The 281,448-nt window shown below is 42.4% G+C and overlaps 1 protein-coding gene, 1 long non-coding RNA gene and 1 pseudogene across 2 annotated transcripts; all 3 read right to left on the minus strand.

The window, feature by feature from the left end:
- Positions 1 to 13,733: 13,733 nt before the first annotated feature.
- LOC116586267 lies at positions 13,734 to 193,358 on the minus strand. Its single transcript, XR_004283964.1, has 4 exons — positions 193,167 to 193,358; positions 167,946 to 168,041; positions 81,534 to 81,644; positions 13,734 to 14,718 (listed from the first exon to the last, which is right to left on the minus strand). It is a non-coding gene; the product is annotated as an uncharacterized LOC116586267 (long non-coding RNA).
- LOC116586266 lies at positions 187,233 to 187,451 on the minus strand (annotated as a pseudogene).
- Positions 193,359 to 245,113: 51,755 nt separating the features above from the next.
- CARTPT (CART prepropeptide) lies at positions 245,114 to 247,567 on the minus strand. The gene is made up of 3 exons (XM_032334945.1): positions 246,984 to 247,567; positions 246,486 to 246,569; positions 245,114 to 245,612 (listed from the first exon to the last, which is right to left on the minus strand). The coding sequence occupies exons 1-3, from the start codon at positions 247,140 to 247,142 to the stop codon at positions 245,505 to 245,507; spliced, it is 351 nt and encodes a 116-aa protein (XP_032190836.1). The 5' UTR covers positions 247,143 to 247,567; the 3' UTR covers positions 245,114 to 245,504.
- Between the last annotated feature and the right edge of the window lie 33,881 nt (positions 247,568 to 281,448).

The following is a 281,448-nucleotide window of genomic DNA, read 5'->3' on the forward strand; positions in this document are numbered from 1 at the left end:
TAGGGTTTGGGAACCCACTGCTGCATTCCAATTTTATGGTCTTCAATAAAGATTGTTTTCCAGACTCTGTCTTCTTGAGAGAAATAGTGTGCCTTAAGATAAAGGAGTAACTGAGCACAAAGGAAAGATCCTGTTTTCTCAGTTGAGACCCTCAGGACTCCCTCTGGTTTTGTTGGCTGAGTTCAGAAGTGTTGCTATGATGCAGCCAAGGTTTTGCCCTCATGCAAGTAGGCCTGTGTGCTCTGACACCCACTCAGAGTAGGTAGGTGTCAGGGCTTCTCACTGAGGGACAGAATCTCTTTTGCATTTCCCATAAGCTGGCCTCTTACCCAGGAGGATCCTTATCTTCCTTGGAAGAGCTTAACCTTCAGCCTGAGCCCAGGAACCTGGCAGGTGGTGGGGCAGTTAGAGTCTAGCCACATGGTCATTTTACCTCCAGCCTGTTTGGTTCTTCCCTTCCTTTCTCACTAGGCCCACCCAGGGTACCATCCCGAGGCCAGCATGTGCTTCAGAGATGTGTTTGTCTTTGTTTTGCAGCTTCTAGAGACAGCGATTGCACCCGAAGCGCTGCTATTTGTAACATCAGTCGGTGATTCCCAACTCTCTCGGCTTCTGCCGGGGACTCGTGCTTGGACTCCATTCCCTTGTTGGATTCCAGGCCTTCAGTGTCTTCAAGAGAACGATAAGCACCAGCCTGGATGCCTGCTGTTGTTGGGACCTTAGGAACAAGTTTAAATTCAGGTAAATGTTTGTGCGTCTCTTCTACCGCACGTGTTTGTTAGAGGGAGGAGTTAAAGGACCCAGGCAGCTTCTAGTCTTTAATCAGCAAAAGCATTTGATGAAATCAAGCCAGCTCTCAAGGTTTCCATCCTGCTTATCTAACAAAACAGAAAACTGCTGCCCTTTCTTTTGGACTGTAGGCAGGCACGGATGTCTCTGTCTTGACTAGCTGCCTGTTACCTTGTTGCAGGGACAAGTCCATCCATTTAGTACCTCTGGTAATGGAAGGAGAATTTATTTCTCTGGGTCTCTCTCCATTCAAGCCACCGTCCACATCTTTCTTTCCCTTCACAGTGTTTTCATATTTCTCCTCCTCTTCAGAATTCAGCTCCCTTCCCTCTGACAATTTTTGCACTGCCCAAAGCACTTAACTTAGGGGCTGGTTCTAGGATATGAGATGAGTGATACAGATTCAAGGACTACAAGTCAGACCAGAGTATGTGAAATGCACCCCTCCCCCCGCCCTACCCCGACCACACATGTACAATGTGTCCATCCCCCTGGGTGATCCCCTGGCAGTGGCCTTGGAAAGGTGGGCTCTATGCCAGTGACCAAGTCTTCAGATAAAGGGCTGCCCAGTCTCTTTCCTCTCTCCTTTGGGAGAGTTTCCTGAAGTATCCAGGAACCAGGCTGAGGACAGGCTGCACGGGTTTACCCAGGGTCTTTTCTGAGTACCTGTAGTTTGGCAGCTCGTGTTGAAAAGCACCTAAATACTTGGGAAAGAGTAATTGCATCCAAAGTTGGGGGGCAATGATTTGCTGTGCACATAAAAATAAGAGCAGCTCCATGGTAAGGAAAGACTCCCCTTCCAGGTGGCTGGCTAGGCCCTCCCACTCTAGCACCGGCTCTCTGCTCCGTGGTAGCTGGTGCCTGGACCCTGGTGGAAGTGGCAGGCCTCTGGTGGCACGGCCCTGAGCACCAGATAGAACTGTGCAGAAGGGTCCTGTGTTTCCCTTCGGTCACCTTCTTCTCCATTCTATTCTGTGTCATGGCAAAGACAAGGCCTATGGCGGAAAGTACAGGAAAGGAAGATCCATTTAGAAAGGAGCCCATAGGTACTCATGTTGTGTGTATGCCTGTGTTATGTGTTAAGTGTGTATTATGTGTGTGTACAACGTGTCCTGACTTGAGGATACTTAACATCCATAGCTTTTATTTTAGGGCAGTGGAAGGTAGCAAAAACATTCTTTGGCTTTTTCCTGCCCCCCTCCCTTCTTTGGTTTCCTTGTTAGTTCATTTTTTTTTTTTAAATATCCCACATATAAGTGAAATCATATTGTATTTGTCTTTCTCTGACTTATTTCACTTAGCCTAATATCCTTTAGGTCCATTCATGTTGTCACAAATGGCAAGCTCTCATTCTTTTTTATGACTAATACTCCATTGTATAAATATATATGTATTTACACCACCTCTTCTTTATCCATTTTCCTATTGATGGACACTGAGTTTGCATATCTTGGCTATTATAAAGTTGTAGTAAACATAGGGGTGTATGTATCTTTTCAGATAAGTCTTTTTTTTTTTTCCTTTAGGTAAAGACCTACTAGTGGAGTTCCTGGATCATACGGTATTTCTATTTTAATGTTTTTGAAGAACCTTCATGCTGTTTTCCTCAGTGACTGGACCAGTTTGCACTCCCACCAACAGTGCACAAGCATTTTCTTTTTTCCTCATCCTCTCCAACACTTGTTGTTTCTTGTGTTTTTTATTTTAGCCATTCTGATAGGTATGAGGTGGTATCTCATTTTGGCTTTGATTTCCATTTCTCTGATGCCAAGTGATGGTGAGCATTTTTTCATGTGTCGGTTGGCCATCCGTATGTCTTCTTTGGAGAAATGTCTATTCAGGTCCTCTGCCCATTTTTTAATTGGATTGTTTGTGATTTTTTGGGTTGAGTGGTATAAGTTTTTTAACATATATATATATGTTTATATTTATATATTTGTATATATATTTATATATGTTTTAGATATAAGTTTGGCTATATATATTTATAAAATTCATATATATATAAATTTTTGGATATAAATTATATGTTTTTGGATATAAATCTCTTTTTTGGGGGGGCCTTAAATAAATTTTTATTAAGTTCCACCACATGGTAGCATTGGATATAAATCTTTTATGGGATGTGTCCTTTGCAAATATCTTCTCCCATTCACTAGATTGTCTTTTTGTTTTATTGATGGTTTCCTTCACTATGCCAAAGATCTCTCAGTAGTTTATTTTTGCTTTTGTTTCTCTTGCGTAAGAGGACTTATCTAGAAAAATGTTGTTGAGGTGTATTAGAGAGGACTGCCTCTGTTTTTTCCACAATTTTTTATGTTTTCAAGCCTTTAATCCATTTTAAGTTTATTCTTGTGTATGGTATGAGAAGGTGGTTCAGTTCTGTCCAGTTTCATTCTTCGGCATATAGCTGTCCAGTTTTCCCACCACCATTTGTTGAAGAGACTCTTTTCCCCACTGCATTTTCTTGCCTCCTTTGCTGTATATTAATTGATCATACAAGTATCAGTTTATTTGGGGACTCTCTTTTAAGGTTGAAGCATTTCCCTGTAGGGGCCCCTGGGTGGCTCAGTGGGGTAAGCCTCTGCCTTTGGCTCAGGTCATGATCCCAGGGTCCTGGGACTGAGTCCTGCATTGGTCTCCCTGTTCAGGGGGAACCTGCTTCTCCCTCTCTCTGCTCCTCCCCTGCTCACTCGCTCTCCTGCTCTCTCTCTCAAATTAATAAATAAAATCTTTAAAAGAAAGCATTTCCTTGTAAAACAATTGTTTTCTGAACTGTTACATAGGGCAAGGGCAATACGTTGACTGGACAAAGGAAAATAATAATCACTTTCACATTGTAGTTATTTCTCAGACCTGGCCAGAACACAGAGCAAGTTCATTTTGATGTTTGGAAGAGGAAAGAACCATGATATGGTAGAAAGAGGCTGAAATTTAAAGTCAGGAAACCTGAGTCTATTAATAACTCTAGTCTTGAATACATACCTTATCTTTATAACTTCATCTGTAAAATGAAATGCTAGCCATTTTTCACAGAATGGCTGTGAGAGTCAAAAGAGAGAGTGCATGTGAGAGAACTTTTAAAATTGTGAGTGCTATAAAAATCTAAGTTACTATAATATTTGAATTTGCAAGACATCTCTCCTTCCTTTTACTGATTGGTCCTTCCAAGGCACTGGGCCTGCAATTCAGGTATGTACACTAGAGGGACGGTGTTGTCCATTAGCCTGCAAAAAACGAATATTACACACTTCCTTGGGCACGTCAAGCTGATGTCCAACAGCAGTTATCTAGAGGTTTCCACACAAGCCGAAACCCCAGGCTTGGATAATGGCCCATTCACAATAAGTTGGAACTGCATTTGCTCTACATCAGGACCTGAAACTAAGTCTGTACTTTTTTTAGAGCTTTCCAGTCCCCAAAAGAGCCCAAGAATAAATGTTTTTAATAAATCAAGTCACAGACTCTGCCTGATGTCATTTTTGATGAATTGAGTTTTCTCACAGCCTGAGAATGAGGCTGCTGGTTACATCTTGCCCTTGGTTTCACAAAGAAACCAATCTTGCTCACCATCTTAGGTGAGCATACAGAATGCTACACTTTAAGCTTTTTTGAGTGCATCCAGAAAGGTCCAGTCTCCAGTGATTAGTCCAAAGGGCAGCAGCATAGGTAGCCTTATCTTCTGTTTACTTGACAACATTGCATCTCATGTTAGAAGAGAAAACTTGTTAATGTATACAGGCAATAAACCCTGAAACCCATACCTCATGTAGTTTGGCTTTAACAGCAGAAAATGAAAAACAGTTTTCCAGTTAATTGACTGAATGCAGGGCTCATAAAAGGTGTGAGTGTTCAGAATCACAAGGTCAGGTTCCAACACAGAGATACATGCAGACTTTGTAGCTTCTCCTTTCTTCAGCTGTGGTGCCAGCCATGGTTACAAACACAGTTCAGTAACCTTCCACTCCATTCTCCTATTTTCCTTCCTTAACACATCTCAATGCTACACTGTCTCCAAAGAGTTGGGGGCAGAGGTGCCAGTTTTCTTGTCTTATTCCTGCATGAGTGTTAGAGACTGAAGCAGTAGGCTCCTGACACATGAGTAAGGCTTGAATTATGTTAGAATGGTAACCACATATTAATCTTCTAAGAGACAGGTCACGAACTAAATGCAAAGCTAGGATTTGTGGCGCTGAGCTCTCTAAGCTAGGAATGCTCTACCATGCTCCTCAATTTCTAAGGCATATCTGCAGAGCAGAGGTGGAAACCCTAATTATTTTACATTTCTGTATTATTTCTGCTCTTGAGATTATATGTGTCTTTTGTATTTTCAATACTAGATAGAATACTGTATTGCCTTGTATCGCTCCCCAACTCTGTATTCACGGACATCATATTGATGGCTTGAAATTGGTCATGATGGAGGTATTTCTACCACAGAAATCAGCAAATGTTACCAGTTACTGCCCTTTTTGTTTGTCCCAGGGAGCTGGCTGTTAAACATTTTCAGCACACCATCACATGAGGGTGTAGAGCAGCGAGAGGTCATCTAACCTGGGGGTAGTAGCTGTGGAGAGATGATCAGGGCAGAAGTGGCATCTGCCAGTAACTATTTGTCCATAGTTATTCTTAGCTTTGCTCTTAAAACACAGCCACTCTTTATGGTGGCAATTTGCTCAGCTAAGAAACAATTCAAAACCCCATATTTCCCAGCTTCCCTGAAGGTGGGAACCACAGGATTCAGTCCTGCTCAGTGAGGTAGAAGTAGAAATCTACTGGGGAAGGTCTTGCTTCTCATTGTGGGCACTGCCTCTCCCTCATCGATTTTGCTACTTCTTCATCTTGCCTGGGATGATGACTGGAGTTGGAACAGCCATCTTTGACCACAGAGGAACCGTGAGGACGAAACATTTCAAGAATGGCCAGGCAAAGACAGAGGAACCCGGGACCTGGATGGCACTGTGGAGCTGGCAGACCCTGAACTGCCCCCTTCTGGATTCCCTCCTAGGTGAAAAATGATCCCTGTTTGGTTCAAGTCCTCAGCTGGATCCCTTTACATGTAGCCAAATGCAGTCCCTCCTTAAGAAAGAAGACTTCCCTTGAGAAGTGATGTTTGTGCTGATCTGATGGGAAGAGCAGCTGAATGGATCATTTGCTAAATGCCAAGTAAGCAGGTTCCCTGTGTTGCACAGCTCTCAGAGTTGCACCCACCCCCTGAGCCCTTGACTTCTCCCTGCTAAAAATGCCTGGAATTGGCAGGTGAAAGGGAAGACAACAATGAGGTTGCTAAGGCAATCACAGTTTTGTTTTCTCCCTAGGGGTATCATTTCATGGATTTATGGCAGTAGGGATGGGCTCCCATAGGGCAGGCTGGAAGATGAAATCAGGCTGAAACCAACCACCCCAGCACAGTAAGGAGCAACCTCTCTTCCTTCCTCTCCCTACCCTAGTCCACCTACCACCTTCTAATCTTATTTCCACATTCTCAGCCCCCAGGCAAACTAGCCCACCCTTTCCTGCTTGCCACAAAGCTGCCTTTCCAGGGAAGAGAGAGCCTTTTGAATTCAAGTACACAAAATCCTCATATTAAAAAAAAAAAAAAAGGAAAAAAAGCCTTCAGCTGGTTGCTAGGGTTTTGTGTATCCTGCTTACAGAGCTCTCCTAGGAAAGAGACTCGTCTCTATAGAAACTGCCACGTCACAGGACCTCTGAACAGCAGCTCCGAGACCAGCGTCTCTTCCAGAGCAGCCTTCCTATCAAAGCCTCTCTCACTAAGATGAGTGCCTGGGGACTAGGGAGGGAGAGGACCCTGGAGTCTTTGGTGGCTTTAAATGGATCTTTTTCTCTTTTTTTCCTTTCCCTGCCTTCATATTGCAAACAGATGGAGGAGGCATTTCCAGTCACAAAGAGCCTTTCTCCCTGTATCTCCACTTTTCTTCTCACCCATGGGAAGATTAGGCTTCTACCACACCCGTTTATCTAACTGAAACAGAATGGCGGCTTAGAGGCGGCATGTTTGAGGAACACTCAGGGTCCCTATCTTGTTTATGACGACTCAGCGCTCTCCCAGGCCTGCATCCCAGAAGGCCCTTGAGTCAGCCCAAGCATGTTCAAGCTGAGGGAGTTGGGGTGGGTGGGACGCTCTTCTATATCTTAGGCATTCAAGGTCATCTAGGAAAGATTATCATCCTCCCACACTAAAATATAAGTAGCCCTGGCCTTATAAACAGGGTGCTCATATAGTTTACCACACAAATCAGGATGTCTATGAGAGGAGCTCTTAATCATTCTAGTGGGACTATAGCCACCTACCAGGAGGGTCTGAACTTGGGCCACTCCACTTAATACTTGGAAATAACGTGCCTTACAAACACTATACATGAGGAAATGGCTTCCTGCACCCCAATCCCCCCGAAGGCCCCACTGCTCCTTAAAATGGAGAAATTTGGGAAATCAGAAGCTAGTTGTTGTTGTTTGAAAACAGGGTGGACTCAGAAGTGAATAAAGAAATGACATTGTTGAAGGATTAGAAGATAGATTTTCAAGAAGAAAGACTTTTGTTTACAAAGTATTTCATACAAATGTATCTGTGGACTAATAGGTATCACAGTCTCCACACACCCTCAGCAACATGTGTCTGATAGGGTCCATGATCAAAGGAGTGAGACTGATACAAACCCAAGGTCACAAACAAAGCTTTATTTCGTGCCAAGCATCCAGAATCAAACAGACCATTCGGGGCTGCCTCTTAGAGAGAGGGCGACCGCCCCCAACCTCACAGACTAACTTTTATAGAGCAAAGGCCATGTGGTTGAGCCTGGCTACACACAGGTGGCCAGTGAGATTGCAACACACAGGGAAAGCTGCACAGTCATGCTAGGTCACACACAGGTGGCCAATTGAATTACAATTCACCCCATAGTAGCTATTTGAACTAGGCTATCATCTTGGTCAGAACTGGCCCCAAAAGGCACCCAAAAGGCGGGGCCCACACTCCTCGGTAGCTAGGGATACAGTATGCACACCCCACTGATTGGTTGTCTCCATCTGGACGGACTCATCCCTGCATCTGGGCTCTATTATCTCCACCTGACCTGGCCCGCGCTTGTATTTGGGCTCTGTTATCAGGGACTGGTCGACCATATTTTACTGGTTTCCCCCGACTTGCTTTTAAGTAAGTTCGCCTGGGGAGGCGGGGGCAGGGTCAGTTTAAGTTTTACTGCATAAACAACAAAATCACTGTTTAACCAAGACGAAATCACTCTGGCTAAGTAGGCCTTTACAGTGTCTTCCTCAACCTTTTCAGCCGTTGTCTCTCTGGTGCCGTTTAGAACTCATTCTTCTTGCCCCTGGCTCCTCGTGCTCTGCTCACCGTAAGACTTTTGTCTCTTCAAAAATGTGGTGCTGACTTGAGGAAGACAAATGTATTGACTGTACATCACATAGGCCTGTGTGGGAGGAAGGGGGCAGAGCAGCAAGATGGCAGGAGCCAGCTTCTTCGTAATATGTTCTAAAAATCCCTTAAAGCAAATCCTGCTATGGCTTTCCTTTTCCAGAAATTCTTGCCTGTTCATGCTTGTTAGTTTTTCTCAGCAAACTCTGGCATCGGTGACTCACTTCTAAGAATTTTTTTCTTCAAGTATTGTTTTGAGGTAATAGCATAAAGGTTAACTTAGGGGAAAATGATATCTTAATGTTATAAGTCTTTCTGTTTTCTTATGTAAGAAATTAGTTTACCTTTCCATTTTGTTTGTCTACTTGTGTTGTTGTTGTTGTTTTTAATACAGGTTCTTGGGCCACAGCCCTGAACAGTCTGACTTAAGAGTTCTTGGAGCGGGGATATGGAAAGAGCTCAGGATACAGGAACAGAGTCTAAGGGCTCAAAAGACAAGCTTAGCATACTTTATTTCATGTCATTAGATTCCAGATTATTTCACATACCCGTCTGCCTCACATCCTGAAATTGGGAGGCAAATATTTTTCCTCACTTGCAGTATTAATAATAATGGGTAACACAGCCTTTTATGTGTTGAACCAGGATCCTGGCCAGGAGTGCTGCCGTGGACGGAGACTGAGCTTAGAGGTCAATGGCACAGGTTAGAGGTGTGTAGCTGCACTGCTCACCTGCTCCATGAGCTTGGAAAACTTGACTTATTTTTCTGTGTTTCCCCCACCATCTTTAATGTGGACGAATAATACTTCTGACCCAAAAGTGTTGTGAGGATCAGATAAAGTCACATATCTCCTTACAACTGAACAATATCTAAAAGCTTCAAAACAGGACTAAAAAGTGAGATCTCCTAATCCTTTCTAATGGGAAATAATAATTTATTACATTTTAACTTACATCTGACCTGTTGCTTTTGAAATCCATCACATCCTTGAGTTTGGGAGTCGTACAGACTGAAAGAATTTATGCCTACGTTTCCCACATTCTTGAAGAAAGAAAAGCGGTCTTGGCCAGGTTATCTTTAAAGATCCTGAAACAGAGGATGACTAGCATATATTTAGTGTGGAAGCCTGGGAGTATCAGACAAGAGAACGCTCGGCGCAGTATTGTCAGTAGCAATACATGCGTGGGGTGTTTTGCCATATAAATGAGACTCGCTAGTGGGAAACTGCAGCTCAAACTCTTCCATGTCCCCCCTTCTCCCATTTATTGAACGGCTCAACACAGGGACCCCAGTGTTTGGCAACGCATACTTCAACATCCTGTCAATTGCTGGACATACGAGGCCCATTTCGTAATCTTCAGTTGGGAAAAGTACCCACTTCACCAAGGGCACATCCAAATGATTAAACATAAGCCGGAAGTGTGTGAGGATTGAGTATCACAAAGGCCAGGGAGTAAAACTTCCCCGCCAGTAGGCTAATTTATGGAAACAATTCCACTGGGTAACCCTGAAGTAAAAGAGAAGAGCATAGAACGAGTTTGGAAGTTTTCCTTCCATTTTTATTTTTTTTGAAACAGCTTCAGTAGAATAGGTATTATTTCTTCTTTAAATGTTCGGTAGACTTCCCCAGGGAAGCCGTCTGGCCCTATACTCTTGTTTTATTGGGAGGTTTTTGATTACTGCTTCCATTTCCTTGCTCGTTATTGGCATGTACGATATGTTGGCTAATTGAATTTAAATAAATAGGAAACATAAATAAAAATAAAAGGGAGGAGCAACGGACTTTTTTACGGGTTAGCTTCATACGTCAGCAGTCTCGTTTTAAAAGGTGAATTCTCCTTTTCCATGCTCCTTCTGGCCTCACCTCATAGGCTCCAAGACTATGCTCTATCTGGAAATGGTCCTTAAAAGTTGTTCTTGGGGTAATGGGTGACTCAGTCGTTAAGTGTCTGCCTTCGGCTCAGGTCATGATCCCAGGGTCCTTGGATGGAGCCCCACCTCAGGCTCCTGGCTCAGTGGGAAGCCTGCTTTTCCTTCTCCCACTCCCCCTGCTTGTGTTCCCTCTCTCGCTATGTCTCTCTCTGTCAAGTAAATATATAAAATCTTTAAAAAAAAAAAAAAAGTTGTTCGTTGTGCCTTTTTACTCTTTCAGTTACTCTCCTATCCTGCCTTTCTCTTCTTAAAAATATAAAATCCTTTTTCATTTTTTAAAAATTTTTTCAATTTATTTATTTTCAGAAAAACAGTATTCATTATTTTTTCACCACACCCAGTGCTCCATGCAATCCATGCCCTCTCTAATACCCACCACCTGGTACCCCAACCTCCCACCCCCCCGCCACTTCAAACCCCTCAGATTGTTTTTCAGAGTCCATAGTCTCTCATGGCTCACCTCCCCTTCCAATTTACCCCACTCCCTTCTCCTCTCTAACACCCCTTGTCCTCCATGCTATTTGTTATGCTCCACAAATAAGTGAAACCATATGATAATTGACTCTCTCTGCTTGACTTATTTCACTCAGCATAATCTCTTCCAGTCCCGTCCATGTTGCTACAAAAGTTGGGTATTCATCCTTTCTGATGGAGGCATAATACTCCATAGTGTATATGGACCACATCTTCCTTATCCATTCGTCCATTGAAGGGCATCTTCATTTTCTTTTAAAAAGAATCACTCCCACAATTCTCGTCACACTTTGCGAAGTTCTGACAGTGTTAGGTGACAAAAACTGCAAGTGCTCACATTCTTTGACCTATTAATTCTACCTTTGGGAAATGGTCCCAAAATAATAACTCAAAAGAAGAAAAAGAAAAACTACATGTAAAAAATATATATATGTGTATATATATGAATTTTGGAAAATGTCCAAAGATAGGGTCACATAAATTTGTACCAAATTTATAAAATAGCACATAATTTCAAAGGAGAAAAGGGAAGACTTTGTAGAGACATTTTCTAATTGCTTCTCAGTGAAAAATAAAGAATACAAAGTAGTACATGCATTATGATTACAATTACATAGCAATTAAGTTCATAAATGGAAATAATCAAATAACTAGGAGAGAACAGAGTGAGAAAGGGTATGGTTCCTATGGAGCTGCTTTAATAATAGTCATGAAAAGAAAGGTGTTTTCACCGGCTCCCACCACACAGCTTCCTTCCTAGCTTCCCAGCCCACTCCAGAATGGTGTAAGAAAAAGGGGAATTTTGCATCAAATAACACTGGAATTTTTGTTTCCTAAGACTAAATGTGAACTTTTGACAGATTTTCAGTGGCCATTTCAACCACCCCCAACTGCCACTAGAACAGAATCCTTCTGTGGCTTCCTATAAACATTGCACAGTTGACATTAAATAAAGATATTTATATAATTTTTAAAAAATTGGTGACTTCATTTCCCTAAAACAGGACCCCTCCAGAGGTTTGACAGTAGGGGTTGAGGTGGGGACTACAGCATAGCCCAGGCTAATGTATTTGAAACCTTTTAGTGAAAAAGCTTCCTTTTACTATAGTGTCATTAACACTGTTCCCAAATTTTGATGAAAGCAGGGACTTGAACCACACCATGAATCAAAGGCATGGACAAACTATGCCACTATGCTGGAGCTCAAACATAGTTTATTTGTTGAGTCCTAACACTAACTTTTAAAGAATAAACTTCTAAATTGGAACAAAACCAACTTAATAATAAGATAGGACAGAAGCATTAAAACATTATATGAAAGTCAGGAATGCATTATGCAAGTTTCTATACTTAAATCATAATTTTTTCTTAAAATCACATGTATTCTGCTCTAGGTTGGATGCTGGTATATTGTACTTATTGCCTAGCACCAAGTATTTGTCTAAGGACTTTTATGTGAAATAGCTCATTAAATATGCCAGTGACCCTAAGATGGAGGTAGGATTCTCCCCATGCTACAGAAAGGAAAATCGGGGCTCATAGAGGTCACATACTAATAAGTAACTGAGCCAGGAGTCAAACCTGGGCTGTCTGGCCCTCAGGCATGTGTCCCACCCACCACTTAAGACAAGCCACCTTTGTCAAATCAGTGTTCTTAGCTTTGATCTTATAGTGCCCTGGCCCAGCTCTCCAGAGAAGGAAAGGAGGGTGGCAGTGCAGGGCAGGAAACAGGCAAAGTGAGGACCCAGAAGAACTGTGCTTGGCCAACCCAGGCAAGACACTGAGCCTGGTTGGGTCTTAGTGTTTGTGTTCCTAAGCAAAATGTTTGCCTACCTGGGCTCACACACTTATTGTAAAGACAAATTTTGTGCAAGAGTTAACTAAGATATAAACTCAGCATACATCAAATATTATATCTTCCCAAAGTTAAAATTCCCAAAGATCTGGACTTCAAGGGAAAGGTTGATAAAATAAATCACAAACCTTGCAATCTTCTCTATTTTATTTTTAATTTTCTTGATTTATTGAAATATAATTCACAATGTTATATAGTTTCAGGTGTACAATATAGTAATTCAGTAATTCTATACATTACTCAGTGCTCATCATGGAAAGTGTACTCTTAATCCCCTTTATCTATTTCATCTGCCCGCCCCCCTCTGGCAACCTGTTTGTTTTCTGTATTTAAGAGTCTGGTTTTTGTTTGTCTCCCCCATCCTCCACCTTTATTTGTTCATTTGCTTTATTTCTTACATTCCCATGTGAGTTCAGTCATATGGTATTTGGTTTTCTCTTTCTGGCTTATTTCACTTGGCATTATACCTTCTGGGTCCATCCATGTTGCTGCAAATGGCAAGATCTCATTCTTCTTCATGGCTGAGTAATATTCCACTATATATACACCATATCTTCTTTTTCCATTCATGTATCAGTGGACACTTAGTCTGCTTCCATATCTTGGCTCTTGTAAATAATGCTGCAATAAAATAGGGGTACTTGTACCTTTTTGAATTAGTGTTTTCATTTTCTTTAGATACTATACCCAGTAGTATAATTACTAGATTGTATGATATTTCTATTTATAGTTTTTTGAGAAACTTCTCTTCTGTTTCCCAGTGGAAACACCAGTTTGCATTCTCACCAAAAGTGCCTGAGGGTTACATTTCTCCAGATCCTCACCAGCAGTTGTTTTTTCTTGTCTTCTTGATATTAGCCATTTCGACAAGTGTAAGGTAATATCTCTTTGTGGTTTTGATATGTATTTACCTGATGATGAATGATGTTAAACATCTTTTCATGTGTTTTTTGGGCATCTTTATGTCTTCTTGGGAAAAAAAAAATCTATTTAGTTCCTCTACCTGTTTCTTAATTCGATTGTTTTGGGGTTTTTGGGTGTTGAGTTGTAAAGTTATTTATGTATTTTAAATATGAATCCCTTATTGAATATATAATTTGCAAATACCCTCTCCCATTTAGTAGGTTGTCTTGTCTTGATGACTCAGTTTCAAGTTGTATACAGGGAATTATTGCCCCCAATTCTTTTGTCTAACCCTGTTTTTCTCACTTACCAGCCTTCAAGAGGATAAGCATAAGAGTACACTTTCCATGATGAGCACTGAGTAATGTATAGAAGCAGAGTTAGGGAGTCTCAATTCTTGTCTACCTGCTATCTTTCTTTGTCAATATCCCCGCTTTAAAATTGCTATCTCTAACCTACTGTGGGGAGGGAAATGAAATCAACGTTGTTAGAGTCATGTCTAAAACAAGAAAGTAAACGTTTCTCTATACTTTTTTTTTTAAAGGTACAAATATTTTACAATTTTAAAAGTGAGAAGAGATAGAAAAATACCCCAAAATATTTAAGGTAGTCAATTCTGAGGGATAGTGTTCTTCTATCCCTCTAAAGAGTAAAAGAAATTTTTTTACTTTTTATTTAAAACTTGTTCCCAAATTTGTCTATTATGAGATTTATTTTATGACAGAAAAAGGACACTGATATGTAAGAAGGAAGCCAAGCTAAGTAATTCTCTAATGAGGCACAAAACCTTTTCCCCATATTGAGGAGCTACTATTATTTTATATATAGGTTTATGTGTACTATGTGTATGGAATCTATGCTGTGTATACACATGCATACAATATATAATGTAATATCCACGGGGAATCAAACACTGGCTGAACTTCTTATTAATGTATAAATGGTTGAGACATGACTTAGGAACCACTGCAAATAAAGGAGGGAAGAACAGAAGTTTGTGGGGAGTAGGGGTGGGGAGCCATTTGAAGTGAACAGGAAAATCAGAAACAACTGTCAGCATTGGGAGGAAAATGGAGATCCCAAGACAAAGTATACCCCGCTGCACATGACTGGCAGGCCAGCGGCACTGTTCGTCAGACAGGGTCTTGTGTTCTCTGTGCCTGCGGAGATTACTAGCCATGTTCCCACTCCGGGGCCATTTTGCAATAGAGGAAATAGAAGCCTGGGTCTGTTGGGAGGCTGCCCCTTTCCTTCCACGACGAGGACAGGTTAGTTCATGTCCGAGATCTTCTTGCTTCCCAGCCTGCTGAGGACAGTGGCCTGTCACCAGGATCTGCTTCTTTGGCGTAAGCGTCTGCTCTGCACTGATCACTGTCAACAGAAGCAGCTGACTTTCAGTTAATAGAAGCGGATGCATTTCTTTAACACACACAGAAGTAAAAGATAGATTTATGTCTTTTGCACACACATAGGGACAGCTTAATTGAATGGGGCTGAAGAGGGAGGGGGTCCCACCAAGACCCATCTGGCCCAGCTCCTGTTTAGCCCGGATCACTTCTGACCCGTGACAGTGTTGCTAATTGTGAGCACTACTACCAAACTCCATAGGATGTGGGGTGATTACGCTGTTCACGAAAGAATTCCCAACAGGGTTCTGTTTTGAATTTGATGACATATAATGAGAAACCTCTGTGGCAGATGACAACATTCTTCTTCCAGTCAATGGGATACTTGCTCAGAGTCATCCCCCAAACCGTTAGGCACTGATGAGAGAGATTTATAGCCTCTGGAAGGACGAAGCACAGATATTGTTCAGCTGGGAAGTGTGGCAAAACTATCTCCTTTGAGGGCCTCTGGGAGGATATTTATTTAAGTGAAATGTGAGTAGACAGAGGAATTTACCAGGACACTTTCCACTCAGATCTGAAAGTCAAATTGCCCAAAGGCAAAGCTCATTCAGCCATTTCTCGGAGGGTTTCATTCATGCCCTTCAATCATTCATTCATAAAAATGACCCAGCAGATACTCATGGAATATTATTCTGAGTAAGGTGTAGGGCTTGGCTGTGATACATTGCAATGATGAATCAGAAGGGCAGTCTTCTGTTAGAGGACTCTGCATGTCTAAAAGAAAGCCGATGCAAAATTAGAAATCCTTAATTGAAGTTCAAGCATTCCCCTGTGCTAGGTATGTGACTTTGAGCAAATCATTTCTCTTTCAACCTCAAAGTCCTTAAAAATGTGAATAAGAATGCTGGCCTTTCAAACTACATAGAACTGCTCTAAGTAAAATGAGGTACACAAAATCTGACTGTAAACTGCTACATAAAGGCAAGGGACTATTTATATTAAGACACTATGCAGGAAGGGACATTGAAAGCACACCGAAATACCTATGGCATAAGGCAGAAAGCCAGTTCTATTTTAATAGAGGTACAAATTTATTAGTTCAAAATATCTTTTGAGCCCTAATATGGCCCAGATGACGTGCTCGAATGATAAAGGAGTTTAGAAGAGGGAGAATTATCTGCTTGTTTTTCAAATGTTCCCCACTAGCATTACTCCCCACATCTTACAGTAATCCTACAGTTACCAGTGTTGTTCTCATCCTTTCCAACTCGTATAATATTCATCATGCACAGTCTCATTTCATTTCATTACAAGGATCTGCCATTGCTCCTAAAAAAGAGTCTTACACAGGTTGTAATCTCAGGGTCGTGAGGACAAGCATGGAGTCTGGGGATTCTCTCTCTCTCCCTCTGCCTCTCCCCCCAACCCCTTTGTGTGCGCTCTCTCTCTCTCTCAAATAAATAAATCTTTAAAAAAAAAAATCTTACCCCAGCTGCTCCCTGCCTCTACCCCATATTTTTCTTGCCTGAAGACAGGAAAGTGAGAGGACGTGCACTGAACCACCTGGACTCTGCCTTGTCCAAGCTGGTTGACCCCAGGAAAGTTACAAGGCATTTGTGGGCCTCTGGGATCTACCTTGTACAGGGGGGTAAATTATGCAGCTTTGTAGTGTCCTTGTGTGGTGAGAGCAATTTGTGGGAAGCTTCTGACTTGTTGACCCTGCTCAGCAATCTTAGCTATTGGTGCTGTAACGAAAACCATTTTAATCCTCCTTTCCTCCATGCTTGGAATGACTCAGGTTTTGATAGATTTCATTCAGTCAAGTTAGAGATACTTTTTTTTTTTCATTTATTGATTTGGGAGAAGAAATATAAACAAATTTTTTTTCAGTAGAGAGGTGCTTGGATGGCTCAGTCAGTTAAGCATCCAACTCTTGATTTTGTCGCAGGTCATAATCACAAGGACGTGAGATGGAGCCCCACGTTGGGCTCCATGATCATTTGGCCAGTGGGCTTGACATTCTCTCGCTTTCTCTATGCCCTTCCCCTCACTCTTGTGTGAGCATGTGCATGCATGCATGTGCTCTCTCTCAAATAAATAAATCATAACCAAAAATATTTTTTTTTCAGTAGCCTTCAAGCCAATTATTCAAGAGATACAGACATGATAAGATGAACTGTTGTGAGGAGAACTTGGTGCTTCTTTTACAATCGAAGAGCTAGAGTCCTCTTTGCTTTATGACCTATTTTTAGCATCAGTTTCTCAACCATTTCCCATATGGCTTTGTTTATATTTCTTCTACCAAAGGCAGGGGACATCACTTGATTAGTTTGGCCTCTCTAGTTTCAACAATTGCGTTTCCAATTACAGTTGACCTTTGACCACTTGGAGGAATTGGAGCATCCCTGCCACACCCCACATCGTTGAAAATCCGCATGTAAATTTTGACTCCCCCAAACATAATATCCTGCTGTGGGGTTTTGGGGGGTTTTTTCTTCAAATTTTTATTTAAATTCTAGTTAGGTAACGTACAGTGCATATTAGAATTATTAGAATTATTAGAGTAGAATTCAGTGATTCATCACTGACATACAATACCCAGCACTCATCAAACAAGTGCCCTCCTAAATGCCCATCCCCCATCTAGCCCATCCCCCACCCACCTCTCTCCATCAGCCCTCAGTTTGTCCTCTAGCATTAAGAGTCTCTTGTGATTTTTCTTTCCTCCCCACCTTCTTTTTCTCCCCATTCCCATATGTTCATCTGTTTTGTGTCTTCCAGATATGAGTGAAATCATATATTTGTCTTCTCTGACTTATTTTGCTTAGCACAATACATTCTAGCTCCATCCTGACAGAGCTAGATGGCAAGATTTCATTCTTTTTGATGGCTGAGTAATATTCCCACGTGCACATGCATGTGTGTGTGTGTCTACACCACATCTTCTTTATCCATTCATCAGTTGATGGACATTTGGCCTCCTTCCGTATTCTGGCTACTATTGATAATGCTAATATCCTACTGCTGATGAAAGCCTTACTGATGTATAAATAGTTGTTTAACACACATTTTATATGTTATATGTATTATATAATGGAGTCTTATAATCAAATAAGCTAGAGAAAAAAATCAGGAAGAGGAAAAATATAGTACTGTATTTTTTTTTAATTTTTTAATTTTAAAAACATTTTATATTTTTTCAGTGTTCCAAAATTCATTGTTTATGCACCACACCCAGTGCTCCATGCAATACTGCCCTCCACAATACCCACCACCAGGCTCATCCCACCCCCCCAAAACCCTCAGTTTGTTTCTCAGGGTCCACAGTCTCTCATGGTTCATATCCCCCCTCCAATTTCCCCCAACTCACTTCTCCTCTCCTTCACCTGATGTCCTCTGTGTTATTCCTTACACTCCACAAGTGATCTTTTTTAATGTACTGTTGGATCCTATTAGCTAGGATCTTGTTGAGAATCTTGGCATCCATATTCATCAGGGATATTAGTCTGAAATTCTCCTTTTTGTGGGGTGTGTGCCTGGTTTGGGGATCAGGGTAATGCTGGCTTCCAAGAAAGAATCTGGAAGTTTTCCTTCTGTTTCTATTTTTTTGAAACTGCTTCAGGAGAACAGGTATTATTTCTTCTTTGAATGTTGGTAGAATTCCCCAGGGAATCCATCAGGTCCTGGGCTCTTGTTTTTTGGGAGGTTTTTGATCACTGCTTCAATTTCATTACTAGATATTCTTCTATTCAGGTTGTCCATTTCTTCCTGTATCAGTCCTGGAAGTTTATAGGTTTCTAGGAATGTATCCATTTCTTCTAGATTGCTGAACTTATTGGCATATAGCTGATGATAATAATTTCTGATTGTTTCTATTTCCTTGGTGTTGTCATGATCTCTCCCCTTTCTTTCATAATTTTATTTTTTTAAACTTTTTTAAAAAAGATTTTATTTATTTGAGAGAGAGAGAAAGAGAGAGAGAAAGCATGAGAGGAGAGAGATCAGAGGGAGAAGCAGACTCTCCATCGAGCAGGGAGCCCAAAGTGGGACTCAATCCCGGGACTCCAGGATCATGACCCAAATCGAAGGCAGTCACTTAACCAACTGAGCCACTCGAATGCCCCTCATTCATAATTTTTTTAATTTGGGTCCTCCCTCTTTTCTTTTGGATTAGTTTGGCCAGTGGTTTATCGATCTTATTAATTCTTTCAGAGAATAAGCTTCTAGTTTCATTGATGTGTTCTGCTATATCTCTAGTTTCTAACTCATTGATCTCTGCTCTAATTTTAATTATCTCCCTTCTTTTGCATGGTGTTGGCTTAATTTGTGGTTGATTTTCCAGTTCTTTAAAGTATCAAGAGAGTGGGTATATTTGGGATTTTTCAAATTTTTTTTGAGTCAGGCTTGGATGGCTGTGTATTTCCCTCTTAGGACTATCTTTTTGTATCCCATAGGTTTTGGACCAATGTGTCTTCATTTTCATTGGTTTCCATGAATTACATTCTTCTTTGATTTCCTGATTGATCCAAACATTCTTGAGCAGGATGGTCTTTAGCTTCCAAGTGTTTCTGTTCCTTCCAAACTTTTTCTTGTGGTTGAGTTCCAGTTCCAAAGCACTGTGGCCTGAGAATATGCAGGGAATAATCTCAATATTTTGATATCAATCGAGCCCTGATTTGTGACCCAGTCTGTGATCTATTCTAGAGAAAGTTCCATGTCCGTTCGAGAAGAATGAATATTCTGTTGCTTCAGGGTGAAATGTTCTGTATATATCTATGAGGTCCATCTGGTCCAATGTGTCATTCAAAGCTCTTGTTTCTTTATCGATTTTCTGCTTAGATGATCTATTACTGAGAGTGTCATGTTAAGACCCCCTATAATTAATGTATTCATATCAGTATGATTCTTTATTTTGATCAACAGTTGGCTTATGTAGTTGGCTTGTGTAATTGTGTAGCTGGCCCCCATGTTGGAGGGCATAAATATTTACAATTGTTAGATCTTCTTGGTGGATGATGTAGAGTCCTTCTGTATCTCTGACTAGAGTCTTAAGTTTAAAATCTAATTTATCTGATATGAGAATCACTACCCCAGATTTGTTTTGAGGCCCACTGACATGAAAGATGATTCTCCATCCCTTCACTTTCAGTCTGGATGTATCTTTAGGTTCCAAATATGTCTCTTGCAGATAGTATATGGACAGGTCCTATCATTGTATCCAGTCTGCAACCCTGTGCTGTTTTATGGGTGTATTTAGATTGTTCATATTGAGAGTGATTATTGAAAGATAAGTTTTTATTGACATCATGTTTCCTGAGAAGTCCTTGTTTCTATAGATTGTCTCTGTAAATTTCTGTTCTACGTCACTCTTGGGTTCTTTCTTCTTTTATATAACCCCCCTTAATATTTCTTGTAGTGCCAGCTTAGTGGTCACATACTCTTTTAAACCTTGCTGGTCTTGGAAACTCTTTATCTCTCCATCCATTTTGAATGTCAGCCTTGCTGGATAAAGTATTTTTGGCTGCATGTTCTTCTCATTTAGTACCCTGAATATGTCTTGCCAGTGCTTTCTGGCTTGTGGACAGGTCTGACGTTCTTCTGATGGCCCTTCCTCCATACATAAGGAATCTCTTTGCCTAGCTGCCCTTAACACCTCCTGTCTAAAATTATGATTTGTGAATTTCACAATTAAGTGTCTGGAGGTATTTCTAGACTCTTTGATCTTGGAGGGGTATACTTTCTGCCTCTAGGACACAAACACTTGTTCCATTCCCCAGACTAGGAAAATTTTCATCCAGAATTTGTTCAACTATATCTTCTGGTCTTCGCTCTTTCTCTACCGCCTCAGGAATCCCAATAATTCTGACGTTGGAACATTTCATGGAGTCATTAATTTCCCTAATTCTGTTTTCATGGCTTCTAAGCTGTTTGTTCCAGGCCTCCTCCTGATTCTTCTTTTCTATCAGTTTTTCTTCTAGATCACAAATTTGATCTTCCACCTTGGTTACCCTAGCTGTTAGAGTGTTTAGATTAGATTGGATCTCATTGGTAGCATTTTTTTTAGTGCTGCTAGATCAGCCCTCACTTCCACCTATTAATGGTCTTCTCCAACTTAGCCAGTGCCTAGATAATTGTTACCCTAAATTCCCTTTCTGGCATACTGTTTAGTCCATATCCAGTAGTTCTGATTTTTTCCTTGAATTTTTCCTCTGATGGGTGTTCCTCCTCCTAGGCATTTTGGTGAGAGGTGGTTGAGGGGATGTATAGCTAAAGATATCAACCACAATTTAGGCAAGGTGCGCCCCAGTTGTACACACATTTCTTTGTCACTTCTCCTGAGCCAACCACGTTAGGGAGTGGGGCAGGCATGGAGCTCTGAGCATGTGCCAGTGAAGAGCTGGTGCTGGTCTTTCCTTCTACTCAGAGCCTGGAGCATGCTTTCTTGGCATCACAGTAAGGAGCCATCATACAGCAGTGCCAGGTATTGCTGGGGTTAATGGAGAGCATGAAGTCTGCCACAATACCTGGCTTGCTAAAATGTAACCTCATCCAATTGTTTTAAAAGAGGTGTTAGCTGAGACTCTCCTTCACCTGGTGGGTGCACAATTGAAAAGAAGATGATGGGTAAGGAGGTTCTCTGCAGTCCATCATGACAAGCTATAAAGTACAAAATGTTAATGCTTTTCCACAACCTCCTCTTAGAGTCAAGAGAAGTGCTGCCCTTAGTGATCCCAGAGAAACTGGGGAGTAATAAGATTTGGGCCAATCTTCTTCCAATCAAGAGTCAGGACCACAAGTTCAATAATTGTCCTTTGCTGCTCAGAATGGAAACTTACAAATTGGGCAGAGAACAAGAATTTGATCTGACAAGTGTAGGAGTTCCCACACAAGTTAATAGAACTTGGAATTATGGAGACACTTGAAAATAGCTTGAGAGTAAAGATTTTCTCCATGACAGTCATTTCTTAGCAATTTTGAAAATGTCCAGAAAGTGTATATCTTCCCAATCACTTCTCTATTCAGCAGTACATGGTTTTATTTTTTTAGTAGACATTTTATTTGCCTTTTTCTGAGGTCTTCTGTTCCACTTTAGGTCCTCGGAGAAGTAGATGCCAACCAGAACAAAACATGCAAAAGGGGAATGTTTGTAAAGGGTACAGGAGAGAGGGAGCAGGAGTGGGCAGGGAGAGACTTCAGACCCCTATGCAGGGCTAACAGCTGTGCAAGGAGAGGGAAGAGAGGAGAACTGAATGGGAGAAGATTTCAGTGGCAGTGGAGCTCTGATAACATCTCAGCCAGGCCAATAGGGACCCCCAGTGCAAAGACTGCCCATTATAGGAGTCCCATGTTGGGCTGGTATGGCCAGCTCTCATCTTCTTCTTGTGGTTGGCTACTGGCTGGGAGAAGCCCATAGAGAGCAAGGCCTCAGAATGAAAGCTGTGTTAGATCCAAGCTGAATAGCTGGAAGGTGCCCAGGAACTATTCTGTTTATAGGTGCTTCCCTTGAAGGGAGATCTGAATGCAGTACTTCATGGCTGCCATTTCCACAGCTTCTGCCAGAGAGATTTTGTTGTTCTGCATGTGTTTGGCAAGGAACATCTCCCGGGTTCATGTGGGCATCTTTTCTAGAGGAGAAACCTGGAAAAGGTTAGTTGGATGAACTAACAGCTCCATTTCTGCATTTAGTTCATCTCCCTCCTCCACCATCCATTCTAAATTCTCTTTATTTCAGTGCCGCCTGGGCTGGTCTTTATGGTTTACCCAATGGTAGACTGTAAGCTCTTGATGCTAAGGGATCTGAGCCCCAAGTATAACTGGGCAAAAACTCCTAAAAGTGCCTAATGGGCTCCACTGTGTTTCACATATATTCTTCTCTGCTGCCATTGTGTAAGGATAGTTCTTCCTCCTTAGCAGGAAGCGGTTACCCCTGCCAGAATGATGAGTCCCCTTCTTTCCTGCTGGTCCTTGGACACCAGAAGTCCAGAGTAGCTGGGTGGAAACAGTCACTTGTCCCCTGACCAGAGGGTCCCCTCTACGATCTCAAACCCTGCAAAGCCCAGAACTGTGGTGATGGAGGTACAAAATCCCAATGTGGGTCATTGAGTGTAATGGTAAGTGGGGCAACTCTTGCTCTCACCACCTTAATGTCTAGCTGGTTCAGAACTACTGCAGTTATAGTATGACAGCAAATGGGAAAGTTAACATAGCCCTAGGGCAACATGAGATAAATACTGTTGTCTGTTTCATATAAATGCAGACTGTTTCTGATCTTCTGGGTATTTTTGACTGGAATAGAAATAATGAAGATGACAAGTCAATAGCCACATACTGTCTGCTTCTGAGACCTTATCCATCAGCTGTAGCAAAGACACAGTGTCTGAAACAACATTAATAAGAGCTGATATTTGACTGAGATTGTGGCAGTCTGCAAGCATCCATCCACCCCCTTCTAAAAAAAAAAAAAAAAAAAAAAAAGCTTTGGATGTGATATTATTTTTATTTACTTTGGAGGCTTCCAGTTGGGACTTTCCCCACTATGCTCACTCTTACCCACAGGCCAGGAGCTCAGTTGCCATGTATGGATCCATGGACCCTTAAACCTACTATCTACTAGACTAGCCAAGTCTTCATTCACCAAGGGATTATGAAAATATTTGGGGTCTTTTGCTATATCAACTAAGACTCTATGTCCAATACTTCTTGAAAGATCTCAGTATTCATCTTCCCATTGTGCAGTTGCCCAAGTAAATGGCTATAGGTTTTTTTAAGGAAGGACCGAGGGAGTCATTACAGTACCTAATTGCCATCATGTTGCCCTTCTCCTGGAGATGTGGTCACCTCTTCAGTCATTGTATTTCATCAGAAAACTGGCTCAGGTTTATTAACTGAACAAATAATATTGACCTCTTACAGAGATGATGGCCTTCAGTCTCCTTCTCCTCTGTTCTTTTCTCCTTCTGATTGTATTAAGCAGCACTCTTGGCTTCTTTTCTATTTGGTCATGTTCAACCATCTCCACCATTCCCTGTCAAGGGCTGCCTCTCTGACACCGCCAGTCATTATGGGAATTGCAGCCCCCTAGCTTCTTGTGGTCAAGTGCTGCCACCTGGCCTCTATTACTTCCAGGCTCCATTTTTTACATTGCTATTAGTAACTCCAGCTTGGACCTGCCACTACGGAACTGCATAGCCTATTCCTGATGGCCCTGGTGAATGCTGTGTCCTTGGGGCTGTCCAATACAATACAGTCCTCAGGTGAGTCTTCTGATGTCACATAAAATATTGATTCTGATATTCTCTCCTCAGTGAGTTTTAAAACTCCTTCCTTTACCATCTGTCAGGGAAAAGTAAAATTCTTGGGGGCATTCACCCAGATGCCTCATCCATGCTTTCATGGTCCAAGGTTTTCCCAGCTAGGGGCCAAACCTTAGCATAACAGCCTTGTCTTGGTTGAGCTTTTCAGTATCTCTAGAGCTCCAAGATACTATTAGATCCTGAGTCTTCTCTTCAACTATGATTATTATTCCACTGCAGAGATAAGAGACTCTTTGTAAGAGTCCAAAGAGGCTGCCTGGCTTTCACACTTAGTCCTGAATTGTTTGTTAATTGCCCTCAGTTTCTAATTATCCGTCCCCAGTGTGTCAGTACAATTAAGTAATAACTGACCTTGGAGTTACTGTTTTCTTCATGTATTTCAAATGCCTGATTCACTTCGTTGGCAAAGATGTTCTCTTCCATGGGGACACTTTTCCAGGTCACCATCCATGCAGTCTTCAGCAGTTGAGGCATACTGTCTTATTCCAGGAACTGTCCATGCCCCACATGTCAGTTGGGCTAGCATTCTCTTTGCCAGCTATGAGGTGAGTGAGCTAGTTTCCCAAACCCCATTTTGTGTACAAGATGTATAAGTTTGAGTGCTCCCAGAGTGGACACCGAGATGGAATTAGGTGTGTTAGAGATTCACAGGGGTAATGTTTGTGAAGACAGAGTGGAAGTTGGTGGGAATTGTCTTCAGAATGTGATGTTTGAAAGGAAGGAGAACCGCAGACTGCAGAGCAGATCTGAAAAGGCCCAGGCAAGGGAGTACCCCCAGAGCAAAGATTTCCCATTATAGGAGTCTTATGTCTAACAGAAATGTCATGGCTCTAGTGTCCCTGCTAGGGTCAGACTGGCTGGTGTCAAACTAGAGAGAGCATGGCCTCAGTGTAAACTCCGCTGGAGATACAAACCTGTAGCATCTGGAAGATAGCTGCCAGCCACCTTCCTTGCAGCAGGTTCTCTTAAAAGGATATCTCAGCAGTATACCTTCATTGTTGACACATATCCTCAGAGAGATGGGAACCCAGGTTTATGGATGTAAGGCCAATGGCTAACCTCCGGTGGACAGACACTTGGAAAACTGAATTAGTTCTCCTCTGGTTATGCGGAGGAGTTAAAGCCATGGTTGAAGGCTTCCTTGGGCCATTGTTTGGCAGTACTACACGATAGTGTCTCCTGATTTCTTTGGCCCTGCCAGTATTCTAACCCCTATAGGCCAAGGTTCTGTATGTAGAATAAAATCTTTCTGTCTGCTCTCTAAGCACCTGCGGCTCAGACATCTATAGGAATGCTAGGGCCAAACCAAGTCATCTTGGAGGCTCAAGAAGGTATTTGTCCTCGGAGTTCAAAGGGAGAATCCAAGCCCAGAAAAAGGTTGGCTCATTGTGATCAAATCTGACCAAACTGTCTCTTTCTAAACACCTGATCTTAGACTTCGCTTAATTTTTATGATGAACACATGATATATTCTGATAGTCCATCTTCAAAGACTTGAGGTCTAATTTGTTTAAGGAAGCAAACAAATGAAGGCTTAGAGATTGAAAGCAAGTAAATCAAGTAAATTCTCCCTAAGATGAGGCTGATGAAAGAGGCTGCCCGGGCAATTAGCTCTAAACATTGCTGTGTGGAAGGACGGGTTTTTTGGGAAGCCCATTTTGAGGGAGTTATAAATAAAACCCTCTAAAGACTAGAGCAAAAGAAAAACCACAGTCTTTGGTGAGGAGGCAGGCAAATGAGGCATGTCAAGCACATAGCCAGGCAGGGTATTTTCAGGATATATGTGGGCTTCAGAGAGCAGGCTGGGCTCTCCTTCCAGCTCATGGGAAGACTGTGGGCAAGTTGTCTGATGCCTGTGAGCCTCCATTTCCTTATGTATGTAATGAAAGAAAATGCCTCTTATTTAGCATGTAGTTAAAGGAATCAAGAAACAACACAGAACAGCGTAGTAAGAATGAGCTCTGGGGTCAGAAATCCCAGCCCTCCAAACACAGGTCATCCTTGATGAAGCTGCCAAACCCCTCTGCCTCCCAGTTGCCTCTCCTTAAGATGGAGGCCACGATACCATAATACAGTTTGTATTCTATGATGTCTGACTTCTTTTGTTCCACTTAATAGTTTGAGATTCATCCATTTCCTTTCAGGTTTCAGCAATTGATTTCCTTTCATTGCTGAGCACACTACACTTAGGAATGTACCATAATGTGTTTATCTATTCTACTCTTGGTAGATCTTAGAGTCGTTTCCATATTTTGATAATCATGACTTAAGCAGCTATGAGTATTCTTGTAGAGGCGTTCTTGTGGACATATGTTTTTATTTCTCTGAGTAAATACCTAGGAACGGATTTCTGGGTCATAGGATAAATATATGTTTAACTTGGTGAGAAAGAGCCAAACATTTTTCTAAAAGGTTGTGTCAGCAGTATACACTCTAATATTTGGCGTTAATCTTTTCCATTTTAACAACCCTAGGGAGAGAAATAGAATCTCACTGTGGTTTTAATTTGCATTTCTCTCATGGCTAATAATATTAAGGATATTTCCGTGTGCATGCAGATCGTTTGCGTATCTACTTTTATGAAGTGTCTGTTCAGCTCCTTGTTCAATCTTTATCCTGGGGTTTTTTATTATTAATACTAAGGAGTTCTTGAAATATTGTGGTTATAAATCATTTGTCAGAAAATAAATTTGCCTCAAACTGGGAGAAAGCTGAGCAGTTTTTGCTGTTGGAGAAATCCAATTTACAAATTCTTTTCTTGTGGTTACTGCTATCTCCTGTCTTTTAAAAAAAAAAAAAATCTTTGCCTATCCTAAGCTCACGAAGATACTCTTCTTTTTCTTTTTTTTTTTAAGAGGCTTAAAAAACCTTTACCTCCGGGTGCATGATTCATCTCAAGGTAAGTCTAGTGTATGGTATAAAGCAGTATTTGGGTTCATTTTTTGCTGTATAGTTATTTCAGCATTGCCTGGAGAAAAGGGTTTCCTTTCCCTGTTGATTTGCTCTAGTGTCTTTATAGAAAACCAAATGACTCTATATCTGGAATCTTACTTCTGCGCAGTTGATCTATTTGTCTATCCTTATGTCACTACCAACTGTCTAATTACTACAGCTTTAAATTTATTCTTGAAAGTAGGGAATATAAGTTCTTCAACTTTGTTATGTTTTTCAAGGTTGTTTTCTCTATTCTAGTTCCTTCTTATTTTTATCTAAAATTTCATATCTGCTTGACAATTTCCACAAAAAAAAAATGCTGGGATTTTAACTGGAATTACAATGAATCTTTTTTTTCTTCTTACTGTGTTTAAAAATATTTGTTTATGCCAATTTAATTGGCTATATTAGTTTCAGGTGTACAATATAGTGATTCAGCTATTATCTACATTACCCAGTGCTCATCAGGATAAGTTCACTCTTAAACCCCTTCTCATATTTTACCCATCCTCCCACCAATTTATTTTCTATATTCAAATCTTTTTTTCTTTGTTCATTTGTTTCTTAAATTCCACATATGAGTGAAATCTTATGGTATCTGTCTTCCTCTGACTTATTTCACTTAGCATTATACTCTCTAGATCCATCTGTGTTGTTGCAAATGGCAAGATTTCATTTTTTTCATGACTGATATGCCATCATATATATTCCATTATATATTATATTGCATTATATATATTCTATTATATAAATTATATACATTCCTTTATATATACATATTATAATACACATATATGAGTGTGTATATATATGTGTGGATGGACACTTGTGTTGTTTCCATATCTTGGCTATTATAAATAATGCTGCAATAGACATAGGGGAGCATGTATCTTTTCAAATTAGTGTTTTCATATTCTTTGGGCAAATATCCAAGAGAATTACTGGATCATATGGTAATTCTATTTTTAATTTTTGAGGAAATTCCATACTGTTTCCCACAGTGGCTGTGCCAGTCTGCATTCCCACCAATAGCACATGGGGTGACTTTTTCTCCACATCCTCACCAATACTTGTTATTTCTTGTGTTTTCTATTTTAGCCATTCTATTTTTTAAAATTCAATTAGCTAACACATAATTCCTCATTACTTTCAGATGTAGTGTTCAACAATTCATCATTTACATATAACACCCGGTGTTCATCCCACATTGTGCCCTCCTTAATGTCCATCATCGCCCAGTTACCCCATTCCCCACCCACCTCCCCTTCAGCAACCCTCCTTTTTTTCCCCCCATAGTCGAGAGTCTCTCATGGCTTGTCTCCTTCACTGATTTCTTCCCTTCCCTTATGGTCTTCTGCACTGTTTCTTATGTTCCACATATGAGTGAAACTATATGATAATTGTCTTTCTTTGATTGACTTATTTCACTTAGCATCATACTCTCCAGTTCCATCCACATTGTAGTAAATGGTAAGTATTCATAATTTCTGATAGTTGAGTAATATTCCATTGTGTGTGTGTGTGTATCTATATATATACATATAAATATATACACCCAACTTTATCCGTTCATCTGTCAAAGGACATTCTCATTAGCCATTCTATTTTGACAAGTGTGAGGGGGTATCTCATTGAAGTTTTGATTTGCATTTCTCTGATGATGAGTGATGTTGAGTATCTTTTCATGTGTCTGCTGGCATCTGTATGTCATCTTTGGAGAAATATCTGTTCATGTCTTCTGCCCATTTTAATTGACTGTTTTTTGGTGCTGAGTTATAGAAGCTCTTTATATATTTTGGATATTAACCACTTATGAGACATACCATTTGCAAATATCTTCTCATATTTGGTGGGTTGTCTTTTTGTTTCATTGATGGTTTCCTTCACTGTGCAGAAGCTTTTTATTTTGGTGTAGTCTCAGTAATTTCATTTTGCTTTTTTTCCCCTTGCCTCAGGAGACATATCTAGAAAAATGTTTCTATGGCTGATGTCAAAGAGATTACTGCCTATGTTTTCTTCTAGGTGATTCATGGTTTCAGGTTTCACATTTAGGTCTTTAATTCATTTTGAGCTTATTTTTGTGGTGTAAAAACTGTCTGTTGAAGAGACTTTTTCCCCTTGTGTGTTCTTGCCTCCTTTGTCACAAACTAATTGACCATATAAGTAGGGCTTATCTCTGGACTCTCTACTCTGTTCCATTGATCTGTATGTCTATTTTTGTGCCAGTGCCATGTAGTTTTGCTTGCTACAGCTTTATAGTATAACTTAAAATTTGGGATTTTTATACCTCCAATTTTGTTCTTCTTTTTCAGGGTTGCTTTGGCTATTCAGGGTCTTTTGGGATTCTATAAAAATGCTGTTAATATTTTGATAGGGATTGTATTAAATTGTAGATTGAACCTTTAGCAAAAACTGTGGAAAAAAGATATGAACAATATTGGGTCTTATCAACCATGAATAAGGTGTATCTCCATTTATTTATGTCTTCTTCATTTATTTCACAATGTTTTGTAGTTTCTAGTTTTCAACATAGGAGTGTTATACATCATTTAATTTTATTTAAATTAATTAACATATAGTATATTATTAGTTTCAGGGGTAGAGTTCAGTGTTTCATCAGTTGCATATAATGCCCAGTGCTCATTACATCACATGTAAGGTCCATCACCGAGTTACCCTGTCCCCCTCTCAACTCCCCTCCAGTAATCCTCTGTTTGTTTCCTATAGTTAAGAGTCTCTTATGGTTTGCCTCCCTCTCTGGTTTCATCTTGTTTCAGTTTTCCTTCCCTTCCTCTATATTCATCTGTTTGTTTCTTAATTCCACATTTGAGTGAAATCATATAATTATCTTTCTCTAACTGACTTATTTTGCTTAGCATAATACCCTCTAATTCTGTCCATATCGTTGCAAATAACAAGATTTTATTCTTTTCAATGGCTGAGTAATATTCCATTGTATATATAAACCACCTCCTCTTTATCCATTCATCTACCAACAGACATCTGGGCTCTCTCCATATTTTGGCTATTGTGGACTTTGTTGCTATCAGCATTGGGGTGGAGGTGCCCCTTCAAATGATTATTTTTGTATCATTTGGTTAAATATCTAGTAGTGCAATTGTTGGGTTATAGGGTAGTTCTATTTTTAATCTTTTGAAGAACCTCCATACTGTTTTCCAGAATGACGACACCTCTACATCCTCACCAACATCTGTCATTTCCTGACTTGTTAATTTTAGCCATTCTGACCAGTGTGAGGTGGTGTCTCATTGTGGTTTTGATTTGTATTTCCCTGATGCTGAGTGATTTTGAACATTTTTTCATCTGTTAGTCGTTTGTATGTCCTCTTTGAAGAAATGTCTCTTCATAAAGGAAACAATCAACAAAACTAAAAGACAACCTATAGAATGGGAGAATATATTTGCAAATGACATATCAGGTAAAGGGCTAGTATCCAAAATTTATAAAGAATTTATCAAACTCAGCATTCAAAAACCAAAAAAATAGTAGGGGATGTTAACACCCCATTTACACCGATGGATAGATCATCCAGGCAGAAAATCAACAACGAAACAGTGGCTTCAAATGACACACCGAACCAGATGGATTTAACAGATATATTCTGAACATGTCATCCTAAAAAAGCAGAATACACATTCTTTTCAAGTGCACATTGAATATTCTCCAGAATAGATCACATATTAGGCCACAAAACAAGTCACAACAAACTCAAAAAGATCAAAGTTAGACCATATGTCTTTTTCTTTTTTTTCTAACCACAAAGCTATGTAACTAGATCTCAATCACAAGAAAAAAATCTAGAAAGAACACAAATAAATACATGGAGATTAAAGAACATGCTACTAAACAATGAATGGGTCAATAAAGTGGGTGAGAAATTGAAAAAAATGCTCCTAAATCATTGGAAAGCAACAAAATCAGTTCTAAGAAGGAAGTTTATAGCGATACATGCCTACCTCAAGAAGCAAGACAATCTCAACTTAATCTTATACCTAAAGGAGCTAGAAAAAGAAGAACAAAGAAAACCCAAAACGAGCAGAAGGAAGGAAATAATGATTAGAACAGAAATAAAGGATATAGAAACTTTAAAAAAAAATGGATCAATGAAACCAAGAGCAAGTTCTTTTAAAAGATCAATGAAATTGATAAACCTCTAGCCAGATTCAGAAAAAATAAAGTCCCAAATAAAATCAGAAATGAAAAAGGAGAAATAACCCCCACACAGAAATACAAAGGACTGCAAAAGAATATTATGAAAAATTATATGCCAGCAAATTGGACAATCTAGAAAAAAATAAAGTCCTAGAAATATATAACTTACCAAAACCAAACAAGGAATAGAAAATTTGAACAGACTTATTGCAGCAATGAAATTGAATCAGTAATATAAAAACTCCCAATAAAATTTATTCCAGGGGCGCCTGGGTGGCTCTGTTGGTTAACCATCTGCCTTTGGCTCAGGTCATGATCCCAAGAACCTGGGACTGAGCTCTGCATTGGGCTCCCTGCTCAGTGGGGAGCCTGATTCTCCCTCTGCCTCTGCTTGCCGCTCTGCCTACCTGTGCGAAGTAATTCCAGGACCAGACAGCTTCACAGATGAATTCTACCAAATATTTAAAGAAGAGTTAATACCTATTCTTCTCAAACTTTTCCAAAAAATAAAATACAGAGGAAAACTTATAAAAGGACCACACAAAAAAGAACTACAAGCCAATATTTGTGATGAAGATAGATGCAAACATTCTCCACAAAATACTAACAAACTGAGTTCAACAATACGTTAAAAAAAAATCATTCACTGTAATCAAGTGGAATCTATTCCCAGGATGCAAGGGTGGTTCGAAATTCACAAATCAGTGTGACACACCACATCAATAAGAGAAAGGATAAAGACCATATGATTATTTCAACAGATGCAGAAAAAGCATATGACAAGGTACAGCATCCATTCATGAGAAAACCCCCCAAAAAAATAGGTTTAGAGGGGATGTACCTCACCATAATAAAGGTTTTATACGAGAAAACTGCAGCTAACATCATACTCAATGGAGAAAAACTGAGAGCTTTTCAGGAAATGAAGTCAGGAAATGACAAGGATATTTACTTTTATTCAACATAGTACTGGAAATCCTGGCCTCAGCAATAACAACAAAAAGGAATAAAAGGCATTGAAAAAGGTAAGGATGAAATACAATTTCATTATTTGCAGATGACATGATACTGTATATAGAAAACCTAAAGATGCCAACAAAAAACTACTAGAACTGATACATGATTTCAGTAAATTTGTAGGATACAAAAGTCAATATACAGAAATCTGCATTACTATATGAAAATGAAGCAGCAGAAAGTGAAATTAAGAAAGCAATCCCATTTTTAATTGCACCCAAACAATAAAATATCTGGGAATGAACTTAACCAGAGGTGAAATGCCTGTACTCTGAAAAGTATAAAACGCTGATAGAAATTGAAGAGGACACAAAGAAAGGGAAAGTTATTCCATGCTCACGTGTTGGAAGAACAAATATTGAAATTTCCATACTCTCCTCCAGTTCCATCCTGGAGTAGATTATGCTAAATGAAATAAGTTAAGCAGAGAAAGTTATCATTTGGTTTCACTCAAATGTGAAACGTAAGGAATAGAGCAGAGGACCGCAAGGGAAGGGAGAGAAAACCGAATGGGAAGAAATCGGAGGGAGACAAAACACGATAGCCTCTGGACTCCGGGAAACAAACTGAGGGTTACAGAAAGGAGGGGGGGTGAGGAATGGGGTAACTGGGTGATGGGGTGACCGAGTGATGGGTACTAAGGAGGGAACATGTTAGGAAGAGCCACTGGGTATTATATGAAACTATTGAATCATTGAACACTACAACAAAAACTTATGATGTACTATATGCTAACTAACAGAACCTAATAAAAAATTTTTTTAAAAAGTCCATACTACCCAAAGCAATCTACATATTTAATGCAATCTATATAAAAATACCAACAGCATTTTTCACAGAAGTAGAAAGAACAGTCCTAAAGTTTGTATGGAACCCCAAAAGACACCAAATAGCAAAAGCAATGTTGAAACAGAAAAACAAAACTGGAGGTATCACAATACCTGACTTCAAGTTATATTACAAAGCTGTAGTAACCAAAACAGTATGGTACTGGCACAAAAGATAGACATAAATCAATAAAACAGAATTAAAAACCTAGAAATGAACCCACAACTATATAGTCAATTAATCTGTGACAAAACAGGAAAGAGTATCGAATGGGAACAAATGCTGTTGGGAAAACTGGACAGCTCCATGGAAAAGAAAGAAACTGGACTGCTTTCTTACACCATACACAAAAATAAACTCAAAATGGATTAAAGACCTAAATATGAGACCTGAAACCATAGAAATCCTAGAAGAGAACACAGCAGTAACATCTCTGACATTAACTGCCTCAACATTTTTCTAGATATGTCTCCTGAGTCAAGAGAAACACAATCAAAAATAAACTACTGGGACTACTTCAAAATAAAAATATTCTGCACAGCAAAGGAAACAATCAACAAAACTAAAAGGCAACCTATAGAATATGACAAGGTATTTGTAAATGACTTCTCTGATAAAGGGTGAGTGTCCAAAATATACAAAGAACTTATAAAACTCAACACCCCAAATGCAAATAAGCAGAAGACATAAACAGACATTTCTCCAAAGAAGACCTCCAGATGGCCAACAGACACATGAAAAAGTGCCCAACTTCACTCATCATCAGGGAAATGTGAAACCAAAACTACAATCAATGATGACCTCACATACGTCAGAATGGCCAAAATCAACAACACAAGAAACAACAGGTGTTCGTGAGGATGTGGAGAAAAAGAACCCACTTGCACTGTTGGTGGGAATGCAAGCTGTTGCAGCCACTCTGGAAAACAGTATGGAGGTTCCTCAAAAAGTTTAAAATAGAGCTACCCTATGACCCAGTAATGGAACTATTGGGTATTTACCCCAAGAATACAAAAACACTAATTCAAAAGATACATGTATCCCTATGTTTATCATAGCATATTTACAATAGCCAAATTACGGAAGCAGCCCAAGTGTCCATCAGTAGATGAATGGATAAAGAAGATGTGATATATTTATGCAATGGAATGCTATTCAGCCATAAAAAGAATGAAATTTTGCCATTTGCAATGACCTGGATGGAGCTAGAGGGTAATGTACTAAGCAAAATAAGTGAATCAGAGAAAGACAAATACCATATGATTTCACTCATATGTGGAATTTAAGAAACAAAAGAACAAAGGAAAAAAAAAAAGAGAGACAAACCAAGATATATGCTCTTACCTACACAGAACAAACTGATGGTCACCAGAGGGGAGGTGGGTGGGAAGATGACAAAAATAGGTGATTGGGATTAAAAAGAACACTTAACATACTGAGCACTGGGTAATGTGTAGAATTGTCAGACCACTATATTATGCACCTGAAACTAATATAATACTGTATGTTAACTATACTGGAATTAAAATTTTAAATTTTATAAAAGATATTTTGAACTGAATGGAAATGAGAGAAAAACATGTCAAAATTTGTGGGATGCAGCCATAGAAATTCTTAGAAATTTATAGCATTAACCACTTAAAGTACATAACAAGAAAGGTATAACATCAATAATGTAAACTTTTACCTAAAAAGCTAGGAAAAGAAAAGCAAATTAAACCAAAATAACTAGAATATAAAAACATCAAGAGTGGAAATCACAAAACAATAAGCCTGCAACCCACTGACAAAATCAACAAAACCAAAAGTGGTTTCACTGAAAAAGATTAATGAAATTGGTGAATGGAGAGCAAGAGAGATAGTGAAAAAGACATAAAAAAATACAGATTAATAGTATCAGTAATGAGAGAGGACATCACTACAGCTATAGACACTGAAGGGGTAATAAGAAAATATTATGAACAAATTTTAATGGCCATAAATTTGGTAATTAAGATAAACTAGACACATTTATTGAAAGATAAAGCTTAGCAAAACCAGCACAAAAGATACAAAATCTGAATAGCCACATATCTGTTAAAGAAATTCAATTTATAATTAAAACTTTCACACAAAGAAAACTCCAGTTTACATAGTTGCTCTGGTGAGTTCTGTCCAACATTTCTGAGTAGGACATAATATCAATCCTACACAATCTTTTAGAATAGAGAGGAAAAGGGGAGTACTTCCTAACCAGTTTTATGAGGTCACAATAACCCTGATATCAAAAGCTGACAAGGACATTGGAAAGATAAATTATAGACCAATATCTTTCCTAAACCTAGATGCAAAAATCCTTAACAATATTAGCAAATTGAATCAAATAACATATAAAGAGGATAATACATCAAGAGTAAGTGGGGGATTATTTCAGGAAGGCAAGATTGGCTTAATATTAGGAAATCAATAAAAGCACATTAACAGAAACAGGAGAAAAATTATGATTAGCTCAAGAGATGCAGAAAAAGCATTTGACCAAAGTCCAATATCCATTCATGACAAAAGTAGAAACTCTCAACAAACCAGGCAAAAAAGAAAACTTCCTCACCCTAATAAAAGCTATCTATAAAATAACTGGAGCTAATGTCACACAATATAAGTACTGAATGCATTCCCCCTACCATCACAAGGCAAGGTATCTGTTCTCATTACTTTTGTTCTGTGCTGTACTGGAGATCATAGCCGGGGCAAAAGGAAAGATTTTAAAAAAGACCTAAGGATCAGAAAGGAGAAGTAAAACCATTTTTTTTCACAGACGATGTAGTTGTATACACAGATAATCTGATTCCAAAGGAATCTACTGAAAACTATTAAAACTAATTAAGTGAATTTAGCAAGGACACAGGATACAAAGTCAGTTTCTAAAAATCAATTGTATTTCTATATACTGGAGTAAAATTGGCAAATGAAATATAAGAGTTTATACTTACAATAGCATTACAAAGTATTTATGCTTTGTAATAAGAGGGATAAGTTTATCAGAAGATGTGTCATAGGATAGCTCTATTTTTAAATTTTGAGGAACCTCCATACTATTTTCCAGAATGATGGTACCAGCATGCATTCCCAGCAGCATTGTAAGAGGGTTTCCCTTTCTTTCTTCCTTTTTTTTTTTTTTTAAGATTTATTTATTAATTGGAGAGAGAGAGCATGCCAGCACACAAGCAGGGGGAAGGGGCAGAGTGAGAGGGAAAAGCAGACTCCCCACCGAGCAGGGAGTCTGATGCGGGATTCCTGATCCCATTACCCTGGGATCATGCCCTGAGCCAAAGGCAGATGCTTCACCAACTGAGCCACCCAGGTGCCCGAGGGTTCTCCTTTCTCCACATCCTGACCAACACTTGTTGTTTCCTGACTTGTTAATTTTAATTGTTTGGACTGGTGTGATGTGGTATCTCATGGTGGTTTTGATTTCTATTTCCCTGATACCAAGATATGTTACAATTCAAAACTTACAGTTATGGATTTGTTTAGTTCTTAATCCTGCTTTCTTAATGAATTGACTGTTCTATTGTTATGAAATGTCTCCTTTTTATTCTAGTTATTGCTTTTTGACTTGAAGTTTATTTTGTCTGATATGAATAAAATAATATCAACTTTCTTACAGTTAGTGTTTGCATGGTATAATTCTTCCATACCTTTGTTTCAACTTCTTTTGTGACTGTATATTTAAAATGTATCTCTCATAAACAACATACACATGGATCTCACCTTTTTATTCTATCTAAAAATTTCTACCTCTTAATTGGAGTATTTAGTCCACTTACATTTAATTGTATGGTTGGGCTTAATTTTAGCATCTTGCTACTTATCATATTTTCTTTTTTTCTTTGTTCCTTTGTTTTTCTTTCATTTGCCTTCTCTTGACTGAGAACTTTTTTTAAAAAAAGATTTTATTTATTTATTTGACACAGAGAGAGAGAGAGAGATCACAAGTAGGCAGAGAGGCAGGCAGAAAGAGGGGGAAACAGGCTCCCCGCTGAGCAGAGAGCCTGATATGGGGCTCGATCCCAGGACCCTGAGATCATGACCTGAGTTGAAGGCAGAGGCTTAACCCACTGAGCCACCCAGGTGCCCCGACTGAGAACTTTTTATATTTCATTTTACCTCCCCTATTGGCTTTTCAGCTATATGTCTTTGTTTTATTTTGTCAGTGGTTGCTCTACGCAACATAATATCCATCCTTAACCCATTTTATCTCAATTAATGTTATATCACTTCACATGTAATAATATTTTAAAAGTGCTAGTTTGGTTTCTCTGAAAAGCAGACACCAAGATGGGATTATATACATGCAATACCCACGGGACGGGGAACATTTGTGAAGGATAAAGGCGGAGAGAGCAGGAGGAGGTGGAGACATCCTTCCGGCTGCGAAAGGAGAATGGAGAGGAAGAAGTGTAGAGACAGAATCTTAGATCGTAACGCGGTTCTAGGAAAGTCTTGGTAAAGCTGAAGAGCAGTCCCTAAACAAAGGTTGTCATTTGGATATGTCTGGCATTAGCCCAAAATGGACTGCCTTCAGTACTCCTCACAATGCTGAGTCATTGGCTGGGAGCAGCCAGGGAAAGAGGACCTTGGCATGAAAACCACAGTAGATAGAAAGGGGGAGCAGCTAGAAGCAGTCAGTCAGCTAAGACCCCAGTAGGCTCTCCTAAAGACAGCTGGAACAGTTCAGCTCCCTGCTGCCACAGACCACCCCTTGCCCTGTACAGATGCTCTTGTATGTTCAGGAAGCCACTCCTTCATGCTTCCTGTGGGCCTCTTTCAGTAGAAACTTAGTAGAGAGAGGTTAGTGGGACAGCATGTTTCCTTCCAGGGCCCCCAAGCAACCAGCCAGTCAGTGGACGATTTCTGGACGTTGTCTAGAAATCTGCATATATATTCTTACCTTGTACTACTTCTCCTTCCACTCAAAGGTATGTCACTGGCAGCTCTGCCTCCTGGGAAGATTTTCACTTTTCTCTGCTTTTCAGGTTCACCCTTGAATGTGGACATGATGCAGCACTCTCGGTGTTCAGCTCCCTTTTATATACTGAGTCCACTCAGCCATACACCAAGTTCAGGCTGTTTCCTCCTCCCTCAGCTGATCCTATGCAAGCCTCCCTTCAACCACGTGTGTGGCCTGGGAGATGGGTGCTGCTGCAGTCATAGTGAGTGACATGGAAGTGTGGGCCACCTGCTTGTGCTACTAGCCTGTGCTCTCCTAACATTTTCATTTTATGATAGACCAATGCCAGGCTTGCCCAACATTATGACCTGTCAGATCTGATGGTCCCCAGATCAGCAGGGGTAATTCCAGGTACAGGATCATTTGATGCTCCGAATAACCAAGCATTCTATCTCTGCCCTGTCCCCAAAACGCGATGAGTTATTTTTCAAAAGGCATATATTTCTCTGCTGCAAATGGCATGGCCTTGCTTCAGAACCCCAGAGGTCTGCATTGGTAGGCAGAGAGGCGGGCAGAGAGTAGGGGTGAGGAGTGGGTGGGAGGAGAGTAGGCTCCCCGCCAAGCAGAGAACTTGACCTGAGCCAAAGGCAGAGGCTTTAACCCACTGAGCCACCCAGGTGCCCCTGTAACTGTCACTATTGTAAGGCCTTGGTTTATTCATGAAGAAATCCCAAGAATGTGTAGATAATTATTAGAATTAATAGCAAGGTTGCTAGATTTTTAAAAAATCCATATTCCAAAATCAATGGGATTTCTATGTGTTAGTCAAAATAAAAGATGTGGGGTGCCTGGGTGGCTCAGTGGGTTAAGTCTCTGCCTTCGGCTCAGGTCATGATCTCAGGGTCCTGGGATCCCGCTGAGCAGAGCCCCCCCACCCCGCATTGCCTACTTCCCACCCACCTCTGCCTGCCTCTCTGCCTACTTGTGCTTTCTCTGCCCCATAAATAAATAAAATCTTTAAAAAAAAAATAAAAGATGTAATTTAGTTAAAGATGTTATTTATAACAACAAGAATACCTAAAAAGAAATTTTTAAAATGGAGGTGTACATATTCTTTTTGAACAATATTGTAATTATAAAGGTTTACTAAACGAGAATACCTCAATAAAATAAGCGTTATTCCATGCTAGTGGATAGGAACATTTAATTGTATAAAGATGTCCATTCTCTTAAAAAAATGTATCTCTAAAATCAGTGCAAATCCCGTCAGACAAATAGCTGGCTGGAACAGACCAGAGAGCCTCCAAACAGACTCACGCATACAGGCAAACTGGATTTCTCACAACAGACATTGTACATCATCAGGGAAAGGATGAGCTACTTAACAAATGGGATTTGGATGCTTCATTTTTCATAGAGAAAAATGAAATCTGATCCTTGCCTCATACCAGACACAGAATTCAAATCCACACGATTTAAGACTGAAATGTGGTAGAACTACAGGAGCGGTGTACAACAGTGTAGAAGAAAGTCTATGAACTCAGCCCGGAGAACCATTTCTGAAATACAAAGTACAGACCACAGAGGGAAACACATCCCTCCCAGCAGAGGCTCCTAGTGGTCTCAGTGGCTCTTGATGTCAGGGCCGGCACCTCCGCCTCCTTCCCTCTCCAGATCTTCCAGCAGGGCAGTCGGGGCTCTGAGAAGATTCTAGACAGACAAGAGGAAGATGGCTGCTGCCTCCTTGTTTGCAGTCTCAAGTAGGAGATTGTCTTCATCTTCCCACAGACAGAAAACGTGTTTGAGACAGGGAAACACACTGGTTTGATTTAGAGAGCCCCTTTCAAGAGACAAGTAATTAAGCTCTGAATTGTTGCTTCCCTGGTGTAATACCCTCCAGTCGGGGAGCAGCGCGTTTTCTTTGTTTCAGAGCTGATGAAAATCAACAGCAGCGTGTTTGGGGGAAGGACGGGATGCTATGATGAAGAGGGATGAGGGAGACGAGCGAGCATGTGAAACAGGCAGGAGCGAGGGATGCCAATCATTCTAGCCTCCAAAAGAGATGCACTGTAAGTGACAAGATCACCATGGTGGAAAAAAGATGTGTATCCCATCTGCACAGCCCTGACACTGGAACACCATTGGCAGACACCCCTCTAGCCGGCCAGCTGGGAGGATCTGACTGTCTTGGCTCACCCGGGCCAGTCCCAAGGGAGGGCTCTGGTTACATCTCCTTCCTGCTTCCCTCGCTAAGGGAAGGGACAGAGCAGGCAAAGGGAGGCAAGTGTTAGAGGGAAGAGAGGGATCGACTCTGAAAAACAGAACAAGTGGCTCTTCTACCACTGATTTCTACCAAAATATTATTTACTCTCAAGAGTCCAGGCTTCTGCATTTAAGGAACGGAATAAATCTTATTGTTGTTTAGATGCCTCCAAATTCATTGGGATCCAACCCTCTTAGTAAGGTGAACATTACAATCTGCTGTCTGGCAGACGTTCAGAGATAGCGTTCAATCCCGTGACCATTTTATCTTTGTCTTCAAGACTAGCACGTTTTCACCATGGCTTCCTCTCATCATGATGAAGTCTCTGGAAGACGAGCAAAGCATGTCGGGTACTTAAACGTGCAAGAGCACAGTAAGTCAAGGTATGGGACAATGCCTCCAGCTGCCGAAAGGAGAGTGCAATGATAACACTTACCCAGTAGACTTGATTTTTCACACTGCCTAAGCCGCCCCTGGCGGTAAGCTAGCCACTTACACAGGCATTCTAATTCTGCTGAATGGTACTCTTGCTCTGCCTAATAGGTTCCTTAAGCTTTCGCACTTTTATTTATTAGACAGAGATTGCAAGTAGGCAGAGAGAGAGAGCAGGGGAAGCAGGCTCCCCGCCAAGCCCGATGTGGGGCTTGATCCCAGGACACCGGAATCATGACCCGAGCCAAAGGCAGAGGCTTTGACCCACTGAGCCACCCCGGTGCCCCAGCTTCTGCACTTTTGTCTACCCTGCGTCCCCGTGGAAACCTGCCTGTCTCTGCCTGTTCAGTCATCTATAAGCTGACTATATATTTTATAAAATTTGTTTATAAATTTATGAAATCTCTTCCAAATGTCAGTCTCCTTATCCATCAGGCTACAAAATATGAAACAGTCATTGCCGTGAATCTGAAAACTAGATGGAGAAGGAAGAAAGAGACACACACACACACACACACACACACACACACACACACACACACACAGATTAAGAATAGGGGTTTTGGCCTAAGATGACTCAGGTTAGAATCCTATCTCCAGCATTTCCTAGTTGTGTGGTTTTGAATAAATCACTTAATTTTTCTAAGTTTCAATATTCTCATCTATAAAGTGGAGCTATGTTATCTATCAAATATTTATTGATGACACACTTTGTGCCCAGCACAGGCTAAGATACTAGGGATCTGGCTCTGGGCCAGACAGACAAAATCCCTCCCGATTCAGATGTTAACAAACGGATGTTAAAAGTGAAATACCAGATCCAGAGTGTGTCAGGTAATGTTAAATGCCATGAAGGCCAATAGAGCAGGGTGAGACCATGAATGTGGGATTAGATAGGCTGGGGAATCCCTGTCTGGGGAGGTGGTGTGGGACAGAGGGTTCACATGATGGTCTGGAAGAAGAGCATTTCAGGCACAAAGAGCAAGGCCCAGAGGTGGAAGCACACCATCGTAGGCCAACTCACCACAAGGAGCCAGCGTGGCTGAGAGCGGTGAGCAAGGGGCAGGGGGCAGAGGGAGAAGCTGAACTGGGGCCAGGCCACACTGGGCCATGGCGACCAAGATAAAAACAGTGTTCAGTGGGGTCCATAACAGCAGCTTCCTTTAGCATTGTTGTCTGGGTAAAACAAAGCCCTGACTGCCAGGGATACGACTTAATAAGCCCTCAGAAGGCATCAGCCATGGTCCCCGTGGGAGAAGGATGACCACGGAGCTACGAGCCAGGCATGAGGGAAGCACAGCGGAGGGCTCTGAGGAAAGGCACCAAAGTTAAAGTTGGTGCCGGCAAGAAGTTTACAATCCAGCAGGAGAAATAAGATGAGAATCCAAATACACACCCTCGGTCGGTAAAATATGGCATGGGCCCCTGTGAAAGCTCAGTCCTCTGCATTTCAGAAAAAAAATCATGCCTTTTTTTCTTTGACGATTACTGTAACATCCATGAGAGTAGTTTGTGGACCATTCCTACCTCCTGGCGATGTCCCTGACGCCTAGCCTAGTGTCCCACATGGAGTGGGTACTCAAATAATATTTGCTGAATGGTTCTACAAACTGATTTAATGAGAGTAACCACACATGTGGAAACATTTTCTATTTCTTTGTACTATGACAATATCATATTAGTTTCTAAGCTTTGAAACATAAATAAAGATGATTTTTTAGGCATGCATGGGGCCAATACACTGCAGGTTTAACTAGGTCACAGGAATTCTTGGAAACTGAGGACAATCTCTTTAAAGCACTATGGTAGTTATAGGGAAATATCAGCTGCCCTCTGAACGAGGGTGGCAAGGTTCCTTGTGAAATACATCGTAAGTATACCTCATGGCCCCTAGCACTGGTGTACCCAACTAGTTTGCTTGGCTTGACGCCCTCATAGAACAGAAGGATAGCATGCCTCAGAGGTCACCCCCGCCAACTCTCACCCACGGCATGTTTGTATTGGGAACTTATCAATGGGAAGGTTAAAACAACAAAAACAAAACTTGTCCTGTGTAATTTCCCAGCCCTACCCTGGCTCAGGACCATTATTCTTAGTCCAGATGTAGAGCTGGGGATTGGTTTAGGTGTAGCTACAGGTCACATGACGTCATTAAATCATCCAGTAGAGATACTATTCAGTTCCTCTTTCTACTGATGAGGAGCAGCCATGGGGGGTGGGGGTGGAGCGGTCTCTCTGCGTGTCCAGCAATGGGAGGCAGAGTACGAGGAGTTATGGGATTGAGGGTGAGGTATGTTTCAGGTACTCATACAGCTGGGAGAAAAGTTCTTCCCAAGCTGGGGGGAAATCTGGAAGCTGGTGAAGGAGGAAGAGACCAACCCAGCAAAGTCAGCATCAAACTGAGTTGCTAGGAAACAAGAAAATTTCCCTATGGTGGGATCCTGGGAATTAAGGCTAGGTGAAATAGGAGAAACACAGGAGAGGAGAGAAAACACTAATGATTTCAAGAAAATTTTTTAAAAAATGTTTAAATCATTAAGGTGCCAAGCTCATTTTTAAAAGCAAGACCAAAAAATGAAGTGAAATGGGGCATTTGGAAAGAGATAAGAAACATGAAAACCAGAAATGGATGAAAGGTCAAGTTAAGCTATTAGAAGAGTCTCCCACTGTACAAAGGTGCCAACAACTGCCTTCACTCTCCGCTGAGCAGCCTACCCCTTCTCACCCCCAGACTAGAGGTCCTGATAGCACTGCCATGGAAAAAATAATTTTTGTAAGGTTTTATGTATTTATTTGACAGAGAGAGAAAGAGTGCAAGCACAAGCAGTGGGAGCGGCTGGCAGAAGGAAAGGAAGAAGCAGGTTCTCCACTAAGCAGAGAGCTCAAAGCAGGATCCCAAGACCCTGAGATCATGACTGGAGCCAAAGGCAGACACATAACCAACTGAGCCACCCAGGTACCCCTGCCATGAAAATTCTTGTGATAAGCTTTAAAGCCTTATGAATCTCTGAGATTGATATTCAGGAAAAAAAAAATGGCTATAACTAGCTTAGGGAAGCTGAACTCTAGACCAAAAGACCAGCCTAAGCCTGAAATTTTTCCTACAGCACTCCCTGAACTTTCTACTCCACGAAATAGTTGCTTATACTGCCTGAAATTCTACTGGCTAAAGATGCATATATATTAATGTATACCTTCTTTTCAAAAGACAAAGTCCCAGGGTGTTATTAGCAGTATTAGCTAGTCATTCACACATTAGTATAAATTAGTCCACACACTTTTCTTTCTAACATCTAGCTGAGATCATTTACTATAAGGAAGAAGGTCTTAATCAAGGATGAAAGTTAGTGGGGCACCTGGGTGGGCTGAGTTGGTTAAGCAGCCGACTCTTGATTTTGGCTCAGGTCATGATCTCAGGGTTGTGAGATCAAGCCCCATGTGGGCACAGAGCCTGCTTAGAATTCCCTTTCTATTCCTCCTCTGCTTGCTCTCTCTCATTCTCGCTCTCAAAAAAAAAAAAAAAAAAAAAGTTAGTACGACTCTCTATATTTGTTCGTATTTTGTTCTACTTTATATTCCTGCTACTTCTAAAAAGGATTTGAGACAGCAAATATTTTAAATTTTGAGGATTGATTTTATGGAATAAGATACGCAGATTGTGCTCTCCCCTCTTCTCCCATACACATATAAAATAGTGATCCTGTCTAGTTGAAAGTATAAACGGTACATGGTAAGGAGGAGGTTGGAAACATTAAAGTGATCCCTGATAACAGAAATTAAATTGTTTCCTGCTAGTTAAATATAAAATCCATACATGTTCGATCAGAACAGAATAAGTAGTACTACATCAATTTTAAAGGATCAGAATGGCTGCCAGGTCTACCAGTGTTGCCTCTAATCGGATTGGAGATATCACCACAGTTAGAACAAAGGGCCAGAAAGTCTAGAAAAGGGAGAGTGAAAGAAGCAATCCCTGAGCCTTGATTATGCATGCTGTGGCTAAAGGAGAGAATGGTAGGGCCTAAAGATGTTTTTTTCCTAGTTGATGCCCTGATCTATAGGAGGCTCACCATGTAGCTTTCTGATTGCTCTCTAACTTCCTTTGCAGATTTCCTTCCAAGGAGGAAATGCACTGGTAGCAATGTGCTTATCCAGGGGGGTTAATAGCCAGCAATGTTGGTGGGTAACCTGACACTCCGATTCATATATCAAGCTCATGTAAGTTTGTTTAACATAGGTCAAACCCTAAATTTCGATTATTTCTTGCTCTAAGACCACAAGAAGCTGGTGTGCGTAGGACCTGATTATTATGAACTATGGCCCTGGTCTAGAACTGCATTAACAAAGACATAGGGGAAAATGCCCTTTCTCCCATTTCCTCTTCCTCCTTTCCCTCATACTCTATCTCTTCCGGATCATACAAATATTCTTTCTGTTCCTAGACCCCTCACTTGCATTATGGTTCAGGTTTATTATGGATAAAATGGTTTCAGGGGGATATACCCTATACCACTATTGTTCCTATGGAGGTGGGGAATGGTGTAATTCCAATAGCTGATTCTCAAATGAATTTTGGAGCATGACCCAGTGATAACTTGGGGACATGTTGTTCCTGTAAATTGGTCTTTCCAGCCAGTAGAGCTGGCTGGGAAATGTACTTAGTAAATCACTCCCAGTGGTTTGAGAAGGAAAGAGAAGGTTCTAGAAGAGATGAGTCAGGCTAGGGGGTGGGTAGTGGAGGGAAAAGGAACAAAGAGCCAAGCAATATTCTGAAAATGGAATTTATCCCCAGCCAGAAATAACTGTCTGATCAGGCCTAGCTAAAGATTTTCTGAAATGATGAAGCAAATATTAACAGAGAAATCTTTAAAAAGCCTCTGTGGATGAGATTACATTCTTGTCGGTGATAAACTGGGAGGGTTTATAAATAACAGGCTCTGCCAGGCAATCTTGATAAGACCGCATTCTCCCCTTCAGAGTTGGAGATTGAAGTTTTACGGCTCTGTAGGAATATAGCATCTGATACAATGTCCTACCTATCCACCCTGGCCCAGTGACTTGAAAGGAACATGATGATATCACAATGACTCTAACAAAACAAAAGGATGAAGGTCAGCTCACTTCCAAGCACCTAAATGGAAATGAGAGGCGGGGTGGGAAGAGCCCTATATATTCACCAAGCTCCATCTCACTTAGCTAGTGCGTGGGGACAGTGTGTGGGCTTCTCTCTGGCAGGCACGGGAGAGGTCTGCAATGAACCAGAAGTGATCACGAGAGACAAAAGTCAGTATCACAGAGTTGCTCCCGTCCTTCTATCCCAGATCAACGTGTGGCTCCTTTCCAAGAGGGCCGCAACAGCAGTGCCATCAGAATACCATAGCTCCGCATGTTTCAAGTTTCAATTACTTATTCATTCAACAAACATTTATTGGCTGGCCACTCTGCTCCAGCACCGCTGGTCTGTGCGAGGCAACTCGGCCCTGACTGGTTGATCACCTTTGGGAAGAAGAGCAGGGCTGGCAGAAAGGGATGGAGGAGGAGGGTCAGATCTGATTCTGTCCAGGGGATAAAAAGAAACGAAACTCTCAAAACTGAATCCAAACAAGCCACACCAGATGGTCTCACGGGATAAGCCTCTTGAAGTGGGAGACTAGACAATGCCCCGAAGTGACAGGGAGGCGGGGCTTTCTCACGGAGGAGAAGGATTAACCTGACGGGGCAGAAGGCACTGCCATTCTGACAGGGCCTGTCAAGGCTGATTTCCTCCAAAGTGTTCCTTTTTCTTGAGAACACTGATGCAGCGTCCGAAGTAAATGTGACAGCTAAGAAGGTGCTGATGGGACAGTCACAGAACTGGACGGCTTTCAGCTTGGGGCTAGGGCCAGGGCTCCAGTTCGGGGGTCAGAGTTGGGTTTCTAAGCCAAGCTCTGCCATTTTTTGGGCCTCCGGGTCCTCCTGTGGAAAAGATGACCCACCTCTCAGAATTGCTTCAGAGCAAGGATCAAATAAAATAATTGCTGTCCCGAGCTCAGCATAGCACTAGCAGTTCACGTGTGTGAGCCATTATGGTTACCAACAATAAAGAAAGGTTTTTCCCTGCCTGGTGTCTGGGAAGGAAAGAGAACTTCAACTACCTTCATTCTGATCTCAAACTTTCTAGCTGAGTAAGTTCTTCTTTGCAGCCCATCTCTTAATTCAGGCCAAAGATCCTGCTGGCAAAGCCTCCGGTACTGGGAAGGGAATCGGCCCCCTCAAGTGATAAGGACGGCCCTGAGCCAGCAAGACCCTGCCCACGATTGAGCCCAAGACAGCAATGACCTGTCACTGCCCTCTTGCACGTACCCACTGACCTCTGGCCCACATCTGCCGTCTATAAACCACGGAGTATTTTCAGCACTTTGGTGACAGTCTTTGAGACAGGAGGCCTCTGTCTTTGGAGTGTTGGCCTCACTGAATTCATTCCTTTCTTGTTTCACCATCACTCATCTCTCTGCCTTCGGGTTTTGTCAAGTGGTGAGTAGCCAGACTCTGGGACCACCAGAGCCAGGTGCTCTTGGACTTCTGTGCCCCCAGCCATGGGAAGACAGTGCTGCCATGAGTGTTGATGGGCTACAGAGCTGCAGCTTTTAGACAGGGCAGAAATAAGCCAGGGAAGGGGACTGTGTTCCCTCTGCTACGGGCTCTTCCCCTGCCCGAGCCCTTTCTCTTGGAGCCACACTAATTAAGCAAGAACCAGTGAATGTTTAGTCCTGGGTCTTGCCTGCACATTCCCCAAAGACCCACTCCCTCCCCAGACCCACAAACAGATTTGCAGACAAGTTTCAAGAATGCTGTAGACAGGAACTAAGGTGAGGGAGGAAGGAAAGAAAAGCAGTCAGGAGGCCTTCTCCTGAAGAAAAAAGGGTTCTGGCTAGTATGGGGGAAGAGAAGCCTGGGATAGAAAGAAAACACTTCTACAGATCTAACACACCATCACAGAACAAGGGCAAAGAGGTTTCCTAAGGTCTCTGTGGGAATGGGAAACTGAGGTTTAAGAATGAAAAGTCCAGAGTGCCTGGGTTGCTCAGTGGGTGTAGCATCTGCCTTCGGCTCAGGTCATGATCACAGGGTCCTGGGATCGAGCCCCATATCAGGCTCTGTGTCGGGCATGGGGTCTGCTTGTCTTTCTGCCCCCAACCCCACTCGTGCTCTGTCACTCTCTTTCTCCCTCTCTCTTTCAAATAAATAAATAAAATCCTAAAAAAAAAAGAATGAAAAGGCCTTCAGACAGACTAAGGGGTCAGCCCGTTTACTGGCCGACCAGGGCTGAGGGCTTGTATCTTGGCAAGAACACATCCAGAGTTCCCGTCAAGAGCCAACAGCAGCAGGTCAGGAATTGTCCGGAATGTAGAATTAGGAACATCAGAGATGTCATGAAAAGAAATGCAGAGGACCTGGAAAGTGTTCAGAAATACAGGCCCCGAATGAGAAGACAGGGAGAACGGGTGGTAAATGGTAGGAATGGATTACCGTCCTGCAGGGGTCAAGGCGGGCTGGCACAACAGCAGTGAGAACATCCACTCTGATTTAGAGGAACAGTAAAAACCATCCGCGCTAATTAATCTGGGGGCGTTCTTTTGAATTAATTCATTTGAAGAAGGATCTCCCTGAGGGTCTGGAATTGATGTCCAACAAAGGATTGCAGTGGGAATGTAGGAAGCTAACTCAGGTGGAGCCCCTCAGTCCATTATCTTCTGTCCCCACCCCACTCCCAGGAACAGACACTTCAGCTGCGAAGCACTGCCTAGACCTGCCCAAGCACAGCTCTGTGGTACCGCCAAGCCTGTTCCAAACCCCCTGAAGGGGAGGAAGACCGGGCTGGTTTGCCTTCACAGGGCCTGACCAGGCTTCCCTGAGGGTTGGGCCTAAGAACTCCTGCCCCTCCTCTTCTATCTCCAGTAATCTGAAGACCCCATCAGACTCAATCAATCCAAATGAAGCTGACCAAAATGTCAAGAATTTAGACGCCCACATAGGATGGTAGGGTTACAAAAGGAAAATAAATAAATGCCCCCGATGGCCGCAATTAAGGTTTTTAATCATCTTTCCCCAATTCCTAGCTTCTAACTTAATTCAAAGGATGTCAGTCAAGGTAAGCATCTTGGCATAGAGATTCCCAGAGTAAAACCTCTGTATTAGGATAGAGTGGTCAAAGAGAAACCCAACATAGCCCTCCTATTTCCCGCTTCCCACACCCCCACTGCCCCACATCCACCCCATATCATAAGTTTAAGTCATTTCTTACAGCCAGAGCTCTGTAGATTTAGGGGAAATTTTTAAAAAAGCAATGGAGGATTGGATTCTTAGAACCTACCCTGAACATCTGACCTTTGCTGGGACCCCATAATCATTTATCCCAGGGGAGGCAGAGCAAGCATGGGAATCGGGAATGCTCAAGATACACCCATGACAACTAATTTGCGCAAGACTTCCATGCCTGATTCTCTTCTTACAGTTAAAGAGGAGAAAGAGTCCCAGATTAGTCAGCGAGCCCTCACCCCTTGTCAGAATTCTCTTCATAGCTGTTCTCTCTCTTGTCTTTTTTTGTGCTGTGTGGTATTATGGGAACTTCTCAGCTCCCTTCTCATAACACCTGTATCTGCTCAGGAAATGTGTGGGCATGTCACAAGAGCTGCTTAACTTTAATATACAAGAGCACATGGGCATATGTAGACCATTTGGAGCTCCAAAGCTCCAGGAGATGACCCAAGTAGGAGGGGTAAGGCACATCTGAAGGGGGAGACCTTCCTAACATCATTCTCACCAACACATCGAGATTTTCAGAAATGGTAGAGAGTTGATTATGCATTCAGAACTGACATGTTCCTTGGAAACATCTCTTCCTTCTCGTGCACCATAAAGTAGAAGCTACAATCTGCGACCTGAAGATATTGCTAAGAGCAGAATCTTTGTGACAAGGAATTCAAGAAACTGGTTATTTTAAATGAATGAGACAGTTCAAGACTTTCTCAGGGAGCTGCATTATCAGAAAAGATTCAGGGCCAAGAACTCTTTGCAGAATCCCCCACAGAAGATGAGCCATGTCAAAAACGCCCACAGACTAAGAGCAATAAAGTGTAAATAATTTAGAACTCCTTGATATTATCCTGCCTACTCATCGTGCACGTCTTTAATAATTAATTCAGCTCAGTCTTTAAAGAAATTCTCTCTACGTAACAAATCATTCTCTCTTTGTTGCCTGTTAACAGCAGGAGATCATTTCCTGTTTGAGAATTGTCCTTCCCGAGTGAGGAGCATTTATTTGTATGGGAGACATTTTCTGGCTGTTGTTGGTTTCCATGGATGTATTCTGCACATGCCCAGTGAGCAGCATGGTTCTGATCAGAAATCTCCTGAAGATACTCACCATCATCATGTTTTCATGCTTTATACATGTTGACATAATTCCCACAACAAGTCTATTACCTCCCATTATTTTTCTGTTTTACAGCTGAAAAAACAGGTTAAGTAATTTGATCAGAATGCTCCTCTCACACCTGTCTACCCCCACCATTGATAGATCATTGCCTGGCATATTCACCATGGGAACAAGACTATACCATAGCATATAACTCATATCATAACTCACATCATAGTGTTAACAGGGCTAATATGGTGCAGAAAAATAATTGTCTTATTTCCAAAGAAGCTGGTCCCTTTAAATATCTGATTACTGAATCCTGCTAAATCATCCACACGCAGAAAGCCGTGGGGGATGGGGAAAGGGAAATGACAGGGTAATTGAAAATAGCTGAGGGACAGTGACATCAAATGTGTCGATATAAAAGACAGAGGGACACCAGCTGCAGGAGAAGATTTGCAGGTGTAGGAAAGGGAACTGGAGCATGTTTATAGTTTGTAGAATGCAGTTTGCTCCACAAATGAAAATTATTCCAGGAAAGTCAGAGAGAAGACACTGCTGTAAATGGAAAGGACAGGTGAGCAGAAACCCCAAGACCCAGAGAAGAAGCAGATCAGGTAAATTCAAGACACTGTGACTCTAAGTAATGTATCAGTAGCAAAGTAGGATTTTCATAGTATTTATGCTTTGAGGCTTTGCCTCTTAAAAAGAACTGAGAAGGTCAAAGCAGAGAGGTCACATATTAAGGAACCACATGTCTTTTTTATTGTACACCTTCATTTTCTCTTTCCCTTTAATATGCTGTTTATTTGGAGGTTTTTTTTAAGATTTTACTTGTTTATTTGTACAGACAGAGATCACAAGTAGACAGAGAGGCAGGTAGAGAGAGAAAGAGGGAAGCAGGCTCCCTACTGAGCAGAGAGCCCAACGTGGGACTCGATCCCAGGACCCTGAGATCATGACCTGAGCCAAAGGCAGTGGCTTAACCCACTGAGCCACCCAGGCACCCTGGAGTTTTTTTTAAAATACAAAAAAAAAGTGAAATGTGTAAATGAATCTGAGTTTCAGATTAGATTCCTGAGTTTTTACATATATACACACACACATACACATCAATGTAATCAAAGTCCAGATCCAGCTAGAAAATATTTCTACCACCAGAGAAAACTCCCAGGCAATACCCATCAACCTCCACCGGAAGTAAAGACTATTTTACTTCAAATTCCATTAGTTTTGCCTGTCCTTGACAAATGAAAAAAAGGATATCAGACAAAATATACTCTTGGCTCTGGCTTTTTCATTCAGCATAATGTCTGTAAGGTTCTTCCACATTATTATACATATCGTTGATTTGTTCTTTTATATTATGGTTCCATATTCCTTGTATGACTCTACTCCTAATTTATTTAGCTCTTCTCCTATTGATGGACACATGTGGTGTTTCCAGCTTGGGGCTATTGTAAGAAAAGCTGCATTGGATTTTTCATATATTTTTCGTAAATATATGAAATACATGGAATAATACATAGAAATACATGGAAATACATGAATAATACATGGAAAAATACACTCATTTTTTTCCATGTATCCCTAAGAGTGTAATGTTGGGTGACAGGGTAGGTCTATGTCTGGATTTACTAGATCTATGTCTAGATTTACTTGACACTTTCAGTGGACACTAGAATAGCTCCCTCAGATTCTCCTTTAAGACATCCCTCCTAGCTGCTGGGACTGCTGCCAGCTGTCAGCCCTCTTTGGGACTGGCGTCAGCTGAACAGTGCTTTTCCTTCAGCTCCAACCTATGGTCACCTGGGGTATCTCTGGTGACCAGATGACAGAAGAGAAAAAAAGCTTAAGTTCAGTTCATAGATGGGTTGGTTTGAATGTGAGTACAAGCCCAAAACAGGGGAGAGTTCATATTTAAGGGGCAACCTGACGATGTGCGGAGGGATTCTCTCAATGAGCAGAGCTCTGGCTTTGAATCTGGTCATCCACTTTGTGTGTCAAAAGAAGTGGTCAGGGGTTAAATATCCATAGATCCATGGATAGTAACAAATGGCTTACACAGCTGATCAAAGGTTTGGAAGGAGACAGATAAGGAGGTCAGAGACAAGGCTGCTGTAGAAAGATGTAGATGGACATATAGGAATGGGCTTTCAGTGTGGAGATCTTAGTGTTTCATGTTAGTACCCCACCCTGGAAAAATCATTAAAAATCCAGAGAAACACACCATTAAAAATCCAGTTCACATCAGCCAGCCGCTATCACTGGCCATGCCAGTACTGACCCAATGGCCCAATGGATGTATGAATGGAGTGATCATGGTGGGGATGGAGACTATTTATGATACCAGCAGTATGACTTCCACTTACAGAGGTGGATCTTGCCCATGCTGCTGTTGCATCTCCAACCTGCTAGCAACAGTGATCAAGGAGACATCCTGATAGAGCACCATCCCTCACGTAGGTCAACCAATTACTTGGCGGCAGGTTGATTACTTTAGATATCTGCCATCCTAGAGAGTGAGTGCTTCATTTGACAACAGTAGAGAGATAATGGATATGGGTTTGTCTCTCCTGCCCACAGAATTTAAGCCAACTCTACCACCAGAAGTTATAGGGTGAACCACCACTTTCCAGGAAAACACTCTGTGATTAGGCACATGACTATGGGTTCATTAGTTATATCAAATGCCATATAACTGAGAAGCAGCTATACTATCAGGAATGATGTGAGTGATGGACTATCCTGTTGAAGGAACAGCTAATGTGCCAATTTGGAGGTGGTACCTTGCAGGATAGGGTGCCGTCATCCAGGACACAACATACACTCTAAATCAGTAACCTTTATATGGTGCTGTGTCCCCCATAGATTGAATACTTTGGTCCAAGAGCCAAGCTACAGAAGGAGGAAAGGTTCACAATAACACGACTTCCAATGACTGAGAGATTTTGTGCATCCCATCCCTGGAAGTCTGGGTTCTGTGGGTTTAGAGGTTCTGGTTCCAGAAGGGGAACCCTTCCACTAGGGGAGAGAGGAAGAGTCCCACCAAAATATCCCTGCTGTCTGAGCATTTTGTGCTCTTTCTGCCAAGAGACTTAGTGGCAAGAAAAGGAACCATTATTCTGGCAAAAATAATTGACCCAAATCATCAAGAGGAGGGGAGGGAGGAATATAACTGACATTCGGGTGACCCATTTGGGTGCTTCTTGACACTTCTGTGCCAAATTTTGGTGGTAAAAAGACCCTGGCCTGAGAAGAGCACTGTAACCCGGGACTCAGGTCTCAGGAATGTGGGTCTGGTTCCTACAATCAGGAAAGTGTCTGAGACCAAAAGGGTCGTTAACTGAAGATGAAGGAAATTCAGCCTGGGTCATAGTAGATGGGGAAATGGAGTAACAGCCCCAGCTGAGATGGTAGAAACTACAGTTTATTCACAAAAAGCCCATCAGAATGTTTAGAGGAGCTACTTTCGATACTTGATGAGGAAGCCAGTCTGAGTAGTACAAGGGATGGACTGTGGTGGCGCTCTGACGTGCCCCTCCAACCCCCTGTCGGGACTGATAGGCACTTCCATCGCTTCTGGGAATGTGACTGCAGGTCCGCAGAGGGACTGCCTGGGCTGGAGAGAGGTGCCTCACCCAAGGACACAACCCCTTCTCAGACCAGCCCACATCCAGTGACTGATCAGTCAAGCCCCCTTGCCCCAGCCCAGAACAACCCTGAATGGCCATCCCAGCTTTACAGCGCCTCACGACATCTTTCCTGAGGCTGCCTTGGAGCCCAGCTTTGCCCTCTGCCCAAACCTCCTTTCCCTGCGCTTCCTTTTCCTTTCCTTTCCCAGGTGCTGGTCCCAACAGCACTCTCTAATTAACTTCCAACATGCTAATCTTCATCATGGAGTTTGAGTCTCCAGAGTCTTCCCGTAGCGGCTGATCCAATTTACATTCCCATCTGCAATATATGCAAATTCTAATTGTTCCATATCCTCCTCAAGCTCAGCGTTGTTGATCCTTAAAATTTTTGCCATCCTAATGAGTGTATGCAGTGGTATCTCATTGTGGGTTCAATTTATCTTTTCCTGATGAATAATGATGTTGAACACTTTTCTAAATTGTCATCGGATGTTTAGTTATCTCCTTTTGCCCATTTTTATTGAGTTTTTTGTCCTTATTGACTTACAGGAATGCATTGCAAATTTGGACGTGAGCCCTCTGTCACATAAATGTATTGCAAAATAATTTTCCCTGTCTGTGGTCTCTTTTCACTTTCTTACTCACAGTATGCTGGTTTTATAAAAATAAAAACAAAACCTTTTTTACTTAGAAATAATTATGGATACATAGATTTACAGGGTATTTCAAATTCTGCACAGAGAAGTCATTCAGTTTCCCCCAATGGTCACACCTTACATAGGTGTAGTCCAGTAAAACCAGGAATTTGACTATGACCAATGTGTATAATTCTATGCCATCTCATCACAGGCTCTGGGCTGTGTAATGGCCACTGCAATCAAGACACAGAGCTCCTCACCACCACGAAGATCTCCTTCATGCTACCCCCTTGTACTCAACCCCTTCCATCCCTGTGTCCCCACACCCCACCATCTCTAGCCTCTGCAAATAACTAATCTGTTCGCCTTCTGTCAATTAGTCATTTCAGGAACATTATACAAATGAAATGATGCAATAAACAATGTATATGACCTTTTAAGACTGGCTTTTTTTCATTCAGCATAATACCCTTGAAATCTATCCAAGCCCTTTTTTGTATTTAGAAAATTATGTTACTTTGCCTTATTTGAGCAATCTATTTATGTTTGATAAGGGATCCACTTTTTGTTATTATAAAGGGATTCTCTTCTTACTTAGATAAAACAATGGAGTGATCAGTCCCTGGGTTTTAAATGTCCAGGCCAAATGGAAGATTCCCATCTATTGCCCACATCTGGCAGAGCAGGGGGAGAGAGCACCACAGACTCCCATCTTCCAAGCCCTGACTATGGCTCCCATCACTGGCTGCAGTCTACAAGGCCCCCTGACTTCATGTCAGGTGTATAGAATAAGCACATATAATGGAACCACTTGAAGCATCTCCTTTTATTGTTCAGAGATAGAAAAACAAATGACTCATTTTGCTTTTAAGAATGATGAAATGGTTTTTCAAAATGGGGCACATTAATAGCCTCATTTATTCTTATCACTGTCAGAAGAAATTAGACATCCTCTCTAAATGAGAAAATGTTGGTCATACTCATTTTACCGCACAAGACAATACTTCCCTGGGTCTCAGTCCCCTTTCTGCTCCCTATGTCTCTGCATCTTCGTCCTTCAGGCCACCATACCCTCCCACCTCCCGTATGGTGTCTGCCATGAGCACCAAATCTTGAGCTTGCTTCTGCGGTTGTGCATGCCAGTCAATGGCCCGCAAATCATCTCTGCCTTCCCTTGGAAAGGGACACTCTCGGTGTTTTATTTCAATTGATTCTTTTTGCATTTCAACAGGATGTTCAATATCACAGAAGGTCATCAAAACAATACAAGAAGGAGCTGCTGTCTTTCCTCTCTCAGAGCCATGAAGACAAGGGGGAGGAAGAACGGAGGGCTTTCCTAGGGTGGATGGTAAGTGTGCAAAGAACAGAGTACTTCTAGGTTAGTTTGGGGCTGAGCTGGAGTTGGCCTACTGGGCAGTCATGGAGAGAACGCCTCAGGAACTTCAAACATGAAGTGCCTGGGGGCCCAGCTTCACAAACAGTGGAGTGAGCTGGAGGGCAATTCCAGACCCAAGACAGCATGGGGCTCCTGGCAGGAGGGCTTCTTGGATCTTTACTCTATTGCTGTCTAAAGTCTTGCCATAAGGAGTCTGTGCCTTTCCTCTGTTTCTCCCCAGTTTCCCTCTGCATCTCTACTTCACAACCTTCTAAGTTTCTATATCTCCTAATTCATATTGTAAAGGGATGTGATCGGCTGAGCTAATCACTTTTTTCAAGCCAGCCTATGAGTCAGCTGCTCTTAGGTCACCCTGGCTCTGGTCCAATCAGATGTCACTGAGAGAGGCTGGGTCACATCTGTGGGACTTCAGGTGGCTGTCTACGTCTGCCACCTCACCAGAGGCGGCCATCCATTTTCTCCTAAATGGTGTCAAAGGTGTAACGATCATCGTGGTTAACACGTCTAATATAAAAGAAACAAGAAGAGAGGTGGATAAGCAGTTGGTTTTCTCTTTTTCAAAGACTAGTTCCAAAGGAGAGTCCCCAAGGGAGAGACCGCGGCTGTTCACTGGGACTGCTGTGAACTGATCTGTTCCTAACTCACAGAGAGACATTGCCTTCCAATTTATTACTCTAAGATGGCGACTGAATTTTCAAACTACACTGTGGATTTTCAATCTACATTTCCCACGTGGGTTAATCAACGATTCTGTAACGATGCTGTGTGGTGACTCCGACAACCTGAATGACTGAAGCAGCAAATACTCATTTCTCTCTCAGGGATCTGAGTTGCAGTCATGTTGAGCTCAGCTGAATTCGACTGGAGTAAGCTAGGCACGACCCTAGGCTGCTGGTCAGAGTCTAGTGTGCCCCCTGTGTCTCCCATTCTGGGACCCAGGCTAAAGAAGCTCTGGGACACATTCCTCTCATGGTGGACGGAGGGACTAGCAGAGAGCAAGCCACACTCCACCAGCACAACCCAAGCCTCTGCTCCTATGGTAACTGCCAGTACGGTAATGGCCACGCCCAACACAGGGAGGGAAGTACACTTGTCCCATAGGTTGGAGAAAGGTATCAAGGAGAGTGGGCAAAATAATACCAACTAATTCGACCTACTGCCCTGCAGTACAGAATTGCCAAAAAAGACAGTTGAGGGCATGCTGGTAGACCATGCAGCCCCCTCAGAAGAAGAAACCACACCTCAACTTTTTTCTGTGCCCGACTTCAACGTATCTAATACTTCGTATCACTCTCAGAAGGGGCTCAATAAAACTCCCTTTAATTGATTAAATTATCAGAGTTCTGGACTAAGGTCAGCATCAATCAACATGTGACTATGGTCAAGTCCATTAATGTGTTCTCTGCTTGAAGGGCTGGGTACTAAGAAGATAAAAATGGCAAAATGTAGTTAAGAACCTGGGTTCTACTCTGAACTCACAACTTCCTAGCTGTATGACCTTTGGCAAGTTGCTTAGCTTCTCTGTTTCAATTTCCTCACCTACAAAGTGAGGGTGATAACAGTGACTTTGTGATGGGGTTGTGCGGTATATTCGGGGGAGAGCCCGTTGAGGAGGGCTTGAACTGTGATAAGTATTTAACTGTTGCAGGCAAGCTTTAAAAAAAAAAAAAAAGCAACATCCGCTTTAAAGAGAAGCAGGTTGATAAAGTGGAAAGAGCTGGGATCTGGAGTCAAAAACACTTGTGTTGAGTCCCAGCTCCTCCTTTCATACCATCTATGACCTTGACCAAGTCCCGGTTTTTTCGCTTATGAAATAAATGGCTCCCTCCCCAGCTGATGTGAAGATCAGGTGACATGTGTGAAGGCATTTTTGCAAAGTGAAAACCATCAGAAAAATGTGAGCTGCTTTTATCAAATTATCCCATTTTTACCTTGCTTCTCTGATGACAACTAATGGATGGTGAAGGAGTTCTCTGCTGGACATTTCTATTTCATCTTTAGAGATGTGCCAATGACATATGCATTTCTCTGAAGCTCTTGGTTCTGCAAATCATCGCCGTTTCTAATGTAGCAGACACCCAGCAAGCTGGTCCTCACAGAGGACCATAGAAGGAAGTGTGTCCCTCATTCCTGGTGAATACTTGGGCCTTTCAGAATTCCACACATTGACAATGAATGTCTAATATTTACTTTGTGCTACTGTTTGGCCAATACCTGTTGTCTCCACTTCCTTTGTTCCCAGGCCCCAGTCAACCCCCTGCACTTCCAGTATTCCACTGCAGCTACTCTTGCCAAGGTCACTGATGAGTTCAGCATTGCCAAGTCCAAAGGTCATGGCTCAGCAAATCTTACTGACCCTATCAGCAGTTTCCTTTTAGTAGTTGATCACTGCCTTCCTCTTGAAAGCCTTTATTCATTTGACCTCTAGAGCACCAGCCTCTTGGTTCTCCTCCCTGCCCAGCTGCTCCTTCTTGAGCTCCTTTGTCATCCTCTCAATGTTAGAGGCTCAGTGCCCAGATCTCTTCTCATTTCTATGTACACACACTCTCTGGGTGATCTCATTCAGCCCTGCAGTCTCAGATACCATCTCCATGTTGACAGTTCCAAAATTTAATTCTGTAATATCTATAATATCTGTAGCTCAGATATCACCCCTGAACTCTGGAGTTAAAAATCCACTGGCCCACTAAGCACCTCCACTCGAATGTCTTGTGACGTCTCAAAAGTGATGTATCCAAAGCTCAGCTCCTGTTGTTCTGACTTTCATCTTCCTCTTCTCTTGCGCTCGACATGAAAATACAGGGACTCATCCTGGCTCCTTTCTTATACTCTATATGCAATTTCTCAGTAATTCTGTAGGCTCCATTTTCAAATTGCATCCAGAATCCAATCTTTGTCTGTCTGTTTAACACCTCTACCACTTGCCTCTTTGTCTGAGCCAGCATCATCTCTCGCCTGAATGGCTGACATGGCTTCCTGTTTCTGTCTTTGTGCAACCCTCCTCTCCCCTCTCCCAAGAAGATAGATCTTTCTAGAAGATTATTCATATTATATCACTCCCTTGAGGAATACCCTTCAATGGCTTCCTATTGCATTCAGAATAAAACCCCAAATCCTTGCTCTAACCTACAAGAGCCTGTAAGGTCCAGCCCCCATTTCTCTCTCTGACCACTTCTTCTAACATCTCCCTCTTGCTGTTAGCTTCCTCTGTTCCAGTCGGACTAGCCCTCTTGCTCCTCTTTGGACACACCAACCTAATTTTATCACAGGGCCTTTGCACTTCCCAGCAAACACTGTTCCTCTTTCAAAACACTGTAGGTATAAACTCATCAGACAAAAGAAAATGCTACCAGTGTGTGTCTACTGTGCATCTTTAAAAGCTATTATTTTCTCCTTTGTGCTTTTTTAAAGCTTTTCTAAATATTTTCAATAAATGCTATTTATCTAATTTATAATCAGAAAATAAATGATTTAAATGGAATTCAAGACCACAAAAGGATGCTTCTGTTGCTGAAATACATTGTAAAAAAGCTGCCTTGTCCCCCGTGCAGGCTCCTCACGCAGCCCAGAGAGGGGATCCACAGACGTATACAAAGCCCATGCAGATCTGGTCCTCCCCATTGTCTTTGCTTCTTCCAAATTTCCCCCAGTTAATGAGCTTCTCACCAGGATGGTGATAACTGATCTCTGGGTGAAGATTCTGACTCACCAGATTAAACTGTAATGAAATGCTTTTTAATAAGTAATCGAGGATGGGAAGTAAATTGTTATTTTCCCCTCATGAGTGGCATTACCTGTCATTCTGAAAATTAATCTTATTTAAGAGATGCTTAAAATGCGGAGCGATATCACGGTTCTTCAGACCAAGCGGCTAACGAGTAATTTAATTTACGTGAATTATAAGTCTTGATTCTTTCAACACTATTTTCCTTTAGATCTGTTAGTCACTGTCATCTCTTCTCAGCTGCTGCTGAGACTTACCTTCTGCTTTCACAGAGCTCTCTGTGTAAAGAGGAGAGAACGCTATTGGCCGACTTAAACTTCATCTAAACAACAAAACACTCTTTAGATATATGAAATGATCGAGGTAGCCCGGTTGAGGAATCTCCCTGAGGTTTGGTAGGGGTCAAGAGCATACAAAAAAGATGACTCCTGCTGGGTTTGGAAGGAAAATGACTCGGTGCACCAGGCGTCACAGCACCTGCTAGCGGTACGAGTTCCAGCTTCATTTTTAAACTTCAGACATTCCCTGGAAAGTCAAGGGACAAAGAACTGTGGTGTGAGGTGAGAGGTGGAGCGGGAAGGTCCATCAGGGATTCTTATTATGTGTTTCGAACATTTTGTGGACGTCTTTGAGGCCCTTCAGAAATAGGACATTGAAATCTGACATTAATACCAATCATCTTTCTCCTGCTCTGCAGTTTGTCCTGTTCCTTGGAGAGGTCTGTGCAGTGGAGCAGACTTCCTCGTCTTTGTTCAGCCCCAAGCTCTGTCCTGTGTTTGCACCCCTGGCTGTCAGTGTGTTGCCTCGTCCAAGGCCCGAGAACCTATGACAGAGAGAACGCAAGGCTTTTGCTGGAGGTAGCCTAACTCAGGCGTCTTGTGTTTAGAAATAGGATAGATGCGTATCGTGGGACTAGCGCTATGGTTTAAAAAACTCCGTGAGATTTCACCAACATTGATACCCTCCGTTTAAGCAAAACACCAACTGTGAATGGCTTGTCTCCCTTTCTACGTAGAGTTTGACCTCTCACCCCATAGGTAGCTTGGGACCTCTTTTTCTCTTCAAAAGTGGTCTGTGCTCCCACCTCCCCTAACATGATGCCTACCAACTATACTCTAAGAGATTGTCACCAGCCCAGGGACCATGTCTGTCTTGTGTGTTCTTAGAATGCAGAGCCCAGGACAGAGTTTGGCATATGAAAATGCCCAGCAAATATTTGAGTTTTGGAGGGAAGGGTGGGGTTTTTTAAATTTATTTGAGAGAGAGAGAGATGGAGCGTGAGCAGGCGGGGAGAGGCAGAGGCAGAGGGAGCAGCAGACTTCTCACTGAGCAGGGAGCCCGATGTGGGGCTTGATCCCAGGACCCTGAGGTCTTGACCTGAGCCGAAGGCAGATGCTTAATCCACTGAGCCACCCAGGCACCCCTGCTATATTTATAAGATACTCTCAGTCATTCTGGGCCACTCTTACTGAAATACCATAAAACCAAAGTCACACTCCATGTCCTTTCCCATGACAACTATTTGATAAAGATTTTGCCGCCGCAGCAGAAGCAAGGTGCTCTGGCTGATATTCTGGGTGCCTTGTGTACGTCATCACACTGAAGACTAGAACTGGCTTATTTAGAAGAAGAATCATTACCCCAGAACTGCCTACTTATTCTCAGCTTTAAAAATAAATATTTGCCCAATAAGATGGCAGGTTTATGAGCTGCATTTAATACCATAATGAAAAAGTCTCTTACTATGTGTGTGTGAGAGAGAAAGAGAGGGAGAGCGAGAGAGAAAAGAGTTAAGGTTGCCATGGGAGCCCTTGGCCCTTCTGAACCTCTATGATTATGAACAATAATTAGATGTAATGCTTTACGGTGGTGAAGCACCTCGTGGGCTCCTGATAATTGTGTTTGGCAATTAACTCACCCTCCCTGAGATTCAGGTTGGTGTAATTAACCCCACAAGGAGAAGCAGCCTTAAAGCAGGAGAGTCATGTGGGGAGAACTACCCTGTTTTCCAGCAGTGTAGACAAAGGGAGGCTTCCCCAGTCCCTGCCCTTCCTCACCTCCATCATGAGTCTCCACCAGAGACCCCCCTGGTTGGCCTGAGGCACTTTGCTCAGGTGACTGGGTTCATGGGAGTGCTTGCCTGCACCAGGGAGAGGTGGGCGGGAGCAAGCCTGGGTGTCAGGCCCTCCGCATTCCCTTTCCTCAGGAACCCTACACAGCTGGAACAAGAGGAATGCAGAAGGCCACCTGGGGAAAGGGCAGTGGGAGGTATTCTTAGTTCTAATCGGCTGAAACTTGGTGAAATCAATACCTCTGTCCTCTTCCCCAAGCGACTGCCATTTGGGATTAATCCTCCGTCTGCCAACTTTTCTACTTATTGTCCCATGACACATGCTCTTAAGCACCTACAGATAGCTGGGAAGAGGGTGGATTTTTTTTAAGATTTTTATTTATTTATTTGACAGAGAGAGATCACAGTAGGCAGAGAGGCAGGCAGAGAGAGGGGAAGGGAAGCAGGCTCCCTGCTGAGCAGAGAGCCTGATGTGAGACTCGATCCCAGGACCCTGGGATCATGACCTGAGCCGAAGGCAGAGGCCTAACCCACTGAGCCACCCAGGCACCCCGAGGGTGGATATTTTTAATGCCAAGTGTTGTTGACATTTTATACACATATACATGTGTGTGTGTGTGTGTGTATATATATATACATATATGTCTATGTATATATATACATATTTTTATGTATTATATATAGAATTAGAGTATAAATGTGTATATATATTAGAAGTAAATTCCTGAAATAAGTGGGTCATATGCTTTGTTCCTGTCAGGTGATCGATGAAACACTAAATCTGTCATTTTCTCCAAAGGAAAACAAAATCTAACTCTTGAGAATTTCAGTCAATCCCCCTTTTGTTTCAACCTAAATTTCCATGGACTACTTCCAGCATTTTATTTCCCTGGCTGAAGGCTAATGCTCTGTGTATCACTGACAGACCCCAGCGTAGGAATGTGAATTTCCACTGTTGACAAACTTGACCCCACTTCTCCATACCCACGCCCGAACTGCCTGCACAGCTCTGAGAGGGTCTGGTCACGAATTGAGGCACCAACCTGACAGGAGGGAGACAGATTGGTAAGGCTGGCTCGGAGGGCCATCTCCGCCAGTGCTGTGCTGAGTAGGAAGGCCCGCGTGTTTTCCCTGGATGTGCTGGTCTCGTTAATACCTGATCCCACCAGCGTGACCAACTGCACAGGCCGCTGAGCCAGACGCAGAGAGAACAGACTGGGTCAGCCGTGCCTTTTGCTTCCCTACAGCGGGGAGAGTCTGTACAGCACAAGGCCTCTAGCACATTTTGAAAGAATGTTTTGTACCAGAAAAGCTAATTTGCTATGATTAGTTCCATTACATTTGTGAGACTGTCACTCCATATTTATTTGGAAGGCAGGTTAGAGTCCCTTCTGGTGATTTTCCTCTGTGTGCCGAGGGGGCCTCTCCAAAATTTCTAACAAAAAATCGATCTGGATGTAACCATGAATGCCTCCTGGGTCCTCGGGTATAGAAATACCCGCGTGCCTCGAGAAGAAGAGAGTCCTGAGTCAAGCGCAGGTCACCCTGACAGGATTTCAGAGGGTGGGGGAGGGAACTGGAGGACCCCGGAGGAAACAGGTACGGGCCTGAGGCCTGGGGGAAAGGTGAAGTGGGGCCATTCACTTTCTACTTCACACACTTCTGTGCCGTTTGAAACTCTTCCAAGTTTCATTTTGTTGGCGACAAGAAATGTTGGTTATGTGTGGTCCCCACAGCTTTGGAGTGGCCCCAGGGAGAGGGGAGGATAATGTTGTTGAGCTCGTGATAACAGAGAAGACACAACCTGAAGGAGCAGGGCCTGAGCCAAATGCCCCACGCAGAAGAAAAAGGGAAGTCATCCCAGGAGTGTTTGAGACAGGACTTAGGGAGGATGAACGCTTTGTGCAGAGGGACTGAAGGTTTCTCTCCCTCTCCTTCCCTCCCTTTCTCCCTTCCCCTTCTTTCATCCTCTCTGTCTCTCTGTGAAAATCTGGTGCTATGCAGTGTAGACCCTCTCTGGCCCTTTATAAATTATTCGTTAAGTGTACACTTCCACTAACCCCTTGGGGGGTGAGTTTCCTTTTGAAAAGATACAAGAACACATCTAATCTTGCCTTGGGGTGGCACAAGGGAAAGCTAGGGACCAGCTACACACATGCTGGCCTGAATCCCATAGTCGCAAAAGGCGGTCGGTGTAATGGGATGGGGACAAGGAAAGCCCAGAGTCTGGAACCCAGATGCCATCAGTCCTGTCCGGCCACTGCTTGTCGGTGACTCAGAGAGGGTCTAAGAGGCCTATCCTTTCCATTTTTTTGCACAGACTCTCTAGGCCCCAAGCTCAGATGGGAGCAGGAAGTAGGAAAGCTGTTCTACGTGGAAGGAACAGTCATGCAGGCCATCTGGGAGCCAGGAACAGAAGAGGATGTGTGCAGAGGCAGGTGTCAAAGGAGGCGGCCTCTCCTGCATATTCTTAACATAGTGTTTCCAAGACTTGAGACCTTGCACATCTACTCACGGTGTTGATCAAAAGAGCTTTTTTGAGAGATTAGAAAAAAAGAAGAGTTAAGCGTTCACGCATGCAGTCTTCTAATTAACACTGCAGACCCGGAGTGAGAGAGAAAGCACATTGGACTTTTTTTTTTTTTTTTTTTTGAAGCAGCTGTTCTCCAAACAGCAGGCTCTTCTCAAGGAGACTGTGGGCTAATGCTCTCGGATTCTGTGAATTCAGAGAAGGGCCTCTGACCGCTTCAGATGGAGGGCTGGCTGCCTTGTGGGGCAAAGGAATCATTTACACTGCCAGCCACATCGTCGGCTGGAATCACATAACCTGGAACTCGCACGGGCCAAGCATCACGCAAAGCCTGTATTGACTGTTTACTGTGTGCCGGCCCGGTGCTAAATTCATCTCCCACTTTCCCTCGTGTCATCCTCCCAACAACTCAATTACCAATGAGGAAATGTTACTGCCAAGGTCACCTTCAGAGGACATGGTGGAGACAAAGTTCAAAGACAGGTGTGTCGGAACCAAAGCCCATCCGTCATGGTCTCCATCAGCATGCTAAACACCCCCCCCTCGCCCCCCCAGCTTCCTGTACTTTGGATGTCAGGCTATTTCCAGTGTTTGGCATAGATGGAATTGGATGCAAGCTTGCTAATTATGAAAATCACAGGTTTTTATTGGCCCTTCTTTTTGAAGCCATCCCTCACCCCAGGTCCCTCCCCTCTGCTCACAGCACACCCACAACTGTCCCCTGGCTCACTGCATTTACTTGCAACTATTTGTTCAATCCACCTTTCTTGTAACACTGTGGGCAACCTAGGGTGGGGGAAGGAGAGCTCCGAGCACAATGTCTGACACATGGTCAGTGTTTAGCAAACGAATGAATGAATGACCTAAACATTTCCCGAGTCAAGTATACAGCACAGTAACAGCGGAGCAGCTTTATGCAACGGAGAGAACGCCAGATGCAGAACTGGAAAACCTACGCTCAAGCCTGGCTCCCTCACTTACTAGCTGTGTGCCTTGCACACGTCACTTAGCCCTTTTTGGCTTCTGTCGCTTTGTCTACAAGTCAAAGCAGTTGGACTTGAGTTCCTCAAGAACATATCCAAATGCCAACATCACCTGAGTTTGTGTTCCTTCGTGAAGCAACCTGCTCAGGTAAGATCCTGCACGCTCAGCGTGAAGAGAAGCACATCTTCAGATCCAGAGTCCAAGGACTTGTTTCCTGAGCTGGGCAGTGCCCTCAGCTCTGTGCCACTACTGTCCTGCTCCCCAGTCTGCTGGCTACTTCTCTGCCCAGGTGCCAACATGTCTACCACACCCCTTTGGTTTGATCCTTAATTTAGACTCTAATTCAACTTCCTGCTTCACTACTCGCTCGTCTCTACCTACAGACCTCGTCCTCAAGGTAACTCTCCATCAATCCACCCTGTGTAGGACCCACTCAGAATCTCCGACGCTTCTAATGACAATGTCAGTCACCATCTTAACATCAGATCAGGAGATATTCATGAGGAGTTTACACTCCTCTGTGAGTTTACACTCCTCCTTTGTCCCTGTGAGGTATGATTAATGTATTCCAGCCAACAGATTGGAGGACATGCTACCATACTCATCTTGCTAATTAACACCCTTCTAGTATGCACGCTATTAATTGGGCACTTGCTGTCAAGTCGCCTTTGTAAGAGAGTGTAAGGGCAGTCTGTGAATTAGATCAGAAGGTCACTCAGTTACCGCCCAGGGCACACAGGCAGGCAGCTGGAAAGGCAGGTGTAGAGGGCTTCACACAGAAAAAAATGCCTTTTCTGCTTCACATTCTATGTGAATCTCTTTAGTCCAGAAGCAGGTGATGGCAGGGATAGCAACAGAGCCAGCAATAACAAGGGAATTCTGGTTTCTGAATCTGACATACATGGGAGGAAATTACTTAAATTTATCTTTAAAATGGAGAGGAAAACCACCCTGAGGCTCATTTGCAAAAAAGGTCTGCATTGCAGGAAGAAGAGGAAAGCACAGGAACTGAGGAGGCAAAACTTGGAAAAGAAAAGGCCTTCCCCTGGGGGAGTGGTGCAGGACAAGGGACCAAGGACCTGTCTGTGCCCCCCGTAGGGCAGAGCAGAGCAAGGGGTAATATTTGAGCTCCAGGTGAGGAAGCATTCTTTAATGCCTTGAGCTCCGGGGCAATGAGCTTCCTGTCTCTGTCAGTTTCAAGTTTAGTCTGGTCTGCCAGATAACAGGACTGTCACAAACGGGCCCCAGTCCTGTGGATGGGCTCCGATCCGGTGAACTTGAAGCTTTGACCTTGCCCTCTGACCAGATTTGCTCGGCATCCTAATTGTAAGAGGGCAGTACTGAGCCAACAGGCAGCTGGCACCTGGAAGTCTATCTTGGGCCTGGATGTCTGTGTTTTTAAAATTCTTCCCACATCTTTATTTTTTGTAGCAGGTATTTTGGTTCCCAACCCCCTTCCTCTTTGCTGTCTTCTCTCATAGAGGTTGCAAGAGTTAAGTCCTTGCTTCCCCAGCCTCCCTCCACAGCCGGAGGTGACCCTGTGACCGGACCCTGGCCCAGGAATGTAAATGGAAGTTTTGAGGCGGGGAGGAAGCTTGTGAGGCCTGTGGGACTCAGGTCCCATCAGGAAATGGAGGGCACACTCAAATTAGGTGGACTCGAGGACGGTTTCACAAAGGAATGATTTACAAAGGTGTGGCCAGAGGAGGGAGCCCATGGAGGCAGTGCAGTACCCAAGCCTGGTATCAGGAGACCCAGAGGCCTGAGGAGGAGGAGCAGCTAGCCGACCCAGAAGGAAAAAGCTATAGGGAATGGGTTGCGTGGAGAGGAGCCCACCCCAGGCAACTCCATGACCCTGACAGCAAGGATGATTCAGAGGACCTGATAGACTTCTCTCCCTGGCCGGGTGCACTCACTGATTGCTAGACAGCTCCACGGGGACTTGGAGGCAGAGGATCCAGCCCTTCCAGGGAGAGAGAATCCCACTAGGTCTGTAGCTATGCGCAGCTGTCTGCCCACCATTCATCACTCGTGTCCTTTGGTCCCAGAGGGTGTCCTGTGTCCTTGGTCCCTTTCCACTCAATCACTGTACAACTACCCTATGTGTAGGAAACCCTCTTGCCCTCAGGTGGCTTACAATCTGAGCCCACAAACAAGCACACATGCAGAGAACAATCTGAAGATGTTTGCATTTTAAGCTTCATGGCAGCAGCCTTAAGTACTGTAGAAATTACGGGTAGGTATTGGTCAGTAGGGACAGTGAGACCGAGTCAAAATTCCATTCCCACTGCATATTAGCTGAGTGACACTGGACTGTTACTTAATCTTTCTGAGCCCTGCTTTCCTTATATATAAAATGGGAAGAAGGACATTCTCCTTTATGTGCTCTCTTAGAGATTAAAGATAATATACATAAATTACTATATAGTGATAACATTCCTAAATATTTATTATATACCAGGTATACAGATAAGTTATATACACAGATAAGTTCTATGACGTAGGTACTATTATCATTCCCATTATATATATGGGAAACTGAATCACTAAGGTGTAAATGACTCCCCCCAAGGTCAGCAGCTAACAGGTGACAGAGCCACAAGTGATACCCAGACGGACTGCTAGAAGCCATCTTACCCACTTGCCATACTGGCTGACGCAGTAGGTGCTTAACCATCTACCACTGTTCCTATTAGAACCACCATCTTTCCCACTACCACCAGTACCACCATCACTAGTGTGGGCTAGACTATGTGGCAAAGTTGCCATCAAGAGTGGCATCTGGGCCTTAAGACCAGAGTAAGCTAGTTAAATGTGAAGAAGAGAGGACATCTGAGGGGAAGCAACCGCACAAGGAAAGGTGAGGATGGCCCCAGTCCCAAAAGGGACAGGCAGCCTTGCCCCGGGGAAGTATGGCATGGCCTGGGGAACAAGAAAAAATGCCTGATCGCTGGGGCTGGAGCCAGACCTCGGAAGCAGACCTGAGAGCCATGCATAAGAGTGTGGGACTGACGATGGCCATGAGAGACCAGGCCAGTGCTTGGGCCAGACCATGTGACATGCTAGAATAGAAGTCCTGTTCTAGAAAATTCGCTAGAGAGCAGAGAAGCCAGCCTTGCAGGAATGCCAGCAAGGACACTGTTGGTAATAATGAGGTCTAAAGGGATGGCACCATGGAACTGGAGAAGTGGGGCAGATGTGTCACCGTGAGGGTGCAAATTCGGGGAAGGACACACGGGCATCAACGAAAGGGAATGAGGAAGAAAAAACTAAATGCTGCCTGCTAGCTTTCCCAGGGTTACCCCTGAGAGTACATACAGCCAGCCGCATACCTCGACTTGCCCTTCCTCCGCTGGTCACCCTCAGCTGGGCACAGGGTGGCTCTCCAGTCCCGCACAGGAGGGTCACCTGCGCCACGTGCACTATGTGGCCTCAAGGACCCGTGACTCCAGAGTGGGGGATTCTTTCGCCCTCCTGGAAAGCCGACAGAAGCAGCACAGGCTGCCAAGGGCTCCCCAAAGCCCTTCCAAGAGCTGAACCGAGTATCTGCTGTGACACAGAAAACAGAGACTCTCTGAAAATCCCTCATTCACAGTCCTTTTGTTTAGAAGTCACGAGAGCTTGCTCCTCTGCTACAACCACATGACCACACTTTTTTTTAAATGGAAAAATGAGGGACACCATGTCCGTGTGCGTCCAAATGAAGTAGAAGATGATGGAGGGTAGATGTCACCGCGGCTCTTGATTTCTGCCCTCGGTGAAACAAGAACTGGGTCAGAACATTCCCTACCCTCAGAACCCGACTGCAGGGTCAGTTGCTGCAAACTCACAGCTTATCAGCAGACCGTGTTGTTGCAAAGCCTCCTGCTGTCTGTCCCTGTCACCAAGCGAGACACCAGCTTGAGGGTTTCGACACAATTCTGAAGGATCGAGCAACTCCACCTTGAAGGAGAGGGCTGATGTGATGGGGGAAATGCGTGGCATCAAAGATGAGGGAATGAAGAGCAATTGCAACCCTTTGTTCAGACACAACTTCTGACGCCTTCTATCCTGATACACATCCCCCTTGGACGGAACTCCCCTCCTGGGATGGTAGAGGCTGGAGAAGCTCCTTCCAGCCTGGCAGCAGATTCCAGAGCCATGGGGTTAGACAAGACCAGCAATCTCCGACGGCCGAGAGACCCCACCCAGCAGTCTGTTTCCTCTTGAACCATCAAGCCCAGCTCCCGAGGCAAGAAGAGACTCCAGGAGTTTGACAAGATTTGCACTGTCAGAAAGCAAGTTTTATTTTTACCCTCAAGTCCAAAGTCTTCTAGGTGTCTGCAAACTGAGGAATTATTTTTACCCAGATGTAGAAGACAAATTCTTCCGCTTTGCCTTCCTGCCCACCCTTCCCACATGGTGCTGGCTGTGGTTGGGGCTGCTGGCTGACCTCTGTAGTGTCTGAACTGACCTGGAATCTTCTTGCCTGTGCCACCTTCAAACCATGCCAATCCGGATGAGGGCTTGGGTTTTTTGTTTTGTTTTGTTATGTTTTCCCTTTCTGGCTCCCATTCCCTTATCTGTAAAATACACAGAGTTAGCCTAGATGGTTTCTGTGTTATGAAATTTTTTAAAAAGGATAAAGGTTTTTAAACACATCTATCTTAATATAATCCATTTTGTCTTTTCTCCTCCCTGTTTATGAAAAGGGCAACCTCTTGTTTCTGTAGCTTGAGAATATTTGCCACATTTTGGAAGTGTGTGGTCCTTACCAAATGGAGGAAATGAGTAAGGGTGGGGGGGAAATAAATAGAGAGTACAAGAAGTGAAACAGTTTGGTTTGCAGAGACTGAAACTTCCGGCCTTTCGCTCCAAAGACCCAGCTTTGCAGACCTCTGGCTTGGCTCCCCCACTTACACCTGACTGGTGTACCTCTCAGCCATTGGCCTCTGTGGGAAGCACCAGCTGAACGCCTCTGTCTCTGGTTCTGCCTTCCCCATGACTTGACACCTTCAGGGTTATGAGCAGAGGCACCCTGCAGAGCATAAGGTCCTATGAGATGATCTTGCTGGGCTTTCCGAGGAACCGGGGAATGGCAGGACAAGTATTCTGCCCTCCTGACCAGCACACATCAATCAAGTAAGTACTGACTTTGTGAGATAATCACCAGCTCTCTAGCAGTTCAGAGGAGGGAGGTCAGGAGAGCTGGAAGAGGCCTAGGGAACACCAGCCATCCCTAACACTCCAGGAGCCGAGAAAGAAAGAGAGCATTACCTCCAGCAACCCAACTAATGGTTTCATGGTTCATTCATGCTTTCTTCTAATAAGACTCTCCAATGAGATCTACTATGCTCCAGAAGAGAAGAGAAGATGATGAATAAAATAGGACCACGTCCTCCCCGATACTCTTCCTGAAAGAAAAGCTGACAATTTAATAGATGAGTGAAATTCAAATACTTTACGTAAGTCTACAGAGACGTGCCGTCACCATCATCCAGTTTCAGAACAGTTTCATCATCTCCACAGAATCCTTCACGCTCATGGGCGGTTCATCTCCTTCCATCCCCAGCCAACCACGCGTCTTCTTTCTATCACCACATCTGCCTTGACTAGACATTACGTAAACATGCAGTCATGCAATGCACACTTGTGTCTGCCTTTTCCGTGTAGCATAAAGACTCCGAGGTTCAACCACATGGTAGCCTGCATCAGTACTTCCCTCCTTGTTATAACTGAGTGAAATTCCACTCTATGGATCGAGCACATTTTATCTCCTCACCAACTGATGGACATAGTGATTATTTCCAGCGCAGGCCGCACAGATAGTGCTGCTATGAACATTTGTGTGCAACTCTTTGTGTGGATGTACATTTCCATTTCTCCTGGGGAGAGACTGGTAATAGGATTGCTACGCTGTATGGCAAACTTATGTTTAACTTTTCAACAAAGTGTCACACTGGTTTCCAAATGGCTGGACCATGTTGCAGGTGCACAGCAATGTAGCAGGTCTCCAGTGTTCCCCTCCCCCCCCATCTTAGCCAGCATTTGGTATCAGCGGTCTTCTGATTATAGCCATTCTAATGGGGTGAAGTGGCATCTTGTAGTGCTTTGAATTAGCATTTCCCTCATGACTACTGATGTCCTTAGTGACAATTCATGTATCTTCTTTCCCCCACTGAATTGCCTTTTGCCGTTATCAAAATCAACTGACTTTAAGGATAAGGGTTTATTAATGGACTCCCGGTTTGGTTCTAATTGAGTTATATGACGACCCATAAGCCAGTATTACACTATCTTAAATAATAGTAGCTTTAGAGTACATTTTCACTGGGAAGTGAAAAATCCTCCAACTTTTTTCTTTACAAAATTGGTTATTCTAAGTTTTGGTTTTCCATATAAATAGACTGCTACTTTCTATTTTTTTTTTTAAAGGGCTGGAATTTTAGTAGGAATTATCAAAGTTGGAGAAAACCACCACCTTAACAATATTGAGTCTTCCAATCCATAAACATGAAATATGTTCCTAACATTTATTTAGACCTCAAATTTCCCGCAGAAGCATTTTGTAGTTTTCAGTGTACAATCTCCCACTTCTTTTGTTAAATGTATTACTAATCTTTTTTTTTCCATCTTATTTATTTATTTGACAGAGAGAGCACAAGCAGGAGGGGCAGCAGACAGAGGGAGAGGGAGAAGGAGGCTTCCCACTGAGCAGAGAGCCCGATGCAGGGCTCAATCCCAGGACCCCAGGATCATGACCTGAGCCGAAGGCAGATGCTTAACTAACTGAGCCACCCAGGTGCCCCAAATTTATTCCTAAAGATAATGTGAATGGAATTGTTTTATTCATTGTTCATATATAGAAATACAACTTCTTATCTCCTCTGACTTTGCTGAACTTGTTTATTAATTCTAATGTGTATGTGTGCATCCTGAGGATTATTAATTAATCATTTTTATGACATACAGCCTAACAGTAAATAAGACAGAAGGGAAAGAGTAGCGGGGGAAAAAAAAGACAAAAAAAAAAAAAAAAAAAAAAAAAGACAAGAACTCCAGAGACTCAACAGTCCAGGACCACTTAGGGTTAGGGGTGAGCAGCACCATACATCTCAAATACAATGACCACACCATGGTATTAGCAGCCTGTGATATGTAGCTTCCCAAAAAAGAAAAAATAAATTAAGTTCCAGGGCTACTAGTCAAGAAAACTAGAAATATGTGTCTATCTGTCCACTTAAAAATACCATCTGTGGTGTTTTTAAGGTTTAGCATTTGCTGGAATACACGTATCTCTTCTAGAAGTTTCACTACAAGATGCTTTCTGAGGTACTGCTTTTTTTTTTTTTTTTTTTTTTTTTTCCCTGAATCCAGGATCATGTTGGCTGTCGCCAGGGCCATCAGACAATTTCCCAGTGGTTACTACATTCTCCTATTTCTTGGAAACTTCCAAAATTAATTCACCTTTGGAAATCCTCTCCTGCCAGCATGACAGACAGAGTTTGCTAAATTCAAGTGGAGGTAGGATACTCCCTGTTTGTGTTCTTAGGACAAGGGGCTATGAACCAGACACAGGGAAAAAAAATACTACAAAGGAAATTAATACTACAGAATGACCTCCTAACAGAGGGAACAAGGAAGCCAGTCTGGAGCTATTAAAATGAGTTAAGTACTCAGACACACAGCACCACCCCTGCCCCCAGGGCAGGCTTTCTCTATCTGCTGGCCTCCCCTCAGCTCCTACAAAACAGATGGGCCGGGCCCGAGGGACCAGGAGGCTGCGGGTATGCCAGAAGCAGATGCAGACCGGTCTGTGCAGAGCTCCTAACAGACCGCCCAGGAAACACCCCTGGGGTGGGCACGCAGACAGCCAGCTGTGCCACAAGGTCCAGGGACCAATCAGCTCTGCACCTTAGAGGGACAGGTAATCGTCCAAGGAGAGTACCTCCAGTTTCCATTGGTGACTTTCAGGGTATGAAGAGGGTGCTGCTGTCAGTCTGTCCTGCAGTCCTCTGAGAGTGAGAAATGAGACCGTGTGTGTGCATAGACGTGAGAACAAAGACGTCAGGTCCCTGCTGCTGCTCTGGGCAGAACTCTCAGCTCCTGCTGGCCCCAAGGTCCTGGGAAGAAGCTCATTTCCTCCTCCCATCTCCTAGTCCAGTCTGACCTCGCTCTCCGTAGGCCCATTCTTGTTCTGCGTTCCCCCGCTGCCTCCCTGGAAAATCGGCTTTGACTTCTCACAGGCATCCCTCTAGCAAACAGCCAAAGTAAATATAGCATCACAGTTCACAGCAGCCCATATGAATCTGAGTGTCCCCCCACCCCACCCCTCACCCCCCCGCCCACAAGGAGCCACTGGGCCCGCCTGGCTCCCTGTCAGCCAGTGAGCCAGGTTCAGGCAGATCAGACAAGAGCTGACTCTGGCCTTCAGGCTCTGGCGCCCAGTCCAGGCACTGGGAAACCTCAGGCCACTTGGCCTCTTGGTGGGGAGAAGACAGTCCAGCAAGAAGGGAAAGCCACTGTCTGGGCCCCGGAAGCCCCAGCTGCAGCCTTCCCCAGCAAGCCAAGTCCAACACCATCACCCCTTCCCTGGCACACACACACCCACACACCTGCAGTCTTCCCTGGGTATTAGCTGTGCATCTGCTTATCGGCAGCCTGCCTCCTAACCTGAGAGCAAGGTAGGAAGCCAGTGGGAGGAGTGCACAGGGCACAGGAGAGGAATCCGAAACAGCCAGAAACAGAGATACTCTAGATGCCTACCCAGAGGGCCTTAGTGAGAACCAGAAGCTAACAACAGTTAGGCTTGCCAATATGAAACCAAGCTGACAGGTAGAAAAGCTCCCAGGGTCGTGCAATGATGACCATGGTCCCAGAGTTCACAGAACCCTGAAGGAGCCTGAAGGAGCAGGCTGGTGAATGCACAAAATATTTGTTCTCACGTGCTTGAGAGCCACTGGTGAAGTGGGACTGAGGTGGTGGGACAGGGCCCGCAGGGGGCAGGGTGGATAAAGTAGCAGCCTCGGGCATCTGTGGCAGAGCTAAATACGGGCTCTCCAAACCCAAGCACAGCTTGTCCCCTGCCAGGCGACCGATCGGAGCTCTCGGAATGGCAGCTGTTTCAATAACCACGTAGGAACCTTTCCTGCTTCCAGCATCACAAAGGACCGAGGTGTTCCACATGAGTGGAACGGCAAAACGTGATTTTAATAACTTTGAATACTAATCCTCCGATCAACACCTGTGACTCTTGCCATTGAGAGAGAGAGAAAGGGAGACATGAAGCCTGTGATCGCAAAAACTCATTTATACAATGAACACAGACCAGGTTCCTAGTATGTGCTAGGCACCAGAGTGGTTATATAAATTCCTAAGGCATGAATTGCATTCTGTAAAAGCTTATGAGGTGGTAGAGGATATAAGCTGTGTACGGGAAGAGCCATAAAGCAAGGGAGATGATGGCACCTCACAGGAGACTGCTTTTAGGAGTGATCTGAACCAAAGGCTAGTAAGGTTCCACTGATGAGTATACGTCTGTGTGTTTCCTCGCTCTGTCTTCTGGGAGAGAAACTGACAGCCCAGCAGCCACAAGCATACTGACATCCACATCTTGGTTTCTAAGCAGGATCTATCGAGAAATACTAAAATTAATGGGGCAAACTTTAAGGGGAAACATACCTTCAAAATACTTATCTACACATTTCCTAACTCTTAGGATGGTTTTAACACATGATCACAAAATCTTTGATACCCAGCCCTCCAGGGAGTGGTGCTCCATCCCCTTGGGTAGAGGCTAGAGGTACAGACTTGGTTCTAACGAATTATGTGTGAAAGGAGAAAAACAGTGACATTGCTGTGGGAAAACCTGGACAATATCAAGGTTAACAAAATGATCAAGGTTAACATCGCCAGTGATAAATCATGTTGATATCATGTGCTCACAGATATCGGGGGATAACAAGAGTACTTCCCCCTCTGTGATATTTTTCCAAAAATCCAAAACCAGAGCCTATTAATGAAAGCACACCAGATAAACCTAAGCAGAGGGTCATTTTATAAAACATCGGACCACCACTCTTCAAAAGGATCAGTCATGAAAGCCAAAGAAAGACTAAGGAGTTGTTGAGTTTTGGGGGAGACTAAGAAGACATAACGTGGCACACCCTGGACTGGATCCTGAAACAGAGAAAAGACATAAACAGAAAAACTGGGAAATTAGAATAGAGTCTACAGTTTAGTTAATAATATTTTATCAAAGTCAATTTCTTAGTTCTGATTAATGTACCATAGTTATATAAGATGCTAGCATAAATGGAAGCTAGTTCAGGAAGGATATACATTTCTATGGGTAAGCCAACACAAATCCTGAGCTCAGAGCCAAGTGTGCACATTGCAACACATCCCAAGAAGTACAGCAAAGCCTTTGAAAACGGAATGGGCAATGCAACCACCATTCTCAGAACTTGCCATCTAAACCTAACTGGAATGATTGCTCACTAAAACAAAACGCTCCGGGCACCTGGGTGGCTCAGTGGGTTAAAGCCTCTGACTTCAACTCAGGTTATGATCTCAGGGTCCTGGGATTGAGCCCCGCATTGGGCTCTCTGCTCAGTCAGGAGCCTGCTTCCTCCTCTCTCTCTGCCTGCCTCTCTGCCTACTTGTGATCTCTGTCTTAAAATCTTAAAAAACAACAACAACAATAACAAAATGCTCCACATTCTTTGGAGGATTTTAACACAACCCAGAGTCTTACTACTTAATGTACAAGCTGTCTCGGATATCATCCCAAATTATCCAACATATCAACAACCAGGAAAAAATCCGACCAATTCTCAAAGGAGGAGACACCAAACTGATGCCAACTCTAAGACAACCTAGACATTGGAATGAGCAAACAAATACCTTAAAACATCTTTTATAATCACTCTATATGAGGCAGAAGTGAATGCTTTTGAAAGAAATGAAAAACTCATAACAAACAGAAACCATAACAAAAGAACTAAATGGAATTTTAGATGAGAAATTCATTATCCAAAATAAAAAGTTCACCAGACAGACTCAAATAATTGGAGTCTATATTCAAAAAAATAAAAAGATCATATGACAGCTGTCTTTCTCTGCTTGACTTATTTCACTAAGCATGATACCCTCTAGTTCCATCCACGTCGTAGCAAATGGCAAGATTTCATTTCTTTTGATGGCTGCATAATATTCCATTGTGTATATATACCACATCAAGAATAAATGAAACAAGGGAGGGAGACAAACCATAAGTGACTCTTAATCTCACAAAACAAACTGAGGGTTGCTGGGGGGAGGGGTGTAGGGAGAGGGTGGTTGGGTTATGGACATTGAGGAGGGTATATGCTATGGTGAGTGCTGTGAAGTGTGTAAACCTGGGATTCATAGACCTGTACCCCCGGGGATAAAAATGTATTATATGTTTATAAAAAATAAAAACTGAAAAAGTGAAAAAAAATAAAAAGAACCCAAACAAGCATTCCTTAACTTGAGGATACATAAACAGAAATTCTCTGATCTAAAGAACAGACAGAAATGCTACCAATTTCTGGGTATTAATTTTGTATACTACAACTTTATTGAAAACATTTGTTACTAATTCTACTAGTTTTTTGGTGGAGTCTTTAGGATTTTCTAGGTATAGTGTTATGTCATTTGCAAATAGTGAGAGTTTAACTTATTTTCTACCAATATGGATACCTCATTTCTTTTTCTTGTCTGATTGTTGTGGCTAGGACTACCAGTACTATGTCAAATAAAAGTGCTGAGAGTGGACATCTTTGTCTATATCCTGATCTTAGAGGAAAAACTCTGTTTTCCACCAATGAGTATGATATAACGTGTGGGTTTTATTATGTTGAGGTATGTCCCTCTAAACCTACTATGTGAGAATTTTTATTATGAATGGATATTGAGTTTTGTCATCTTTTTTGTGCATATTTATATTATTTTTGTCCTTTGTTTTGTGTTTTGTTTTGTTTTGTTAATATGTTGTATCATGTCAATTGATTTGTGAACAATGAAACATCCTTTCATCCCTGAAATAAATACTCCTTCGCCTTGGTGAATGATCCTTCTAATGTAATGCTATATGCAATTTGCTAATATTTTGTTCAGAACTTCTACATCCATATTCCTCAGGGATATTGGCCCGTTGTTTTCTTTTTATTTCTATCTCTTTTCTTTTCATGGTGCCTCTCTGGTTTTGGGATCAGGGTAATGCTGGCCTTATAGAATGTATTTAGCAGCTTTCCTTCTTCTTCTATTTTTTCAAATAGTTTGAGAAAAATAGGTATGAGCTTTTTTTTTTTAAGATTTTATTTATTTACTTGACAGAGATCACAAGCAGGCAGAGAGAGAGGAGGAAGCATGTCCATGTATTTTCCGATCTATATTTTTATTGCTTCATTGACCCACTGGTTGTTTAATATTGTGTTGTTTAATCTCCACATGTTTGTAGTTTTTTTCCATTTTTTTTCCTTGGGACTGATTTTTAGTTTCATACCATTTGTGGTTGGAGAGATGCATAAAGAACACACACAACTCAATACCAAATAAATAATCCAATTGAAGAATGGGCAGAGCATCTGAATAGACATTTCTCCAAAGAAGACATACAGATGGTCAACAGACATATTAAAAGATGCTAAACATCACTCATCATCAGGGAAATGCAATTAAAAACCACAATGAGAGATTATATATACCTGTGAGAAGAATGGCTAAAATTAAAAAAAAATTTTTAAAACTAAGAAATAATAAGTGTTAGTGAGGGCATGGAAAAAAAAGAACACGAGTGCATTGCTGGTGGGAGTATAAATTGGCACAGCCACTGTGTAAAACAACATAGAAATTCTCAAAAAAATTAAAAATAGAAATATCATATGACCCAATAATTCTACTAGTAGGTATTAGCTCAAAGAAATAAAAAACACTAATTTGAAAAGATATATGCTCCCTTATGTTTAATGCAACATTATTTACAATAGCCAAGATATGGAACAACTTACTTTCCTAGTATCCGTTTATCAATAGACAAATGGATATATGTGTGGCAGACTATTATAAAGCCATTAAAAAGAGATTATGGTTTGTACAACAACATGGATGGACCTAGAGGGTGTTATCCTAAGTGAAATAATCAGACTGAGATAGACAAATAGCATATGATTTAACTTGTATGTGGAATTTTAAAAACAAAGCCAATGAATAAACAAACCAAAAGCAGAATGAGACCTATAAATACAGAGAAAAACTGATGGTTACTAAGGGAGGGAGAAGAGGGATGGGAAAAATGGATGATGGGTACGGAGAGATACAGGCTTCCCATTATTAAATGAACAATAGAAATAAAAGGTACAGCATAGAGAATGCAGGCAATGACATTATAATAGCAATGCATCAGGACAGATGGTAACTACACTTGTGAGCATACCACCAAAGATGAGCCACCTGTGTGGCTCAGTTGGTTAAGTGTCCAATCTTTATTTTGGCTTAGGTCATGATCTCAGGGTCATGAGATTGGGCTGCACATGGACTCCATGCTGGGTGTGGAACTTAGAATTCTCTCTCTCTCTCTCCCCCTCTACACTTGCCTCACCTATTTGCATGTGTTCATGTGCACACTCACTCTCCAAAAAAATTTTTTAAATTAAAAAATGAAACAAAAAGAACAGACAGAAAATAGGCTGAAAAACTAAAAGAGCCTCAGAACCTGTGGAACAACATAAAAAGTTGTAATATCCTTAGGGGCTCAGAGCCCCTAAGGAAAAGAAAAAGATACTGGTATGGAAAAAATGTTTTTGAAGAAATAATGACAATGAACTTCCCAAATTCAGTGAAAGACATAAATTTACAGATGCAAGAAGCTCAGGGAACATCAAGCAGGACAAATCCAAATGAAGCCATCATACTCAAACTGTAAAAACCAAAGGAAATCTTGAAAGCAGACAGAGAAAAACGATTTGTTACAAGTAGGAGAATAAAAATGTCACTGCAGATTTCTGACAGCAAACATGCAGACCAGAAGAACTGTCAACTCAGAATTCTACATCCCAGGAAAATATCCTTCAGGAATGAAATAAAGACATTCTTAGATCAAGGAAGAAAAAAAGGTTTCATTGCCAACAGACCTGCTCTAAAATAAATGTTAAAGGAAGTTCTTCTGGATAGAAGGAAATGATCCCAGAGGGACAATTAGAACTTTGGAGAAGGAAGAGCAACAGAAATGGTAAACATCTGAATGAACACAATAAACTACTTTTTTCCTCTTAGATTTTCAAAATGTGTGTGATTATTAAAAGCCAGAGTTTTACCATCGCTGGAGAGTAGGAGGCTCTTAATGTCTGCAGATGTAACATTTGTGACATGTATAACATAATGGAGGAGGGTAAAGGAACATATATAGTCGTAAGCTTTCTACATTCTACTTGAAATGGTCAAATATTAAATTTAAATACAATGTGAAAAGGTAGGTATGCATACTGTAATCCCTAGGGCAATCACCAGGAAAAAATATGAAAAGATCTAGCCATGAGAAGGGTTCTCTGGCCCCTCACCAGGTCTGACTTTAGACAGTCCTGAGGCTACAGTGAGTGACTGTCCCCATGACTCCCCCAAACCATCATTCTGGGCTCAACGAGAAGCTCCACTCATTGCCTCATTTTCTAATTTCCCCCATAACTGTGCAACAGAGGTTGTTCATAATTCAATCTACAACCCAATGTTGTAAGGCAAGGAAGAATATGAATAAATTCAGGTCCTTCCAGTCCCGTCCTCTGATCTTGCAAATGAGGAGACTGAAGACAGACAAGAAAAGTTGCTACTTGCCCAAGACCCCACAGCAAGCTGCTGTTAGAACCAGGCCTAACCTGAGAGCAAGTTTTTGTGTCTGGCTGAGAGCAAGTTTTTGTGTCTGGGGATCCTTCCCCAGCTACCTGAGAGCAAGTTTTTGTGTCTGGCTGTCCTCCAGAACTATTAATCACGGACAAATATGCAGACTTTCTACACATGGGGCACTATCCTAAGTTTGTCTATCTGTCTATCTGTCTATCTGTCTATCTACCTCCTATCTATTTAACTATCCACACTAAATCCTCACATGGCCTCACTTGAGGTAGATACTATTATTCTCCCTGTTTTATAGAAAGAGAAACTAAAACATTGAGGAATTAAGAAATTTGCCCAAGATTACACATCTAATAGGTGTTGGCTCTGAATCTGAACCCAGATGGGGGGTGTAGCATGTGAGTTCTGAAATATTACTGTCCTCCCCTCAGGAAGACCAATCCAGACCAGAACTCTGGGAGACATTCCATGATCCAGAAGAAAATGTACTCTGGCTGCCCCCGACCCACATCCCACACCCCCAGGAGTGTTTCTAGCCAGGTAAAATCTGCTTAAAAGTTGTGTGGAGGGCAGCTCTGAGGGAAAAAATGAGAAATAGGAGCTGACAAGAGGCGCCAGCAGCCTGAAAGGCGGGTGAAGAGAGGTGCTGGCACGGTTACTAGGCAACCTACCTCGTGCCTCCCGTCCTCTCAGGACTGGAGAGTTTCCCCCAGGCTCCTCTGTTCTTTCCTAACAACAGCTGATGACACCAGCTCCTTCTTCCTTCCAGCTGAGTCACTGCTGTTGCCAGTCACATGGTGAGGGCAGCCTGGAGCTGCCCCAAGATCCCCAATAGGGCCAGTTAAGGAGCCTTCAGTCATGCTATAGTCTAACCTCATTCCCCGGTAAAGACCAGTCCCTTGTGACCACCAGGGAAGGGGGGCACCCAACCAAGAAGGGCATTTTGCCAAGCCATCAGCCAACCATTTCACAGCTCAAGCTCGGTCTGACTAAGGAGGAGTGAGTGATGGACAGCTTCCTGGTGGGGTGAGGAGGGCTCTCCTTTCACTTTCCTCAGAGGTATTCGCTTCACTAGCAGTTCTGCCCAGGGATCTACAAAGTGGTGTTGCTGTTGGGGCCTCACAAATTTGTCCCTCATGCTCCCTAGGAAGTCTAAAAGGAAGCAGATGCCTCACACTGCTCTCTGTACTCCTTGTCTGATTTAAATGATTCTTTGGAGGTAAAAGGCTATTTTCACAGCCAACTCTGAAAAGCCAAAAAATGAAGTCATCATGACCCAGCAAAGAGGGGCAGACACTACTCCCTCCCCCGGAAAGCCACTGAATGCCATTGAGTGCTCTGAGTACTTTCTTCGCCAACAAGCCCACTCGTGCCGGTGTGATTCATGGTCTGGTCTCCCCGCAGTGGATTCTCTTAGCACCATCTTCCTCCCCCAGAGACATATTAGAGAGGCCACTCTTTCCCACCACACTGCCCCATTCAGCTCACAAACCATTCAGCCACCTTTTAAAATATCAAACTATAACACTTGCAGTAAACAGCCTTCCTGGATACCTTGTACAGGCTAGATTCCTGACTTCCATAACCCATGTGTGCAATATGCTAGAAATCACTCCCTCTTAAGTTAATATCATTAGGAAACACGCCATTTTATTTTTTATTTATTTTTTTTTTACACAGGAAGAACTGAGTAAGGAAAACAAGGAAAAAACTCCTACCTTAGGTTTGTCTTCATTATAAATCACTCAAATGCCACTTTGCAAAGGTGTTAGGCTCAGTCTTCATACCAGCCGGGCCTGGAAAGGCACTGAGAAGTCCACAGTTGTTTTCTGTTGAAAATAAAAGCACCCTTCAGTCACACTCTAGTATTTTCTCCCCACCATTTCCATAGTAGGAATCTAATGCCAGGGTCATTGGGAAATACCAAGGGGGTCTGAAATCCACTTCCCAGTAACTTTTTTTGAGGACATCCTAGAGTGGAACCCAGAGTTCTTCTGAGGGTCCTCCAAGAAAAGAGACATGTAGGTGGAGGAGGCAGAGGACAAGGCACGTGAGCCTTTCAGAACTGTCAAATTCTCCCACTTGACACACAAGGAAGTTGTGTTTCTAACATATTGTCAATTTTCCAGAAACCAACAAGTCACTGTCTGCCCTTCCCCCAACCTGAGATCCCAGATTTGGACACCTGCGCCAAGAAAACTGAGGTCATTTTCACTAGTGCCTCAGTGGAGCTCCCAGGGGGATTGAGTAGACAGCTAATTATTATTCCATCCTTCTGGCAAAATACAAAAAGGGCTAGTTTGTCTTGGTGAATGAAGCACAGAGTTGTCACTTGGCCCTCAGCCCACAAGAAGATCTCTCTCTGGGTCTAGCAGTCTTGAGGCTCTGAGTGGTCATGCTGGATAACTTTCCACTGGGGTAAAAGGAGATTGCCAACAACTCCTGTGCTCGGGAAAAAGAGTAAGAAAATTCCTGAACTTCTAATTTCAGTAACACTGCCCTCTGCCCTTCCATCTCACACAGACACACACTCATAAACCATAGTTGGTATAAAAAATTGGTTTGCTTTCCTAAGAAGGACAAAGATTTTCTTCCATTCATCCTCAGATCTTGTCCTCTGTCCTCATCTCACATCCTTCAAGACCACAGGTGAGGCATGGAGGACTGAATAAACTCAAATGGGTGAAAGGGTCGTTCCTCCTCCCACATCCATAGCAGAAACCAAAGCAGAAGGAAGGAAAGAATAATGAGTCTATGCTCTTAGGAACCCTTGTCTACAAGCTATCAGATGACATTCAGGCCCTGGAATTAATCTGTTCCCAAAAGAGATTAGTGTCCCCATATAAACCCTCAGGTTCCTTACTTTCTATCATAGTCACAGTGGTGGTACCATGTGATCATCTCCAGATACCCAGAAGAAACACCAATCTGGGGAAAAGCAGCAACATTTCCTGCTATATCTACTTCTCTTCCTGGTGTTGATATTGAGACTGAGACAGGTGAAATGGGCAGAGGGAAAATTTCTCTTTTGGAAATTAATAAAAATAATATTGTTCCAGTTACTCTTGCTGAATAGAAAGCTGTCCCTCAAATTCAATGGTTTCAAATCATTGATTTTGTTCATTAATCTGTCATTTGGACAGGGTTCAGTGAAGTGAGCTCATTTCTCTCCATTCAGTGTCAACTGGGCAGCTTCACTAGAACAGGAGGTTCCACTCCTACAATGACTCATTCAGATGTCTGGAAAGGTTCGCATAGTCTGTCGGCCCTCAAGCGGCCCTCTCCATGGGGTGGCTTGGGCTTCCTGACAGCATGGAAGCTGGGTGATTTCAGTGGGACCATCTCAAAAGAAGCAAGCTGAAGCTGCCTTGCTTTTTTATGGCCTAGCCTCAAAAGTCACAAAGTGCCACTCCCCCCACCCCCTCCAGAGCCATAGGTCCACCTACATTCATGAAAAAACAGATCCATCTCTTGTGGAAGATGAATTACTGTTGCACCAGAAGAAGAGCACATTCAATAAAAGAGACTATGGCAGCCATTTTGGGGAGAGACAGCCTGCCATACAAATGAACTACAACTAATGGACGATGATTCCTTACTACATTCTACACTCTGGCATAAAGTGTTTGGTATGAATTTGCATTTTAAATCTCACAACAAAACTATAAAGCAGGCATTAGCATTGTCCCATTTTATACATGAGAAAACTGAGACTTGGGGGGTGGGAGTAATTTCTCAGCTTGAAAGTGGCAGAGCTGGACACTGAATTCAGGCCCACCTGGGTCATGTACCAGAACTCAAAACCACTGCCCTGCCAACCTCCCAGAACTAGCCTTGGTTGGGACTCATTAAGGTGATACAATGGAAGGAGAATAGACCTTGCGGGTGGGAGCCAAGATTTTACCTCTAGCTCTGCTACTCATTAGAGGTGCCATTCATTATATGCCATATGCTATGTGAGGCACTTTACATGCATTATCTCACATATTCCTTAAAATGATACTGTAAGGGAGTTGTTATGTGATGCACATTTAACAAGTTAAAAAAAAAAAAAAGACTCTAAGAGGTGTAGCAACTTGCCCAAGCTGCAGTATATTAATTTACTAAACTGGGATTTTAAATTATTCTGTCTACTCCAAGGCTCTTACTCATCTCAACCCAAGGCCAGAGTCCCTGGACAAGTCTCCTTTACTCTCTGATCCTCAAATCCCTCACTTATGAGAGCAGAAAGCTGTGAGAAACTTTTGGCTCCAATGGGTAGTCCTGGGCACGGAGGCCTCCAGTGTTAAATCCCATTTAGGCATGGTTTCCCAACCTCAGCACCACTGATATTTGGGGTCAGACAATTCTTTGTTGTGGGGACCATTGTGTACAGTATAGGAAATAGAGCAGCATCCCTGGCCTCTGCCCAGTCGATGCCAAGCAAGCCTTCTTCCCCATGATGTGACAACTAGCAATGTCTCCAGACATTGCGAATTATCCCAGGGGGGATGATCTTGCTTTACAGCTCCCCCTCACTCCCCTCTTAAGAACCTCCATATTAAGGTACTACTATGGTGGCGCCGAAGTAAGTTTTTACAGAGGTCCTGGTCCGCATCTCCTTCCCCAGATGTCCCTCTCCTCTTGGTAACATCACCAGCTGGAAAGATCAAAGAGGGATCTGGATAGTATAACTAACTCACTTTTTTCCCTTTGTTGGGCCATTCCTTCACTGTAGACTCTTACCAAGTCAGAAACTGGTGGTACTCAGATGCCAGCAGGTGCCAAACGCCAGATGAAAGCACAAGGGGTGGTGGTGGTGTTTGCTCCTTTCCTTCTCCCTTTTTCCTTCTATCCTTTCTGCTATCCAACTCTTGTTCTTTCTCCTATTCTCCCCCCCACCCCACACCCCATCTCTTCTTCATCAGATGCTTGGCCAAGCAGGGGAGATGCTGTTGCCAGGAACCTGTTTGCATTCTTGGGCACACTGCTTCCTAGCAGGTCCTTCCTCTGAGTGGAGCCTGAGGAGAGCCAATGATCTGTCCCCCAGCTCCAGGCTGGTGGACACTAAGGGTCCAGGGTCTAGGCACTGCCTTCAAGAGGTCCTTGAGCCTGCAGAGGGACCTGACTCCCTTCCCCACAACCTCAGGCTCTGCCCACAGAAGCTCTCCTGATGACAACACTGAGCAAGCCCTACAAGGGAAGTACCAGGAGTGATTCATTCCTCCAAAGCAGAGAGTACTGGAAGCAGGGACACCCAAGAAGGGCAATGCCTCACCAGCAGCCTATGGCCTCAACCCAAGTTCTCACTAGCTCACAAGGCATCTGGGACATAACCACAAGTCAGAGGTGTTGGTGCTTAGAGCCTGACAGCTTCTACCCTTGGGTCCCCCATCTACCCCTGTGAGAATGAGACCAATTCTCCTTCTGTATGAGACCCCATCAAAACATCTGATGCATGATCACTTCTCTCCATTCTTTGCATCCACAGGCTAAATAGCCAAGTATCACACAGACTGAATATCAATCTTGGGATATGACTTGCACAGCACTAGCCTGGACGTGTTTCTTTACCAGTGTCCCCTACAAAGATATATGCTTAGAATGAAATCCACTTGTTATTTATTATATTTTTTTACCATTCCTCTATTGCAATTAATTCCAGCAGCCTATGTGATCAAAAGCCTAAAAGAGTATATTTCTGCCAGCTTCAGCTCATTCTATGACATAACTGCCCTCTATAGTTACTTCAGGGTTGTGTCATCATTGGGACAGTAGGATTTGTCCACATGTCCTTCACTGGTAGGATAATTATTTCTCTTAATGCTGAGTCTATATTTTTATTAACACAGCTGATAAAGACATCAGCTTCCTGGTAAGCACATTGTACCAGTGACCCATGGAGTGTTAAGGTGATTTTCACATTGATTCATGTTAATATGGTCAATGGTCACAAGGCCAGGCACGTGCAGTTGATTTTTTTTTCACCTAAGGACCAGACTTTACATTTGTCTGGTATTGAGCGTTACTTTCTTTGCTATCCATATTTTTGAATCTCAATTTCCCCTTCCAATATATTCTCCTCCAAGATCTATATGATCTGTATACGTGAAAATCCAACCTTCTATGCCTTCACCCATAATATTTTATTAATATTTTAATAAAAATATTGACTAGGATGGCAGGCCATTTTTAATTATCTACCAGAGATATCTGTCTGTAAGAGAGTAGTCTTGGGCGTGATCATTCAGGCAACTATACATTCTTAGCAGCTTTGGACCAGTGAGGTATCATTTAAATCTTTGATAGCGGATAACTTGAGGAACTTTGTGAGGAACTTATTTCTTGGAGCATGGGGTGGGAATCCAGAAGTTACTATGGTAAAAACTGAGCTGGGAAAGGGGGCTGAGACATCAGAATATGGACTGGTTAGGCAGTGGTAGGCTGTTGGAGAAGGTCGAGTCAAATGGGACACTGAAGTCAGAAGCAGAGCTGAACGTCCAATGCAAACCAAGGAGACAGGCCAGATCTCAGCACCAGGATCTGAAGCCAGATGGAAACTCGCCCCCTGGCAACTTCTACAGAATACATAAGGAGTGACATGAATGCACATGATGTGAAAGAGGCATGGAGAGCAAGAGAAACCACCTGCGTCCAGAGGCTGAGCTAAGTGGTTGGGTTTCTAAAAAGGCCTCTTTCCATGGGTGGGGTCCTCTTTCCTTATAAGTGGCTCACTGAGCAGATGTTCGGGATAGAGTCTGACGTCGATACTGGATTTCTGCAGAGCCTGTGCTAGACCCTGGTGACCCCCACTCTTTTCTCCAAGTTCTGCCAAATGCTCTGATTTGGTATCTCTTCTAGGATTTTACAGGGGGGTTATATCTGTTGTTTGTAGAAAAAAAAATTCAGAGAAAAAAATCAGGAGATTTTCTTGCCTGTAGTCATTTAGCATCTCTTTCTCTTTAAAGAGAACCAAGAACAGGTTTGTGACTCTAATGCCAAGTTTAGGTAGCCTGCAATGTGACTCACCTGGTCTTAAAAGTTGCACTCGCTTTGTGCCAGTAGGATCCTCTTTCCCACCCCCTCACCTATGTTTGGATGATGTTTTCTCTAAGTCATGTTTATTCTGCACATTTCAGCTTAGAGATCCCTGTCCCTGCCAGAGTAGGGAAGAAAAACAGGAAAGAAGCCGTGCTGCTTGCCCTGTCATCGGTCAACATTACATCATCTGCTCCTGGCCTCTATTTCTTCATTGTTTTTGATCCCTCAGTAATTTCCAAAAAGCCCTTGCTTTGCCCTTAGCATTTTCTGCGAGCCTCGGCTTGCTCTGGGATCTCACCTCTCTGGCATGATTCCTTCGGGTCTGTGTCACTCCTTTGAGTTTGTCTTTGACTATATGCCCATTTTATCTTCAACAGAATACTATGTTACCAATAATATTTTATTTAGCAGCCTCTTCCGTCGCTCCTAACTGAGGCATTTTCCATCTTAGAGTGTCTGGCTATGAGACCTTACACTCTGTTTTCCTGGCTTTAGTGCTGAGCCTGCATAAGCCCAGGCGTACAATCTCAGAGTAGTTCTGGAAGGACAGAGAACCGGAAAGCATGACTTATTAAAAAAAAGCCCAACCCCAAAGGGTTGTGAGATTTCAAAACACAAAACAGAAAAGGAAAATAAGAGTAACTAGGAAAATTAGGGTATTTAAAAATTCAAATTTTCCTGACCACCTGAAATGCTTGTGAAAAATGCAGACTTGGCCTCACCGTGGACCCCCAAATCCCTATGGTAGAAGACAAGGCATTCTTTTTTCCTTCTTTTCTTTTCTCTCTCTTTCTCTTTTCTTTTTTTAAGAGAGGGAGAGAGGGAGTAGAGGTGCAGAGGGAGAGGAAGAGAATCCCAGGACTCTGGGATCATGACCCGAGCTGAAGGCAAACACTTTAGCCTACTGAGCCACAGAGGCAGCCCTCCATGGAGAATTCTTTAAGAAAAACTTCACCTCCAGTTTAGTGCAGTATGAAACTGCTGCCAACAGTCAAAAGTTCCGGGACAAAATGGACTGAATATGCGTTAAGTGGTGTTCTAATTTAAGACTTGTCTTCAATTAATTATTCATTACCTGTCCAAATTTATTGTTGCTCTATCATAATTTCAGAGAGAGATTTCCTAATAAGGATCCAAAAAATTAGAAATCTGTTTTATCTCTGTTTTACAATGTATCTTGGAATTCTCTTCATGAGAAAATATTTTTGGAATATGAAGGCTAAGGGATTTTGGAATTCTCCCTCATACAAATTCCTTTCTTTTGAGTTAAATTTAATCTTTGTAACTACAGTGTGAGTCCTGGGAGACGATAGCTGTGATTATGGTTCTGCTCTTTAATGAACAGTGCTGACCCACTGACAATCCAAGGCTTTCTCAGTCCACCTACACATTTATTTATGAGCTACATAACATCCAGTTTACTTGATGGATCCTTCCCTCAAATTCCAACAACCCCTTAGTACACCTCCTGACACTTGTTTCCGGATTGCCAGAACTGCTCCCAGATCCCTTACAGGGAAGCCCTCCTGCATTTAGGAAACCCAAGAGGAAATTTTGGTTTATGGTTTTATCTCCTCTCTACACAATGACTTCTTTGATGGAAAGCCCTTAGAATAAAATCTTAGAATGCAGCTTGTAGCCAAGCCCTTTGGGATGAAAAACACGGCCCGGAATGTAACTTTTTCAGTGCCTATTGCTGGACAGATGGCTAATGAAGTGACATGTAGTTAAGGAGGTATCAAGGTGCTATCTAAGTGTGGAGCTTTTTTTCAGACTCCAAGCAAGACATGACATTCTTCTCCAAAGCGGAGGCTTAAAACTTTTTATTCTTATCACTACTGCACAGAGAGGGCATGCCGCCAGAGGGCTCCGGTAAGTGAGTCGTTTTCATTAACAGTCAGCCATTTTATCAACAGGTAAAGGAAGCGGCCAATATTTGCCGGGTATATTGGAGCAGAGCAGAGCTGTCTGGAAACATTCATTGGTAAGATTCAGTATATGAAGCAAGTACATGAAAAGAAAGAGAAGCTGGGGGAGGAAGGGAGGGAGGAAAAGAGGAAAAGGAAGGAGAGAGACCGAGAGATGGAAGGGATACAGGGAGGTAGGAAGGAAGGATAGTCGTTTGTGACACCAGGTGACCTGGGGACAAGAGCAAAAGGGGACCTACAGAAGAGGACAGAGATTACCTCAGAGTAGAGACTCCTTCCTTAACCTCCTTGGTTAAGGGTGATTGAAGTTCTGTGGTAAGCAGGAACTGGAGACTGACATGAAAACTCACCAAATGTTCTTTAGAGTTCTTGCAATTAACTGTGTGTGCCAGATTGTATATAATTTCTATTAACGATTTCAGACATTCCTAATATGTCTTTAATTTCATGAACCCTTTTGAGTATATTCAAAGGAAAGTACATGGCTAGGTGAACACTACTTGCTACAGTTAAAGCTCTGAGGCCAAGAACAGTAAAATCCAAGTAATCTGAGCCCTCCCACATCCGTTCTGAAAATTCTGTCTCGGTGTGGTTTACTCCCCAAGAAAATAAAATAAAGAAGTCTTAGAAAATAAATAAAGAAGTCTTAGAAAATAAAAAGCGGAAGTGATCCATAAAATCAACAGAAGCTCCTAGACATACATGTTGGTTAGTGGGGTCCCTCAACATTTATACTGTAACTCTTTTACTCATTTCAGGAATTTCAAATAGGAAACAGAAAGCAATAAAGCCAGGAGTTTTAGTTAAGAAAGGCAGTAGTCAAGACAGTGCTAGGCATTTGGAACTAGATGCTATAACAAATAAGAAAATACAAGATGGTTCAAACACCACGGAGATTTATTTACCTCAGAGTAAATAAGATGAGCATTCCTCCTCAGTGGAGGTTGACTTGTCTCCATTCCCCAGCTGCCATTCAAAGTTTCAGACCAACAGTGACTCTGCCACTTTCATTATATGGTTTCTAAGGTCATCATAACCATCTCCTTCCCAAGGTAAAGAGCATGGAGAAGTGTTTATGGGAGATTTCTATAGGCCAGGCCTAGAAAGGGGACATATGACTTCTGTTCACATTTGGCTAGAATTTAGTCACATGGCATCACCCAATTGCAAGGAAGGATGGGGAATGTGGTCTTAGCTAAAAGCTCAGGAATATGAGGAAAGAGGTCAGTCAATAATTAGTAGCCTCTGACATAGAAGGTATGCATATTTATACCCTCCTCAAATCTGGAATAACAATGCTTCATTTCCAGGACCATTACAGAAAGTCAAAAGATGGTTATGTTTACTACAATAGGAGTAGAGTAAGAGCTACTGTTTACTGAACACTTACTGTGTTCTAGGACCCATGTTAAATTCACACATTATCTCATTTAATCCTCATATCAACCCTGACTTGGCAGACAAAGATGACAAGCTGAGAGAGGGCAAGTGACCTACGCAATGTCTCACAGACACTCAGTGACAACTGGGATTTGAACCCAGGCTGCCTAACTCTGATGGCCAAGCCCTTTACTGCCTGATTCATCATCACATCACAGAAGGACCAAAATGTAAATTACAATCTGCTCCAAAGTTAAGCCAGGGTTCTTCTATTTTCAACATCAGGAAAAGGAAGAAATGATCTTCAGATTTTGAAAATCCACACGTGGATGAACTCGAAATAGAAAATCAGGAAAGCCTTTGGCCAAGTTTGGAAATCCCTCGAACTCCTTGGATTCTGCCACTGAAACCTTGCTGGAGCCTTTCTGGTTTATTTTTAGTTTTTACCAAGCACCATTTCCTGGATCAGTGAAGCAGGTTTAAATATTCTTATAAGTATTTTGGACACAAGTGAGATTTTTTTTTAACTGACTGTGAAAGAAATGCAGAGAACTTTGGGATGAGCATATATAAAATAAATAAGAGCCAAACACTTAAGCAGTAGCAGGATAATATCTATCAAAGCCTGTTGGGGCTAGCTGGGGCTGGCCTTCCTGAAACCTCATTTGTTCCTCCAATCCATTGAGCCTGGGACCTGAAGACCCTATGATTTACTTAGCATGCTTTCCAAAACCATTTGAAACCCTAACAAGGACAATGCAGATCCCTAGACTCTGCAAGCACTTTTGTAATCTTTGTGGTACGACCATGACTTCCCATACGGAATTCAACACCTAGTTGATCACTTGGGCCAAAATCAGGAGATGGGAGCAGAGACCCACACCAGAAATTCTAAGCAACTTGGATTAGTGAATTCTGCTCAGCACTTTCCACAGGTAGCAGCTTTTGGTATCTGTTGGGCCAGGCATACCCTCAGGTTTATGTCCAGCATGATTTCATGGATGGTGGTGCAAATGCAATACCATCCGTCCTCCTACTACACACCTACCGGTGAGCACCTTGCTCCTCTTTTGAGGCTTTTGGAAAAAGAATCACCCTTCACGTCTCCTGTGAATCTTCCAGGCTTGGCCTCACTAGCTACGTGTACTGACATGCATCATGCCATGACTCATGCTTGAATAGAATCTTTACCTCCCATCATAACTGTAGAAAGAAAAGAGGTAAAGACAAACAAACTTGCCCTATTAGTACCATGACAATATCATCCTTTTCTTCCACATAACTGCTTCCTCATTAAAAAGAAATAGAGCAAAGTGAAAACATTCCTGGAATATGGCAAACCATTTATGAAGCTGGGTGGTATACAAGGGTGATCGTTGTACTAGTCTATGCAGTCATTTCATGATTTTTAAATATTTCATAATAAATCAAATATCTAAAAGAGATATTCTGGACTGGGTTTCTTGTTTTTATTTCCAGTTCTACTAATCACCACTGGGTCCTAAGCCACAGAGAACTAAATCCTGCCAGCAACCATGTGAGCTTAGAAGTGGATCCTTCCCCATGAAAGCTTTCAGATGAAACCTCAGCCCTGATGGACACAGTGATTACAGCTTCATGAGAGATCTTAAAGCAGAGCCCGCAGTGAAGGTATGTCTGCATTCCTGACCCACAGACACTGGGAGATAACAAATGTGTGTTATCTAAACCCCTAAGTTTGTGCTAATGCTATTATACAGTGGCAGGTAACTGACAAGATGCTTACACCTGGAAATGGCAGGCCTCCTCCACTTTTAGGTCATCAGTATAAGGTAACTGGGCAGTCCTAAAAAATATTTTTGCCTGAGTGCCACCATCAGATATTCTATTTAATTGCTCTGACCTAGATGTTAGAATTTTTTAAATCTACTAGAATTACTCGATTACACTACAAAATTTAAAAACCACTGCAAAGCTGATTATTTCATGTTTCCCTCCTTTTCCAACTGTAATTTTTCTGCATTCTGAGATTTTCTCCTACAAACTACCCAACTTCATACTCACTTCAGACTTTTTGTTCTGACTGGCTATACACCATCACTTCTTCTCTTGTACGTACTCATTCATTAGTACTTTTGTTCCAGTCAAACAGCATTGGCAAACCCAAGCAGGCATAGACTTTCCAGAGACAGTGGCACTCAGAAAAGGGATAAGTAGGTCTCTGTACTTCTGCACCTTGACCTAATGATAATGGTGCCCCGCTGGGGAAGTGTAGGATGGCAGTGTCTGTCAGGAGGGAATGAGGAGTAGGAAATCTGGGATGGAGCATAACATTTTTGATGTGTTAGTGACACATCCTGGCACTGTTTAAGAAGTTGCAATAAACCATCAAATATTCTAGCTTAGAAGTAAAATAAGTAATAGAGTAAGAGCCACCATAGTAAACATATATAGTAAATGGTAGGTCTGAAATTTGGTGGAGAAAACCAAAGCCTTGCTCCTTCCCTTGATAAAACACCACATAGTGACTCTGTTGGTGTCTGTATTTTAAGGGCATATGTCTGTGCATGTCTGAGTGTAATATACAGAAACATCAATTGTTAAGTTAACAATTACTAGTTAAAATGACTGGTGGCTAACTTGTCCTGACTGACAAATGTGTTTCTGATTTGTCTTTGCAATATTAACACAGAGGACACTGGGCAGAAATCTGCCCAGAGCAATGTACTGATTATGTTAATGGTTTGGGACCTTGAGGCCCCCAAATCACAAGGGCACAATAACCTGACTTGAGGGAGAAAATCCTGCGCTGGCTTGAGGCTAGCAGGACTGCTGACAAGGAACATGGCTTACATGTGTGCAACTGGCTTCATGCTCTGTTCCATCAGCTCATTCTCTACTGATCCCCTCCACACACGTACAGACACAGACACCCTAGAACACCAATCTTATTGCTGGTCTCCAGACACTACCGCTGACTATGAATGATCATTGCCTCCTCTCTCTGACCCTGGCTGCTAAACTATGCTAGAGGTTAGACATTGATTTATTACTTGTTTGCTGTGAAAATTGGCCTTTATAAAAAGGAAAGCAATTTTAACAGTGCCTTGCTGAGAGAATTTTTATCTCTTCTTAACCCTTCCCTTGAACAAAGGAACCCTAAAATTAAAGCAGTAGTGTACCTCCCTCCCCACAGAGCTAAACTGCTCTGTGCCCTGTCTACAGTGCCACCTATCAGAGGCAGTAAAGCAGAGTAGATAGGAACATGCACTTTGCATCAGTGGAACAAGGTTTCCCAGCTTTGTCTTTTACTAGCTTCACCTCCCTTGGGCAAGCAAGATACTTAACCATTCCAGTCCTCTGCTTTCTCATCTGCTCACCAAAGTAAGAGGCATGGTAGTCAAGAAATAGGAGTATTATCATTGTTATTTATACTTCTCCACTTTAAAGTGTGGTTGGTCCAGGTGCATACTCACAAACTCAGTCACAGTCCACTCAGATTGGAAAATTATTACCTCTATTCCCATCCATTCCCTCAAAGAGGAAGTCAAGCCCAAGATTGTGGCTTCACTCATTCTTAATACCCATCCATGTATGTCCACGCATAGAAGTCAAAATCCCCATTTTTCTTAACAAGTTATCTATTGCCTACACAAAGGACAGTACCTGGTGTTAGAGGAGAAAACAACAACAACAACAACAACATAACATTTGTGTACTTAGAAGTGGATTCTTCCCCCTTCAAGCTTTCAGATGAGACCTCAGCTCTGATGACATATTAATTACAATCTCATGAGAAATCTTGAAGCAGAGCCCCCAGTTAAGTCATGTCTGGATTCCTGACCCACAGAAACTGTCAAATAACAAATATGTGTTTTTAAGCCACTAAGTTTACCATAATACTGTTACTAGAGGCACCTGCCTTAGTAGCTTATAATCTAGTTGGGGAAACCCAATGTGCCTACTACATGGTAGCCAAGAGTTAGGAAGTAGCATTTGACTAATGGTAGAAAAACATGTTTAATACCCAAAGTGATCTATGATTAATCTACCTGCAGAATTCTCACTCTTTAATGACAAGTAGTAAACCCTAAAATATGATACTGAGGGCTCAATTGTGTGTGTCTAAATTTAGATAGTGGTTGTTAAAAAAATTTTTTTAACTTTATAGCAGGGAGGTATGGTGCTATTTTTTAGGTTGGCATTATGCTTATCTTTATCCATGAAACATACAAAAGAAATAGATGCATAAGGTAAGACTTAAAAATCGACACCTGTGCAAAATTTACCACTGTCATAGTATTAGCTTTGGCTACCCACAATCTAGGGACAAATACAGTTCTCATTTGTTTTGACTCACCAACCAGTTTTTAGATTGAGTATACGGCTGGGTGGAGTCTGAGCCATGGAGTTCTGGTTTCCACATTGAGGACTGATGAGGGAAGAATCCTTCTGATTCTGAGCAACTCTAAAGGTTTTTCTGGCCTCTCATAATCCTCTGCTAACTGTATTATGGAAATGATCATAATTACCTCAAAGTCCCTGGTGATTCCCATGTCTTTGGTGCCACTCACTGTCAGTTCACCTTGACCAACCAACTGTCTCATGGACTTGTCTTTTGTACCAAACCTTGAATGAAACTGGCATTTGTGTCAATAAACTTTAAGCCCATCTTGCTGAGATAATTATCTGGGTCACTCCGATTTCAGCTACTTCAAATAATTATAGCCTTTTAGCCTTGAATATGAGGTGATGATTAAAGGAGAAGGAATCGGGGTCCCCATGCCTAAGTCAATTAGGTGGAAATGCTGACAGGTCTCAGCTCAGGCCTCCGATTTGAATGCACAGAGAATAAGTCACTCATAAAATGCACATCTGTTTGGCTGCACCATGATCTAAAATATGGACACAACAATTTTTCACACTTCAACACATTAGCTGTGGAGGGGAAAAGCTAGATCATCAACACCATCATAAGGACTGCTGTATACAGCAGTGATGATAAGCAGAACATGACTCCATTTTCCCTAAGAACAAAGATTATAGCAAAAATTACCTTATAGACGTCAAAGCTGTGCACATCCAGGGGCTAGAGACCAGTTTGACCATATCACTGGACTTCTCTTCATGGCTTAGTAAAACTTCGAAGGACTGACTTTTGGTCATTTCATGTTCACCCCTGTATTCTCACTGAGACAAAACTCACTAATTACAAAAAGACTCAAGTTCTCATCTTGGCCAAAAGCTTGAAATGTTTTGGAAAAAAATTATCTCTGGAGACCGGGGCATCATAACTCTTAAATCCCTTTCCTTCTGTGGGGCTAGAAAGACAAAGCCTTTTATGAATCACCCCCTGCCCCCACTTCCATCTCCACCTGTCAACGTTTAAACCTGGAGACTAATGGTAGACAGGCTTCTCCTGCAGATAGTAATTGCCTTTCCAACAGAGAAGCTATCTCCAAAGCAACCGAGATATGAGCTATGAATTCAAGCTGCGACTCTCTATGTAAATTGCTGGCAGTGAAATTGAAATTTCCCAAAAGAAAGCTGCACTGATTCAGTCCATTAAATGCATTCCTACCTCAGACGCAGGGATGTACTCTAGCAGCTAGGAAATTGCCCACACCTCGTACACTGTACACAGAGATAAGACCCAAGCACTTTATAGCCTGATCTTCAATTTTACAAAGAAATCCTGTCATTATTGATAATATGAGTCAATAATTGCTATTCATTATTTAAAGCAGCCCAACTGTCCACAGCTGCTCACATTAGCTCCCAAATGAAACCATGATGTTTCATACACCCCCATCTCACATTAGTTTGTTTTTCCCACACTGGCTTTGTCATGCTTTTGTGCAATGTATTTTTGGTCTTTGGCATGTCTTGACTACTCAGTATTAAATGCTCCCATGAATTTTCCTGTTTTGCTTGGTTTGATTTAGTATTTTTTTGCCATAAACTCTTCTAACCCTAAAACAGGATCTAGGGTGAGATAATGTTTTATTGTACTAAGCAATATTATTATTGTTCAGTTAATTAACAATGTGCCTCAACAGCCTTGCCTGGGAGGCTGAGATAGGTGAACCCTCACTGGTGCAAAATTTGGTGAGCACTTGACATGGCCTTCCGGATCACTGAACCATTCATGCTTCATTCGGCCCATGTCTGCCTCCACTGGCCATTACCCACCTGGCCCTCCCTCTCTGGAGGGCATCCTACTTCCTCCACCCCACACTCCCTACACACTCAATACCTGCAGGCTGCCTCAAAATCTGCTTATGAAATTCAAAGAAGAGGGGAAAATAAATGTGAAAAGTTCACTCTGCGGCAGCGTGTGCCCCGATATTCACTGTCCCCATCTCCTATTACAGCCCAATCCTTGAATTTTAACCGGGCACATGGCTGCCTGGGCTATCCATAGGAATGAGCTAGGGCAAGTTCAAGAAAGCCAGGGCGTGTAAACCGAGGTTTCTTTTTGGCAATGTTTGGGAAAATCCATTAAAATGGAGTAGGCTGGGCCCTTTGACCCCTTTCTTCTTTGCCCTTTTCTCCATCCGGCTGTCTGGTACATACAGCTGGAGCTCTAGCCACCACCTTGGTCCAAGAAGTCTAAAGCCATGTCCCAGAAAGTATAGAGAGCTCTATGGAACTGAGCCACCACACTGACCCTGAACCCTCTACCTCCAGACCTCACAGTGAGAAAGAAACACACTTCCGGCATGTTTAAGCCACGATTACTTGGGATGCCTGCTACATAAAATGGAATTTGATCTTAACTATAGGCACTCTGATTCTGATTAGCACCAGAGACTGGTTTTGTCTGTCTGCATTCAAATCATGAATTTTGAGGCACCTAGTAAGACCATATGCTTGACAAATGTTTGACATACCAGTTAAAAGATTAAGCCCATTAGTAAAAATAAAGTTCATTTTATTCACTAACTTAATGCTAAAAAAAAATCCGATTTTTAACAAATGAAAAGAAGAAATCAAGTCCTTTTTTTTTTTTGTAAGCCACTTGTTAAGGAATTCTAGAATCTAGGTTCAGAAGACTGGTCACCCACTATGAGATTTCACTTTCTGGGAGTCACTTTGCTCACTTTGCCCCTTAACTGGGGTGGAGGGGGGCGCAGGGGGGTGGTTTGAGAAGTGGGGAGGAAGCAGGGCAAGAGGAGAGCCTAGTGGATGTGCCTCTAGTCCTGCATCCAGGCTTCATCCCAAACTCTTCTACCTTCAGAACTCTCCCAAAGATTTTGTTTTAAAGAGTTTCACTAAGGAAATGAGAATTTTTAAAAATCACTGGGCCAGATAATATGTAAGTTCCCGTCTAGTTCTGACATTTTAGGATGAGAAGGGCTCTCACGTGGTCAGAATCAGGCAGGTGCTGAGAACTGAGTCAAACTGGGAGCAGCATTGTCCTGGGTGTGGTGTCAAAGGTAAAGCCAGGGTCATAGAGGGCAGAAGCTGCATGGGAAGGTATCAGATCCAGTGGGAAAGCGACCGTCCAAGGCTGGTTTTTCCTGTTTGCCTCTAGTTATGCATTCAATATAAGGACAAGTATGTGTGAAGAATAGACATTTCCTTAACAGACGCGTAGTAAAAGCCATATATTGATGAATAGTTATGCATGTTATAAATGAACAGAGCAGATGCTGCCTGGATCAGCTCGTCTCATTTATTCAGGAGCTGTTTAAGCAGAGACAAGCAGCAATGCGAGGGGTGGGGAGCACCCCTCCCCCACCCACGCAGGGTGGGGAGCTCCCCTCCCCAACCCACGCAGGGTCTAACTTGTAAAAGGTGTGTGGAGGGCGGGGGATGCTTATTCCCCACTCAAGATGTGTCTGGATAGAGGAAACTGACCCATTGGGACACTTCTGGGCTCTTTACCCCCTTGACTCACACTACGTCTGTGAAATGGTTAGTAACAGCCAAGGTCAGCTCCATCCTTCCTGGCTGGCACAGGGGGCCAATGGCTGAGCTCCGCTGCTACTCTCAGGACTGGCCCGCCCTGCAAGGGAGCCTACATCCATCCAGCACTGCCTGGACACTTTAAGTGGTCCTCACTCAAGACCTCAGCACCGGTGGGTCCTCTTGGTTGTGTTCCTAATGATACATCCTAGCAAAGCTGTCAGCCACGGTTAGAATGAACCGTCTGCACTCTCCAGCAGTCCCTGATTTAAATGTTACTGCCTTCAAAGGTGTCTTCAACTGCTTGAACCAGTAGTTCTCAAGCTTGGGGGCCCATAGAACCCCCTGAGAGAACTTTTAAAAAAATGCCTGGGCCCATTCCCTTTCCTGGGGAACCAGTATTTCTGGGGTTGGCCCAAGAGGAAAGTGTTGGAGACCACAATTCAACAAAGCTCAGCCCTCCCCACCCCCAGGTCCATATCCCACTCTGATGCCATTTCACAAATGTCCCCGCCATCCTGGTTGCTTGGATGGTTGCGCTGTCTGCTGACTTGTGACCTCCGTGACAGCACGGAGTGTGTGGTTCTCTCCTCCCCAGCACTTGGCACACTTCTCGACATTCAGCAGCAAGTCAAATAATGTTTGGTGAATAAAATCAAATAGGACTGATTTAGAATTAGAACTCAGGACTTTTTTTTTTTTTTTTAAAAGCTCAACTTAAAAAAACGGGAAATAAAAAATAAATGAAACTCGACAGATTTTGACAGTAGTCAATCAGATGAGTACGTATGTGTGCGTGTACTTGTGTCTCATAGACACACGTGTGAAAACACATTTACAGACAGCCATATAATTCCTTATACAAAACTTAGGAAGTAGATGGTCTCACCTTGCTGTGAGATCTTGGGCAAGTTAAACTCTGAGACTCAACCACTTCATCCTTAAAGTGGGGAGAAAGATGCCTCCCTCACAAGACCATTGAGAGGATCCAATGAGAAAAACCCTAGCACCTGGCACACTTCCAGGCTCATAGTGAGAGTTCAAGGTTCTAGCTTTCATGTTATTATCACTATCATCTCCTCATGTTATAGAGAGTGAACTGAGGCTCAAACAGGGACAGTGACTCGCCCAAGATCCTACAGGGTTAGGTCTAAAACCAAGGTCTGCTGGCTCCCAATCTTATGTTTTTCCATACATTGCATTGAGAACATTTCTTTGACTCAGGATGAAGCAGGCAGTATCAGCCTAGTTTCCAGACAGGAACATTCAGGACCAAGAGAGCTGACGTGCCTTGAAGCTGTACAACCGACAGGTCAGAATCAATCAGAGGGAAGAGCATGGGATCAAGAGTCGGGGTCCTTCTCTCTGCTCCCGCACAGGCCACCTGTGGACCTGCAGCAGGCCTCAGTTTCTCCCTGTGCCTCAGTTTCTAGGGGATGGACAGGTGGCCACTAGCTCTCCCACAGCCCCCCAGGCAGACAGCGTGGGAGCACTCCATCTAACCCCAGTGCAGAGCAGCCTCCCCCTGTCGCCCTAGCAACCAGGGCGAGCCCAAGCAAAGGAGACAGCAAGTTAGCCCACCCTCCCCACCATGCCTGGCTCTCCACAGAGCCGTGGAAAGATGAGGCTGCCCTTGGGACCTTGGCCCAGGCTGCCCGCACTCATTATACACTTCCTGAGCTAGGGAGCTCTGGGGAGCCTGTTCCAGGAGATGACGGTCTCAAGTTCTTCTCTGGAGCATTCTGCAAGGTGGTAAATAGCCACTAGTGAGTCTCTGGCTTGTCTGTGGCTGGCCCCTGGACCTCGCTCACTGGTTCTGCAGTCACAGAGCTGCATTCTCACAGGAAGAGTGGCTCTGGCCGTCCACTAAGCCCAAGAACAAAAGGAAACTAGACAGGGCGCATATTAAAAACTAGCAGGAAAAAATAGACCCTAAAACCACATTGAAATGGTTCTAGTATTTATTTCTGAGTGATTTTTTCCTTTGGGCTGCCTCATGATTTTTTTTCCTAAAGATTTTATTTCTTTGAGAAAGAGAGAGCACAAGCAGGGGGAGCAGCCGGCTGAGGGAGAAGCAGACTCCCCGCAGAGCAGGGAACCCAATGTGGGACTCAGTCCCAGGACTCTGAGATCATGATTCAAGCCAAACGCATACGCTTAACACACTGAGCCACCCAGGTGTCCTGTGCATGATTTTTTTTTTTTCTAATAGCAAATAGGTACTAGTTTTCCAAAGAGAACGAGTCTATGAGAGTTTATGTGTATCCAGGCAAGAACTCATGAAGAGGTGAACTGCCTCAGCTTCTAGCTTTTGTCTTGGCAGCTGGCAGGTGAATCCAAGCTGTGGGCAAGGAAGGGGAGCCAGAGACCCCCAGCACCCAAGGCCACACAGGACAGAGCCAAGGACCACTCAGATAAGTGGGAGAGCCTGCCCCCCGACCCATAGCCACCTGTAGGTCAGCTCATTCCTTTTCTTCACCTCCCTGCTCCCTGGATAAGACTGTCTGTGGCCTGCCTCCGGCCAGGTCTCAGCCTGTCTTCATGCCCCTCCCCCACTCCCATCCCACACTTAGCCATTCACACTTGTCTAGAGTGTCAGGACAGGATATCCACCCTATAGCTTACTGCCAACCAGAGCCTTGAGCATTTTGCCTGTTGACTCATGATCACATCCTTGCAACTGTAGGAAGAGATCTGCACTGGCCCCCAAGCAGTGCCAAAGAATGGCCACCAATTTCAGAAGATTCCCACAATGACAGAATTTTTACACACCTTCGGTCATTTGTGCATTCAGCAAATATCTGCTGACTTCCTGCTACAGACCAGGCATGATGCTAAGCTTGGTGCTGAGGATACGATACCAAGTGATACAGACAAAACTGGAACCCGTGAGGAATTAAAGACTTTGTTCCCAATCCTCTCAAGGAATCTGCGCAGTTGATAGTATTTCTATTTTACAGATGAGAAAACTGAGGCTTAGAGAGATTAAACGACTAGCCCAAGATCACACAGCCAGAAGGAACAGAGTCAAGATTTGAACCCAGATCCACTTGAACCCCAAAGTGCACTTCCTACCACCTGCATCATTTCTTAACAAAGGGAGAAAAACTCCCTCAGCTCTGCACTTCTGAGGCGTCACCAAATACCCTGTGCACACTGTAAAAGATGCCTTACAATTATTTGTACTTGCATGATGTCTAGCGTAGTATCCGTTACATAAGTGATGCCCAATAAATAGGAGGATGAATTAATTAAATCTGAATTATCTCACTTTCAGCCTTTGGACTCACTTACCCTCTCTGTCTTCTCCCTAGTCACCTCTCTCTCTCTCTCTCCACAGCCAAATTTTTTTCTAGCTTTATTGACATACAGTTGACATATATTATTGTGTAAGATTAAAGAATACAAGGTAATTATTTGATACATGTATATGTTGCAAAGTTTTAACAACAGTAAGGTTAGTATCAGCTGACATAATGACCTTTTTTTGGTAGCAAGAACATTTAAGATCTGCTCTCCTAGCAATTTCCAAGTAGTCTGTAATTCAGTATTGCTAAGTATGGTTCCATGCTATGCATTCCATCCCCAGAACTTATTCATCTTACAGCAATTAGCATACCTTTATTTTAACTTGGGTACAGTTGAGGCACAATGATACATTAGTCTCAAGTATACAACTTAGTGAATTGATAGTTCATACTTGATGCTATGCTGACCACAAGAATAGCTACCATCTGTCTCATTACATCACTATTACAGTACCAGTGACCGTATTCCTTATGTTCTGCTTATTATCCCTGTGACTTAGTCATTCCATAACTGAAGAACATCTTCTCCTCTTCACCTGCTTTGCCCAACTCCCTGCCTTCCACCTTTCTGGCAACCAGCAGTTTGTTCTCTGTATTTATAGTTCTCATTCTGCTTTTTATTTATTCATTTTTATATTCCATTTATGAGTGGAATCACATGGTATTTGTGTTTCTAAGTCTGACTTATTTCACTTAGCATAATACCCTCTAGTTCTATCCATGTTGTCTCAAATGGCACGCTCTTCCTTTTTATGGCTGTATAATATTCCTTTGCATATATACACCACAATTTTCTTTCACCATACTTTTCCTTTCATTTTTTGTCAGACACTTGGTTTGCTTCCATATCTTGGCTCTTAGAAATAATGCTCAGGGACGCCTGAGTGGCTCAGTGGGTTAAGCCTCTGCCTTCAGCTCAGGTCATGGTCTCAGGGTCCTGGGATGGAGCCCCACATTGGGCTCCCTGCTCACTGGGAAGCCTGCTTCCCCCACCCCCTGCCTGCCTCTCTACCTACTTGTGATCTCTCTCTCTCTCTCTCTCTGCTAAATAAATAAATAAATAAATAAAATCTTTAAAAACTAAAAAAAAAAGAAAGAAAGAAAGAAAGAAGTAATGCTGCAATAAACATAGCAGTGCAAATATCTTTTCAAGCTAGCACTTTCATTTCCCCTGGGTAAATACCCAGTAGTAGAATTATTGCATCATATAGTATTTCTGTTTTTAATTTTTAAGGACCCGCCACACTATTTTCCGTTAACGGCTGTACCAATTTACATTCCAACCAGAAGTGCACCAGGTCTCCTTTTTCTCCACATGCTTACCAACACTTGATTCTTTTTCACAGATAAAATTTTCAAGAATAACCTCCTGTCTCCGTCAGCTTCCTCATATGCCCTTCATTCTTCAGTCCTTTCTGGTCCTGGCTCCACCCCCTACCAAAACGACGCTCTCTGCAAGCCAGTCCTTAGTGCTGCCTTCAAACCCAGGCCCCTGTGACTTGTCCCTTCAGTAACATGTGACTCCTTGAAATGTCACTGCCTTGGCTGTGGGACTCCAGTTTTCCTCCTCCTTCTCCACAGCTCCTTTGTAATTACTCCTCTAGGGCTCTTCAGTAAAGATGGGCTTCCCTTGGGTTCCGGCCCAGCTCCACACTCACACTCCATCTCCTGTCCGGAGCTTTCACCTAAGATTTAGACAGCGGCTCTCTCCTCATGTTGTTGAAACCTGCCTTCGATGCTCCCTCCCACAAAGCTGTCCCCCTGCCTGTGTGAAGTGCGCAAGAATGAACGGCATCCCTTTCATCCTGACACTGAAACCTCCTCCTTCTCCCTCAGCCCCAGTTGGCACCAAAACCTGTTGACTCCACTCCTTACCAATGTCTTTAATTGCCTCCTTCGGTCTCCCACGGCCACTACCTACATGAAGGGCCTCGCTACTGTCACCTCAAGAACTCGCCGCTGGTCTCGTTTTCCTCAGTGGGTCTTGCCTCCTTCACTCGATCCTCCACCTTGAGCTGGAGGAGCTTTCCAGCAATTTCCAATCTGCTCATCACTCCCCTGCTTGAAATTGTTTTATTGGATTCCTCCTTGACTCGAACTCATTATCATGGCCTACAGCCTGGCGATGACCTCTCTAGCTTCATCAGGCACTCCCCACTTCTACTGATGCTCTAACGATATTAAAACCAGTATAGTTCTGGTTCCATGCCAAGTTCTCCACCCCAGTGTACACCTTTGTACTTGCTGGTCCTGCTACTTGGAAAGTCCTCCTTTATTCCTTTTATCATTCAAGATGTAGTTCAGGTGTAATCCCTTCTAGGAAGACTTCCCCCAACCTTGAATCTTGGGTTACAGGTTGTCCTCTGGGTGCCCATCCTTTCCATACATTATTTCTCACAAAAGCTGGCACACTGCTCTGTAATACTGCATGTGTTATCTCCCCTATTAGACTTGAACATCCTTAAGAGCGTGCCCTGTCGTTCTTATCTTTGACTTTGTAGTGCCGAGTACCACCATGAAAGTCAGTATACAGAGATGTTCAGTGGAAGAATGAGTGGAAAGGTGGGCAGATACCAATGAATAGGTAGATGAGAGAGACCCAGATGTGACTGGAATTAAAGAAGTTGTCTGTCCACACCCATCTCTTGACCCCTCACCCTCCAGGAATGGAAAGACTAACCCTGCAAAATAGCTCCAAAGCCCTGTGCTAAGTCAAGTTCTGAAAGCTAGTTAGGAAAAGCATACAGCACACACAAAGAAATAGGGTTTGCTTAGATGCCACAATTTTTTAAATGGGCTACGTCCAGGCTGGCACGAAAAGAAAATCAAAAAATGCTATTAGGTAAAATTGTAACCACATATACCTTCTAAAGGAGGGTAAACAGCAAAATTTTCACCCAACAAATAGTTTAAATGTTCCGCTAGGTATAACTCATACCACTCCACACCAAGCCCCAGGGATCTTTGACAAAGGGGAAATCTGCTAAAAATATCTAAGCAACCTGCTTTGACAAGGGGAAAACAACAACAACAACCACCTTGCAGTTAATTAGTATGTTTGGAAAAGAAAGACTTTTCAAAATCATAACTAAGCTCTTTCGCCGAGGCCTGGAAATTGGCAAAACCAACAGGACTGCTACACTAACAGTCTCGATAACGATAGTGAGGTTTTCCTGAGTAGGACCTATCGGGCCTCCCTCTCCCAGAGCTCAACACGTCACACCACAGCTTTCCTCTCATCCTCAAGACAACCTTGGGAGGAGGGCACGCCTGGTAGTTTTACCCTGAGAAAACAGATAAGGAAAATGAACGGGAAGGAGAGGACTCTGAGCTTGGGGAAAGCGGACACCAAATTCTCCTTCTCCTCTCTAGTTTGAAGCTCTGTGAAAGGAAATTTGCCACCAGCAAAGAATACGTGGTGGAGAAGGGGGTGGGGTTATGGACATTGGGGAGGGTATGTGCTTTGGTGAGTGCTGTGAAGTGTGTAAACCTGGCGATTCACAGACCTGTACCCCTGGGGATAAAAATATATGTTTATGAAAAATAAAAAATTAAAAAAAAAAAAAAGAATACGTGGTGGAAAAAATGCCGCTTTTCTCCCTGTCTGACAAAGCTGTCTCCTCAGCTCCACTTGACGGCTGTCCTCCTCCGTCCTCTCTTTTCTCCTTCTCTTGCATTCACGCTTCCCCTCACTATGACATTCCAACTCTCCCTCTGCTACTCGTTTCTATCCGTCGGCAAAATAAGGCACAAAGACGATGTACCCACCTTCTTGGTCAATGAATGAATCCTATGTGACTCCTTCGACTGCTAGTGTCCATCTCGAGCAGGAGGAGTTAGGTGGGGTCACTGTACCAGTCACGGTTCTCAGAGAAACGGAACCAAAAGGAAATACGTTTAAGGAGACAGACAGATAGGACTGACGGACAGATTATCCATTAAGGGTCTGAAAAGAACAAAAAGGGGTAGGGAGGGCAAATTTGCTCTCTGCCTGAGCTGAGACACTGATCTGCCTGCTCTCAGACTCTAGAGCTCCCTGTTCGGGCCTTTGGTCCCGGACTGGGACTTGTACCATCAGCTCAGACATCCATTCCCACCATCTTGGTTTAGACCCACCACACCCCAGCTGGCACCCTCACATCTCCCCCTTATATGTAGAAAACAGCCACAGTCCTCTGATGGAGTGATTTAGGAGGCTCGAGAACATCCTCCGCCTGTGCCTGAAGTCCACTGTAATGATTCCTTCCAAATGGGCTCTTTCCTTGCCCTGTCCACCCCGCCTTCCTCCTTAAAATGTTAATACTCCTGAGGATATGAACACTTGCCAACACAATTGCTCTTAAACTTCAGTGCGATTCAGCCAGTCTCATCATGGCGCCTGGGAATCAGCATGCCTACCCAGCACCCAAGAAGAGATCGGTGGAGTGTAATTTGAGCCACAGGGCAGTCTTCTTTTCTAATGCTTTCCTCCTGGCATGGCTGAGAACACGGACTGCTGGCTGGACTGGTTTCTCAAACACATGCTGCAGAACCAGATCCTGGAACACTGCGCAAGAGGGGTTCTGCACGTCATGTGCACGTGCGCACATTCGCATGCACACGCGCACACACACATGCACATGCACACACCCGCGCACACGCAGCTGCTGAATGCAGTCCCCCCACAGCACCTAGCCTGAATCTAGATCACCAGCCAGCCTGCCTCCGAGCCCCAAATCCAAAATGCAGGGTCGGTCACAGCCCTCCTCCTCCCACAAACAAAAACACAGTTGAGAAGCAGGCACATTCCTGCCTGAGGATACATATCTCTGAGCTAATTAAATAAACACAGCTTAATTAAATTAAAGTAAGATCAGAACCTGCCTCAACTCAGCTGGCCGTGCAGGAGTCCCTCATGAATCTTTCATTTTCATAAATGAATGATTATCTGTCTGCTTTAGGGCTCGCCCTGAAGGAAGGGGTGCCTCTGGGTAGAAGCAGCCCCCTCCGGTCAGAGGAAAAGCAGTGATGGGGGGGTTTCTGTTTAGGGGACCAGGAGGCTTTTGTGTGCCTTCTGGCGGGGAGTAAGTGTCATGCCTTGTTACTGGGTACAGAATGAGTGTGACTGAGGCTGCTTTCCTGAAGCCAGAGAACTGTTAAGAGCTCTGCACAGTCAACCAATATATGTATGGTGGAGAGGCAGAGAGAAACAGAGAAACGGAGAGAGACAGACACTGAGCACTGGTAAAGCTACAAACTCACAAGCAGACCAGGCTATTACAAACATGCTTTAGCAAGGAGGGGGTTTAAAAAAAAGCGCTTGTTCCAGAAATTTTTCTTAAAAGATATAAAAGGGTGCAAACCTTATGGAGCAAGGGAAAGCCCACGGTTGCCTTTGAGGGGCTCTCCCGGGGGCCACACAGGCAAGCACCACTCAGGCAGACCGCCGCCCAGCGTGGGCCTGCTGCCCTGGGAGTCCCCTGCACTGGAGAAGAGGTGAGAGGGAGGGCATGGACCCCACAGCCCTAGGGGACCTTGCAAACTGGGGACCCAAGGCCAGCGCCCCACCTTTGCCCCTGCCTGGAAATCAGACTGGGAGCGGCATGGTGCCCCACAGCCTGGGGTCCAGCCTGGTCTCCCGCACCGCCTCCGGTGACTTGCCTCTTCAGTCCCATTAGTCTCTCCCAGCAGGCTGGGAAGGGAAGGAGGGAAGGACAGAGGAGAAATGCACATTTTGCAAGTTCCAGTGGAAAGCCTTTGGGGAAGGAAGCTGAAACTAATGGGCAAGCTTGGGCTTTCGTTCAGCCATGCTCCTGTCGCTTCCATTAGCCTGGAAATGTGAGAGGGAACGGTGCAATCTATCGCTGTCCTTTGTGCGTGCCGGTGACACTGCTGACGGTGTTATTTTCTGGCTCCAAACTTACCCTCATCAGCAGGACTTCGGCTCCAATTTCTTAGAGAACGGATGGCCCACATCGCCTTCTAGACTCTTTAAGCTCCACCATTGGCTTCCCTCTCCGTGTCTCGCTCATCTCCTCCTCCTACTGACTTAGACTTGACAACAACTGAGCAGACACAGCTGTGCCTACAATGCAACCCACCTGTTTCCAATTCTGAGCCCTAATCTGAGACTTAGCCCAGCCTGGAATCTTTCTCCATCAGCTTTCTCACCAGGAGTAGAGGTGTACTCTTGTCCTTCCGACCAAGGGCTCCTTACCTAGTGAAGCCTTCCAGACGACTTCTCCAATTCCTTTAACTCTAGCCTCTCCAGTGATCCCAGAAGTGTGAGGATCAAATGAGACAGGGCACTATAAACCCTGGGGCATTCCACTGATACAATGCCCTGTATCATCGCAGACCCTAAACTTTGAGCACCTTAAAGATATATTTAAAGCCCAAAGGAGGGGCACCTGGGTGACTCAGTCGTTAAGCATCTGCCTTCAGCTCAGTTCATGATCCCAGGTTCCTGGGATCGAGCCCCACATGGGGCTCCCTGCTAGCAGGAAGCTTGCTTCTCCCTATCCCACTCCCCCTGCTTGTGTTCCCTTTCTTGCTGTGTGTGTGTGTGTGTGTGTGTGTGTGTCTGTCAAATAAATAAATAAAATCTTAAAAAAAAAAAAAAAGAAAGAAAGAAACAAAACCCTAAAGAACCAGGGTGACTGGGTTGTTCAGTCAGTGAAGCATCTACCTTTGGCTCAGGTCATGACCTGTGGGGTCCTGGGATTGAGCTCCGCATCTCCCTCTACCTGCTGCTCCCCTTACTTGTGCACTTGTGTGTACGCTCTCTGTCTCTCAGTCAAATAAAGAATAAAATAAATACTAAATAAATGTCAAATAAATACTAAAATACATAAAATCAATCGATCGATCAATCAGTCAATCCCAAAGGACATGGAGCTTCTAGCTCAAAGTGACAGGCTCAACCAATAGTTTATATCCTCTCTCAACAAAGAAGCTAAGAGAGAGCCATCGGAAGATTTAAGATTTCAAAATGTTTCTGTAACTTGTAAAGCATGGAGGAGCATTAAGTAGGCTGAGCACAGAGGCTGCCGAGAAGATACAGAGAATGGAGGGCGGGAGTGAGAAATGAGGGTAGAAACTGATTGAAAGTCTGCATACAGACTAACACCCTGACATGTCTCTCCAGCGTCCCTGCTTACAAAACATATGGTAGCCAGGCATCTACATAAAACCCCAGAAGAAAAGATGCCTAAAATTAGAGCTGAAATTTTGTCTCTACAAGGAATGTGAATGAGCGTTCTGGGAAGAAGTAGGGCACCAAGTGTGGGATTACCGTGTGTGCAGTAAACCCTCTCATTCTGACATTGAGGGACCCTTCAGAGGAGCAAGTGGCTGCCTTCCCGCTGACTAAAGGACAGCCCATCACAGTCAGTGAGTCTCAGTCACGAACCCGGGGCCACTGTCTCATTCTTAAGCAGCCGTCATCACCGCACTGGTGCGAAAAGCCCATAGCATAAAATAGAAAGACCAAGACAAACAAAAGATGAAAGGATCCTGGAGGAAAAATTTAAAAAAGAGAGTTGAAGTGGAAAAAACTAATATTTCCAGAGACAGATGAGAAGATGCTGAATCCATCAAATATAAATGTAGAAAAGAGACCGTCAGAGAAGAATTTTCAGAAACATGAATATGACTGCTAAAATTCTTTAAAGTTAGTAAGAATTGAAAGATTAAATTCTTTGAAAATATCCCAGAATGTTAAACGTGAAGCTGAAGAGGCAAAATAAAGAAGGAGAGAGAGAGAGAAAGAGAGTACATAGGAGCGATCCAACTAATAGGATTTCCGGAAAGAGGAAAGAGAGGTCATGTAAGGACGGAGATAATCAGTGGAGTAACCAGAAGACAATTTCCTAAAGCTGAACAAGGATACACGCGTTCACGTTGAAAGGTCTCCTTTAATGTCCAGAACAGGACTTTTTTTTTTTTTTTTAAGATTTTATTTATTTGACAGACAGAGATCACAAGTAGGCAGAGAGGCAGGCAGAGAGAGAGGAGGAAGCAGGCTCCCTGCTGAGCAGAGAGCCCAATGTGGGGCTCGAGCCCAGGACTCTGGGATCATGACCTGAGCTGAAGGCAGAGACTTTAACCCACTGAGCCACCCAGGTGCCCCCAGAACAGGCCATTTTAAAAAGTCCTCTGTTCAATCACATCGCTGTGACATTTTGCAGCACAAAGGACGTGCCTAAAATGCTAAATGCATCCAGAGAAAAAGAGAAGAGGTTCTTGGCTACAAGAGAAACAACACAATGATCGATATGCTAACTTACACAGAAGAGAAACACGCTGGAGGAATGTCGAGCAACTGTCTATTGGCGGAAGAGCTGTGGAAAGAGGCTCAGAAAATAGGCAGAAACAAAGAGAGGCCGAAAAACACTCATAGGGTCAAGGTGCCGCTATAGAAACAGCCTGGTTCCTGTAGAGCTGCCACTCTTGCGGGGCCCTGTCTACCAAGTCCAAGGTCACCACCACTACTACTGAACTCCAAACACTCCCCCCGCCAGCAAAATGAGTTTTTACACCATTCATTCCAGATTCAAAGTCCCCTAGGGGAGCATCCAAGGGTCAAAGCTTGGCCATATGTCAGGATCCTGGTGTTTAGAAGTCAGAGAGAACAATTACCCGGCCTCCTGCAAGAAGCTTGGAACCCTGCACCCACCGAGACTCACACAAGGTAGGTTCCTCAAGCTTCAGAAGGGGTTCCGATGCAGAGCAATTAACCACACCCAAACAGTAAACGTGCACCAGAGCTCATCCCTCCGACTTCACCATCTTTGTGTATGCCTCCCTCCGTACTTAAAACTCCAAAATGTATATGAAAATGTCCATGCCTACCGCACGCAGTTATCCCCACATTCACTCCCTTCAGAAAAGCAAAGCCCCATGAGTTGGTGCATCTGTTCATGACTCCAGACTTGCTACACGACAGCCATCTTTCTTCTAGCTTTATCACGATCCCTAATAATCTGTACAACTTTTGGACAAACACACCTGGTATAGGTCAGCAAGACAAAGAGAGGTGGGGAACAATCATTTGTTTAAATAAGTAAGTAAGTAAATCAACACATGCTCATATATGAAGTTTGGGTTAATAGTCCAGCCTCCATTGCTACAACTGATCACAAGGCCATGTGAGCTGCTAGGGATAGGAGGGCACATTGTAGGTAGAAAAAAAAAACCAAATTTCACAAGGAGAAGGCCAATGCATATAATTCTTCACCAAGCCCTCTGCCCTCCCGCTTTCCCATGTTGGTCCTTTTGGAACCAAACCAGGGGCCCAACAGCCGTGTATTAGCTGTGGAGCCGTACGTTCTTTCCTTGGGCCACTCTCCTTCCATGCAAACGGACAAGGAGTTGTACTATTCAGAACTCTGCCCACGAGGAGAATTTCTCTCCCCTAATGTCCTTCAAGAGACCCCAAATGAAGCTGTGGCTCCAGCCTACTTCTGTGAGACACGAGAGCACTGAGCTGTCCCTTTCCTGCTCAGCTCTCAACACTTGCAAAACACCTTTCCCTCCCTCCTGCAGCCACAGAGAACCTGGACAGTAACTTCTATCATTTTTCGGTCTCGGGTCCAGTCCCTGAGCCCTAGGGAAAAGATCCCGCTTGATGGAGATAAATATATTTGTAGAGACTCAGACAAAGAACTTGGAGTTCCTCTGGCCATTCTTTCCTTCATGACTACAGACAGCCTTGAGCTGAGTTACTCACATAGTGAGCCCCCATGAGGCTGCTGACCGGCTGACCTGAAAAGGTGGGTATTTATGGCCCCAGATGTTGGAGGTCCCAGAGGCTTCCCAGTGTTTATTACACTATTTAAAAATAAATACATTATTACAGGTTGGGTGCCCAGGAAGCAGATTCTGAGATGGGTATTGGTGGGCAGAAGGTTAATTAGGAAAACTCTTACAATGGACACTTCTGGAAGGGAAGAGAAAGATGCAGGATTAGGGCAAAGGAACTTGTAGACTATAATACAGTATCAGTAAAAGCTTCGGGACCCCACAGGGAAACCCAGCAGCTGGAAGGGCCTTTCAGAGTCATCCTCGGCTGGAGCACACAGTACCAGCCTTCTAACAATAAATATTCATTGGAAATAATCAATCTATATTCAGGTTTTATAAAACAGAACAATTTACAAAGTAGATTCATACACCCACATTGTTCCAAGCATACTTAGAAGTTTTCCAACAACTAAATTACATATCAGTTTGTAAACTTAAATTGAGTTTATAAAACCTAAAATTCAGTTCTTCGATGGCCCTAGACCCCCTTCAGGCACTCAGTCACCATATGTGGTGAGTGGCTGTTGTATGGGACAGTGCAGGCCCATACTACAAAAGTCATGTTTGTGTGCTCCTTGGATTAAAAAGGATACAGTTTTAGACCCTAAGTGCCTCAGTTTCCTCACCTTCAGTTTGAGGCCAATAACTTAGAGCATCTATGCAGGTCATTACCAATGCACCAAGAGCCAACTTAACAACAACATCAAAAAAAAAATGTATACAACAGGTGCCTACTTCTGCTCTAAAGCCTTTGGGAGAGTCTATGGTTCAGGAATGGGAAAAAGATAAACTGAAGAGTGAGGCCAGCATGTAAGAGCTGACCATGGCAGATTGTAAGAGCTGACCAAGTAGCGTCTCAGTGTCGCACACAGGACTGGCTTGCCTGTAGTGTTTTACCCTGACCGAAGATCTCAACCCAACAGGTCAGAATGTCCCACTTAGCTTTTTTTTTTTTTTTTTTTTTTAAAGAGAGCGTACAGAGGCGGGTGCAGAAGGAGAGAGAGAGAGAGAGAGAGAGAGAGAGAGAGAACCCCAAGCAGGCTCCACGCCTAGTGCTTAGCTCCACAAGGGGCTCATTCACGACCCTGAGATCATGACCTAAGCAGAAATCAAGAGCAGGATGTCCAACTGACTCCATCACCCAGATCCCCCCACTTTGCTTTGGTGCTTACAGTTCTACCAATTACAGATGCCTCTGTTCTACTTCAACAATTCAAACAACTTCTATGGACATAAGATTATTTATCAGTCACATCTTAGAGATAGTTTGATCAGATGACTTTCCTCTTAACACCTAAGTGCCATTAACAGTGGATTCAAGATCTTTCAAAAATGAAAGGAAACTCTTAACTCTGGGGCATAAAGCACAACCTGGGGGTGAGCAAACTTAGCTCTGGTGCCTCCTTGGGGAGCTGAGAGCAACTTGGGAGCACTAGGGAATCTGGGATGTGGGCATCAGGAAATGGAAGGGGCACAGAAATAGAGGAGAAGCTGGCAAGGAAATGTCCGGGAGTATAGTCCTGCAGATCAAAAGAAAACACAGGATGATTTTTCCTCCCTCACATTCTTGCTAGTTTTCGTCTCCTACTTCTCCTTTCTCCTCTTCCTCCCCCGTCTTCTCCTTTATCCGTCCCCCCTTTCACACTTCCTCCTCTTTGTCTTCCCCACTTGCCTCCTCTAAGGGCTTCCTCCTCCCAATAACCAGGAAGCAAGCTCCTATGTGCAGCAATGCATCTCAGCTATATACTGAGTTAAATGGCCTTTTCCAGACTGTCCTGGGAAAGCACTGCTGCATATATTATTATCATTGTAAGAAAATGAGTTCTTGACCCCAAGCAACAATTGGCTTAGCTGCCAACCACCAATACATAGACCTTGGTCTGCAGTGCTTTGCCCATAGCACAGCTCAATAAATATTAGTCTATAGGAAAAAAATAAGCATGTTAACATCCTTGGATAGGAGTATAATCCATCACAAAGAAACAAACCCAAATCAACCTGGTTTGTTGTGCGGCCGTATTTAGACCAGACTGGGATTAAAACATTCTCCCATCAAGTCAGAAGCCACCCTTTGTTATAACAACAAAAGCTTCCCAGTGGGGATGCCTGGGTGGCTCAGTAGGTTAAAGCCTCTGCCTTTGGCACAGGTCATGATCCCAGGGTCCTGGAATTGAGTCCTGCATCAGGCTTTCTGCTCAGCAGCGAGCCTGCTTCCCTTCCTCTCTCTCTGCCTGCCTCTCTGCCTACTTGTGATCTCTGTCTGTCAAATAAATAATAAATAAAATCTTTTAAAAAAAAGCTTCCTAATAACTGGAGGCTGTATGTTAAATAAATTTAAAGAAATATTTCAGCAGTAAATGTCAGCATCTTACATTTAAGCTTGTCAAAATGAAGCATTCTAAAACTTCATCTAAATTCAGTGTCATATTTATAAATGGAAGGTTTTTTTTTCTGTTTCTGCCACGTAAAAATAATCAAGTGTCACACATTTGACCAAATTCCCCGCTGAAATTTGACTGAATTCCCTGGTTAAATTTTCAGATTGGTTGAGAAGTATCTCCACATTATTTGCCTAAAATGCTGATTCAGTATTTTTTTTCTTTTGTCCATATGAATATACGCACAATGAAAATAAATCTTTTGTTTTTCGGAGAAAGGTACTTTGGTTTGTTTTTATTATTACTATCAGTTACATAAACAAAAGAATTATGACAATGTTAAAAGAAACATTTGCTCGCAATTTCACCACCTCTGCAAATCAAAATGTTTTTACTCCTTTAACCTTATAACTGAAACTTCCATCCAGATTGAGGCAAGACTGTCATACGCAATGATGTCATTAACCATTTAATTATGCAAACAAGTCCTCCTCGATTATTACTGTGTGTATTACCATTCTCATAGCTTTGTAGCTGAGAAAATAATATGGTCAGGGTGGAGCCAGAGTGTCATTCTCTGCAAGTTCAGGCTTGACCCTGCCTCCAACCCACCTAAGCAACCTGGGGTCTCAGCAAGCCCTCCTTCTTGCTCCCTACCAACTGCCGCTTCCGGAGGGCAAACTCAGACACCTGAACTCACAAGCTTTGGAGCAGGAGCCTCCAGGCCTTCATCCATGCAATTCTTTGGAAATTTAAACGTGCAGAGAAAACTGTCATGCCTGGGCAGGGCTAAAGTGGACTCTGCCAATCAAAGTGATTGAGCCCCTAGCCAAAGTCTGGCGGGGCCCCACTTTCCACTCTCAGGAGGGACTTGCAGAGTCTGGCTGCACTCATGTACTGGGCTCTCCCTTGAGCCACGTAGTAAGAAGGGACTCCCTCCATCTGCGTGATGCTGACAAGGGATGAAAGGAAGAGAGAACCAGTGCTCGACACAACCTTACATACATACACAGGGTGCAGAACGAAGTTGGACTTGTTGATGTACATGGAGGAAAATACACAATCAGTAAATTCAGTAAATTATTCCAAAGTAATGACATCCAGTCACCACAATTCAATCAAAAAACAGAACATCATCAGAAAGATGCGAATGGATAAAGAAGATGTGATATGTATATATATATATATATATATATATATATATAAAAGTAGATACATATATATGTGTGTATACACACACACACACAGAGAGAGAGAGAGAGGAATACTATGCAGCCATCAAAAAGCCTCCCCAAATCCTGCCATTTGCAATGACGTGGATGGAACTAGAGGGTATTATGATGAGCAAAATAAGTCAATCAGAGAAAGACCATTACAATATTATCTCTCTGATATGAGGAATTTGAGAAACAAGACAGAGGATCAAAGGGAAAGGGAGGGAAAAAATGAAGATGAAACCAGAGAGAGAGACAAACCACAAGAGACTCTTAATCTCAGGAAACAAACTGAAGTTGCTGGGATGGAAGGGGAGGGATAAGGTTGCTGGGTTACGGACATTGGGGAGGGTATGTGCTATGGTGAGTGCTGTGAAGTGTGTAAGACTGATGATTCACAGACCTGTTCCCCTGGGGCTAATAAAACATTGTGTGTTAGTAAAAATAAAAATAATAATTAATAAAAATAAATTTTAAAAAATTGACCTGGAAGACCTTATTAAAATAAAATTAAAAAAAGAAACCCAGAAGCTTCCCCCTGTAGACACTACCTTCTTTCCTTCCCAAAGACAAACACTGTTCTCATGTCTAAACCCCATTGTTTAGTAGTTTTATAGCCAGGGCACCTCACGCATGGGAGACAAATGTTTATTCTAACACCGTAATGTAGATTTGCATGTTTTTGAACTTTATGTATTTGCAATGCTCAGCATACATGTTTGTGAAACTCATCCATGTTGAAGAATTCAGTTGTAGGTGATTCAACTTTTACCTATGTATTCAACCGCGTATATATATATCATGATACATTCAAGTAGCTCTTCTACTACTCAAAGACCCTGGGAGTGTTTCCAACCTTGGACTATTACAAGGAATGCAGCAATGAGCATCCTCTTGCGTGCCCTTAGGTGCACGTATGTATGCATTTGTTGGGTATATATCTAGGAAAGAATCGCTAGGTCCTAGAGTATATGTATATTTAACTTTATTGAAAGTTGCCAAGCTTCTCCAAAGTGGTCATATCAATTTGGACTCTGACAAGGAGTATATGAGAGTTCCAGTGGTTCTACATCCTTAACATTGTATTGTTGTTGTATTGTACATTGTATTGAACATTGTACATAGTATCCTTAACATTGTATTGTCAATCTTTTTAGTTATTAGTCATTCTGGCAAGTGTGGAAGTATTTCATTGTGGTTTTTAATTTAAACATCTCTGACCACTAAAATACCTGAGCAGCTTTTCATGTGCTTAATGGAGATGGAATATTCTCATTTGCAAATTCCTGTTGCCCATTTTTTTAACTGGATTGTCTTTTTCCTACTGATACATCTTTTTATAGCCTGCAAATGATCTGTTTGCTGCATACACAGCAAATATCTTCTCCCACTCTAAGACTGGCCTTTATAGCTGTTAATGGTATCTTTTGATGAAAAGAAGATCCTAATATTCTTGATCAGGAGAGTTCAAACATTCTCATTTCTGTCCAAATGGATTAAGGACGGAAGAAGCAAAAAGCAACTGTGAAATGCAGATGAGTTTGCATACACATGGAAACCTTGCCTTCTGTGCAAATTCATTAAAGCCTGATCCTATAAGTGAAAAAACAAAAACAAAAAAGATCCTCATGTAGGGGTGCCTGGGTGGCTCAATGGGGTAGGCCTCTGCCTTCAGCTCAGGTCACGATCTCAAGGTCCTGGGATCGAGCCCCGCATCCGGCTCTCTGCTCAGCAGGGAGCCTGCTTCCATCCTCCCTCTGGTGCCTCTCTGCCTACTTGTGATCTCTGTCTGTCAAATAAATAAATAAAATCTTTTAAAAAAAATCCTCATGTTAATGTGGTCCAATTTACAAATCCTCATTTCCTGGTTAATGTTTCTGTGTTCTGTATATTTTTGTCTTCCCAAGATCATTGGGAACGCTCTTAAATGTAATCTTCGGAAAGATGATTGTTTTATTTTTCACATTCAATTTAGAATCCATCTGCAGTTTCTTTGTTATGTGAAGTGGGGTTAAAAAAAAATATTCTTTTAATGAATATATATTTGACCCAGCACTGTTTATTCAAAACACCATCTTTTTCCTATTGTTCTGGAGTCCCACCTCTGTCCTAAATCAAGTGTCCATATGCATGTAGGTCTATTTCTTTTTTTTTTTTTTTAAGATTTTATTTACTTATTTGACAGACAGAGATCACAAGTAGGCAGAGAGGCAGGCAGAGAGAGAGAGAGAGAGAGGGGAGGAAGCAGGCTCCCTGCTGAGCACAGAGCCCGATGCGGGACTTGATCCCAGGATCCTGGGATCATGACCTGAGCTGAAGGCAGAGGCTTTAACCCACTGAGCCACCCAGGCGCCCTGTAGGTCTATTTCTAAAGTGTATTCTATTCCATTTGCTTTTTTCAACCTGGGGGGGGGGGTAGATTACCCTTGCACTAATACACTGCTTTTTAAATTACTTACACTTTAAAATTAGACTTGACATCCACTAAAGTAAGTCCTCCAACCTTTTTCTTTTTCAAAATTGTATTGGTTATTCTTGCCCTTTGTAATTGCATATAAGTTTTAGAGTCAAGTTTGTCATTTCCCCCTAAACAGCTGCTGGAATACTGAATGAGACTACAATGAATTTATAGATGTATGTGCAGAGAATTGACATCTTTTAAGTTGAGTTATTTTGTCCATAAACACAGTCTACTAGGTATTTAATACATTTTGATGTTATTATAAATGGCATACTTTTTAAAATTAATTTTCTAACTCTTTGTTCTTAGAATCAATATATTTTTACATAGTTACCAAATCTTGCTAAATTCATTTCTTAATGCCAATAGTTTATATGTAAATCTTTTGTGTTTTCTATGTACACAATTATGTCATGTGTAATGATAGTTCCAATCCAATCCATATACTCTTGTTTAAACATTATATTACCTTGGAGCACCTGGGTGGCTCAGTGAGTTAAGACTCTGCCTTCAGCTCAGGTCATGATTTCAGGGTCCTGGATCAAGCCCTGTGTTGGGCTCCCTGCTCAATGGGAAGCCTGCTTCTCCCTCTTCCTCTATCCCTCCCTCCCCCAATTTGTGCTCTCTCTCTTTCTCTCAAGTAAATAAATAAAATCTTTTAAAAAATTGTGTCACCTTATTGCACTACTTAGGGTACAATGTTGAACAGATATGGTGGTAGCAAACATACTTGTCTCGTTCCCAATTCCTGAAGTATAATGTTTACTATAGGTTTTTGTACGTACCTTTGTCTGGTTAAAAATATTTTCTTCTGGGGCGCCTAGGTGGCTCAGTGGGTTAAGCATCTACCTTCTGCTCAGGTCATGATCCCAGGTCCTGGGATCGAGCCTCACATCGGACTCTATGCTCAGCAGGGAGCCTGCTTCCCCCTCTCTCTCTGCCTGCCTCTCTGCCTACCTGTGATCTCTCTCTGTCAAATAAATAAATAAAATCTTTAAAAAAAAATTTTCTTCTATTCTTAGTTTTCTCAAAATCTACTATTATTAAAAGTATAAATGGATATTATGATATCAGATTATTTTTATGCTTATCAGATAATTATACAATTGTTCTCTATTTTGTTAGACATGAATTACATTGATTTTTTAATGCAAAATCAGTACCATATTAATAATGATCTATTATCCTTTCTATTTTTATTTTTTAAAGATTTTAAACTGACTGAGATACCCAGGCAACCCTATATTATCCTTTTTATATATCACTGAATTTACTTTGCTGATATTTTGTTTAGGATTTTTGCTTTTCTGTTCCTGAAAAGGATTACAATGTAATTTTTATTTTTTTGTTAAGAAACTGTCAGGTTTTCGTATCTTAAAATGAGTCGAAAAGATTTTCTTCTGTTCCCTAGAAGGATTTATGTAAGAGAAGTCTTAATTTTTTTTTCTTTTAAAGTAATTTAAAACTTTTCTGATAAAACCATTTGGGCTTAGAGTTCTCTATGTGGTAAGTTTTTCTTTACGGATTCAATTTCTTTTAGAGTTTAGGACTACTCAGATTTTTTTTTTCTTCTGTGTCACTTTGGGTACATTTTTATCCTAACAGTTTATCAATTTTAACTAAGTTGTCAAATTTAATCATATAGGTTTTTCATGAGAGCATCTATTATCTTTTGAATGTTGGAATATATGCAGTTTTATCCTCTTTTTCATTTCCGATAGTACTACATTGGGCCATCTTTCCTTGTGACTGGGCTTGCCAAGAGTTTATGAATTTTACCATTTTTTTTTAACCAGGCTTTGTCAATCCTCTTTCAGATATTTTTTCCCTACATTATTCATTTCTGCTCTTAACTTTCATACGTTCTTCCTTCTGTATTCCTGGGGCTTAACTTGCTATTATTGTCCTACTTATTAAGATGAATTAAGATGATTGATTTTTCGGTCTCTCTTTTTTCTAATGTATACACTTAATGCAGAAGATTTTTCTCTAAGCATGGAGTGCTTGAGTTGCTCAGCTGGTTAAGCAACTGACTCTTGATTTCTGCTCAGGTCATGTTCTCAGTGTCATGGTCTCAAGGTCATGAGACTGAGCACAGTCATGGGCTCTGCATCAGGTGTGGAGCCTACTCGGGATTCTCTCTCCTTCTGCCTTGACTTCCCACCCTACACTCTACCATTCTCTAAAATAATAAAAAAAAAATTCCCTAAGCATACTTTACACATTCCAATATGTCATATTTTAATTAGCATTCCAGTAAACATAGTTTCTTACTTCCACTGCTAATTTTTTCTTTGACCCGTTGATCAATGGAAGTATATTGCTTAACCTCCAATTATTTAGGGATTTTTCTAGTTATCTTTTTTAATTGGTTTCTAGCTAAGTTTCAGTGAGGCCAGAGAACATAATTGGCATTACTTTCATTCTCTGTGGTTTTACTGAGACTTGGTTTACTGCTTAACATATAATCAATTTTGATACATGTTTTTTGTGCACTTGAAAATAATGTACATACTGTAGTTGTTGAGTGCCAGATTATATATATGTCAATTACATTAAGATTGTCTATCATGCTGCTTATTAAATTTTTTGTGTATTTTTTCCATCAGTTACTGAGAAAGAGGTACTAAAACTGCCCACTATGACTGTGGATTTGTCTAGTTTCTTTGCTTTCATCAATTTTTACTAGTACTCTAGCCCAAAAAAAAAAAAAGGCAAGTAAGAATTTAAGGCCTAAAAACTGAGAGGCAGAAATGAAACTAACCCTATTTGCAGGGAATATTTTTTTATTATTTAATTTTTTTCATTAACCTATAATGTATTATTAGCCCCAGGGGTACAGGTCTGTGAATCGCCAGGCTTACACACTTCACAGCACTCACCATAGTACATACCCTCTCCAATGTCCATAACCCAACCACTCTCTCCCAACCCCCCTCCCCCCAGCAACCCTCAGTTTGTTTTGTGAGATTAAGAGTACCTTATGGTTTGTCTCCCTCCCGATCCCATCTTGTTTCATTTATTCTTTTCCTACCCCCCAAACCCCTCATATTGCTTCTCTACTTCCTCATATTAGGGAGATCATATGATAATTGTCTTTCTCCAATTGACTTATTTCACTAAGCATAATACCCTCTAGTTCCATCCACGTTGTCACAAATGGCAAGATTTCATTTCTCTGGATGGTTGCATAGTATTCCATTGTATATATATACCACTTCTTCTTTATCCATTCATCTGTTGATGGACATCTAGGTTCTTTCCATAGTTTGGCTGTTGTGGACATTGCAGTTATAAACATTCAGGTGCATGTGCCCCTTCAGATCACTGCATTTGTATCTTTAGGGTAAATACCCAGTAGTGCAATTGCTGGGTCATAGGGTAGCTCTATTTTCAACTTTTTGAGGAACCTCCATGCTGTTTTCCAGAGTGGTTGCACCAGCTTGCATTGCCACCAACAGTGTAGGAGGATTCCCCTTTCTCTGCATCCTTGCCAGCATCTGTCATTTCCTGACTTGTCAATTTTAGCCATTCTGACTGGTGTGAGATGGTATCTCCTTGTGGTTTTGATTTTTTTTTTTAAGATTTTATTTATTTATTTGACAGACAGAGATCACAAGTAGGCAGAAAGGCAGGCCGAGAGAGAGGAGGAAGCAGGCTCCCCACTGAGCAGAGAGCCCGATGTGGGGCTCGATCCCAGGACCCCGGGATCATGACCCGAGCCGAAGGCAGAGGCTTTAACCCACTGAGCCACTCAGGCGGCCCGTGGTTTTGATTTTTATTTCCCTGATGCTGAGTGATGTGGAGCACTTTTTCAAGCCATCTGGATGTCTTTGCAGAAATGTCTGTTCATGTCTTCTGCCCATTTCTTGATTAGATTATTTGTTCTTTAGGTGTTGAGTTTGATAAGCTCTTTATAGATTTTGGATACTAGCCCTTTATCTGATATGTCATTTGCAAATATCTTCTCCCATTCTGTCAGTTGTCTTTTGGTTTTGTTAACTGTTTCCTCTGCTGTACAGAAGCTTTTGATCTTGATGAAGCCCCAATAGTTCATTTTTGCCCTTGCTTCCCTTGCCTTTAGCAATGTTCTTAGGAAGAAGTTGCTGTGGCTGAGGTCAAAGAGGCTGCTGCCTGTGTTCTCCTCAAGGATTTTTTTTTCTCCTCAAGGATTTTGATGGATTCCTTTCTCATATAGAGGACCTTCATCCATTTCGAGTCTATTTTTGTGTGTGGTGTAAGGAAATAGTCCAGTTTCATTTTTGCATGTGGCTGTCCAATTTTCCCAACACCATTTGTTGAAGAGACTCTTTATTCCATTAGACATTCTTTCCTGCTTTGTCGAAGATTAGTTGACCATAGAGTTGAGGGTCTATTTCTGGGCTCTCTATTCTGTTCCACTGAACTATGTGTCTGTTTTTGTGCCAGTACCATACTGTCTTGATGATGACAGCTTTGTAATAGAGCTTAAAGTCTGAAATTTTGATGCCACCAACTTTCGCTTTCTTTTTCAATATTCCTCTGGCTATTCGAGGTCTTTTCTGGCTCCATGCAAATTTTAGGATTATTTGTTCCATTTCTTTGAAAAAGATGGATGATCCTTTGATAGGAATTGCATTAACTGTGTAGATTGCTTTAGGTAGTATAGACATTTTCACAAAATTTGTTCTTCCAGGGGCGCCTGGGTGGCTCAGCGGGTTAAGCCACTGCCTTCAGCTCGGGTCATGATCTCGGGGTCCTGGGATCGGGTCCCGCATCGGGCTCTCTGCTCAGCAGGGAGCCTGCTTCCTCCTCTCTCTCTCTGCCTGCCTCTCTGCCTACTTGTGATCTCTCTCTGTCAAATAAATAAATAAAAATCTTTAAAAAAAAAAAATTTGTTCTTCCAATCCATGAGCATGGAACATTTTTCCATTTCCTTGTGTCTACCTCAATTTCTTTCATGAGTAATTTATAGTTTTCTGAGTACAGATTCTTTGCCTCATTGGCTAGGTTTATTCCTAGGTATCTTATGGTTTTGGGTGCAATTGTAAATGGGATTGACTCCTTAATTTCTCTTTCTTCTGTCTTGAAGAGAAATTATTTGAAGGGAATATTATTGTTTACTTAAGACCCAAAGAAATCAAAGACTACCAAAGAAAGAAGAAAAGTCAGTAATATTGTGAGGTAGAAAACTAATATAGAGTCAGTAGTTAGAAGCTAGAAAATTATAATAAAAGGAAATATTCCATTTATATGAATAATAGCTACAACAAAAATAGATGAATGTTTTGGGAATAAATTCAAAAATAAGTATACAGGAGGTATGCTAAATAGCATCTTTAAAACATTCCAGAAAAACACAGAACTCATAAACAAATGGGAAAGCATAACCATACTTTTGGACAAAGATGGCCTAATGTCATTATCCTTTCTTGTATCAAGATTGTGGTGTTCGATTTTTAAATTTAGAGATATCTCAATAAACCTGCAAATAGCTTTGTTTCAGCTAGACAAAGTAATTCTAAAAATCCATAGTGGAAAATAAGCAGACAAGATTTACAAGGAAAACTCTGAGAAAAGGGCCAAGAAGGAAAATTATCAAATATAAAAAACACTCAACGAAGCTCCAAATTAGAGCAACGTGGTACTGCCTCATAAACAGATGAACCAATAGAATAAAAAAAAATGTCCAGAAAAAGAACACAACACCAAATCTGAAAACTGAACTATTGAACAATATTGGGAAAACTAGGTAGCTATCTGGGCAATATTAATGTTGGGCTCATATATTACTCTGGGTTCCATGATATGTTCCAAATGGACCAAATCTTCAAATATAAAAAAATAAATCAATGAAAGTAGTAAATCATACATGAAATAATAGTTCATAACCTTAAAGTGTGGAAGGCTTTTAAACTATCATCCAATTCAGAAGCCACAAAAATATATCAATAAATTTGACTATGTAAAAAAAATTTTTTTAACCCCTGCCTAATAAAAGTAAACCCCACCATTAAAAATACATAAACAAATAAACTGACAAACTGGAAAACATAATTACGACCAGTCAGAGACATAGAAAAAAATCTTCCTACAGTGTATAAAGCCCTAGAGACTGATAAAAGGCCAATAACTCGCTAGAAAAATGGACAAATATTATAAAGAGGCAATTCAAAGAATATGCAAATTGTTCTCAAATATAGTTTTAAATGTTCAATTTCACTCATAGCAAGAAACATGCAAATTAAAACTCCCCTAACATAACATTTTTCACCATAAAATTGGCAAAAATCCAAAATGTGATGTTATGTTCTGTTGCCAAGCTATAGGAAATAGGCACTGTTGTACCTTGCTGATGGGGAGTATAAATTTGTACAACCCATATGGAGGGCAATTTAGCAGTAGCTATCAAAATTCCAAATGTATGTACTCTGAGACTCAGCAACTCCACTCTAGGGAGTTTATCCTACAGATATATTTGCATATCTACAAAATGGCATACATAAAGTTTATTTATTATTGCATGGCAGTCAACAGTGAAAGATTGGAGAGAATCTAGACACTTGTCAGTGGAGGCTGGTTAAAGATGTTCAATGAAGTATTCCGTAATTATGAAAAGAAATAAGAAAGCTCTTTATGTATTGATAGGGAAAACTATTAAGTGAAAAAGCAAGGTACTAGGTGATCTATATAGCATGCAAACATTTATATTGCAAAAGAGAGAAAACAATATATTTGTATTGTTGGTGACATTTATTTTATATTTATTTTCAAAGTCTCTGCAAGGGTCAATAAAAGACTAAAAACAGTGGTCATCTGGCCTTTGGGGCCTGGCAAGTTGGAAGGTGAATGATCAATGTGGGAAGGAGATATTTCATGGGAAGTTTTTTCATACTTTTTGATGTTTTTACCATGGGAGCATATTACTGTGCAAAAACTCTCTAAAAATACTTTAAAGCAAAGAACCATCCTAACAATACTGTCAAATACATTTCATTCCACAGATAGCTTAAGTGCCCTGCTACTCTAGCAAGACCCTATGTGCCAATAATAAGTAGATCCGTTAGGATGTTTTTGACTCTAAGTGGTAGAAGGCATAAACAATGAGACAATTATTATCCCAAATAACAAAACACCCAAAGTCAGACTGTCCCAGGGCTGGAACTGCTTCTGCAATTTCAGGTATCACCTGACCATGGCAACCAAAATGGACAATGCCCATGACTTCCTGTGCATTGCCCAGAAATCCCCAGTAGATTTCTCTTAGGTGCAACCAACCAGTGACATGCATGTAGTATGCCCACACTTGAGCTTCATGGCAGCCTGAGACATAATGACAACAGTAACAACCACTAACATCGATTGAACATTTTGTATGTCCTGGGTACGGTCACAAGCACCTTACATGCATTAACTTCTTTGCTCTTCAAAGCCATCTATTAGGGAGGTAGTATTTTTATACCTATTTTACAGATGAGGAAACTGAGGCATGGGAGAAGTTAAGTAAGTCACAGTGAGTGGTGGCGCTGAGATAGACACTTTGGCAGCCTGGATCCAAAGCCATTGATCCCAACTACCAAACATGTTACTAGAGAATAAGTCTTCACTATACATCTTCAACAGAAAGAGGTTGATTCAGCCAGCAAGGGAGGGCGGAAAAGAACGGCTGTGGGATATCTAGCCAGCAGTGCATCTCCCTGAGCAAACTGCCCAACTTGCATCCCTTGACTGGTACGTGTCAAGCCATCAGTGACAGACACTGACCATTTTGTGAACACCTCCCATGTTCGCTCTAGACCTGTGTCTCCACTTAGCAGACAGGAGGAAACCTGAGGATCTTTCTGGAAAGAATAGTAATAGCAGCTCCCCCTAGAGAAATCTCCAAACCAATACCATTGTGGCTAACAGAGCACCTTGCAAAGAGCTCCAGGGAATAGACAGGCTTCCACCCAAGGGCTGGATGAAAACAGGAGGCTGAGGACCTCCTTGGAAGGGTGCTCTCATGGGCTGCCTCAAACCCACAGCTCAACTGCAGGCCAAGTGCTAGCGCTTCTTCCTACCCAAGCATTTTTTTTTTTTTAAGATTTTATTTATTTATTTGACAGAGAGAGATCACAAGTAGTCAGAGAGGCAGGCAGAGAGAGAGAGGAGGAAGCAGGCTCCCTGCTGAGCAGAGAGCCTGATGTGGGACTAGATCCCAGGATCCTGAGATCATGACCCGAGCCGAAGGCAGCGGCTTAACCCACTGAGCCACCCAGACACCCCGTACCCAAGCATTTTGCTTGAATCACCAGAACGCGTCCTGGGAATCAAATGGAGTTTTTGGCTGGTGAGAAAACCAGCCATGCCTGGCTTTTCACAGACAAATCCCAGTGTCAGTCTACTCTGCTGCTGCTGCTAAGATCAACACAGGGTAGTTTCCTGCCCTACAACTTTCCCCCATCTCTGCCTTGCTTACCATATGAGAGCCCGCACAGCTGAATGTGTCTAAAACATTCCAGACAAAAATCTCTTTCTTCAAATATAAGCTTTCACCTTTTAGGACTTTACAGCAGCTAACTCTGCCCTCGTGCGCTAAATATACAGATTTTTCCCCCATGTATTAATCCAGTAGTTTTTTCATATATTTGTCTTTTCATAGAGTCAGAGACTTGGTGAGTCAGTTCCCTCCCCTCCCAGGCACATCGCCCAAGGAAGGGGGTGGATATATTCTTAGCCTGAGGGCACTTTGCTCTGCCTTATGCAAAACCCCGGGGAGCTAGATGTCTCAAGACTGACAAAGAGGAGCTCTGGGTGAGCAGAGAAAATAAGAGAACAAAGCCTGTGAACTAGGAGCCCATCTCCCTATGGAGCCCACTTCCCCTTATAGATCTGAAATAGAGCTGCTCAGTCTAAGTGTCTGCCTTCAACTCGGTTCATGACCTTGAGGGCCTGGAATTGAGCCCTATATCAGGCTCCCTGCTCTGTAGGGAGTCATCCTCTCCCTCTCCCTCTGCTCCCACAGCCCCACCCCCACTTGTGCTCTCTCTCAAGTAAATAAAAAATATCTTTTAAAAAAGAAAAACAGCTGCGGGCCCCTGGATGGCTCAGTGGGTTAAAACCTCTGCCTTCTGCTCACATCATGATCTCAGGGTCCTGGGATCAAGCCCCGCATAGGGTTCTCTGCTCAGCAGGGAGCCTGCTTCTCCCCCCCCGCAACCCCCGCCCCCTCTGCCTGCCTCTCTGCCTAGTTGTGATCTCTCTCTGTCAAATAAATAAATAATTTTTTTGTTTTTTTTTAAAGAAGAGAAAAAGAAAAACAGCTGCTTTCAGAACTCTTCAGCTCTGGTGTGTCCACTGACCTTGACCAAGTTACGTCTCTGGGCCTCCATTGTCCCTTCTTGAGGGAAGATACAGACATTTATCTCTATCTAGGAGCCCAGGCAGTTTATGAGCTTCATAAAAGGATTCTGTTTCCCTTTGTCAGATGAAAGTGTCTTATGTCCACCCCGCTGCTGGCTTCCATCTCCTTCACTCTCTCTCTTCAGCCCTGCCCAGCACCCAGCAGAAATGGTAAGCAGACCCCCTGACAATGGTTGTAATAGTATCTCACACTTGGGCAGTCAAGACAATCAACAAATTATTTATAGAATATGGCAGGCCAAATAATACCCACCCACCCAAAAAATGTCCAGCCCTAACCCCTAGAATCTGTGGATGTTACATGATTCACGAAAGGGACTCTGAAAGGTGGAATTAAGGTTATTAATCAGTGACCTAAAAATACAGAGAATATCCTAGATTAATCCAGGTTGGCCCATTCTAATCATATGAGCCCTTAAACGCAGAGAACTTACTCTGGCTGGAGGTCACCAAGATGCTACAAAAAGGAAAAGCCAGACAGATTCCAAGCATGAGAGGGGGCCGCACAGAAATCCTGGAATGGACAATGGGCAGCTTTAAAGTGCAAAAGACCAGCCCCTGGCTGACAGCCACCAAAGGAACAGACCTCAGTCCAACAACCATAAGGAACTGAATTCTGCCAACAATTCAAATGAGCTTGGAAAACGATGCATTCCCAGAGCTTCCAGAAAGGATCACAGCCCCGCCGATCCCTGTGAGGTTCCAAGGAGAGAACCCACTGAGCTGTCCTGTACCAGACTTGCGACCTATAGAACTGTGACTCAATAAATGGGTGTTGTTTTAAACCACTAAATAATGGTAATATGTTACAGCAACAACAGGAAATTAATGCATAGCATGCCACTGACAATTGCCTTACTTTAACATAACTTAACTAAACATAACTAAAACTCGTCCTTCCACCTTCTTCAGCATCGAGAAACTGGATGGCAAAGCCTGGCCCAGGCCACTGAGCATTATTTTACTTTCAGGAATTAACATATCTCAAAAGCTTGAAAGGAGGGAGAAAAAGAATAAATGGAAGCAGAACAGATAGAAAGGGAGGGGGGAGGGGAAGATATTGTTACTATTGTAACAAGATATTGTTACTATTATAACTTCCACAGGCATCAAAGTTCCAAAATGCCTTCTTCATAATTAAGAAATGTGAGGTTGGCTGCAGTGACCATATGGAAGAGGAGAACCAGGAGTGCCCCGGGGAATGCTCTGGAATCCAGGAACTTGAAAATCTGCAGAGAACATCTTGCGAGCAGCCCTTCCAGCCCTTCGGCTGTGAAAATGCAAATGACCCCCGTTGGCTGCCAAGTGTCACCTGGAAAGCCCAGCTGATGGAGGAGTTCCCAGCTCTCCATTCCCAAGGCTCTCTCCCATAGAGCCAGAGTAGCTGGACATTCAGACCAAGTGGTACCCCAGAGGCTTCCCAGGGATGCTCAGCCAGGGAGGTCGGGTACCGTCACCCTCTGCAGCTCTGGAGATGCCCACCTCACCTCTGGAAGGAGTGTGAGGATACGAGGTCCCTCTCTCTTTCTCTCTCCTTCTTTACTCTCACCTTCAAATTCAAAGTGAAATCTAAAATCAGCCCCACCTTCTTCCGATATCCTTACTCCAATATCCTCTGAGATTCATATAGGGGCTTTGTGCCATTAAGTTCTCTTCTTCATAAACAAGAAAAAGAAAAAGGAGGAAATTTAAGAGATCCTTCTAAGGTCATCTTTCTCCCCATGCCTCCATAGAACTGTGCACCTCCACTCACACTCACACTCACCTGCACCTCTGACCCCTCTTAGCAAACTCCCACTACCAGACTAGTCTGTAGGGAAGCAGATAGCTGGGGGGAGGGGCGTATGCCTGACAACAGTTAATCCACCAGGGGAGAAAACATTCTGAGATCAGCAGCAGTCTTTAGGTCCTGAGAGAGGCTGAGGGTTCTTCCCATCTGGTAAAATAATTGCAAGGACTGAACTCATTCTCCAAACAGCCTAAGCACCCATCGGGGACCTGGGCTCCATTTTAAAGGTCACGAAGATGGGAAATAAGCGTCCATGACGTAAGTCAGTGTTTCCTGAGCTTTTAGTGGATGATTTGTTCACAAACATCAGAGAGAGGAAAGAGAAATATGATAAGGGTTGGAGATGAGGAGGAGTTTCCCTTCCCTAGATGTTCCCTGTGCAGTTAAATACCACTTGATCCACTCATTCTTCCAGGCATTCCAAATCCCCTACGCCACACGTGCATCCATGCACACGTCAGCCTCTGGCTTTGTTCCTCCAAGCCCACAGCCCATCCCGGCACCAACCCCAACCTACTTGGGAATGCTGCATGAAATGTGACCCAGTCTGAAGGATGCCCACGCTTACCCAGAATCAGTGTGGAAAAGGAAAAAGGTGCCAACCTCAGAGACACCAGCACCAGACCGGAAGCAGAGCTATGAGCAAGAGAGGTCATCAGGAGACTAAAGTGGGTCCTGACAGCCAGTTCCTTCTTCAGAAAGGAAACCCCTCAAAGGCATTATACCCTTCAAGATCCACTAAACCCTTCCTGACCCCACAGAGCTGCTGCCATCCAGCCCCATTGAACCCAGGGGCCCGACTTTCTAATGTGATTTTACCCATGAGACTTGAGTGAGGAACCTCTCTCAGCATCTGGAAAAACATGTCCCTTGATTTGATGGTTGTTCCTTCTCTAATGCCATCTGTGGATAGTATTATTCTACTGAAACAAAGCTGGGATGGTATTCATTTCTCTTTCTCTCCCATATCCAAACTTCATGATCCATAAGAGCAAGTCTTCAAGAAGAGATGTCCAACATTTGAGTCCCTGCCATGTGAAAAACAACATCAACACCAAGCCCTTATCAAGTGCCCAGCATTGTTGCAGCCCTTGACATGATTCAATGCATTTATTCCTCACAGCAGCCATGCGAACAAAACTCCATCACCTTCCCCACCCGACCGTTAAGGACACTGACAGAAAAGAAGGAAGTGAATTGCGGCGGCCATGTTGTTCGTAAACAGCAAATCCAGGATTCAAATACAGACGGCATGGCTCCGGACTCCATGGCCTTAAGTCTTAACCACTGTGCTTTCAAGATTCCTAAACTTTGTGTCTAAGGAACTTCCCAGCCCCTAGGAAGAAGACAGGGAAGAAACAATGCAGACGGAGAGCACATTGTCTATAAGAGAAATGTGTCCTCTGCAGTCACTTCCCCCCACTTATTCTCACTCTCCATCTCTGTCTCTCTCACACACACACTCATTCTTGCGCTGTCTCCCTCTTTCTCTCTCTCTCTCTCTCTCTCTCTCTCATACACACACCACACTCCTGCCGTACCTGGATCCAACACCATCAAGCAAGGGGATTTAACCTTGACTCGATTATCAAGGCTGCAGGGACACACACAGACCATTTTCCTGACCTTATTACCTTATGCTCTTGGGGACAGTAATGGTTCATTTTAGGTGTCAACTCTTATATCTGTGACTGAGAAACAGAGGCTCTGACAGCCCCCAGAGGCCACATTTTCCTTTGAAACCACATTTTGGGCTTCCAGTGCAGAAAGAAGGCAAAGGCATCGCATCCTTTCTCACTTTCTTACAGGTTACTCCCCCATATTAATTCACCACTTAATCCCAAAATGTTGGCCTATAAGGAAGAAGAAGGCAGCCCATCATCAACCCATCACTCCTTCGTCTTCAGACCTTCCCTATTCACTAGTAAGACCAAGGCAGAGAATGGTCAAATGCACACATATGAATGAAAACAGTGGCGCTCATTTGGTGCAGCATGTCCACTCTTCTGGTTAAGAGCACAATACATATGCATGTATGAACTATGAAACACAACTTGTGTGATTTGGTGACTGCGTGTAAGTTAAATGTTCTTGTATTTGCATTTAAAACTAGGACTGAACCATATAAAGATGAACTGTAAAATTCATGCTAACGATTTAAAATTTTAATCTTTCTTCACTTAGAACAACATGAAATAGCAAATAAAAGAAAAACTAGGACAAGAGATACTGTGGGGAAAAAAGAAAAATCTTCTTTAAGAAAAAAAAAGAAAGGAAAAAGCTTCATCTTTTAGTACATGCCTTTACCAGCACTTTTTTCCTGCTTTTTTGAACAAAAGACCCCCTCCCATTTCGATTTTGTGCAGGGCCCCCCCAAATTTTATAGCTGGCCTTGAGGAAATGAAGTCTAATTCTATTACGATGTTGTCATTGAAATAACTGTAATTCTTAGGAAATCGTACACAATCAAAACAATATATTATAAAAATGGTTGTTCCTAGGCTGCCTGAGTGGCTCAGTGAGTTAAGCATCCAACTCTTGACTTTGGCTCAGGTCATGATGTCACGGTCGTGAAATTGAGCCAATATTGGGTTCTGCACTCAGTGTAGACTCTGCTTTTCCTTCTCCCTCTGCTCCCCTCTCCACTCTCATGTTCTCTCTTTAAACAAACAAACAAACAAAAATCTTTAAAAAAAAAAAAAGTTGCTTCAGAGACCATCCTACCATGCGAGGACACAGCTCCGAGGTGCCGGCTGTGAACCAGGAAGGGACTCTCACCAGAAAATGACCACTCTGACATCTTGATCTTGGACTCCCCAGCCTCCAGAATTGGGAGCAGTCGATTTCTGTTGTTTGTTTTAAAATCAAAATTGCTTCATAGGAAATAACGAAACCACTAAAAAGAATAAAGTTGAGCAAAAATCCAAATGGCTGCACTAACGCTTCAGCGAAGCTTAGTTTTAAAATAAGTCCCCTTTTTCCTCTCCTCTTTTCCTCTCTTCTACAAACTGATGAGGGAGCAGGAGGCTGGCTGAGAACGGAGCAGGGGCTGGCGCCTTGCACCCCCTCTCCACCCACTCCCCTTGGTAATATGTGTGACATTTCACAGGCACCCCTGATTGCCCTAAAAGAAGAGCAAATGGTTATCTTGCAGAGATCACAGTCCTGCAAGGCAGGAGTCTCTCTTGGTTTACAAATGTCCTTGAGATTTACAACAAAGAAGTTGCCTTATCAATAGCCCAATTTCCAAAGACACATAACTCAGTTCCTCAAGCCCTAACGTCACCCTCCCCTCCATAAAAAAACCGAAGGAGACGGAGGTAAAAGGAAAAGTAAATAAAGTTAAATTTCTTTTAAGACCTAAATCTCACTAACAAGGACGTTTGATAGCAGGAATGTAACATTTCACTAGGAGACTCCCAATTGTCTTTATGTTAGTGCCTCATTAGAGGGAAAGTGGCCTTGGCTTGATAGTAACCAGGCCTTCAATATCCTGGCAGTCTTCTTTACCCCAATAGCCCTTCTGAACACCCCTTTGTCCTCACCTACCCAACTCCTGTGTATATAACCAGCCACTCCTCACAGGCCCTGGGCAGCCGCATCTCTGCCTGCCCACGGGTCCTGTCCCCGTGCTCTAATAAACCACCTTTTTGCACCAGAGACGTCTTAAGAATTCTTTCTTTAGCCGTCGGCTCCGAACCTCACCCCACCGAACCTGACTTAGGTTCTGGAACTTCATCACAAACCTTCCCGCCTCCCTTCTTAGCCTTTGTTTCAGGAGCCTCGCCCGCTCAGAAGACATGGATGTACAAGGACACAATTCTCGTCAAGACCAGCCAGATCCCATATTTCCCTATCAACGTCCTCCCCCCCAGTCCTTTCTGCAGTCCCTTCCTGGTTCTGCCATCTGAAGGCCTCAGCCTGCTACAGCCTCCTTTACCAGGCAAAGCAGTAAAGCCATTGCTCCTCTTTATCCCAAACTCTGTTTTCCCATTATATTTTCCCATTACAGTTTGGTTCCAGGGCACAAGGTCGATTTTCAACAACAAGAGGTCACAGACTAGAGGATTTCAAACTCATCAAAGCCATTTTCTTGTGGAACTTTTACTAATCGAGGGAGGTTTTATAAATGGATTGGCTACAACACCTGAACACCTAGCAAATGTAGCGGATTAATAGATCGACCTTTTGCTCCCGAGCAATGGCCTTTCTTTTTCTGTTGCCACCAGCGTTATGGACAATAACCGCTTCTTTTCTGTTCTGATCAGCTTTTTCACCCATTGTCGTGTTAAACAAAGCAAGAAATTCCCCCAAAGCAGCTGTGTCTCCTCTGTGGCTTGTTCCCTTTCTGTGTGGGTGCTACATTCTCGGTTACTATTTTTTCCCCTCTCTTGATAGCTTTATCATCTACCTCTCTACAGCGAATCATGTTCCTGAAATAACATACCACTTATCTCCAATTCTTATCATGATACACTGAGGGGAAATGCCTCTCATTTATGATGCTTTCAAAATCTTGACAGATTGAAAAATGAGAAATCAATCAAAAATTGAGAACCCAGAAATCAAGGTGCTCTCTCGGAAACAGCAACCCAGAAACCTGAAGAAACTTTAAAGGGGTTCCCTCAAGTTACAGAGAAGAGGTGGTTTATCTTATCAAGCCAATGGTTCTCACCTTACAACAGGGGAGCTTGAAGGCTGGGGCCTCAGACAACTTCTGCAACATCTGCAACTCATGGGCCATGGTGTAAGAACACACGTACAGTCACCTTGACCTTGACTGAGACCTCTTTACCCCAACCCAATAAAACAGTATTCACAAAAATAATTCCTTGGGTTAACCTCTCTAAAAGGGGGCCCAAATTACTGAGAGGAAAATTCTGGGGTCTCTTTCTAACTTAATTTGAAATGAAGCAGACCTTTCCATTGGAAGAGGTCAAAACTGTCAGAGCTACCCTAAAAAAGCATTCATTTTGGGTATCCAGTCAGCACTTGGACAAAGTAAGATAACTAACCTTCATTTTGGGTTTCATAAAATTCATCAAGCGTCCTGGGATTGCCAAGTGCCTTTCCTCTGTGTCCTTGTGGGGTCTCGAGTTCCACTGATGAGGCAGCTGTGCACCGCCACACAGGCATGTCTACTCAATCCTTTAGATGGAAAATTGCCATTTTCTGTGAGTCGATCAATAATGCCTACTTGTGATGTGGCTAGCCATGGTTGGGACACTACCTATGCTCGAAGATTACACAATGATAGATGAAAAGGAAGACTCTGTGTTGGTGCCCAAAACCAAGTGGAGGAAAAAAGGACCCCAACAGTGAAGGATGATATGATGGCGGGAGGGCCACGCCCGTCCATAAGCTGAGTGCGATAATCACTCACAAATGAGGAAGAATAAGAGTTTCCTGACATCACCCTTAACAATGATCTTTTGGATTTGATAGCAAAGGCAAAGGCAACAAATGCAAAAATAAAAAAGAGGGAGTTTTCAAACTAAAAATCTTCAGCATGGCAAAGGAAACCATTAACGAAATGAAAAGGCAACCTATGGAGTGGAAGAAAATATTTGCAAAAACCATTATTTGCGATAGGGGTTCATATCCAAAATATACAAGGAACTCAAACATCTCAATGGCCCAAACCAAATAACCCAATTTTTAAAAAATAGCCAAACTATGGAAAGAACCTAGATGTCCATCAACAGATGAATGGATCAAGAAGATGTGGTATATAAACACAATGGAATACTATGCAGCCATCAAAAGAAATAGGAGAAGAATCAATGAAACAAGATGGGATTGGGAGGGAGACAAACCATAAGTGACTTTTAATCTCACAAAACAAACTGAGGGTTGCTGGGGGGAGGGGGTTGGGGAGAAGGGGGTGGGATTATGGACATTGGGGAGGGTATGTGCTTTGGTGAGTGCTGTGAAGTGTGTAAACCTGGTGATTCACAGACCTGTACCCCTGGGGATAGAGTATTACGCCTCCATCAGAAAGGATGAATACCCAACTTTTGTAGCATCATGGACGGGACTGGAAGAGATTATGCTGAGTGAAATAAGTCAAGCAGAGAGAGTCAACTATCATATGGTTTCACTTATTTGTGGAGCATAACAAATAGCATGGAGGACATGGGGACTTAGAGTGGAGAAGGGAGTTGGGGGAAATTGGAAGGGGAGGTGAACCATGAGAGACTATGGACTCTGAAAAACAATCTGAGGGTTTTGAAGGGACGGGGGGTGGGAGGTTGGGGTACCAGGTGGTGGGTATTATAGAGGGCACGGATTGCATGGAGCACGGGGTGTGGTGCAAAAATAATGAATACTGTTATGCTGGAAATAAAAAAAAAAAAAAAAAAAAAAAAAAAAAAAAGAAATGAAATCTTGCCATTTGTGACAACATGGATGGAACTAGAGCGTATCATGCTTAGCGAAATAAGTCAATCAGAGAAAGACAACTATCATATGATCTCCCTGACATGAGGAAGTGGTGATGCAGCATGGGGGCTTAAGTGGGTAGAAGAAGAATCAATGAAACACGATGGAATTGGGAGGGAGACAAACCATAAGTGACTCTTAATCTCACAAAACAAACTGAGGGTTGCTGGGGGGAGGGGGGTTGGGAGAAGGGGGTGGGATTATGGACATTGGGGAGGGTATGTGCTTTGGTGAGTGCTGTGCAGTGTGTAAACCTGGTGATTCACAGACCTGTACCCCTGGGGATAAAAATATAGGTTTATAAAAAATAAAAAATTAAAGATTTCAAAGAAAAAAACAATGGATAAAGGACCTGAAGAGACCTTTTTCCAAAGACGACATGCCAATCGCCAACAGGGATACGAAAAAGTATTTGGCATCACTCATCAACCAGGAAATGCAAATCAAAACTTCCATGAGATATTACCTCACTCTGTTAGAATATCTGTTATCAAAAGGATAAAGAAATAAATGCTGGTGAGCACTTGTGTGCACTGTTGCTGGGAATGTAAACTGGAATAGCTTCAATGAAAAAGAGTATGAGGTTTCCTCAAAAAAAAAAAAAAATGAAAACAGAGCTACCACATGATTTAACAATCCCATTTCTGGGTATATAACCAAAAGAAATGAAATCACTACCTGAAAGAGAGGTCTCTGCTTCCGTGTTCATTACATTATTCATAATAGCCAAGTGTCTATGACAGATGAATGGATTTAAATGTATATATAATATATACATACACACACAGATACACACAATGGAATATTACTCAACCTTTAAAAAGAAGGATATCCTAGGGGTACCTGGGTGGCTCAGTGGTTAAGCATATGCCTTCAGCTCAGGTCATGATCCCAAGGTCCTGGGATCGAGCCCCACATCTGGCTCCCTGCTCGGCATTGAGCCTGCTTCTCCCTCTCCCTCTGCCCACTTACACTCTCCCTCTCTATCGCTCTGTCAAATAAATAAATAAAATCTTTTAAAAATAAATAAATAAACAAAAAGAAGAAAATCATGTCCAATGTGACAGGGATATGCCCAAGGGCATTATGCAGAGTGAAATAAGTCAGATGGCGATAGACAAATACTGCATTGTATCACTAACTTGTGGAACCTAAGAAACAAAAACAGAAGTTGAACTCATAGAAAGAAAGAATAGAATGATGAATGCCAGGGGCTAGGGGATGGAGAAAAGAGAGGGAGGCTGGTAAAAGACACAGATTTTCAGTTATAAGATGAGTAAAGCCTGAGGACCTAATGTATAACATGGTGACCATAGTTGAAAATAATATATTGTGTAATTGCAATTTGCTAAGAGAATAGAACTTAAGTTCTCACCAAAGAAAAGGTAAATGTGTGAGACAATAGTTGTGCTCATTAACCCGATGGTAGAAATGCTTTCAGGATGTGTATCCATGTCAAATCATTGCAATGTACAATTCAAATATATTACAATTTATCTGTCAATTACACTTCAGTAAAGATGGGGGCTTGGGGGATGACAGAAAATTAAAGTGTTTATAAGGATATGTAGAAATCAGAACCCTTTTGCACTGTTAGAGGAAATGTAAAATGGTACAGATGCTATGGAAAACAGTCTAGAGGTTCCTAAAAAAATCCAAAATAAAACTACCATAGGATCCAGCAATCCCAATTCTGGATCTCTGAATATATCAAAAAAAAACAGAAAGCAGGATCCCAAAGAGATATTTGCACACTCGTGTTCATAGCAGCACAATTCACAATAGCCAGAGGTGGAAACGGCCCACATGTCCATCAGGGAATGAATGGATAAACAAAATGTGGAATACACGAACCATGGGATATTATTATCAAATTTAAAAAGGAAAGAAATTCTGTCACGTGGTACAACATGAGTGAACCTTGAGGACACTGTACTCAGTGAAATAAGCCAATCGCAGAAGCACAAAGACTGTACGAGTCCTCATATAGGAGGGATCTAAAGTTGCTGAATTCATAAAAACAAGAAGTAGAATGATGGCTGCCAAGGGATGAGGGAAGGGGAAGTCGGGAGTTGTTTACTAGATATAGATGGAAAAAAAAATTAGAAACCTCTTTCATAATATGAATAAACTTAACATTCCTGAACTGTACATTTAAAACATGGTTAAATTGGTAGATTTTATGTGTTGTGTTTTTTTTAGATTAAAAAATCTTAAATGGTACCAGAAATCAATCTATTGCTACTGTTCCCGGCTAGGAAATGTAATTCAAGCACTGAATTCCAACAATTTTGCGAAATCACTTAGTTCAGATATGATGACTCAATTCTTTGATGCCACTTGCTCTGCCTCTCCTGGATCTCCACCACTCAACTCCCTCTCTGGTTCCCTACTGTCTACCAGGAGCACCTAAATACAGGGGCTTCTTGGACCCTTGAAATCGTACACAAAATAATACATCATGCAATTTTTTTCTGGTGAAACAATCCATAAAAATCATCAAATGACTGACGGTAAATGTCAGATACAAAACAAACAAACAAATAATTTATGCAAAGTCCTACAGTTCAGTTCTCAGATGGGGACAGAGCTGGGACACAAACACAAGCCTGCCTTAGCCCAAACTCCAAACACTGGGTCACCCCAACAGCAAAGCAGAGGCATTCAGCCTCAGAGTATGATACAAAGGACATGAGAAGATATCGCAAGGCATGCGTCATGCGCCCTGCCAAAACTGTTGGGAGGACTTAGGTGACAGACAGTGTCGGTAAAGGACCTGGGATGGTGGAGGTGCATGGGGGCCCCCTCTTTCTCCATTCTTCCCTGGAAGACTCCAGCCTGCTATCTTAGTGAGAATTCGCTTAGATTGCTGCCCTTCCCAGGAGTGTCTGCATCTTAAGTAAAAGAAGGAAAGCCCTCCCGTCCTCCCAGAGCCTCCCCACCAGGTTTTGCAGGGGGAAGAATTCCTTGCTCCGTGTCCTGGGGAACAACAGCAGACTGGCACTGGTTGCAGGGATAACTAATGCCTCTTAATCAGCTCCTTGCTGGGGTGAGTCCCGGGTCTGCATCTGCTCGGGGGTCTGCTTCTGCCAGCCCGCTTGGGGAATGTCATTTAAAATCTGTCCATCTCCGAAGACAGTCTCTTGTCACATGACAGCTGAGCCCGGAGAGGCAGGAGGCTACAGACAGAAGTGTCCTTTCTAATGACACATGCAGAACAGTGGGAAGCACCTGCCAGGGAAGAGGCCACGGAAGGGAGCAGTGACTCACACAGCAGCCTGGAGACCGTAGGCTCAGAGAAGGCACGGAGGCACAGCCTCCCCGCCCAGGGGCAGTTAGGAGCAGCGGCTGACTAACAATTTAACAGCGTGACTCAGACCTTGTTTCCCAGTGGTTTATTCTATAATCTGTCCCGACTTCTGTTATAAAGGGAAAGTCATTCTGCATTCAGGAAGCACGATCGATCCTGGCTAATCTGGTCTATAAGGGGCAATTGAAACAGACAGGTTGCCGTGGTAACGTTCCCGGTTTATTTATAGTAACAAGTTCAAGGTATGGAAAGTGAGAGGCAGCGCCTCTCTTTGCTGTGATTTTCCGAGCTGTGCTGGGAGGAGTGGGAGGTGGGGGAAAGATTCTAAAACTGTGAGATAGGCCAGGGGTTCTGCCTTCTACCTCCATTACACCTACAGTAGCCTTGCTTTCATCTCTTACATTTTAGAATTCTGCAGCTCGAAAAAGAAAAAAAAGGAAGGAAGGGAGAAAAGAAGCCCAGAGAACTGTCTTGAGGAGCACTGCACCAGGAATCACAGGACAAGGTCGCAGTCCCTTACTACGCCGAACAGGAAGAGCCTGACACCCACAGCTGTTCCTGGCCCTCACGGCTAGTCCCGTTGCTCTCATGCAGACCTATGTAGAGATCTGTGCCCCGTTCCCAACCTGGGTTCTAGGCTCTTCTGAGCACCACACTTGACTCCCAGCTCTGCCTCCAGCCCTGGTTTCTGCAGGAACCACGGCACGTGGCCTCCTCCAGTAGAAAGACACAGATGCAAACCCCAATACCCTGGAAGGTCAGACTCACTCATTTTTGCACAGACCCTAGGGTAAACCTTCTCTTGCCATCTCTGTTTAGGAAGGAGAATCTTGAGACTACAGGATGAGCTGTTATAAGATCTGCTTCCTTTCAACTGTTTATCCATGCGATCAGGATGTCCTTGATACCAGAGAAGAGGAAGACGAGAAGGGGGGGGGGGGTGTGGCAGGTGGAGGGAAGAAAAAGCCTCAGCAGTAAGGGTGATAAGAGAAAAGCCGTAGCTGTCACTCATAACCTTCTGTACCTGGACTCTGACTTGACACAAGCTACACTCGGGCCTGTGGAACAGCGATGACAGTTTGGGTTCTTCCCTTTGTTGTTTCTCTCTCTCTCTCTGAATCCTATCTGCCATTTTGGCCTCCGCGGAAGGTGGAGGTGACCGCCACCACGGGAAGGAGGCCTTAAGACTTCAGAGTGGGCTCTGCTGGACCGGAAGAAGGGGAAAGACAGCCCTACATGCCACCTTTGGGGAGTGGGGAGGGAAGGGAGGAAGGAGGAGGCAAGGATTATACATCCGGACACCTCTGTGACCAAACCCAGAGGGAAAGGGGTGGTTTTAGATGGGTTGGAGGTTGGAGGCCTCCTGGGTGACTCAGTAGATGAAGTGTCCAATGCTTGACTTCAGCTCAGGTTGTGATCTCAGGGTCGTGGGATCAGGCCCCATGTCGGGTTGCGTGCAGGTCCCAGACCCGTTCAAAATTGTCTCTCTATCCCTCTGTCCCTCCCCACCCCATTTGCTTGTTTGCACTCTCTCAAAAATAATAACAAAAGATGGGTTGAAGTTCTGGTCAAAAGCAGAGAGGGGCCTCTGTGTCCCCCCATCTGTTTAGAACTCCCTGGGCAGAAGCCACCAGGTCGTCAAGATAGCTAGAGTGGGCGTAGCAGAGAAAGAGAGGAGGCATGGGTAGACAGGTAGACAGCCTGTGTTTGCCTCCAGAGAAGCTTTGACAATCAAAGCCTTTCTGATGTGTCAGGGAAGGAACCAGAAGTTCCTTCCTGCCTGGAGGGCAGCTGATGGTAGTTGGTAACCTGGACAGCAGAGACTGGGATGGGAAAGAGAAGGAGGACTATAGCCAGGGCCTTAGGAAAGATCACTTCTTGCATCAGGAATCAAGCCTAGAATGATCCATGGTGCGAAGCAGAGTCAAAGTAGGAATTCAAGAGTCAGCCAAGAGGGGTTGCCCAAGTTCACCAGCCACACTAGTGCTTTTGGCAGCACTAGTCCAGTCACATAAGCAGAGACCAGTGAGGATCCAAGGACCCCTGGGTCTAAGGATTACTCTACCCCTACACCCAGACACTCCCTGGGAGGAGGGGGGAGGAGAAGGAAAGGAATCAGGGAAAGGCAACTTAGAGAGCTTTGCGAGTAAAATTGGAACTTGGAATTGATTAAATTGTCTAGAAAAAAGACCATTTTAAAGTAGAGAGACTACAATGATGGGCTCCCAACTGGTTGTCTCCCCCATCACTACCCCACCCCCTACCAGTGCTGCCCTGGTGACTGTTCCACAACCCAGGGAGGGAAAGAACCCTGATCTGTGGTGTTGGCCAGTTTTACAGTAGAAATACTCTCACCATGGCCACTTCCAAGCCGTCAACATAATGTTACCTAACGTGGACCTGGGAAGAGATGTGCAACAGTAAATCATTCTACAGTATTTCTACCGCAGAGGGACGGTAGATGGAGATAACTCCAAGAGCATAGGTAATAGCGAAGGTAACTAAGAAGTGATGTCTTGTATATTCATTTCCTTCATTTCAATATCATTTGACTGTCATTTTATATAGGCTATATAATTCTGTATTAATTTCTAATAATAGCTGGGATTCACAACCGGCTCCCCAGATTTACAGAAATGTAACAGTTGGCTCTGCTGGGCTGGTATGAACCTGCTCCTGCATACCACTGCCCCCACCTTACCCCTATTACCCACTCACACTGCACAGTGGAATTCACAAGGAAACCCTCTATTCAATGATAAAAGGGGGGCCACAACAAAAAGCTATGGGTTCTTTCCAAATCTCAAGAGAGGCTGTATTAGTTTTTGACCTATAGTGCATGTCCTGAGTTTGGTCTGCTTTTTGTTCCAAACATCTCAGTGACATTTCTTTTAGTTTTGACTTAGACCTGGGCAATCAACCTCTGCCCTAGACCCTACTCTTTGGAAGCCCCTGCTTTGGCCCTGCTTCCTCTTTGCCTCTCCTCACTGAATGAGAACTTTAGTGGGGTGAGGGTGGTGCCCATAAGAACCTCAGGCCTCCCCTTCTAACCCATCCAACATGTATGCAGGATTCCCTTCCCCAGTGGCCATGAGCCTGCTTCTGGAACTCTGCAGACCTCTTCCCTGGATCTGTCCTCCTGTCCTCTTGTGTCTAGTCTTGTGCTCTCTTGTGCTTTTGTGGCAGTGGGTAGAGAAGCAGGATGTTCAAGCTAGGATGTTTCCAGCTACATGTGCTATGCTTCTCACGGGGCTAGATGGAAGTAGGGATGGCATGAGAATGGGGTCTCTGTGTGTACCCCCTTGGCCTTGTCCCCATGGGCAGTAATGGGCTCCATGCTCTAACCCTGAGCTCCACAGAACACATCTTTCTTTTTCCTTGCACCACTCATGGCTACCAGGCCAGCTCCAAAATATCTCAGCAGGAGTCTCAGCCAAAAGCTGAACTTGAACCTTTCTTTGGTGTGAGAGTCTAATCAGAACCTTAGCAGAGTTAACGCGACTGCCCTTGAAGAACAGACAATGACAAGTCTTCCCCATCCTATGACAAGCTGTCTTAACTCGGCCTGCAACTCCCATAAGCCTGAAAAATCTTCCCTAATGGCTCCAGGTCCTCCAGCAGGGTGAGAAATTGAAAATTCTATTCAGTTCAAAGAGCATTTGCTGAGTACCTATTATAGGCAAGGAGACTTTGTTGGTGCTTTATGCTTAATCATGTGCAAAATATATCAGGCTCTGTCATCAGGGAATGTATCATATAATGCAGTAAAGGAGGTAGGGCCTGATGAAACTGCACATTAGAGAAACTGTAATACAGGTGGAATTTTGTCAGTATGACAGCAGGTTAAAAAGTGCATGAGAAATTGCCAAAAACTAGAAACAACCAAGATGTCCTTCAGTGAATGAGTGGGTAAACAGTGACAGGTCCATAAAATGGAATATTATAATAAAATAATAATAATAATAGGGGTGCCCGGGTGGCTCAGTCATTAAGCATCTGCCTTTGACTCAGGTCATGATCCCAAAGTCCTAGGATTGAGCCCCGTGTCAGGTTCCCTGCTCAGCCAGAAGCCTGCCTCTCCCACTCCCCTGGCTTTTGTTCCCTCTCTCACTGTGTCTGTCTGTGTTATCTTCAAAAAAATAAAAGTAAAAATAAGTGAGCTATCAAGCAGCAAAAAAAAAGAAAAAGAAAAAGGAAGAAACTCGAATGCATACTAATAAGGGCAAAAAGCCTATTTGAAAAGGCTGCATACTATATTATTCCAACTATAGGATATTCTAGACAAGGCAAAGCTATAGAGAAAATAAAAGATCAGTGGTTGCCAGGGTTTCAGAGGGAAGGGGATGAAAATGTGGAGCACAGTGAATTTCTAGAGCGGAGACACTGTTCTGTCTGATACCGTTGTGGTGGGAACCCGTCACTATGCATTTGCCAAAACCCAAAGAACTGTACAATATAGAGAGTAAACCTTCAGGTTAACTGTGGACTTCAGTTAGTAATAATATATTGATACTTATTCAATAATTACCACAAACATATCACAGTGAATGCAAGATGTTAGTAAAAAGGGAAATAGAAAAATAACAAGTGTTGGCAAGGATATGGAGTAATTAGAGCCCTTGGGGACTGCTGATTGGAAGGCAAAATGGTGCAACCACTATGTTAAACAGTGTAGAGGTTCTTCCAAAAGTCAAACATGGGACTATAATAGGATCGAGCAATCCCAATTCTGAGGATATGCCTGAAAGAACTGAAAGCAAAGACATGAACAGATATTTATATACCCAAGTTCATGCAGTGTCATTCACAATAGTCAAAAGGCAGAAACAACCATATACGTGTGTGTGTGTGTGTGTGTGTGTGTGTGTTTATGTGTGTATTATTCAACCTCAAAAAAGAAATGGAATTCTGGCATACTCTACAACATGGGTGACTCCTGAGAACATGATGCTAAGTGAAATAAGGCAGGCATACACACACACAAATACTGTTTGATCCCACTTATATGAGGTACTAGATTCATAGAGACAGAAAGGAGGAGAGGTTATTGAGAAAAGGTCGAGTGGGTATTTAGTGTTTAAGGGGTACAGATTTTCAGTCTGGGAAGATGAAAAAGCTCACGATGGTGGTAACTGCTATACAACCAGTGTACTTAATATCACAGAAAATCACACTTAAAAATTATTAAAATGTTAAACTTTATGTTATATATGTTTTACCACAATATATAATAATTATAGGGGAAATGGCGCAGGGGTGGGGAGGATGTGTGAACTCTCTCTACTGTCTGTTAATTTTTCTCTATACCTAAACCTGTTCTAAAATATGAAGTTAGGGACACTTGGTGGCTCAGCTGGTTAAGTATCTGACTCTTGATTTAGGCTCAAGTCGTGATCTTGGGGTCATGAGATCCAGCTCCACATCAAGCTCCACACTAGGCATGGAGCCTGTTGAAGAATCTTTCTCTCCCTTGCCTTCTGCCCCTCCCCCCACATCTCTCTCTCCCTCTCTTAAAAAAAAAAAAATGGAGTTACTACTTTTTTCAAAAAGTACGTGAGAGCTCAAAGATCCCATCTAGTTGAGAGCCCACGCTCGGAAGACCTGTGGAGAGTGTAGTTTTTGAGACAAGCCTTAAAAGATGTTAGGATTCCAACAAAGGAAGATGCAGAAGAGGGAGGGAGCTACAAAGTGAGACAAGGAGGTGAGCACATGGACAGAAAAAACAAAGGGAAGATGGCTGAGATGGAGAAATCAGCTAATCTGACTGCAGTTCACAGGGATGTAGACGAATGAAGAGAAAATATTGAGAAACATAAGTACATTCACTAATTAAACAATAATTATTTTAAAACTTGCTACATGCCAGGCCCAGTCACAGCCACTGGGACGGAACATGACAGCCCTTGTCTGCACAGAGCTCACATTCTAGCAGAACATTCCATAGCCTGGACTGCCAGGTGAGCTGCTGTTTCTATGTAATCTAAAAGCAGTGGGGTTGGCAATTATTTTACTGTAATGTATATTATGAAGTGTGCTGGCCCTTGAAGACTGTGACCTCCAGAGGCAACTCCTTCTGCCTTTCTTTCAAGCTTAGTATGAAAGTATAAAATCCTTACACTGGTGATTCTCAGAAGCTGATGAGGGGCAAGGTGTTTCCCCACTCCTCAGAAATCTGAGGGGCAATCTTCCACAGACTGCATTGAAAACTAACATGCCATGAGAGATTCTGAGACGTCATTCTAGGAGGGAATGACATCCCCACATGTACAACTCTCACGCAAATCAGGATTTGGTCAGAAACACAGGGACCACTCAAGGTATTTCAAGGAAGGGATTTAATTCAGGGAACTGGAGGCTTAAAGAATTGTCAGTAAAGCTGAGGAAGCAGAAGTCAGAGGAAAATGTCATTAGTGTCCAAGAAGTCTGGAATTATGGGACGTTCAGGAAGCTACCACTGAGGATCTCAGCTTCCTATAACACCCACAGAGACGAAGTGCAGGAGGATACCCAGAAGTTACTGCAAAACCCCACATCTGCCATCCTCTGGAGCTCCAGGTTTCCCTGCTGCTCCACAGTGCTTCTCACTGGCAGAAAATCCACTGAGAACTCTGAAACCCAGGGAGGGTGAGGAATCTAGTTCCCAGGCTTCCAGCCTCCAATGTATACAAAACACAGGTGGAACTGGGAGTGAATGCTGGCTGCCTAAAAATACCCCCTCTTGTGGGTTGAATCATGACTCTCAAAAGATACGTTCAAGCCCTAACTAACCCCTGGAGCCTGTGAAGGGGATTTTATCTGGAAGCAGGGGTTTGGCAGATGTAATCAAGTGAGAATGAGTTCATCCCATGTTCAAGTGGGTCCTAATCCACTGAATAGCGCCCTTATAAGAAGAAGGAAATTCAGACATGGACAGGGCAGAAGGCCAAGGGAAGACAGAGGCATTGACAGGCTGAGGGAAGAGCTGCTGGCAGAACCCAGAGGAGGCAGGCAAGGCTCCTTCCCTAGAGCCTTCTGGGGGAACAAGACCCTGCTGATACCTTAGCTTCAGACTTCCAGCTGCCAGAACTGTGAGATAATACATGTCTGCTATTTTAAACGATTTGTGGAAATCTGTTACAGCGGTCCTAGGGAACGAATACACCACCCCACCCCTCATACATATACATATACATACACACACACACACACACACACACACACACCCCTTATGTACAGCCCAGTGCCCTCATGAGCTGCTATGACAGACAGAAATCTGCTAGGGAGCAAAATTTGGGAGTGTGAAGACTGGGAGATGAACAACTATACTGTTTTGGATAGGGTTCCCCTACACTTAGAAACAGCTATCACTGGGATGCTTGGGTGCCTCAGTCAGTTAAGCATCTGCCTTTGGCTCAGGTCATGATCCTGGGATCCTGGGATTGAGTCCTGCATTGGGCTCCCTGCTCAGCGGGGAGCCTGCTTCTCCCTCTGCCTGCTTCTCCCCCTGCTTATGCTTTCTCTCTCTCTCATTCTGATGAATAAATAAAATATTTTAAAAAGAGAGAAAGAAAAAGAAACAGCTATCACTGAAGGAAGCAAGAAGATAACAACCCCATTCCAAAGCCATAGCCCAAGCTGGACAGGAGTACCTAAAAGATAATCTTGATTTCCAGATATGGAAAGTCAGTGACTTTCTTACCCTTGGTAAATGCTGAAGGAGCTATGTATTTCTGACATAAATTGGCACACAAAGTAATTTTCATTGATTTATTTGGCATACCGCTATGCTGATTTTAAAGCAGGTAGAAAATCCATTTCAAAAAGAAAAGGGCTGTCTTCTAAAAGCATAGCTAATTACCAAATTCATGATGTTCTTGGATCACAGTAGCTTTAGGAAACAAACAAACAAATAAGTAGCTTTTGGAGGGAAAGAATGACCTGCCTCTATTTTTCCATCTTCCCCTCAAACCATAGATCCATGAATCCTTTTGGCCCACTCTTCAGACAATGCTTACCCAGACCATTTTAGCCTACTCCTTGCTTCTAGGCTCACCCTTTCTTAGGCAAGTTTCCCAGAATTAAACAGAAAAATCCTGGGTGTCAGCACTTTGGTAGGAGGAAGGGAGAGGGTCTGTTTGGCTGTGTCATGTGGATGGAGGAACAAATAAGAGACGATCACCAGCCTACAAATACCATGAGAGTTTAAACCCTAGTTCTTTAAAAATATATATATATATATTAATTTTTCTAGACTGGTACCAAAGAGGCTATTCTCTCCACATTTCCCTGGGCAGTATTTTTTTTTTCCCATAGAGTAAATCTCAGAATTACAAAATACTAAGAAGCAACTAGAATCCTAATCACGGGAAGTCTGGACTGAGCACCCATTTTTTTGTTGTTGTTATCAGAGAGGGTAAGTAAGAAACAGAAATGAACTTTGCGTGTTTGGTCTCGTCTGAAAGCAAAGCTGCCTGGAGGCAGGAGACTAAAGTTCTTGACCCCTGGGATAACTTTCCAGCTGACTGTGATATGTGCTGCAATAAACCAGGGCTTTCCTCTTTGTCTTTAGCAACAGAGAAGCTTGCCTGTTGGCTAAGACCCCCTCCTCATTCACATGGTTAGTCACGTTTGGAGTCATTCCCAGGGGCACAAAACCTTACCGCATTTTCCAATTACGTGAAATTTCACATCCAAAGACTGTCAAGAGGTGGGCCTTTTAGGTGGCGGGATCTTCCTACTAAAGCCTGGCGAGGCTTACCATTCTGACCTGCCTCTGGACGGCTGGCAGGAAAAGGCAGACCACCAGTGAGCTCGCTGACACTGACGTGTTCTGCCCGAAGCTACACTCTCAAACACCATTGCTCTGGGGATCATCTTTACGTGACATTGATCCAGGTTTAAGTCTGGAGTCTCTGCTTTGACACCAACCCAGGAAAATGCAGAGACGGTCACCAGGCAGTGAGTGCACACTGGCAGGTTTTACCCAGAGGTGATCTCTTCTTTCTCATCAGAATTCATTACCATCAAGATGGTAGGTCTTCTCATTAATAACCATGACAGTGACCAGCCCTCCTCATTTATCAACTTATGGTTCATCCAAAAATGTCAAGTGATCTAATATGATTAGGTAGTTGCAATGCAAGTATCTTTTTATCTCGGTCCCCTTCTGGACAATTTAAAAGACAACCGGGTTTTGCCTTTCATGAAGCTGAATCACCACTAGACTTTACAGGACTATGGATTTGTAGGATGGCCCAGAGCAGGCCACTCCAAAGTGGACAACAATGGCACACTGATTATTTTGAATTGAAGCTACTTGAGAAATAGGCGATGCAAGAATTCTCAGACCGTCCTCCAACCCCCTGAAAGGAGGAAATGAATCTCCCATATGAAAAATACTTTCCCTGTGCTAAGACGTAAAAAGGCATTCTCACCACCAGAGACGGGAGCTTGCAAGTCAAGAAGGCATACAGACAAACCTTGCTACTTTCTGCCATCTACTACCTAAGCCTAAATTCTGCTTAGAGTCCCTTAGTAAGTAAAGCTCCCAAACACCTGTTTTCTTTTTTTTTTCCCCCAATATTTTATTTATTTATTTATTTGACACAGAGAGAGACCAGAAGCAGGGAGAGCAGCAGGCAGAGGGAGAGGGGGAAGCAGGTTCCCCGCTAAGCAGGGAGCCTGATGTGGGAATCGATCCCAGGATCCCGGGATCATGACCTGACCTGAAGGCAGATGCTTAACCCACTGAGGCACCCAGGCGCCCAAACACGTGTTTTCTTGATCCTCTCCATGCCTCACAAATGTATTATCTTTGTCCAAAATGTATAAAACCTGCCTGCCTTGGTCATTTCTTGGGGTCTCAATATCATCACTGGATCTCTGTGCACATAATAAAACTTTTTAAAATCCTGTTAATCTCTTTCATATCGATTTAATTCCTAAACCAGCTAGACGAACCGAACCGTGGTGGGAGAGAAGGAAATTCCCACCCCTTCAGAATCCTAGTGCTCAAAATGATCTCACGATGTTTACTTGTCTCCCTTCCAGGCAGAAATGCATGCAAGCCGTTTAGGAGAGCCATTTCCAATCCGTAGTCACAACTATGGGGAATATCTAACAGGGAGGACAAAAAGCATATACATATATATCTCACTAAAAGAACAATGTCTCCCTATACTGAGCACTTTCCATGGGTATCATAACGATGCTATGCGGTATTATTGTTATTCCCAGTTTGCTAAAGTATGAATCAAGGCTGAGAGAGATTAAATAACTCATCCAACCCAGTGACAGAGGTGAGATTTAAACATGGGCATCACTATGGTCCCAGAGGGTCCTCTACTTATATGCTTGGTTTCTTAGAAATGGAAGGAAAAGTAGAAAGGAGGTAAGGAGTGTTGAGAGGGGATGAAATTTATTTTAATTAAAAAAAAATTTTTTCCCTAAAGCTATAATAACCAGAGAAGCAACAAGGCAATTGCCCAGATCCCATATCTGCTTTATTCCTCCTGGGTCCTAGTCCCCGGGGAGGAGTTGAGGTCTTGGGCCAGGCTCATTCAGGACTATTTATAGTGCTGGGCTCTTGGGCAGATCTCTTCCAAAGTAGCTATTTCCAGCTCTTTCCAATTCAAAACAGCTCTTGACAGCCCTGGGCAATAACTATGTGTTTAAGTGCTTTTCTGTATCAATATCCTGGGTCTCACCAGATGCATAGATTAAAACAATATTAGTCATCCTGGTTTACAGCTTGAGCACAATAAATTAGTGGTAGCCATGCATTTTTCTCCTTTGCATTGTAAGAGAAAGAGCTTCTGTAGTCACTGATTTTTTTTTTCCCCATCCGTTGGGAAGATAAAATCTAACTGTAAGAATGGCTTCAGCTGTACTTGTTTTAAACATCTTCTAAGATTCTTCTTCCCCTCAATAAGAATTCTGAGAATACAGTGGGCCCTCTCTCCAATGTAACTGGTGTCATGACTTATGTATACACCAACCACCATGAGGCCCACCGGTCCCCAATATTGAAGAATCCGGACGAAAGTCTGCAGCCGGCTGAAATTGTTTCCCAAAGACTCAGACGATTGAGAAAATGGCTCCAGCTGCCAAAGCCAGTCCCTGGTAAGAAGTGTGTCTTTATTTGGTGAGAAAGTAGGAGTTTGGTGGTGCAGCCTTGGATTAACACCAAAAGTGAATTAGGAAGTGGAGGTGGAAAGCGAAAGGGATCAAGACTGGGAGGCCCTTAAATACTATTTCTTGGGGTTTATCTTGTACTAGAATGAATTTGGGTGTTGGGGGAAGAATGCCAGTTGTCCTCAATTTTTCCCTTCCGGTTACATGAAATAAAAATCTCTATTAACACAAACTTTGACGGGTGACTAGTCAACCAAATGACACTAAAATGAATTTTTTAATAGTAAGAAAGTATGTATTAGGTGGCACCAGCATGGCTCAGTCATTAAGCATCTGCCTTCAGCTCAGGTCATGATCCCAAGGCTCCCTGCCCAGCAGGAAGCCTGCTTCTCCCTCTCCCACTCCCCCTGCTTCTCCCTCTCCCACTCCCCCTGCTTCTGGCCCCTCTCTCACTCGCTCTCTCTCTCTGTCAAATAAATAAATAAAAAATTTTTTTAAAAAAGTATTTATTGAAAAAACCTTTTCAAAAGAATGGCCCAGAATCTCACAGGACTTCACACAGTCCTTTTTTAAAGTATAAGATAACACCACAGAGTTGGGCCACATGACCTACTTGTTATTTTCTCTGTTTTTCTACAACTCGCAGGTAAACTTGAGATCCAGGACCTGCAAGTAGAAGCTAGTCAAGTCATGGAGCCCTCAGCGTTTCTTTATGTTTTCCTTATATATTGTTTTCTTTTCCAATTACAAAACTAACATCTGTTCAGTGTAGAAAATTTGGAAAACAGAATAAATATAAAGAAAAAAATTACCATAATCCCATGCTAGAGATAACCACTGTTAACACTGGATGTCTCTCTTGACTTTTTTCTTTACACACACACACACATACAGGTGTACCTCATTTTACTGTACCTTGCTTTGCTGTACTTCACAGACCCTGTTTTATACAAAGTGAAGGTTTGCGGCCACACTGTGTAGAGCAAGCCTCACAGCCTCATTTTTCCAACAGCATTTGTCTCTGTCTCTTCATGTCTCTATGTCACATATTGGTAATTCTTGGAATATTTCAAAGTGTCATTATTATTTTGTTTCTAACAATGATCAGTGATCCATAATTATCACTCACCGAAAGCTTAGATGATGGTTCATTTTTTTTAGAAATCAAGCTTTTTTTTTTTTTTAAAGATTTTATCCATTTATTTGACAGAGATCTCAAGTAGGCAGAGAGGCAGGCAGAGGGTGGGGGGAAGCAGGCTCCTTGCTGAGCAAAGAACCCAATGCGGGGCTCAATCCCAGGACCTTGAGATCATGACCCATGCTGAAGGCAGAGGCTTCAACCCACTGAGCCACCCATGTGCCCTGAAATCAAGCATTTTTTAATTAAGGTATGTACACTGATTTTTTGGACATAATGTTATTACACATTTAACAGACTACAATACAGTGTAAACATAACTTTTATATGCATTAGGAAACCCAAAAATTCATTGACTCACTTTTTCACAATACTCATTTGATTATATGGTCTGGAACCAAACCCTCAGTATCTGTATGGTATGCCTGTATAGGTGCACTTTTTTCAAAAGAAAACATTTACTCATTTATTTATTTATTTATTTATTTCGAGCACATGCATGCAAGTGGGAACGATGGGGAGGGATGGAGGGAGAGGAACAGAGAGAATCTCAAGCAGACTACGCTGAGTGTGGAGCCCCACGCAGGGCTTGATCTCATGACCCTGAGATTCCAACCTGAGCTGAAATCAGGACTGATTGCTTAACCAACTGAGCCACCCAGGTGCCCCTGAATATTATAATTTTTAAATGGGGTGCCTGGGTGACTCAGTTGGTTGGACGACTGCCTTCAGCTCCGGTCATGATCCTGGAGTCCCGGGATCGAGTCCCACATCAGGCTCCCTGCTTGGCAAGGAATCTGCTTCTCCAGCTGACCTCTCTCCTCTTGTGCTCTCTCTCTCTTTCTCACTCTCTCTCTCTCTCTCAAATAAATAAATAAATAAAATAAAAACTTTAAAAAAATAATAATTTGGTTTTGGCACCAAATTTAAAAATGAAAACACTTCCACTTCCATTTTTTGATTCTTAAACACAGTTTTCTTGTCTATATACCTTTCCGATCAATTCGTAAGAGCACTTCTTTAAAAAAAAAAAAAAAACCGCAGTGTTTTGTCTTGCATTTATTTTTTAAAGTGTATTAAGTAAGCTCTACACCCAACCTGAGGCTCTAACTCATGACCTAAAGAGCTGCATATTCTACGGAACAAGCCAGTCAGGCACCCCTCATTTATTTTACAAATATGTTTCCCAATTTCTGTTTTGTTCATGAAGCTTTATGACACCAGAAGTTTCTAATTTTTATGTATTTAAATCAATGATTCTTGTCCTTTGTTTTCCATCTTGCATAGTCCTTCCCTTCTCCACCCCAAGATTATATATTGACCTAATTTTACTTTTTCTTGTGATTTCTTCTTTCCATGGTTGATTTTTAATCAGTTAAGAATTGATCTGGGGGTGGGGCGCCTGGGTGGCTCAGTGGATTAAAGCCTCTGCCTTTGGCTTAGGTCATGATCTCAGGGTCCTGGGATCGAGTCCCGCATCGGGCTCTCTGCTCAGCGGGGAGCCTGCTTCCTCCTCTCTCTCTGCCTGCTTCTCTACTTGTGATCTCTCTCTGTCAAATAAATAAATAAAATCTTAAAAAAAATTGATTTTGGAATAAGTCATGACTTAGGGAAGCTGTTTCCCAGGTGATTAGCCATTGCTGAAAATTCACTTATGGGATGGTCTACCTTTTCCATTCTATTGTGAAATGGAACTTTGTAATATACTAACTTCTAAATATGTATGTAAGACCTATTTGTAGACTTCTAAGCAATTCTTTTTTTCTCTTTTGTCTATTTACACACCAGTAAAAGTATTTAAACTATCTGATTTCATAAATGTGTTCTGACATCTGGTGATAGATGTTCCATCATGTTTGTTTTAACATCTGTTATTACTATTCTCATTGTTTATTCTCCCACATAAACTAGAGAATCATTTTTTCTTTAAAGATTTTATTTATTTGACAGAGAGAGATCAGGCAGAGAGGCAGGCAGAGAGAGAGAGAGAGGAGGAAGCAGGCTCCCCACCAAGCAGAGAGCCCAATGTGGGACTCCATCCCAGGACCCTGAGATCATGACCTGAGCTGAAGGCAGAGGCTTAACCCACTGAGCCACCCAGGTGCCCTGGAGAATCATTTTTAAGTTAAAAAATAATGTTTGGATTTTGATTAAAATTCTATAATTAATTTATAAATTTGAGAGAATATGTCTAGTATCATGAGATTTATCGTGCAGAAACAAAGTCCCCCATTTGTCTAGATGCTTTTAGAGTTTTGCAGTCTTTTTTTTTTTTTTTTGAGATTTGTTTATTTAAGAGAGAGAGAAAACAGGAGTGGGGTGAGGGGCAGAGGAAGAAGCAGGCTTTCCACTGAGCAGGGAGCGCCATGCAGGACTTGATCCCAGGACTCCAGGATCATAACCTGAACCAAAGGCAGACACTTTACTGACTCAGCCACTCAAACTCTCTGTTGCACCTTTATATAAATGCTTTGATTCTTCTAAGGATTTGTTCCCCCTAATTATGTAATTTGTATTTTGGATGATTATTTTCAATGTTAAGGAAACTATTAATTAGGGCTACTTTATTGTCTTATTTACCCTGAAGGGTTTTTCACTGGTATTCTTGGATTTTTCCAAGTAGTCAATTTTTTAATCCATAAGTTAATGATAATTTTGTCTCTTCCAATATTTGACCTCCTTTTTCAATGTCTTTTTTAATTGTTTTTTGTCATTTCCAGAATGATGTTGAACAGTAATGGTTAGCATTCTTGAAAATGTTTTGCTTTAATAAGAATATTAACAATTAATATTCTTTAAAGATATGATATGCAGCCCACTATTCTAAGCAATTTAGGTATTACCTCGTTAAATCTAACCAGCAGCCCTTTAAACTAACTACTAGTATTATCCCCATTTTACAAGGAAAGAAAATGAGACATAGAGACACTGAGTAACTTGTCCAAGGTCATACTACAAGTAACTAATAGAACCAAGATTTGAAACCAGGCATTCTGATGAGCAGAGTATTAATGACCTAGTGTGCTACCATATAACAATTAGTAGACCTTCACCTGTCATGGAGTGGGAGAGGATTTCTGTTGGTGTTTGCAGGATCTCTTGTCTCATATTGTCAACACCAACCTACATAATACAGCCATTGGGCTCCCTAGTGTCAGGAGGAATGGTGAGATTTCATAAGGGCAGAGGCCAGAAAGTAGCACTTTGCCAACCAGAGGCAAAGATGTGCCATCATTATCACAATGGACAGCAAGGTCATAATGATAGCTGAGGCAGTCATGGTGTTCCTGAGGACAAGCTAGATGGTCAGCAAACAAATATACTGCTTGATCTGCATGATCGCAAGAGATTAAAAGTAGATGAGCAGAAAGCTGATGTCAGCTATGCCCATGCAAAATCATTATCACTCACCAGTTTCCAGACCTGAGCTAATTCTCAGATCAAGAATTGATCATTTGAAGAAGTGGCGGGGTCCCCTTGTCATGAACTCTGCAATGCCACAGTGAGCATCTGTAGTAGTGACCAGTCCTTCCTAAAGCATCAGAGCCAGTCACCCCAGCAACAGCACACCAGAGAAAGGAGAATGTCCATATGACTTTGCAAGGACTACTGGATATAGTATATGAATTGGCAGTAACGCTAAAATACTGTCAGTGCTCTCACGTTACAGAGAGGGCATTGGAGGCCAAGGGATGAGTAGAGCCTGGGCCCAAGTCTGTCTCATTGTAGATCCACTGTGTTTGTAGACCCTTTCTAGGGCCATTTTCCTAGGTCTTGAGTGCATAATCTGGACAAATGACCTACTGGTACAATCTCACACTGACTACCTGACCTGTGGAGTAAGAGTCCTGTGCTAGTTATTAAGTCACTGTCTCTCAACTTCAACCCCACTCTCCTTCAGTGTTCTGCTCGGTGAGGTTAGGGCTGGGATTCTGCAAACCACATTTTCTTTCCAAAAATGCCCTGTATAGGACTCTGCTAATATGAGATATTAGTGGGATATTCCCAACAGCATCACCTTAGTCTCATTCCTCACCCTGGCCCTGGCAGTTCGCTATCATCACAGCCGTTGAATCTAGTCTGCAGTTTGTCCCATACCTGCAGCACCTGCCTCACAGTGGTTCTCAAATACACCAGCCCAGCTGGCCAGGGCCTCCTCACTGTTCTGGTCCACAGCCTCTTGGACCCTTCCAACAAGCTCAGTGCCACTGGGACAAGGATATGTAGTAGCCCCTTCTAGAGACCTGAGTTTTGGCTTTTACTCCAAGCTTTCAAGTAGAAACTGTTCCAACTTCTTCCCCTGTCCCTCCAACAATCACAATGGTAGCTGCTACCTGCAGGTTCTGAGGGACCTTAGTGTTCTTTCTATGCCTTTCCAGTTTTTTCTTTTTTTAAGATTTTATTTATTTATTTGTCTGAAAGAGAGGAGAATGAGACAGCACACAAGCAGGGGGAGCAGCAAGCAGAGAGAGAAACAGGCTCCCCACTGAGCAAGGAGCCTGATGAGGGGCTTGATCCCAGGACCCAAGGCATCCCATGCCTTTCCAGTTTTTCAGTAACTACAACAGTTTTTTGCATTAAATTCTACTAAAATGACATATGTGGTATCCATCTCCTGCCTGGACCCTGACATACATTCTAGGAAAAGCTGATGAAAACGTTGATATTGCCCCCATCTGCCACAGAGAAGATGATGATAAGTACTGCTCTTGGGTAGGTAAAATGGCAGGGATTAGGGTTGCTCTCAAAGACTTAAAGGAGGCTGAGATCATGGTCCCCATCACATTTCCATTTAGTTCATTAGTCTGTCCCCTAGAAAAGTCAATTGGATCATTCGGCAAATGGAGGACTACCATACCCTCAGACCAAGTACTAACACTAAGCATAACCACTGTTCAGATGCAGTATCTTGATTTATGACAACAGATCAACATAGCCTCTGGCATGGTACGAAGCTACTGAATTGGAAAATGTATTCTTTTCAACCCCCACTAGAAAGGAGGAAAACGAACAGTTTGCTGTCACTTGGACAAAGAGAAATATACATTCACTGCCATGTCCTCTGGGCTATGTTAACCTCTCTGCTCTATGTCACAATAGAGTTTAACAGGATCTTGATCATCTGGATAGTGTGTGAAAGGTCTTATGGGTTCATTATACTAATGACATCATTGATTCATGCTCAGGGAGCAGGAAGTGGATGCAAGGATCAGACACATGTGGATGAGAGAATGGGAGGTAAACCTCACACTCAGTGTGGGAGGTAAACCTCACACCTCAGTAATTTTCAGGTGAGACAGTGGTCTGGGATGAGCCGTGTCCCTCCAAGGAAAGAACACACAAATGTACTTTGTACCTCCTGCCACTAAGAAAGTGAGACAATGTTTAGCAGAATTTTTCAAATGTTGAAGCCTACACTTATCACACTTGAATATTCTTCCAACCCATTAGTGGGTCGGAAGGCTGTTGGTGTTGAGTGGGTGTTAGGGACTACACTGTGTTCCCCAACTCTGAACCCCTAACCTTGAGAACATGGTTATACTTGAAGATAGGGCCTTCAAAGGGGTGAACAAGATAAAATGAGAATTACTAGAGTAGGGCCCGAATGCAATCTAACTGATGTGTTTATCTGAAGAGGAATTGTGGACATATAGAGAGACACCAGGGGTTCACACACACAGAAGAAAGGCCATGTGAGGAGAGAGGGAGAAGGTGGCCACCTGAAAATGAAGGAGAGGGGCCTCAGAAGAAAGCAAACCTACTGAAACCTTGATCTTAGTCTTCTAGCCTCCGGAACTGTTAGACAATATATTCCTGTCATTCAAGCCACCTAGTCCGTGGTGATAGGTGATAGCAGCCCCAGCAAACAAATACAGTGGCCTGGAGCAAGGGAGAGCTCTGGAGCAGGTCCAGGTGTCGTGTAAGCAACCCTATGCTTGGGCTGTGTGAGCAGAGGATCCCACAGTGCTAGCCTCTGTAGAATCTTTGACAAGTCTTAATAGGAGAATCATACTGCAGACCCCTGAAGGTCTGGGGCAAGCTCATGCCATCAGCAGCAGGGAGCCTTTCCTTACAAAGCAAGGAGCTCCTGAATGCTTCTGAGGCCACATAGTGACTAAGACCCCGGGCATGGTACACTGAGTGACCACACAGCCAGCACCACCTTTGATGGTTGGGTCTTACCAGACTTCCCAGTCATAAGGGTTGCACAAAAGAAATATATCATAACCTGGGACTTAGACCTCTCCAAGCTCAAAGTCTAGGTTACTCCACCAGACAAGCAACTTAAACCTGGCAAAGTGCTGGCTATGGAGGGACTTAGAACAAAGGGTGGAACAGAAGGATGATGGAAGGTGAGCATCTTGGCACCAACTGTAACAGCGGCTGGTGAGTCTCCCGTTCTTCCTGGTGTAGGTTCTTTTTCTTTTTCCTTGGGACCTTGCAGAATCAGTGATAAGGTAAAGGAGCCTAACATGGGGCACAGGAAATGTGTGTGGTACAAAGTCTGGACTGTAGTAGATGCTGCTGGTGGCCTGGCCAGACCCCTCACTCATAAAGCTTCGGAGCACATCACCTTCTCCCTGTCGGCACCTAGATTTACTTGTCTGGAGATTTTCTGGCATACAGAGCAACTCTAGTCCTTTGTGCAACATCCAGATATGCCAGGGGAATTACACCATGCCCCCAGGAGCCACCTGTAACAAAGGATGGGAGATGGTGTATAAATATCTCAGCTCCCTCACCTCTCAGGTAGGACGACTCTGAGGTCCCTGTTTCAGGCAGGCACCCAGAATTCCCCAGAAGGATTACACTCCAGTGACCTGCAGTGCTATCTTGCTTGATAAGAACTTTTATTTACTGCACTCTCTTCCCTGAGTTACTTAATCCTCTAACACCCCTTCCTGTGGTCATTTTCAAAGTAAATGATTTGCTCTACTGTTTCAATGTATACTTCTGTGGGAACCCAAGCTAAAACAAGACACTGCACTTGTCAAAATGCAGACAGTCTCTTTCTCCTTGTTGTCCATGTTTGCCCTCTCTTCTGTGTGCACAAAAATGAGGTAGGGATAGGAAAAGAGAACTTGGGCCACTTAACAGTCAACCTTGCAAGGTTAGGCAACTTCTCTATTTTCCTGGGGAATATGAACTCTGGGTGTCTGTCTAGAGGCAGCAGAGAGTAGAGGATACCTTGGTTCCCCACATTTTTCAGTTGTGACAAAACCTGGGTGTGTCACAATCATTCCATCAATCTACTCCACTTGCTTTTATAGGACAAGAAGGGATTCCTCCAAGACTCTAGCATTTGCCACCAGGTTCCTCCTGTCATCATTTCAAATTTCCACATTTTCCCTGCCTTCATTTTCTGTACAAGAAACATTTTAATGGGGGTCCTGGGTGACTCAGTGGGTTAGGCCTCTGTCTTTGGCTCAGGTAATGATCTCAGAGTCCTGGGATCGTGCCCCAAATCGGGCTCTCTGCTCAGTATGGAGCCTGCTTCCCCCGCCCCCCTGCCTACTTGAGATCTCTCTCTCTGTGTCAAATAAATAAAATCTTTTTTAAAAAAAAAGAAGGAAAAAAGAGACATTTTAATGAAAATACACATTTTAATGAATGTTGAGCAGTGCTACTGGCCATACAACATTCTGATCTGAAGTTTCACATTTCAAGAAGCAGTGAAGTGATAAAAGGGAAGATGGAATTCTAGAGATTCATGGAGGTCATTTTCCTCAAATGGGCCATCTTTCCATGGAGAGCCACAGTAGACATACACTGTCACCAGTAATAAGCAGAATTAGGAACAGTACTGGAAACTCACGTCCTCATTAGCATGGTTCCTCAAATGATTCTGAAGAAAATTATTCATGAGGTACATGAGAGAAAGACAGAGAGAAAGAGAGAGAGAGCTGGGTCTACATTTCAAAGGGGCCTTCAGTTGTAATTATTTCTCCAGGGACCTAAACTGGTCATTCAGTGATGCTTGGAATATTTTGAAAATTAGAAAACTATTTCATTTGAAGTGAGCATTCCCAGCTATTTCATTTCTACAAGTGACATTTTAATGGTAGAACCATCACAGCGCTATAGTAAATTCTGGAAGTACAGGGGTTACTTTCCTTTGGGGCTAGGTCATGATTGGAGTGATTTTTCACTGTTTAAGTTTCATTATCATCTTGGTGACACTTCTTATAATAATAACCTTGCTTTGTTCACCATCTTGTCGTATTTATCTTTCTTGACCAGATGCCATTCACACTATGACCCTGTCCCAGTAGCTAATCAGCACTGACCTTTGCGGCTATTAAACCCAAGGGAGCTAATAAGCAAGCCACACCAACCCTAATTAGCTATTTCCAACAGCTGTAGGAGAGAAGCAGCTCTCAGGGATCTTTCCATCATAAAAATTGAGAGAAAGTTAACTTAAGCTGGAAAGGAAAAAACCAAAAGGAAAGCACCTTGGAAAACCCAAGAAGCTTCTCAGCCAGACTGAAATCCTATTTTAGCACTTCCAAAGCCTTCCAGTGTGACTCTAAACACTTATCTGGAGATGATGATATTGGTTTAAAGATTCAAACACATATCCAGTGTGATGCTTCCAAAAGGTGCTAGGAGCTGAAGAATCATGAGACCATTTAAATGAGCCGGGCTAGCAAACAAGACACATTGCACATTTCAGTATAAAACATTTGGGTCATCTAGACTCCTAATCTTCCTGAATCCTCCATCTAATACTGTCTGGAAATATGCTTTGAAAGCAAGTCATAATTACATCTTTTTATTTAGCAATGAAAATCCCATGGAACGGTGTTTATTTAATTTTAATGAGCACTAAGATTACCTAGAGGAGTCATCTCAGGCCTCATATGGTCTAATATGGGACACTAAGAATCTGTATTTTAAACAATTATGGATCAAGTTTATCCCGAATTCTGCTTTCAAAAGTTCCAGTGAGGGGCACCTGAGGTGGCTCAGTCAGTTGAATATCTGACTCTTGATTTCTGCTCAGGTCATGATCTCAGGGTGGTGAGACGGGGTCCTGCATTGAGTTCTGCCCTCAGTGCAGAGTCTGCTTGGGATTCTCTCTCTTCCTCTCCTCCTGTTTGCTCATGTGTTTGCTCTTGCTCTCTTGCTCTCTCTCTCTCTTTAAAAAAAAAAGAAAAAAAAAAAAAAAGTAGGACACCTGAGGGACTCAGTCTGTTAAGTGTATGACTTTGGCCCAGGTCATGATGTCAGGGTCCTGCGATCAAGCCCCAAGTTGGGCTCCCCACTCACCAGGGAGTCTGTTTCTCCCTCTCCCTCTGCCCCTCTGCCTACTCAAGTGCTCACTCTTTCAGTCTCTCTCTCTCAAATAAAGAAATTTTTAAAATATTAATTCAATAAGTAAATGTCAAAACATAATTGTAAGGGGAGACTGGGTGGCTCAGTTGGTTAAGCATCTGCCTTCAGCTCAGGTCATGGTCCCAGAGTCCTAGGATTAAACCATGAATCTGGCTCCCTGCTCAGCCAGGAGCCTGATTTTTCCCTCTTCCTCTACTATTTACCTTGCTTGTGCTCTCTTATTCTGTCAAACAAATGAATAAAATCTTAAAAAAAAAAAAAACAGAATTGTAGATAATACTGCTATAAACATGAGGACACGTAGATCCCTGTGAATTAGTATTTTTTCAACTGGCCCTTTTATATCCTTACTGTTTTTGATGTTAAAAAAAAAAAACTGTCTCCAGAACCAAGAAGACAAATTTATCCACTGAAAGCCTAATTTGCATAAAACTGTTAAGGTTATGACAGGGAAGTGAGCAGTAGAGGAAGACATCCCCCTTTCCTTAAGGAAATAGAAGTTACAGCACCTCATCTCCATGAAACCAGGAAAGGGTGGTGAGATTCTAAATCAGTCCCTGACATTACAACGAGATCCACACAGGTGACAATACCTGCAGAGGGCTTCATGGGGGAAGACAGGAGAGACACAAACTTGACTTGGGATTAGAACTGAATAGGATTAGGGGAAAGAAAGAAGAGCAATTACCCAATATCTGGAATGAACAGATGCATCAGAAGTCTAAGCCAGATGCATCAGATTCCTCCAACTGACCCACTTTATAGAGAGACATCGGGTTGCAAGTAGCTTTAGAAGTGAAGAACTCGGAAGAGATGTGAATACTAACAACACAACTTTCAGAGTGAGAAAAAGACAAGTCGGGGTGCCCAGGGGGCTCTGTCGGCTAAGCATCTGCCTTCATTCGGCTCAGGTCATGATCCCGGGGTCCTGGGATCAAGTCCCACATCAGATTCCTTGCTCAGCAGGGCACCTGCTTCTCCCTCTCCCTTGTTTGTGCATGCGCTCTCTCTCTCTCTCTCAAATAAATAAATAAAACCTTTAAAAGAAAAAAAAGAAAAAGAAAAAGACAAGTAAATAGTTGGGATGAGGATGAATCTGGTAGCACTGAAACCAGTGTCTAGGTCTAGTGCTGCCTGCGGCACCCCGTGGATCTTACATGTAACCTCTCTGTGGCTTGGTCTCCTTGCTCCCTGTTCCTCCAAGATGCAGCCAACAGTGCTTGCCTCCTGAAGATCTCCCTGAGTTCTGAATAAATGAGAGAGGTACCTGCAAAGGACCAAGGAGTGACCCATAAAAAGGAAGTTTGTGAATTTACCAAAACAAGAGTAAACAGTAAGGATAACCAGTAACTAGAGGGAAGAGCTCCCTCTACAGCAGCCACTGTAGCTGACAGAGCCTGAGGCAGTCTACCCGCTGGGATCCGAAGAGAAAGTCCAGGGCTCCACTCCCTGGGATCAGCCACCTGAGAGGAAGGAGGCCCCTCGAAGAACCAGAAACAGAAGCCCGAGACACAAGTGAGAGATTACAAAAGCAGTAATTTCTCAATATCTTAAGGGGCCTCAAGACAACCCTCCAGTCAAACAGTAGGGAGACAGGATTTGTCTGGATAGCCAGTGGTTAAAAGGGACTTTAATGGTTGCTGCCAGCCTCCAACTCCCCACAGAGAGGTCTTTGCTTTTCCCCTTATGCACAGAATCATTTCCATCCATGCCCAATTAGACTTAATCCCTATCACCACCCTAACCCTATCTGGGAATACAGAACCAAAAGGATTTAAAAAGCCAGGACAAAAATGATCATACAAATACTTTTATAAGAAAAAGGCTGTATGAAGGGCATCTGGGTGGTTTGGTTGGCTAAAACATCTTATTCTTGATTTTTTTTTTTAAGATTTTATTTATTTATTTGACTGAGAGAGAGAGTGAGAGAGCACAAGCAGGGAGAGCGAGAGATAGAGAAGCAGGCTGCCCAGTGAGTGGGGAGCCCAAAGCAGGGCTTGATCCCAGGACCCTGGGATCATGACCTGAACCCAAGGCAGTTGCTCAACCAACTGAGCCAGCCAGACACCCCCTACTCTTGATTTCTGCTCAGGTCATGATCTCACGGGTCATGAGATGGAGGCCCCCTTCCCCACCTCCGGGCTCAGTACTCAGCCAGGAGTCTGTTTGAAGATTCTCTCCCTCTCCCTCTGCCCCTCCTCCCAACTCACTTTTGCACGTGCAGACACACACAACACACTCTCTCTCTAAAAACAACTAGATAAATCTTAAAAAAAGGAAAGAAAGAAAGAGGCTATGCCTCCCAAAGTAAATCTCAAAGAGGGTACATCAAACAAGAAACTTTCAGATTTTCTTTTAATCTTAAGCCCAAAACATTTTAAATGCTATTTTTTGGAAATAAATCTGAAGAAGAATGCCATAAACTGTAAGATGGTGTTATCTGTCATCAGTTTAGAGGTTATTTCCTTTGAATTCCTGGCTTGCAACTGGGCATTTTAACCAGGTGATTGGTGGTACCTGGGTTAATTATATCTTTTTTTTTCTTTTTTAATTTATTTGACACACAGAGAGAGAGCACAAGTAGGCAGAGAGGCAGGCAGAGGGAGAGGGGGAAGCAGGCTCCCTGCTGAGCAGAGAGCCCAATGTGGGGCTTAATGCCAGGACCCTGGGATCATGACCTGAGACAAAGACAGAGACTTAACCCACTGAGCCACCCAGGCACCCTGGGTTAGTTTTATCTTTAAGCAGAGAAATACTCAGTACGTGTAGACGTTTAGTCCTCCATTTATCCTGGTATATCTTATCAGCAATGAGATCCATCAGGAATGGCTTGACAGGTTCTTGTAGTGTGGATTCCACCTACACATACATTTCTGGATGGAGCCAAAGACTCTGGGCTTCCAGCAGAAGACCTACCCATAAATCGTCAGTTGACTGGCTGATAAGCTGTGGCCCAGAGCACTCAGGACTTAAGGTCTTCACACAACTTTATCAAGCTGCCTACTAATCTCAGGGCCAAAGAAGGAAGCCCCAGACTAAAGACTGATGCTTATTCAATCATTGATTTGCTCACTGAGCACCTGTGGGCATGTGCTCTATATCTTGCATTTTGCAACATGCTGGAGACACTGTGGTAGACAAGCTGTATGAAAGACTTGGCGCTTTGGGGCACCTAAGTGCTCAGTTGGTTAAACGTCTGCCTTCAACTCAGGTCATGATCCCAGGGTCCTGGGATCAAGCTCTGCATCCATAGGGCTCCCTGCTCAGCAGGGAGTCGGCTTCTCCTCCCATTGCCCCTCCTCCCTGCTTTGCTCTGCCTTTCACTTGCGCGCTTTCTCTCTCTCTCTCAAATAAATAAAATCCCTTTTAAAAATTAAAAAAAATAATAAAGACTTGGTGCTTTACCCAAAGGGCAATAGGAAATCACTAAATGATTTCAGGCTCTGTCAGTCAGAATAAGGTAGATTCTGCTGTAGTAACAAAAATCTCAGTGACAGAACCCCACTGTTTTGTAGCTGCATCATCTGAAATGTGAAACCCCCACAGCAAATACAGTAGAGGAAGAGAAGCTGGAGAATCATAGAGGAGTTTTCCACTGCCTCAGCCAGGAAGTGACATGTCAGTTCATCAGCAGAATTATTCACAAGGATCCTTCAAAGTTCAAGGGAACTGAGAAATACAATTTCTCATGTGTTCAGAGAGAGGCACATGGAAATGGATTGGATGAACATATAGCTTTCTCTCTGTCACAGTTGCCAAACAGCAAAAACTACCAGATGGAAAGAAGCATTTCTGGTTATCAGACCCTCCCATTTGAGTTTTGAGTGGAACAGTTCTTTTTTTTTTTTAAGATTTTTATTTATTTATTTGGCACAGAGAGAAAGAGATCACAAGTAGGCAGAGAGGCAGGCAGAGAGAGAGGGGGAAGCAGGCTCCCCACCAAGCAGACAGCCTGATTCGGGGCTCAATCCCAGGACCCTGAGATCCCAACCCGAGCCGAAGGCAGAGGCTTAACCCACTGAACCACCCAGGCACCGCTTGAGTGGAACAGTTCTTAAACATGGTAGATCTGGAGCTGAGGATGCCACTCACTCTCCCCCCACCCCCCCGGAGATCTGACAGATGAACTGCCTACACAAAGATGAGTAGGTAAATAAAATGGAGTGTCCAGTTATCAATCACTGGGCACACTAAAATACCTCAGCACAAAACTGTCAGAGCCAGAAAACATCTTAGGCTGGAGGTTTCCATGGATTTAAGTCTTCTTGGTCCTCCTTCCCCGAACCTAAATCTTGAGAGACAGTGAATGTGAACCAACCCCACTAGCAGCACGGACAACAGCCGCAGGCATGGCTCACCCAGCTGGATGAAGTCCCAACAGAAAGAACCTGGGAGGACGGCCAGGGGCTACAGATGGTGAATGTGCTAAATTCATGTTGGCAGGAATGGAGTAGAGTCTAAAGAGAAGAAAAGAAAGATTGGGATCTGAACCATGCTTTTCAGACACAGGTATCTATGGTCAGTTGGCCGTCCTGGGGACTGACCAATCAGACTGGCAGCAAAGGAAGTTCATGTAAAGTAAGGGATGGAAGTTGACCCTAGAAGTAGTCTTTCCTCTTCTTTGAGGGAAGAGATGGGGTGGAAGTTTATTCCTTTGTGGATGGAGACCAAAATATAAGAAGAGGGAGGGGAAAAGAAAGAGAATGAGAACACTTTCTCTCCTAACAAAAAGTGGGTAATTTTTCAATGCCAGTTTGTGATGCCCTTGTTAGGTTAAATTCCTTCTCCTATGGGAATTCAACAAGGCCATAGTACCCATGGCTGCTCTCCTTCCCCACCAGTGCAGCAGTCTTGCCCATGAAAGACTGACCATCTGGAAGATTCTGGTACTGGTTCTATCAAGAATCCAAGGGTTCTACATTTAGATGTCTAAAGGAAGCAAAATGAGATTGGGTCTCGGGTCTTCTCATCTCTGTGTCTCCAGCACCTAGCCCATGGGGTGTATATTAGATCATCAAGACAGCATGAGCCAAATGAATGAAGTACCACTGGAAGAGAATTATTTCTGTCTCAGCATAGAAAGGTTATGTTCTCTGGAGTCTCAGATAATATTTTCCTGTTGGAAGAACTCCCTTCTGTGCAGCTGACCACTGGGCCAACAGTCAAAGCAAAGGCATCTCCCTGGGACCCCTCAGGCCTGCCTCTAACCTGGCTTGCAAGACAAAGGTATTCCATGGCCTGGGAATGGCAGCAAGAGTAGAATCTCAACTCTAAACCCCATCCCGCCCCTGGTCCAACCTCTCTTCCTCCATGAAGCCTCCTCTGACTACTCCAGGGCTTGGGGAACCTTGAACTCCTACTCATTTTCATCTGCTCTGTCCATGTAGGTTTTTGGGTTTTTGTTTTTTTCAGATATTTTATTTTTTAATGTAATTTCAATTAGTTAACATAAAATGTATTATTGTTTTCAGAGGTAGGGGTCAGTGATTCATCAGTCTTATAGAATACCCAGTGCTCATTACATCACGTACCCTCCTTAATGTCCATCACCCTCTTACTCCATCCTGCCATCCACCTGTCCATGTAGTTCTAATTATATTTTACCTATGGCCTGTTGCTATTAGTAGGTTGTACCTATGAGTCTTTTTTTTTTCATGTTTCTGTATTTTCTCTCTATAACTATAGTTAATACTTCTTGGTATCTACCAAGATGCATAATACATGGCAGGCATTTAATAAATATTGGTTGAATAATATGAACTTCATGGACTGTTTCTTGCACATGGAAAAAGTGCATTATACTACTTAATTCTCAAAAAGAGGTCATTGTTACTATCCTTATTTTGGGTGAGAAAATGGAGCTAAATAAATAACTTGTCTAAGTGCATACAATCAGGGTGAAGCTAAGCTTTGAACCTACATCTTCTGGCTCCAAAGCTTACAGTCCTAGCCATTCTGCAAATGGGTGGATAGAAGGAAAGATTTCCTGCTCGAGATATTTTTACAGGGTTTTCTCTAAGTCCAGGCAGAATACAGTTCTTCCCATTTCATTAGTCAAAAGGAGATGCCCACATATCCATGCTGGGAAGCCCACAGAATGGCAAATACCAATACAGTCACTGGGCTTAATTTACCATCAACGTCATCCAGCATCAGGACCACTCAGAAGTTGGCCTGAGCCACAACAACCCACATTTCCCAATCTAGTGGTCAAGGAAAACTATTTCTAAAGCCCCAAATCTTTATAATCAACTCAACTAGTATCTAATAGAAACTATATATATCACTTCTCAACCTTTTGGCTAAGATCCAATGTCGTATCTAATAGAAACTATAAAGCCAAATATTGTTGGGAAAAAAATAAATAAAAACATGTATCTTGTGCTATTAGCCTGGGTTAACAAGTGCTTCTGCGTTCAAAAGAGCCATGCTTTTAGCTCCCTCCACATCGACGGTTAGCCTGTTTCCTCTTTGCTTCACGCGGCCAAGAGCTCCCAGAATTCACTAGCTGGAAGGCCAGAGACCCAAGTGGCTGCTCCCCACTTCTCTGTGGCAGGGGCGAGAGCACCCTCCTAGGTGAGGGGCTCATCCCTCAGGGACAGGGAAGGCCCGATGCCTTTCAGAAGGGTAACAGCACCCATGTGGGGACTGACAGTTTCCAGCCAAGGGAGCTGTCTGGCCTGCTGATCCCTCCATGGCAGAAGCCAGGATGACACAGCCAGCGTCCTGGTGGGTCTCCTCAGTGGGCCTTGTTGGCCCATTACGCACAGCAAGGTGAGGCTCTGATGAGGGAATTTGGCCTCTTTTCCACACTGCAGGCTCCTTCTTGGTGAAACGCAGACCTATTTCTAGACCCAAATGAACCTTTGCACTGAGGCTCATTTTCACTTCTTTTTCACCTGGTCACAAATCAAGCAGGCCTTCCACTCTGTGGGACACTCTGTCTTCACAGGAGAAGCTCCCTGACAGTCCCTGATGGTCCGGGCTGGCCTCCCACAGGCCTTCTCAGCAGATTCCTCGAAAAATCCAATTAGCCCCACATACATCATACCTATGGCCAGAAACAGCTATTCAGATAAATCTCAGCCTAAAAGGCAAGGGCGTCTTTTCAAGCAAGGCAACAGGGGCAAACTCTTTCTGGATTCCTGACAATAATCTTTTAAAGAACGCGATCTTCATCTGTATGCTAAAATACAATGGACGTCACCAGAGTGGGCCTGATGACTCATCCAGCCCGGTCAGATGGGAGATGAGCCAAGGAAGCTCACAGTTCTACTTCAGAGGAATTAAATTCTGATTTGCAGAAAAATTCAATTGTGCTTTCATCCCAAAGCAAAACATAATTAGAGGACTTTCATTATCTACTTGCATACCCGAAGCCAAGGAAAGTGCCAAGTTAATATTTTCCCCTCTCCTTCAGAGGTAGCTCGAGGCGGCGTTTCTGCCATTACACCACCTTTCCTTTGAGAACTCAAAATGGTGGCTCAGTTTTTCACTAATTATGGGACAGCTGCTATGAATCATGAAATGGAAACAGTATCAGAACCTTTGTTTTTCAGATTTTAAAAAAAAAAACTAAACTAAAACACAATTTTTCAAATAAACAGCCTAAAAAAAATAAAATAAACTAAGATTCAATGGCACAGCTCAAGTCATATACGAAGATCTGCTCTCTGGAAACACTGGGTCTTTCAGGGTCTCAGACTCCATTGTGTCTAGAATTCGATCTGTCCCCTCCCACCGAGCCTCCCTCTGGGCCTCCCACCCACGGCGAGCACCTTCTCCTCCATTTGAACATCTCTTTCCTTAGTATATGCTTTCACACAACTCTGCACCCCTCTTACATAGCACTTACCAAAATTTAAAACAGTACATTTCTTTTTGTGTTTATTCCACCAACATCTGTCTCCTCCACTGTCAGCCTCCTGAGGGCCAGGGTCCCCCTCCCTCAAATAATATCTGCTGGCGGCTTGCCACTCTGTCACCATGGCCACGACAAAGCCGTTTGTTGATAAGAAAAGATTGGTCTTTCCCAAACATGAACACATGACGTTTGTACATACAGACTAAAACTATACTAGCAAATCATAGAAATTAATTGGCTAAGTTTTCAGTTCTTCAGTGATATCTGCAACCATAATCATTAGCCCCAGAACAGCAGAGCCACGCCAGGATAAAACAGAATCACCCACATGACTTCTCAAACAAGGGAGCATCTCCAAGATTGCATTGTGCCTCAAGAATATGAAGTGTGTCCTTACCTGTAGCTCTTAATTGCTTCAATATCCAGAGACCTCTGATAACAAGAGGAGTCAGTCAAGTAAACAAGGTCGCTGTAGAAAATCCCCAGGTAGGATCTGTAATAAAGGCATCAGAGTGAAAACATGTATGAGCTTAAAATCTTTTTTTTTTTTAAAGATTTTTATTTATTTATTTGACAGAGAGAGATCACAAGTAGGCAGAGAGGCAGGCAGAGAGAGAGAGGAGGAAGCAGGCTCCCTGCCGAGCAGAGAGCCCGATGCGGGGCTCGATCCCAGGACCCCGAGATCATGACCCGAGCCAAAGGCAGCGGCTTAACCCACTGAGCCACCCAGGCGCCCCTGAGCTTAAAATCTTAATTTTTTAAGATTTTATTTATTTATTTGACAGAGATCACAAGTAGGCAGAGAGGCAAGCGGTGGGCGGGGTGAGCAGGCTCCCTGTTGAGCAGAGAGCCCGATGCAGGTCTCGATCTCAGAACCCTGAGACCATGATCTGAGCTGAAGGCAGAGGCTTAACCCACTGAGCCACCCAGGTGCCCCTGCCATCCCCCTTTGACACAGATTTTCCTGTGCCAGATACTGGGCAGGCCTCATCCCTGACAATATTGAGAAGCAGGTAAGATGTAGGTAAAATGTGGGTTCTATCATCCCAACTCCTTCCAGCAACCCTTCCCTCTCACCTTTTAACAGACTCTGGTCATTCTTCCTCTCTGAGCTCAGTGCTTGGTCCCTCCACCCCACTCACCCTCTGCCTAACCCACTCTCCTGGCCACTAACTAAAGCTCTCTCTCTACATCACTCCCCGGATGCTGGACCTCATTCTCTTCTAACCTCTCCTGTAACACCCACTGGTTCCTAGGAAATGAATCCTTGACCAGATGTCAATAATTAACAGCAGGCTAAGTGGTATTTGAGTCACAAGTAATATCACCCCCAAAAGGTAATTTTGCTAATTGTGCAATATCAAGCATCAGTTTTGAGTTAGTAATATACTCCCAAATTAGAGTAAACTCAGACCTAATTGTCCTATACATAAAACAGCTTCCCCAATCCCAGAGAAAAAGTCAACAAATTCCAAGAGACTGGAACTAATCATCATTTTACTTCTGAATTTCCAAGATTCTTTTGCAGCTGCAGGAAACCCGAAGAAGATTTACCAAGGAAAAACAAAAACAAAACACCTGCCTGTGTCCTCAGCAACTCCCTCTGTTCTCCCCCGCCCCTGGGATTTATCAACTCAAACTATTTAAGAGCACAGTGGGGACTTCACGTCTTTATCACCGTAATATACTTCTGAACTGAAAGGGTAAAATATAGCAAAAGAAAAAAAAAGAGAGAGAGAGAGAGAATTGGCAGTCAGCATTATGACTTCTGGAAAAACAGAAGTCACTGCTGCTCTTTTGGTTGGGTGTGGTTCTTTAATCTGCTTCTGACATCTCTGAAGCTGAAGTCCATTTCAGACAGCGGAGAACAGGGTTCATGCGAGGTCAAATGCATGGCTCCTCTCTGAGCCGCCAGGAATGGCTAGACATTCAGTGCTAACTGTCTCAGTGAGAGGGGCATCGGGGGGCACATCATCCTTCTCCCCTTCCCTGTCTGCTCCCCGTCCAGACTCTCATCTGCATCTCTTCCTGGCCGAAGTCCTGCCACCAGGCTGGGACCTCTCCCATCAGTCCTACTCACTCATGACCAGCATGATCTGTCAGAACACAGCAAAGGGCCAGCACATTGTAGAGTCTGAGTAGATGTCTACTTGTTGAGAATAAATGTGAATGGATAAAATCTTGCGGCGAAATTCTGAGCGCTTTCTTTTTTTTTTTTGTTAAAGATTTTATTTGTTTATTTGACAGAGAGAGAGCACAAGTAAGCAGAGCAATAGGCAGAGGGAGAGAGAGAAGCAGGCTCTCTGCTGAGCGGGGAGCCAGCCTTATGTGGGGTTCGATCCCAGGACCCTGGAATCATGACCTGAGCCGAAGGCAGTTGCTTAACCAACTAAGCCACCCAGGTGCCCCTGAGCACTTTCTTAATCCGGGAGCATCCAACAGCTCAATAGAGACAGTGGGAGAAGGAGCCGCCATTTTGACCCAGACATTCGTAACAACAGCATCATGTTTTTAATCACCAAAATAGTATGCAAAACAGATATCCCTCCAGGATATGATGAGGTTCAGAGAAGTATGCAGCTGGGGAAGTGTTAGGCTTGAGGTAGGGGATCTGAGATGGGGTGACAATATCTGTTATATATATTACACGGACTTTTTTTTTTTTAATTTAAATAGGCCATACATGCCTATGGTTCAACTATTCCTCAAAAAATGAAAAAGGTCTACCTTGAAAAGTCATCACTTGTCTTTAATCCACCTGTTTTCTACCATCCAGGTAGCTACTGTTATTGTTTTTTGTGAATTCCTAGAGTTTCTTATTGCGTATGACAAGAATATTATCCCCACAACAACCTTTTTAAGCAAAAAGTAGCAAACTACATGTACCCTCCTACATATCCATCTTGATAGCTGCACAGTATTTTGTTGTATGGATATACTCTGATTTACCAGTCCTCTATTGGTGAACATCTGTGTCATTTTCAGTCTTTCATTATTACAAATGGTTCGACAATGAATAAGCTTGTACAAAATTCATTTGACACCTGTGCATGTATACCTGCAGATGAATTCACAAAGCACAAATGCTGTGTGCTTTTCTTTAAGCTACAAGCTTAACCATGTGCTTTTCAGGCATTAAAACATCCTTGGGTCAAGATAACAGCATCAAAAGAACCACATCGATGTTGATCTAAGACAGGAAAACAATTTCAATGGCATTGGCCAAGGTTGGAGGTTGATCAATTTTCAGCTACTCCCAATCCCTTTCTTAAATGTTATAGATCTCTATTGGTTTTTGGCCATTGAGAATCAAAATCCTTAAAAAATGACCTGAGTACCAAATTAATTGTGCGTCTTCTGTTTATGTTTCCCAGAAATCCATATGACCTCGGGCAAAAATTCTACATTGAATTATAGCAAGTGCTTCATGATTCCTATTGATAGAGATTTGTCAGGAGCAACATAGAAGTGGTGAAAAAGAAGGATGTTTGGAGGAAAATTGTACAGATAAATACTTCAGGCATAGACCCAGAGTATGAGACTAGTGGTGTCCCACGTGCAAACACACTCACCAACAGGCAATGGTGTTGAAGTGCTCCTTAATAACCAGGTTGTTCTATGTGTGCTATAAAATCAAGGCAAGCATATAAAAGAAATGTTCAATAAATGGAGAGACATATGTTGACACTAGATAAAAATAAATAAATAATGTGACCAGCAATTCAGCCCAGTCTCACTCCTGACATCCTGATCCATAATATCCAACTTCTTACTCACCATCTTCATTGGAATGTCTCAAACATACCATGGCTAAAACTGAATTACCTGTATGCCCCTCAAGAATCTGCTCCACCTACATTCCCCATCACAGTTGAAGGCAAAGCCATTCTTCCAACTGCTCAAGCCAAAAACCTTGGTGTCCCCTTGACTCTTCTTTTTCTCCTATATCCAATATCTAGTGCATTGAAAACCATATTGGCTCCAACTGGGAGAGTATCCAGAGTCCTAGCATTTCCCACCACCTCCAGTGCTACTAGCCTGGTCCAAGCCACCCTCTCCTATCATGTGGATCACTGTGTGAGCCTCCTACCTGGCCTCTCTAGCTCCCCAATGTCTCTGCTTCACACAGAGAGTAAACCTTTGAGAACATAAAGCTAGGTTATCTTACACCTCTAACCCTATCTGCATCTCCAGGTTCACTGACTATCCCAATATCAGAAAAGGTGCAGCCGATTTTTTTTCAGCCTTTGGTGACTCCTCTCCAGCGCTGTTAATATTCTTCTCACTCTGCTACATCTATTAAAACAATGACAAAGACAGCCTTAATTAGCCTTTGGATCCTCCTGAATAAGGCACCTGTGTGGTCTCCTCGAAATACCTTAAATGTTCTACTTGGAGGCAAACACAGTTTCCCCATCAGCTAGTTTTTACTTCTTGGGTAGACAGCATCTTCCTACTGGCTGAAATTTAGGCAGCAGGATTTGGTCATTTAGTGCTTTGCTTTGCTTTTATCACCAGTAGCTCATGTGTTCTCAGTTCCCCAGCAGAACTTCTTTCAATTCATCCTGCTTTCGGTTACAGATGAAGTGTTCCAGACCAAATACCAACTGCTATAACCCTCAGCCAAATGGTTTGGGTAGAGGAAACACCCCAGTCCCATAATCTCCGTCAGGAACCCAAACAACAATGTCATCTAAGTAACAGGCAACATGATTGCAAATGAAAGGCAGGGCAGTAGCCTGTCAAGCACAGAGAACTTGGAGTCCTTTCTGAGGACTGAGTCCTTTCTTTGCCCCTTGCCTGTGACCTTGGGCAAGTCACAGTGCCTCCTGTGGGTATCAGAACAGTTTTATTGATTCTGATCAACAATAGAATATATCTGCCATAGGACTGTTGTGAGGGTTAGGTGAATCACGCCTACTACAGAGTAAATTTCTAATACATGACATTGTAACTTATCACGCAAGTTCTGCTGCAGAACATACTCCCTATCTGTCCTCCCTTTGAGCCAGATTGGTACCCCGAAGCCCTCTCCCTGTAAAAAGTTTGGGAGAACCCCTGATTTAGGCAGGAGTTGCCAAACATTTCCTAGTTTTCCCCAGTCACCACTCTACCAGCTCTAAAAAGGAGATGTCTGTCTGCCCGTGTAAAATAACCTTTACACAGAGACACCCCCTCCCTGAACTCAGTGAACATTTGGTAGAGAACCAAATGAGCAGAAGAGCACAGACCATGTTCCGCTGAAGGAATTTCATTCTCTGCCGTGAGCAACAATAAAGTTAACATTTTCAGATGGAATTTGGAAATGAGACAAAATCAGCCATCCTAAAGTGTAAATTTCCATGACCACCTCAATCCCACATTGTTGCAACCCCAAATATTATTTTCGCCACTGTTGATACTTGATAAGACTCACCAGTCAAAGCATGCAAATGCAATTAAGACTGAAGGCATCTCCCATTTTCCATCTTAGTCAATGATGTCAATGCCAAGCAGCTTCTTGAAAAGTCAGAGTTTCCAGTATTCTGGACCCAAATTTCAGACCAAGAGCCGGGAAGAGATGGAAATCCCATGCAATCCTAACTCCACACAGGCTACTTGGGTTCTAACATTTAACCCATTGATCTCACCTGGATGGAAGAAAATTTTATTTGTTGCCAAAGTGAATTATGTTCTAAATGATTAAAAGAGAATTTGTTTTCCCTGCCATTCTTGCCTTCCAGGAATACACCTCATTAAGAGAAAGTAAATTATAAGGCTGATGTTCTGAGGGCTCTGCCAAAATCAGAGAGACTAGGAACGGACCTACAGACACAAAGAAGGAATTCGACTTAGAAATGTCACACTGCAGATTGCCAATCAAAAACCTTTGTCGAGATGCAGTCAGGCATGGAAGATGTCACATGTTGTGAGAAGATTTAGAGGCACCAGTGCCCTTGTGCGTGGATTTCTCCCATCAGCTTGGCCATGGGGTGGTATTTGGGCACCTGGTGAGGGTGGGTGTTCCTGCCAGTAACACCAAGACTCAAAGAAAGAGTATGGAGAGAATGAAGAACACTATAATAATCTGAAACTCAGATTATCATCCTACTACTAATTCTACTACAAAACTATCAGTTCTCTGGGCCTCAGTTTATCTTCTTCATAGTAAGGATTTGAGCTGGAGGATCTCCCAGGCCTGTAACTCCAGCCACAGGAAATGGAAGGCCGCTCCCCTCCACAAAGGCTCTTTGTTGTGGAATTTCTAGACCCCATGCAAACATAATCTTTAGAAATTAGCGCTTTATTGATTTTTGACATGTGCTGTCATTGACACTTCTGTTTTATGTGTGTTAATTAAATGTTATTATTTGCCACTGTGTCCCGAGGCCATGTGTTGGGAGTGGGTGAGATTTCATAAATCAGACCTGGAGGTCTGTGTGGGGAGTTCACTGATTCTTCTCATGATGTCACTGCAATTATTTCCCTTCTGTCAATAGAGAAGCTTTGATGTCCTCTTTACAGCTGAGAGAAGGCTTCTTTCCATTTATCTCCCTCCTTGTTGAAAATGCACAAAGCCCTCTCCAAAAGTCACCCGCCTCTGACATAAAAATGAACGTTCTGTTTTGTTGTCAATGTGCTGCTATTATTAGATGCTCCCATTACACTCGGAACCACCTCCACTGGGGGCCTGGGAGCCTGTTTCACTCTGTGGCATGTGGTTTTCTGCGTGTTCCTCTCTCTGCCCCATTTTGGTTCCCCCTTTGGTCCCTACACACTGTGCTACAAGCACTGGACCACCATTAACGGGAAACTCTTCCAGATGCTTACGCCATCAGGGATGTCATTGTTTATCATCCTATCTACACCCCGCATGTCTGCCTCGCACAAAGTTAGTGCTCAATGCGTGTTGCTTGAATTTAATCAAGGGAAAAGAGTTGGGAATCTGCCTTTCTCCCAAGTAGAATCATCGTAGAGCTAGCTGAGATCACTTCAGGGCCTGTATCCCAACCAGGACCTGGGCTAGAGGAGAAGAGGTTATGGGTTTATCTGTTTTTTTATAAGAGAATCATTGTACATGTTAAATCCAACCAATATAAATGTTCTAAAAAATCCCATTATATATAGTGTATTCCTAGAATATTTTGGCGGGTGGAGGATGGAGTGGTGGGAGAGAGGGTCAACCATTCTCCTCATGCTCCAAAAACCTTTCCCGAATATATATCTACCTAGAAATTAGGGACCAGAGCAAATGCAAACATTCCTTCCTACTCCTGTCTCCTTCAATCCAAACCCAATCAAACCCAATCCATGCTCCTCTGAGAAACAGGGTCTTTCCCCACCCTAACGTTTTCATTTTTCAAAATTTCTAAAGTCACAGATTTTTGCTGGATTACACTTCTATTTGATGATTGCTTATAGAGCACTGCGTGTCAGGGCACAATGCAAGTACGCCACAGACATTACCCCATTTATCCTCAACACAATCACACAAGGTGGGCATTGCTATTACTCCTCCTCAACCTACGGATGAGGAAACTGAGTCACAAAAGAACCACATCCCTGGGTACCAGGGCCAGGACGAAAACCCAGGCAGTTAAGCCCCAGAGTCTTTTTTTTTTTTTTAAACCACTATTTTAACTGTAGCTGCCCCCACCTTTGCCATGGCTTGATCATCGTAAATTTCATGTCAGCCTGGGCTCTCCAGCTGTGCCAGGAGCTTCCTGATGGGTGGGACCATGACTTCCACTGCTTTTATTGCCTCCTCCTTCCACATTCAGCTAATGAATATTTATTAGGCACCTCCTCTGTGTTAGGATGTTCTAGGTTCTAAGAATATGGCAGTGAACCAGACTGTCAGGATCCCTATCTCATAGAGCTTACATTCTAATGAGAGGGAAAACACAATACCCAGGTAAACAAACCAGCTAACCAATTGAGAAGATGGAGATCATCACAAGGGCAATGAAGAAGATGAACGAGGGATGGGACAAGAAAGGTCTGGGGCAGAGAAGCCGTATTAGTTCACACGGCAAGAAAGGGCTCACTAAGGATGTCATATCCACACTACACTATCCTAAGAAAAAACGTCAGCACTGTGAAGATTTGAGCGAAGCGAACTCCAGGCAGGAGGTCAGAAGGTACAAAGGCCCTGAGGTAGAAATGGGCTTAGCAAATAACAGAAAAAGAAAGGTGCCTAAAGAGTAGCAATCAAGGTGGGGCACCTGGATGGCTCAGTCATTAAGCATCTGCCTTTGGCTCAGGTCATGATCTGAGGGTCCTGGGATCAAGCCCCAAATGGGCTCCCTGCTCAGTGTGGAGCCTGCTTCTCTCTCTCCAGCCGCACCCCCCACCACCACCGCTTGTGTTTCCTCTCTCACGATTTCTCTCTGTCATGAATAAAGAAAGATCCTAAATAAATAAATAAAAGTAGCAATCAAGGAGGAGAGGGGAGGGAAACAGAGCTTGACGGTGCAGATCTCAGAAGTTTGAATCCTATGCACCAGGGTGAAGAAACCACATGATGTGGCTCAGTGCTGAGTCCCACCGCTGTACACCTGTGGGCTCTCAGCACACCGAGCTACCTGGAACACGGAGCACTGCCTCCAGGATGCCCAGTAGTCCCCCGCGGTCACTGCTTCAGTGGGCACAGTGGTCCAACATGTGGACCTGGAATCATATTTCTGGGTTTCCACCTCTGCTCTCCTGCTCACCAGTTGAGTGACTTCAGGCTCATCATTGAACTTAAGCTTCAGTTTTCTGGCCCAAAGAATGGAATCATAAAATATGTATTCCAGAAGATACGTGAGGATTAGATGACGTGGTAAGGGTCACATGTCCGGCACCAGCAGTGGCATGCAGGAAGCAAGCCCACAAAGCAATTTTTATGTTGTGGTGGTTATTTTTATTAATCTGGGTAGGAAATCAGCCCTGAAGTGTAAACACTGTCTGGTAGAAAGTGCTGGAATCTCTTGCATCAGCTCTATTGGTTTCTGGGCTAACAACAGCAGGTTGAGTGAAAAGGATCTAAAAAGAAAAAAAAATGGTATAATCCAAAACATCTACTATTTTCCAAAGAACATGACCTCTACTATTTTTTTTTTCAGGCAACATACTGGAAAGTTCTAACCTTTTTCATATAAAATCCTTTTCCAAGCTTGATTCTGTTTCATAGTAGCATATGTACTGAGACAACACCAGAAGCAGCAAGACCCAACGCTGGAGAATCTCTAACTGAAAATGTAGGGCACCATGACAAGAAACTCGGTTTCTCTGCAGATGATAAGAGACGAGCATTTAACCCGAGTAATGCCAGGGCCAAGATTTCTGTTCAAATTTCCTAAGAAAAAAAGGTTTTGTCAAAAGACAGACTATGCTAAGCATTTTCTTTTCTTTGGTCTTCCTGGGACCCATGAAGAACCAAGCCCTGGCGCCATCTCCTGGCTGTCTCCAAAACTGAAAAACAGACGCCTACAGCAAGGGGCCCCTCCCCCTCCTCAACAGAAATTAAGTTCCAAAGAAAAACAGGTAATTTCATAGTAACTTCAGTGTTTGCAACCTCCTGTTAAATATTTGAATCGAGATGAGCATACGGTAACAGTCTCAGCCACTTACGGTCCCCACAAAGGACAGTCCCTTTTAGGCCACCACTTCCTTTGTTTCTGTGAGAGCCTGTCAGCCCCAAGGCACCCAGAGATCAGAGGCAGCTTTTCCAGTGGGCCAGTGTTCGGCCCCACTCCCACTAATGTACCCAATCCTACAAGACAACAGACTTCTACCTAAATCTACACCTCCAATATGTCCACTCACAGCAGACACAGTTAAGTAAAGAAATCAGGAATGGCATCTGCCCTCAAAGAGCTGGGCTCCTAGCTCCCTTCAGAACTGCAAGTTGAAGCCCCCTCAGTACCCAGAGACTCATGATAAGGCTCAGATGGGGGTCTTGCTCTTCTTAGAGAAAGAAAAGACGGCCACCCCTGTCATCATGGCCACTTACCCTTCCCAAGGATTTGGTGAGGACAAGCAGCTTCCCCTGGGCCCCCAGGCAGCCTCGGCAGTTTGCACCTAGCTCTACACTCCCCTCCAGCCCGGTAACTTGGCATCAGCAACATAGAGCCTGAAATGGCTAGGAAAAATAATTCTGCAGGGTTGCTGACTCAGCAGTGAACCAACATCACCAAGAGTTCTGGCTCACTTCTCCGAGAGAATGGGGTTGGGGATAGGGGCAGGGTTGGAAGATACGCAGGATAGTTTAGGAGGACAGGAAAGTTACTGGCTGGACTGGTTCCCCCCCTTCTTCACTCAAACATATGTATTTACTGATTTAAAGTGCTCTAAGCATGGACGGGACTGGAGGAGATTATGCTGAGTGAAATAAGTCAAGCAGAGAGAGTCAATCATCATATGGTTTCACTTAGTTGTGGAGCATAAGGAATAACATGGAAGACATTGGAAGATGGAGAGGAGAAGGGAGTTGGGGGAAATCGGAGGGGGAGACAAACCATAAGAGACTGTAGACTCTGAGAGACAAACTGAGGGTTTTGGAGGCGAGGGGTGTGCGGGAATCGGTAAGCCTGGTGGTGGGTATTATGGAGGGCATGTATTGCATGGAGCCCTGGGTGTGGTGCATAAACAATGAATCTTGGAACACTGAAAAAATAAAATAAAGTTTAAAAATAAATACATAAAGTGCTTTAAGGTCTTCTGTGTGACAGATAATGCAATAAATACTTCACCTCCAGCTCCTCATTTAATCTCAACGATGACACATGCACTTGGTACCATTTTGATTTCCATTTAACAGAGAAGCAAACACACTTAGAGAGCTTAAATAACTAACCCCAAGTCCTAGAGCAAGGAAGTGATAGAGGCAAGATTCGAACTCACACACCCTCATTCATCATAAGCACTACAATAAAGTATCTTTCAGAGACTCAAGACTTAGGACTTTCTCAGGCACTGCTGAAAACACGGCGGTTCCTTATATTTGCAGGATGAATGGAGAGGGCTAATTCTCCAGAGATAAAGAGGGGGTTCCTGAGAGCCCCCCAGAGTGAGTACATGGGCGGTGAGGAGAAGAAGAAGGACATTAGCATCAGGCACACCAAATCATACTTCTTCTTGAACAGCACAACCCAGAATAAATGCTTTCCCTTAGTCTTCACACACTTGATGCAGTTACTGACCAGTCACCCGCATCCCCAGCCAGCTTTGGAGGGCACTGACTGTAATTTTCTCACACCGTCCATGCCTGACAATTGATTTCTCATGGTTATTTGCAAAAGCACAACTACAGATGCTATTAACTGGCAATAAAACTAGCCAGCCGTTTCTGAAACCCAGGGCTGGTAACCACCCTGTGATCCTCGGAGACCCTTGGTTTACCAGATCTTGCTAAAGTAAATATTTCTCTTTGGTGCTAAAATGCCGTGGGAGGAACCTTATCTTTGGCTCTTCCCAAAATTTACAGAATGATCAAGGTCAGGGGTGCCTGGGTGGCTCAGTGGGTTAAAACCTCTGCCTTCTGCTCAGGTCATGATCCCAGGATCCTGGGATCGAGGCCCGCATTGGGCTCTCTGCTCGGCAGGAGCCAGCTTCCCCTTCTCTCTGCCTGCCTCTCTGCCTACTTGTGATCTCTGTCTGTCAAATAAATAAATAAAATCTTAAAAAAAAAAAAAAAAAGAATGATCAAGGTCAGGAGTAAATAGACAGTCTTTTAAGAATCATAGAAAGCTTTCAGGATTCCTGATTCTACCCCATCAACCTCAATATATACATTTCATAATTTTCCAGATAACATTACTTCCAAAAAAAAAAAAAAAAAGTAGGACTTTAATAAGCATTCATTAACCATCTTTTGAGTTCCTGGCACAGTGTTACACAATGTGAATTCCAAAGAAAGACCACTGTGCCTGCCTTCAAGGGGCTTAGAGTCTAGTTACAGAGACATGACCCAGCCATGATGCAACTCAAAAACAAGACAGGCAAGACACAGTCAGTTGTGAGATGGAGAGGTACGGATAGTGGGAACTATCATGCTCAGAAATGGAAATGATCAGCCCAGTGGGAGTCATTCTCCCACTCCCCAGCCCCTGACCGTTTATACCTCCGTGGACCTCAGTAATGGGATCTGTAAAATGGCAGAGCTCAGTCACTCATACAACAAAGGTGTTTTGAGAACTATAGACCAGACAGGATTCGTGTTTCTGGTGATACAGCGTTGAGCAAGATAATGGCCCCACCCCAACGGCTTGTATGGTTTGGTGGAGGGAAAGAGGAAGGCAGAGGTGACTGGATTAATTTCTGACATGCAGGCAGTGATAAGGGCTCTGAAGAAAGGTAAATCAAGGTAGAGTGCTAGAGGGTGGCGGGTGGGAGGGGGGTCAAGAGAGGTAATCAGGGGGGTGTCACCCATCAAGTAACTTCGGAGTACAGATGTAGAAGATGAGAGGAAGCAACCCAAACTATTACCTATGGGAAAAGCATTCCTGGAAGAAGGAACAGTAAGGTGAGGCCCTGAGATACAGATGACTCGAAATGTCTGAAGACCAGCACAGACACTAGCGTGACTGGATCACTACAGGTAGCTAGAGAATGGGAAATGAAGATCAGTCAGGAGCCAGACTGAAAATCCTCATCGGCCAAAGTAAGGCGTTCAGGTGGGAAGCCCTGCAAGGCCGAAGAACGTGTACCAGAGCATCCAAACCATTTCCAACGTGAGGGGGTGGGACCTGAGCAAGATGGTCCTGAGTTTGGAGACTCTCGAATGAAGGAGTCCAAGTGCAAAGTCCTCATATTAAGACGTTCTGGGCTCCTTTGCAGTTGGGGAATGATTTAATTAAGAAAGTGACCAAACAAAGGCAAAAAAATACCAAGGGAGGAAGTCTGGAGATCAAGAAGAGTCTCCGGTAAACTTCATGAGCAAATTGTAGAACATAGGGTGCCTATGACTATCATCAGTCAGGGCAGCCAGTGCCCTGGTGTCATCCCTCTTCTGTCCAAAGAATCCCAACGTGGTGCCCAATTAGGGCCTCGCAAGGCCTCATCTCTCTAAACGCCAATGAGCCATTCAAAATGCACTAGTCCTGTGTTTCACGGGCCACTATCTCCACTATTGGTAACAGGTGGGTGCTAGTGTAGAGTCAATCCGTGTTAATTAGTTAGCGCTTCTCAGATTTCCTTTTTTCTACTTACTATTACTTCTTAAGGCAGGAGAGAGAAAATACATGGCCCCAGAACATCCGGAAGATGTAAAAATGAAGCAGCCCATTGCATGCAAAACGTTTCACTGAAGATTTGCATTTTACCTTAAAATTCACGTGCATGTTGCATTCTATTCCAGATCTACTTGTAAGAACTCAACGGCCATGTTTTCTATTAGCCAAGGACCAAATAAGACTTCTTTTTTTTAAAAGATTTTATTTATTTATTTGAGAGAGAATGAGTGAGAGAGCATGAGAGAGGAGAAGGTCAGAGGGAGAAGCAGACTCCCCAAGGAGCTGGGAGCCTGATTTGGGACTCGATCCTGGAAGTCCGGGATCATGACCTGAGCCGAAGACAGAGGCTTAACCCACTGAGCCACCCAGGCGCCCCCAAATAAGACTTTTGAAGAAGATAGGCCCCCATTGTGCTGTACTTTGCCAAAGGCCTAACACACCATGCCATGTCCCTAGGGCTGGGCAAACTCAGCTCAAAAAGCACAGATAGTGGGGCGCCTGGGTGACTCAGTGAGTTAAAGCCTCTGCCTTCAGCTCAGGTCATGGTCTCAGGGTCCTGGGATCGAGCCCTGCATCGAGCTCTCCATTCAGCGGGGAGCCTGCTTCCTCCTCTCTCCCTGCCTGCCTTTCTCTGACTACTTGTAATCTCTGTCTATCAAATAAATAAATAAAATCTTAAAAAAAAAAAAAAGCACAGATAGTTAAACCCAATTAAAACACTCTCCTCTCTTAGAAGGACCCCAAGTATTAGCCACTATCTGGGATTTCAAGGAACATAACTCAAAATGAGGAGCAAGGTAGGAGGTAGAGGGCTCCTAGAGTAGATCTGGATGCCTTCTTGAGTGAAGTCCCTAGTGCCAGCCTTGTTCTACAGTCATTTAATTATGAAAGCACATTAAGACAAGTTGGAAGTACTCTGCATCTTAGCCGGCTCTGGATCCCAACGGGCAGTAACATGAATGGGCATGGCAATACAGCCATTCCACAGCCATTACCCAGTCTGAGTAAATTCCTTCAGCGTCACATGCTCTTAGGAAGTGACTCTGTTGCAGTGAGTAAGGAAGCCTTCACGAAGGAACTGGCACCTCTCCTATTACCTAAATGGTAGTCTACAGCATCTCGGGGTGGGGGTGGCAGGAGGCTATGTTTCTCATATTGTGTTTGTTTAATATCTGACAATATCTTGGCTCACACTGTGCTGGGTTTGAGATAAAATGATTACTTGTATATACACAGTTGCCCACACAGATGGGAGAAAATGTTTATTTGGAGGGGGAAAAAAAAAGAAATTAGGAAGGAAGAAAACCCTCCATGATACATGCATCAATACGACTATGATTACACAATGCTATATTAACAATATTTTGAGGGAGTTACTCTAAATAGCCACCCTTCCTTCCAACTCCAAATCCACATAATTACAGCTTTCTGGCTACCAGGAAAGGAAAGGATGCCATGTTGAATGCCGCCCAAGCTAGGGGGTTGAGCAGGCTGCTGCTGCCACCCGGTGGGGACTTCTGAAATGACAACCACAGAAAGCTTCACATACGTCTAGCCTGAGAAAATATAGTTTCTATGTAATTTCTATTTTCAATTATCTCACATTAACAGAAATTACAAATAACAAACACAGAGTGATTTACATAATTCTCTCTTCATTGTCCAATACAAAATGTACTGAGGATAAAGTAAATATATAAATATCTCATTTCATCATTTTACCTTATTCCCTAAATATCAAGTTTATGTTGTATTTACAGTATAGATTACTTTCTCTTTTTTAAAAGATTTTATTTATTACTTGACAGAGAGAGACGCAGCCAGAGAAGGATCACAAGCACGGGTAGTGGCAGAAGGAGATGCAGGTTCTCCGCTGAGCAGGGAGCCGGGTATGGGCCTCGATCCCACTACCCTAGGATCATGACCAGAGCCAAAGCCCGACGCTTAACAACCAGATGCATCAGGCCACCCAGGCACCCCTACATTACTTTTTTTTTAATTTAGGTCTGATATATGGTTTTTACGCTTAATAAAAATGACTATCCTGGGATCAATTTCCACATCCAGCTCCTTTCTCAGCAGGCAGCCTGCTTCTCCCTCTGCCTGTCACTCTCCCTGCTTGTGCTCCCGCTCACTCGCTCTCTCTGACAAATAAATAAATAAAATCTTTTTTCAAAAAACGAATATCCCAAATCCAAAGAAATTAGTGTTTTTGCTTTATGGTGCAAAACCAAAACTCAATCTGATGACAGTTATTCTCTCTTTTTGATGAAGGTAAGCATTAACTTTAGGTAGAATCCTCCAACCTAAAGATTTTGAGAATCCTTATAAATTAAGGAACTCTGTGCTTAACATATAAGTAAGTTTTCAAACTGCATATTATAAGAATACTCTAATGATGGACTTCACAAATTGATAGAGGCAGATTCAAGGGCAGATTAGCTTTCCAGGAAACCAATCAAGTAGTATAAAAACATTAAGGAAACTGTAATAAAGTGGGGAAAACTGAATTTAGGAAATCTCTATTTTAGATAATATATCTAATTCAAAGGACTACTTTGGATAACTCTTTTAGATTTGGGAGGAGGACCCCTCCCCCAGTAGAATGATAAAACTGCCTTTAAGAAAACACTTTAAAATATCTAGGAAACTGGGAAGAGAAGGTCAGTCTTAATCTGATAGAAGTCCAATTTTTTTTATTTTTTACTAAAAATCTTCAACAACTATTATATTAAATGGTACAATATCAGGAGCAGTGCAACAGTGTTTGTAATAGTGAAAAATTCGAAAAACCTGAATATCTACCAATCAGAGAAGAGATCAATAAATTGTGGTTATTTCACAAGAGAACACTAAACAGCACTTAAAATTGACTAGGCATGTGCATCTACATGGATAGTGGTTTTTTTTATTTTTTACGATTTTATTTATTTATTTGAGAGAGAGTGAGAGAGATCACAGAAGGAGAAGCAGGCTTCCCGATGAGCAGGGAATCAATACAGGATTTGATCCCAGGACTCTATCCAAGGACACTGGGATCATGACCTGAGCTAAAGGCCGATGCTTAACTGACTGAGCCACCCAGGCGCCCCTACGTGGATAGTTCTTGAAAATACAACACTTAGTGAAAAAAGCCAGTTTCAAAACACTGGATGAAGGATACTATCATTCATATAAATATCAAAAGCCCACAGCCTCCTTCCGTATTGATCACAGATTCATAAAAGTGTATATGCATAGACTAGATTCAAACCAAATTCATGACAGCACTGCCGCCAGACAGAGTGGGGTAATAGACCTTCACGTTTATGTGTAATATTTTATTCTATTTAAAATAGAGAAGGAGAAGAAGCTATGAAGCAAATATGAATAAATGTTAAACATTCTTCTACTTCATATATAGTCACATAAGTGTTTTTCATATTATCCTTTCCTTACTCCATTAAAAAGCAAAGGAGTCCAATCAAGTTCACCACAAGATCTTTGCTATACTGAGTATCATGTGTAAGTCTGGGGCCAGAGCTGAAAAAAATTAAAAATTTAAAAAGGGGGGTCCCAAGTGCCCGCCTTACTCCACAGAGTACTCAGCCTTTCCTCTAAATAAATTCAGATCAAATACTTCAAGAATATCGGCTTAAAGGTGCATCAGAGTCTACGCAGGGTACTTTCATGCCTCTGCCAGCCAATATATTAAAACAATGAATCTCAAAACTTAAGAGAGACATAATCATCAGGTTTGGGGGTCCAGAGCAGCTTGCTGGCATCCTGAAACTCTTAGATTAACAACTGAAATATTCTTTTTTCTTAAAGATTCTTATTTATTTATTTGACAGATCACAAGTAGGCAGAGAGGCAGGCAGAGATAAAGAGAGGAGGAAGCAGCCTCCCTGCTGAGCAGAGAGCCCAATGCAGGGCTTGATCCCAGGACCCTGGGATCATGACATGAGCCGAAGGCAGAGGCTTTAACCCACTGAGCCAACCAGGTGCCCAACAACTGAAATATTCTAATGATAAATTTTCAGAGATAAAATAAAGAATAAAATAGAAGGGCAAATATTTCCAACTAATACATGTACTATACTCACACCCATATATTCATATATAATCCTCCTACAAAAGTTAAAAAAAAAATACTATGAGAATTTGGAGAACAAAAAGTGTCCCTTTATCTTCCTTAGCCATGTAACCATGATGGCCTGAAATTCATGAGATTGCTAAACTCCCATTCTGACCTCAATGTCTGGTCATGAAAAACAAAAACAAAGGGAAACTGGGAAAACAAAACACTGGGAAAAACCGCTGAAAATCTTAAAAGCTACAAAAGAATGGAGCCAGATGGGATTCTTGTCAATTTTTATTTTTATTTGAATTTTCATTGTACATTTTAGCAAACAGAAAATATTCCTAATTTGTGCTCTTGTCCTAACTCAATAGAGATACAACAAAAACAGTTCTATAGATGCCCATCACTCCTAAATACAGCAGATTTATTAGGAACAGGAAGTTGGCACACACGGATAGAGGAAATTTTTAATTTAATTCATGACCATAAATTGTAATAATGTATTCATGTACCAGAAGCTCCCTAGAGGGAATATTTCTTCAGAAATAGAAAGAAGATGTTATTTGAGAGAATTATTTCTCTACCTAAGGAGCTAATGCTTGTCCTGAAATAAATTTTGTAGTTTGGACTGCAATCTAGAGAGACATAAGATGATAAGCGGCTTATTCCTCTTGCTTTCACTATAGAAACACTCACAGTTGTGATGAGAATCATCCCAAATTACAAGGCATAAAAACTGGCACTGCCTCCCATATTATTAATCTATTTGCAGATGGCACCACATTTTACAACATGATCCTATTACAAGAAATGCTGATTCTGCAAATCCTCTCCTTGTGAGCAAGAAAGGAGCAGTTAGAAGTCACAGAAGTCCTGTATTTTAAGCTTTCCACCATGTCCATTAAAGCAAAAGTCCTTGAAGTTGTAGGAAATAACTCCTTTTCAAACCATTGCAAATCTTTTCTGACCAAATGTGGATATGAACTAATAAACATCGTTATTGTTCTCTAATTTAATAAAAAACAACTACACATCTGGACACCTGGGTGGCTCAGTCAGTTAAGTATCTGACTCTTGATTTCGGCTCAGGTCATGATCTCAGGGTGAGGAGATGGAGCCCTCGGTTAGGCTCCATGCTGGGTGTGGAGTCAGCTTAAGATTCTTTCTGCCCCTCCCATGCTCCCTCTCCCTCTTTTTAGAAAGGAAGGAAGGAAGGAAAGTACGCACAATTACTTCATAGAGTGGGACTTTAAAATTTGCTTATTTGTTGAAAAATTAGCAAAACATAGCCAGCAAAACTTTAATTAAGGTTCTGCTAGCATAAAATAAAAGACACTGACTATGGAGTTGCCATATCCAAAAATAGGCAATCTTGCTGACAACAGCAAAGCTGTTGGCAGACAATAGGAGATTGGCTAAAAAAAAAAAAAAAAAGATTGAGGATTCCAATCCTTAGGTTTTTTTTCTCACATCTTACAAAAATGAGCTATATGAAGTTTACAGGTTTAATATGAAAGTCAAAGTAACCAGTCTATTCCTTATATTTATACTCAATGTTTACACAGATGGAAAGCTGTCATCTTTGATTCAACATACAACTACTGAGGACCAGCTGTTTTCACAATGCTTTGTGGTAAGAAATATATCTGGATAAATGTTACCACAGTTTCATTACCTCCTCCAGTAAGTCTAACTGTACGCTTCCATTTTGTCTGATTTGATTTTAAATTTATCAGTATTATATAATTCATGCTCAACACAAGAAACGTGAAAAATACAGGAAAATAGAATAAGGGGGGATGCCACCCACAATCACACCAGGTAGAAGTAATTATTAAAATCCATAAATTCCCTCAAAATACTTTTTTCTCATTCTATAAATATTCATCATTTCCAAATCACAGTGAAAGGAAGTTGAGTTATTTACCAATTTTGTTTTCTATGATGTGCCTTAGACATACCTCACTGGTATTTGATATAACAGAATAACATTTGCAGAAGGTAATCTCGTAGCGACCATACCAAGATTCACTGTTACAGACATAGTAAACTCTTTTTTTTTTTAAGATTTTATTTATTTATTTGAGAAAGAGAGAGAGCATGAGGAGGGGGAGAAGCAGGCTCCCCACTGAGCAGGAAGCCCAATGCGGGGCTTGATCCCAGGACCCCAAGATCACGACCTGAACCAAAGGCAGATGCTTAACAGACTGAGCCACCCAGGTACCCCTAACTTTTAATTAAATGGTTGCATTCTATTTATATAGAACATTGGCCCAATAACAAAAATAGAGAAGAGCAGCTGGAAATTTATCTCATTCAACGTTCAGAAATAAAAGCGTTAACCATTCATCCCATTATTTTCTGCACGTAAGTCCTTTTTTCATACTGAAATCTGATGGTGACTGAATTCTGATATTTTTCCAAACTACTGCATGAAGAGGATGCTGAAGGCCACCACTATACAGCATACCGCAACACAAAAACTCTTCCACTCACCAGTTTGGGCACACGTCCAAAATATATCAAACAATCCAGTTTTATTTCTGTCCAGGGGGCTGGGTGCCAAAGATCAGATATTAGTACAGGTCCACATAAGCTGCAAGATTACGGTCAAGAGCCTCTGAAAATTGGAAATGGCAGACATAGTGAGGCCAATAAAGCCTCAGCCACAGCTTGCTCAAAATATTCTGTTAAGAATTGTTATATAGTTCTAATCATGCAATATATCCAAGACTGTACAAGCTGACTTTATAAAGTAATGTGTAACATCAGAAGGCAACTAGACCCATCAGCACACTTTAAGAATATTTTATCCAACAGTAGCAAATATACAATCCTTTCAAGTACACAAAGGAACATTCTCCAGAATACCTTATACATTAAGCTATAAAATGAACCTCAGGAAATCTACAAGATTAAAAAGAGACAGGGGCACCTGGGTGGCTCAGTGGGTTAAAGCCTCTGCCTTCGGCTCAGGTCATAATCCCAGGGTTCTGGGATCGAGCCCCACATCGGGCTCTCTGCTCAGCAGGGAGCCTGCTTCTTCCTCTCTCTCTCTCTGCCTGCCTCTCTGCCGTTTGTGAACTCTGTCTGTCAAATAAATTTAAAAATCTTAAAAAAAAAAAATAAGAGACAGACTGTTCTCCAACCACAATGGAATAAAGTGGACATTGATGAAACAAGGAAACTGGAAGAATTTTTAAGTGTGGAAATTAAATAACACACTCTTAAATAACCAATGGGTCAAAAAAGAAATCACCAGAGGAAATTAGAAAATACTTTAAAATAAGGGAAAATAAAATCACAGCATACCAAAATTTATGGTGGGGGGGGGGAGTTAAAACACTGCTTGGAGGGAAATTTATAGTAGTAAATGCCTATGTTTTAAAAAAATTTTAGGAGCACCTGGGTGTCTCAGTCAGTTAATCATCACATCTACCTTCCACTGATGATCCTGGGATGAAACCCCAAGTTGGGTTCCCTGATCGGAGGCAAGTCTGCTTCTCTCTCTTCCTGTCCCCCACTTCCACTCGTGCTCTCTCTAGCTATCTCTCCCTCAAATAAATAAATGAAATCTTAAATTAAAAAATTTCTTAAATTTCAGATTAATAGCCTAAACTCCATTGTAAGAAACTAAAAACAAAGGGCAAACTAAAACTAAAGCAAGAAGAAAGAGGAAATAATAATATTTGAGCAGAAATTAGTACAAGAGACTAGAAAGACAATAGAGAAAATCAATGAAACCAAAAGCTGCTTTTTTGAAAAGATCAGCAAGTTGACAAACATTTAGCTAGGCTAACAAAGACAAAAAAGAGAGAAACTCATATTACTAAAATGAGGAATGGGACGGGTAATATAAATACCGACCTTGTAAGAATGAAATGACTATAAAGAAATACAATGGATAACTGTATGGAAACAATTAATGTAAACTAAATGAAATAAACAAATGCCCAGAAACACTTGAATGAAACTGACTTAAGAAAAACAGACAATCTGAGTAGACCCATAACAAGTAAAGAGATTGAATTAGTAATCAAAAAACCACCGCAAAGGAAAGCCCAGGACCAAATGGATTCAAAGGTGAATTCAACCCTATGTTGAAAGAAGAATTGGTGTCCATCTTTCAGAAACTCTTACACAAGGTTTCATAAGGAAATAAACCCTCCCCAACTCATTTCATGAGAGCAGTCCTACTCTGATACCAAAACCACGGTCATCGCACAAAAATAAAAACAAAACGAAAGATCTTACAAATATAGATGCAAAAATCCAACAAAATACTAACCGACGGAATCCAGCAACATAGGAAAGGATTATACTCCATGACCAAGTGGGAGCCATTCCAAGATACAAGGTTGGTTGAGTAGCTGATAAGCAACCAATGTAATACACGATGTTAATACAGTCAAAAACAAAAACCACGTGATTACCTCAACACATGCAGAAAAAGCTTTTGACAATGAGAGCGATGAATGTATTTAGAACACAGATTGTGGTAATGGTTCATGGGTGTATACGTCTCTCCAAATTTACCAGACTGTATGCATTAAATGTGTAGAGCTTTTTGTATGTCAGCCATGTCTCAATAAAGTGGGTTTTTTAAAAAAATACTGATGAGGGGGCACCTGGGTGGCTCAGTGGGTTAAACCTCTGCCTTCAGCTCAGGTCATGATCCCAGAGTCCTGGGATCAAGCCCTGCATGGGGCTCTCTGCTCAGCGGAGAGCCTGCTTCCCCCTCTCTCTCTCTCTGCCTGCTGCTCTACCTACTTGATCGCTGTCAAATAAATAAATAAATAAATAATCTTAAAAAAAAAAAAAACTGATGAAAGCCGATTGCTGTTTCATGATTTTAAAAAATAAGATAAAAGGGAACCTCTTCAACTTGAGAAAGAGTGTCTTTGAAAAACCTATGCAAACATCACACTTAATAGTGAAAGACTGAATGCTTTCCCCTACAATTAAGAAGGCAGATGTCCACGCTGACCACATCTATTTAATGTTGTTCTAAAAGCAAATATGTCTGGGCAAAATAAACAGCATCAAGATTGTAAAGGAGGAAGTAGGACTATGTTTAGAGATAACATGATCTCATATATAGGAAATCCTAATGAATGCAAAAAAAAAAAACTATTAGAACTCATTAGTACATACAGCAAGATTCAGAATATAAGACCAATACACAGAAACAAGTTGTATATTCACACATATTCACACACTGGCAATGAACAATCTGAAAGTGAAATTAAGAAAACAATGTGTTCGCAATAGTCTCAAGAAGAATAAAATCCTTCGAAATAAATTTAATAAAATGTGTAAGATTTATATGATGAACGTTATTTAAAAAATTCATTGAAATCTTAATCTCACAAAACAAACTGAGGGTTGCTGGGGGGAGGGGGGTTGGGAGAAGGGGGTGGGATTATGGACATTGGGGAGGGTATGTGCTTTGGTGAGTGCTGTGAAGTGTGTAAACCTGGTGATTCACAGACCTGTACCACTGGGGATAAAAATATATGTTTATAAAAAATAAAAAATTTAAAAAAATATTCATTGAAAGAAATTTAAGAAGACCAAAATCAATAGATATTCCATGTTCGTGGATCGGGAGACTTAATACTGTTAAGATAGCAATACTCTCAAATTGATCTACAGATTCAAGGGAACCCCTATCAAAATTCACCAGGTTTTTCTGCAGAAATTTACAAGCTGATCCTAAAATTCACATGGAGACACAAGGAACAATAGCCAAGCAATCTTGAAAAAGAAAAAGTTGGGGAATTCACATTCCCAAACCACTAAGCTATAGTAATCAAGACAGTACAGTACCGACATAAGGATAGATATACAGATCAATGGGATCTGATTAAGAGTCCAAAAATAAGCCCATGCATCTATGGTTAACTGATCTTTGACAAGGGTGTCAAGATAACTGGATGGGTAAAGAAGAGTCTTTTCAATAAATTGTGCTGAAATAAGGTATACACACACCAAAAAAAAAAGTTTGATCCCTACTTCACACAACATATAAAAATTAATCCAAAATGAATCACAGACCTAAATTTAAGAGCTAAAACTATTAAAATTCTTAAAAGAAATAGAGGACATATTTTCATGATTGAGGATTAGGTAATGGTTTCTTAGGTACAGAAAGCACAAGCCAAAAGAAAAAAACCAAAGATCCACTGGACTGCTTCAAAATTTAAACTTGTGTCCTACAAAGGATACGATCAAGAGAGTGAAGGTAACCTATAGAGTGGGAGAAAAGATCTTCAAATCACATATCTGCCAAGGAACCTCTATCTAGAATATAAAACTCTACCGTGATATGAATAGTTCCATTGTTAATAAATAAGGGATTTTAAAAGATATTTACTCAAAGAAGAAGTGCAAATGACCCAATGAGCATTAAAAAATACTCAACATTGATTTTAAAAGAAACTCAACAATAGATATTATTAGAGAAGCTAAAAACAAAACAGAAAACAACAAGGGTTGACAAAGGTGTGGAGAAATTAGAATCCTCAAGCACTCCTTGAGGTATTATAATATAATACAACTGTTTTTAGAAACCAGCTTGGCAGTTTCCAAAAATATTAAACACGGATTTACCCATACAGGTCAGCAATTCTGCCCTTGGTATGTAGAAGAGGTAAAAAGAATCGGAAACAGGGACACCTGGCTGGTTCACCTAGAGGAACATGCAACTCTGGATCTTGGGGTCATGAGTTCAAACTCAGGCTGGCTGTAGAGATTACTTAAACAAACTTAAAAAAAAAAGAAAAAAGAATTGAAAACACATGCCCACACAAAAACTTGTCCTCAGATGCTCCTTAGAGCAAAACATGGAAATAATTCAAATGCCAATCAGCTCATGAATTGAAAAACAAAAGTCAGACGTCCGTACAATGGAATACTATTTATCTATAAAATGAATTAAATACCAATCATCATACGGCAACACAAACCTTGAAAAGATGATGCTAATTGAAAGGAGCCAGACACAAGAGGTCACATATTTTGGTGTGATCATTTATAGGAAGTCCCATAACGGGTAAATCCATAGAGGCATGGTGGACTAGCAGTCGCCACCGTGTGGGGAGCGGGGATCCCAGAGCATGAGTGCTAATGGGTTTCTTCAGGGAGTGATGGCAATGGCCTGGACCTAGAGAGTAGTGATGGCTGCACAAGTCCAAATATAATAAAAGCCACAGAATTGAAGACTTTTAAAGGGCAAGCTTTATGGAAAGTGAATTATTTAGTTGAACACCTCTAACATAAGGTGATTTTTAAGCACATTCAACTCTAGAACTCTACATCATAGGTCACAAGAAATGACATCCAGAGGGACTGACTGAATAGTTTGTCCCCGGATCACGTATCCATCTTCCTCAATTAAAAAATACTGAAGTCATTCAGGATGAATTATCTTTATTATTTTGTTAGATTTCTCTTTCAAACTGAAAGGCAATATATACTTTTATGGTCTTTTATTATATACAAAAAATACAACAAATAAAAACACAATTGATAATTTGTTTATTTTAATCTATTTATTTGATAACAAATAAAAACACAACAGTATTCTTCTTACCTGTGACCCTCACTCCTACCACCACATCCACTTGAAGACAGTAAATGTTAATAGTTCAATGTCCATGTTATTCCTTATGCTCCTATCAACGCCCACAAATGAAAATATTCACAGTAAAGGGGTTTTTTTTTCTTCTGATTTTTTTTTTAAGATTTTATTTATTTATTTAAGAGAGACAGAGAGAGCACAGGCAGGGGGAACAGCAGAGGGAGAGGGAAAAGCAGATTCCCCGTGGAACAAGGAGCCTGATACAGGACTTGATCCCAGGACCTTGATTGAGATTATGACCTGAGCCAAAGGCAGATGCTTAACTGACTGAGGTAACAAGGTGCCTCTTGCTCTGATTTTTCTATATACATTCCTCTCCATCTTACTTCATGGTGGCCTTTCCTATCGGTCAGTGCATATAAATCTGACTCCTCCTTTTTTTTTTTTTTAAGATTGTATTTATTTGTTTGACAGAGAGAAACACAGCAAGAGCAGGAACACAAGCAGGGGGAGAGGAAGAGGGAGAATCAGGCTTCCTCCCGAGCAAGAAGCCCGATGCAGGACTCCATCCCCGAACCCTGGGATCATGACCCGAGCCGAAGGCAGCAGCTTAACCGACTGAGCCACCCTGGCATCCCCCAACTCCTCTTTTTTAATAACCACAGAACATTCCAGAAATATGGACATAGCCACAGTTTATCCAACCACTCTCTAGTCATAGCATTCAGGTTACTTCTCTTTTTTTCACTCATTGTATACCTTTATACATATACTTACAAACCAATTCTTCTCTTTCTGTTTGGCAAAATTCTTCAGTCCAGGTTTTAAAGATGCAGACTGCATGACTTTGCTTAAAAGAAAAAAAGGTCAAAAAGTTGCACTAAACATCCTGTTCAGTGGTAACAGGGAAATGTATTTATTTCTCAGCTCTGAGTCACAATCTTGTGAATAGGTGAGGTGTTGTTTGCAAATACATAAATGAAACAAAAATTACAAGAGCTCACCAAACAAGGCATCTGTAAGGGGTACAGAGGGTGTGTCGCAAGAGACACGTTTCCTGGTACAGGAAAATCAGCCTTGGAGGAAGGAAGCGGCTCAGGGAAGCCAAGCTTGACCAAGCTTTCTGCTCTGATTACAAAATTCCCCTAATGACAAAGAATCCAGCAGGTCCCTGGCTTCAGGTTAGGTTTGGGGTTAGGCTGAGGTTAGAACCGTGCCTCATGGTTCCCCTCATTGAATGCTCCGATTTGCTCCTTTTCTTGGTTGACTGGAACAGGTTTTTCAAGAAGGGAATGTGGATGCCCTGATCCCTGCACCCTTACATATCCAAAAATAGCTTTCTTTTTCTTCTTCTTCTTTTTTTTTTTTTAAGATTAATTTATCTTAGAGAGAGAAAGAGAGAGCACGAGGGGAGGGGCAGAGGGAGAGGCAGCAAGGATCCCAAGCAGACCCTTCTGTTGACTGGGTTGAGCCTGAACAAGGGCACGATCCCTAGAACCCAGAGAACATGACCTGAGCCAAAACCAAGAGTGGAGACCTCCACCCATGCACCACCCAGCACCCTTAAAAATAGATTTCTATTACCGTCCTTCATAAATGACAACTTGACTTATTTTAAATGCTTGGGTCGGGGTGCCTGGGTGGCTCAGTCAGTTAAGCATCTGCCTTCAACTCAGGTCATGATCCCAGGGTCCTGGATTCAAGCCCTGCATCAGGCTCCCTGCTCTGCAGGAAGCCTGCTTCTTCCTTTCCCACTCCTTTGCTTGTGTTCCTACTCTGGCTGTGTCTCTCTCTATCAAATAAATAAATAAAGGCTTTTTAAAAAATGCTTGGGCCATGGCCTTTTCTTCTCCCAAATCCTGTACATATTGCAGTTTTAGAAGTCTTCAAACTTCCAGTGATACCAAAGACAACCAATCTTGGCTTCTTTGCTAGTGTCTCGAGAGGACATAAGAAATCCTGAGACTTGTGTGTCCATGTACAGAATATAAATACAGAATATAAATAAATAAATGCAGAATATAAATACAGTAAACTAAAAATGCATGCTGTCATTAAAATGACAGTGCAACTGTCTCATCTGATACACCCTCAGCTCAACCAAGTGGTAAGACAAGGAAGGAACTCCACATGAACTATACAGAGAGTGGTCTGACCATTACCTCAGTAATGGTGAGTCTTGAAGGCACCACAGTAAGACCACAGCAAATTAGCCAGAGATGATAACGTAGCGATATGATTTGATTCTTCTCTGGCCATCCCAAGGGGCACCCTATCCCCTATTCCAGAAGACCTCAGACCCTTTGTGGCATCCGCTACTCAGTTTGTCAGAGCGCCACCTATCGGTGCATCAGGCAGGCATAATGGCTTTGCTCTCCTATTCGGGGGTCTGCTGGGACCTGTGATAGGAAATGATATGAAAGGGAATATAAGCACCTTCTTCCTCATTCTTACAGGTACTCTAGAGCCCCACCCCCAGATCTTCTCTCATTAGGGTCTCTTGCCAAGTGCAGCAAAAGTGAAATTTATGGAAGGGTTATAGGGGAACTCAGAATCTAAGGGGAGTTTCACCAAAAGACTTGAAAAGACAAAAAGAGAGCCACTCCCGAAATATCAGTTGCAGGAACTGACAATGGACATCAAGGCCCAGGATCTGGGGTGAACGAACAGAAGAAACTGGCTTCCATCTTTGTGCTGCTCTGCTAAATTTCCTGCTATGGGGACACAGCTCTATTCATCTCAGGTTACATCCCCACTTCTTGGCAGGAAAGGATAAAGATTCTTGCCCGATACTTTGCTGTGCCGACTCTCATGGGGAAGAGACAATTCCTCCAAACAGTATCAGGGTGCTATCAGCCAAAAACTTCTCAGTATGTCTCTCCAATGTGTAGTTAAATTACCTTTTCCAAGCGGACATTTGTAGGATTTTTATAACTTGTGTAATTCAAAATTTTCTCTTTGGATATATCTACATATGGATCTCTTCTATTTTTATCTGAACTACAGCAAGCCCCTTCAGCCTGTGTAATTTTATTCCAACCTTTATTATTACTTTTTTTTAAAGATTTTATTTACTTGACAGAGAGAGAGAGAGAAAGATCACAAGTGGGCAGAGAGAAGGGGAAGTAGGCTCCCCGCCGAGCAGAAAGCCCGACATGGATCTCGATCCCAGGACCCTAAGATCATGACCTGAGCTGAAGGCAGAGGCATAACCCACTGAGGCACCCAGGTGCCCCAATTACTTTTAACTCCTAGTCATGCTATCTTCCCTAGGAACACTAAGTATTCATGTATTAGACCTCTGCTCACATTTTGATCTTCTGTCCCCTTTTGCTTGTGCTTTTTTCTGTATCATAAAAGAACTTCTCAACTCTGTCCTCACGTAAGTGATTTTGATTCACATACAACCAACCATGTATCGGTTATTACGTTCTCATTTCACTTGAAAGTCTTCCATACAGTATGACTATAGATTCTAAGCAATGTCCTATAATTTTCTTCTGGATCCTTGAGGCTCTTCAGAGACAGAAAACTGCTTTGAAGTTCCAGGAGACTCTCCCCTATCCTTTTCTCTGCAGTAATTTTTAATGACCCATATTTGATCTGATTGATGATTACTTGTTCTCAAATGAGGGAATATCTTTCCAGACTCAATGGGAGCTAACCAGGTAGCCATTTGTTCCGGACACCACTCTCCGTCCACTTAGATATCAATCAAATAACTTACTGAAGTCTGTAACTAAAGGACAGACCGATGTGCCCAGTTCAAAGCTTATTTCCTGGACAGTCATCTCAAACAACAATCTACTAGTGAGGTAGTGTCCTTCCCTACTGCCACCATCCAGCACAGTCTGATAACTTCACTGTGATATAAAATCACACTTCCCAGCAGTATCCCCTAGTATCTGAGCCCTGTGTTTTGGAGAATCTCATGCTGGCCCTCTTTGTGTTGTACCCCCACTCCCCACCAGTAAGGAAATCTGCAAGACCAAGGCTAGGTGCCCAACTAGAGCCCTTTCTAGACCATGTTTATATATTCAGGAATCTGGAATTACCCACCTGAACAGCCCAAGCCTGCTTGGGGAGCCTACACGGGCCTCGTCCACAGGTCTATCCTTCTGAGGGTAAACCATGCCCCCAAGTATGTGCCCTTCTAGGGCCAAAGAAGGGTCAAGAGCAGCTGTTTGCAGAGGTTCTGGATATCCTGGCTGGGGTGTCCTCATGCATGTACTCAAGGCTGCCTGCAATGCAGGAGGCAGTGGGGGAAGGGAAGGGAGCCCAGCTGGGGGGCAAATGAACTTGAGGCTAACTTTCTCCAAATCACCCATATTTTAGCATGGGAGCCAAGGAGTTTTAAAACTGCATTTGATCCTGGCATTCCAGATTACTCTGAAGGCATATTTATCAAGGTAAATAACAGAACTTATTTTATCCTGATTTATAATTTTTTAATAATTTAGACATATGGTACACAGGCTTGCATTTCTATTCCTTGCTTCAGATCCTGCAAATATTAGGGATGGCCTAGTAACTGCCTTCCAGGGCTCTTTCTACCTCTACGTCTCCCACAGATAAGCAACTCTATTTAGAAACAGGTTAGTTTCAGAGACTGTAAGTCTGTCAGTAATTAGAAAGTAACCAAGAAGGACACAAGCTTGCAGACCTTAGACAGATTACCATTAGTGTGTGAGGTGGCCCTATTACACTTTAAAACTGGATCTACTCCCCTTGCTTTCCCTACATTCTAACAGGTATCTTTTTCTAAAACCGAATTGTACATTATACATCTACATTAAAAATCTGCTTAGGCAGGTTTCAACCTCCTCCCCCCAAATTCCTCACTCCCTTGTTACTCTTTCTTCATTCCCCGTTCATTATTGTCCCTTGCATACATGCAATGCTTCAAATATTTTGTATGACTTGTTCCTTGTCCATCAAAAACATGCTAGTATTCAACAATTTCCTCATATTTACATAGAGAACCTGTCTTCTCTCACCATTTTAAATTTGTAAAATTACCCTGATTTTCATATCCATCATAATAATCATATGCCTCTTCTCATCAGAAAACTTAACACTCTCTTTGCTTTTGTGCTTTCAGACATGACTGTATGACAACTTTTATAAAACATCTCTACCATCAGCGAACCTGACCTAGAGGATAATATATTACAGGAGGACTGACACCAAAATGCCTGCTCGCAACTTCCTTCTCTGTTGCTGACCAGCAAAACTGACATGGTTGTTTGTGTCTGGAGAAATCTATCGTAGAGTCGAGAAGTGGCTAATTCATGGTGCAGCTTGGATTTAATGAAAAAAAATCTAATTTCTTTATTCTTATCTATAATTAATCTGGTCTTCCTGCCATAATTTCCCACTACCGGTTAGCAGAAGAAAATTAACTAAATGTCCAATTTAAAGTCCAGTTCAATCCAATAATTACATTGTCCCATTAGGTAGGGTCAACCTCTTAAATAAAACAAACACTTGATCACTCAGACGGCTTCCTTTTCCTTGGTTCTCCCCAGCTGCCATCCAGATAGGGGGAAAGACCCTTCTATGCCTTACTTCGCTCACTTGCTTACTTGGAATTCAAATACCTTTTAAAAATTAATCAAAATTTTATTAAGCCACAAAAAAAGTTTCTTTGCAAATTGGAAAGATGTGTATTTGAATGCCCAGCAGGCATTATATGCCACAGCTATAGGAACATCTACAGTTGATACTGAAAATAACAGAAGACATTGAACCTAAGCACCTTCATCTAGGGAATGAAGAAATTACATCTCCGAGATGTGTACTCCATCTGTGGATGAGGAAATTACATCCTTGTGATGGAACCATTTTTTGCCCTTAAATGTTTCCTATGTCTTTTTTACCTCTCCATATGCAGCTCTGGCAGCAAACTCGACCAGCAACTAACACTTTCTCTTTGTTTTGCTTTTTAAGGCAGAAGGCGACACTGATACAACTTTCTATCAAATGTTGCTTGTAACTGAAACAATGTCTCATAAGGAAAAAAATAGTTGCATCAAAGTTAATGATAGATCTGCTCTTATTCACTTGTTGTGTAAATACATAGTCAGCCTCTGACCTAAGGTCTTAGTAATTCTTAAAATATGTGTTTCCATATTTTACCAAAGAAACACCACACGTGGCTTAAAAAATGAACTTAGATGAAAAGCAATAGTATCTTACCCTTCATCTCTTTTTCAACCATTTCCGGCTTTGATGATTCCAGTCATTACTCCCCTATCTTTAAATAAGATGCTTGTCTCATAGTTTCTTGATTTATTAATGTGGTTCACTATCTATTGATTCACCACCATGAAAAGTGAATATTTTACTGATCTCACATCCCTGTTCTCCATCCCTCTCCTCCCAATTTTTCATATTTCTGTTTAATTCTTCTATTGACAGTCTTTGTTCATGTGAGCATGATACTTTAAATAATAACTTTAAACCTCTAGTCTTCGTGTCACACACTCTGAATGTATCTCTTGACACCCTCTCAGGTAAAGTAAAGGTATTAGCAGCTCTATCCATCCCTTCCTCTTCTACCATTCCACCCCCTACCTTTTGTCAACCATGTATTTTGCTTTTAATGGTCAATTATATCCAAAATTCATATGACTTTTGATTGTGCAATTCTATTTAAGGATAGGAGACTAGGTAACCACTGAAAATGTTGCCTACTATTCTTTTTTTATTATTATTAACATATAATGTATTATTTGTTTCAGAGAAATAGGCCTGTGAATCATCAGTCTTACTCAATTCACAGCATTCACCATAGCACATACCCTCCCCAGTGTCCATCACCCAGCCACCTCAACCCTCCCCTCACCCTTGCCTACTGTTCTAACTGTAGTTCTGACCCCTGGTAGGTCTCTCCCACTAACAGGACTTTTGACCAGAAACTCTGTGTCTATCAGTGGAGCCTGACAACTAGTTGACTTTAGATGGGACAGTTAGGGTACTAGTCATGGGCATCTCCAAATGCCAGTTGGGATTTAGCTTGCACATACTTCAGTCACTATAATAATAAAGCCTATGTTGATATACAAGGTATCATGGTGTCAGACCAGCAGCGCTTAATACCTCACTTCCCAATGTCCTATAAAATATGCAGCAAAAAGGGGCACCTGGGTGGCTCAGTTGGTTAAGCCTCTGCCTTCAGCTCAGGTCATGATCCCAGGGTCCTGGGATGGAGCTCCGCATCAGGCTCCCTGCTCAGCGGGAGCCTGCTTTTCCCTCTCCTCCCCACTTGCACACTCTCTCGCTATCTCATCAATATCTGTCTCTCTCAAATAAATGAAATCTTTAAAAAATATATATTTGGCAAAAAAGAAAAGGACTATATTGGTAATAGTACTATAACTAATCATAAGAATAAAACATTCACAAAAGGGGAGCTGCATCGTCAATAGAGATGAACTGGGAAACACAGCTCTGGGCTTCAGCAATCAACACAGGCTCGCACAGAAAGCAGAAAGAGACTCTGGTCTGCTCCACTGCCAGGTACAGAAAGACTCCACTGACCACGAGATAATAGACTTCCCGCTGCTATACACAAACTCTCTTTTTGAACTGGTGGGTACGAAGTCCTTCCATTTGCCCCCCCTTCAGCCATGTACACTATGATACTTGTTGATCAATTACAGCCGCTATCAAGATTAGGGAAGGTAACATATCTACCTACACTAAGCCAAGCCAGGTGGCCAACATCACCGCCCATATCCCCCACGTGCACTTAGATGATCCTGAAACACCATCCCGTGCACATGGTCAGGGAGGACGCAGACAGAGAGACCCAGGTGTCATGGACACGACACCTACTCAAGAGTCTGTAATGAAGTGACTGTTTTAGTCAGTTCAGTCTGTTACAACAAATTACCACAGGCTGGGTGGCTTACACAAAACAGAAATTTAGGTTTCTCGCAGCTCTGGAAGCTGGAAGTCTGAGATCAGGGTGCCAGCCCTTCTCCAGTTAATAGACCACTGCTTCCTAGTTGTATCCCCATGTGGCAGAAGGGACAAGAAAGCTGTCAGGGGCCTCTTTTAGAAGAGCCCTGTTCCCATCCTTGGGGGCTCTACTTGCATGGCTTAATGACACCCCAGAGGTCCCACTTCTAGTATCATCACATAGGATTACAGTTTCAACAAATAAATTTTGAGAGGATACAGTCAGTCCACTGCAGAAATCATGCATTACATACAAAAGAATTAGAATACTATAACTAGAAAAGACAAAGAGGGGTGTCTGGGTGGCTCAGTGGGTTAAAGCCTCTGCTTTCGGCTCAGGACATGATCCCAGGGTCCTGGGATCGAGCTCTACATCGGGCTCTCTGCTCAGCGGAGAGCCTACTTCCCTTCCTCTCTCTCTCTGTCTGCCTCTCTACCTACTTGTGATCTCCCTCTGTCAAATAAATAAAATCTTAAAAAAAAAAAGACAGAAAAGGCAAAGACATTTCTAATAACAAAACTACTAGCTGAACCATCTGTATGAGAAGTTAAAAACCACCAAAGCCCCTTGGCTTCGGGAAAGCCCTCCTCAGAAAAGACGTTGCCTCAAAAAGACAAGCCCCAGACAACGTGCAGTGTCCTCTTTCTGCGGCAGAGGGCAGGGGAGGACCGGTCTCTTCGCTTGAAGAGAACCGGACTATTCAAACCACACCGCTGGTTCTGGGCCAGTGAACAAAGTGACGACTCTCCGTCACAGCAGGTTGATGGTGAAGTTCAAAACTCCTATGACCCAGAAGACTGGGCCTGTTTCCCTGTGCTTCCTATATGACTCAGACTTTAATGAGCAAGAATTAGTGAAATTAACATAATCAAGGCCTGCCAAGCTCTGTAATTCTGGAGAGACACTTTTGGGGAAAGATACAAATAGTAGTTTTCCGCTTCCCGGCTGTGGCACAACCTTCTTCACATCTGAGAGGGATTACTTTATTCCCTTTTACACACATAAGCTTTTAGCCATCATCTCCTTCCTCAGAATATCTCTCAAGGGGTTCAGAGTGTGCCACCCCAAAATATAGCACTCCAGAATAAAGATTTTGAGCTTGAAGTCAACTGAGAAGAAACAGACACAAGAAAAACGTTACACTCCCCATACCTACCAGAAAGGGCAGGACGATTCCTAATCACCAGAGACTACTCTAGACTTGTGTCAACCCAGAGATGGCAGCAAAGCAATCCAATAACAAACCTTGCTAAAAAACAAAACAAACAAACAAACAAACAAAACACTTATCTTTCATTAATTTCCCCTACAGATTTACCTTCCCACAATTTGCCTTCCCTAGAAGACCAAGCTCCCTTTGAGCTTGTTGCTTTGTCTTGTCACTCCTCTACAAATTCATTGGCTGTTGCTAAGATGCTCTGGAAGCCCAAGTTCTTACCATCCCTTTGAGGTATTCATCAGTGAGCTCTCCCATGTGTTTGCTCAGATGCCTGCATTAATAAACTTCTGACTGTTTTTCTCCTTTAATCTCTGTCAGTCTAATTTGTAGAACCCCAGTCAATGAACCTGAGATAGGTAAAGGACGTTTTTTCCCTTCCCTACATCTCTCGCCCATCTTTCATGTCCCTCCTGCTAAACAGAATTGATCATTGTCATTGTCTCACTAACTTTCCAGCCCAGAACTGGCAACCCTGTGTCCAGGGTGGTCCCATGGCTCCTGAACAGCGCTGCATGGTATCAGTGGCAGGGTTCCAGGACATGGGGGTCACCTGTTTGAGGCTGTCTGCACATGCGGAATCCAGAGTAGAGCCCATAGTACCAGTGATTTCTTAATGTCAGATTTTAAAAATCCATCTCTTTCGCATTTTATTTACTTTTCTTTTAAAAACTGTTATTTACTTTTAACTACACAAGTGAGCACAAATACATTCTCACAGTAACTATATTAAATGTGGGATTTAGGGAGTAGGAGGGAAAAATAAATAAATAAATATATATATGTATATATGTGTAATATTAAATATATATATTTACTATAACATATTAAATATATATTTAATGTTATAAGTACATTTATATTTAATGTTAATTTAATATAAAAATATATAAATATATATATCTTTAATGTTACACGTAGCTCTTTCACAGAACTGCTAATCCCAGTCTCTCTGCAGCAGAAATGAACATTATCAGTTTGTAATCCTTCTGGCCACATTTCCATACACAGATACTCCTATGGTCCAACTTACCAAAATACATAGTTTCCTTTTGTTGTTGTTGTTACTTTACAGAAATGACAGCAAACAAAGCTTAAGGATCTTTGACCTTCCCTTTGTTCACTCAACAGCGTGTTCCAGATACTGCTCATGCAACTTTACAGACCTAGAGATCTACCTTATACTCTGCACCTATTGTGTAACATTACTGTATGTTCCCATTACCTATGAAAGCATCCCCCTATTGAAGACTATTGAAGCTATTTCCAATTTTTTATTATTATAAATAATGGAACAGAATAGCTATGTATTGGTAAGTATTTTGCTACAATAAATTCCAAGAATTAAAATTTCTGGGCAGAAGATACACACCTTCAGAAGTTTAATATGGTTTTAAACCTCTCTCAGCCTGGTTTTGGGAATGATGAGCAAGGAGTTGTGAAATGGACAGAGGTCTAAGAGGCCCAGCTGTGACAGGTCTAAGACAACTCAGACTGCCATGGTAGGCAGAGCCTGTTCCCTTGAGGGTATCTGTGATGGGCTACTCAATGGATTTTTGAAAACTCTCAGTGGACAAACGATACTCAAAGCTGGTTTGATAGAGTTGGACATGGTCATGGAATTCATCGGTAACGATGCTGCTAGTCACTGGCAGCAACAAACTCACCTCCACTCTGGGATCCATTCTGATGCTATAACAATGATAAAGGCATTCCTGGGGTAGTAGATGTGGACACCGCCTAGGTCCTGCAGAGGAGGAAATAAGGATTTTTTCAGTCTTTCACTCGAGAAATAGCTGATTCACAGACACATGTGATGATCTGAGCACAGTGAGTATAGGCTGTTAAGGACCTTGAGAAAGCATATAGACCCCATGCACACAGCCTAATACAGCTCAGCCAATTAATGTCCAGGCTTGGCTGAACTCTTAATCTGTAGGTCACAGATCTTTAAGCATTGTTTGTTGTCATTTCTGCAAAGTAAAAACAACAACAACAAAAGGAAACTATGTATTTTGGTAAGTTGGACTGTAGGAGTATCTGTGTACGGAAACCTGGCCAGAAGGATTCAAGACAAACTGGTAATGCTGGTTTCTGCTGCAGAGGGACTGGGATTAGCGGGTAATTAGTGGGATTAAATGGGCAATGAGTCCTGCCATTGTAAAATTAATTAAACCATCAAAAATGATACATAAGCCATCAGCTGCACACTCAATGGAATGGTCTTTATTCCCTGATTATGACTTGAATGCGGACATTTTTAGCCAGGATGGGAAGGGCTCCTCACCTTAACTATTCTTCCCAAATGCATGCCCTCCATACCTACTGCTACGTTCCACTCATGGAAGTATAACGAGCACAAACCAGTCAGTGAATAAATTGTGGAATGGCATCCTATTCACATAAAGATCCACAATTTGGACAAAAGACAAGTTTTCATATAAGCTCAACAGTAGCTTCTACCCAAGATCAGTGAGGTGGCGGATGTGGAAGGTTAACTGAAACTATGACTCTACAGTTCAACTAAAGAACATTCGGGACCATCTCCGCCTCTTGACATTATCTGGTCATATGATAATGCTTACAGACTGAGCTCAAGAGTATCCTCCCACTCACTAGCATGAAGAGAAGAATACACAAAAGCTTCTTGGCCCTTCTTTACCTACTTGCCATATAATCATAACATTTTTGAATTATTGCATGTGAAGTCAGAAGGAATTCTAGCTTCACAGATTGAAAATACACACACTCAGGAATTTAACACTTGTCCCATGAAGATCTCGCATTCCTTCCTTTTAGCTGTGCCATCTGAAAGACTGCTCAAAGTTTAGATAGTTCTTTCTTGTTTATTTAAAGTTCAGATAGTTCTGAGGAAGACCGTGGCTTGGAATTCCTCGGGTAAAACCCTAAAGCTTGCATTCCACCAGTCCTCATCATAGCTTATGAATCAAAGGAAGTGACAGCCCCTCTGGACCCTGGCTGTGGTCTGCGGAGTGCCTTGTGAACACAGACCCTAGGTATATGTATTAGAGCCTGCGACCTGCACTAGCCAGAGCCATCAGCTTGCTTCGTTGGTTGCCATAAGAAAACAATCTGGAAGAAATCTGTTCCAACCATGTCTGGTATTTGACCATCTAGAAACAACCACGTCCACTATTTTCACCATAAGCATTTTTGCCACAAAGAATTTCTCTGCAAGACTAATTGGTCATAAGGCAATTCGGCCGTCAAGGTTAAGTGTTCAACAGTTTGGTTTCCTGTCTCCAGCAACAAATCAACTCCCCTTCGGCAGAGTTAACATACTGAAGCTAGTTGTCAGTTTGGCTTCATTTCTCTACTGACAGAGTTCCGATTTTTGTATTATATAAACCTCAGCTAGCCTTCATAACTGTCTACCTAGTGACAAGTAGACGTGGCCATCTTAAAATAGTGATAACAACTATGTATATACGGACGTCATAGAAAACGTGGTGATAAAATGTACTGGAAGGGTGGAAAAAGAAAGAGTAAAGCCAGAACACCTACCAAAATAGAAAATTACATACCAGCGGCAATGATAACCCAGTCCAGTTCCGAATGAACAACAGGATTAGCACTGGCCTATCTCCCATGGAACTTTGGAATGTCTAACCACAGACACATTATAACAATCCCAGAAGGAACAAGTATACAAATGCCTTCATGATGCAATACAAAGCTCAGGTACAAATAATAAAAGAAGAAGTTAATAATAAAATTTTTATTTTTTTTTAAATGTTTTATTTATTTATTTGACAGACAGAGATCATAGATAGGCAGAGAGACAGGCATAGAGAGAAGGGGGAAGCAGGCTCCCTGCTGAGCAGAGAGCCTGACGTGGGGCTTGATCCCAGGACCCTGAGACCATGACCTGAGTGAAGGCAGAGGCTTAACCCACTGAGCCACCCAGGGACCCCTAAAATTTTTATTTTTTTATGTCTCATTATGTCCTCTTTAATGTCCCCCTCTTATTTTTCATTATTTTATCTTCTACCACAAATCACCTCACAGCCCATCAGTTAGGCACTGAAAATGCATGCAGCAACGATGTCTATCGCAAAGAGTTTTACAGCGAAATGACCTAGAACCTATATAACAACCAAAAATGTAACATTTATCTGGTTGATCTTGGCAAACTCTGAACTTGCTCAGGACAAGGAGGGTGCACAGACTACTGAAATGAAGGGAGAATCACTCTTTCGACTCTTCCTTCACACTAAAATAAGGATCCAGCAGGAGGAAACTACAGGTTTTTTAACCAATGTGTAAAGATATACCACCCTCCAGTTGAATTAACTAGCTTTCTCTCTTCAGAACTGAACCAGTGGCTTAAAATGAGACCACTGGTGTTGGACATAACTAGCTACTTTCAAGATAATTATGGCTATGGATATCGTGGGTATGGACCCACAGTGGAACATGAGACCATAACTACTCTCCTTGGCTTCCAGACTCGGGATATGCAGAGGACCTTATGGATGGGCTGGCCCGCGTGACCATAAGAATGGATCCTAAGATGGGATTTTTAAAACCCTAGCCTTTAACAAAATAATAATTTTTAAGTATTTATAATAGAAGTGACTTTGCTTGCTTTGAAGTGCCTCTTTAATTTTCATTTGGAATGATGGTTAAGTTATAGGGACTTAGAATAGTTACTACATTTTAAGTAACTTAAAATAGGGCTGTAGCAATTTCTAACTTTTAAGAAACAAGTAATAATTTGGCACAGAGTTTGGCAAAATAAGGCCTGAAGGCCGAATCTGACCCATTGCCTGTTTGGTTTTTGTCTATTATTATTGTTATTATTATTATTATTATTATTATTATTTTAAAAGGGGCAGAGGGAGAGGGAGACAGAGAATCTCAAGCAGTCTCCCTGCTGAGCACAGAGCCCAATGCAGGGCTCAATCTCATGACCCTGAGATCACAACCTGAGTCAAAATCATGAGTCAGACACTGAACCAACTGAGCCACCCAGGTGCCCCAGCCATCACCTGTTTTTGTACAGCTCCTGAGCAAAGAACAGCTTTGACATTTTTTTAATGCTTGGGGTGGGGAGGTGGTCAAAAGAAGAGTGATATATTATGACGTGAAAATTTTGTGAAATTCAATTTTTAGTGTCCATGAATGAAATTCTACCAGAACACCACTACACTCATTAGCCAATGAATTATCCATGCTGCTTTCAGGCTACAGCTGCAGCATTTAGTGGTGGCAACAGGGGCTGTATATCGCACAATAGGTATTAAGTCAAGTGAGATAACTTAGAGGGGCACATGGGTGACTCAGTCAGTTAAGCGTCTGCCTTCAGCTCAGGTCATGGTCTCAGGGTCCTAAGATGGAGCCCCGCATCAGGCTCTCTGTGCAGCAGGGAGTCTGCTTCCCCCTCTCACTCTCCCTCTGTACTCTCTCTCTCTCTCAAAAAGATAAATAATGTCTTTAAAAAAAATAGTAAGTAAATAAATCAGAGAAAGACAAATACCATGTGATTTCACTCATGTGTGAAATTGAAGAAACAAAACAGAGGATCATAGGGGACGGGAAGGAAAAAGAAAGTAAGATGAAAACGGAGAGGGAGATAAACCATAAAAGACTCTGAATTCCAGGAAACAAACTGAGGGTTGGTGGTGGCTGTGGATGGGGTAACTCGGTGACGGGCATTAAAGAGGGCACTTGGTGGAATGAGGCTGGGGTGTTGGATGCAGCTGGTGAATCACTAAACTCTATCTCTGAAATTAATTTAAAAATTTAATTTTTTAAAATAACATAAAATGAAGTACTTATTATCTGGCCTTTTACAGGAAAGTTTGTTGACCCCTACTGCAGAACATTAATTCGTAATTATTCTAATTTTACTTGTTAAAGTCTAACACTATGTGGGCCCTTCATATAAAACAGACAACCTGAGATGTTCCAACTAGCTTCCTTTTTAAAATATGCTTAAAATAACCAAGCGGCTCTATTTCATGGTTTTGGCCAAAGACTCAATAAAGTATGTCCAAGAGATGTTACTTGGAATCTTGCATTAGACAACTTACCAGTTGCCTCTGCTGTAGCCTGCTCTGATAAGATGCTTCAGGACAAATGGGGGCCACCTGGGTGGCTCCATCCATTAAGCATCTGCCTTCAGCTCAGGTCATGATCTCAGGGTCCTGGGATCGAGTCCTGTGTCGGGCTCCCTGCCCAGCAGAGAGCCTGCTTCTCCCTCTCTCTCCCTCTGCCAGTTCCCCTTCCCCCACTCGTGCTCTCTCTCTCCCAAATAAATAAAATCTCTAAAAATAATAGTTTGGGAACAAAGTAAACATTTAAATTGACAAAGATTTTTTTTAACATATACTGATAAAACTTTTAAAATAAATTGAGAAGTGGCCCTCTAAGATCTGGTACAATTTACACCCACCTGCAGCACAGGATACACATGTGTCTGTACCTATCTACTGCCCCATACGCCTGCAGCACAGCAACATTTACTAGTATGATTGGTGAAAAACAGTATCTATAAGTTTGTAGTTTCCTGCTTACTGTGACAAGGAACATCTTTCTATGTTGACTGGTCATGTTTATTTCTTATTCTGTTAATTGCCCATTAATAGCTTCAGCTTGTTGAAAAAACAGGTCTCATTATCTTTTAATTTGTATTTCCCTGACTCGTGCAGAAGTTCAACATTTCTTAATGCCTATGGGTCATTTTTTTATATCAGTATCTCGTATGGCCTCTTTATATCTTTTGCCAGTTGCTCTGCTGTGTTGGGTGTCTTGTTCTTATTAATATTGAATTCTTGAGATTTACTATCTTTTAGGGGTCTCAGAGTGCAGTCAGTTTTCAGAAAGCAAACAGAATCTGATGCAAAAATCTAAATTAAAGCCGTGTCCAGGCCAGTCGTGGGGTTAGTGCATTGCCCCTCGTCTGTGTTGTACACTTACCATGAAGCACAGAAAGCTGCCAGATGATAAATGAGTTATCTTCTCCAGCAAATGCCACATGCCTCTTCTTTCCTCTTCTAAATAAGCTGTCCAAAGAAAGAAGGAAATTGATTGTTAAAAATAGCTGCCGGTTTTATCTGCAGGGCTGGATAGTCAAAATCAGTTTGGGGCTCAGACAGCATTAGCATGGACCGAACATCCTTTGTGTGCACAGTAATGTTGGTGACTCCTTAACAATACAGCAAAGGAGGGGCGCCTGGGTGGCTCAGTGGGTTAAGCCTCTGCCTTCAGCTCCGGTCATGATCTCAGGATCCTGGGATCGAGCCCCACATCGGGCTCTCTGCTCAGCAAGAAGCCTGCTTCCCCCTTCTCTCTCTGCCTACCTCTCTGCCTGCTTGTGGTCTCTGTCTGTCAAATAAATAAATAAAATCTTAAAAAAAAAAAAAAAAAACACAATACAGCAAAGGACTTCCTAGACTCTCTTAAGAGTAGCGGGGGTAGGAGGGGGTGTGCAAGACCAGATCAGCCTGCCAAGGAAAAGGTCCAAGTTGAAGCCTGTAGAGGCTACCAGGGTCCATCTAGGAAATAGGACATGGTGACAAGTCCGAAGAGTGGGAACAAGGCCAAAGGTAGGAGACAAGATAAGGATTAGAGCATGGATGGACCTGGAAAGATCAGAGAGGAGGGACTGAAGCAAGATAAACCCCAGAAGCTTGCTGCTGCAGAGAGAAAGGTCTCCAACCAGCCGTAACAGCCAAGAGACTCCTTCCAGGAGTCTTCAAACAGAGTAGCTTACAGCTGTTAAGCTTTAACTCTCATTGTGCAACTCGGGGAAGCCGGGGCCCCTCCCCTGGAAACAGATTCATTGGCCAGGGGTAGAGCTCAAGCATCAGGATGTTTTAAAACCTCTCAGGTTAACCTAGAGCTAAGTTTGAGAACCACAGGCTTAAACAATCAAACCACTGAAGTCAGAGAAAGAGAGATAGCCTGGTCTTTTTTTTTTTTTTTTTTTTAAGATTTTATTTATTTGTTTGACAGAGAGAGATCACAAGTAGGCCAAGAGGCAGGCAGAGAGAGAGGAAGGGAAGAGAAGCAGGCTCCCTGCCGAGCAGAGAGCCCAAAGCAAGGCTTGGACATTGAGATCCAACCAAGAGACACAGCCATCTCTCAGAAGCCCTGATTTCATGCCATCCTGGGCTGACAGGAAAATCAGAAACATCTAGATGCTCCCACACCCTGGAGATGTGGGGCCACCATCCCATGGGTCATCATCGGTCTCTTCCCTCCCCCACCAACGCCCCATGCCTCTTTCCCCTGCCCCCTCTTCTTCTGCCATCAGGGCACTGATAGCCCAGGCACCCCCTTGCCCCTTTACTCTGAGGTGCTGGCCTGCCTGGCCTGAGCACCTTGAGACCTCTGCCGAGGTAGGAGTACTGTCATCACTTTTTTCATCACAGACGTACCAACCCATTTGTCTCCGTCACAAGTCAACAGAAAAATTCAAACACTTCACAGAGTAAATGGGAGCACAGTCTCCAAACGGCAGTAATCTTTTTTCTGGAACACAGACATAACAAACCTCTCACCTCCCTCCCACCACATCCTCCCACAGAGCCAATCGCCTGTCACTCCTGGACCTTGATGATCCCACCAATGAATAAACAATTAGGTCTGAAGCCAGCTTCCGGGCAAAACTGAGCCCACGCTGCCTGAGGCCTGACCTGTGATGAATGATCAGGGAGCTTAGCAAATGCTGTGCGTCATAAATCACCCAGGGAACAATTTCTTGGTGTCAACTTTTTTTAAAAGTGATTTCCATTAAAAAAAAAAAAAAAGTGATTTCCAAGAGGGCTTTTAAAAAAAAAGCCCACAAGACATTGCCACACTCCTTCAGTTTTATAGAATCCTTTGATGTGCTCAGATGAAAGAAACAGTCCTGTGTAATTAATTGAAGGCTGCGGACCATCCCCTGGGGTCAGATGGGTATTGGACCAAGCCTGGTGGATGCAGGGGAGGAGCAGAGGGTATCCCAGCCCTGGTGGCAGCCAGCCCCAAGGAGAGTTAGATGAGCCTTGTGTCTCTTGTTACCATTCCTCCACCAACAGGGCAGAAATGAAATCCAAACCAGGGCCTCCCCAGTTAGCTGAATAGAAAGAACGGGTATGATCCTCTCTGGCTCTGGCAAAACTACTAATCAGCCTCAGTTTCTCCATCTGGATTAAGGATGGACACAGCTTGGGGCAAAGGCCGTGTATCTCTCTACTAACACTCTTCTGTGCAGATGTGCACATTTGCTTCCACTCCAGCTCCCTTCCTTCTGCCCGTAAGCACTCCGTTCCAAGAGAACGGCCAGGAATGGTCAGCCCATTGATCGAAATAGAGGTATCTCCAAGAAATGATGTTGGGCCTCCTTCCTCAAAACCCAGATGTTAAAACAAAAACAAAAAACAAAAAACAAAACGAAAACCCTGGATGTTGCTAACAACCTCCAGTGGTCAGATTATGTTTTTTAAAGATTTTATTTGTTTATTTAACAGAGATCACAAGTAGGCAGAGACGCGGGTGGCAGGGGGAGGGGAAGCAGGCTCCCTGCTGAGCAGAGAGCCCAATGCGGGGCTTGATCCCAGGACCCTGGGATCATGACCTGAGCCGAAGGCAGAGGCTTTAACCCACTGAGCCACCCAGGTACCCCAGACATGTTTTTTTTAATTCAGGTCCTGGGTATTGATATTTCATTGTCACATCTATTTTTCTTGGCCTATCCCGTAATCCTTAGGGCGGTAAAAAGATACAACAATATTATACATGTATACAGAGAACGTGGCCCAGGTGGTCTGCCTTACTAAACCATGCTAAACTATACACACAAACACCTGCCCTTAACATCTCAGTAAGTTCAGCTTTGGGGCCAAGGATACGCCAGTTCCTTTCTGAAGTGCTTGGCCCAGAGCCCATTAGTCATTAGTGGAAAGAGTAACATGAGTGACGGCAGAGAACACATCATCCACTGCCCACAGGTACGTGCTGCCTAGTGTCAGAAGAGGCCAGCGACAAGCAGCGGGAACAGTGAGTCCTGTTCTGATTTTGTCCCAGGTTTGCTCTGAGACTCTGTTCTCTCTCTATGCCACCTTCCTCCTCTGTAGAAGGAGCACACCAGCTGTGGCTCAGGGAGGGACAGATCTTGGAGACCCTAATGATGGACTTGGTACAGTTAACAGCTGTCCTGTGTGGAACAGCATGTCCCTGTTAGCCCACGTCACCCGCCTCCTCTCAGAGAGATCAGCAGTCCGCTCCAAGAGTACAGACACCCACAGAACCTGCCAGGTCTGTGAGGCCACCTGGGTGGTCTGGAGGCCACTTGCTGTACTGTCACTGCTCTTAACAATATAATGCGTGAGCTTCTATTTCCTCTAATGCTATTTAATTTACTTAGGATACATAATAAAAGCCAGGCCTCATTACTGGCTCACCAAAAAACACAGTGACATTCATTCCACTCATACTGGTAAGGTTTTTGTGGGGAGTTTGGTTTTGATTCAGGGGCTAGAGAGAGAGAGGCTTAAGGCCAAGGGAAGGGAGTGCAGTGAGTGGTCAACAAAGACTTTCGCCTGCCCCTAGCGGTGGGACAATTTCAGGATTAGCACAGTCTTTTAACTTGCATCTCTATGCAAGTCATATTGCTTTGAGTCACTTAAAAGAAACTTTCTCACATGGCTGAAACAGGACCTGTTTTCATTCACAAAGCAATATTCTTGGACCTCATCTTTGGAATCTGCATCAAGCATCCAGGAATGGACTGTATCCTGAGCCCTGAACCTCGCCTCTGACGGCTCGCCATCACTCTCCCCTTTTCCTTCGCTGGTCCTTCTTCAAAAGTAGCAGTGGGAGCTGCTCAGGGCTGCGAGCCCTAATTGCATGCTGAGCCCTTACTACCTAGTGATTACTAGGAGGAAGGGTGAGGTGGTTTTCACTCTATTCATGGTCATATAGTCAGAAACCCCAGAATGACAAACCCCGTCCTGCAATCACATCTACCCCCTCACCGCAAAATTCTAGGTAAACACAATACACAATAGGCAGAATGAAAATTAGAAATCAATTAATTAATTGTTCTCAAATGCCTCACATTCTGAAAAGAGCTCTGTTTAAAAATGCTGAGATGGGGGAGATGGAGAGGAGAAGGGAGTTGGGGGAAATTGGAGGGGGAGATGAAACATGAGAGACTGTGGACTCTGAAAAACAATCTGAGGGTTTTGAAGGGGCAGGGGATGGGGGGATGGGTGAGTCTGGTGGTGGGTATTGTGGAGGGCACATATTGCATGGAGCACTGGGTGTGGTGCATAAACAATGAATTCTGGTACACTGAAAAGAAATTTAAAAAAAAAATGCTGAGTTAGAACAGGTAGATTTTGGGGCACCTGAGTGGCTCAGTGGGTTAAAGCCTCTGCCTTCGGCTCAGGTCATGATCCCAGAGTCCTGGGATCAAGCCCCAAATTGGGCTCTCTGCTCAGCGGGGAGCCTGCTTCCTCTTCTCTCTGCCTGCCTCTCTGCCTACTTGTGATCTCTGTCTGTCAAATAAATAAAATAAAAATATCTTAAGAAAAAAAGAAAGAAAGAAAGAAAAGAACAGGTAGATTTTGCCAGAAACCTTAACAAGACTTACTACTCCTTCTAATTTGAGTCTAAGGAGTAAAAAACTCAGATGTACTCACAGAGAGGGATAAAGAGAGGAAGGACACTCTGGGCCCCCATGGTTCAACCATCCAACTCCTTAGATTTGAGAAAGAAGTGACAGCTTATCAATTCTACAGAATAACATGAATGACAACAAACAAGAGAGAGGTGAGGGACCCAAAGGCAGCACCTTTCATGGCACACTGCCCTAACCACCGGTACCTGGGATTCTGCTGCATCTTCAGCCCTTGAGTGGGGTAGAGAGGGAGCAGTGTCCCCTCCCCTCCAACTTGCGTCATTACTGGTTTTATCATCAAGCCTAGACCAACATTCCCGTGTCTGTGCAGTCATCCCAGGGAATACTGCTCAGTTACTGTGTTCCTCCTATGTGCTAGGCACGGGGCAACACACTCCACAGCCCAAACGGAGTTCTCTTCAGTGGTGATAGCTAAAGACAAACTATTAATTTAGACAATACATTTAAGGTGCACCTGGGCTTGGAAGGGTACGTTGAAGCTGCCTGGAGAAGTCCCAAAGGCAAACCTAGGCTTGGGGAGTAGAGCTACCTACACAGCAGAATAGGGACATGGCTTCAAGGCATGGGGAAACTCTGGCTAAGAAGCTTATTCTGGCACTTAGAGGGTGAGTAGCCTAAAGTTCTACCACAAGTAACACAGGTGTCCTACCAAGTAGCGGAGAGGCAGGCAAAGCCCTCCCGGGTTGAAAGGAGGTGGTAAAAGAGACCCAAGAAGGCAGCCGGGGTGAGGAAACACTTAAGATAAGATTTGAGGGTAATGAGTGGTTTTTTCCCCCAAGTTGAAGATAAGTGGGCAGCTGACCAGGGAAAGATTATTTCAGGTGAAGGCAACAGTGTGTGTGAAAGGGGAGAGGTGACAAGCTGTACTTACCTTTAAGTATCTCAAACTAGGGAAAGTAACAGAAACTTGGGGGGGGGAGATAGAATTTTATTTCTCTCTTAAGTAAAAGTCCAAAAGTAGATATTTCTGAGTTACGATGTCAGCCGCAGTCTTCCCTGAACTTCCTTCTTGCTTCCCCACCATGTTACCATGCCTACCTCAGCTTCCATGATAGTCACGTGACCTCTTGCCTTGGCATCTGCCTTAAGGACAGTTGCAGGACCCAATCTGCCATTTGGAATTTGCTATACCGGCGACATGAAGAGGAATTTGGAGGAGATACTGCCTGAGCCTGTCAGTCAGCCACTGAAGTAAATCAGGCCAAAGATCATCGAGATGTGAGCTATGGCAAGCTGCAACCACTGTAACTCAGGCTGTGACTAGCTTTTGCCAAAATGACTTCAACAGAGGAAAACACCAATGACATACTAAGTGACCACATGCAATATAAAACTAAATACAGAATTAAGACTTCTACTCCTCCTCTCCCCTCCAGCCCCACCCCATCTTGGTAGGTTACCATTCTGAGAACATTCCCATTAGAAAACAACTAGACCCAAGATTGAATGACTTTCATATGCTGTTTACAAAGAAACACAGAAACCTTCTGTAAGGTCTCCTGTAGAGAGGTGTGGATCTCCGAGGATCCACACATGCACACAAAACAAACACACAAATGTGAGATCTGTGTGCAATCTTGGAAATGGTTAACAGTGGCTAACCGGGAAGAGCAGGGTACTGCCTGCAGAAGACGGCCAAAGAGATACTGAGCCTTGCGCCAAGACTGAGGTGAGGAAATGGAACATGAGCCTCCCCTCTGTTGAGGCCAGACACTTGAGGAACGGCAAAGTTATACCAACTGTGACGTTTAAGCAAACTGTGAGGTCAGAGGACACACAGTGCCCACAGAAAATTGCCCTCACTTCTGACACCAATGATGAGTACTCAGGGTTCCCAAAACCATTGATTTCAGTAATTCTCCAGAAGGACGCAGAGAACTTACTGAAAACTGTTAGGCTCACAGTTATGTTTTATTACAAGAAAAGAATACCAATTATAATAAGCCAAGGGAAGATGCACAGAGGGCAGAGTCCGAATGTGGCGCTTCCATGTGTCCTTTCCCTATTGGAATCACGGATGCATTACTTTCCCAGCATTAATGTGTCACGATACTTATGGAGGACTGCCATCCAGGGAAGCTCATCTAAGATTTTAGAGTCTAGAGTTTTCATTTGAGCGCAGTCACAGAGAGCCCACGTGGCTCTCTGTAGTCTCCACTGCCTCTCAGAGATCAGGCTGATATATTTAGTCTCTAGTCCCTTCAAGAGGCAAAATTGATAGCATGTGGCCCAAAGCTCCCATTATAAATCACACTGTTCAACTATCTTGTGGGCCAAAGCCCTTAGGCAAATAAACATGCTCCTATGAAGCAGGACATTACCAAGGCCTAGAGATCACTGCCAGGAGCTGATAGAAAAGGCCAGTTGTCTCTTTAGGTTAATGCTTCACTACACAGGAAGGTTAAAGTAGTCCCATTTCAATGGCAGCTCTTGGCCCCCAGCATCTTGAATTTAGGGCAGCAAAATTAAGGTCAAGCAATAAGCTCACAATTAAAATTCACCAAGCACTTTAGAAATTAAGCCACCACATGTGGGAGCCGAGAGAAACAAATAATAGATTTAGACCATTAAAACCTGCAAATATTGGGTCAGAACAAGAATAGATATACAGAAAATATTTAAATTTTTAAAAAACAGACGAATCTGAAATATAAAAATACAAGAGACTATTAAAAACCAACAGGCACATGGGGAAAAGAACCAAATAGAACTAGGAAAAATAAAAGGGGAATTGGTAAACTGGAAAATAGAGCTGAAGAATCTATCCAGATTGCAGCACAGAGAGATGAGTCTATGAAGATGGGAATGAGAAGATAAGAGTTATGCAGGATGGACTAAGGAGATATAAGTGTTTTAAATATGCCCGGGATTTGTTCTAATCAGGTATGGTAAGAAAGGCAGGCACAGAAATGACTGTCATGAAGGAGGAAGTTGTTATTTTCCAAGATCCCTGGAAACAAGGAGGCACGGCACAGCACTGCGGATTGGGGGTGGTGAGGAAGCAGAGAGAGCCAGGGAAAAACATGGACAAGAGCCCTTCTTGTTGCTACCATGGGAAGAAGGGCACAAGACAGGATAAGAAGGTGTAGGACTGGGCTCTCGGGTGCAGGTGCTGACTCTCGGGTACAGGTGCCTGACCCAGGGGTGATACGGCCACGGGAATATGGGCCTGGAGTATGACGTGGTAAAGGGTGTGGGCTCTGGACTGGTTGGTTTGCTCATGAAAGGTATGCACCAGGTGAGTCATTACTATCTCTAGGAATTGACTGAGCCCTCTCTAGGGCCAGTATCAGCCCCAAGCAGTCAAAGCATCAGGAAAAACAGAACAAAACAAAACATCATCAATACACTCATATATGTCTAAGATGAGTCTGAAGAAAAGGAACCGAGAAGACTGAGGGGCACCTGGGTAGCTCAGTTGGTTAAGTGTCTGATTCCTGACTCAGGTTGTGATCTCAGGGTTGTGAGATCGGGCCCCGCATTGGGCCCCGCGCTTAGCAGAGTCTGCTTCTCTCCCTCTTCCTCTGCTCCTCCCCACATGATGTCTCTCTCTCTCTCAAATAAATAAATAAATCTTAAAAAAAAAAAAAAAAGAAAAGAGGGGCACCTGGGTGGCTCAGTGGGTTAAAGCCTCTGTCTTCAGCTCAGGTCATGATTCCAGAGTCCTGGGATCGAACCCCGCATCCGGCTCTCTGCTCAGCAGGGAGCCTGCTTCCTCCTCTCTCTCTGCCTGCCCTTCTGCCTACTTGTGATCTCTGTCTGTCAAATAAAAAAAAATTTTTTTTTAATCTTAAAAAAAGAGAGAGAGAGAGGGAGAAAGAGAGTTAAAAAGAAATAGTATTTGAAGAGATGACTAAAAACTTTCCCACACTAGTGGTAACCATGAATCCACAAATCCAGACAATGCAACATATCCCAAAAGGGACAAAGAAAAAAAAATCCATACCCAAATACACTGTGGTGAAAAAGAAGCAGAAAGACAGAACAAGACCCTGAAAAGTAGACAGAGAACTGATAAATTACTTTCAAAGTAAGGACAGTCTGAAAGCAACCATGAGTAGTTAGAGGAGAGAGGAAAGTAACTATCAGTTTAGAGCTGTACTCTCAATAAAACCAGCCTTCTAGAATGAGTGAAATTTCTACACAGGATGGAATAAACACACTTGGCTTGGTCTCTCTCACCAAATGCAACATCGGCCACATAAGAACACATGATGCAGCTATCTGAGAAATCTAAGAAGTAGCTGTTAGCCCGCAGGAACCTGGGGGAAGGAGGTCAAAACTTTAAGGACTGAATGGTAGTGAGTTCCCCATCTTTCTCCTTTCCAACAGCACCTGGCCTGGACTCAACAGCAGCCCAAAGTTGGTTGAGGGGAGAGAAAGCACCAAGAGAAGCCCACTCTTTCTGGTCTGAGGAGTGGCACAGGGGAATTCTACACATCAGAGAGAGTAGGGGAACCATGTTCTTTTGGTCTTTTCTCCATTCTTTCTCGTCCCAGCCCTAAGGGGTTAGTGTGGACATGTATGATCCTTGCCATTTCACTCCATGAGGATCTGGACTTGAAGAACAAGCACCATATAAGCTAAGCATTTAACATAAAAAAAAAAAAAGTAGAAAAGAACAGTAAAATGTATCCAAATAGAATGAAGGACGTAATATGTTTCACTTAATTTAAGATGCTACTGATGTATACATTGTTGCTCCACACACCAGTTAGAAGGGAAAAAGTATCTCCAGACTTACTAAGACATAGGTTTTCCCATATATCCTTCAATTATTTTCTAACTCCCTGTTGTCAAGGTCTGTGATTTTCCCACATGGTATTGTTTTCCATGACATCAAGAATATGTGCGATGCAGCATTTCCTAAGAGAGGGTGCACTATTGCCTTAGGGATTCTGTTCAGTCTTACAAGTCTTGATACACGTGCAGAGGAATGACAAGTATGTCCTCACTACCTATCCAACAAATAGAAGCCACATCCATGTTTCAGTTACGCTAGAATTAAGAAAAATGATATAGCTCAGCATCAATAAAACATGAAAGTAAAAAGAAGGCCAGAAATTTGTGAACTAGAAAAGGAATGGGGCACCTGGGTGGCTCCGCCAGTTAAGTTTCTGACTCTTGATTTCAGCTCAGGTCATGATCTCAGGGTTGTGGGATGGAGCCCAGAATGGGGCTCTGCGCTCAATGGAAAGTCTGGTTGGGATTCTCTCTCTCCTTCTGCCCCTCCCCCGGCTCTCTCTCCTTTTCTCTCTCTCAAATAAATTTTTAAAAAATCTTTAAAAAAAGAAAAAGAAACAGAAATAGATATAAAACCAAAGTGAATTCTTTGAAAAGACTGGTAACAAACTCTGGAAAAACTGATCTAAAATAACATCGAAGTTCAGTATTAGTAATGAGAAACTGAACATAACTGCAGATGTAGCAGAGATTAAAGAGATAATACTATGAATAACTTTATGGTTATATGTTTCAAATTTTAGAGTAAACAGACAACACATAAAAATGAAAACTACTCATTGGGGAAAGTATGTGCTATGGCGAGTGCTGTGAAGTGTGTAAACCTGGCAATTCACAGACCTGTACCCCTGGGGCTAATAATACATTATATGTTAATAAAAATAAAAATAATAAACAGGGACATCTGGGTGACTCAGTGGGTTAAGCTTCTGCCTTTGGCTCAGGTCATGATCCAAGGGTCCTGGGATTAAGCCCTCCATCTGGCTCCCAGTCTGCTCCCCCCCACACACCCTCTCTGCCTGCCTCTCTGCCTACTAGTGATCTCTGTCAAATTAAAAAAACAAACAAACAAACAATAAAAACTACTAACACTGAATCAACAAGAAATTCAAATCCTGAATATTTCCATAAATATTAAAGCTTTTAAATGACTAATTAAAAGTCTCCCCACAAAGAAATCCCCAAACCCAGGTCACTTAAAGGAAAATCCTATCAAATCTCCAGGATATAGATCATTACAATATTGCAAACTCTTCCAGATCATAGAAAAAAACAGCACACTCCTCAATTTAAATTGTCAGGCATAGTTATAGTATCAAAAGCAGGTAATAGTGGTACAAGAAAGAAAAATTATAAACCAATCATCTTCATGAACATAGGTACAAAAATGCCAAACAAAATGTTAGCAAATGAAATCTAGAATTCAAAGAGATAGGACATTAAACCTAAGTTGGACATATGCCAGGAATGCATGAGTGTATTGATGCTAAGAAGATTTAAAAATCTAATTGATGATTTTTTTTCCAGGATAATTAATATACAATGTTACATTAGTTTCAGGCATACAATAAAATCATCCAACACTTCTTTTTTTTCTTTTTCATTTAAATTCAATTAATTAATATATAGCATATGAGTTGTTTCAGGAGTACAGATCTGTGATTCATCAGTCTTATATAATACCGAGTGCTCACTACAACACCACACCCTCCCCCATGTCCATTACCCAGTTACCCCATTCATCCAACAATACTATATATTACCCAGTGCTCATCATAAGTGCATTCGTAATCCCCTTCATTTATTTCATCCATGCCCCACCTACCTCCCCTCTGGCAACCAACAGTTTGTTTTTAATGGCTAAGAGCTGGGGTTTTTTGTCTTTTTCTTTGTTTATCTGTTTCTTAAATTCCATGTATAAGCAAAACCATGTGTTGTCTCTCTATGACTTATTTCACTTAGCATAATGCTCTTTAGCTCCATCCATATTGTTGCTAAGGGTAAGATTTCATTCTTTTTTATGGCTGAGTGATATCCCAAGCCTGATTTATCTATGGATGGACACGGGTTGATTCCATATCTTGGCTATTGTAAATAATGCTGAAATCAACTTAGGGGTGTATATGTCTTTTTAGATTAGTGTTTTTGTTTTCTTTGGGTAAACGCCCAGTAGTGGAATTGCTGACAATTCCATATGGTATACTGGAATTACATATGATATTTCTATTTTCAATTTTTTAAGGAATGTACACACTATTTTCCAGAGTGGCTGCCTCAGTTTACATTCCCACCAACAATGCACCAGGGTTCCTTTTTCTCCGTATCTTCGCCTACCCTTGTTTCTTGTGTTTTTGATTAAGCCATTCTGACTGGTGTGAAGTGATATCATGTTGCAGTTTTGATTTGCATTTCCATGATGATTAGTAATGTGAGGCATCTTTGCATGGGTCTGTTGGCCATCTAGACATCTTCTTTGGGAAAATGTCTATCCTGCCTGTAATTTTTTTAAAAATTTTTATTTATTCATTAGACACAGAGAGAGAGAGATCACAAGTAGGCAGAGAGGCAGGCCCCCTGTTGAGCAGAGAGCCCAATGTGGGGCTTGATCCCAGGACCTGAGATCATGACCTGAGCCGAAGGCAGAGGCTTAACACACTGAGCCACCCAGGTGCCCCTGTTCTGCCTATAATTGAATTGAATTAATTGATTTGATTTACACATCTTCAATATCAACTCTGTATCAGATATATCATTTGCAAATATCTTCTCCCATTCGGTAAGCTGTTTTTTAGTTTGTCGATGGTTTCCTTTGCTGTGCAAAAGCTTTTTATTTTGATGTAGTCTCAATAGTTCAATTTTGTTTTTGTTTCCCTTCCCAAAAGAGTTATGTCTAGAAAAATGTTTCTATGGCAGATGTCAAAGAGATTACTGCCCATTTTCTTCTAGAAATTTTATGGGTTCAGATCTCACATTTAGATGTGAGATGTAACCCATCATGGGTTTATTTCTGGACTCTAATCTGTCCCATTGATTTCTGTGTCTATTTTTGTCCCAGTACCATACTGTTTTGATTACTATAGCTTTGTAGGATATCTTGAAGCATGGGATTGTGATACCTTTAGTTTCATTCTCTTTCAAGAGTGCTTTAACTATACGGGGTCTTCTGTGGTTCCATACAAATTTTAAGGTTATTTGTTCTAGTTCTGTGAAAAATGCAATTCCTATTTTGATAGAAATTGCATTAAATCTGTAGATTGCTTTGAGTAGTATAGACACTTTAACAATATTTGTTCTGGGGCACCTTGGTGGCTCAGTGGGTTAAAGCCTCTGCCTTCAGCTCAGATCATGATCCCGGGGTCCTGGGATGGAGCCCCGAATCGGGCTCTCTGCTCAGCGGGGAGCCTGCTTCCTCCTCTCTTTCTCTGCCTGCCTCTCTGCCTACTTGTGATCTCTGTCTGTCAAATAAATAAATAAAATCTTAAAAAAAAAAAAAACAACAATATTTGTTCTTCCAGTCCTTGAGCAGGAAATATCTTTCCATTTGTTTGTGCCATCTTCAATTTCTTTCATCAGTGTTTTTGGTGTATAGGTCTTTTGGTTAGGCAGATTCCTAGGTATTTTAGTCTATTCCTAGGTTATTTTAATATTTTTGGTATAATTGTAAGTGGGATTATTTTCTTAATTTCTCTTTCTGCTACTTCTACTTAATCATATTAAGAGATTAAATTAAAAAGAAATTATTTCAGTAGGTTCAGGAAAGGCATTTGACAAAATTCTATATGTATTTATAATCTATTTATTTATAATGAGAGCATGTGTGCATATGTACATGTGTGTGCACAAGCCAGGTGCTCAGGGAAGGGGCAGAGGGAAAGAAAGGGAGAAAATCTTAAGTAGGATCCATGCTCAGCAAAGAGCCTTAGGTGGGACTTGAATGCAGGACCCTGAGATGACGACCTGAGTGGAAATCAAGAGTTGGATGCTCAAATGACTAAGCCACCTAGGGACCCCACCAATGTTAAAATTTACATAGAAAAACAAAGATTCAAGAATAACTAAGAAATTTCTAAAGACAATAATGTTGGGGAGAACTGACCTAGCAAATACCAAGATTTACTATAAACTTTAGTTATTAAGACCAGTTTGGCATCAGCATAGAAACATAACCAATAAAATAAAACACAGACCCTAGAAACAGATCTGTGCATATGTAGAATCTTGAGTATGCTACAAAGATGGCATCCTAGGTCCTGAGAAATAGATTCCTTTTGTCTAAATTAAAGTGAAACAGTTGCTGAGTCATGGGCAGGGGCGGTGGGGGGGGGGGCAGTTGTGGGGATGTGAAACAGGATTTCTACCTCTGGAATCCATCAATTTCACATCAGTTAAGGACTTCCATCTGAAAAGGCAAACTTCAAAACTATTAGAAAAAGAATTCAAGAATCTGTCTGAACTTGAGATATAAAACCTTTCTCAAGCAAGACATAAAAAGCAGTAACAAAGAAAAGAGTAATAAACTTGGCTACATTAAAATTAAGAGTTCTTTTCACCAAAAGAAACATTAAAAAGTGAAAAGACAGGCCGCAAACTGGGAGAGGGTATTTTCAACACATATCGTGAGGCAACGATTAGTATTCAGAGTACATTTTTTAATTTCTTCAAATCAATTTTTTAAAATCCAATAAAAAATGGAAAAATACCACAAATAGGAATGTCACAAAAGAGTAAACACAAAGGGACATATGAGTGGACATATGAAAAACACTCTAACTAATAATAACTAAGGAAATGCAGATTAAAACCATTTTATATAAAAGCATTTTATGCCTACTGGATTACCAAAAAGTATGATGTTTAACAACTTCCAGTGTTGGGAGAGAAGTATGAGTGTATGAGAGCTCTCACATACTGGTAATGGAAGAGTAGATGGATAGGACCATTTTGAAAGACATTTTGGTGTTATCTTATACATCAGCATTAAAGTTTCTAGTAGTCATGTTTAAAGGATAAAACGAAACAAGGGGTCTGGCTGTCTCGGTTGGTAGAGCATGTAACTCTTGATCTCAAGGTTCTAAATTCAAGCCCCATATTGGGGATAGAGCCTACTTTTATTTTATTTTTTTAAAGATCCTATTTATTTATTTGAGAGAGAGAGAGCCAGAGAGAGAGAGCACAAGCAGGGAGAGATGCAGAGGGAGAGGGAGAAACAGGCTCCCTGCTGAGCAGGGAGCAGGATGTAGGGCTCGATCCCAGGACCCTGGGACCATGACCTAAGCTGGAGGCAGATGCTTAACCAACTGAGCCACCCAGGTGCTCAGAACCTACTTTTAGAAAGGAGGTGAGAAGGTAAAAAAAGAAAAAAATGCGGGGCGCCTGGGTGGCTCAGTGGGTTAGAGCCTCTGCCTTTAGCTCGGGTCATTATCCCAGGGTCCTGGGATCGAGCCCCACATTGGGCTCTCTGCTCTGTAGGGAGCCTGCTTCCTCCTCTCTCTCTGCCTGCCTCTCTGCCTACTTGTGATCTCTGTCTGTCAAATAAATAAATAAAATATTTTTTAAAAAAAGAAAAAAATGAAATTAACTTTAACAATGTATTGTATTTTACTCATTATATCTAAAATTTTAGCATTTCAACATGGAATCACTATAAAAGAATTATTAATAAGATATCTTATAGTCTTTTTTCATAATGAAGGAAATCAGAATATACTATTCAAGAGGTGCCTGGCTGGCTTAGTCAGTGACGCATTCAACACTTTACCTTGGGTTTATGAGTTCGAGCCCCACATTGGGTGTAGAGATTACTTTTAAAAAAATTTTTAAGCCTTAAAAGAATATAAATACCACTCTAAAACATGCCACTTGGGCATAAGAGTTATTTTTGAGCTAAAGACAGTTAGAAACAGACGAAAAGAGCTCTCTTCTCTCCCCTTTTCTGCTTACAAGTAGGGCATAAATTTCCCTGTGTAAAGGTTACATAAATTTCTATTTGTAAAGGAGCCTACCTCTCCATGTCCTGCACCACAAAAAGGAGAGCCATTCTTATCTCAGGAGACAACTTGAGAATGCTTAACAAGAGTGACTCAACAACTCTTCTTTAGGATGTATTTTCTAATCATCTTCTGACAATTTAACGTCCTTCATAGCCCAAATTCATTTTACCTTGGTCTAGTCATTTCACCATAATTTACTCCCCCTTTTTAACAAAGTTATAGAGGCCCCTGGGTATAACCATGACTTTGGACTTTTCTTTCCTATGAAATGCCCATGCATGTAAAAAAGATTAACATCAAAAAATCTGTATGGGGCGCCTGGGTAGCTCAGTGGGTTAAGCCTCTGCCTTTTGCTCAGGTCATGATCTCAGGGTCCTGGGATTGAGCCCCGCATCGGGCTCTCTGCTCAGCAGGGAGCCTTCTTTCCCCTCTCTTTCTATCTGCCTCTCTGCCTACTTGTGATCTCTCTCTCTCTCTCTGTGTGTGTCAAATAAATAAATAAATAAAATCTTTTTTAAAAATCTGTATGTCTTTTCTCTTTTTAGTCTGTCTTTTGTCAGTTTAATTTATAGGTCTCAAATCATAGACTCTCAGAGGTAGAGGGAAAGTATTTTTCCTCCCTTATAATAAGTCCACAAAAACCATAATGTATTGTACACAAAGCACATTTCAATCCAGAAGCTAAATTTGGAAGTACTTGATCTCTATCTATATTTTGCAAAATTAGTGGTTGAAAAAAGAGATTCACAGACCAAAAGTATTCTAATCATATTAAAAAGTTATCCAAGAACTGCATCAATTTTCAGTGTTTACACTAAAATTAAATTGGATATTTTAATTCCTCATTCATGCTAGCTGCGTTTCAAGTGCTCAGCAGCTATATGTGGCTACCGTATTAAACAACCACAGTCTTCGAACTTTGCTATACCCTTTGACTTAGTAAGCCCACTCCTAAATAAATTCCCTACAGTAGTGGTTCTCAAACCACAAGCATCAGAATACTTGAGGGGCTGGTCAAAACACAAAGTTCTGGGGCCTATCCCAGAACCTCTGATTCAGTAGGTCTGGAATGAGGTTCAAGAATTGGCATTTCTAACCATTTCCCAGGTGATAACTGACACCCTGTGGGATATACGTAGGGAAGTCCTCTGCACCTCTGTCTCAGCAAAAACTAGAAACAACCTACGTTTCCATCAATAGAAGAGTGGATTTTTGTAAAGTATGTGTAAGCCCAAAACAGAATATTATACAAAACTGAAAATGACATGTTGCATAATGAAACAAGAAGGATCAAATTATATCCATAACTCTATCCATTTATAGAAAAAGAATGTTGATCTTTTTAATAAAGCAATTCCCAGAAGACTATAGAGAGCATAATGCTGTTTTTATAAAACTCAAAAACAAACAATATATCATTAGGACATAATTAATAAAACCACTCTTATTTTAAAAGCAAGGAAATGAAAAACAAAATTTGGGATAGTGGTTACCTCAGGGGCTAGAGAGGAAGCACAAGGGTTAGAGGATAGTCACAGAGGTTCATATTTTTATGCCTTAGAAGTTAAATTAAATACATGTCCTATTAGATCATTTTCATGTATTGTATATTCAAAACATTATAAAGGAAATAAAAGATAAAAATTTAAATAACACCATATAGCACATAATCCCCAAAATGTTAAAAATACATGTATTTATAGATGCAAGGGAAAAAAGTCTGGAAGAAAAAAATGTCAGAATGATAATAATGGTTATTTCTGGGTTGTAGAGTTTGGGTATGTTTTTTCTTTTTGTATAATTGTATGTTCTCTACAATAAATATGCAATGCTTTATAATTAAACAAGTTTGTTTCTTTTTATCTTCAACACATATGGGATTCAGCTTGCTGTACTCAGTTATTCTCTAAACCCTCTGTTCATTTCTGTACCACCACAGCACCAACCTTAAGAAGGACCCATTTCTGTTCACCATAATAAATTTCTCAGACTCCTTTACATGTTCTCATTAATAACAGTAATGAAAGATGACATGGATTAAGCACCTACTATATGTTCTTGTGTTCTAAGTGTTAAATAAATTATTTTGGTAAGCCTTATAAAAACTCAAGACCTAAGTGCCATTGGTTTTCCCATATTACAAATGTACCAAAGGAGGTAAAGTGTTTACTTAAGAAGCTTGGATAAGTTGCCCAAGTCCATATAGCTTAGAAGGTGGGTTTCCATCAATATCAGCAAAGTTTGCATTTCATAACTAAGTTCTGTTTTAGGCCCCATTTTCTCAGAAATAACTTGGTGAGATTATTCTACGTATCAATAAAAAGTGGGGAGAGGACTCATGGAAAGTGTATTCGATTTCCTGATCTAATAAATTTGAGAAAGCAATTGTAATTACTGCTGATGACAGAACTTCCTGGCCAAAATCACTATCTGTCTCAATGAGCAGAGCTTGGCTATTCTCAGTCTAATCAAGACAAGCAGAAACCTGGATGACGTCTGCAGATGTCCGAGTCAGAAGAGCCCTCAGCCTCCTCAGGCCTTGGGACTCCTGCCCTTGGGCTCACCTTCCAAAGAAAAGAGTATAAAATGCATTTGCCATGCTATTGAGTGCTAGAGAAAGTCTCAGGGACTATCTCTCTCATGCTCCATGTCATATGTATTTCATCTTTCATGCTGAGACAATCATCATACTTGCTAAATACAATGGAAAATAGATGCTATTGATTTCTCCTGACACCCTCATGCCAGAATACTGAGACCATATCAGTCCACAAACACTGCTTTTGACCAAAAGTGTCCTGAGTCATCACCAAAGAGTTTGTTCAATTTCATTCTAATAAAATCCCCAAATACATCATCTCCTCTACCAAACCCACTATGAAGGCCTCTTGGGAGCTTTCTATTTCTGTCTTCTTTTCTCGGTTTCCACCTTCCTCATACCTCATTGATAACTTAGAATCTTTAAAAGCCCCAACTTCTGTCCTAAATATGTCCATTCAGTTTCATTTTTTAAAATGGAGGATGAAAATTGGAAAAGAGAACAAAAAAGATAGTAGCATGATATTGGCCTTACAGATGGAGGGAAGGAGCTATAAGTGAAGAGAAGTGAGCAGTCTCTAAAAGGTGAAAAGGTAAAAAGATGGATTTCCTGAATTGATCATTAGAGTCTGCCTACAAACATTACCCACGCTCTCTTGTGAGTCATGTACATAACCCCTTTTAATAAGCACTTCCCACAATCCCATTTCCTGTTCTTTTCTTTGTTTCTCTATTTCTCCAAATAAAGCAGAACAAAAAGGTCTTGGTCTAGCTGTTGATATATGCTAAGCCTGTCCCTCAGGGACCAAGAGAAGCACAACATATCCTTGGCCATGAGATTAACTCCAAAATACTACGTTTCCTCAACTACTTTATTTCTCTGACTTCGAAGAACCATTTGAAAGTATTCTCCCTTACAACAAATCAAATGCATTTCTATTATGTCTGGACATTGTGCCTACCTCTGGGAATGCAATGATGAGAAAACAGATATTGTTCTTGTCCTTGGGGAGCTATTGAAAGAAATAATAAATTATCACATTAAAAAATAAAATACCTAGGTACCTAATTTATTATTTGGTCAGACCAAAAAATTGGATCGGACCCAATTATTTTATGTACTTAACACACATTGACATTTTAATTTCCCAATAATCCTGGAGGTTATTATGTTCTATTTAAAGATGAGAAAAATGAAGTTCACAGGGGTTAACCATCTTGGCCAAGATTATCCATCTATCTAGAAATGTAGCTAGAATTCAAACCCAGGTCATCCATATCCAGATTTTGTATTCTCAGCCTTTTCCATGTATTACCTCTTCATGATTCTAAGAATACAAACATGGTCTGTACTATCCATTTTTCTTTTACAGTAAGATCCACTTTATCTAGAGTGATAGATCAGAAATAAGATTAATAAAGAGCAGGACAAAGAAAAAAATAACCAGGATCAAATTCTTAACAGCAAACCCAGAAGCCCAGTCTAGTTTCAGAAGAATCTGTTGCACCAGAGAAAAATACTAGTGTTGGGCCCCAGTAATCAGGCATCAAAACTCTGCACCATTTGCAATAACCTTGCACCAGAGAAGTATGAATCCTTCACAGGTTACAGTGCTGGATGTGCCTGCCCTGGCCCCAAAAAGGATCCCTGACCAGATTCCACATATACATTCTCTCCCAGTACAAGAGCCTGGAACTCTGCTACACACCTAACTCACAAGGAAATGCAACCGCATTTATAGTATGAGATCAGTAAGAAACCTGCCCTCAGCCAAAGACCATTTCCTCTCCTTTCAAAACTCAAATATGACCAGCACTATGGCGGGAAGTGCCCAAGAGTATCAGCTGCAGGTGAGGTCTTAAGTATCACTGTGAGAGGGCTCTCTCAGTTTAGAAGCCCCACTCTGTGAAGGATTTGGCCCCTGAGGACATACTCAGCTCAGTCTACAGACTATATCAGTGTGTGTCTTAGAAGGAAAGTAGTAGAGGGGCGTCTGGGTGGCTCAGTAGGCTAAAGCCTTTGCCTTCACCTCAGTCATGATCCCAGGGTCCTGAGATCGAGCCCTGCATCGGGCTCTCTGCTCAGCAGGGAGCCTGCTTCCTCCCCCTCTCTCTGCCTGCCTCTCTGCCTACTTGTGATCTCTGTCTGTCAAATAAATAAATAAAATCTTTTAAAAAAAAAAAGTAGGAAAGTAGTAGAAAACAGTGTATGAGACCCCTAAATTCTCCAGTGTCTGTCTGCCACAGCCCAAGAGACTTCCTACTAGTTCCCTGTAAAAGAAATGAACATAGAAGAAAAATCTAAAACAGGATAAAAGATAAAACTTTCCCCCCTACCTTCTCTGAGGAACCCTGAATGGGTAGACTGGGCATATTTCAGAGGGTCTTGCTTTGACTCATCTAGAGTGGCCTAAGCAGCCAGAGTCAAAAACCTTTAGAGTGGCTTCCTTGTTCCATTGCCTTGAGGCCCATATGCTCTCTCCATCTTAAAGATCTCATCTGGGGTAAGAAGAGACAAGGAAAGGTAAACCAACGAAAGACATCCCAAAGAGAAGTCTTTCCCCTAAGGTCCTCAGTATTGGCCTAGAACTACCCAAACTAAGTTCTTCCTAGAGCAGAGAGAAAGAGGAAACCTCTTAAGAGACAGAAGGCTCCAACGCCCTGTATTAAGAAAGGAAACAGTTCCAGCTGGAACACACAGAGGGGACAGCCTCGTGCATAAAGTTCAGGAAGGAAAAAGAAAAAGAACCAAAGACTTGAACAATAAACAGAAGTGGTAACTTTCTTCCCATTTTATCCTTTACTCCATTTTTGTGAAAAATAGTAATAAAGTTAGAAATGAAAAATTTTTTAAAAGAAAGAAAACTTCAGCACCCAGGACAGTGCTCATGCAACAATTTGTTCCTTGAATGCATGCTCCCTCCTCCCATACAAGAAAAACTGCCAGTCTTCCAGAACAGATTCAGGATCCTATACATACACTGGATCAAAAAAAGCTATCAAAATTTTGGTGCAGTTATCATTAAATACTCTCTCTTTTTTTTTTCCTTTAACAAGAAGCTTTGTTTGAGAGTCTACTTTATTTGAGAGTCTTCATTTGAGAGTCTACTTCCAGACATCTAACTGATCCTTTTTGCTAAGGGAACAGGAATGATCTGCCAGTTGCTCAGATGTAATAAGGAAGCTCCTCTGTTATTTCCTGCAATGTCTGGAAACAAAGTGCAGTTAGGATTAACAGCCTTTTTGTTTTAACAAGAAGCACCCTATTTGAGAGTCCACTTCCAGACATCTAACTGATCCTTTTTGCTAAGGGGACAGGAATGATCTGCCAGTTGCACAGATGTAATAAGGAAAATCCTCTGTTATTTCCCACAATGTCTGGAAACAAATCCTATAGAGACCAGTCACAAACACACAGAGCCTAGGAAATTATGCAGACTTTTCTTTATTCTTTGTCATGGCTAACCTGTATTGAATACTTAACTGTGTTCAGGTACTGTTTATACATTTTGGTTCCTTTGGTCCTCCTTGGGTCAATAAAACAGATCAAATGGGAAAAAAACTGCCTTCATAGTTACCAAGAGTCATGATCTGAACAGGTAATCCATGGCTATATGAGACAATCTCATTTTAGAGGATTATGTCCAGTTCTTGGTGCCACGATGGTAACAAAGCCTCCACCTGTACTAAGAACATGTCTTAGTAAAAGTGACCCCAATTCCTACCTGAAAAAACCGACAGGCTAAATCAGAGCCACATTAGCAGGACCCTGACACTGATACTCAAACAATCTTTTTTTTTTTTTTTTAAGATTTTCTTTATTTATTTGACAGGGAGAGAGCGAGATTACAAGTAGGCAGAGAGGCAGGCGGGGGGTAGGGGGAAGCAGACTCCCTGCTAAGCAGAGAGCCCAATGTGGGGCTTGATCCCAGGACCCTGAGATCATGACCTGAGCTGAAGGCAGAGGTGCAACCCCCTGAGCCACCCAGGCACCCCCTCAAACAGAATCTTTACCTGCCTTAACTTTATCAGATTATGCCTACTTCTACCTCCTCTATCTCTGCAAAAGAAGAGTTCAAAAACATTTAAGACAAAACGCCCACCCTTGGTTTATTTATGAAATATGGTCTGTCTCCACTGAGACTGCAATGGAGGAGGAATTACTTTTCCCTTTTCCTGAGGGACATCATTAGCATAGTGATAATTAATGAAAGGCAGCAGCCAGAGTTTGGTAAATTATTAATGGTTTCAATCATCCGGAGAGCAGACAGGCCCTGTGCGCAGTTGTCCTTGGTGACAGCATGAGAGTGCTCTGGAGAAACAGAGACAATGGAAAGAAATCAGAGCCGTGCGTGTGTGTAGTTCTGCATGCACAGGTTCAGACTTTCTCATCCAAATGGAATGGGTTTTCACGCAGAAGTATTCATAGATTAAAACTGAGAGCAATGGGTGCCTGGGTGGCTCAGTGGGTTAAAGCCTCTGCATTTGGCTCATGATCTCAGAGTCCTGGGATCCAGATTCTCCTTATAGCATGGCTAAACAGAAATTAGTCTGGTCCCAAGAAGCTCTTGAAAAGTTGAGGTGAAGAAGGTAGAAGGTCTTTTACAGCAACCGCAGAGTTTAGGGGTGAGAGGGCAAAATTGAGAACTCAGGAGATCAATGACAGAGCATAGTTGGAGAGTGTACGCCAAAACTGGTTACTGGAGCCAAAGTTTTGGAAACAAATGTCAAAAGCTAAGATACACAGAAAAAAGGAATCATAGGCAACCCGAAAAAATGAGAGTGATGATGCTCTTCACAAATTTCCAGGGAAGGGAGTTTCAAAGCTACTGTAGGAATCTTTCTCTTTCTATAAGTTTACTTGTACGGGTCCCACTTAAACCTAAGATCATAAGCTCCTTGAGGGTGGCAATTTTGACTGTTTTCTTCCCTGATGTATCCCTAGAGCCTTGCACAGTGCCAGACATAGTGTAAGTATTTAAAAATATTTGTTGGGTAATGAATACAGGGGTGAATACATTGAAATAGCTAACTTACCATGCTAGGTATTGGATAAAAAAGAAGTATTGAGGCCATTTCTTTCATCTTGGGTCTCTGTGCCTTTTGCAGAACTTCCAACACTATGTTGGGACTGAGTATCTGGAGGTTCACAAACTCAGTGGTCCATAGAAGTTATTGTGAGGAGGCCCAGGGAAGAATCTGCCATTTTCAATGGGAAACAAGTGGTGGTTACTAATCATGATGACTGTGTACTTTGGATCTGGATTTGTTGTACCTTTTGCTTTTGACATCAAATGCTCAAAGATGTTTTAATTAATCCATTGAATAGATGAGAAAAGGAACATTGTAAGAGGTACAATCTCCTTGAAAAGTGGATCAAACTCTTGAATTCAACATACTCAATACGTTTGTAAATAAACTTATAGCATGAAAAAAAGAAGTACTGATAAGCATTTTTCAAAAAAAACCACATCAACTATTACTTTGAGTAACAAAGAATTTACTGAACAATTCATCGGAGATGAGAAAGAGAGTAGAAAAACATACATTGGGATTTATAAATGTATATTTGGTTGGTGGTCATGATAAAAAGGAATTTTAATAGAGGGTTAAGAATATAAGTAAAGGGGAGCCTGGGTGGCTCAGTGGGTTAAGCCTCTGCCTTCGGCTCAGGTCATGATCTCCAGGTCCTGGGATCGAGCCCCGCATCGAGCTCTCTGCTCAGCAGGGAGCCTGCTTCCTCCCTCTCTCTCTGCCTGCCTCTCTGCCTACTTGTGATCTCTGTCTGTCAAATAAATAAAATCTTTAAAAAAATAAAAAAAGAATATAAGTTAAAAAAAAAAAAAGGATATAAGTCAAACTGGGGATGCCTGGGTGCTCATTTGGTTAGGCATCTGCCTTCAGATCAGGTCATGATCCCAGGATCTTAGGATTGAGCCTCACATCGCACTCCCCGATCAGTGGGGAATCTCCTTCTCCCTCTCCCTTTGTGTGCTTTCTCTCTCTCTCTCTCTAATAAATAAATCTATTTTTTAAAAAATGAATGAGGATGTATATGTTCAGGATAACTTTGCCTTAAGTTCATACCATGAAGTAATACCACAACAAGGACAGAAAATACAAAAAGAAAAAACTTAAACAATATAGCCAGCCTCAAAAAGGAAGCTAAATGTCCCAATGGGCCAAAATGCAATGTCATGAATAGACCAGAGCTGAGAAGCTGCTCCACTCAGCGTTCAGAAGCTGGCCACGGCTGCTGCGAGTTTGGCTCCTATGTGGTAAAAGGACTAAAACTACTCCAAAACAGGGGTGGAAGTGGAGTTCTTTCAATTATGAAAACAAGATAAATTTGTTTTAATTGCTGCAGATGACTGGTTTAGATCTATAGCTTATAGAAACTCATAAGCCCACAGAAGGAGGACAGTTCTATGGCTTTGGAAACAGCAACTAAACACACTACTGACTGAATCCCTGAGTTGCTGCTTGGAAAAGAGCTAGCAGGAAAGTTGCCCAACCATCTGACTATCTCTGATCACCGAGGGCCAGGAGACCCAAACCAACACTGCAAGCAAGGTTCTGGACTGGAAACCCAAGGCACGTAGGAGAGGTAACACAAAAGGTCACTCAAACACTACTCTGAGTTTTAAATTTAGCCTTTAGTTCATTAAAATTACAAATTCAAAAACTTAACCCTTCTTTGTCCTATTCTTAGATCTTTTTATACCCTTCCTCATAGATTTAAAGTAAGCCAAACTAGGGATGCCTGTGTGGTACAGTAGGTTAAATATTCAAATCTTGGTTTTGGCTCAGGTGGTGATCGCAGGGTTACAAGATTAAGGCTCCCATCAGCCCCCACACACCCCAACTCCCCACCCTGGGAACACTCAGTGCAGAGTCTGCATGAGATTCTGACATTTTCTCTCCCTCTGCCCCACTTGCTTGTACACACTCTCTCTCATGCTCTTTAAAATAAATAAATAAATTTTAATTAATTAATTAATTAAATCCAACGGGGCTCTTTCATGTCTTATCTTTCTCCAGTCATAGCTTTGAGGTCATTTAAAAATGAAGAAACTGAGTTAAAGTAATCAAAATTTTCCATCGACAAAAAGTTGACCAAACCTGCAGATAATCCTTCTTTACAAACTGTTTCAAAGGACCAGGAAAGTAGAGGGGAAACAAATTCTTTAATGTATTTTTGAGGCTATTTAGCCTACTACCAAAATCAGATGACAAGACAAAAAATAAAATTACAAATCAATCTTTCTTAGAAATACAGACATACAAGTTTTAGTTTATATATTAACAAATCAAAGTTAAAATGTATTATAAAATATATCATAACTTAGTAGAGCTTATCCCATAATAGGGAAAACACCATTAAAAAATCTGTCAATACATTTACCATGTCAAGCACACAAGATGAAGAACCAAGCAGCACAACCAATATTTGGGGAACACCTTGTAGTGGGAACAAGACCAGGAGCAGTGTGTGGTTTTCCACTGCATGTGCAAGGTAGAGAAGGATCAGATGTTAGGTCCTTGGGCTGTGGAAGTATCAGCCAGCCACACATCTGGTCCAGAGGCTTGGTGGGAGCTTGGACTCCAGCCCTGACTTTCCACCTCCGCACTCCACCAAAATCGACTGCTCGACTACTAGCAAGTATCCATGGAGTGCTGCAGGAGGGGACTACTTCTCTAGGATGTGGATTAAGTCAGATTATTCATAGAGTCAGTAAGAAATACAGAATTATATCTAAAAATGCAGGAAAAAATTCTACAAAATTCAATACTTATTTATGTTTCTAAAACAAATCTTACCAAATCAAGAATAGAAGGAAAATTTCTCAACCTAAGAAAGAACATGTATTTTAAAAACTTACCAAACAAAATAATTTCCTAATGGAACTTCAGAAACAGTATCAGTGAAATCAAGAATGTAAAGGTCTACCATAACCCCTACACCACTGACATACTGACAGACCTAGTCAATGTAATAAAATATATAAAAGTATAAGAATTAGAAAGGAAGAGAAAACTACCCTTATTTTAAGATAACATGGTTATGTACACAGAAAATCCAAAAGAATGTATTAGAATATTTAGAACAAATAGGAAAACTCAGGAACATTACAGAATATCATCAACATATAAACATGCTATATAGCATTCCTATATATCAATAAGCCAATTATAAAATATGATAGAATTAAAATGCATACATATTAGCAACAAAATATTAGAATCCAAATAACAAATCTAAAACTTAAAAAGTTTAAAACCTAATAAATCCAAAACCTCTATGAAGAAAATCATTAAGATTATTGAAGGACATTTTAAAAGATCTGAGTAAGTGGAGAGACCATGTTAATGAATCAAAAGATGAAAATAGGTCAACATTTCAGTTCTTTTCCTTATTAATTTGTAAGTTCAATGCAATTCCAATCAAAAATCCAACAGAACTCTGTAAAATTTTACAAGCTGATGTTAAAATTCATGTAAAGCACCAAGTACCAAGAATAAAAGTATTTTGAAGAAGTGTGCAGGGGTGAGGAGAGGAGGACTGTTCTACAAGATGAGCCATGCAGGAACTGGTCTGATGCTTGCAGCTGGCCTCAGTGTTCTTGGAAGCCAGCCTGGTGCTTCCTGTAGCCCCTACACCATCTCACATTACACCACCTCAGACAAGGTCACTTGGAGACCATCATAAACTGAGTTAGAACAAAGCCACTGGTAAGTTTGCATAAATATAGACAGAAAAGTTCCCTGCACAACCCACAACATACCAAGCATGCCCATCTCTCACTAAAACAACTGACTTTTACTTTTTTAGTAAGTGCAATTTTGTCCTCACTCTAGCCTGCTCTCCCTATAGATAATATTTACTGGGATATCCAGTCATAGATATGGATAGTTGTCCCCACTTCTGGTAGTCACCCAGTCCAGAGTTACTCCCCTCTTGCTGAGGTCCTCTCCAGAATCATTCAAGAAAAGCCCACATTTTACAACATGTTTGTTTTTTCATGGTTTTACTGAGATGCCACATGGTTCTCTAATCTAAACTGAAACTAATAATAAATCTAATTTGTTCGACTACAGGTACGTTCCTGGAGGTACTAGCTGGGGGATCCTGACAGAGAGAGCAAGGCTTAAATACTCTACAAATAATATGTGGTTGTAGCACCCAAATAACTTGTAAGTCAATGGGACAGGATAGAGAGTTTAGAAACAGACCTACAAACTAAAAAAAAAAAAAAAAAAAAAAAACCCGAAAATTGACAAGAGTTGGTATTATAGTCAGTGGTAAAAAGCAGAATCTTAAAAAAAATACTAATGAGTACGATTTTCCCACATAAAAAATATGGAATCTCCTATCACCATACACAAAAATAAATTTCAGATGGATTAATCTTCAAGTGAAAAATTCTAAATAATAAAGAAAATTATAGCAGAATGTCTTTATGATTTGAAAAAGTATCAGGTCTTAAACTTGGCACAAACATGAAAGGAAAAGATTTGGCTACATTAAAATTTATAACTCTGCACAGCAAATGATATTAGGGTAAAAAGATAAGCTGAAGATTAGAAGGGATATTTGCAGCACTGTACAGCCAGTAAAGAAGTCGTATTCAAGTTATATATGAAGAACTTCTACAAATTGATTAGAAAAAGACAAATAACCCAACTGAAAAATAGTCAAAGTACATGAAGAGACAATTCACAAAAGATATAAATAAATACAAAAATATGCTCATCCTGAGTAATCAAAGGAATGCAAATTAAAATGATGAGATACCATTGGCAAAATGGTATCAGATTGGCCAAAAAAAATTTTTTTAAGATTTTTTTTAAGTAATCTCCACACCCAACATGAGGCTTGAACTGAGAACCCCAAGATCAAGAGTTGTGTGCTCATCTGACTGAGATGTAATAAGCATTCCAAACATTGGTAAGGCTGTGGAGTACACCACTGGTAGGAACATAAACAGGTACAGCCATTTGAGAGAACAATCTGGCATTACCTAGTAAAGGCTGAAAATAAGCATATCGTACAACTTACCCAGCAATTCCACTACTAGATTCTCATTAAATCTATACAAAACAAGATGGAGAGAGATACAAACATGTGTGGGTAAGGAAGTAAGAGAGAGACTCAGAGAAAAAGAAAGAACAAAAGAGAGGAAATGCCTCCTACTGGCTTTGGACATCTGCTTCCTTACTGCACACCTATATTTCCTGCCCTCTGTCACCCTATAATAAATTCTCCCTTTAGACATAAATTCATCAGAATTGGCTTATATAGTTTTTGTCACCAAATGACAACTCCTAGATAACTTGAGTCAAAAAGGAAGTCAAATTTTAAAATAGAGCAAAAGGAGGTTGAGAGATAAATAAAACACAATCGAGGAGGGTTTACTTCCACCTTAAACACTTGTCAAGGCAGTTCCCAAACAAAGACAGCTTGTCCGAAGAGGCATTCTTTTGGATAAAAGGTCCTACAACTCACCAAATCCAGATTGATAGCTTCACTGAATTTCACTTGGTCACCCCAGGAATGGACAAGTCACTTCACCATTAAGGCTTCTATTTCTTCATTTCTAAAATGAGATTTAATTAAATGACCTCAAAGTTTCCTTTCAATTCTGAAAGTCCATAACCAATCCCAAAATTAAGACTGTTTATAGAGTAGGTTTGTAAGCTCTACAGTGAGAATCAGAACGAACTCCTGCTAAACCCACAAAACCCAACGGCTGTGGAACCTTGAGGTTGATGCTGTAAGTCATGAAAGACAACAGAATGTCTAAAGTGGAAATTCAGCTGAGACATGGGAGCTCAATCCAGCAGAAGTGTGGCTTTAAGACTTCAGAGCCTTAAAAGTATTTGCTAGTATAAAGTTCCCAAGTTAAGGGGTACCCTGATGGCTCAGTTGGTTAAGCATTGGGCTCTTGATTATGGCTCAGGTCATGATCTTAGGGTCATGAGATGCAGCCCCACGTCAGGCTCAGCTCTCAGCAAGGAGTCTGCTTGGGATTCTGTCTGTCTCTCCCTCTCCCACCGCCCCTCCCCTTGCTCACACTCTTGCACTCTCTAAAAAATAAAAATAAATTTAAAAAAATAAAGTTCTCAAGTTAAAAATGTTCTCCAGTTATATGTTTACAGAGGTTTTCAGTCTTTTTAAATTTTATTTTATTTTATTTTATTTTATTTTATTTTATTTTATTTTATTTACTTGACAGACAAAGATCAAAAGTAGGCAGAGAAGCAGGGAGTGGGTGGGGGAGGCAGGCTCCCAATTGAGCAGAGAGCCTGATGTGGGGCTCGATCCCAGGACCCTGAGATCATGACCCGAGCTGAAGGTAGAGGCTTTAACCCACTGAGCCACCCAGTTGCCCCCAGAGGTTTTCAGTCTTTACAAAGCCTGCATATGTGTGCCTCCTTAGAGAGCCCCAGCTGGGTCCTAACCACCAATAAAAATTGGGAAATGGGAATACAAAAGGAGGCAAATTACACTGTGTGGAGAAGTAACTAGTGTGTATATAAATTATATACATGTAATTTATAACATGTAATTATGTTTTATAATTATATATGGGTTGAAACACATATAACTTTTAAATTATTGTATGATTTATATCATATATATAGTTATATGTACTATACATTACATATGCATTATATGTAATTATATGTTTACATATATAAATTTAATAATTATATAGTTACATAAAATATGTAACTATATATAATTTATATATTTATTTGATGTCAGTATATATTTATAATTTAAATGGAACTATAATATATAATTTATGTATAATATGTATGTATATAATTTTAAAACAATTTATCTTCAAATTCCAAATGCTTAAGGCTCATCACAAAATTGCTTAGCAGGGGTGCCTGGGAGGCTCAGTGGGTTAAGCCTCTGCCTTCAGCTCAGGTCATGATCCCAGGGTCCTGGGATCGAGCCCCGCATCAGGCTCTCTGCTCAGCAAGGAGCCTGCTTCCCTTCCTCTCTCTCTGCCTGCCTCTCTGCCTACTTGTGATCTCTCTCTGTCAAATAAATAAATAAAAATCTTAAAAAAAAAAAAAAGATTGCTTAGCATTTAAGAAATACAAACTTTAAAAAAATCAAGATGATTTTAGGTTTATTCTTTCTTGTTAAGGCCTGCAGTTCAAGTAAAGCCAAAATCAGTTTGGGTTGGAGCATATTTGCTTTATTTTCCAGTTGCTCAAACACAGAATATTAGACATGATCAAATAATGTAGAATGAAGCCTTGAAATATTTGAATTGAAAAGGGACTCTTCGACGTGTGCACGTCTGAGGTCCTGCACAATTCTGTGACTTGCTTAAATTTACACAGCTAACAAGTGGCAGAACCGTGACTGGAAACCAGGCTTCCCTCTTCATGGCAGGGCTGCCCTGGGCTTGCCTCCCTCTGCTGAAGCCACATCTGCACTGGAATCAGGAACAACCTAGAGAACCCCCAGGTCCCCTATATATTCAAACCTTCAGTCTCCTCCCTGCAAGCGTCCGTGCCTGCTCCCTTTCTCTGGCATATGCCATCCTCCCAGCCCTGCCAACTCCTCTTTCCACAAATCACCACAAGACCCACAGTCTCCCCACCTCTAGATTTTCCAAACCAGTCAAAATTCCCCCAAAGCTCTGACATCCCAAAAGAGAAATGTCCAATTTTATTTTGTTAATAGAAACATTAGGAAAACAACTGCCATGTATTTCCATTAACATGTCATAAAAGTTATTTTAACACTGAAAACATAGTGTACACCTGAAAGAAATGAATTTTATTACATATAAAGTACACCTCAACAGAGGCATATAGGTATGCTCTTAAAATGTAGGTATGCTGAACTGGGAATTTAAAAAATTAGAGGAGCACCCGCGTGACTCTGTTGGTTAAGTATTGGACTTTGACTCAGGACATGATCCTGGGGGTCCTAGGATCGAGCCCCGCATTGGGCTCCCTGCTCCACGAGGAGTCTGTTTGCCCTTCTGCCCCTCCTTTCTGCTCATGCTCTCGCTCTCTCTCTGAAATAAATAAAATCTTTCAAAAAATTTAGAAATTGAATATATTTAGCTTTGGTCTCCCTGCCCCCATGCCATTTTGCCACAGATGAGGGAAAACACCATCACACACAAGAAGAGTTTGGGAAAACGACTGCTTCAGACTCTTCCTGGACAACGTCTCCTGCATCCTTCTTGTCCATCCACACTACCTTTATCCATCCAGGCGTTCATCACTTCTTTTCTGGACTACTGCAGTATATTCCTGCCTACTCTTTCTGTGTCACATCCTCTTCTCTGGACCCTCCTTTCATGTGGTATCAGAATGAGCTTCCTAAAGCACAGCCCTGATCATGCCCTACAGTTGTCAGGAATAAAGCCTTGGCGCCCTCACCCACAATCACACCCACCCTATCTTCTTGTTCACCATTCTGCACCCCGTGGACTCAACACTCAGGATATTTCTTTCTATTTTTTTTTTTAAGATTTTATTTTTTCATTTGACAGAGAGCAAGAGAGCAGCGAAAGTGGGAGAGGGAGAAGCAGACTCCCTGCTGAGCAGGGAGTCCAGTGTGGAGTTCGATCCTGACCTAAGCCAAAGGCAGATGCTTAACACGTAAACCACCCAGGCACCCCTCAGGCAATTTCTAACTGCATTCTTTTTTTTTTTTTTTTTTTTAAAGACCTCATTTATCTATTTGACAGAGATCACAAGTAGGCAGAGAGAGAGCGGGAGGCAGGCTCCCCGCTAAGCAGAGAACCCGATGTGGGGCTTGATCCCAGGACCCCGAGATCATGACCTGAGCCGAAGGCAGAGGGTTTAACCCACTGAGCCACCCAGGCGCCCCTTCTAACTGCATTCTTTTCCTTACACACTTTTTAAAAAATTTTATTTTTAAATAATCTCTACACCCAACATGGGGGTCTAACTCAAAACCCGGAGAGCAAGAATTGCAAGCGCCACTTGACTAGCCAGTCAGGTGTCCCTCCTTGCATACTTTCATTCACATGATTTCCCACATCTTAAACAAAATTTCCGCAATCTACATTTTGAAATATTGCACACTCTTCAAAGAATACTCAAGTGCTACTTATGTCTGCAAGACTTGATAATTCACCTCTGCGCCCTCTAAATTCATCTTCCTCTGTCTAGTACCTAACATATCATGTCTTATGATGAATCTGTCATATTATAGTAGAGGTTAGGCTATCATCAGTTTCTATACTGTGATGTTTAATTATTAAATATATAATTTCTTCTCAACAGATGAGTTTATTTCCTACTTCCCTTGAAAAACAGAAGCCATGAAATAACTACCCCCAATGTCTGCCAACACACATACTAAAGCCCAGTATATGTTTACATATCATGCGCTCTTCTTCCTTCCCAAAGCTTTTTCCTGAATGCTCTGAATCCCATCCTCCTGTTTCTGACAAGAGCTTCCCTTCATCAATTACCTCCTCTTTCTTCTAAATGTTTAACCTCTTCCTTGTTGCTCAGTAGCTCTACTTCTCAGTAGTTCAGGGAACACCAGTTAGAAATATTTGCATAAGAATGCCTGGGTAGCTCAGTCATTAAGAGTCTGCCTTCAGCTCAGGTCATAATCCTAGGTCCTGGGATTGAGCCCCACATCCAGCTCCTTGTTCATTAGGGAGCCTGCTTCTCCCTCTACCTCTGTCTGCCGCTCCCCTTGCTTGCTCTATCTCAGTCAAATAAATAAACACAATCTTTAAAAAAAAAGAAAAGAAAGAAAGAAAGAAAGAAAGATTTTCATAAAGTATTCTTAAGCCAATAAAAAAATATATATTCTTAAGCCAAAATAGTTGTGCCGATAGACCCCCTAGAGACCCTGAACAGAGCACCTACATCTATAAAGGCAAGTGAAATGAATCATGAACACACATTAGCCAGGCAAGAGAGAATTCTGTTTAGCCACCCATCCATCAGTGAAATAAAGAACACTGAACGCGGATGCCAGAACCACCATCCTTAATTTGCTTTCCCTTGAGATATTCCTGATCAACAAACATCTGCAAATTCTACATGGTCAAGGCAAAAGTGTACACCTGAGGGGGCCCAAGACTTATTTCCTGGGAAAGCCACTTGGATTTCTTCTTACCTGGTATTACTTTTCTAAGAGTTCGCGGCCTCAAAATGTCAACATAAATTCAAAGAATTCATAGATAGATAAATTCATAGTATTATGGCTTATAATTTTTGTGTATTATCTATTCTTACCAAAAGACTATAAATCACTTGACTGTAAACCCAAGAACAAGAGTATGTCTTTCTTGTTTATCATTATGGTCTTAATACCCAGCACAAGGAAGGCACTCAAAAAAGTGTAGAATGAATGGGACTATAATAAATCAAGGTCAGGATTGCAGTAATTTAGGGTAGGAAGCTTTGCAGAACAATCTGAAGATATTATTTAAACTACACAATCTTAAACAGTCTCCCTTAACTGTCAAAGAAAAACCAGCATTGGACAGTCATCATAGCCATAGAAACAGATTTTGTTCAAGACTACTGCAATATGAGAAGAGACTTCAGTACAGAACAGGGCTCAGCTTTTAACATAGCATGGGCAAGTAAGAATTTATAGCCAAGAAGTGGATGGGAAATTACTAATGGGAAACATCAGGGGTCAGGGAAATTCAAGATAAACCAACCTGACAGGATCTTTGCTAAAGACAGGTCAGAGTGCCTAGACATCACCTGGGGGATGGTGGAAGATGAGAAGGATGTGCGACTCTTGATAAACTGATTTATCAGGATTCTTGCTAAAACTGGATTTTAAAAGGAAGTACATAAATAGTTCCAGAAGGAGGTTCAAGAGCCTGACTCAAGTCTGGTCAGAATCTTTGTCAATAACCAGAATCCAATGTACCATTATCAGGTTTGGGAAGGGTGTGTGGGTACCTAGATATAGCATGTGTCCCTCACAGGCCTCCAGATTCTAGCAAAGAGCGAGGGGTGAAACGTCAACAATTACTGTAGGGAGGGCAGCGGTTACGTTTCGTTGACAAAAGTCCTATAGTAACTTTCATCTATCACCTCTAGACCCTGGGAGAACCAGTGCTCTAGGAACACCATTCCTATGCCTGTAACAGTCACCAGATCTTTAGATGTGTGATACTTGTCAACTCTCAGACCCCTGATCCTTCAGCCAATCTCAGAAGGTCTCTGGGGCTCATACATGGGTAACTGCACATGGATAACTACTTCCTCTTCCTAAAATTCTTAAAATATTTAAGATTCTCATCCTCTACCACAGAGACATTGAGTCATTAAACATAATAAGGCACTCTATTTGAAGAGGAGATCTGGGGGCGCCTTGCTGGTTCAGTGGGTTGAGCATCTACCTTTGGCTTGAGTCGTGGTCTCAGGGCTCTGGGATGGAGCCCAGTGTCAGGCTTCTTGCTCAGCGGGGAGCCTTCTTCTCTTCCTCCTGCTCCCTCTGTGCTGTCTCCATGTCTCCCAAATAAATAAAATCTTTAAGGAAAAAAAATAAAATAAAAAGGAGGCCTAATGCTGACAAAATGAGAAGGAAAAGTTGCTTCTACCAACACATCAGATTAAATGTTGCCATCATTAGTACAGAATATCATTACCACCATGAACTTAAAACCTGGATCCCCAGACCAAATTTTGTAAAATGCCTTTTCATACCCAGCCCACAGATTCCTTATTACCAATTCCCTCTAAGTCCATACCTTTAGTCAGATGAAACAAGAAAGCATGGGGTGACATTGAAGTAGGGGTGACAGAGTTAAAGAAGTTTGGAGCAGAATTCTTATTCCTGTCTTAGAACCACAAAGTCCTCCAGCATCTCTGCCTTTTGAGGAAATATTCCAGGCTACAATAGGAAGCACTACTCAGTGTTACCTTTAGGGTCCTGCCTGTACATTAATCAATGATTAAAGCCGTTTCCTGGTCTTATTTATTTAGGACTGACACGAATGAAAACAGTTAAGGGACCCAAGAAGAAGATCAGGATTTTAACTTAAGTATTTTCTGGAAAAGTAGCAGACAACAAAACCAGTAAAGAACTCCAACAGGTTTTCAGGATTAAAATGTAACACATTTCAATCACAACCAAGCCTCTCAAAGAGGAATTCAAATAGAAATGTGACACCTCTCCCACCCCCACCCCCCCCCACCCCCGCAAAATACATCAGCACCCTAGTGAGCTAATTTCTATTAAAGAAAGAAGTGCTTTCTGGGGAATTTGGGAGTCCAAACAATCTGTTCAATTGCCCAGAGTGATATGGAAGTAAAGAAAAATAAATTTTGGGAGTCAGAAGGATTAGAGCTGACAACAGGATTTAGGATTATGTGACCTGACCAAGAGGATTTCCATCATCTCTCTTGACCTCTGCTTCCTTCTCTGGAAAATGGTAATAGTATCTATCTTTGAAGATTATTGAGGGAACTATGAAAATACTGCAAATAGCAATTAAGAATTAACATATTTTCTATCAGCATTATCTGTCTCCCCAGGAAGCAGGGGAGGGACTTTCTTTTTTAATACTAATATTATGCAGGTGCCTCTTGAGTTTGCACTGGGAAACCATAAACATCTGTTTGTCTCTTCTGTTTCATCTGTTTGTCTGCTTCTTACATGTTATTTATTCTGGTTTAAGCCTTAGAAATGTCACCTCAGGTAAACACTCAAACATTTAAAGGCTACTAACCTTTACATTTCAGATTTTTGTATTTCTTGAGTTGAATCTACCACCTATCAATTTTCATTTGTTCCCCTCGAAACCCTTTACTAAAATGACATTTTTCCTTTGAACAGGTTATTTTTCCAAGATTATATACATATGTATATTTTTTAAAGATTTTATTTATTTATTTGACAGAAAGGGACAGAACAAAACAGGAGGAGAGGCAGAGGGAGAAGCAAGTTCTCCATTGAGTAGGGAGTTGGCTGCAGGGCTTGATCCCAGAACCCTGGGATCCTGACCTGAGCCAAAGGCAGTTGCTGAACAGACTGAGCCACCCAGGTACCCTATGTAAGATTATATATTAAGTAGTGGGAACGAGTGGGTCTCCCATACTTAAAACACCTAATACAGCTATTTCCCTTCCTTTGGACAAAAAACATGCCCCCAAAGAATCCATTTTTTATCAATGAATATTTTCTAAAAGAGGAGTAGCCAAAACAAAAATCCTAATTTTTTAAACTGGTTTTAATGGGGCTAACATCTGAAAAAATTTAAATTTTATTGTTCTCACTGTGAAAATTAAGGAGTCTACTGAAGGTTTTAATAAGCACTATCCCATCAGCTCAACTCAAACCATCTCCAGTTAACTAACACACACACACACACACACACACACACACCACTGCAATCAAAGAAAAACAGTGCACCAATACTTGTGCGGCAATCTCCCAATTAATGATGAAAACTCCTTAGAGCCAAGGTGTTGTTCTCCCAATAGACTGCTATTTTTAAAATACTTCTCTTTGAAAACAAGAGCATGATTAATTCCATCATTCTTACTCAAATTACTTATGACATAGAAATGACACAGTATGAGCAATTATTAAAAACATTTTATTATGTATAATTTGTACATGCTGTAATTTGTGTCATTTGGGGTCATCTTCCAGGTTGTGATGTCATCTACCAAGATAAACTAAACCTAATTTTCTTCCTGCCACACCACATACAAAAATACAATTTTCAAAGCGAAGTTCTCCTTCTTTACCAGAAGATACAAGATATGTAGGAGTGTGTCAGATGAATAAGAAAAGAATACTCTGCACATGTATCAACACCATACAAGGCATTATCCTTCACACAGTAATGTCTATTGTGTTCTTTTATTTGGGAACAGCAGGAAAAGAGCCCCTTAACCCTCAGAGGGAAATGCAAACTTTGTTGCTAAAGGCAAACTCCAGGGATGAGAGTGTGGTCCTCGCAGGGGAAGTTGGGGTGGTGGGGATTTAGGGAGGCAGGAGGACACTTCACAAGCACTTCAAAAGGAAAGAATTGCAGGTGGTTCCTCTGGGACAGTCGCACAGCTTCCCAATCCTCGCTCCTTTTCGCACGGCGCACCGCTCCCCAGCGTGGCACTGAAAACAACACAATGTGTGGTCTTTCCACATAAGCAAACCCAGCTCCCAATAGGCACATGTCCCCATCAACACAATGTCTGCCTCCTGGGAGAGATCGATGGAACCTGTCACCATCACCAGAGCTCTAAGTATGGTCAGACCTGAAACACAGAGAGCCTTAAAATTTCAGTGAGACAACATTAAAAAAAAAAAAATTAATTATTGAACCCCTTCTACTTCATTCTACCTTTTATTTGGGGGGAGGAGTTACATTTTCTAGCTCCTTTAGCTGTTTATCAAAAAGAAAAATAATCAATCAGACATTTTTCTAAGAAATAAACAAATAGAACTGTATTTTCTCACCGCCTCTACTCCCTGTTTTCAGCCTTCTCATCCCAAGAAGAATGTGTGTGTGTGTGTGTGTGTGTGTGTGTGTGTAGCGTGCACAAGTGTAATTCCCCAAGGAAAGTGACAAGTGGGGAATCAAGAAATTTAACCTTAAAACATAGATCAGAAAAACTGGCAGTGCTCCAGACAGCAAGAAGAAAATTGGGGGAAGAAGAACTGAGTAGATTTAAGGGCTTTTCCAATTCAGAGAATTTTTCATGAGATTTTAAAAAGCTCATCTTCAAGAAACACTCCTTTTCATACAAACCCAAGAGCTGGTTCCTGGCACCAGCTGTTGGATCTTCTGAAATGGCCATTCTACTCTTTGCCCTTAGAAACTAAGGGGCATGGTTTGGCGGTGGAAAACAAAAGGGAGACCACAGATTTCTATAAAACCAATACCTGATTTAGCCAAGTCCTAGGGAAGAAGGTCAATGTATAAGACTCAAGGTGATATATTTTCTCTTGTTAAAACATAAGGAGGGGATGACCCCAAAGCCTTACCATGGGGACTTGGCCATACTTCTTCTCATAGATCGGAATACTTTTAGTCTTGAGCTTCTTCAGGACTTCCTGTAGCGCTTCGATCTGCAACACACCGCCCCGGAGCCGAAGTTGCTGCATTGGCTGCGAGCCCAGACCAGCGGCTCATTCCCAGCACTAGCTACAAGAGCCCTGGAACCAAAAACACTACGCCCCGGGATTTCAGGAACAGAAAGGGACGTCTGAGGGGTATTAACGTAGCAAGCACTGTCTCACATACTGACTGCAAGTCCCTTAGTCACTGAGGCTCCTGTTGCTCTGAGGGCCCGGGACAAGGGATTCACTCTACAAACTGGCTGAAGCAGTGCGCGCCAGATGGTTTCGGATGGAAGCTGGGCTTTATGTTCATCTCCCTGCACCCCGATTCTGGCAATGGGGGTGGGGAAGGAGGGAAAGAAGACGGACGAGTACAAAGGAAGCGATCGGGCAGCAGCCAAGGGGGGTCCGGGAGTTACCCACCAGCTCCTTCTCGTGAGAGGCATCCTCCACAGCAGAGTAGATGTCCAGGGCTCGGGGCTGGAGCTCAGCTTCCTCCTGGGCACGGGCACCGAGCAGAGGTAGCAGCAAAAACAGGGCGGCACCCAAGAGGGTCAGCGGACGAAGACGGGGGCTCTCCATGGTGCTGAAAGTCGGAGCTGCGGTGGCACCCCACACTCCCGCCTTTTATAGAGAGCCAGAGCCCAAGTACAGGCAAGAGGGAGGGGGCGATGAAGGAAGTGGGTGTGGAGGAGGGTCCAGGTCAACCGTCTGTAGGCAGTGCTCCACCACCGCTTGACATCAGTGCCCACTGGACACCAGGCGTCCGCGAACGAAGCTCTGCGCACAGAGCTAAAGTGCAGAAAACAGGTACCCTGCTCCCCAAGTGCTGTCAGCCCCGCGGCAAGAGAGGCTCCCCTAGGGGCCTGAGCTGAAACGGAGGGGCGACAGCTGAGGGATGGAGGAGGAGGAGGGGGCAAGGAAATGGAAAATGCCTTCGAGCCAAGGCACAGGCAATAGAGTCGCTCCCCATCCCCTAGCAGCAGCAGCAGCAGCAGCAACAGCAGCAACAGAAGCACCAGAAGCAACAGCAGCAAAGCAATCCACCTCACCAGGCTTGCCTTGCCTCTCACCCCAGCCCCGTATGTGGCAGCAAGTAGGAGGTGTTGCCTCCTGGCAGGTTTGTCTGCTGAGCATTTTACTAGGCACATGTGGGCTAGGGGAGGCAAACATAGTAAACATAACAAAGAGAAACCATGGCCTTCCTCAGGATGTGTTCTTCATGGAATCTATGTGGTAATGAGAAAAGAAGGAAAACAGACTAACTCCAATTCAGGGGTAGTGTAGGGAGCACAGAGAGACACATTCTGATTCCAGTCCTGGCTCCACCACTTATAAGCTGTGTGCCTCTGGGCAAAATAAAAAACCTATTTGAGTGTCTCTGTCTCTCTACTTCTCTCTCTTTTTCTCTCTCTCTCTCTCTCGTAAAACTGTTATTTATTTTATTTTTTAAAGATTTTCTTTATTTATTTGACAGAGATCGCAAGTAGGCAAAGAGGCAGGCAGAGAGAGGGTGGGGGAAGCACACTCTCTGCTGAGCAGAGAGCCCAATGAGGGACTCAACCCCAGGACCCTGAGATCATGACCTGAGCCGAAGGCAGAGACTTATACCACTGAGCCACCCAGGTCCCCCTAAAATTGGTATTTAAAAAATGCACCTCACAAGTTCTCACAAGAGGGGAAGGAAATTTGATATGTAAAACTTCTAGCCCGGAGCACAATAAGCACTAAGCCTCCCTGCCTCTCCTTGGTGAATTGTGATACTGCCCAGGTACGTGGCTGCGTGCATTATCTCAACTGTTCCTTAGAGCAAATTTGCTATCCCTGGATGCTCTGTTACCTACCACCCACTCCTGATATCCAAGAAGCCTGTCTAGAAAGAAAGCAAAGGGAGTGAAAAATCCAAGACCTTGATTATGGAAAAATCTCTAGAGATCAGAAGGCACAGATGAGCCAAGTCCTCAGTGACTTGGGAAGACAAGTTTTTTGTTTTTTTTTTTCAAAGTGAGGGTCCTTAACAGCTTGAATGCAAACCAAAGTTCCTGTAGGAGAAGTGTTGTTTTCCCTACTTAGACATAGGGGCTTGTCTTAATTGCCTGCCCACCTGGCTTCTTTCACCATACCTTCTTTGTTTCAACCCCTTCGAACCCCATTCACTTTTCTCCATCCCCATTACTACCACCCCAGTTCTGGACAGTTGCCCCAACCTACATCTTGCCTACTTCCAGTTCCATCACATCTTCTCTTGCCTTCCTCTAATCCATAATTTGTGACCAGGTAGAGTGTTTTTAAACCCTTAAAATATACTGATGGTTTCCCATCTTACTAAGTACTGAATCTAAATTCCTCAACCTGACTTACAAAGTACTACATTACCTGCACCTCTTTCCACTTTCATGTCCTACCATTCTGCCTCAGGCCCTCCACTCTAATCTCAGGGGCCTTCTTCTTGGTCCTCTAACAGGTCAAGCTCATTCCCACTTTGAGGTTGCCCTTACCTTACCTAGAAAGGTGAACCTACATTTCTAAATAGCTGACTGCTCCTTATCATTTAAATGTCAATTTAAATGTCCTTGACCACCCAATCTAAAGTATCTACCAATTTATTATCCCACAGATTTACTCCTTGGCAGGTGATACAAGTCACTGGAATAGTTAATATATAATATGTGTTTTCTTATTTCATTTGTCAAGTATTTAATTGTTACTCAAATGCACACCGGAAAGCAGTTCAAGAAGTAATTACCTGATGAGGAATATGTTAATATTATGCATATTAACAGCATCACAATATTTCTTCCTTAAGGTCAGTCTAACTTGAAAATTAATCCAATACCTCCCTCAGGTCTGCCTTTTACACATTCCTTTAGATTCCATACAGTAAAACTTTAGTGGCTGCACATTTTACTGTTTAAACCTTACAGAGACATATTGGCACTCATTGTAAAAAATGATCTCCAGCAATAAAAACATTCTAAACTTTGGAAGGAATATAGCCCTAATGAGGTTTTTGTCCATTCTTCTGCAGAGATGGAATTATTCCCAATGCAATAATTTCTCTCATATTGTGTTCTATCCAGACACAAGCAATAACCTTCCTTTTGTGCTACTTCTATTGAAAAATACTCAAGGGGTGCCTGGGTGGCTCAGTGGGTTAAGCCGCTGCCTTCAGCTCAGGTCATGATCTCAGGGTCCTGGGATCAAGCCCCACATCAGGGCCTCTCTGCTCAGCAGGGAGCCTGCTTCCCTCTCTCTTTCTCTCTCTGCCTGCTTCTCTGTCTACTTGTGATCTCTCTCCATCAAATAAATAAATAAAATCTTTAAAAAAAAAAAAAAGAAAAAGAAAAATACTCAAAAATTCTAATTCTACTGATGTTAGGTTGGTGCTTATCTTCATGTAAGGAGGATACTACATTTAGTGGATGGGTTTGGAAAACGACCCCAATCCTGTGAAGCCACCCAGAGGTATCTTGGTCATTTAGATATCACCATGCTTTTTTCATCTCTGAACAGAATTATTTAATAAACTGTCTTTAGGAAGCATGTGATATGGTAAGATGTAGGCAGTTTTCTTCCTGAGACAATTTATATAAGTTAAAACAAGGCAGAGCACAAAAGTATGAGATGTCGTACAGTTCATACATCATGCACTGTTAGGAGAATTTCTGTATTTTTGCTAATTTATAATGACTCCGTCAGGAAAAAACAAACAAACAAACAAAAAAAAAACCTTTGATGCCCCAAGCAAGAAAAGTTTGTAATTGGATCTAGTTACTATTTCTCATCTCAGATATAGAAAAAGGAAGCAGATCATCTCACAAAATAGAATCAGTGACCAGCTTGTATCCACGGAGATATACTTCAGACAAACTCTCTTAACCACTCCTCCTAAGATGAAGTAGGCTACTAGTACTTTTCTCTCCCTCCTTCTTCAAATTTTGAGTCATTTCTTTTCCTGTATGGCCTAAAATAACACTTGGTCTTTTGGATTGTCTTATTGCTCAAATATCAACCTACTTTGTTATCCATTAAACCCCTTTCCATCCTTCTGCCAACCAAGTATTGTCTAACAGCAAAACTTTCTCCGTTTGGGCCAGGAGAACAAAAGCAAAAATGAACAACTGGGACTGCATCAAAATTAAAAGCTTCTACATAGGAAAGGAAACAATCAACAAAACTAAAAGACAACCAATGGAATGTGAGAAGATATTTGCAAATTACATATCTGATAATGGATTAGGATCCAAAATATAAAAAGAAATGATACAACTCAACACCCAAAAAACAAAAAACCCAACTTAAAAATGAGAAGACATGAACCGATATTTCTCCAAAGAAGAAGTATAGATAGCCAACATATACATGAAAAGATGTTTATCATCACTCATCATTAGGGAAGTATAAATCAAAACCACGAGATATCACCTCATACCTATCAGAATAGCTAAAATCAAAAATAAAGGAAAAAACAAGTGTGAGCAAAGATGTGGAGAAAAAGGAACACTCTTGCACAGTTGTTATGAGTGCAAACTGGTACAGCCACTATGCGAAACAGTATGGAGGCTCCTCAAAAAGTTAAAAATACTTTCCTTTTACTGATGTGGCTACAGCCATAAGCATGCTCAAGTTTAAGAGGCTTCCTTCCAGTGTCCTCCACTGTGGCCAAAAAAAAGGCCTGATTGGACCTCAATGAAATTACCAATGTCAATTCCCATCAGTAGATCTGGAAACTGATCAAGGATGGGCTGATCATCCAGAAGCCTGTAACTATCCATTCCCAGACTCAAGGGCTGGAGAAACATTTTGGTCTGGCGGAAGACAGGCATATGGGCATCAGTAAGAGAAAAGGTACTGCCAAGGCTCAAATGTCTGAGAAGGTGACCTGGATAAGGAGGATGAGAATTCTGTGTGCCTGCTCAGGTAACAGCTTGAATCTAAGAAGACTGACGGCCAACTGTATCACAGCCTATACCTGAAAGTGAAGGGTAACCTGTTCAAAAACAAGTGTATTTTCATCAAACACATCCATGAGCTGAGGCAGAAAAGGCACACAAGAAGCTTCTGGATAACTAGGCTATACAAAGTGGCCTCAGCAATTACACAGATCAGTTATTCAATAAAACAAACCTTTATCTGCCTCAAAAAAAAAAAAAAGAAAGAAAGAAAGAAAGAAGGAAAGAAGGAAAGAAAAATAGAATTACCATATGATCTAGTAATTTCACTACTGGGTATTTACACAAAGAATACAAGAACACTAATCAAAAAGATATATGTACGGGCGCCTGGGTGGCTCAGTTGGTTGAGCATCTGCCTTTGGCTCAGGTCATGATCTCAGGGTCCTGGGATCAAGCCTCACATCGGGCTCTCTGCTCAGTGGGGAGCCTGCTTCCACTTCGCTGTCTCTGCCTGCCTCTCTGCCTACTTGTGATCTCTCTTTGTGTGTCAAATAAATAAATAAAATCTTTCCCAAAAAATGTATGTACCCGTGTTTGTTGCAGCATTATTTACAATTGCTGAAAAATGGAAACAGCTCAAGTGTTTCTCCGCAGATGAATGGATAAAGAAGAAGTGATACACACATACAGTAGAATATCACTCAGCCATGAACAAAGAATGAAATCTTGCCATTTGTAACAACATGGATGGATCTAAAGAGTATAATGTTAAATGAAGTAGGTCAATCAGAGGAAGACAAATACCTTATGATTTTACTTATATGTGGAATTTAAGAAACAAAACAAACAAGCAGAAGAAAAAAAAAGGGATAAAACATAAAATAGACTCTTTTTTTTTTTTTTTTAAAGATTTTATTTATTTGTCAGAGAGAGAGGGAGAGCAAGCAAGCACAGGCAGACAGAATGGCAGGCAGAGGCAGAGGGAGAAGCAGGCTCCCTGCCAAGCAAGGAGCCCGATGTGGGACTCGATCCCAGGACGCTAGGATCATGACCTGAGCCGAAGGCAGCTGCTTAACCAACTGAGCCACCCAGGCATAAAATAGACTCTTAACTACAGAGAACAAACTGATAGTTACCAGAGGGAAGGTGTGTGGGTGGGGTGCCAAAAAGGGGTGAAGGGGGTTGAAAATATGCTTATGACGGTAAGCACTGAGTAACGCATGGAAGTGTTGAATCACTCCATTATACACAGCAACTAATATAATGCTGTATGTTAACTATACTGGAATTAAATTTTTCTGATTTAATTAAATTAAAATTTAATTTTGCTCCCTTTATTTTTTTTTAAATATTTTATTTATTCACAAGTAGGCAGAGAGGCAGGCAGGGGTGGGGAAGCAGGCTCCCCACTGAGCAGAGAGCGCAATGCGGGGCTCGATCCCAGGACCCTGAGATCATGACCCAAGCCGAAGGTAGAGGCTTTAACCCACTGAGCCACTCAGGTGCCCCTGCTCCCTTTATTCTAACCAAACATCTTTATCACTAATTGGAAGAATATAATGTGCAAATAAAGGACACTTGGAGTTGATGCTCAACTGGGATGTGCTGGAGATATAGGAAAGACTACATGCTTTACAGACAGCTCATGAAGGAACTAAAGCAGAGAAATTAGACAAAACTTTCCATTAATTTTTTAAAGATTTCAATTTTAAAACTTTTGATTTCAGGGTGCCTGGTTGAGTCAGTCAATTAAGCACCTGACTCTTGATCTCAGCCCAAGTCTTAATCTCGGGATCAGGGGTTTAAGCCCCATGTTGGACTCCATGCAGGAATGGAGCCAACTTAGAAAAAAAAAACTTTCAATTTCAAAGCTTTCGATTTTTAAAAAGTCTCAATATTCAATATGTTCATAGCACTGCTAAGTATTATGAGGACTGTGGAGATAAATAAGACACAGTTCTTGCCCTTGATATTTGGGTCTTATCATAGCTATAAAAATTCAGTGAGGTCAGGGTCCTAATAGAGATAGGGAAGCCCCAAGAAGTCAGAGATTAATTCCCATTAGAGAGAAAAAACATCATGAAAAATAGTGTATGAACTACAGTGTCTTAGAGGGAAGGTAGAATTTCAACAATAACAAACATCCCGCTCTGGAGTCTTGGGGGCAGATAGACAATATATGCAAAGACTCAGAAGCAAGGACATCTAGGGAAACTGAGTTGCCTGGGATGCTGGGGGTTAGGGTACATAGATAATGTAAAAGCTGGGTAAACAAGACCGAAAAGGAACAGTAGAGCAGAAAAGGGAAATTCAGAGCAGCAATAAATCATTCCAATGAACAGGAAGTAGAAACACAGGTGAATCCAAAGAATTCCATTTTCAAAACACTAACACTAAAAGCAAACTTTTTTACCTAAAAGGTCTGCCTAATAAAAGTAGCCCATGTCAGATATAGGGAGGTATCAGTAATGAAAAGATACTTGCCCCAGGACAAAGAAATCTTTCTCTGGCTTCTTTTGCACAGCACACCCGGAGTGCAGCAGAAGGAATGGCACACCTAGCCCACACTTTCTATGCCACAGGTATCCCGTCGTCTCCTCTAACATTTCTGGATCCAGAGCACCTAAACTTGTAGGAAGTGTACATCAGTACTAAAGTAGCTGACTAGGATGCCTTAAGAGATGAACTATGTGACTTAACAGAGAGCAATGTGAATCCTTCAATGGCTGCTCGTTGGCTATAATTTCAAGTTGACTTCTCCAGCATGGTGTCAAAGTTTCTCATAGTTTGATCTTGGCCCGTATTTCCAATCTCCTTTTTCTCCACTCCCAACCAGTCCTAGCAGATTATCTTCTATTTTATTTGATGGATATAGGATAATTACTTCTTACTTCTGTACTGAATGAGAGGAATAGAGTGGGTTATGCTACTATAACAAACAACTCCAAAATCTTGGTGACCTGAGAAAAAGCAGATGTACTTCTCACTCACCTTACATGTGTATCGGGGTTAATGAAGTACTGCGTTCATCATGGCCACTCAGGGACCAAGAATGACAGAATATCACCAGGTCTGATATTGCTGGTTGTGTTCCAGAGAGGGAGGTGCCAAAAGAGCTCTAGAAAGTCTTGAACAAGCTATTAAAAGCTTTGGCCCAGAAGTGATATTTCACTGGTTTCCAACTCATTTGCCCGAAGAACTAGTAAAGTGGCTCAACCCAAGTAAAAGGGAGTGTAGTGTTACCGTGAGAGGAACGCACTGACAACCATGTGCATTCTGAACGTTCATATCTCTGCCTTTGTCCATGCCCTTCTCTATGCCTGCAACATCCTTCCCATGCCTTGAACATCTAAAAAGCTCATGTTTTAGGGCACCTGGGTGGCTCAGTGGGTTAAAGCCTCTGCCTTCAGCTCGGGTCATGATCCCAGGGTCCTGGGATCGAGCCCCGCATTGGGCTCTCTGCTTGGCGGGGAGCCTGCTTCCCCCTCTCTCTGTCTCTGCTTGCCTCTCTGCCTACTTGTAATCTCTGTCAAATAAATAAATAAAATCTTTTAAAAATAAAATAAAAAGCTCATGTTTCAAGACCTATCTTATCTGTCTTATCAGACACCTTTGTCATCCACTGGCCATCATACCATCAGGTTTACCTTGTCTTCATTTCCATAAACCTTTATACATGTACTTACTAAAACACCCAACATGCAGTATATTATCATCTGACTATCTCACTAGCTAGACAAAGAAACCCTTGATGGCAAAGAATACATGTAATCACCTTGGTACCCCCAGTATTTAGCATGGTACCCGATACACAGTTGAGGAGGAGAAAGTTAGGTGCTATGAAATGAAAGCTAATACTCAGACAGCAGTTTAATGACCTGCAGGCAGCTACACAATTTATTACAGAAGAGATTCATCGAGTAATTTAAAAGTACTGCCAATTTACTATCTAAAAGCACCATTATTTCCCTCTTATCAGGGAAAAAGTATGCCAGAGAGTGATAAATTTGTTTCACAGGTAGTCCGTTTCAGATGTAAATTTCTGGGGTTCAGACTCTGGCCTCTCTCAACATTTCCTCCAACAATTAAGGGTACTTCGGGGGAAAAATGGACAACTTATGCCAAGGACAAAACTTGCTGTCACTAGGAAGAATGCTATGGTCTCCATCCCCTTCTTACGGACTCCAGTGTTTTTCCCACATACTCCCTATGGAGCGATATGGAAAGAAAACTGGGATAGGGTCAAATCCTAAAGAATCTTGGGAAATTTAAAACCTGTTTCTGATCAACAGTCTCCAGATCACAGACATGACTCCTGTGCTGGGCAGTGTTTGGTTTTGATAGCATCTAAGGTCACTTTTACAGTCATGATTCTGGGACTTTTCTATGCCTCCTTGAGAACTCATTGAAGTGAAATCTATTTCTCCTGACATAAACTATAACCTCAGGAGAAAAAGAATGCCATCTGGCATGATCCAAAGAGGCAGGGCCTAAGGGCAAAAGTATATTTTATGGGAAAAAAGGATCCTGGACAAGACCCTCCTGTAGTCTTTAGGTAATCTGCAGCCCTGACATTTCTCTGCTGTGCATCAGCAGAAGTTTAACCTGGTTCTGGTTTTAACAAAAGAGCCATCATGTTGGCATGGCTTACCAGCTAAGTGAGGCCCAACTTTTCTTGTTCTGCAAGCTAGATGTATTGACATTCAGATCTGAGCCCTTCCCATCAAAGTGCCTCTATAAAGCCAGCCTGTAAGGCCTCTGAGATGAATGGGCTAGGAATCATTCCTTAAGCTCTCCTCATATATTCGGAAAGCCCAGAGGGACTGTGGTTATTACTCAAGAAGGTGAGATTAGAGTACAAATTTGAGAAGAGCCCAGAGAATGGCAGGTTTGCCCAAGGTCATGTATCAAGCTTTCTTCTCCTCTTAACGGACTACAGGAAGACAGGTGTTTAGAAACCCAGTTTAACTTTATGAATGGGATTACAGACAAGTGAAGCTCTTACATGTCTGGATAGTAGAAGCTTAAAGATCTTAGGGAGGGAAATCTCATCAGAAGAGAGGTACAGAGTGGGGGGGTGTCTTAAAGCTGCATTTGCCATAGAAAGTTCATGATTTATGGGGATCTTAGGGAGAAAACAATGGAGATTATGGGAATACTTTTTTAAAAATCCTCAATTTTCCTTACTGCCTAATACTACCTTCATTTTCTACCCTTCTCTAGGAAACACAGCTCTTCAATCATACTCTCCTCGTGGACAGGTTCTAGGGCCCCTACTCATCTGAGGCTGTGGTGTGTATCATGTCAGTCTATGTCTCCTCCACCCCTGAACTGCTGTGCGATGGTCTGTTATGTGTTACTCTTCACAAGCATTTAGTGGCCCTTCCTGGAGGAGGATTATACTTTGGACTCCTACAAAAGTATATCCTTTCTAACTTCTATGTGGCCATGTGACTCACTCTGACCAATGAGATACAAGCAAAAGTAGGAGGCACTGTTTTCATGGGGAAGCTTTAAAAACGAGTGCACACTTTGCCCTGCTTTCTTTTTCCCTCTTCCATGCTGATTAGCAATGTTCCAGATAGAGCCAGCTCTGTCAGTCTGTGTTATGGAAAGTTCTGGAGAGAAGAAAATGCTGAGCAGAGCTACAACCAGGCTTCAGGGACATACATTGTGAGTGAGAAATTCTGTGGATTTAAGCTGATGAGATTTTTGGAGTCTTTTGTTACTGCAACATAATCTTTTTTTAGATTTTATTTATTTATTTTAATACTTTTAAATTTAGCTTTATCTGGCAAACCCAAGTATATAGATTACCATACCTATCAACCCATCTTATAGATAGTACTAGCCATCTGTGCTGCATAACACATTACCCCAACATTTAGTGGCTGAAGACATGTCTTTATTATCTCACCATTTCTGTGGGTCAAGAATCCAAGCATGGCTTAGCTAAATCATCTCTTTCAGCAACTGCACAGGTTGTGGTCATAAGGTTTAACATGACTGGGGCTGCAGTCACCTCAAGGTTCAACAGAGGCAGAATCCTCCTCCAAGATAACTCAGTGGATATTGGCAAGATGTCAGAAGTGACCTCTCATACTTTTGCCATATTCTATTCCCGGGGTTCTGCCCATGCTAAAGGGCAGGAAATGACACAAGTCATGAATATCAGGGGCCAGGGATTAATGGGAACCTTATTAGAAACTGTATTACAATGATTGTCCAAAAAAGTAAAATTAAATGAACATAAGTTGAGCAAGAACCTAAGCTTGAGTGGTAAGACAAGAGAGAGAACTGCAGAATTTTATAACTGTGGCTCTGAAGCCCAGAAAGGTTACCTATCTTGCCTAGGATATGCAGTTAGCAATAAAGCCAGAATGAAAATTCAGATCAGTGCTCTTTCCACCAGACAGTGGTAAGTGGAAAAATTAAATAGCAATACAAGACAAATTGCATTCAACTGACACAGGAGCTAGGTCATCAGTTGTTAATTGAATTGTCACATAAATCATCCAGACAATGACTGAATTAAAAGTGCAGAAAGAGAAGCTCTTTAGGCTAGGGGCAATCAAAGGTAGGTCATAATAGGAGTTAGACTTTGAAGGGTAGGATTGTTTGAGCAGAAAAGAAGGGAGAAGTGTTCTTGACAAGTAAATGTCCAAGCTGGGAGTTCTTCAGGGGAACCCTCGGGCATCACACAGAAATGCTGACGTCTCTACTCTTCTGTCTTCAATCTTTACTCATCAGTTGACAGACATTTTTCAAACAGACTATCTCTGGAACACTATACATCAGAGGTGAGGCCAGATAGAGAGAACCTTCAATTTACCCTAAGGTAAGTTGTACCCAACCTGAGGAGAAAGGATCAGAATCAACTAGAAATGTTTTTTTGGGAAACTGCATATGCTTTATACCCCACCCCCAAAGCCTGAGGCACCTGGACATCTGTGGAGGAGAGCAGTGGAGCACAGGTAGCTTGAAAACGTCACCCCAACTGATTCTAATATAACCCCCTGGTTAGGAAGCAGAGCTGTGGGGCTTTCTGCATCATCTGGTGAGGTCTCTGGAAACACACTTTGCCCTACAAAGAACTCCAAGGCCAGGTCTTTTCAGGATGCCAATACCCTCCCTCATAAAACACGAGCAGCTTGATAGGTGATCCAGGATAGACTGATGTCCCCTTAATTAAGGGGTCATGAACACGCCCCAAGGAGCTTTCTAAGAATACTTGATGGACAGAGATAAGCCCCCAAAATAGTAACCGTAATAGTAATTAAATCTTGATGAAAGACTCATTTTTGTCCACGTTAGACAGATACTGTGTTCCCTACTCTATAGGCGATAAAATTGATAATTTAATAAACTGGATCCAGGTCTGCAGACCAGTGGGAAGGAAGTTGGATGAGATCATTTACTTTATCAAGTTTATCACTGTTCCAGAAAACGAAGTGAGAAACGAGGGAGCAGAAGAGAAATTAAAAAAAAAAAAAATCTAAAAAATTTTTTCAAGTATCATAAAAAGATCCCCATGGTTCCCTGACGAACTACGTCATTTTTTATTGGAAACTGCAAATAGGTCAGGCTGAGTCCCCAAGTGCTAGCTTTGACTTTCCCAGTATGAATGGAACTCTGTCTCATGACACAGACTGTCAACTCTGGACAGAGGTCCTCCTGTAGGCACCCCCGGAAGATCTCCCAAGAAATCAAAGGGGTCTATAAGGGAACTCTGACTAGTGCAAGAACAAAGATCTCACCTTCGGCAGACACAAGCCTACTATGCCTCACTGACATGGAGAGACCCTGACAAGGCACAGCTATTAGCATTTATAATGCTTTTTTGCCCAGATGCAAATGTCATTTTCTGCCATTTGCACTGCTGACCAGGGTGGCCCCAGAAGAAGGCACTGCTGATGGACACAGCCTTCGCCTAGGGTCCTGCAAGGGGGTCGGAATGGACTATAACTGTAGCTTTGCCCATGGCAGCCGTCAGATACCCACAGAGACCAATCTCTCCCAGTGCTTGCAAATGAAATTTCTCCTCAGGGGATGAAAAAGTCTCCAAAAGAACCTGTCAAGTTTGTTTTATGTTTTTTATCATTATGTTTTCTTTCTAGAACAAGGGTGCACAGAAAAGAGCAAGTAGCCTCCAGAAGCCATTACCTATTTCCTAGGATTTCTTAAGATTTGCCGTATGATAGTCTAGAGGTCCAAGAATTTCAAATACTTGGAAATAACACTTTGTTCCTTTCTTGTCTATTTTCTTTCTCCAGGATTCTGCAAAAACACATCTTAGCTCCAGAGATGTGGACATAAATTTTCTAAAAGTCCAATTACACAGGTGTAAATCAGGACAAACGAAGGGGCTTCCCAAAAGGAGCTGAGAGACTAGAAGAAACCAATTTTGCATTCAAGACTTCATAAACCCTTTTCTCTGACAGAGACCCAAGGTGTGAGTGTCATTTATGTGGAACCCCTAAACAGAGTTTCTTAACTGGGCTGCAAATCAGAACCACCTTGGGAGCTTTTCAAACAATACCCAACATCAGACATTCTGATTCAATTGTCCTGGGGTGGCGTCCAGGCAACGGCCCTTTCAAAGATACACAGGTGAAAGATGGAAGGTTCTCACTCTCCACGAGCAGTATGGCTGTCCTGGTGCCTACTGCACTGAACTGAGCATTTCTAACCATTCCTTTATTCTAGCCTAGGGGTTGCAAACCCAGCTATCAGTGGGGGCCAGCAAGTAAGGTAAGGCCCAGATACAAGCCAACAGATAGTGGTAGAACTTCTAGTTTTTCAAGAGGAGATAAAAATTTGGATTTTTACATGAAACTTCTGATTTTAAAATGAGGACAACTGATTTAAAATGGAATCCTCTGAATGTATGACAACAGCCTTGGTTTCCTCCCATAGTTTTTCCTACACTGGGTCCTCAGATGATGTAGGGTTCTCTTTCCTTCTGGGATCAACCAGCAAAACTGAAGAAAGAAAGCACAACTGCAGAGCTTGAGAGCATGTCCTAGTAAACACTAGCCTCCTGTCAGTTGGCATCCATTGTCATTTATACATATTTATCTTTAACTGACAGGCTCAGGTTGCAGGGAGGGCACAGGAAATCCCTGTAGCTAAGACTGGTGACCCTGACCCTAAGAGGGTTCACTAGGCCTTAAACAAGAATGTGCCCCTGGGGGCGGGTGTGTGTTGGGGCAGTGCCTGGGTGACTCAGTGGTTAAGTGTCTGCATTTGACTCAGATGGTGATCTCAGGGTTCTGGGATGGAGCCCACATTGGGCTCCCTGCTCAGCAGAGGGTCTGCTTCTCTCTCTGCCTGCCACTCCCCTTGCTTGTGCTTGCTCGCTCTCTCTCTCCCTCTCTCAAATAAATTCTTTATTTTTTTGAAGACTATTTATTTATTAGAGAGAGAGAGCAAGAGAGAGAGGGAGAGAGAACACAAGCAGGGGCAACAGCAGGCAGAGGGAGAAGCAGACTCCCCACCGAGCAGGGAGCCCAATGTGGGGCTCCATCCCAGGAACCCGAGACCATGACCTGAGCCAAAGGCAGATGCTTAACCAACTCAGCCACCCAGGCAGCCCTAAATAAAAGATTTTAAAAAAAAAAAAGGGCGCCACTGGGTCCAGGACTTCGGAGGAAACACAACAAAAATGAGAAAGGGAATAAGTAAACCCCCAAAAGATCATTGTTGAGCCATTTTATTAAGATCAGCAATCAGAAAGTTGGTGTATGGAAAAAAGCAAAGGCACTGAAGCCAGACACCTAGGGGCTGTACAGGTACAACCCCCCGTACTGGCAAAGCACACCATCTTCCAAGTCTCAGATTCTACATCCGTCAAGTGGACATAAAAATACCTTCCCTATAAGTACGTCATGGAGGCTCCAAAAAAAAAAAAATTAAAAATAAATCTACCCTATGATCCAGTAATTGCTCTACTGGGTGTGTACCCAAAGAATACAAAAACAATAGTTCAAAAAGACATATGCACCCATCTGTTTATTGCAGCCTTATGTACAATAGCCAAACTATGGAAGCAGCCCAAGGGTCCATCTATAAATGGCAAGATAAAGAAGATGTGTGTGTGTGTGGGGGGGTGTTTGTGTGTGTGTACACACACATGATGGAATATTATTCAGCCTCAAAAAAGAATGAAATCTTGCCATTTGCAACAAAACATGGATGGACCTAAAAAGTAGAATGCTAAGCTAAATAAGTCAGTCAGAGAAAGACAAATACTGTATGATATCACTTATAATGTGGAATTTAAGAAACAAAAACAAAACAAAAAACAGACTCTCAACTCTAGAGAACAAATGGAGGATTACCAGAGGGGAGGTGGGGGAGGGGACAGGTGAAACAGGTGATGTGGATTAAGAGTATACTTATCTTGAGGCACCTGGGTCGGTTAAGCCTCTGCCTTCGGCTCAGGTCAGGATCTCTCGGTCCTGATATCGAGCCCCGCATCAGGCTCTCTGCTCTCTGCTCTGCTCTCTGCTTCCCCCTCTCTCTCTGCCTACCTCTCTGCCTACTTATGATCTCTCTCTCTCTCTGTTAATATTTATTTAACTCTTTTTCTTAAAGATTTTATTTATTTATAATAAAATCTTTTTTAAAAAGAGTACATTTATCTAGATGAGCACTGAGTAACATATACAATACAATTTTAAAAAATATTTTATTTACTTATTTGAGGTAGAGAGAGAGAGAGCATGAGCAGGGGGCAGAGGGAGAGGGAGAAGCAGACTCCCCACTGAGCAAGGAGCCAGACATGGGACTCGATCCCAGGACCACGGGACCTGAGCCAAAGGCAGATGCTTAACTAGCTCAGTCACCCAAGCACCCCTGTATACAATTGCTGAATGACTATATTGTATACCTGAAACTAGTATAACATTGTACATTAAGTATACTGGAATTAAAATTTAAAATTTAGTTAAAGGAAAAAAACCTTTCCCAAAGAGTTGCAATGGTGAGGCAGGATGAATCTGAAGGGCCCCAAACATGGAACGCGCTAAATTCCCAATCAGAAAAGACATCCATTTTCATGCCTTGATAATCTAAATAGAGCATCTCCGAATTCCTACTTTTGAAAAGTTCTTCCGAATAGATGGTTTAATTCTAAATTCCTTGTGTTTTTCTGCAACAGCTGCAAGCACACATTCATTGCACATGTCTGAACCCAGGTGGCAAATGTCTCCTTCTATCAGAGCTCTTTCTTCCTTCCCGCATTTCTGCACGTGGTCCCTGTCACCCTCTGAATTCTGCCCACCTATCCACAATACTTCAGGTATTTCACAGAACTACTCTATCACTTGCCACTCAGCTCGTCACAATGTTGAAACACCATGACAGAACGGTCTGCATATTGTCCCCTGAAACAGTTACCCTTGGGGAAGAGGCTACATGATATGTATCTTTTCATCTTCTTCAGATACAGTTATGTCACCCAGGAGACCAAAATGTCACTCAAGGCACTTTCTCCCAGCCACTTTCTGCCAAGCCCCATCTTGCCCCCAACACCTTCCGCCAGTTCTGGAATCACCCTTCCCATCTCGGTGGGCTTTGCCCTCTAAAAAGCAGCGACAGTCATGGCTCACCTTCCCCTATGACATCTGTCTATATTAAATTTAACTCCACACACATGCAGGGACTGCCATCTCCAACCACTCTCCTGAGATGCTGAGGCGGAAGAGCTGAGCAATACACAGTCCTTCGCTGGAGCTTCCCATAGTATTAAGGTTGTATATCAAGTTTGCTTGAAGGGATGACAGCCCATCCACCATTAGGCAGCGTTTTATTACTACTGCTCTGCTCTGCATCTTTTTACCAAGACATCCACCTGTGATTCTGATTCTCTGGGCCAGGAGTGGAACGGGTATGGCTATTAACTCATATAACTGATTATTTTATACAAAGAGTTTTTATGTCTACATGGATCTTGAAGGAGATTAGGATATGCTACCCCAAAATGTGCCACTCTGGCATAAAGATTATTCAGATAAGACTTGGAGCTGAAAGCCACTGAGAATCAATAGATACAGGATATATCTGCTTCAAACCAAAGTACAAATTTCTCTTTGTGAAGGTTTCCCACCAGCCCCTCCTGTGTCAAAAAGAGGAGAGTGACCCTAAACTTTAAAGATGGAGAGTCATCACCAACGTGAACCTTCAGAAACAAGCCTTAATAACATAGCCCTCACCTTCCAATAGCTTGGCCATATACTTCCTAGTCGCTTCCTCACAATTTATTGTCCCATGAAGCCCACACCCTCTTTCCTTTGGTAAGAAGAGTAGATAAACTCCTGAGCCTAAATGATTCTTTGAGTTTCACTTTTGTGTGAATTCCCACCCAGTTAAATATTCATAAAAATTGCGTGCCTTTTCTCCTGTTGATCTGTCTGTGGTCACAATTGCAGGCCCCCACTCACTGAACCTAAGAGGGTAAAGGGAAAAATTTCCCCCCTCAGGATCTCTTCAAAGCAGACATTCTCAGAGATGCTATACTAATACTCAAAACCTAAGGGCCAGGGGCGCCTAGATGGCTCAGTGGGTTAAGCTTCTGCCTTCAGCTCAGATCATGATCTCAGAGTCCTGGGATCGAGCCCCGCATCAGGCTCTCTGCTCAGCAGGGGACCTGCTTCCCCCTCCACCTCTGCCTGCCTCTCTGTCTACTTATGATCTCTCTCTCTCTGTCAAATAAGTAAATAAAATCTTTTTAAAAAAATGCCAAAACAAAACTAAGAGCCAGCACCCCTTTCTTGAAAGGTTCACTGCAGTTTATCTAACCATAAACAATGATTGAACCTTACGCATGCAGGGTTGTTGACTGCGAATTGCCAACACTTATTTGCCCTTAAGCAATGACTATGCAGCTGGGAATGGGACAAGGGGACATCAAACTATGACAATGAGTGTGAGATGAGCTTATAGGGGAGGAAAGCACACAACTGCCCACACTGGAACTCATAAGCTGGGCTTCTAGCCCCCTTCAAGTCCCATTATCCAATATGGCAGCCACTTAGATCTTTTTTGCATATGAATTGTTCTCCTGCTTAGATCCCTGGAAGCCTTAACTTTGCACTCAGAATGATTCCTAATGCTCTTCACGGCCCCCAAGATCCAGGGGGACCTGGTCTTGCCACCCTCCCCATCCTCAGGTACTTGTTTTGTGAGCCACAGACCTCCACTAATCTCATCTCATCTGCCCCCCGGACCCGCACCTACTTCTCTGCATGTTTCTTCTCATCTTCTAGATCTTTTGCTCTAAAGCCACCTCATGCAGTCCTTCTCCAGCCACTCAAAGTAACTGCCTGTTTTCTTTATCACACAATTCCAGTTCTGTCCCAGCACTTACCACTATCTTGAAAGTGATTTGTTTCCTTATTAGATGTTTATCTTACCCCTTAGACTGGAAACTCAGTGAGGACAAGGATCTGAGCTGAGGAGAACAGCACCAGGCACAGAGTGCCCAGGGAATGAACAGTTCTGAACAGGGAAGTGAGAGAAGTTCAGCCTTCTGGGCAGGCGCACCCCATCTGCCCCTTCCTCTGACATGCTGGGCTCATGCTGTCTATACCCAGCCACCCCTCCTCTGCTCAAAGCTCAGCAGGTGCATGCGCTCCCACAGACCCCGGCATGTCCATCGGAATCTCAGGGCCAACCCCTACGCAGCTGCATTCCTGGTTCTCCTCCCTTCCCCAGGAAAGCCTTTGAGAAGCCTACTGGGCAAACATACAAGTCCATTCCTCCCTCTCCCTCCTCAGCCGTCCTCTCACACAAAACAACACACACACACACACACACACACACACACACACACGGAGCGCATCTCGGGTTCCACAGGCAGAGACTCAAACTGCCTAAGAACACCTCCTGAGAGGGAGAATTTGGCTTTAAGATCTAAAATTCCTGGTCCTTCATGCCCAAGCTGGGTTTCCCAAGGGAGTCTATGCTGGTTCTTGGCTCTGGGCAACTGCCTAACCCCACAGCAAGCCAGGCTCAGGGATGGCCTTGCCGCTGCCACCCAGGACATCGGATGTCACCAGAGTTCCTGACAGCATCAGTGAGTGACTGTGGACTGTTGGATGACATCATACATGACCCAGCACCAGACTTTCAATGTAGCGCAGCACAGGCTTAATCATAAGATCCGGAAAATGCCGACTTCATGCCTCCAGAAGGAAATGGCTAAGGTCTCTTTTCCTAGGGATCAGACAGATTGAGCTGCAATGGGTGTTAATAAAACCCCCTGATTGCATCTCAAGGACCAGTTCCCCAAACTAAGCCTGGGCCTTGCTGTCAGAGAGCTTATCCCTTTATAGCTGCATTCACTGGGGAAATTTCTGTTCTAAAATATATACCACTGGAGAAATGGAAAAAACCTTTTACAACTGCGTAGCAAAGAGGTAGGGGGTATGTGGGGATAGTAACCTAATTAATTTTTAGGAGAGCAGAGAGCTTCTTATTCAACAGCCATCCTGAAGAAAAGATGCATTAGTGCTCTTAGAGGGGATGTGATCTAATGGATGTGGACATCAGAGCCCAGCTACGGACACGAATAACAGAAGCTAACAGAGCCCTTCCTCGGGAACCAGCACTGAGCAAAGCCACTGGTAGGCATTTCTCATTTAAAATGAGTGTCACTGGTGTGCCTGCGTGGCTCAGTCATTAGGCATCTGCCTTCAGCTTGGGTCATGATCCCAGAGTCCTGGGATCAAGTCCCAGGCTCCCAGCTCCATGGGGAGTCTGCTTCTCCCTCTGATCATCTCCCGTCTCATGTTCTCTCTCACTCTCTCTCTCTAATAAATAAAATCTCATAAATAAATTTAAAAAATGAGGGTCAGGAATTAGTCTCCCATTTTTACATAAGGAAACTAAGGCTCAGAGAGCTTAAATAGTCACACAGTTTGTGAATGGTGAATCTCAGCCCTTTGCCACATGGCTCTATCAGTTCTCTCCACCGTCACTAGGCTTTTGAACTAGGGGATCAGTGAGAAATCCAGGGAAGGTGACAAGCTTAAAATCCACTATCCGTCATCCACTACCATGTGGTTTTCCCCCGCCCCACCCCACCCCCATCTGGGCTGCCTCAACACCAGCAGCCCTAGGCCATTGGCTCTCAAGGTTGCTGCTTCGAACTAGAACTAAGATTTGCAGGAGCAACGAGGGAAGTAAAACGCAGGAAGGCAAAAGCCTCAAGACCCTCACGTGCTACCTGCTCACACTGCCCCCAAGCGACTCCCATCACATAGGACACCAATGGCTTGGCTTGTAACATTAACAACACTCAGCATTAGTCACCACATTTCACTGACTCTGAAAACAACATACTTTTAAAAAGCTGCTCTTGGGGCGCCTGGGTGGCTCAGTGGGTTAAGCCTCTGCCTTCGGTCATGATCTCAGGGTCCCGGGATCAAGCCCCGCATCGGGCTCTCTGCTCAGCATCTCTCTGCCTGCCTCTCTGCCTGCTTGGGATCTCTCTGTCAAATAAACAAATAAAATCTTTAAAAATAAATAAATAAATAAAAAGCTGCCTCTTTCAAAGCTCTACACACAGAACTGAATCTAATGAGTACCCTTGAGGTACAATCTAGCACAGGTTTCTTTTGTGATAGAAATAATAATGAATGGCTACCATTGCCCACTTACTATGTGTCCGAAGCTTTGCACAGGTAGTTGTCTTAAAACTTCTATCACAAGGGACACCTGGGTGGCTCAGTGGGTTAAAGCCTCTGCCTTCAGCTCAGGTCATGATCCCAGGGTCCTGGGATGGAGCCCCGCATTGGGCTCTCTGCCCGGCAGGGAGCCTGCTTCCTCCTCTCTCCCTGCCTGCCTCTCTGCCTACTTGGGATCTCTGCCTGTCAAATAAATAAATAAAATATTTTTAAAAACTTCTATCACAAATAATGTACAGTATGCCAACATTTTAATAGCTATTAACTTAATAGTTAATATCTTACTATGAATATACTATTCAAGTATTTTATTTACCCATTTTAAGTTATAAGCAGAATTAACAATTTAATTCTTTGACTTTAAGCAATTACAGTTCAGAACAAGACCAAGCCCTACCAAGATTAATTCATTTAGTCCTCCTAACAATGCTATTATCTCATTTTTTGTTTTGAAGATGAGGAAACTGAGGCCCAGAGAGCTTAAGTAATTTGTTCAAGGTCACACAGCAAATAGGTAGTGGAGCTGAAATTTGGGCCCTAGCAATCTGATTTCGGAGTCCAAGCTCATGACTTCCATGCTCTGCTGCTTCAAGTCCTCCATAATCCCAGTGGTTCTTGAGAGAGCAAATGATAACTGCACAAAATTAGTAATAGCAAAAAAAAAAAAAAAAAAAAGGATAAAAAGGATTAGCAGACTCCAGGAAGAGTCCACCCTTGTGGCAGAGTCAAAACCATATATAATTCATAGAAACATACACTGCATTGAGATCAAAATAAATGATACGTGCTTAATATCACACATCATAGAGATACTAATTTTGTAAGATAAAGTAAATACTTAGAAATGTTTAAAATGTTTACAAACCTTAGAAGCCTTCCTATCTGTAAGTTGATAGTGCTGCCATTTATAAATCTTCAGAAATGATTAATAATGGATGTTTGTGCATGCTGTAACCAATCAGTAAACCCCACATGTAGATGAATCTTGGGGGAACAGACCATAGCTATATAATCGTGTGTGTGTGTGTGAGAGAGAGAGAGAGAGAGACAGAGACAGACAGACAGACAGAGACAGAGACAGGGAGGCAGACAGATACACACACACACACACACACACACACACACGGGGGAGAGAGGGCACTAGGACAGACATAGCACCCGGCAAGGTTTACTAAGGGGAGTAGGACACTCAGGTGGGACACAGAGTAGGTCTGTTACACAGTTAAGCAAGTAGCAGAGCCAGGATTTGAAGCAGATCTGATCCAAAGCCCACATGCTTTCTGCCCACTACACTACCTTTCTAAAAGAATGGGTGAGAAGGGATTTCAGTTATGTTTTCCTATAAAACCTTAAATTTAGGTTGAAAGCTATTTAATCAAGAAGGGATACACAGTCCTAAGACCCATAAAGTATAATTTATCTGCCATTCTTTATTTCATTTCTATCCTTCAGAAACTTTCTTTTCCTGGGATCTTTCATTTATTGTACTGATTATTATTTAAAAGGATTATTTATTTAACTGGTTGTTTTTAGTGTAAAATTCTGTGAGGTTTGTTCTAAGTCTGGAATTCATATCTTACTTCTTTTTGTTTACTGTAAACTAACGGCTCCTTTCTCCCTCTTTCTAAATGACTTATTTTAAACCAAAATATGTAGCAAAAGAAACCAAAGTTTGGGTGGGAAAACTATCTATGGGTATTGTTATTAATTTATTGTCTATTGTTAATTGAAGTCATGATCCTTACCACAACGATGATGGAAGGACAATTCTGGGTAAGCGCTGTCTACAAAGCAGGCGAGACAGAAGACGGAGGGAGGAGAATTGTTAGACTTCATCGCAACTGGGTCATAAAGCAGAGTAAAATGCCTGGAAGCTACGTGTCTTCCTTAAGATGCTTTCTTAAAAAGCACATTCTGCATTTCTTTGCCTTTAACCATATCTTCAAGACAAGTTTCTGCCCTCTGCTTTGTTTCAATTGGCTGGCTAACCCTGAGGTCAATCAAGCCCTCTTCCTAAATGTCAGGCACACTGAGAAAAGGATATTGGTGGTTAGGGTAGAGAGACTTGGCTGCCCCTGCCCAGAACTAAGCTAGCTGGAGAGGCGCCTCCATCCCCCACCAACTCGAAAGAATAAGAGAACCACTTAGTGGGAATGCTTACTCTATTCTTTGTTGTCTATGAATGTCTCTATCTCAAACTACTTTAGGGACTAAGGTTAAGGTTAGGGATGAGGTTACAAGGTTAAGGTTATAGGATCCCCTATAGGGATGAGCCAAAGCAAAGTCCTGAATTTCCCTAAGCTAAAGCTACTTCCCTCTTCCTCTGCATATTTTGGTGTTGTTCAGGCATCCTGAGAAACCATAATAGGGTAGGATTCTGCTGGACCCTGCTCTGAGCCTTACCCACATTACATGGCGACTCTATGCAGGGAGTAATGTCATTTGCACCTTTGCCCAGGTAAAAGAAGGAGACACAGGCTGGGACTACACAACCAGGCAAGCTGGCTGCAGAGCCAACCACCAAGGACACAATTTTGCCAGCTGAGCCCTCTAGCACCCCTGCAGGTATCTTGGTACAGTTGGTAGAATAATGAAGCAGGGACCCGAGAAGAGAAGAGGAAGGCTAAGCAGGGAACTGAGTGCCAAGGAAACAATTCACAGTCCGTGCCTTCCTCTCTAGCCTCTGGACCTCGAAAGACAAACGTCAACTTCTAGAACCACCTTCAAGACTGCCATCTGGGTCCTTAGAGGCCTGAAGAAGAGGAAATGGGGCCAAACCTGAATTCCCAGACTTCTTTTTGAACCTGCTGAAAACTAAGAAAGATCTGCTTGAAGGAAATTGCAGAGTCTCCCTGTCCCTGGAAACGGACTTTAAAGAGAGGACAGTTCCCTCTCCTGGGTATTGGACTTGGTTCCATCAAACAAGGATGTTCTGCCCTTGTCCCACCCCAACCACCAGTGAAGTCCTCTTCTCTCCTGTCTGTCCCTTTCTTCCCTTCTCTGCAATTCTTCACTAATTGGACATTTTGAAACACTCCACCGCTTGTCTAAAACTCAGTCACGCCATGCAGTAATCTTTGAGCTCTTTGATATACAGACAATTAAATGGTTCTTGGCTCAGTAATAAGACTTACTGTGTCAGAAGGCAAAAGAAATAATGTTTCAAAACTCTTGTCCCCACAAATCACCACTTGTTCAAGTCGGCAACAAATCTCTACAATTAAATGTCCATTAAATAGATTTTTAAAATTTTTTTATCTTTTTTTTTTTTTTTTGACGGAGAGAGATAGCATAGGTAGGCAGAGAGGCAGGCAGAGAGAGGAGGAAGCATGCTCCCCGCCAAGTAGAGAGCCCGATGCGGGGCTCGATCCCAGGACCCTGGGATCATGACCTGAGCCAAAGGCAGAGGCTTTAACCCCTGAGACACCCAGGTGCCCCTAAATAGATAAAAATTTTAAGATTTTTTTCTAGTAACCCGAATTCCTGGAGCAATTAAACTCTTCCTGTGGACAATATCCCTGTAAATATTTTTTCCCCTGTTGGTCTTCAAATGTATCACATTCAGTTAAATGCTCAATGTGGATTCATTTACAGAGTGAGAAGATTTTAATTTCTCCTCTACCCAAAGCCCCTCTGGATGGCTGCTATCTCTCAGGGACAATGTTTATCTCTGGGTAATTTTTCCATTAGCTATGGGTCATCACTACTCTTGAAATTTATTAAGTTTGTTATGTACATACAAATGTAATACAATGCTTTGGCATTAAACAGACGAGTTCAATCCCAACCCAGTGATTCTATTATTCCATATGTATATTAAAAAGCCCTGTATACAGATGAGTATTACAGTAGTTTCTCATAGAAACCATAGGAAATAACCTAAATATTCAGCCCTAAGGAAATGCAGTGATACGGTGGAATATTACACAATATTTCTGTTCTATGGTTAACAATTTCAAGTCGATTCACGTGTCGTAATGCTTGCCTGAGAACACAAGAGGGATTCAGTGGAAATCTATTACCAATAGATAATTCAACACCTTTGTCCTAGAAATAGATGGCCAGGGGCATCCTTAATAACAGCAGCAATAACAAATAGCAGTTATCCAGCACTTTCCACATCAGGCACTGTTCTAAGTGCTTTATGTGTTTTAGCCCAATATATCCTCCCAACAACCCAATCAAGTTAAGACTGTTAGAACCCACATTTCACAGATTAAAGAAATTAAGGCACCAAGAAGACAGGAACGTTGCCCCATGTTACACAACTCGTAATGCCAGTCAGTCCGATTCTAGATGCCGGGATCCTATCCAGTTTGCTGTCTGTTTCTCTATTGGAATCAAAATGGAAAGATGCCAAAATAAAACGTGAGTGGGAAAGGAGGAGGATACGAAATTTTATGTAAGGCATCGTTTATGGAAACTTTAAGAGCACATATAGGATAATCCTTACTACTGACTACTAATACACAAATACACTATGTGAAAATATTTTTAAATGGACTGGAAAAAGATAACATCTAACTCCTGAAAGTGGTTCATTAGGGAAAGAGGGGGAAACAAGACATGGGGAGGTGGAAATGAGGAAAGAGGTTGAACTTAGTCTCTAATATTTTCTTTAAAAGATCTCCTCAACTGCAATGAATATGTATGAAGTCAACACACTGCCCTTTCAGTTTTCTCAGGAGTCCAACAAAACGTACCTATTTTCCCCCCAACATTCATATTGCAAAGCCCAGAATCCACAAACATGCTTAAATCTTATCTATTAGCATTTTCATTGTTAAGATACAGCTTAAATGACATTTACTTTTAAACAAATTTTATTAAGCTATTCATCTTAATAGTGTGAGCCCATTAGAAGGAAAAAGCCAAATAGGTTAAAACAATCACAATTTACTTTCTTCTGGTAAAAGTGATGCAGGTTCATTTTAGCAACTTCAGAAAATTACAATATATGCAAAAAGAAGACATTTCACTGATACACCGCTGTTCATGTTCCCAGGTCTATTGTTCCAGGGTTCTTCTATAATTAAGTATACATAGAATTTTGGGGCGCCTGGGTGGCTCAGTGGGTTAAGTCTCTGCCTTTGGCTCAGGTCATGATCTCAGGGTCCTGGGATCAAGCCCCATATCGGGCTTTCTGCTCAGCGGGGAGCCTGTTTCACCCTCTCTCTCTGCCTGTCTCTCTGCCTACTTGTGATCTATCTCTCACTCTCTGTCTCTCTGTCAAATAAATAAATAAAATTTTAAAAAATATATTAAAAATATATACACATAGAATTTTGATACAAAAATGACATTACATGATATCCATCTCCATACCCTGCTATTTTCCACTAATACAGACTAAATGTCTTTGCATCTTTCTGCATTACTTTAAACAGTTGCATATATTTTATTTTCTCCATGTACATATTTATCCAACAGTTATTGCTCCCCCAAAACGATGAATTAAAGACATTTTCAGAAAAATGAAAGCTGGAACACTCTGTTGCTAACAGACCCACATAACCAAAGAAAATGTTAAGGAAGTTCTGTGGGTGAAGGAAAATCATTCCAGATGGAAACTCAGATGCACACAAAGGAAGGAATAGCATCAGATGGTAAATATGCGGGTAAACAACTTCTCTGTTATTTTTTATAGACATGTAAAAAAAAACAAAAAACAAAACCTACGATTTAAAGCCAAAAGGAGTCACAAAGTACTGTGGGTTTTATAACAGATGTAAAATTAAAAGCTGTGACAATAACATCACAAAAGATGGCAGGAGAGAATGCAACCAAACTGGTGTAGGGTTCTTACATTAGTCACAAAGTACCTTAATGTGACTGGTAGGAAAATGAGACAAGCGGCACACGGTAAACCCTAGAACACTAAATTTAAAACAAAAAATAGTAAATGACAGCAAATACACAATTCAAAAGAACTGGTGTGTCAAGGATTGAAGGACCCATCCCTGGGAGGTCCAGGCAGACTTCTCCATCACTTTCAACTGCTGCTCTTCCAGAAATAAAAATGCCCTTCAGCAGTTCAACTCTGGTCTAATTCCTTCATCCTGCCTTTCAACTCAAAATAGAGAGGCATCCACATCCACCTGAGCCAACTGCTAAAGAAACTGGACGTAGATAGATAGTCCACAGAGAGAACAGAACTGGATCAAATCCAAGTATCCTCCTCATAAACACAAGACCGAACCAGAGAAGCTTGGCTCCTAAAGCTTTGACATTCATCACCCTGACTCCCACTGTAATATTATCGCTACCAAAGAAACATGCTTGGATTCACTTTTTAATAAGGTTTGATGTATGATAACCAAAGTGGACTACACTGGCATTTCCAGTACCAAGGGCTTGATCTTTCTAAGGCTCAGTTCCCTTTTGCATCTGTGTGTCCACAGATACACAAGCACAGTGACTTGAACAAGCCCTTTAGGGAACATCCAGCTGTTGATGCCAAACACGTATCAGAGTTCCAGTGACGGAAATCAAACAGACTTTCTGAATCATCCCATCTGGCTGCCTGGTTGCAGGCAGAGCTCCGAGTGTCTCTGGTAAGTCCTCTTGCTCAGGGAGATGAAGCCAGTTGCTGCCGGCCCCTGGCAACTGGGATTTTTAAAACAGTTCTTCAATTTCAACATATACAGTTATCACTCTTAGACCCAACCCAGACTTCCTTTGTGACTTTGGGCAAGCCACCCTTGCTAAAATCTTACCTTAGCCACCTGGTAATTATTCTATTACTATCTGACACTTCAGGCTTACCATGTGCCCTCTATGGGCTCTAAGGGACTATATGCAGTACACGTATATATAACATATAACAAATAATATGTTCTAAATATAAGACAATAATATATATATATTTACTTAATACTAACAACAATGAAACAGAGACAGAATTTGAATAACTTGCCTCCAAATTATAAGAGTAACAAATGACCAAGCCCAAGACTCAGCTCCAGATCTTTGCTTCCATACTCTACCCTTGGTAGAGGAATTATGGGGGACTAAGAGCTCACGACATTAACTTCCTTCCAGGAACAATATCAAGGTGACAGCAGAACAGACAGTGGGACAGAATATAGTAACCTCATTTCTTGCTCCTAGCCCACCATCCATCTGTTGCCCCCACATGCTCCCCTTGACTGCCCCAAATCTTCATCTTGCAAGGGTTTCACCCAAAGGGTGGTTGGAGACAGACAGCTCCCCTACGACCGCCCTGGAGCGGTTCACCTGTGCACCAGGTCCCTTTTGAGCTGCTGACATGTCCAGCCGAGGTGATTTCCTTAACCTTAAGGAATGCATTTCTTCCTCCATTCAACAAATATCTAGCAAGCACCTATTTTGTGCCAGGCCAGACACTGTACCAGAGACTGGGAATACAGCGATGAACAAAGAGGGATAGTCCTAGCCCTTGCGGAACTCACAACCACGTAAAGTGACAGACGGTGTGTACTTGAAGAGAGGGGAAGTTAGAGGGATGTAATGGGAGAGCTCCCATTTGGACAAAATTTTGAAGAAGTGAGTTTGTCAGCCAGATGAGGAGAATAAAATGTTAGGCGGAGGGAGAGCATGTACAAAGGAGTGAAAGAAGGAAACAGATCTGAGGGTTCCAGGACCGTAGGGTTACCGGCGAATGACAGCACAACAGGAAATCTGGGTACAAACATCAGGCTGACTTCTACTGAAGAAGGGCCAGGGAAGCCAGGAGAAGGGCGTCCCCACCACCGCACACCAATAAGATGAGAGGGAGGAGTGTGAAAGGAAGAAACCGACAACCATGGAGGTTGTCAGTGGATGTGCAGAAGAACTCACGGAGGATGAAAGCGCCGGAAAGGTTGCAGACAGATGGAGTTGAGCCAAGCAAGCCACGCTCTGCACAGAATACTACCAAGGACAGAGCCCACATCCCCTTCATCTCCCTGAGCAAGAGGACTTACCAGAGACACTCGGAGCTCTGCCTGCAACCAGGCAGCCAGATGGGATGATTCAGAAAGTCTGTTTGATTTCCGTCACTGGAACTCTGATACGTGTTTGGCATCAACAGCTGGATGTTCCCTAAAGGGCTTGTTCAGAAGGAGAGCCCAAGGCAAAGACTACTGTGCAGGGAGTTTACTTGGGAGGTGATCCCAAGAAAGCAGAATGACAGAGTGGGCAAAACAAAATGGGACAGAAAGGGAGAAAAGCCCATCAAGTGCAGGTTAATATGAAGGTTCCTGCTGTGGGCCACAGGAGAGCTATCCCAGTGGGGACCAAGGGTAGACTTCAGAGCTGAAGGATTTATCAAAAAAAAAACTCCATCCCTCCCTGGTAGACAGCTGCCCCTGTGGCATTAAGTCATCAGTATGTTCAAGCTGTCCCACAGGCTAAGCAAAGCTCTCCTGGCTAGCAGGAAGCTGCCAAGCAGGCACCCAAGGGAGGAAATTATCAGTACCTACAGGAACCGGAACTGCAGGCAAACACTAAAGCAGGTTGCTGGACTGTGGTGTCAAGCATCCCACAGCTTCTGCAGCAAAAAGTTCCACACTTGACCACCAGAATTTGTGCTGGATAGCAGCAAGGGGGCAAAAATCAACTGGGGATCCACTCAAATTCAGTTCCCCAAGCAAACCATCTCCCATGCATGGTGGACTCTGCAGCCAGACCATTAGCCTTCTCTTGCTCTGTTAAGTAACCAAAACTGAAATTCGAATATATGTTCTCCAAAATTCGAAAAGGCCTGCCAAGAGGAGGCCTGTGCCTCCTCTTATTGGTAGCCAATGAAGGACATAGCCATCTATTTTTCACCTTGAAGGAGCTGCCTCAGCTATATACCCCCTACCCCCACCGAAACTTTACTAAGGAGACTGATCTTTCAATGTTCACAGGCTGCATCCCCACCCTGTGGCTCCCGTATGTCTCCCTAAGGTGTCTTAAGTCCTTGCTCCTTCCTGCTCATCAGATCTAATTAACATAATCATCCAAATAGTGATCCAGTGGGGCACCAGGCTGGCATAGTCGGTTAAGTATCTGCCTTCTGCTCAAGTCATGATCTTGGGGTCCTGGGATCGAGCCCTACGTTGGGCTCCCTGCTCAGTGGGGTGATTGCTCCTCCTCCTCTCTCTGCCTCTCCCCCTGCACACTCTGTCTTTCTTTCTCAAATAAATAAAATCTTTTACAAAAAATAGTGATCCATAGGGGGCGCCTGGGTGGCTCAGTGGGTTAAAGCCTCTGCCTTCGGCTCAGGTCATGATCCCAGGGTCATGGGAGCAAGCCCCGCATCGGGCTCTCTGCTCAGCAGGGAACCTGCTTCCCCCACTCTCTGCCTACTTGTGATCTCTGTCTGTCAAATAAATTAATAAAATCTTAAAAAAAAAATAGTGATCCATTGTAATCTTGTATGTCAAAATATCCAAAGCTTTTGTAGACTTAGGCTGTGATAGAAGGCAGGATAGGTGGTATATTCCTGAGACAAGACTGAAAATACACTGTTGGTTGTGCTAGATAAAAGCAAATTGCTTCTAGCGGCTCCTGGGTGACTCAGTCAGTTGAGCATCTGACTCTTGATCTCAGCTCTGGTCTTGACCTCAGAGTCATGAGTTCGAGCTCCACATTGGGCTCCATGCCCAGCATGGAGCCCACTTAAAAAAAACGAGGGGTTGGGGGCTCCTGGGTGACTCACTGGGCTAGTCTCTGCCTTCGGGCCGTGATCCCAAGTTCCTGGGATTGAGCCCTGTGCCCGGCTCTCTCCTCGGCAGGTAGCCTGCTTCCCCCCACTCTCTCTCTCTGCCTGCCTCTCTGCCTACTTGTGATCTCTGTCTGTCAAATAAATAAATAAAATCTTTTTTTAAAAAGGGGTGGGCAAATTGTTTCTGGATACAGTTGGTTACACTAGATAAAAGCAAACTGCTTCTGGTGATACTTACAAATGAATAAAAAAACATTTTCTGAGACAATATCTGCATACAGGGGCTACGTTCCTCTGCAGTATTAGCTATTTCCTCCCATACTTTGTGCTTCTCTCTCTCATTATGGGTCTAGTGACAACAAGAAGAGACTGGAGTGAGTCTGGAGGACAACAGGCATCCTCTTATAAGGCAATTTCCCCAACTAAGATTATTAGACTTCAAGCCAGAGGCTAGTCTACCCAGATGAAGACGAATAGGCTTCTTCTACCACCAAGGCAAGTTCTGAGTAACTGGGGATTCAACACTGTCAGTTCTATCTGAGCCCATCAGATGTCTCCATTCTAAGACTTAAGGTCCCATTAATTCTCAATGTTCTAACTCTGACAAGAGAGTCATGGCAAGGCTACGAATTCAGTGAAGTTTGAGTTTCATTTTCAGCAAGACTGGCTCTGTAGCTACAAGAAATCAATTATCTATGGCTACCAGAAAAACTCTCTGGTTCTCTATAACTAGAGCTTAGAAATGAAACATCCCATCTTGTCGTTTTCTTTCTCTACGTGATCCAAAGTTCCCAAAAGAATCCATCCCAGGCTACCGTCCTCTTTCATCATCAGTGCTGCCACAGGGGTCACGGACGCCGCCCTCCCGCTCCCCAGAGGTATTTGCTTCAGTGAATGCTTCATCACAGTTAACCATACTTTAGATATGGGATACTTTAGAGAATTAATTTGCTACCAAAGGGATTTTGACACCAAACTTTCAAATACAAAAAAATGTTCTCAGATTTCATAACGTTGTGATTTTTTAAACTATAGATACAAGATTATGAACGTGTGGGGAGAAGAGGAGAGAAACTAGATCGAGGAGAGAAGAGGTTGTATAAGTGAGCTAAAATTTTGATTTCTTAGAGCAAGAAGTAAATAGACAATTTCTACAGTTGAAAAGAAATTGTAATATATGCACTTACACAGGGATATCACCAAAAGAACAAAACAAAATTGCTTACAATTCTGTGGATAAGGAATGGATGATAAATGTGAATCAGGGGCTATGATGAGCCTGTTCATGCTAGTTCTTTTTTAACAATCTGTGAATATTATTTGATTTTTTTTTTAATTCTAAAAAATTTAAGCCAGGTCCAGAACACTCAGGGATGCCAAGGAAAGACATATTTAAATTTTAAGCCTAAAGTAAAGGGAACCAACAAAAGTACGTAGAAGACTTGTATGATCACAAAGTGGGTTTTTTGGAAGTTTTTTTGAGAGAGAAAGAGAAAGTGCATAAGTAGGGGGGAGGGCAGAGGGAGCGGGAGAAGGAAACTCCCCGCTGAGTGTGAGGGATTCCATCCCCGGACCCTGGGACCATGACCTGAGCTGAAGGCAGACAGCCAACTGAGCCACCCAGGTGCCCCCAAAAGGGTTTTTAAAAAAGGTCAGGGGGGTTGGCTATGTCAAGAGTGAACAAGACTCTTTAGATGAATTACTACTACTACTACTACTACTTTTAGATGAACTACTGGGACTTCATCAGGATAAAAAGCTTTTGCACAGCAAAGTAAACAGTTGACAAAACTAAGTGGCAACCTAAAGAATGGGAGAAGATATTTGCAAATGACATATCATTAAAGGGCTAGTATCCAAAATCTATAAAGAACTTATCAAATTTAATACCCCCCCAAAGTTAAAAATTCAGTTAAGAAATGGACAGAAGACATGAACAGATATTTCTCCAAAGAAGACATAAAAATGACCAATAGACCCATGAAAAAATGCTCAACATCCCTCAGCATCAGGAAAAAACAAATCAAAAATGACGAGATACCACCTCACACCAGTCAGAATGGCTAAAATTAACAAGTCAGGAAACAACAAATTTTGGCAAGGATGCAGAGAGAAAGGGAACCCTCTTCCACTGGTAAAGGAGGAGGATTTAGGGAGCTCTTTGAGAGGTCGAAACAATAAAATGTTTGGGGCAATTGCATGTCTGGGTAAAGAACAAAGAGTCACAAGGACACTGGGGTTTCTGGGCTGAGCAAGTATGGGGAACATGGTTGCTGAGAACAGGACCAAGTGCAACCCACCTCGGCCCACCACAGGAACGCCTGAGGGCTCCAGGGAGATAGAAGTGCCCTCCAATGCCTGTGTGTTTAACTAGAACAGGACATTTACCTTTATGGATCTAACTCGATTGTAACAATGATCATCCATCAGTAATGATCTCTGGATGAACCTTGAGGACACTATGCTAAGTGAAATAAGCCAGACACAAATGGATAAGTGTTTTGTGACTCCACTTACATAAAATACCTAAAACAGACAAATTCATAGAGACGGAAAGCAGAATAGTGTTGCTAGGGGCTGGGGAAGGGCAAAATGGGGAGTTAGTGTTTAAGGGGTACAGAGTTTCTGTTTGGAATAGTAAGTTCTGGAGCTAGGGGATGGTGATGTTTACACAGCAGTAGGTATGTCCTTCATGCCATTGAACTGTATACTTGGGAGTGGTTAAAACAGAAATTTTTACGTTATATTTTGCCAGAAGAACAAAAATGTTTTCAATGTAATCTCAAGTTATCAACCATCCATGTTGATAATTATTCCTCTTTTTTGTCTGGTTAAGCTTGGTTGGGATTGAAGAACTGACAAGTCCTCGGAGGCTTAAATGCTCCGTGTAATCCACTGAGAAGTCACAGCAAAGGCACAAGGGCAGAAAGAGATGATTCAGAAAACAATCTGTGGAGGCAAAATGTCAGCTGCTGTTTTGGCCCATTACGTAAAAATAATTTTCCTGCTTCTGTTTTGTGAATGTTTTTGCTCTGATCTCATTTCTATCACCTTGGATACATCTCATTAGAAATATCTGTTTAAGTACTTTCTGCAGCTAACCTAAAATGAGGCACATACAGAAGTCAAATTAAGGCAAATCTTCACTGGGGCTGTGAACTATACCTTCAAAAACATTTATATAACCTAAAATTTAAGATTTTAAGTCCACGCAAGAGTCTTGAAATGAAGAGTTGCTCCATTTTGAAATCCCCTGATGTAGCCTCACCCTGTGACACAACCCTCTGCTCTGACTGCACACTGGAATCGCTTAAAGGAACTTTGAAATTTACTGAGACCTGCCTCCTAACTCAAGAGTCTGATTTAGTTATGGGGAGTCCCGTGTGGGCAACAGGATTTTTTTTTTTGACAGAGAGACAAGATCAAGTAGGCAGAGAAGCGGGCAGAGGAAGAGAGGGAAGCAGGCTCCCTGCTGAACAGAGAGCCCGATGTGGGGCTCGATCCCAGGATCCCGAGATCATGACCTGAGCCAAAGGCAGAGGCTTAACCCACTGAGCCATCCAGGTGCCCCACAACAGGATTTTTTTTTAAGCAAATTTCCTCAGGTGAGTCTAACTTTCAGCCTTGGCTGTGAACCAGTGACTAAGAAGCTAAGACAAATTCATCACACCCTGAAAATGAGGGAGAAAGACAAATATATAATGACCTAACCAAAAATATACAAGAGTGATACCATCACCAAAGCAGAAATTGATCTTGAAACTCTAACCTTTTAGAGCTAGGAAGCAATTTCAAGACCACTAGAGCCATCGGTGGTTCTCAAAGCATGACCCCTGAACTGTCAGCATCAGCTGGAAACATGTGAGAAATGCAGATTCTGGGGCCCACTCCAGACTGGTAGAATCAGACTCCAAGATAGAGCCGCAGCAATCAATGTTTTATTTATCTATTTTTCTGGCAATCTGTGTTTTAAGAAGTCTTCCAGGAGATTCTGATAGCAGCTGAGTTTTGGGAAGCATTGTTCTAGAGCAGTGATGGGGAGCTTTAAAAAAATATCCCACAGTCCACAAAGATTCTGATTCAATCATTTTTTAAACCTCTTCAGCAGATTCTAATGTGAAACCAGGGTAGAAAACTAAAGAAGTCCCACCCTGTATTGAGACCAGGAAAGACCAGCCCAAGATGAGACAAGTAGTTAGGACCACCATCTGAATGAGAACCCAAACCCCTTGATTCCAAATTGATCTCGATGTCCAGTAAGCAATTCCGGTTCTCTTATTAGGAATACTAAATCTGTTCTAGTATGGATTTAAATTATGACTCAGTTCCAAAGCTGCATTGTTCCTTTACTTAGAGTGCTCTGGTCTAGGAACTTGATCCTCTGGTTCTCTTCCCTATATCCCTCATCGTGGATAGAGAAGGTCAGAAGACCAGCCACATCAACATCAAGGCAAAGTAAAAATGCCAATATGTCCTAAATAAAAAAAGGAGCCCCACAAGTCCTTGCAAACATCCACAGAATACATGCAATTTGTTAACATTTCAAAAGAGATTATGGACAATGTTTTGCAATGTCCCATTGGTTCCAATGCTGAAAAGTCTTAAGAACGCTGGCAGTCATCATAGTTGAAAAT

This window comes from Mustela erminea, chromosome 3, assembly GCF_009829155.1.
Source record: "Mustela erminea isolate mMusErm1 chromosome 3, mMusErm1.Pri, whole genome shotgun sequence".
NCBI lineage: Eukaryota > Metazoa > Chordata > Mammalia > Carnivora > Mustelidae > Mustela > Mustela erminea.

What these genes read in the sequence shown, in the direction of transcription:
- CARTPT (XM_032334945.1), bottom strand. Translation starts at nt 247,142, where the DNA reads ATGGAGAGCCCCCGTCTTCGTCCGCTGACCCTCTTGGGTGCCGCCCTG. An exon ending in CCTCTCACGAGAAGGAGCTG is followed by an intron (nt 246,570 to 246,983) that starts GTGGGTAACTCC and finishes GGTGTGTTGCAG; the next exon opens with ATCGAAGCGCTACAGGAAGT. An exon ending in AGTATGGCCAAGTCCCCATG is followed by an intron (nt 245,613 to 246,485) that starts GTAAGGCTTTGG and finishes TGTTGTTTTCAG; the next exon opens with TGCCACGCTGGGGAGCGGTG.